Source organism: Oncorhynchus keta, chromosome 15 (genome assembly GCF_023373465.1).
Source record: "Oncorhynchus keta strain PuntledgeMale-10-30-2019 chromosome 15, Oket_V2, whole genome shotgun sequence".
NCBI lineage: Eukaryota > Metazoa > Chordata > Actinopteri > Salmoniformes > Salmonidae > Oncorhynchus > Oncorhynchus keta.
This window is the reverse complement of record NC_068435.1, coordinates 12,258,222-12,546,579: the sequence shown is the minus strand read 5'-3', so window position 1 is coordinate 12,546,579 and position 288,358 is coordinate 12,258,222. Positions and strand designations below refer to the sequence as shown.

Here is a 288,358-nt window from a genome sequence, read left to right as displayed (position 1 = left end):
ACAGTTGATTCTGCATGGTCATGGAACACAGTTGATTCTGCATGGTCATGCAGCACATGGAACACAGTTGATTCTGCATGGTCATGCAGCACATGGAACACAGTTGATTCTGCATGGTCATGCAGCACATGGAACACAGTTGATTCTGCATGGTCATGCAGCACATGGAACACAGTTGATTCTGCATGGTCATGCAGCACATGGAACACAGTTGATTCTGCATGGTCATGCAGCACATGGAACACAGTTGATTCTGCATGGTCATGCAGCACATGGAACACAGTTGATTCTGCATGGTCATGTAACACAGTTGATTCTGCATGGCCATGCAGTACATGGAACACATTTGATTCTGCCTGGTCATGGAACACAGTTGATTCTGCATGGTCATGCAGCACGTGGAACACAGTTGATTCTGCATGGTCATGGAACACAGTTGATTCTGCATGGTCATGCAGCACATGGAACACAGTTGATTCTGCATGGTCATGCAGCACATGGAACACAGTTGATTCTGCATGGTCATGCAGCACATGGAACACAGTTCATTCTGCATGGTCATGCAGCACATGGAACACAGTTGATTCTGCATGGTCATGCAGCACATGGAACACAGTTGATTCTGCATGGTCATGCAGCACATGGAACACAGTTCATTCTGCATGGTCATGCAGCACATGGAACACAGTTGATTCTGCATGGTCATGGAACACAGTTGATTCTGCATGGTCATGGAACACAGTTGATTCTGCATGGTCATGCAGCACATGGAACACAGTTGATTCTGCATGGTCATGCAGCACATGGAACACAGTTAATTCTGCATGGTCATGCAGCACATGGAACACAGTTCATTCTGCATGGTCATGCAGCACATGGAACACAGTTGATTCTGCATGGTCATGCAGCACATGGAACACAGTTGATTCTGCATGGTCATGCAGCACATGGAACACAGTTGATTCTGCATGGTCATGCAGCACATGGAACACAGTTGATTCTGCATGGTCATGGAACACAGTTGATTCTGCATGGTCATGCAGCACATGGAACACAGTTGATTCTGCATGGTCATGCAGCACATGGAACACAGTTGATTCTGCATGGTCATGCAGCACGTGGAACACAGTTGATTATGCATGGTCATGCAGCACATGGAACACAGTTGATTCTGCATGGTCATGCAGCACATGGAACACAGTTGATTCTGCATGGTCATGCAGCACATGGAACACATTTGATTCTGCATGGTCATGCAGCACATGGAACACAGTTGATTCTGCATGGTCATGCAGCACATGGAACACAGTTGATTCTGCATGGTCATGGAACACACTTGATTCTGCATGGTCATGGAACACAGTTGATTCTGCATGGTCATGCAGCACATGGAACACAGTTGATTCTGCATGGTCATGGAACACAGTTGATTCTGCATGGTCATGGAACACAGTTGATTCTGCATGGTCATGCAGCACATGGAACACAGTTGATTCTGCATGGTCATGCAGCACATGGAACACAGTTGATTCTGCATGGTCATGGAACACAGCTGATTCTGCATGGTCATGGAACACAGTTGATTCTGCATGGTCATGCAGCACATGGAACACAGTTGATTCTGCATGGTCATGCATCACATGGAACACAGTTGATTCTGCATGGTCATGCAGCACATGGAACACAGTTGATTCTGCATGGTCATGCAGCACATGGAACACAGTTGATTCTGCATGGTCATACAGCACATGGAACACAGTTGATTCTGCATGGTCATGCAGCACATGGAACACAGTTGATTCTGCATGGTCATGCAGCACATGGAACACAGTTGATTCTGCATGGTCATAAGCACATGGAACACAGTTGATTCTGCATGGTCATGCAGCTCATGGAACACAGTTGATTCTGCATGGTCATGGAAGACAGTTGATTCTGCATGGTCATGCAGCACATGGAACACAGTTGATTCTGCATGGTCATGGAAAACAGTTGATTCTGCATGGTCATGCAGCACATGGAACACAGTTGATTCTGCATGGTCATGCAGCACATGGAACACAGTTGATTCTGCATGGTCATACAGCACATGGAACACAGTTGATTCTGCATGGTCATGCAGCACATGGAACACAGTTGATTCTGCATGGTCATGCAGCACATGGAACACAGTTGATTCTGCATGGTCATGCAGCACATGGAACACAGTTGATTCTGCATGGTCATGCAGCACATGGAACACAGTTGATTCTGCATGGTCATGGAACAGTTGATTCTGCATGGTCATGGAACACAGTTGATTCTGCATGGTCATGCAGCACATGGAACACAGTTGATTCTGCATGGTCATGCAGCACATGGAACACAGTTGATTCTGCATGGTCATGCAGCACATGGAACACAGTTGATTCTGCATGGTCATGCAGCACATGGAACACAGTTCATTCTGCATGGTCATGCAGCACATGGAACACAGTTCATTCTGCATGGTCATGCAGCACATGGAACACAGTTGATTCTGCATGGTCATGCAGCACATGGAACACAGTTGATTCTGCATGGTCATGCAGCACATGGAACACAGTTGATTCTGCATGGTCATGCAGCACATGGAACACAGTTGATTCTGCATGGTCATGCAGCACATGGAACACTTGATTCTGCATGGTCATGGAACACAGTTGATTCTGCATGGTCATGGAACACAGTTGATTCTGCATGGTCATGGAACACAGTTGATTCTGCATGGTCATGGAACACAGTTGATTCTGCATGGTCATGCAGCACATGGAACACAGTTGATTCTGCATGGTCATGCAGCACATGGAACACAGTTCATTCTGCATGGTCATGCAGCACATGGAACACAGTTCATTCTGCATGGTCATGCAGCACATGGAACACAGTTCATTCTGCATGGTCATGCAGCACATGGAACACAGTTCATTCTGCATGGTCATGCAGCACATGGAACACAGTTGATTCTGCATGGTCATGCAGCACATGGAACACAGTTGATTCTGCATGGTCATGGAACACAGTTGATTCTGCATGGTCATGGAACACAGTTGATTCTGCATGGTCATGCAGCACATGGAACACAGTTGATTCTGCATGGTCATGCAGCACATGGAACACAGTTGATTCTGCATGGTCATGCAGCACATGGAACACAGTTGATTCTGCATGGTCATGCAGCACATGGAACACAGTTGATTCTGCATGGTCATGGAACACAGTTGATTCTGCATGGTCATGGAACACAGTTGATTCTGCATGGTCATGGAACACAGTTGATTCTGCATGGTCATGCAGCACATGGAACACAGTTGATTCTGCATGGTCATGGAACACAGTTGATTCTGCATGGTCATGGAACACAGTTGATTCTGCATGGTCATGCAGCACATGGAACACAGTTCATTCTGCATGGTCATGCAGCACATGGAACACAGTTGATTCTGCATGGTCATACAGCACATGGAACACAGTTGATTCTGCATGGTCATGCAGCACATGGAACACAGTTGATTCTGCATGGTCATGCAGCACATGGAACACAGTTGATTCTGCATGGTCATGTAACACAGTTGATTCTGCATGGTCATGCAGCACATGGAACACATTTGATTCTGCATGGTCATGGAACACAGTTGATTCTGCATGGTCATGCAGCACGTGGAACACAGTTGATTCTGCATGGTCATGGAACACAGTTGATTCTGCATGGTCATGCAGCACATGGAACACAGTTGATTCTGCATGGTCATGCAGCACATGGAACACAGTTGATTCTGCATGGTCATGCAGCACATGGAACACAGTTCATTCTGCATGGTCATGCAGCACATGGAACACAGTTCATTCTGCATGGTCATGCAGCACATGGAACACAGTTCATTCTGCATGGTCATGCAGCACATGGAACACAGTTCATTCTGCATGGTCATGCAGCACATGGAACACAGTTCATTCTGCATGGTCATGCAGCACATGGAACACAGTTGATTCTGCATGGTCATGCAGCACATGGAACACAGTTGATTCTGCATGGTCATGGAACACAGTTGATTCTGCATGGTCATGGAACACAGTTGATTCTGCATGGTCATGCAGCACATGGAACACAGTTGATTCTGCATGGTCATGGAACACAGTTGATTCTGCATGGTCATGGAACACAGTTGATTCTGCATGGCCATGCAGCACATGGAACACAGTTCATTCTGCATGGTCATGCAGCACATGGAACACAGTTGATTCTGCATGGTCATGGAACACAGTTGATTCTGCATGGTCATGCAGCACATGGAACACAGTTCATTCTGCATGGTCATGCAGCACATGGAACACAGTTCATTCTGCATGGTCATGCAGTACATGGAACACAGTTTATTCTGCATGGTCATGCAGCACATGGAACACATTTCATTCTGCATGGTCATGCAGCACATGGAACACATTTCATTCTGCATGGTCATGCAACTCATGGAACACAGTTGATTCTGCATGGTCATGGAACACAGTTGTTTCTGCATGGTCATGCAGCACATGGAACACAGTTGATTCTGCATGGTCATGGAACACACTTGATTCTGCATGGTCGTGGAACACAGTTGATTCTGCATGGTCATGCAGCACATGGAACACAGTTGATTCTGCATGGTCATGGAACACAGTTGATTCTGCATGGTCATGGAACACAGTTCATTCTGCATGGTCATGGAACACAGTTGATTCTGCATGGTCATGCAGCACATGGAACACAGTTGATTCTGCATGGTCATGCAGCACATGGAACACAGTTGATTCTGCATGGTCATGCAGCACATGGAACACAGTTGATTCTGCATGGTCATGCAGCACATGGAACACAGTTCATTCTGCATGGTCATGCAGCACATGGAACACAGTTCATTCTGCATGGTCATGCAGCACATGGAACACAGTTGATTCTGCATGGTCATGGAACACAGTTGATTCTGCATGGTCATGGAACACAGTTGATTCTGCATGGTCATGCAGCACATGGAACACAGTTGATTCTGCATGGTCATGGAACACATTCTGCATGGTCATGGAACACAGTTGATTCTGCATGGTCATGCAGCACATGGAACACAGTTGATTCTGCATGGTCATGCAGCACATGGAACACAGTTGATTCTGCATGGTCATGGAACACAGTTGATTCTGCATGGTCATGGAACACAGTTGATTCTGCATGGTCATGGAACACAGTTGATTCTGCATGGTCATGGAACACATGGAACACAGTTGATTCTGCATGGTCATGGAACACAGTTGATTCTGCATGGTCATGCAGCACATGGAACACAGTTGATTCTGCATGGTCATGCAGCTCATGGAACACAGTTGATTCTGCATGGTCATGGAACACAGTTGATTCTGCATGGTCATGCAGCACATGGAACACAGTTGATTCTGCATGGTCATGGAACACAGTTGATTCTGCATGGTCATGCAGCACATGGAACACAGTTGATTCTGCATGGTCATGGAACACAGTTGATTCTGCATGGTCATGCAGCACATGGAACACAGTTGATTCTGCATGGTCATGCAGCACATGGAACACAGTTGATTCTGCATGGTCATGCAGCACATGGAACACAGTTGATTCTGCATGGTCATGCAGCACATGGAACACAGTTGATTCTGCATGGTCATGCAGCACATGGAACACAGTTGATTCTGCATGGTCATGCAGCACATGGAACACAGTTGATTCTGCATGGTCATGGAACACAGTTGATTCTGCATGGTCATGGAACACAGTTGATTCTGCATGGTCATGCAGCACATGGAACACAGTTGATTCTGCATGGTCATGCAGCACATGGAACACAGTTGATTCTGCATGGTCATGGAACACAGTTGATTCTGCATGGTCATGCAGCACATGGAACACAGTTGATTCTGCATGGTCATGCAGCACATGGAACACAGTTGATTCTGCATGGTCATGGAACACAGTTGATTCTGCATGGTCATGCAGCACATGGAACACAGTTGATTCTGCATGGTCATGCAGCACATGGAACACAGTTGATTCTGCATGGTCATGCAGCACATGGAACACAGTTGATTCTGCATGGTCATGCAGCACATGGAACACAGTTCATTCTGCATGGTCATGCAGCACATGGAACACAGTTGATTCTGCATGGTCATGGAACACATGGAACACAGTTGATTCTGCATGGTCATGGAACACAGTTGATTCTGCATGGTCATGCAGCACATGGAACACAGTTGATTCTGCATGGTCATGCAGCTCATGGAACACAGTTGATTCTGCATGGTCATGGAAGACAGTTGATTCTGCATGGTCATGCAGCACATGGAACACAGTTGATTCTGCATGGTCATGGAACACAGTTGATTCTGCATGGTCATGGAACAGTTGATTCTGCATGGTCATGCAGCACATGGAACACAGTTGATTCTGCATGGTCATGCAGCACATGGAACACAGTTGATTCTGCATGGTCATGGAACACAGTTGATTCTCCATGGTCATGGAACACAGTTGATTCTGCATGGTCATGCAGCACATGGAACACAGTTGATTCTGCATGGTCATGCAGCACATGGAACACAGTTGATTCTGCATGGTCATGCAGCACATGGAACACAGTTGATTATGCATGGTCATGCAGCACATGGAACACAGTTGATTCTGCATGGTCATGCAGCACATGGAACACAGTTGATTCTGCATGGTCATGCAGCACATGGAACACAGTTGATTCTGCATGGTCATGCAGCACATGGAACACAGTTGATTCTGCATGGTCATACAGCACATGGAACACAGTTGATTCTGCATGGTCATGCAGCACATGGAACACAGTTGATTCTGCATGGTCATGCAGCACATGGAACACAGTTGATTCTGCATGGTCATGGAACACAGTTGATTCTGCATGGTCATGCAGCACATGGAACACAGTTGATTCTGCATGGTCATGGAACACAGTTGATTCTGCATGGTCATGCAGCACATGGAACACAGTTGATTCTGCATGGTCATGGTCATGGAACACAGTTGATTCTGCATGGTCATGCAGCACATGGAACACAGTTGATTCTGCATGGTCATGCAGCACATGGAACACAGTTGATTCTGCATGGTCATGCAGCACATGGAACACAGTTGATTCTGCATGGTCATGCAGCACATGGAACACAGTTGATTCTGCATGGTCATGCAGCACATGGAACACAGTTGATTCTGCATGGTCATGCAGCACATGGAACACAGTTGATTCTGCATGGTCATGCAGCACATGGAACACAGTTGATTCTGCATGGTCATGGAACACAGTTGATTCTGCATGGTCATGGAACACAGTTGATTCTGCATGGTCATGCAGCACATGGAACACAGTTGATTCTGCATGGTCATGCAGCACATGGAACACAGTTGATTCTGCATGGTCATGCAGCACATGGAACACAGTTGATTCTGCATGGTCATGCAGCACATGGAACACAGTTGATTCTGCATGGTCATGCAGCACATGGAACACAGTTGATTCTGCATGGTCATGCAGCACATGGAACACAGTTGATTCTGCATGGTCATGCAGCACATGGAACACAGTTGATTCTGCATGGTCATGGAACACAGTTGATTCTGCATGGTCATGCAGCACATGGAACACAGTTGATTCTGCATGGTCATGCAGCACATGGAACACAGTTGATTCTGCATGGTCATGCAGCACATGGAACACAGTTGATTCTGCATGGTCATGCAGCACATGGAACACAGTTGATTCTGCATGGTCATGCAGCACATGGAACACAGTTCATTCTGCATGGTCATGCAGCACATGGAACACAGTTGATTCTGCATGGTCATGCAGCACATGGAACACAGTTGATTCTGCATGGTCATGCAGCACATGGAACACACTTGATTCTGCATGGTCATCTTGATTCTGCATGGTCATCATGGAACACAGTTGATTCTGCATGGTCATGCAGCACATGGAACACAGTTGATTCTGCATGGTCATGGAACACAGTTGATTCTGCATGGTCATGGAACACAGTTGATTCTGCATGGCCATGCACCACATGGAACACAGTTGATTCTGCATGGTCATGCAGCACATGGAACACAGTTGATTCTGCATGGTCATGCAGCACAGCAGTTGATTCTGCATGGTCATCATGGAACACAGTTGATTCTGCATGGTCATGCAGCACATGGAACACAGTTGATTCTGCATGGTCATGCAGCACATGGAACACAGTTGATTCTGCATGGTCATGCAGCACATGGAACACAGTTGATTCTGCATGGTCATGCAGCACATGGAACACAGTTGATTCTGCATGGTCATACAGCACATGGAACACAGTTGATTCTGCATGGTCATGCAGCACATGGAACACAGTTGATTCTGCATGGTCATGCAGCACATGGAACACAGTTGATTCTGCATGGTCATGTAACACAGTTGATTCTGCATGGTCATGCAGCACATGGAACACATTTGATTCTGCCTGGTCATGGAACACAGTTGATTCTGCATGGTCATGCAGCACGTGGAACACAGTTGATTCTGCATGGTCATGGAACACAGTTGATTCTGCATGGTCATGCAGCACATGGAACACAGTTGATTCTGCATGGTCATGCAGCACATGGAACACAGTTCATTCTGCATGGTCATGCAGCACATGGAACACAGTTCATTCTGCATGGTCATGCAGCACATGGAACACAGTTGATTCTGCATGGTCATGCAGCACATGGAACACAGTTGATTCTGCATGGTCATGCAGCACATGGAACACAGTTCATTCTGCATGGTCATGCAGCACATGGAACACAGTTGATTCTGCATGGTCATGGAACACAGTTGATTCTGCATGGTCATGGAACACAGTTGATTCTGCATGGTCATGCAGCACATGGAACACAGTTGATTCTGCATGGTCACGCAGCACATGGAACACAGTTGATTCTGCATGGTCATGCAGCACATGGAACACAGTTGATTCTGCATGGTCATGCAGCACATGGAACACAGTTGATTCTGCATGGTCATGCAGCACATGGAACACAGTTGATTCTGCATGGTCATGCAGCACATGGAACACAGTTGATTCTGCATGGTCATGGAACACAGTTGATTCTGCATGGTCATGGAACAGTTGATTCTGCATGGTCATGGAACACAGTTGATTCTGCATGGTCATGCAGCACATGGAACACAGTTGATTCTGCATGGTCATGCAGCACACGGAACACAGTTGATTCTGCATGGTCATGCAGCACATGGAACACAGTTGATTCTGCATGGTCATGCAGCACATGGAACACAGTTGATTATGCATGGTCATGCAGCACATGGAACACAGTTGATTCTGCATGGTCATGGAACACAGTTGATTCTGCATGGTCATGCAGCACATGGAACACAGTTGATTCTGCATGGTCATGCAGCACATGGAACACAGTTCATTCTGCATGGTCATGCAGCACATGGAACACAGTTGATTCTGCATGGTCATGCAGCACATGGAACACAGTTCATTCTGCATGGTCATGGAACACAGTTGATTCTGCATGGTCATGCAGCACATGGAACACAGTTGATTCTGCATGGTCATGCAGCACATGGAACACAGTTGATTCTGCATGGTCATGGAACACAGTTGATTCTGCATGGTCATGGAACAGTTGATTCTGCATGGTCATGGAACACAGTTGATTCTGCATGGTCATGCAGCACATGGAACACAGTTGATTCTGCATGGTCATGCAGCACACGGAACACAGTTGATTCTGCATGGTCATGCAGCACATGGAACACAGTTGATTCTGCATGGTCATGCAGCACATGGAACACAGTTGATTCTGCATGGTCATGGAACACAGTTGATTCTGCATGGTCATGGAACAGTTGATTCTGCATGGTCATGGAACACAGTTGATTCTGCATGGTCATGCAGCACATGGAACACAGTTGATTCTGCATGGTCATGCAGCACACGGAACACAGTTGATTCTGCATGGTCATGCAGCACATGGAACACAGTTGATTCTGCATGGTCATGGAACACAGTTGATTCTGCATGGTCATGGAACAGTTGATTCTGCATGGTCATGGAACACAGTTGATTCTGCATGGTCATGCAGCACATGGAACACAGTTGATTCTGCATGGTCATGCAGCACATGGAACACAGTTGATTCTGCATGGTCATGCAGCACATGGAACACAGTTGATTATGCATGGTCATGCAGCACATGGAACACAGTTGATTCTGCATGGTCATGGAACACAGTTCATTCTGCATGGTCATGCAGCACATGGAACACAGTTGATTCTGCATGGTCATGCAGCACATGGAACAAAGTTGATTCTGCATGGTCATGGAACACAGTTGATTCTGCATGGTCATGGAACACAGTTGATTCTGCATGGTCACGCAGCACATGGAACACAGTTGATTCTGCATGGTCATGCAGCGCATGGAACACAGTTGATTCTGCATGGTCATGCAGCACATGGAACACAGTTCATTCTGCATGGTCATGCAGCACATGGAACACAGTTGATTATGCATGGTCATGCAGCACATGGAACACAGTTGATTATGCATGGTCATGCAGCACATGGAACACAGTTGATTCTGCATGGTCATGCAGCACATGGAACACAGTTGATTCTGCATGGTCATGCAGCACATGGAACACAGTTGATTCTGCATGGTCATGGAACACATGGAACACAGTTGATTCTGCATGGTCATGTAACACAGTTGATTCTGCATGGTCATGCAGCACATTGAACACAGTTGATTCTGCATGGTCATGGAACACAGTTGATTCTGCATGGTCATGCAGCACGTGGAACACAGTTGATTCTGCATGGTCATGGAACACAGTTGATTCTGCATGGTCATGCAGCACATGGAACACAGTTGATTCTGCATGGTCATGCAGCACATGGAACACAGTTGATTCTGCATGGTCATGCAGCACATGGAACACAGTTCATTCTGCATGGTCATGCAGCACATGGAACACAGTTGATTCTGCATGGTCATGCAGCACATGGAACACAGTTCATTCTGCATGGTCATGCAGCACATGGAACACAGTTCATTCTGCATGGTCATGCAGCACATGGAACACAGTTGATTCTGCATGGTCATGCAGCACATGGAACACAGTTGATTCTGCATGGTCATGGAACACATGGAACACAGTTGATTCTGCATGGTCATGGAACACAGTTGATTCTGCATGGTCATGCAGCACATGGAACACAGTTGATTCTGCATGGTCATGGAACACAGTTGATTCTGCATGGTCATGCAGCACATGGAACACAGTTGATTCTGCATGGTCATGCAGCACATGGAACACAGTTGATTCTGCATGGTCATGGAACACAGTTGATTCTGCATGGTCATGCAGCACATGGAACACAGTTGATTCTGCATGGTCATGCAGCTCATGGAACACAGTTGATTCTGCATGGTCATGGAAGACAGTTGATTCTGCATGGTCATGCAGCACATGGAACACAGTTGATTCTGCATGGTCATGGAACACAGTTGATTCTGCATGGTCATGCAGCACATGGAACACAGTTGATTCTGCATGGTCATGGAACACAGTTGATTCTGCATGGTCATGGAACACAGTTGATTCTGCATGGTCATGCATGGTCATGGAACACAGTTGATTCTGCATGGTCATGGAACACAGTTGATTCTGCATGGTCATGCAGCACATGGAACACAGTTGATTCTGCATGGTCATGCAGCACATGGAACACAGTTGATTCTGCATGGTCATGGAATACAGTTGATTCTGCATGGTCATGGAACACAGTTGATTCTGCATGGTCATGCAGCACATGGAACACAGTTCATTCTGCATGGTCATGGAACACAGTTGATTCTGCATGGTCATGGAACACAGTTGATTCTGCATGGTCATGCAGCACATGGAACACAGTTGATTCTGCATGGTCATGCAGCACATGGAACACAGTTGATTCTGCATGGTCATGCAGCACATGGAACACAGTTGATTCTGCATGGTCATGCAGCACATGGAACACAGTTGATTCTGCATGGTCATGCAGCACATGGAACACAGTTGATTCTGCATGGTCATGCAGCACATGGAACACAGTTGATTCTGCATGGTCATGCAGCACATGGAACACAGTTCATTCTGCATGGTCATGCAGCACATGGAACACAGTTGATTCTGCATGGTCATGCAACACATGGAACACAGTTGATTCTGCATGGTCATGCAGAACACAGTTGATTCTGCATGGTCATGGAACACAGTTGATTCTGCATGGTCATGCAGCACATGGAACACAGTTGATTCTGCATGGTCATGGAACACAGTTGATTCTGCATGGTCATGCAGCACATGGAACACAGTTGATTCTGCATGGTCATGCAGCACATGGAACACAGTTGATTCTGCATGGTCATGGAACACAGTTGATTCTGCATGGTCATGGAACACAGTTGATTCTGCATGGTCATGCAGCACATTGAACACAGTTGATTCTGCATGGTCATGCAGCACATGGAACACAGTTCATTCTGCATGGTCATGGAACACAGTTGATTCTGCATGGTCATGGAACACAGTTGATTCTGCATGGTCATGCAGCACATGGAACACAGTTGATTCTGCATGGTCATGGAACACAGTTGATTCTGCATGGTCATGCAGCACATGGAACACAGTTGATTCTGCATGGTCATGCAGCACATGGAACACAGTTGATTCTGCATGGTCATGCAGCACATGGAACACAGTTCATTCTGCATGGTCATGCAGCACATGGAACACAGTTCATTCTGCATGGTCATGCAGTACATGGAACACAGTTTATTCTGCATGGTCATGCAGCACATGGAACACAGTTCATTCTGCATGGTCATGCAGCACATGGAACACATTTCATTCTGCATGGTCATGCAGCACATGGAACACAGTTTATTCTGCATGGTCATGCAGCACATGGAACACAGTTGATTCTGCATGGTCATGGAACACAGTTGATTCTGCATGGTCATGGAACACAGTTGTTTCTGCATGGTCATGCAGCACATGGAACACAGTTGATTCTGCATGGTCATGGAACACACTTGATTCTGCATGGTCGTGGAACACAGTTGATTCTGCATGGTCATGCAGCACATGGAACACAGTTGATTCTGCATGGTCATGGAACACAGTTGATTCTGCATGGCCATGCAGCACATGGCAGCACATGGAACACAGTTCATTCTGCATGGTCATGGAACACAGTTGATTCTGCATGGTCATGGAACACAGTTGATTCTGCATGGTCATGCAGCACATGGAACACAGTTGATTCTGCATGGTCATGGAAAACAGTTGATTCTGCATGGTCATGCAGCACATGGAACACAGTTGATTCTGCATGGTCATGCAGCACATGGAACACAGTTGATTCTGCATGGTCATACAGCACATGGAACACAGTTGATTCTGCATGGTCATGCAGCACATGGAACACAGTTGATTCTGCATGGTCATGCAGCACATGGAACACAGTTGATTCTGCATGGTCATGCAGCACATGGAACACAGTTGATTCTGCATGGTCATGCAGCACATGGAACACAGTTGATTCTGCATGGTCATGGAACACAGTTGATTCTGCATGGTCATGGAACACAGTTGATTCTGCATGGTCATGCAGCACATGGAACACAGTTGATTCTGCATGGTCATGCAGCACATGGAACACAGTTGATTCTGCATGGTCATGGAACACAGTTGATTCTGCATGGTCATGGAACACAGTTGATTCTGCATGGTCATGCAGCACATGGAACACAGTTGATTCTGCATGGTCATGGAAGACAGTTGATTCTGCATGGTCATGCAGCACATGGAACACAGTTGATTCTGCATGGTCATGCAGCACATGGAACACAGTTCATTCTGCATGGTCATGCAGCACATGGAACACAGTTGATTCTGCATGGTCATGCAGCACATGGAACACAGTTCATTCTGCATGGTCATGCAGCACATGGAACACAGTTGATTCTGCATGGTCATGCAGCACATGGAACACAGTTGATTCTGCATGGTCATGCAGCACATGGAACACAGTTCATTCTGCATGGTCATGCAGCACATGGAACACAGTTTTATTCTGCATGGTCATGCAGCACATGGAACACAGTTGATTCTGCATGGTCATGGAACACAGTTGATTCTGCATGGTCATGGAACACAGTTGATTCTGCATGGTCATGCAGCACGTGGAACACAGTTGATTCTGCATGGTCATGGAACACAGTTGATTCTGCATGGTCATGCAGCACATGGAACACAGTTGATTCTGCATGGTCATGCAGCACATGGAACACAGTTGATTCTGCATGGTCATGGAACACAGTTGATTCTGCATGGTCATGGAACACAGTTGATTCTGCATGGCCATGCAGCACATGGAACACAGTTGATTCTGCATGGTCATGCAGCACATGGAACACAGCTCATTCTGCATGGTCATGGAACACAGTTGATTCTGCATGGTCATGGAACACAGTTGATTCTGCATGGTCATGCAGCACATGGAACACAGTTGATTCTGCATGGTCATGGAAGACAGTTGATTCTGCATGGTCATGCAGCACATGGAACACAGTTGATTCTGCATGGTCATGCAGCACATGGAACACAGTTGATTCTGCATGGTCATACAGCACATGGAACACAGTTGATTCTGCATGGTCATGCAGCACATGGAACACAGTTGATTCTGCATGGTCATGCAGCACATGGAACACAGTTGATTCTGCATGGTCATGCAGCACATGGAACACAGTTGATTGTGCATGGTCATGCAGCACATGGAACACAGTTGATTCTGCATGGTCTGTCATGGAACACAGTTGATTCTGCATGGTCATGCAGCACATGGAACACAGTTGATTCTGCATGGTCATGAAGCACATGGAACACAGTTGATTCTGCATGGTCATGGAACACAGTTGATTCTGCATGGTCATGGAACACAGTTGATTCTGCATGGTCATGCACATGGAACACAGTTGATTCTGCATGGTCATGCAGCACATGGAACACAGTTGATTCTGCATGGTCATGGAACACAGTTGATTCTGCATGGTCATGGAACACAGTTGATTCTGCATGGTCATGCAGCACATGGAACACAGTTGATTCTGCATGGTCATGCAGAAGACAGTTGATTCTGCATGGTCATGCAGCACATGGAACACAGTTGATTCTGCATGGTCATGCAGCACATGGAACACAGTTGATTCTGCATGGTCATGCAGCACATGGAACACAGTTGATTCTGCATGGTCATGCAGCACATGGAACACAGTTGATTCTGCATGGTCATGCAGCACATGGAACACAGTTGATTCTGCATGGTCATGTAACACAGTTCATTCTGCATGGTCATGCAGCACATGGAACACAGTTGATTCTGCATGGTCATGCAGCACATGGAACACAGTTGATTTTGCATGGTCATGCAGCACATGGAACACAGTTGATTCTGCATGGGTCATGGAACACAGTTGATTCTGCATGGTCATGCAGCACATGGAACACAGTTGATTCTGCATGGTCATGGAACACAGTTGATTCTGCATGGTCATGCAGCACATGGAACACAGTTGATTCTGCATGGTCATGCAACACATGGAACACAGTTCATTTTGCATGGTCATGCAGCACATGGAACACAGTTGATTCTGCATGGTCATGCAACACATGGAACACAGTTGATGACAACGATGCGGTTTTCACTTTGCTTGTTAATATAGATCCACTAGCGTTATAGAATTGCACTATTAGTAGTTTATGTTTTTACATCTGCAAACAGCTAGATTGTCTTTGCTTAGCAAGTTGGGCCTAAATCGTGTTACCGCTAATGCTAATTGCTAGTTAGTTTGCTCTGTAACTGAGTCAGAGCAAACATAATTAGCTTATACAGCCTGATAATACCAGTGATGGTGTAGACCTAAATCAGCATGTTGTTTGTGCAACAGTATCTTCTAAATCAAAGAGGAATACACAACGCATGAATATGTTATCTACATGAAGTAGCTAAAACATTGAATGTACGCAAAGATTATAGGGTCCCCTAGGAAACACTGATCAACACTGGTTCCTACCCTGTCACAGTAACTCCCTGGCATTTTCATTCGTTGTCACGTCAAACAACACTGAATTCAAATGGTCCACTATTATATTCCAACTATAGAATTAGAATAGTCATTCTATTTCCATGATTGGGACAGTTCACCCACGTCTTTTGCTCAAAATTGCAAGTCAAATCACAATTGCAACATTTAGTTAAAAATCAGGCCTAGATTGTTTGCCTTATATGGTGCAGCCATGGAAGTGTGGAAATGATCTCCAACAAGTGCAGGAAATGCAGAAATTGGAGAGTTGACCCATTGAAATCACTTAGAATGTATGTGTTGCCACCGTAGGGTCACACACTACTCCTAAAGCACACACTTTTATTATTAAAAAACATTTAATACTGTCATACCATCCAATTTGTTTTAAGTACCATAATATGACCTTTTGCCATATCGATCAGCCCTAGTATTATGTATGGGATACATGGTTAGGATACAACTTTAATATGTGGTTGTCTAGCATGGCTATCTCCAGATGAATGCTCTTGTGTGGGTTGCTCTGGAAGGGAGCGCTTGCTGAGTGGCTAAATTGTAATGTCCATTTATTTGGATGTATTTTATTTATGTTGTTTCATGTTTGGACACCAGGAAGAGTTGCCGCTGCCCGGCAGCGGCTAATTGGGGATCCTAATAAATACAAAAAAAATCCCCTACTAGAAAGTTCCCCCAATGTATTTCCACGAAGATCCACCTAGACTGAGGCCCATTCTAATGACCTTCAACCCATTCAGCAGATAATCTAAACCACCTAATTGTCCTTAGTCAGACACAGACCAGAAGGATGTAGCTGTGACTCACTTGTGGGTCTCAGACCACCACTTATCAAACACTGCCCTTGGTTTCCCTCTTATTGTGACCAAGAGGATTTATCACTCACTACGCCATCCCCAAGGGATATTAACTGATTTCAGCTACTGGAAGAACCTCCCTCTTACAGTGTTAAACTCATTACCACTACTCTGGAGAGACGTCAGCTATGTCTTTCCAGGGTAACAGTAATACAGTAATAATAGTCATTCCTTTGAGTAGCCTACTCCAACTCTCTGCCTCATTGTGGTGAGATGGATGGAAAGAAAATGCACTATTCGATACTAGTTTACTTCAACTACGCAAACCGTTTATGCTCTGTTTCTAAATAAGTGACTAATCACATTTTTCATCCCACATTTTATTCGGGGATTGGTTTTCCACATGAGCACCATTCTCAGCACTAAGATGTGAATAGCCTCATAATGTGAAGGATTCATGGTCGAATTTGGAATTGTTTACTAAACCGTTTCTTGGAGCTTCATAGGTAGGGCCAGGAGTGATTCCCTGACCACGTGACCGGACCAAGTAAAACTCTGGGCCCATGTTGAAGGTTTATAGAGAGTCCTCGGGCTACGGGGATAGGGGTTTTTCCTGGTCAAGAAAACACGAGTTCCCTGTACAGAATCTTATAGATCTGATTCCCTGATAAACATTACTTAGAATGGAGATGGTCAATTTTAATGCTATCTCACATTCTTCTTCTTATCATGTTTTCTTGACCTTTATACTCAAGTTTTACCACATTGTGGACTTTGCGGAGTTGCCAGTAAATCTGGCGTCATGGGAGAAAACATCCGTTTGGGGACCTGTGAGAAATAAATAAACCACAGAGAGATCAGCTGCCAAGACTGTGATTTCTGAGATTTCAAAATAAAGGTTTACTCGTGAAAAACATCCAACGTTAGACCAATTCACTGAGACACAGCGGACCAATTGGATTGGATTTGATTTGGACTTATTTGAAGAAAAACCCAATCTGTGTTGGAACATTTTATTTGATGAAATGGTTTCAAATCCACAGACAGACACACAGACACACAGACAGACAGACAGACAGACAGACAGACAGACAGACAGACAGACAGACAGACAGACAGACAGACAGACAGACAGACAGACAGACAGACAGACAGACAGACAGACAGACAGACAGACAGACAGACAGACAGACAGACAGACAGACAGACAGACAGATCCTTAAACATCCTGTGTTATGTGCGTATTCTTTTACCAAGTACAGATGGAATGTCTACCAATGGCATGCCCATCTTTTTGTGAGAAATTACACTGGTCACTCAAAATGTATAAAGTGTATATAGATAGCGATCACTTGAGCTTAGGGACTTCAAAAATACTTTTTCTAATGATTAGTAAATGGTTTATAAATGTGGGAGTAATGATTAATAAATGGTGAACACACAATCTATAAAAGCCTTATAAAGGTTTTATAACGGTCCTTTATACTAAAGTGTTACCACATTGTGGACTTTGAGGAGTTGCCAGTAAATCTGAAGCAGGTACATGGAACAAAAGAGTAACAAGCCCATTACAGTAAGGGCTTTGATCGGTACAAATCTGACACACTGGACATGTTTAAGACATAGCTGGCTTACAAGTGGTGCTTCATGATTTCACCCTTCCCTTTCAGAAAAAAAAAATATGTATTTGATGTGGGAAGAGCTGTTCAAAACACAGGCCCAACATGGTAACCAGGTTACTAGGGGAACCAAGCCGATTGTAAGAAAAGTCTGTGTTTTGCTATAAACAATCCCTATCAAAAGGGATAATCAATGTTCAATGTTTGCCTCATTACTGAATATGTAGCGCTGGTTGCCTCTGCTCTGGCGTCTGATTGTAATTATGTTTCACATTACTCACAGTATGACATTTACATTTGGAGGGTGATTGCCCCCCTTAAATTGACTTCCTGGTTCCTGGAATGAGTATATATATATATAGTATAGGTTCCAGAAGGTAGTCAGGTCCTGGTAATGTGTTGGATTATCCTTGAAATACAAAATAATACTCATAATATACTTCAAATAATCATATTAAAGAACATTCACTCAAATTGTTAAATTACGACCCCGGAGGTTTGCAACGAGTTCTTATCACATTATAAATGTGTATTCAAACTCTAGAAATAGTATATTTGTAATTGAGTGTTGATGGATTATTTTATGGATGACATTTATGCATTACTCGCAGGACTCTACACACTCACACACACTGTCACTCCAACACACACACACACACACACATGTATACTTACTCTACACACCCATCATATACGCTGCTGCTTCTCTGTTTATCATTATATCCTGATGCCTAGTCACCTTACACCTATTCATATCTACCTCATTGTACATATGGAATTGGAACTGACTCTGTATATAAGTTCTTACTTTCTTGTGTTCTTTTATTTCCTATTCTTATTTTTGTTGTACCTTGTTTTTAGTGCTACATTGATATTGATTACTGCATTGTTGGGGTTAGAGCTTGCAATGAAGGCATTTCACTGTTCTTTCACTGTGCTCACGTGACATTAAGGGTTGGCTGTAGCAAGGAAGGAAAGGTTCCTTTAGCATTGAGGGAAGGGTTGGCTGTAGCATTGAGGGAAGGGTTGGCTGTAGCATTGAGGGAAGGGTTGGCTGTAGCATTGAGGGAAGGGTTGGCTGTAGCATTGAGGGAAGGGTTGGCTGTAGCATTGAGGGAAGGGTTGGCTGTAGCATTGAGGAAGGGTTGGCTGTAGCAATGAAGGAAAGGTTCCTTTAGCATTGAAGGAAGGGTTGGCTGTGGCATTGAGGGAAGGGTTGGCTGTAGCATTGAGGGAATGGTTGGCTGTAGCATTGAGGGAAGGGTTGGCTGTAGCATTGAGGGAATGGTTGGCTGTAGCAAGGAAGGAAAGGTTCCTTTAGCATTGAGGGAAGGGTTGGCTGTAGCATTGAGGGAAGGGTTGGCTGTAGCATTGAGGGAAGGGTTGGCTGTAGCATTGAGGGAAGGGTTGGCTGTAGCAGTGAGGGAAGGGTTGGCTGTAGCATTGAGGGAAGGGTTGGCTGTAGCAGTGAGGGAAGGGTTGGCTGTAGCATTGAGGGAAGGGTTGGCTGTAGCATTGAGGGAAGGGTTGGCTATAGCAATGAAGGAAAGGTTCCTTTAGCATTGAAGGAAGGGTTGGCTGTGGCATTGAGGGAAGGGTTGGCTGTAGCATTGAGGGAATGGTTGGCTGTAGCATTGAGGGAAGGGTTGGCTGTAGCATTGAGGGAATGGTTGGCTGTAGCAATGAAGGAAAGGTTCCTTTAGCATTGAAGGAAGGGTTGGCTGTGGCATTGAGGGAAGGGTTGGCTGTAGCATTGAGGGAATGGTTGGCTGTAGCATTGAGGGAATGGTTGGCTGTAAGCAATGAAGGAAGGGTTCCTTTAGCATTGAAGGAAGGGTTGGCTGTGGCATTGAGGGAAGGGTTGGCTTAGCATTGAGGGAATGGTTGGCTGTAGCAATGAAGGTAGGGTTCCTTTAGCATTGAGGGAAGGGTTGGCTGTAGCATTGAGGGAAGGGTTGGCTGTAGCAATGAAGGAAGGGTTCCTTTAGCATTGAGGGAAGGGTTGGCTGTAGCATTGAGGGAAGGGTTGGCTGTAGCATTGAGGGAATGGTTTTAGCAGTGAGGGAAGGGTTGGCTGTAGCATTGAGGGAAGGGTTGGCTGTAGCAGTGAGGGAAGGGTTGGCTGTAGCATTGAGGGAAGGGTTGGCTGTAGCATTGAGGGAAGGGTTGGCTGTAGCAATGAAGGAAAGGTTCCTTTAGCATTGAAGGAAGGGTTGGCTGTGGCATTGAGGAAGGGTTGGCTGTGGCATTGAGGGAAGGGTTGGCTGTAGCATTGAGGGAATGGTTGGCTGTAGCATTGAGGGAAGGGTTGGGAATTGAGGGAATGGTTGGCTGTAGCAATGAAGGAAAGGTTCCTTTAGCATTGAGGGAAGGGTTGGCTGTAGCATTGAGGGAAGGGTTGGCTGTAGCATTGAGGGAATGGTTGGCTGTAGCATTGAGGGAATGGTTGGCTAGCAATAGGTTCCTTTAGCATTGAAGGAAGGGTTGGCTGTGGCATTGAGGAATGGTTGGCTGTAGCATTGAGGGAATGGTTGGCTGTAAGCAATGAAGGAAGGGTTCCTTTAGCATTGAGGGAATGGTTGGCTTTAGCAATGAAGGAAAGGTTCCTTTAGCATTTACATTTACATTTAAGTCATTTAGCAGATGCTCTTATCCAGAGCATTGAGGGAAGGGTTGGCTGTGGCATTGAGGGAAGGGTTGGCTGTAGCAATGAAGGAAGGGTTCCTTTAGCATTGAGGGAAGGGTTGGCTGTAGCATTGAGGGAAGGGTTGGCTGTAGCATTGAGGGAATGGTTGGCTGTAGCATTGAGGGAAGGGTTGGCTGTAGCAGTGAAGGAAGGGTTGGCTGTAGCATTGAGGGAAGGGTTGGCTGTAGCATTGAGGGAAGGGTTGGCTGTAGCATTGAGGGAAGGGTTGGCTGTAGCAGTGAAGGAAGGGTTGGCTGTAGCATTGAGGGAAGGGTTGGCTGTAGCATTGAGGGAAGGGTTGGCTGTAGCAGTGAAGGAAGGGTTGGCTGTAGCATTGATGGAAGGGTTGGCTGTAGCATTGAAGGAGGGGTTAAATTCAGTTAAAATATATCAGGCAGTTTTTGGTTTTATGATAAGGGTGGACATGAAAATGAAATATCTTTGTGAACATGTCATAGTTAACGTGTTTTAATATAACGTACAACACTAAATCAGAGCAAGTTATGTTTTTAAAGGATTTTGTGACATATTGCGTGGCCAGATCCCAGAGGGTGAATGACCCCCTACATGGGTTAATGTCCTTTGGGATATAACTAATGTGATGTCAACATGAGCCACACAGATGTCTCTTCTCTCTAACTCTGTGAACCTTCAGATGGACTTCCAACACACTGTGTGATTGGCTGGCCCGTCTCCTCTTCTTTAGGCCCTTGGCCAATAAGCTGTCTCTATATAGCATTACATTCTTGTAGGCGACAGCAGAACTTGAGGACAGACTTTTTCACAGAGTGATTCTACAGACAAACTAATAGTGTTAGGCTTAGAGAATGTGTAAAGGGTTTGCAGTCTTACAGCAAACATGTATTGAGAGGTGAGTACAGTTCTATATGAGCATTCTGTCCAAATATTATATATTCTGAATGAATGTTCACCTTGTAGGCTATGTAAATACATACTCCATCTCTTTCCGATACAACAGTTTAATCTTAGGGCTCTGTTTGATTGATGATTTGTTACTTCTATGTAGGTTTTTGCCTCTCTGCAGTGCGTTTGCTTTACATGGTGCTCTATCAGGGTCTTTAAAAACCATGCCAACAGTTTAACACTTAAACCCTGTTTAGTTGTTTAACTGTTCTTTTACACTTTAACACTTGTTGTTTAACACTTGTTGCTTAACACTTGTTGCTTAACACTTGTTCTCCTGACTCCTAATGTTTTGTCTGTAAATGTACAGTATGTGTGTTCTTTTCAAATGTTCCCTATTCACTTTTTACAATTAAAAGAAATGTTGAGAATCTACTTACTAAGACTGATCTGAGTGATTCTGATTCAAAACGTCAGACAATAAATGAATCTTTGAGTGGATGGTATGCCAGATTGTCACATTCTCCGTCTTCTTCTAGGGCGAAACATATCAAGGTGAAGTTTGGTACCCTGCTCCAGAGGCCTGGCCATGAACACACTGAGAACGTCATCCCCTTTCAGAAAAAACCTGAGAACGTAATCCCCTTTCAGAAGAAACCTGAGAACGCCATCCCTCTTCCACAGAAACCTGAGAGATGTCTGGAGACGCCTCTGAAGTATGACAGGTAATGGAAAAGCGTTCAGAATAAGTCATTGGCCGTGTCCCAAATCTGTCTTGCCTATATTTCTTACATACAGTGGACTAATTGTACTGCATACATATAAACATTAGGTTGTTATTTTACCTGATCGCTGTGGTCAGCATTTAACTGCACACTTTTGTCCACTCTAAAATAATTCCAAACAGTGCACTGTGCACCCGCCATTTCAGCCAGTCATCTCTGCCTTATGCAAAATGTCACTGTTAAAAATTGAACCACACCGCATTCTGGAGCAACACACACAACAAGTCTATTCGCTATTTTTTCATGCCTCTGAAAAACAGAAATGATAAATGGTGTGATTACTTATTTTTTTGCAATAATTGTAATTATTCTGATAGGCTCATGTTTTACCGGTGTGCCGTACCGGTGTGCCGTTTTACCGGTGTGCCGTACCGGTGTGCCGTTTTACCGGTGTGCCGTTTTACCGGTGTGCCGTTTTACCGGTGTGCCGTACCGGTGTGCCGTTTTACCGGTGTGCCGTACCCCCACTATTAATTTTTCTGGGACTCCGTACCAGCTAACTTTGACCCCTGGTCACAATGATCAAATGTAAACACAACTGGAGACACCTCCTCATATTTGGAGGTGACAGGACGACAGCTTTACGATAGCTAGCGAAGGAGTGTAGAAAACTTTGGTAACTAATTGTAAATAACTTTAGGTGGCTAGCTAAGCATCTTTTGCCTGTCTACCCATCCGCATCCCTCTGGCCAAACGTCATGCCCACTAACTTCTCTTCTCCACAATGATGTATGGAGCGATCGATAGAGCAGTGAAATTCAATTCAGGATGAGACGTCTGGGAAAAGTATTTTGGCTGTGGAGCAAAGCAATTCACTGACTTACAATTAGTTAGCAACCGCACCACTCTTTGATAGCAAATGCGACCCAAAACAGCAAGGTGTTTCCAGAAATGTTTACTTTTTGATGTTCTTTGACATCTTCACTTTCCAGAGTGTTATTCTGATATTGAAGCTTAAAATGTTTTTGCCAACATGATGTGTATACAGTATATATATACAAAAGTATGTGGACACCCCTTCAAATGATTGAATTTGGCTATTTCAGCCACACTCGTTGCTGACAGGTGTATAAAATTAAGATATAAAACAGCCATGCAATCTCCATAGACAGACATTAGCAGTAGACTTTCAACGTTGCACCTTCATAGGATGCCAACTTTTCAAGTCAATTTGTCAAATGTCTGCCCTGCTACAGCTGCCCCGGTCAACTGTAAGTGCTGTTATTGTGAAGTGGAAACGTCTAGATGCAACAATGGCTCAGTTGCCAAGTGGTAAGCCACACAAGCACACAAAACGGCACCACAGAGTGCTGAAGAGCACAGCGCATAAAAATTGTCTGTCCTCAGTTGCAGCACTCATTATCGGGTTCCAAACTGCCTTTGGAACCAACGTCAGCACAAGAACTGTTCGTCGGGAGCAAATAGTTCTTGTTCGCTCCCAATGAACAGCTTGCCGCCCATGGACTCTGGAGCGTAGTGCCAACTGTAAAATTTGGTGGAGGAGGAATAATGGTCTGGGGCTGTTTTTCATGTTTCCGGCTTGTTGGAAAGGTGGCATCCTATGACGGTGCCACGCTGAAAGTCACTCAACTCTTCTGTATGGCCATTCTACGGCCAATGTTTGTCTATGGAGATTGCATGGCGGTCTCCTCGATTTTATACACCTGTCACCAATGGGTGTGGCTGAAATAGCCGAATCCACTCATTTGAAAGAGTGTCCACATACTGCTGTATATATTTTGGTGGGCAAGGGTGTTGAACACCCTAGAAACAAATATGTTTTGCCTAGAGAGTTCAGTTGTTATTCTAAAAGTTCAAATGTTGATTGATATTGATAGTCATTCAGAAATAGCACACTTCATTTTGATATACATTACTTTGTAAATTGTACACAGTCTCTTTGGGAACATCAGTCATGTAGAGTTACAACTTGAGAAGAGAGCAATTAAGAATGCTATGATCAAAAAGTACTAAAACGTATATTTTGTATTGAACCAAGCCTTCAAGTTTTCCTGAGTCATTTCAAAGGTGCAACACAAAATGTCTTTTTCCGGCTGGTTTAAAACAAGTCACAACGGTTTGAAACAAGTCACAACGGTTTGAAACAAGTCACAACGGTTTGAAACAAGTCACAACGGTTTGAAACAAGTCACAACGGTTTGAAACAAGTCAGGTTTGAAACAAGTCACAATGGGAACAGAGAATCTAGGAGAGAATGTTGCAGCGGGAAGAAAAGACAACAATCGTGGGAGAAAGAGACGCTAACTAGCTAGCTAGCATCTTCTCTGGTCTGTGGAAATGTGCATGAAGGCGAGAGAAACTCAATCAACTACCTTCATATGGAAAGAATCAACAATGGTGTTGAATAGCACAGGCTTACGCTACACAAAACAAGTCCGAACAAGACTGCAGCACGCAAGGTCTTCGATGATTTCCTTCTACACTTCGGCCACCCACCCGATATCATCATGAGGGAGTTTGAGAAATGAACTATTCAGAAGAATGCAACAGTGGGATACCTTCACTGAAGAACAACCTCATATCATCCACAGTCAAATCTCAGCGGATACCTTCACTGAAGAACAACCTCATTATCATCCACAGTCAAATCTCAGCTTCACTAGAACACTCTTATTAAAGGACACTGGAAGAAACGCAGAAACTGAACTGGAAGGATTACCTCAACACGGTTCATGCCTACATTTCAACAAGTCTTTCTCACTTGTTCCTTCTCTTAGGATGTGAACTGGACAATCAATCTGGTGTACCTGAGAGACGAAGAAGGAAATACACAGTCTCGCGTGATGTGCAGAGTAATGGAAGACACATCAATGCGAGAAGCGTATGACATCATGACAATCTCATGGAGAAAATACACAAAACACAACAAATCTTAAAGAGGGAGGAAGAAGAAAACATCAGTGGGACATAAACAGCCGAAGACTCATCCCATAGATACTCAGAATGGGGCGCAGTACCGCCTGTTGATTCCAAGATGAGAGTGAGGCAAATGTCTTCCAACCTGCAGTAAGAGAGCATCTCGAAGAAGCAGCAGCTGGAGGCAAAGCCGAGGCACCAGAGTAAACTCAAAATGGAAGTCATGGAACTGAAGAGGAACCTGAACAAGACCCAGAAAGGGTCCATAAGTAGGATGAAGGTCAAGCTGAAGATATAGAATGAGAGGATGATCAAGATCACCAGGAAACCAGAACAGGTGTCATGTAGCTTGTGGAACAAGCATTGTCTGTTCAAATGCAGGGGGGGAAACTTGATTATCAGAAAAATACAAGAAGTCAAGAAGAACAAGTTCACCGTGAAGTTCAAGAAGAAAAATTGTTATTACTTCAAATCAAATTTGATTAGTCACATGTGCCGAATACAACAGGTGTAGACAGTGAAATGCTTACTTATGAGCCCCTAACCAACAATGCAGTTTAAAACATATATGAGTAAGAATAAGTAATACAAGTAGCAAGTAATTAAAGAGCAGCTGCTATTGTTATTTTACAAGACTATACACAGGGAGGGTACCGGTACAGAGTCAATGTGCGGGGGAGCCGGTTAGTTGAGGCAATATGTACATGTAGGTAGAGTTTTTAGAGTGACTATGCATAGATGATAAAAACAGAGAGTAGCAGCGGTGTAAAGGGGGGGATGAATGAAAATAGTCTGGGTAGCCATTTGATTAGATGTTCAGGAGTCTTATGGCTGGATCCTGGATGTCAGGAAGTTTGGCCGTACGCACTACCCTCTGCAGTGTCTTGCGATTGGAGGCCGAGCAGTTGCCATACCAGGTAGAGATGCAACAAGTCAGGTGTCTTGGTGTGCTTGGACCATGTTAGTTTGTTGGTGATATGGACACCAAGGAACTTGAAGCTCTCAACCTGCTCCACTACAGCCCCGTCGATGAGAATGGGGACCTCTTTTTCCTGTATTCCACAATCATCTCCTTTGTCTTGATCATATTGAGGGAGAGGTTGTTGTCCTGGCACCACACGGCCAGGTCTCTGACCTCCTCTCTATAGGCTGTCACGTCGTTGATTAGGCCTACCACTGTTGTGTCATCGGCAAACTTAATGATGGTGTCGGGGTCGTGCCTGGCTGTGCAGTCATGAGTGAACAGGGAGTACAGGAAGGGACTGCACATGCACCCCTGAGGGGCCCCTGTGTTGAGGATCAGTTTGGCAGATGTGTTGTTACCTACCTTTACCACCTGGGGGTGGCCCGTCAGGAAGTCCAGGATCCATTTTCAAAGGGAGCCGTTTAGTCCCAGGGTCCTTAGCTTATTGGTGAGCTTTGAGGGGACTATGGTGTTGAACGCTGAGCTGTAGTCAATGAATAGCATTCTCACATAGGTGTTCCTTTTGTCCAAGTTGGAAAGGGCACTGTGGAGTGCAATATAGATTGCATCATCTGTGGATCTGTTGGGGTGGTTCTAGGGTTTCTAGGATAAGGTGTTGATGTGAGCCATGACCAGCCTTTCAAAGCACTTCATGGCTACAGACGTGAATGCTATGGTCGGTAGTCATTTAGGCAGGTTACCTTAGTGTTCTTGGGCACAGGGACTATGGTGGTCTGCTTAAAACAGGTTGGTATTACAGACTCAGACAGGGAGAGGATGAAAATGTCAGTGAGGACACTTGCCAGTTGGTCAGCGCATGCACACAGTACATTTCCTCGTAATCTGTCTGGCCCTGCAGCCTTGTGAATGTTAACCTGTTTAAAAGTCTTACATCGGCTGCGGATAGCGTGATCACACAGTCTTCCGGAACAGTTAGTGTTCTCATGCATGTATCAGTGTTATTTGCCTCGAAGCGAGCATAGAAGTAGTTTAGCTAGTTTGGTAGGCTCGTGTCACTGGGCAGCTCTCGGGTGTGCTTCCCTTTGTAGTCTGTAATGGTTTGGTATTTACGCTTTGCCTGTTTGATGGTTCGTCAGAGGGTATAGTGGGATTTCTTATAAGCTTCCGGGTTAGAGTCGAGCTCCTTGAAAGCGGCAGCTCTAGCCTTTAGCTCAGTGCGGATGTTGCCTGTAATCCATGGCTTCTGGTTTGGGTATGTACGTACAGTCACTGTGGGGACGACGTCATCGATGCACTTATTGTGTGCAATATGTGATGTGGTGTCCTCCTCAATGCCACCGGAAGAGTCCTGGAACAAATTCCAGTCTGTGCAAAACAGTCCTGCACGTAGCATCTGCTTAGGAGGGTATAATTATGGTCCGATTTGCCAAATGGCAATTGTACATCTTCATGGTGATAGTAATACTGTTACGTTTGCAAAGATTGGTAAATTCTGAGTCGGACTAAAGAGATGCACTTTGAGCGCACATCAGTGGAGATTGTAACTGTAACAGAATACTATGTTTGCTATAGAACTCTTCTGTAATTGTTATTGCAATTCATGGCATTAAGATCTAATCCGCATTTTGGGAAACAGCGCCTGTTCGCCCTGTTCGCCCTGTTCTCCCTGTTCGCCCTGTTCTCCCTGTTCTCCCTGTTCTCCCTGTTCGCCCTGTTCTCCCTGTTCTCCCTGTTCTCCCTGTTCACCCTGTTCACCCTGTTCTCCTGTTCGCCCTGTTCGCCCTGTTCTCCCTGTTCGCCCTGTTCGCCCTGTTCTCCCTGTTCGCCCTGTTCTCCCTGTTCTCCCTGTTCTCCCTGTTCGCCCTGTTCGCCCTGTTCGCCCTGTTCTCCCTGTTTGCCCTGTTCTCCCTGTTCGCCGCAGCGCCTGTTCCCCTGTTCTCCCTGTTCGCCCTGTTCTCCCTGTTCACCCCAGCGCCTGTTCACCCCAGCGTCTGTTCACCCCAGCGCCTGTTCACCCTGTTCACCCCAGCGTCTGTTCACCCCAACGCCTGTTCACCCCAGCGCCTGTTCACCCCAGCGCCTGTTCACCCCAGCGTCTGTTCACCCCAGCGTCTGTTCGCCCTGTTCACCCTGTTCTCCCTGTTCACCCTGTTCGCCCTGTTCACCCTGTTCACCCTGTTCACCCCAGCGCCTGTTCACCCCAGCGCCTGTTCACCCCAGCGTCTGTTCACCCCAACGCCTGTTCACCCCAGCGTCTGTTCACCCCAGCGTCTGTTCACCCCAGCGCCTGTTCACCCCAGCGCCTGTTCACCCCAGCGTCTGTTCGCCCTGTTCACCCTGTTCTCCCTGTTCACCCTGTTCGCCCTGTTCACCCTGTTCACCCTGTTCACCCCAGCGTCTGTTCACCCCAGCGCCTGTTCACCCTGTTCGCCCTGTTCACCCTGTTCGCCCTGTTCACCCTGTTCTCCCTGTTCACCCTGTTCGCCCTGTTCACCCTGTTCACCCTGTTCGCCCTGTTCACCCCAGCGCCTGTTCACCCCAGCGTCTGTTCGCCCTGTTCACCCTGTTCGCCCTGTTCGCCCTGTTCACCCTGTTCACCCTGTTCGCCCTGTTCGCCCTGTTCACCCTGTTCGCCCTGTTCACCCTGTTCTCCCTGTTCACCCTGTTCGCCCTGTTCACCCTGTTCTCCCTGTTCACCCTGTTCGCCCTGTTCGCCCTGTTCGCCCTGTTCTCCCTGTTCACCCCAGCGCCTGTTCACCCTGTTCGCCCTGTTCGCCCTGTTCACCCTGTTCACCCTGTTCTCCCTGTTCACCCTGTTCGCCCTGTTCACCCTGTTCACCCTGTTCGCCCTGTTCGCCCTGTTCACCCTGTTCACCCTGTTCTCCCTGTTCACCCTGTTCGCCCTGTTCGCCCTGTTCGCCCTGTTCACCCTGTTCTCCCTGTTCACCCCAGCGCCTGTTCGCCCTGTTCTCCCTGTTCACCCTGTTCGCCCTGTTCGCCCTGTTCGCCCTGTTCACCCTGTTCTCCCTGTTCACCCTGTTCGCCCTGTTCGCCCTGTTCGCCCTGTTCACCCTGTTCTCCCTGTTCACCCTGTTCACCCTGTTCGCCCTGTTCGCCCTGTTCACCCTGTTCTCCCTGTTCACCCCAACGCCTGTTCACCCTGTTCACCCTGTTCGCCCTGTTCGCCCTGTTCTCCCTGTTCACCCCAGCGCCTGTTCACCCTGTTCACCCTGTTCGCCCTGTTCGCCCTGTTCACACTGTTCTCCCTGTTCACCCCAGCGCCTGTTCACCCTGTTCACCCTGTTCACCCTGTTCGCCCTGTTCACCCTGTTCTCCCTGTTCACCCTGTTCGCCCTGTTCTCCCTGTTCACCCCAGCGCCTGTTCACCCTGTTCGCCCTGTTCGCCCTGTTCGCCCCAGCGCCTGTTCACCCTGTTCACCCTGTTCGCCCTGTTCACCCTGTTCTCCCTGTTCGCCCTGTTCACCCTGTTCTCCCTGTTCACCCCAGCGCCTGTTCACCCTGTTCGCCCTGTTTGCCCTGTTCGCCCCAGCGCCTGTTCACCCTGTTCACCCTGTTCGCCCTGTTCACCCTGTTCACCCTGTTCGCCCTGTTCACCCTGTTCTCCCTGTTCACCCTGTTCACCCTGTTCGCCCTGTTCGCCCTGTTCACCCTGTTCTCCCTGTTCACCCTGTTCACCCTGTTCGCCCTGTTCGCCCTGTTCGCCCTGTTCGCCCTGTTCTCCCTGTTCTCCCTGTTCACGCTGTTCTCCCTGTTCACCCTGTTCGCCCTGTTCGCCCTGTTCACCCTGTTCTCCCTGTTCACCCTGTTCACCCTGTTCGCCCTGTTCGCCCTGTTCACCCTGTTCTCCCTGTTCACCCCAGCGCCTGTTCACCCTGTTCACCCTGTTCGCCCTGTTCGCCCTGTTCTCCCTGTTCACCCCAGCGCCTGTTCACCCTGTTCACCCTGTTCGCCCTGTTCACCCTGTTCTCCCTGTGCACCCTGTTCGCCCTGTTCGCCCTGTTCGCCCCAGCGCCTGTTCACCCTGTTCACCCTGTTCGCCCTGTTCGCCCTGTTCACCCTGTTCTCCCTGTTCGCCCTGTTCGCCCTGTTCACCCTGTTCTCCCTGTTCACCCCAGCGCCTGTTCACCCTGTTCACCCTGTTCGCCCTGTTCGCCCTGTTCTCCCTGTTCACCCCAGCGCCTGTTCTCCCTGTTCACCCTGTTCGCCCTGTTCTCCCTGTTCACCCCAGCGCCTGTTCACCCTGTTCGCCCTGTTCTCCCTGTTCACCCCAGCGCCTGTTCACCCTGTTCGCCCTGTTCGCCCTGTTCGCCCCAGCGCCTGTTCACCCTGTTCACCCTGTTCGTCCTGTTCGCCCTGTTCACCCTGTTCGCCCTGTTCGCCCTGTTCACCCTGTTCTCCCTGTTCGCCCCAGCGCCTTTGTTATTGTTTTTGTTTTGTTGATGTAACGGAGGAGAAATGGAAGAGAGGAGTGCGGTAACCATTGTAAAAAAAATCTGCCTTACATATTCTGCTGTTCTATGGCGTGTGATGTCCGAGAGGAAAAATACAGTGTTTGTTGTTTGCAGTCATTTCTTTGATATTGTAATATCGTAAACGGACAAGGCAGTTTCAACAATTATGTGAAATAATTATTATTGTAAAAGCTCAAATGTTGAACTAAATACTTGTCATTATATTTACAAATTCATGTTCTGCAGTGTTATGTTTCTACATTGTGAAAAAGCACATTTTCCATTGTGATACATTACTTTGGAAAATGTAGACTGTCTCTTTAACAACGTATATGACAGAAAAATAAGCTAATAAACAAATACATTTTGCTTTCAACCAAGCCTTAATTTAAGTTGCCAAAGATGAGGATGGACAGGATTTGCCTGTCATTTAAAGGGTGCATTTAAAGGGTGCAACACAAAAGGAGCCGAATTCTTTAGAAATTCAGCTGCTCTGGAAAAGATCTGATGCGATTGGTCAAAAGACCAATTTGTGGAAGAAATATCATAATTGGGCTGCCTATGTAAACGCAGCCATACAGTTCAACATACACGCACCCACACACACCAGCAGCATACCACCCTGCGTCCCACTGCTGACTTGACTCTGAAGTTAATCAGGATCGGTCCTGGTTGGTCTCTGGTTGGTCCCTGGATGGGAGACCAGATGCTGCTGGAAGTGGTGTTGGAGAGCCAGTAGGAGGCACTCTTTCCTCTGGTCTAAATAAAATATCCCAATGCCCCAGGGCAGGGATTGGGGACATTGCCCTGTGTAGGGTGCTGTTTTTTTGGATGGGACGTTAAACAGATGTCCTGACTTTCTGTGGTCACTAAAGATCCCATGGCACTTACCGTAATAGTAAGTGTGTTGACCTGGGGTCCTGGCTAAAGTCCCATTCTGGCACTCATACAATCTATGGCCACTTAGTCATCCCCAGTATCCAATTGGCTGATGCATCCCCCTGTAACTATTCCCCAGATCGTTGCTGTAAATGAGAATGTGTTCTCAGTCAACTTACCTGGTAAAACAAGACATGCAAACATAAAAACACATCTCTATTTTGTGGACATCCTTTACATGATATATTTACTTTATGTTATAATAAAATATGTCTCTTTCAAGACCATCAAGAGCGGAAGCATCGCAGTGGGGGAAGGCCCTGGACAATGTACTGACCAACAACTGTAAGTTTCAGCACTTAAACAAATGGTTAAATATCAGTATTTTGACATATTCTAATGAGACTATGTTGCAGTCAATCATTGACTCTACTTTGGTAAACTTCAAATCAGATAACTTACTGTATTCCTCTTCCTCTCCCTAACAGATGGTCTGGCTACTTTCAGGGGCTTCCTGAGGTCAGAGTTCAGCGAGGAGAACATTGAGTTCTGGGTAGCCTGTGAGGACTACAAGAGGACCAGAGAAACAAGCAAAATGGAAGCCAAGGCTAAGAGGATTTATAAGGAGTTTATACAGACCGGGGCCCATTGGGAGGTTTGTTCTAATTCTCCTTTTTCCAGGGCTGTGTTCGATAGGCACCAAACTGAAGAATAAAGACTGAAGTAGGGAGGGACTATCTGGACTTGTCCAATAAGAAGCGCTCGTTCTAAGTTTTCTGTTGTGTGCCCTAATGAACACAACCCTGCATCTGATTTATTTTTTATTTTTATTTCACCTTTATTTAACCAGGTAGGCAAGTTGAGAACACCTTTATTTAACCAGGTAGTCTAGTTGAGAACACCTTTATTTAACCAGTTAGGCTAGTTGAGAACAAGTTCTCATTTGCAACTGTGACCTGGCCAAGATAAAGCATAGCAGTGTGAACAGACAACACAGAGTTACACATGGAGTAAACAATTAACAAGTCAATAACACAGTAGAAAAAAAGGGGGAGTCTATATACAATGTGTGCAAAATGCATGAGGAGGTAGGCGAATAATTACAATTTTGCAGATTAACACTGGAGTGATAAATGATCAGATGGTCATGTACAGGTAGAGATATTGGTGTGCAAAAGAAACATTGACATAGTTATGAAATGACAATGGGCTTGATGTCAATCCTCGAGTGTAATTCATCAAATTAGATGAGGACTTTAGTTTTGAAACTCTGTTAATATTGTTCACTGAACATGTGCCAGTCTTGTTTGGGTAGGAATGGGCTTTTACTGGGTCGTGTAATGAATAGGACGTGTTTTGGGTAGGAATGGGTTTTTACTGGGTCGTGTAATGAATAGGACGTGTTTTGGGTAGGAATGGGTTTTTACTGGGTCGTGTAATGAATAGGACGTTTGTTTGCTGAGTAAAGAACAGAGACGAAAAGCTTCAAAGCGTCTATTGATGTGCCAGACCAGGGAATTAGTATTTACACACTTTACCTTGGCCCACTGCGTGAGGTTATACGAAGTACAGTGGTCCTAGACTGCACAAACATTACACAAATACTGTGTTTGTTTTTGAGAGGTATTACCATAGTAATCAGTCAATGATAGCCCAATGGTAAGATTAGGTTGTCTACCATATGATGATTGACACGATACCTTACTTTAGTATACATTTTCATGTAATATTCATTACAGTGCAATTTCTTAAACAATTCATGCTATATACTACATCTAGAAAAGGTACATTATCTTTACTGTACTCTGTGGTCAACTTACCTATATTTTGTCACGTCCTTATTGATCTAACATAACGAATACACGTCACATACACCCAGGCTCTGTAACAACAGGATACATTGAAACATGGACCTTCTCATTATAAAGGCACTATCCCTCAAGTCATTCGATTCTAATGCTCAGCTGACTCTCTGCCTCCAACAGGTGAACATTGACCACATCACCAAGGACGTAACAGTAAGGAACTTGGGCCGACTGACTCCTATGACCTTTGACCTAGCCCAGAGACAGGTCTTTGCCCTCATGGAGAAAGATTCATACAGGAGGTTCCTCAAATCCAACCAATACCAGGAGATTATAAAGTAGACATTCAAACACTGATTGGCTAGAGTCGTGTCATCGGACTGATTGGAGGGTTCGTTGGGTAAATGACTGATTGGAGGGTTCGTTGGGTAAATGACTGATTGGAGGGTTCGTTGGGTAAATGACTGATTGGAGGATTCGTTGGGTAAATGACTGATTGGAGGGTTCGTTGGGTAAATGACTGATTGGAGGATTCGTTGGGTAAATGACTGATTGGAGGGTTCGTTGGGTAAATGACTGATTGGAGGGTTCGTTGGGTAAATGACTGATTGGAGGGTTCGTTGGGTAAATGACTGATTGGAGGGTTCGTTGGGTAAATGACTGATTGGAGGGTTCGTTGGGTAAATGACTGATTGGAGGGTTCGTTGGGTAAATGACTGATTTATTGATTGGTCTGTTAGTCATTTTTTGGAATCTGATATTTAGCACATATTTACCTGAACCATTATTCAACTGATACAGTATCTAATAGAAATAAATATTACACACAAAACACTTTTTTTTAAGTCTTAATTTTAGCACTGCAATGTATAAATGAATACTTCAGAAATATGATGAAGAGTGTGTGTGTGTGGTTTGAGGAAGGATGGGGAGACAATGCAGTGACAACACAAGTTAACCACTATTCACATAACTAACTATGCACACCACCAACAGATGATATAGTGAGTACATCAGAGCTTTACCTGACATGCATGACACACCTCTGAAAATAGAAAGTGTTTTCATTCATTCATTCAATTCATTCAATCTGCAATAAAAAAAAAACATGTCAAGCTACGTAACTTTGACCAATCTGTATAATTTATTTCACTGTTGGACATCAGTGTGGTTGCTCTTAAACCTCATGTTCGTAACTCTTATCGTCATGGCTTTGAAAATAGGCCTGGCGTCTCGAATGGGGCTTTCAAGCTGAAGCAAAACTGTTATACTTTGGTTGAATTTAGGTCAGCTAAAGAAAGAGGACTGAGAAAATTGCACCTTGTTCAGCTGCTCTTGCCTGTAATGATAAATAATAAATGAGTACAGTCAGTACCCAGACAGAAAGCATTGCAAAGGAACAACCTTTGTGTCAGATTAGGGATTTGAAGGTGTTTTACAAATGTTATGCTCTTGACCACTTGTTCATGTCACATATGTTTTTGTGTGTGTGTGTGGGGGGGGGGGGGTGACGCTGCACTCTGTTCAGTGAGGTGTATTGATGTTTCTGGCTACTCTCTGTGCCTTGGGTCAATGATTTGTTTCAGACGTCATCCCGACTCAAAATAGTCAAACCTAATTTCCATGAAGATGTGGACATTTTGTCACTACTTATTGTGTCAAACTCTTAAGTGAAATTCAAAAGTGGAACTATAGTCATCAGACCATTCGGTAGAACGACCCATCAAGACAATTTTCTGGTCAATTTGAAATGGTGCATTATGGGTGCACTGTGGGCAATTCCACGGTCACGGAGACTCCGATTTTTCACTTTCAATTGTATGCCAAACTAAAAACCATTGATTTCAAAGTTTAACAAATCATACAACTCTATGCACAATGACTACTTTGAACAATTTACACAGTAAAAAAAAACATACTGGGGAGAGTGTGGTAAATTGAGCAATGGTTTACATTCAGTATCACTCTGTCAAGGGAAATATGGTATCCTTACTAACAAAGATATCTGCATATATTTCAGGATGTTTCGGATCTCTGGAAATAATCAGAATTTATGTAAACATTAAAGTTTTGAAAAATAACTTGTCCAAAAACAAAAAGTGGTACCTTGGCACAATTCACCCCGGATCAAATCCAATTTTAAAGTTCCTCCAAAAGTTCTACAGCTGCACCATCGAGAGCATCTTGACTGGCTGCATCACCGCTGGGTATGGCAACTGCAAGGCACTACAGAGGGTAGTGAGTACGGCCCAGTACATCACTGGGGCCGAGGTCCCTGCCATCCAGGACCTCTATACCAGGCGTTGTCAGTAGCAACACTCAGATTATAGTGATATTATGTCTGATCTCAAAAAACAAAGTCAAGTATATACAGTGCCTTGTGAAATTTTTCAGTTTTTGATTTGTTAAAAAAGTTTGAAATATCCAATAAATGTCGTTCCACTTCATGATTGTGTCCCACTTGTTGTTGATTCTTCACAAATAAATACAGTTTTATATCTTTATGTTTGAAGCCTGAAATGTGGCAAAAGGTCGCAAAGTTCAAGGGGGCCGAATACTTTCGCAAGGCACTGTATATATATATATATATATGTATATATATATATATATATATATAGGTGTAATCTAGAGCCAAACCTGTTGATTTTTAATCTTAGACTATCCTGTTATTGAATTATGCAAGAGAACGTGACACAGTAATTAATGAGTCAGTCTAGACAGTGCAGGTGAGTGCAGGTAGGCCGAGACAGAGGAAGTTTTTGGTTCACCCCTGTGTTTATGCAAATAAGTATGTATTTATGCAAAGTAGGCACGTAATTCTCTTTATTTTAACACAAAATATTTACAAAATATCTGATACATTTGAGTGCATTCTAAGATTAAAAATAAATAAATAAATAAATAGAATGCTGGAATTTCCACCAAAATCCCTGACCTCCATTAAATGTCAGTGCCAGTAAAATGTTTAATGTGCTATAATCCAGTCAATAGTTTAAGGATTAAAAACATTCCAAATGTTTGGGTTAACTTCTCCATTGGCCAACTGTTACATTTATTAGAATAGTTTTTCAAACCTTTTATCAATTTTGATGACACTTGCTAATGTCAGAGGAAGGCCCCAAACATTTTCAATTACTCGAGCCACCTAAGCCATAGACTGTTCTCTCTGCTACCGCACGGCAAGTGGTACCAGAGCGCCAAGTCTGGAACCAATAGGACCCTGAACAGCTTCTACCTCCAAGACATCTGCTAAATAGCTAATCAAACGGCTACCCGGACTCTCTTGTAGACACTGGAATCTTCACACACACTGGACTCTTCACACACACACACACTGGACTCTTCACACACACACACACACACTGGACTCTTCACACACACACACTGGACTCTTCACACACACACTGGACTCTTCACACACACACACTGGACTCTTCACACACTCTTTCACTGACTTTTACCTAGTCACTTTACCCCTACTATTACAGTGACACCTTTACTTTTTCCACATTTTGTTACGTTACAGCCTTCTTCTAAAATGTATTCAATAGTTTTGGCCCTCAATCTACACACAATACCCCAACATGACAAAGCAAAAACAAAGTTTTTAGAAATGTTGTAATCTAACAAAATGTGGAAAAGGTGAATGGGTCTGAATACTTTAGTGGATGCTCTGTACATAGCTACCTCAATGACCTCGTACCCCTGCAGCTCTGTACATAGCTACCTCAATGACCTCGTACCCCTGCAGCTCTGTACATAGCTACCTCAATGACCTCGTACCCCTGCAGCTCTGTACATAGCTACCTCAATGACCTCGTACCCCTGCAGCTCTGTACATAGCTACCTCAATGACCTCGTACCCCTGCAGCTCAAGTTGACTAAGTTAAGCCGCCTACATATTTCTGTACTGAATTAAATATTACCACTACTTTTTAAAAATCATGTCTATCTTTATTTCTCAAACACAATAGTATTTTAATAATTTAACACAGTCTTAACACCTAACAAACTTTGTACTTTTGTAAACACTTAAAAATAGGGCAGGCCTGTTGTTACCCCATATCCCATAATGCCTTGCATTACGCCAGGGAAGAAATACTTCCAATTGCTCAACTTGACATTGGCTCCAACATTGTCTCAACTTACCCGATGGCCATTGACACTCCTTACCCCAAGGCAAACATTTAAACTATATTAGCCCACACAGCTATAAGTAAAGTATGCACATTCATGCTAGGTTTAGGTCCTAATATTAAAACGTATAGAGACCCCAACCGATGCATTCATTTCACTTGATGAAAATCTGTTTTTGGACCCAACTCCTTCTCAGACTCAATGAAATGATGACCTCTTCCTAAATATTTGGTCAAATGATTAATAATTGTATGTATGGTTTCCGAAAAACAACTTATCCTTTTGGCTCAACTTGACCCACTCTCCCCTACTGAAAAAAACGGTGCAGATGCAAAGTTTGGATCTGTACAGTTCCTGTAAATATGTTTTTGTACAATTTTCTATGGAAATGATTACGAGTAGTCATTGTGCATTAATAAGGTCTATGGTTTGTTAAACTTTGAACATAAATTATTTTTGTTTGTTATACATTTTAAAGTGAAAACTCTTGAATCTGTTACCATGGAATTTCCCCCTATTGAGAGGAATCTGACATTTGTTATAATGTTGTTGAGATTTGTCAGCATGTCTAATACAGAGATCTAGTGCCATCCTCTGGACACTGAGAGAACAGGCCAGTATCAAGCTTGACTCATAAAACAGAATAACATCCAAACATGATGTCATAACTAGAGGGCGGGCCTACTGTAACAATAAGGTTTGCGTCATGAAAATGCCACTCAAATGAAGGGATGGATTGTCATTCACATTCGACTATTTTTTTTCAACTTAAGTATTTCTAATATAAAATATTTTTCCCCCAGGCTTGTCTCTTGTGATGGACATTTCTCCTTGTGGTTACTGAGATATCAGAGATACTTTTGAGGAGATGGGAAACTCCATTTGTATTAATCGTATTAAATGCCCATTGTGTACGTTGCCCTGCGTCGTGGTGCATTCTGGGCGATACTGGGACAAGGAGAGCGCTCCTTCAAGGAGTGAATGGGAGTCAATTGGGCGTTAGCTCAAAAACCCAACATTAGCATGAATTTCATGAACAAGAACTACAACATTACAAATATTTTCAGAGATAATTAACGTGGTGCAAACACAAATCTTCTCATTGTACTTTCAAGAGGTGAGGAGGATTATTTAAGATACTCTTTGAAGAGGTAGAGTGTCCGATGTTCTCGGGGCAACGACTCCGCTGTCCTAAATTCAGGGGGAAGCTGATTCCACCATTGGGGTGCCAGGAGAGAAAAGAGCTTGGACTGGGCTGAGCGGGAGCTGCCTGCCCGTAGGGGTGGGAGGGCCAAGAGACCTGTGGTGGCAGAACAGAGTGCTCGAGTTGAGGTGTAGGGTTTGAGCATAGCCTGAAGGTAGGCACCATGGCCTTGTAGTGGATGCAAGCTTCGACTGGAAGCCAGTGGAGTGTACGGAGAAGTGGGGTGACATGAGAGGACGTAGGAAGGTTGAAAACAAGGCGGGCTGCAGCGTTCTGGATAAGTTGTAGAGGTTTGATGGTACAAGCAGGGAGCTCAGCCAACAGCAAGTTGCAGTAGTCCAGATGGGAGAGGAGAAGTGCCTGGATTAGGACAGGCAGGCCTTCCCCGCCAGAAAAAGCAGTTCCGTCTTGTCGAGATTGAGCTTGAGGTGGTGGGCCGAGATCCAAGTTTAAATATCTGCCAGGCACGCAGAGATGCGTGTCGCCACCTGGGTGTCAGAAGGGTGGAAGGGGAAAAGTAGTTGAGTGTCATCCGCAATGAGAGGAGAGACCATGTGAGGATCTGACTTGGTGTATAGAGAGAAGAGGAGAGGGCCTAGAACCAAGCCCTAGGGGACACAGTTAAATAAAGACTAAGTAAGTAAGACTCCAGTAGTGACAGTATGTGGTGCAGACACAGATCCTCTCCAGGTCACCTGGTAGGAGCGGCCTGCCAGGTTGGATGCAATCCAAGAGTGTGCAGAGCCTGAGACGCCCAGCCCTGAGAGGGTGGAGAGGAGAATCTGATGGAGCCTGAGACACCCAGCCCTGAGAGGGTGGAGAGGAGGATCTGATAGAGCCTGAGACACCCAGCCCTGAGAGGGTGGAGAGGAGGATCTGATGGAGCCTGAGACACCCAGCCCTGAGAGGATGGAGAGGAGGATCTGATAGAGCCTGAGACACCCAGCCCTGAGAGGGTGGTGAGGAGGATCTGATAGAGCCTGAGACACCCAGACCTGAGAGGGTGGAGAGGAGGATCTGATAGAGCCTGAGACGCCCAGCCCTGAGAGGGTGGAGAGGAGGATCTGATAGAGCCTGAGACGCCCAGCCCTGAGAGGGTGGAGAGGAGGATCTGATAGAGCCTGAGACGCCCAGCCCTGAGAGGGTGGAGAGGAGGATCTGATAGAGCCTGAGACGCCCAGACCTGAGAGGGTGGAGAGGAGGATCTGATAGAGCCTGAGACGCCCAGCCCTGAGAGGGTGGAGAGGAGGATCTGATAGAGCCTGAGACGCCCAGCCCTGAGAGGGTGGAGAGGAGGATCTGATAGAGCCTGAGATGCCCAGCCCTGAGAGGGTGGAGAGGAGGATCTGATAGAGCCTGAGACGCCCAGCCCTGAGAGGGTGGAGAGGAGGATCTGATAGAGCCTGAGACGCCCAGCCCTGAGAGGGTGGAGAGGAGGATCTGATAGAGCCTGAGACACCCAGCCCTGAGAGGGTGGAGAGGAGGATCTGATAGAGCCTGAGACACCCAGCCCTGAGAGGGTGGAGAGGAGGATCTGATAGAGCCTGAGACGCCCAGACCTGAGAGGGTGGAGAGGAGGATCTGATAGAGCCTGAGACGCCCAGACCTGAGAGGGTGGAGAGGAGGATCTGATAGAGCCTGAGACACCCAGCCCTGAGAGGGTGGAGAGGAGGATCTGATAGAGCCTGAGACGCCCAGGCCTGAGAGGGTGAGATCTGATAGAGCCTGAGACACCCAGCCCTGAGAGGGTGGAGAGGAGGATCTGATAGAGCCTGAGACGCCCAGGCCTGAGAGGGTGGAGAGGAGGATCTGATAGAGCCTGAGACGCCCAGACCTGAGAGGGTGGAGAGGAGGATCTGATAGAGCCTGAGACGCCCAGACCTGAGAGGGTGGAGAGGAGGATCTGATAGAGCCTGAGACGCCCAGACCTGAGAGGGTGGAGAGGAGGATCTGATAGAGCCTGAGACGCCCAGGCCTGAGAGGGTGGAGAGGAGGATCTGATAGAGCCTGAGATGCCCAGGCCTGAGAGGGTGGAGAGGAGGATCTGATAGAGCCTGAGATGCCCAGACCTGAGAGGGTGGAGAGGAGGATCTGATAGAGCCTGAGACACCCAGCCCTGAGAGGGTGGAGAGGAGGATCTGATAGAGCCTGAGACACCCAGCCCTGAGAGGGTGGAGAGGAGGATCTGATAGAGCCTGAGACACCCAGCCCTGAGAGGGTGGAGAGAAGGATCTGATAGAGCCTGAGACACCCAGACCTGAGAGGATGGAGAGGAGGATCTGATAGAGCCTGAGATGCCCAGGCCTGAGAGGGTGGAGAGGAGGATCTGATAGAGCCTGAGACGCCCAGACCTGAGAGGGTGGAGAGGAGGATCTGATAGAGCCTGAGACACCCAGCCCTGAGAGGGTGGAGAGGGAGGATCTGATAGAGCCTGAGACACCCAGACCTGAGAGGGTGGAGAGGAGGATCTGATAGAGCCTGAGACACCCAGCCCTGAGAGGGTGGAGAGGAGGATCTGATAGAGCCTGAGACACCCAGCCCTGAGAGGGTGGAGAGGAGGATCTGATAGAGCCTGAGACACCCAGCCCTGAGAGGGTGGAGAGGAGGATCTGATAGAGCCTGAGACACCCAGCCCTGAGAGGATGGAGAGGAGGATCTGATAGAGCCTGAGAGATGCCCAGGCCTGAGAGGGTGGAGAGGAGGATCTGATAGAGCCTGAGACACCCAGCCCTGAGAGGGTGGAGAGGAGGATCTGATAGAGCCTGAGACACCCAGACCTGAGAGGGTGGAGAGGAGGATCTGATAGAGCCTGAGACACCCAGCCCTGAGAGGGTGGAGAGGAGGATCTGATAGAGCCTGAGACACCCAGACCTGAGAGGGTGGAGAGGAGGATCTGATAGAGCCTGAGACACCCAGCCCTGAGAGGGTGGAGAGGAGGATCTGATAGAGCCTGAGACACCCAGCCCTGAGAGGGTGGAGAGGAGGATCTGATAGAGCCTGAGACACCCAGCCCTGAGAGGGTGGAGAGGAGGATCTGATAGAGCCTGAGACACCCAGCCCTGAGAGGGTGGAGAGGAGGATCTGATAGAGCCTGAGACACCCAGACCTGAGAGGGTGGAGAGGAGGATCTGATAGAGCCTGAGACACCCAGCCCTGAGAGGGTGGAGAGGAGGATCTGATAGAGCCTGAGACACCCAGCCCTGAGAGGGTGGAGAGGAGGATCTGATAGAGCCTGAGACACCCAGCCCTGAGAGGATGGAGAGGAGGATCTGATAGAGCCTGAGACACCCAGACCTGAGAGGGTGGAGAGGAGGATCTGATAGAGCCTGAGACGCCCAGACCTGAGAGGGTGGAGAGGAGGATCTGATAGAGCCTGAGATGCCCAGGCCTGAGAGGATGGAGAGGAGGATCTGATAGAGCCTGAGACACCCAGCCCTGAGAGGGTGGAGAGGAGGATCTGATAGAGCCTGAGACACCCAGCCCTGAGAGGGTGGAGAGGAGGATCTGATAGAGCCTGAGACACCCAGCCCTGAGAGGGTGGAGAGGAGGATCTGATAGAGCCTGAGACGTCCAGACCTGAGAGGGTGGAGAGGAGGATCTGATAGAGCCTGAGACACCCAGCCCTGAGAGGGTGGAGAGGAGCCTGAGACACCCAGCCCTGAGAGGGTGGAGAGGAGGATCTGATAGAGCCTGAGATGCCCAGGCCCAGAGCCTGAGACACCCAGCCCTGGAGGATGGAGAGGAGGATCTGATAGAGCCTGAGACACCCAGCCCTGAGAGGGTGGAGAGGAGGATCTGATAGAGCCTGAGACACCCAGACCTGAGAGGGTGGAGAGGAGGATCTGATAGAGCCTGAGACACCCAGACCTGAGAGGGTGGAGAGGAGAATCTGATAGAGCCTGAGACACCCAGACCTGAGAGGGTGGAGAGGAGGATCTGATAGAGCCTGAGACACCCAGCCCTGAGAGGGTGGAGAGGAGAATCTGATAGAGCCTGAGACACCCAGCCCTGAGAGGGTGGAGAGGAGGATCTGATAGAGCCTGAGACACCCAGCCCTGAGAGGGTGGAGAGGAGAATCTGATAGAGCCTGAGACACCCAGCCCTGAGAGGGTGGAGAGGAGGATCTGATAGAGCCTGAGACACCCAGCCCTGAGAGGGACACCCAGCCCTGAGGAGGATCTGATAGAGCCTGAGACACCCAGCCCTGAGAGGGTGGGAGAGGAGGATCTGATAGAGCCTGAGACGCCCAGACCTGAGAGGGTGGAGAGGAGGATCTGATAGAGCCTGAGACACCCAGACTGAGAGGGTGGAGAGGAGGATCTGATAGAGCCAGCCCTGAGAGGGTGGAGAGGAGGATCTGATAGAGCCTGAGACGCCCAGACCTGAGAGGGTGGAGAGGAGGATCTGATAGAGCCTGAGAAACCCAGCCCTGAGAGGGTGGAGAGGAGGATCTGATAGAGCCTGAGACACCCAGCCCTGAGAGGGTGGAGAGGAGGATCTGATAGAGCCTGAGACGCCCAGACCTGAGAGGGTGGAGAGGAGGATCTGATAGAGCCTGAGACGCCCAGACCTGAGAGGGTGGAGAGGAGGATCTGATAGAGCCTGAGACACCCAGCCCTGAGAGGGTGGAGAGGAGGATCTGATAGAGCCTGAGACGCCCAGGCCTGAGAGGGTGGAGAGGAGGATCTGATAGAGCCTGAGACGCCCAGACCTGAGAGGGTGGAGAGGAGGATCTGATAGAGCCTGAGACGCCCAGACCTGAGAGGGTGGAGAGGAGGATCTGATAGAGCCTGAGACGCCCAGACCTGAGAGGGTGGAGAGGAGGATCTGATAGAGCCTGAGACGCCCAGGCCTGAGAGGGTGGAGAGGAGGATCTGATAGAGCCTGAGACACCCAGCCCTGAGAGGGTGGAGAGGAGGATCTGATAGAGCCTGAGATGCCCAGGCCTGAGAGGATGGAGAGGAGGATCTGATAGAGCCTGAGACACCCAGCCCTGAGAGGATGGAGAGGAGGATCTGATAGAGCCTGAGACACCCAGCCCTGAGAGGGTGGAGAGGAGGATCTGATAGAGCCTGAGACACCCAGACCTGAGAGGGTGGAGAGGAGGATCTGATAGAGCCTGAGACGCCCAGACCTGAGAGGGTGGAGAGGAGGATCTGATAGAGCCTGAGACGCCCAGACCTGAGAGGGTGGAGAGGAGGATCTGATAGAGCCTGAGACGCCCAGACCTGAGAGGGTGGAGAGGAGGATCTGATAGAGCCTGAGACGCCCAGGCCTGAGAGGGTGGGAGAGGAGGATCTGATAGAGCCTGAGACACCCAGCCCTGAGAGGGTGGAGAGGAGGATCTGATAGAGCCTGAGATGCCCAGACCTGAGAGGGTGGAGAGGAGGATCTGATAGAGCCTGAGACACCCAGCCCTGAGAGGGTGGAGAGGAGGATCTGATAGAGCCTGAGACACCCAGCCCTGAGAGGGTGGAGAGGAGGATCTGATAGAGCCTGAGACACCCAGCCCTGAGAGGGTGGAGAGAGGATCTGATAGAGCCTGAGACACCCAGCCCTGAGAGGATGGAGAGGAGGATCTGATAGAGCCTGAGATGCCCAGGCCTGAGAGGGTGGAGAGGAGGATCTGATAGAGCCTGAGACACCCAGACCTGAGAGGGTGGAGAGGAGGATCTGATAGAGCCTGAGACACCCAGCCCTGAGAGGGTGGAGAGGAGGATCTGATAGAGCCTGAGACACCCAGACCCTGAGAGGGTGGAGAGGAGGATCTGATAGAGCCTGAGACACCCAGCCCTGAGAGGGTGGAGAGGAGGATCTGATAGAGCCTGAGACACCCAGACCTGAGAGGGTGGAGAGGAGGATCTGATAGAGCCTGAGACACCCAGCCCTGAGAGGGTGGAGAGGAGGATCTGATAGAGCCTGAGACACCCAGCCCTGAGAGGGTGGAGAGGAGGATCTGATAGAGCCTGAGACACCCAGCCCTGAGAGGGTGGAGAGGAGGATCTGATAGAGCCTGAGACACCCAGCCCTGAGAGGGTGGAGAGGAGGATCTGATAGAGCCTGAGACACCCAGACCTGAGACACCCAGCCCTGAGTGGAGAGGAGGATCTGATAGAGCCTGAGACACCCAGCCCTGAGAGGGTGGAGAGGAGGATCTGATAGAGCCTGAGACACCCAGCCCTGAGAGGGTGGAGAGGAGGATCTGATAGAGCCTGAGACACCCAGCCCTGAGAGGATGGAGAGGAGGATCTGATAGAGCCTGAGACACCCAGACCTGAGAGGGTGCAGAGGAGGATCTGATAGAGCCTGAGACACCCAGACCTGAGAGGGTGGAGAGGAGGATCTGATAGAGCCTGAGATGCCCAGCCCTGAGAATCTGAGCCTGGTGGAGAGGAGGATCTGATAGAGCCTGAGACACCCAGCCCTGAGAGGGTGGAGAGGAGGATCTGATAGAGCCTGAGACACCCAGCCCTGAGAGGGTGGAGAGGAGGATCTGATAGAGCCTGAGACGCCCAGACCTGAGAGGGTGGAGAGGAGGATCTGATAGAGCCTGAGACACCCAGCCCTGAGAGGGTGGAGAGGAGGATCTGATAGAGCCTGAGACGCCCAGACCTGAGAGGGTGGAGAGGAGGATCTGATAGAGCCTGAGAAACCCAGCCCTGAGAGGGTGGAGAGGAGGATCTGATAGAGCCTGAGACCCCCAGCCCTGAGAGGGTGGAGAGGAGGATCTGATAGAGCCTGAGACCCCCAGACCTGAGAGGGTGGAGAGGAGGATCTGATAGAGCCTGAGACACCCAGACCTGAGAGGGTGGAGAGGAGGATCTGATAGAGCCTGAGACACCCAGCCCTGAGAGGGTGGAGAGGAGGATCTGATAGAGCCTGAGACGCCCAGGCCTGAGAGGGTGGAGAGGAGGATCTGATAGAGCCTGAGACGCCCAGACCTGAGAGGGTGGAGAGGAGGATCTGATAGAGCCTGAGACGCCCAGACACCCACCTGAGAGGGTGGAGAGGAGGATCTGATAGAGCCTGAGACGCCCAGACCTGAGAGGGTGGAGAGGAGGATCTGATAGAGCCTGAGACGCCCAGGCCTGAGAGGGTGGAGAGGAGGATCTGATAGAGCCTGAGACACCCAGCCCTGAGAGGGTGGAGAGGAGGATCTGATAGAGCCTGAGACACCCAGCCCTGAGAGGATGGAGAGGAGGATCTGATAGAGCCTGAGACACCCAGACCTGAGAGGGTGCAGAGGAGGATCTGATAGAGCCTGAGACGCCCAGACCTGAGAGGGTGGAGAGGAGGATCTGATAGAGCCTGAGATGCCCAGGCCTGAGAGGATGGAGAGGAGGATCTGATAGAGCCTGAGACACCCAGCCCTGAGAGGGTGGAGAGGAGGATCTGATAGAGCCTGAGACACCCAGCCCTGAGAGGGTGGAGAGGAGGATCTGATAGAGCCTGAGACACCCAGCCCTGAGAGGGTGGAGAGGAGGATCTGATAGAGCCTGAGACACCCAGCCCTGAGAGGGTGGAGAGGAGGATCTGATAGAGCCTGAGACGTCCAGCCCTGAGAGGGTGGAGAGGAGGATCTGATAGAGCCTGAGACACCCAGCCCTGAGAGGGTGGAGAGGAGGATCTGATAGAGCCTGAGACACCCAGCCCTGAGAGGGTGGAGAGGAGGATCTGATAGAGCCTGAGATGCCCAGGCCTGAGAGGATGGAGAGGAGGATCTGATAGAGCCTGAGACACCCAGCCCTGAGAGGATGGAGAGGAGGATCTGATAGAGCCTGAGACACCCAGCCCTGAGAGGGTGGAGAGGAGGATCTGATAGAGCCTGAGACACCCAGACCTGAGAGGGTGGAGAGAAGGATCTGATAGAGCCTGAGACACCCAGACCTGAGAGGGTGGAGAGGAGAATCTGATAGAGCCTGAGACACCCAGACCTGAGAGGATGGAGAGGAGGATCTGATAGAGCCTGAGACACCCAGCCCTGAGAGGGTGGAGAGGAGAATCTGATAGAGCCTGAGACACCCAGCCCTGAGAGGGTGGAGAGGAGGATCTGATAGAGCCTGAGACACCCAGCCCTGAGAGGGTGGAGAGGAGAATCTGATAGAGCCTGAGACACCCAGCCCTGAGAGGGTGGAGAGGAGGATCTGATAGAGCCTGAGACACCCAGCCCTGAGAGGGTGGAGAGGAGGATCTGATAGAGCCTGAGACACCCAGCCCTGAGAGGGTGGAGAGGAGGATCTGATAGAGCCTGAGACGCCCAGACCTGAGAGGGTGGAGAGGAGGATCTGATAGAGCCTGAGACACCCAGCCCTGAGAGGGTGGAGAGGAGGATCTGATAGAGCCTGAGACGCCCAGACCTGAGAGGGTGGAGAGGAGGATCTGATAGAGCCTGAGAAACCCAGCCCTGAGAGGGTGGAGAGGAGGATCTGATAGAGCCTGAGACACCCAGCCCTGAGAGGGTGGAGAGGAGGATCTGATAGAGCCTGAGACGCCCAGACCTGAGAGGGTGGAGAGGAGGATCTGATAGAGCCTGAGACGCCCAGACCTGAGAGGGTGGAGAGGAGGATCTGATAGAGCCTGAGACACCCAGCCCTGAGAGGGTGGAGAGGAGGATCTGATAGAGCCTGAGACACCCAGGCCTGAGAGGGTGGAGAGGAGGATCTGATAGAGCCTGAGACGCCCAGACCTGAGAGGGTGGAGAGGAGGATCTGATAGAGCCTGAGACGCCCAGACCTGAGAGGGTGGAGAGGAGGATCTGATAGAGCCTGAGACGCCCAGACCTGAGAGGGTGGAGAGGAGGATCTGATAGAGCCTGAGACGCCCAGGCCTGAGAGGGTGGAGAGGAGGATCTGATAGAGCCTGAGACACCCAGCCCTGAGAGGGTGGAGAGGAGGATCTGATAGAGCCTGAGACGCCCAGGCCTGAGAGGGTGGAGAGGAGGATCTGATAGAGCCTGAGACGCCCAGACCTGAGAGGGTGGAGAGGAGGATCTGATAGAGCCTGAGACGCCCAGACCTGAGAGGGTGGAGAGGAGGATCTGATAGAGCCTGAGACGCCCAGACCTGAGAGGGTGGAGAGGAGGATCTGATAGAGCCTGAGACGCCCAGGCCTGAGAGGGTGGAGAGGAGGATCTGATAGAGCCTGAGATGCCCAGGCCTGAGAGGGTGGAGAGGAGGATCTGATAGAGCCTGAGATGCCCAGACCTGAGAGGGTGGAGAGGAGGATCTGATAGAGCCTGAGACACCCAGCCCTGAGAGGGTGGAGAGGAGGATCTGATAGAGCCTGAGACACCCAGCCCTGAGAGGGTGGAGAGGAGGATCTGATAGAGCCTGAGACACCCAGCCCTGAGAGGGTGGAGAGAAGGATCTGATAGAGCCTGAGACACCCAGACCTGAGAGGATGGAGAGGAGGATCTGATAGAGCCTGAGATGCCCAGGCCTGAGAGGGTGGAGAGGAGGATCTGATAGAGCCTGAGACGCCCAGACCTGAGAGGGTGGAGAGGAGGATCTGATAGAGCCTGAGACACCCAGCCCTGAGAGGGTGGAGAGGAGGATCTGATAGAGCCTGAGACACCCAGACCTGAGAGGGTGGAGAGGAGGATCTGATAGAGCCTGAGACACCCAGCCCTGAGAGGGTGGAGAGGAGGATCTGATAGAGCCTGAGACACCCAGACCTGAGAGGGTGGAGAGGAGGATCTGATAGAGCCTGAGACACCCAGCCCTGAGAGGGTGGAGAGGAGGATCTGATAGAGCCTGAGACACCCAGCCCTGAGAGGGTGGAGAGGAGGATCTGATAGAGCCTGAGACACCCAGCCCTGAGAGGGTGGAGAGGAGGATCTGATAGAGCCTGAGACACCCAGCCCTGAGAGGGTGGAGAGGAGGATCTGATAGAGCCTGAGACACCCAGACCTGAGAGGGTGGAGAGGAGGATCTGATAGAGCCTGAGACACCCAGCCCTGAGAGGGTGGAGAGGAGGATCTGATAGAGCCTGAGACACCCAGCCCTGAGAGGGTGGAGAGGAGGATCTGATAGAGCCTGAGACACCCAGCCCTGAGAGGGTGGAGAGGAGGATCTGATAGAGCCTGAGACACCCAGACCTGAGAGGGTGGAGAGGAGGATCTGATAGAGCCTGAGACGCCCAGACCTGAGAGGGTGGAGAGGAGGATCTGATAGAGCCTGAGATGCCCAGGCCTGAGAGGGTGGAGAGGAGGATCTGATAGAGCCTGAGACACCCAGCCCTGAGAGGGTGGAGAGGAGGATCTGATAGAGCCTGAGACACCCAGCCCTGAGAGGGTGGAGAGGAGGATCTGATAGAGCCTGAGACACCCAGCCCTGAGAGGGTGGAGAGGAGGATCTGATAGAGCCTGAGACGCCCAGACCTGAGAGGGTGGAGAGGAGGATCTGATAGAGCCTGAGACACCCAGCCCTGAGAGGGTGGAGAGGAGGATCTGATAGAGCCTGAGATGCCCAGGCCTGAGAGGATGGAGAGGAGGATCTGATAGAGCCTGAGACACCCAGCCCTGAGAGGATGGAGAGGAGGATCTGATAGAGCCTGAGACACCCAGCCCTGAGAGGGTGGAGAGGAGGATCTGATAGAGCCTGAGACACCCAGACCTGAGAGGGTGGAGAGGAGGATCTGATAGAGCCTGAGACACCCAGACCTGAGAGGGTGGAGAGGAGGATCTGATATAGAGCCTGAGACACCCAGACCTGAGAGGATGGAGAGGAGGATCTGATAGAGCCTGAGACACCCAGCCCTGAGAGGGTGGAGAGGAGAATCTGATAGAGCCTGAGACACCCAGCCCTGAGAGGGTGGAGAGGAGGATCTGATAGAGCCTGAGACACCCAGCCCTGAGAGGGTGGAGAGGAGAATCTGATAGAGCCTGAGACACCCAGCCCTGAGAGGGTGGAGAGGAGGATCTGATAGAGCCTGAGACACCCAGCCCTGAGAGGGTGGAGAGGAGGATCTGATAGAGCCTGAGACACCCAGCCCTGAGAGGGTGGAGAGGAGGATCTGATAGAGCCTGAGACGCCCAGACCTGAGAGGGTGGAGAGGAGGATCTGATAGAGCCTGAGACACCCAGCCCTGAGAGGGTGGAGAGGAGGATCTGATAGAGCCTGAGACACCCAGACCTGAGAGGGTGGAGAGGAGGATCTGATAGAGCCTGAGAAACCCAGCCCTGAGAGGGTGGAGAGGAGGATCTGATAGAGCCTGAGACACCCAGACCTGAGAGGGTGGAGAGGAGGATCTGATAGAGCCTGAGACACCCAGCCCTGAGAGGGTGGAGAGGAGGATCTGATAGAGCCTGAGACACCCAGACCTGAGAGGGTGGAGAGGAGGATCTGATAGAGCCTGAGACACCCAGCCCTGAGAGGGTGGAGAGGAGGATCTGATAGAGCCTGAGACACCCAGCCCTGAGAGGGTGGAGAGGAGGATCTGATAGAGCCTGAGACGCCCAGACCTGAGAGGGTGGAGAGGAGGATCTGATAGAGCCTGAGACGCCCAGACCTGAGAGGGTGGAGAGGAGGATCTGATAGAGCCTGAGACACCCAGCCCTGAGAGGGTGGAGAGGAGGATCTGATAGAGCCTGAGATGCCCAGGCCTGAGAGGATGGAGAGGAGGATCTGATAGAGCCTGAGACACCCAGCCCTGAGAGGATGGAGAGGAGGATCTGATAGAGCCTGAGACACCCAGCCCTGAGAGGGTGGAGAGGAGGATCTGATAGAGCCTGAGACACCCAGACCTGAGAGGGTGGAGAGAAGGATCTGATAGAGCCTGAGACACCCAGACCTGAGAGGGTGGAGAGGAGAATCTGATAGAGCCTGAGACACCCAGACCTGAGAGGATGGAGAGGAGGATCTGATAGAGCCTGAGACACCCAGCCCTGAGAGGGTGGAGAGGAGGATCTGATAGAGCCTGAGACACCCAGCCCTGAGAGGGTGGAGAGGAGAATCTGATAGAGCCTGAGACACCCAGCCCTGAGAGGGTGGAGAGGAGGATCTGATAGAGCCTGAGACACCCAGCCCTGAGAGGGTGGAGAGGAGGATCTGATAGAGCCTGAGACACCCAGCCCTGAGAGGGTGGAGAGGAGGATCTGATAGAGCCTGAGACGCCCAGACCTGAGAGGGTGGAGAGGAGGATCTGATAGAGCCTGAGACACCCAGCCCTGAGAGGGTGGAGAGGAGGATCTGATAGAGCCTGAGACGCCCAGACCTGAGAGGGTGGAGAGGAGGATCTGATAGAGCCTGAGAAACCCAGCCCTGAGAGGGTGGAGAGGAGGATCTGATAGAGCCTGAGACACCCAGACCTGAGAGGGTGGAGAGGAGGATCTGATAGAGCCTGAGACACCCAGCCCTGAGAGGGTGGAGAGGAGGATCTGATAGAGCCTGAGACACCCAGCCCTGAGAGGGTGGAGAGGAGGATCTGATAGAGCCTGAGAAACCCAGCCCTGAGAGGGTGGAGAGGAGGATCTGATAGAGCCTGAGACACCCAGACCTGAGAGGGTGGAGAGGAGGATCTGATAGAGCCTGAGACACCCAGCCCTGAGAGGGTGGAGAGGAGGATCTGGTAGAGCCTGAGACGTCCAGACCTGAGAGGGTGGAGAGGAGGATCTGATAGAGCCTGAGACACCCAGCCCTGAGAGGGTGGAGAGGAGGATCTGATAGAGCCTGAGACACCCAGACCTGAGAGGGTGGAGAGGAGGATCTGATAGAGCCTGAGACACCCAGCCCTGAGAGGGTGGAGAGGAGGATCTGATAGAGCCTGAGACACCCAGCCCTGAGAGGGTGGAGAGGAGGATCTGATAGAGCCTGAGACGTCCAGACCTGAGAGGGTGGAGAGGAGGATCTGATAGAGCCTGAGACACCCAGCCCTGAGAGGGTGGAGAGGAGGATCTGATAGAGCCTGAGACACCCAGACCTGAGAGGGTGGAGAGGAGGATCTGATAGAGCCTGAGACACCCAGACCTGAGAGGGTGGAGAGGAGGATCTGATAGAGCCTGAGACACCCAGCCCTGAGAGGGTGGAGAGGAGGATCTGATAGAGCCTGAGACACCCAGCCCTGAGAGGGTGGAGAGGAGGATCTGATAGAGCCTGAGACACCCAGCCCTGAGAGGGTGGAGAGGAGGATCTGATAGAGCCTGAGACACCCAGACCTGAGAGGGTGGAGAGGAGGATCTGATAGAGCCTGAGACACCCAGACCTGAGAGGGTGGAGAGGAGGATCTGATAGAGCCTGAGACACCCAGCCCTGAGAGGGTGGAGAGGAGGATCTGATAGAGCCTGAGATGCCCAGACCTGAGAGGGTGGAGAGGAGGATCTGATGGTTCACGGTGTCTGAAGGCAGCAGATAGATCTAGGAGGATGAGAACAGAGGGGAGAGAGTTAGTTTTGGCAGAGCGGTGAGCCTCCGTGACACAGAGAAGAACAGTCTCCGTTGAGTGACTCGTCTTGAAGCCTGACTGGTTAGGGTCAAGAAGATCGTTCTGAGAGAGATAATGAGAAAGTTGATCAGAGACTGCATGCTCAAATGTTTTGAAAATAAGAGAGGGGATACTGGTCTATAGTTTTAGACGTCCGACAGGTCGAGGGGAGCAGATGTAGTGGAAGAGAGAGAGTGGGTAGGGGCTGATCTGGGTAGGGGCTGATCTGGGTAGGGGCTGATCTGGGTAGGGGCTGAGTGTTTAGGGTTGGAGGAGAGGGAGACAGAAAAGGAAACAAAGTAGTGATCAGAGACCTGGAGGGAGGGTTGCAGTGAGATTAGTAGGTGAGCAGCCTCTAGTAAAGATTAGGTCAAGCGTATTGCCTGCCTTGTGAGTGGGAGGGGACTGGGAAAGGGTGAGGTCAAGCGTATTGCCTGCCAAGTGAGTGGGAGGGACTGGGAAAGGGTGAGGTCAAGCGTATTGCCTGCCTGGTGAGTGGGAGGGGACTGGGAAAGGGTGAGGTCAAGCTTATTGCCTGCCTGGTGAGTGGGAGGGGACTGGGAAAGGGTGAGGTCAAGCGTATTGCCTGCCTTGTAAGTGGGGGGTGACTGGGAAAGGGTGAGGTCAAGCGTATTGCCTGCCTTGTGAGTGGGAGGGGACTGGGGAAGTGGGAGGGGACTGGGGAAGTGGGAGGGACTGGGAAAGGGTGAGGTCAAGCGTATTGCCTGCCTTGTGAGTGGGAGGGGACTGGGAAAGGGTGAGGTCAAAAGAGGCGATGGAAAAGAAAGAGTTAGAAAGAAATGAATCGAAGGCAGACTTCGGGAGGTTGAAGTCGCCATGTACAAAGAGCGGTGAGCCATCAGGAAATGAGCTTATCAAGGTGTCAAGCTCATTAAGGAACTCTCCAAGGGCACCTGGTGACCGATAGATGGCAATAATGTTAAGCTTGAGTGGACAAGTGACAGTGACAGCATGGAATTCAAATGAGGAGATGGACAGGTGAGAGAAGGAGAAAAGAGAAAATCTCCACTTAAGAGAAATGAGTAGACCTGAGCCACCATCGCGACGACCAGATGCACTCGGACTGTGAGAGAAAACGTAGTCAGATGAAGAAAGAGCAGCTGTGTTCTCTGGGGTGATCCATGTCTCCGCCAGGGCCAAAAAGTAATGGGACTAAAGGACAGCATGGGCTGAAATGAACTTTGTGTTCGTGACCACAGACCGGCAGTTCCAAACGCTGCCAGAGAATGGGAATTCCATATGGGTTGTGCACCCCCCCCACCCCCAAAGTGCTGAATTCAAACGCTGCCAGAGAAGGGGAATTCCATATGGGTTGTGCACCCCCCCCAACCCCCAAAGTGCTGAATTCGAATGCTGCCAGAGAAGGGGAATTCCATATGGGTTGTGCAACCCAGCATTATTTATCCACTATGTTTGACCAGCACTACGGACAGCACTACACCAATCACACATCTGTCCTCCACATACATTACACACAGTATGGTCTTTGCCCTGTTGGTATTGTGTAGCAAATCCATTCTGGGGGCAATTGCCTGGTTCTTGTGAATAAACTCTCATGCATCAAATTGATTCTGTGATTAGTTGTTCCCAAATAGTAGGCTAACATCTGCATAGACTTACTTAGTTAATCTGGACACCAATGGAGAATACAGTAGGCACATTTGAAAACAGCACATTTGAAAACAGCACATTTGAAAACAGCACATTTGCTGTTTCCAGATTATGCCACTAGATGTCATACAACCCTTATTACAGGGTGTATGTGAATTGGAGAGAGTTATACGCTACTCCTGCAAGTCCATGATGATGATGCTATGCTCTGTTCCAATGAAAATTGTGGAATCCTCTGATTTAAAACAAAACAGCTGGTCTTCAAGCAGATTTGGATGCTGTCATTCGTCATTTGGCACGCGCGTAAACATCAGTTTTTATTCATGGAAATGGCATAAAAATAATTGACAACCTTGCCTTGAGAATTGTGCGTCATCTGAAACGCCACTAGACTGGCAGATATTCTAGCTCGGACGGTATCAAATTGGACCGCTCGACGCATATGGCGTTAACAAAATTCATTAGCCAATCAATCTGTAGCGCACAGTGGTTCAACCGGAATGACCGCTGGGTTCTAGGCGACTAACCAATCAAATACCCTCTTGAGTGTTGGGCGAGATGCGCGTATTTGCAGTCTTCTAATAGCGTTGGCATAAAACTAGTGTTGGACAAGTCGTGTATGTATCAGAAGGGCGATGCCAGGGATAACCAGGTATAATTTAGTGGATGATGCACAGGATTTGAGAATCCCAATGCACAACGAGGCGGCATTTCAGCATGGGGTCTGCTTCGAGGCAAAGGTAATGTTACATAGGCTATGAACTACAGTAGCGACTCATCCATAAGGGTCTATAGTGTACGGATGCGCGCTGACTATATAATGAATTGATATCCAAAATGATATTTTTCCTAAATGTTATAACAATGTAAATGATGATAGCTAGATTGAATTTTTTTTTTTCATTTGAATTGTGCCCTAATATTACACTCAACAGTGTTGATTGAATTCTGATTGCACTGTATTATATGTTACAGTGTGCTTGTTGAAATGTATTCATGAATGTATTATCCCATACCAATGCATCAAATCCATATAGACGTCCAGTAGCCTACCCTTACAATGTATTCAGAATGTACAGTGAAGTCCATTTGACAAGAAGCATATGAGAACAGAGTAAGAGTTCAAGACTTACTTGAGTTACTCATGACAAATGTCATAACTGTGTAAATATTATAGTACATTGGCAGTCTGGAAGTGGTTCGTCCGAACAGCCGAATGGAGATAGTGGCTGCAATGAGAAGGATACGGGTAAGATACTTCAATGATCACTTTACCAATTATCTAGTTACCTGTGGGGCATAATATTACATGTGTTTCTCTCCCCTCCAGTAATGATACTTTCTCCATGTTAGGAATATTTCAATGTCTTAAAGATTAGAAAAAATCTAATAAAAAAACTTGGACTGTGTGTGTGTGTGTGTGTGTGTGTGTGTGTGTGTGTGTGTGTGTGTGTGTGTGTGTGTGTGTGTGTGTGTGTGTGTGTGTGTGTGTGTGTGTGTGTGTGTGTGTGTGTGTGTGTGTGTGTCCAATATATTTTTAAGAGATTCATATTCTACTCTCTCACATTGGTATGGTATCTGCATATCGAACTGACCTACATCTACATATCAAATATTGCAAATCAATCATTGTATTCTAAGGTTATAAAACTATAATCTCAGTCTAAACCAACCATCTCTTCTAATCCTATCAAACCAATCCTAACCATCTCTCTATAAGGAGATATCTTTCTTAATCTTAAAACCAATATCCTTAACCATCTCTTTAAGAGACGTCCTCTCCGCTGGAGAGATGAGAAAGAGATGGCGATGGTGTCTGGCATTAATGGATACTGCAGTGGGCCAGAGTATTACAGTGTTACAGAGAGGATTTAACTGCTGCAGAGTCAGCTGGGAGAGCCAAATGCTACATTTAACCAAGCCATGCCGCCAGGTCTGTGTGACACAGAGGTCAGTGTCTCTGTTTCACACAGAGGCTGGCCACTTCCTCAATGACGTCCAGAGAGAGACAACTCTTATAAGGAGGAAAGTGATGGGGAATATTTTTAGTGAACATACAGATGTGGGATTTAAATTTGATCACTTTTTTGTTGCTTTGAATTTTCCTGAACAGCAGGACATGCAAACTTGTAGTGTATTTGAGGTAAAAAGGCTTCTTGTCACGGCTGTTGCTGCAGGATTACTTTCCTGCTGTAGCAAACTGGCTCAAATGAAGATCCTACTGTAACGATCGTCATAATGGGTAGACCAAGGTGCAGCGTGATTTGGGTTCATCATATTTATTTTAAATGTGAACCAGCAACAAAACAATGAAGAGAAACAAACGAACGTTCAGCCTTGAGGGGGCTCAAAAGCAACAATACAAAAACAAGATCCCACAAACAACAGGTGGGAAAAGGCTGTCTAAATATGATCCCCAATCAGAGACAACGATAGACAGCTGCCTCTGATTTGGAACCATACCAGACCAACATAAAAATACAAAAACTAGACTACACATAGAAATAATAACTAGAACACCCCCCAGTCACGCCCTGACCTACTCCACCATAGAAAAATAAAGGCTTTCTACGGTCTCCCCCCGGACTCCGGCCGCAAATCAGTGTCCTCCGTGACCATAAGGGAATTGTGCCCAACAAGTGTTTATTGAAGTCATCCTTATTGGATCAGAGGAAAGTCAGTGTCCTCTGGGATCATAATGGAATTGGGCTCAACGAGCGTTTACTGTTTATCAAAGTCGTCCTTCTTGGGCCAAGTTCCCTTGTTGGTGTACAGTGGAGTACATGACCTACTCTACATTATGGCGGAAAAGTTAGCCTGGTCCCAGATCTCTTTGTGCTGCCGACTCCTACGTTCATTTGTGGCAAAACAGCGTATACATATCTGAAACCGGGCTTGTAAAGACTGCATCAGCTCAGACAAAAAAACACCACATCCATTCTTCAGGCATTGCTGCCTTCCAAATCCCATACAATAGCATAAAGAGAGAGGGGAATAGCCAGTTTGCTTTATTTTCTCTTTCTAGGCTACGAGAGGCAGAGATTTGTTGATGCACATGAAAATAATGAGAACCGTCATTTTTATGTTCCCCCTCATTTCCCACTGTCAGGTGTGTAGCCCCCATTTCTATAGGGCTGTGTGTGTGTAGCCCCAGTTTCTATAGAGCTGTGTGGGGTAGATTGTGGGTGTGTAGCCCCCGTTTCTATAGGGCTGTGTGGGGTGGATGGTGGTGTGTTGCCCCAGTTTCTATTGGGCTGTGTGTGTGTAGCAACCGTTTCTATAGGGCTGTGGGTGTGTAGCCCCCGTTTCTATGGGGCTGTGTGGGGGTGGATGGTGGGTGTGTAGCCCCCAGTTTCTATAGGGCTGTGGGTGTGTAGCCCCAGTTTCTATAGGGCTGTGTGGGGGTGGATGGTGGGTGTGTAGCCCCCAGTTTCTATAGGGCTGTGGGTGTGTAGCCCCAGTTGCTATAGGGCTGTGTGGGGGTGGATGGTGGTGTGTAGCCCCCGTTTCTATGGGGCTGTGTGGGGGTGGATGGTGGGGGTGTAGCCCCAGTTTCTATAGGGATGTGTGGGGTGGATGGTGGGGGTGTAGCCCCCATTTCTATTGGGCTGTGTGGGTTGGATGGTGGGGGTGTAGCCCCAGTTTCTATAGAGCTGTGTGGGGTAGATGGTGGGTGTGTAGCCCCCGTTTCTATAGGGCTGTGTGGGGGTGGATGGTAAGTGTGTAGCCCCCGTTTCTATAGGGCTGTGTGGGGTGGATGGTAAGTGTGTAGCCCCCGTTTCTATAGGGCTGTGTGGGGGTGGATGGTGGGTGTGTAGCCCCAGTTTCTATAGGGCTGTGTGGGGTGGATGGTGGGTGTGTAGCCCCAGTTTCTATAGGGCTGTGTAGGGGTGGATGGTGGGTGTGTAGCCCCAGTTTCTATAGGGCTGTGTGGGGTGGATGGTGGGTGTGTAGCCCCAGTTTCTATAGGGCTGTGTGGGGTGGATGGTGGGTGTGTAGCCCCAGTTTCTATAGGGCTGTGTGGGGGTGGAGGTGGGTGTGTATCTGGTCATCCCTCACCTCAGACTCTGGTATAATACCCTCTTCACACCACTGAACCGATCTGAGCTGAGCCAGGCTGTACTGTGCTGGCATGGTTACGCATCTCTCTCTGACCAGGTTCCTAACCCGGATCTCCTGTGTACAACAAAACGGTGTTATCAGATCAAATCAAAGCTTATCGGTGACGTACACAGTTTAGCCGGTGTTATAGCCGGTGTTATAGCCAGTGCAGCGAAATGCTTATGTTTATGGATCCTAATAATGCCGTGAAATGTCAAGGGAGAACACAAAGAAGAGAAAGAAATCGTAACGAACCTAAATAAACAACACAAATATAAAATCAAAATGTATTTATAATATAATATAATAATAATAATAATAATATAATATAATAATATAATATAATAAATAAACAACAAAGCAAAGTCATAAAATCGAAAAATGTATCTACCAACTTCTACCATGTGCGCCGAATGCAACAGTGAAATGCTTACTTACAGGCTCAAACCAATAGTGCAATTTCTAAGTTATTAAAATGTATTAGGTGAACAATAAATAAGTAAAGATAGCACTGTGACAGTAATCCTGATGCAACCTATATGTGTATACACCAGATGAATATACACAAGATGTACTAAGAATGATATGAACAGATATGTACAGCAGTAGATATACTAAGAATGATATGAACAGCAGTAGATATACTAAGAATGATATGAACAGCAGTAGTAGATATACTAAGAATGATATGAACAGCAGTAGTAGATATACTAAGAATGATATGAACAGCAGTAGATATACTAAGAATGATATGAACAGCAGTAGATATACTAAGAATGATATGAACAGCAGTAGATATACTAAGAATGATATGATAACAGCAGTAGATATACTAAGAATGATATATACAGCAGTAGATATACTAAGAATGATATATACAGCAGTAGATATACTAAGAATGATATGAACAGCAGTAGATATACTAAGAATGATATGAACAGCAGTAGATATACTAAGAATGATATATACAGCTAAGAATGATATAGATATACTAAGAATGATATGAACAGCAGTAGATATACTAAGAATGATATGAACAGCAGTAGATATACTAAGAATGATATGAACAGCAGTAGATATACTAAGAATGATATGAACAGCAGTAGATATACTAAGAATGATATAAGAATGATATATACAGCAGTAGATATACTAAGAATGATATGAACAGATATATATACTAAGAATGATATATACAGCAGTAGATATACTAAGAATGATATATACAGCAGTAGATATACTAAGAATGATATGAACAGCAGTAGATATACTAAGAATGATATGAACAGCAGTAGATATACTAAGAATGATATGAACAGCAGTAGATATACTAAGAATGATATATACAGCAGTAGATATACTAAGAATGATATATACAGCAGTAGATATACTAAGAATGATATATACAGCAGTAGATATACTAAGAATGATATGAACAGCAGTAGATATACTAAGAATGATATGAACAGCAGTAGATATACTAAGAATAGATATATAAGAATGAACAGCAGTAGATATATACTAGAATGATATGTACAGCAGTAGATATACTAAGAATGATATGAACAGCAGTAGATATACTAAGAATGATATGAACAGCAGTAGATATACTAAGAATGATATGTACAGCAGTAGATATACTAAGAATGATATGAACAGCAGTAGATATACTAAGAATGATATGTACAGCAGTAGATATACTAAGAATGATATGTACAGCAGTAGATATACTAAGAATGATATATACAGCAGTAGATATACTAAGAATGATATGAACAGCAGTAGATATACTAAGAATGATATGAACAGCAGTAGATATACTAAGAATGATATGAACAGCAGTAGATATACTAAGAATGATATGAACAGCAGTAGATATACTAAGAATGATATATACAGCAGTAGATATACTAAGAATGATATGAACAGATATATACTAAGAATGATATGAACAGCAGTAGATATACTAAGAATGATATGAACAGCAGTAGATATACTAGAATGATATGAACAGCAGTAGATATACTAAGAATGATATGAACAGCAGTAGATATACTAAGAATGATATGAACAGCAGTAGATATACTAAGAATGATATGAACAGCAGTAGATATACTAAGAATGATATGAACAGATATATACTAAGAATGATATGTACAGCAGTAGATATACTAAGAATGATATGAACAGCAGTAGATATACTAAGAATGATATGAACAGCAGTAGATATACTAAGAATGATATGAACAGCAGTAGATATACTAAGAATGATATGAACAGCAGTAGATATACTAAGAATGATATGAACAGCAGTAGATATACTAAGAATGATATGTACAGCAGTAGATATACTAAGAATGATATGAACAGCAGTAGATATACTAAGAATGATATATACAGCAGTAGATATACTAAGAATGATATATACAGCAGTAGATATACTAAGAATGATATGAACAGCAGTAGATATACTAAGAATGATATGAACAGCAGTAGATATACTAAGAATGATATGAAGAATGATATGATATGAACAGCAGTAGATATATACTAAGAATGATATAAGAAATAGCAGTAGATATACTAAGAATGATATGAACAGCAGTAGATATACTAAGAATAAGAATGATATACTAAGAATGATAACAGCAGTAGATATACTAAGAATGATATGAACAGCAGTAGATATATATGAACAGCAGTAGATATACTGAAGAATAATATGAACAGCAGTAGATATACTAAGAATGATATGAACAGCAGTAGATATACTAAGAATGATATGAACAGCAGAAGATATACTAAGAATGATATGAACAGCAGTAGATATACTAAGAATGATATGAACTAAGAATGATATGAACAGCAGTAGATATACTAAGAATGATATGAACAGCAGAAGATATACTAAGAATGATATGAACAGCAGTAGATATATAGTAGATATACTAAGAATGATATATACAAGTAGATACTAAGAATGATATGAACAGCAGTAGATATACTAAGAATGATATGAACAGCAGTAGATATACTAGAATGATATGAACAGCAGTAGATATACTAAGAATGATATATACAGCAGTATATATGTCAGTGAGCTATGTCAAGAGTCCAGTATATGAATAAATATGTCGTGTGTATAACACAGTGTAACTAAAATACAACGGACAGTAGTAGAAATAACAGAATGAGCAATGTACAGAATACAGTATTTAAAGGGAAGAGGGAAGAGTCCAGTGGTTTTAATTTCTCCATAATATGAGAGCAGCTTTGGCTGTGTGTGTGTGTGTGTGTGTGTGTGTGTGTGTGTGTGTGTGTGTGTGTGTGTGTGTGTGTGTGTGTGTGTGTGTGTGTGTGTGTGTGTGTGTGTGTGTGTGTGTGTGTGTGTGTGTGTGTGTGTGTGTGTGTGTGTGTGTGTGTGTGTGTGTGTGTGTGTGTGTGTGTGTGTGTGTGCGTTCTTGTATGTTTGTTTGTGACAGCTTGTTTGTGTGTTTTGTGTGAGTGAGTGTGCATCACCTGGTAGACGGTTAGTGATGGCTGTTCAACAGTCTGATGGTTAATAAAAGCTGTTGTTTAGTCTGCTTTCTTTTGTCTCTGTTAACCTGTTGAGCTAAAGGCTAACCTAAGTCTTCATGTCTACTGCACTACTCAGGTCAAACTATATTAGTCAGTTAGCACTAAACACATACCGTCAATAGAAAATAAGACAGGAATGTCATGAAAATAAACATGTGTATTCACTGAATCAGCTGATTCAGAATCAAAACAATCAGAATCAAAACAACTTATAGTCTCTGAACATTAAAAATCAAGTCTGTTTTAGTTAGTTGTAATGTTCAACTAACTTCAGTCCCCCCCCAAAATTAACTAAATATTTCTGACCCCAACATTCTACTCAAACCACGGGTGTATTCACTACACTCTTAGGGAAAAACGGTGCTATCTACAACCTAAAAAGGCTCTTCGGCTGTCCCCATTAGCGAACCCGTTGAAGAACCATTTTGGTTCTAGGTAGAACCCTTTTGGTTCCAGGTAGGACCCTTTAGAAACCCAAAGGGTTCTACCTGGAACCAGAAAGGGTTATCCTATGGAGAAGAACCCTTTTGGAACCATTGTTTTATAAGAGTGTAGGAACCAAAAAGACCTACCTGAATTTGTCCAAAACGTTTTCCGTTGCAAAAATGTTTTTTTATAGTGTGAAACGTATTGCAACGGTGTGCGACTAATGAATACACTCCAGCAAGTGACTATGGGTGTGGCTAGGCTACACATCTCAAGGAACCATGGAACTTTGTGGGTTACAAATTTAATAAACTTTTTTTCATCCCAGTGGGGCATTTATTGCTGGTAGGCACAGGATATATTAAAATACAATAATATAGCCAGCAAGACAATACAGTCAATCAGCAATACAGTGAAAACAGTAGTACAGTCCATGAAATAGTCCATAGTCCGATACTGAAAAGGAGTTAAAAAATCACCCAATTAGTGTAAAAAAAAAAAAAACAGTCTGAATATCATTCTATTTTACAGGGAGAGAAAGGCAGCAGGACATAGCTTCAAACCTCTGACATGAGAGGATCCTGATTAGTCTTCTGGTTGAAGATCAGAGGTGGAAAACTGCTCATTTGATAAAAGTCCTCGCATGATCAATTGAACTTCTGATATATTTCCTCATTTGTGGAAAAACATGTTTCTTTTAGATGTCTGGTCCTGATGTCTGGTCCTGATGTCTGGTCCCTTAGACTACAGTAGAGTCAGAGGGAACACTTCTAACAAGTCTAACTAATGAAGGGGAAGGATACAAGTGGTGCACACTACTGAGTATTCCTTCATGTCTAATGCACTCTGGGGGGGAACAGGGTTTGTTGGAGACTTTACCAGCTCTACAATCTGACTTTGCCACTTTTCTTCAGCCTTTGTGTAACTTTGATTTACTCTCAGCAGCAGATGGTGTCTTGTAGGGATATCAATGCTAAATACTTTGGTACTCACTCCCTGTTAGTACTTACTACCTGTTAGGGACAGATCGAAATTTACTGGGGGAGGGGTGGTCCAAAATAGGGAAGGGTTGTCAAACTTTCTTTTTTTCTTTGGGGAGGGTAGTGTGTTTGTTTTGGTGGACACAGGGAGGGTAGTGTGTTTGTTTTGGTGGACACAGGGAGGGTAGTGTGTTTGTTTTGGTGGACACAGGGAGGGTAGTGTGTTTGTTTTGGTGGACACAGGGAGGGTAGTGTGTTTGTTTTGGTGGACACAGGGAGGGTAGTGTGTTTGTTTTGGTGGACACAGGGAGGGTAGTGTGTTTGTTTTGGTGGACACAGGGAGGGTAGTGTGTTTGTTTTGGTGGACACAGGGAGGGTAGTGTGTTTGTTTTGGTGGACACAGGGGGGAGGGTAGTGTGTTTGTTTTGGTGGACACAGGGAGGGTAGTGTGTTTGTTTTCTAACAATATAATGATTATTTTTGTACAAAATATTTGGATAGAAAATGTAAGAATTACTGTACCTTCTATACGTCTATATCTGTATTCCAGACACAGTAGCTATCTGACATAAAGAAATATGTGTCGTGTCGTAGCATGTCACATACAGTATCTCCATCTCTCTGGGGTTAGGCCAAAGGTCTCTTTCTTTTTTCAAATGTATTTATTAACACCTGTTACAAAACACAAGAAAGTTTAGTGACATTTAGAGATTGCCAAGCCAAGCCTTCGATACTGGGTAAACCTACAAGGTCAAGGTTGACAGTCTATTTATTGTAGTGTTGAAAACGCAAACATCCACGAATAGCACAGAGAGGCGGCTGCCTATCTACAGACTTGATATCATTGGCCACTTTCATAAATGGAACACTAGTCACTTTAATAATGTTTACTTATCTCACATTACTCATCTCATACGTTTATACTGTATCCTTCACTATCTATTCTTACTATCTATGGCATCTTAGCCGCTCTGTCGCTGCTCATCCATATATTTTATACTTCTATATTCTCATCCCATTCCTTCACGAGAGGGTGTGTATTAGGTTTTGTTGTGGAATTTGTTAGATATTAGGTTTGTTGTGGAATTGTTAGATATTACTTGTTATCTAGAAGCACAAGCATTTCACGACACTCACAATAACATCTGCTAACCATGTGTGTGTGACCAATACAATTTGATTTGAAGTGCCCAATGTCAGTATGCTTTGTTTATTGGTGGTGTAGTGCACTGGCACAGAAACCGGTTGGTGGAAAATTCATTGCATATATTTTATATGATTATAAATATGGCATCAAAGTGTTGAAAACCTGATTTCCCCAGAGCTGATCATTGTCGGCAGCTGTCTCTGATGGTTGTGTATTGAAACAGGCAGGTAGAGTGAGCTCGTCTGTGGTGGTCGGCGAACCCTCAACCTTCTGGCCCGTAGCCGTGTGTGGTATTGACTGTGCCACAAAATGGCAAAATCAATATCCACGTTTATAAACATAGGGTCGCTACAGTTAGTTTTATTTGTGGTCGTAAACCATATTTTGAGTTAATTCTATGAGGAGGGAAGGTGTTCATTTATTTTATAGTACAAGGGGAGTGTCATGTGGAAATATTTGTAACTTTGGGGAGTTTTTTTTTTTTATGACACCGTGAGTTGTCAATTTCGATCTGTCCCTTAGTACTCACTACCTGTTAGTACTCACAACCTTTTAGTACTCACTAACTGTTAGTACTCACGACCTGTTAGTACTCACGACCTGCTAGTACTCACTACCTGTTAGTACTCATGACCTGTTAGTACTCACTACCTGTTCCCACTCACTACCTGTTACTACTACCTACCTGTTAGTACTCACGACCTGTTAGTACTCACTACCTGTTAGTACTCACGACCTGTTAGTACTCACTACCTGTTAGTACTCACTACCTGTTAGTACTCACGCCCTGTTAGTACTCACGACCACTCACAACCTGTTAGTACTCACGCCCTGTTAGTACTCACGACCTGTTAGTTCTCACTGCCTGTTAGTACTCACACCTGTTAGTACTCACGACCTGTTAGTACTCGACCAACCTGTTAGTACTCACTACCTGTTAGTACTCATGACGCCCTGTTAGTACTCACGACCTGTTAGTACTCACTACCTGTTAGTACCTCACTACCTGTTAGTACTCACCTGTTAGTACTCACGACCTGTTAGTACCACGACCTGTTAGTACTCATGACCTGTTAGTACTCACTACCTGTTAGTACTCATTACCACTCACAACCTGTTTACTCACTCCCAGTTAGTACGACCTGTTAGTACTCACGACCTGTTAGTACTCACTACCTGTTAGTACTCACTACCTGTTAGTACTCACGACCTGTTAGTACTCACTACCTGTTAGTACTCACGACCTGTTAGTACTCACTACCTGTTAGTACTCACTACCTGTTAGTACTCACAACCTGTTAGTACTCACTACCTGTTAGTACTCACGCCCTGTTAGTACTCACGACCTGTTAGTACTCACAACCTGTTAGTACTCACTACCTGTTAGTACTCACGACCTGTTAGTTCTCACTACCTGTTAGTACTCACTACCTGTTAGTACTCACGACCTGTTAGTACTCACGACCTGTTAGTACTCACTACCTGTTAGTACTCACGACCTGTTAGTACTCACGACCTGTTACTACTACCTACCTGTTAGTACTCACGACCTGTTAGTACTCACTACCTGTTAGTACTCACTACCTGTTAGTACTCACAACCTGTTAATACTCTGTTAGTACTCACTACCTGTTAGTACTCTGTTAGTACTCACTACCTGTTAGTACTCACAACCTGTTAGTACTCACTGCCTGTTACCACTCACAAGCTGTTAATACTCACTCCCAGTTAGTACTCACTACCTGTTAGTACTCACTACCTGTTAGTACTCACTACCTGTTTGCACTCACTTCTTGTTAGTACTTACTACCTGTTAGTACTGACTCCTTGTTAGCACTCACTCCCTGGTAATACTCTCTCCTTGTTAGTACTCACTCCCTGATATAACTCACTGCTTGTTAGTACTCACTACCTGTTAGTGGTACATGTTTTCATTCCATTACATCAGGTATCTCTGGACAAGGTTGAGGAATTTAAATGTCAGTTTACTTCTTGAATAGGAATGGACACCAATGTCCATGGTAGTCCTTACTGTATAGTGTATAATTGTATCGGTTATTTTACATTCCAATTTCATGAACAAATCTATCTAATTGACACCCCCCTCCCTCCCCTACAGTATGAATTCAAATTGAAGAACATGAAGAAGAAGAAGGTCAACATCATTGTGTCTGCCGATGGTGTGAGGGTGGTTTTGAGAAAAAAGAAAAAGGTAAGGCCCCTTCGACAGATGACACCCCGATGAAAACAGAATGTCAAAATGTTGTTCTTTATTAGGAATTATTCTATCATTGTATTGGAGACTTTTTCTTAGTCCCCTTCAATTTTACATTGTATGAGTTTGGCTGTCTTGTGTCGTGTCCATAATGCACACTAACATCAATTATTATATTACACTGAAGTCAATGACACATACAGTACATTCGGAAAGAATTCAGACCCCTTGATTCTTTCACATTTTGTTACGTTACAGCCATATTCTAAAATGGATTAAATAATAAAAATGTATTCAGCAATCTACATGCAATACCCAAAGCAAAAAAAAACAATTTTTCAACACTTTGATGCCATATTTATAATCATATAAAATATATACAATGAAAAGCGAAAACAGGTTTTTAGAATTGTTTGCAGAAATACCTTATTTACATAAGTATTGGAGACTTTGCTATGAGACTCAAAATTGAGCTGAGGTCCATCCTGTTTCCATTGATCATCCTTGAGATGTTTCTACTACTCGATTGGAGTCCACTTTTGGTCAATTCAATTGATTGGACATGATATGGAAAGGCACACACCTCTCTATATAAGGTCCCACAGTTGACAGTGCATGTCAGAGCAAAAACCAAGCCATGAGGTCGAAGGAATTGTCCGTAGAGATCTGAGACAGGATTGTCGAGGCACAGATCTGGGGCAGGGTACCAAAAACATTCTGCAGCATTGAAGGTCCCCAAGAACACAGTGGCATCCATCATTCTTAAATGGAAGATGTTTGGAACCACCACAACTCTCCCTAGAAGTGGCCGCCCGGCCAAACTGAGCAATCAGGGGAGATTGGGAGGTTTCCAAGAAAAAAGGCACATGACAGACCGCTTGGAGCATGCCAAAATGCAACTAAATGACTCTCAGACCATGAGAAACAAGATTCTCTGGTTTGATGAAGCCAAGATTGAACTCTTCGCCTGAATGCTAAGTGTCACGTCTGGAGGAACAGAGAGATCCTTGATAAAAACCTGTTCCAGAGTGCTCAGGTCCTCAGCCTGGGGCGAAAGTTCACCTTCCAGCATGACAACGACACTAAAGAAACAGCCAAGACAACACAGGAGTCGCTTTGGGACAAGTGTGGGGCGGCAGGTAGCCTAGTGATTAGAGCATTGGGGCGTTAACCGAAAGTGTTGCTAGATCGAATCCCCGAGCTGACAAGGTAAAAATCTGTTGTTCTGCCCCTGAGCAAGGCCATTGTTCCTAGGCCATCATTGTAAACAGGAATTAGCTCTTAACTGACTTGTCTAGTTTAAAAAAAAAATGTCTTTCCATGTCCTTGAATGGCCCAGACTTGAACCTGATTGAACATCTCTGGAGAGACCTGACAACAGCTGTGCAGCAACACTCCCCATCCAACCTGATGGGAATGGGAGAAACTCCCCAAATACAGTTGCACCAATCTTATACCCTAGAAGACTCGAGGCTGTAATCACTGCCAAAGGCCTACTGAGTAAAGGGTCTGAATACTTACTGTATCTAAATGGTATATCTGTGGGTATTTTTTAAATATAAATTTGCAAACATTTCTAAAAACCTGTTTTTGCATTGTCATTATGGGGTATTGTGTACAGATTGATGAAGGGAAAAAAACAATTTAATTAATTTTGGAATAAGGCTGTAACGTAACAAAATGTGGAAGTAGTGAAGGAGTCTGAATACTTTCCGAATGCACTGTACATCTACAGTTTCCGCGTGAAGGAAACGTTATGTTACATGTTTTCAACAGTGTGAAGTGTGTAACTGTTCCTTACAGAGGCAAAATAAAACAAGTAATTTAAAAATGTATCCTAAAATGTAAAAATACAGTGTTCTGATCAACATTCTTTGCATATGGAGACAGAATGGCTTATGGATGCAGAATGTGTTGATTTGCCAAAAGATGTAATACCACCATAGCTCTCTGTCCTTCATGGAAGCTGCAAGGTCCTACATATTGAATGTCTGCAGATGGAAAAAAGTTTCAATCCATATTTATTTTAGGTGAAACACTTCATAAATCTGTTCCTAAGTCATAGCAGTGAATTGCAGCATTGTGTTGTTCTCTGGTTGTGTTCCAGAGGAAAGAGTGGTCATGGGATGACAACACAGTCATGATAACACAAGACCCCATCTATAGGTAAGGGAATGTCAAAGTGTCCTCAAACATAACGCTCTTTTTTTTTTATTTTTTAAATCTCAATATCAAATCCTTTCTGGGTAATAAAGTACCGTCCTGAGATTGTTTTCAATTAAAATGGTCCAAAAAGAGAATTTGGGAAGTCTCTTTCCTATTGGTCTATAATCTAATTTACAGGAAGTCTCTATCATAATTTTCACTATAGTATTATTCCAACCTCACAGTGTGGAAAGGAAATATATATAACACACAGGAAAATCATGTTTTTCACAGCACGGAGCCTTGAAAATATTTTGGGGGTATTTTTATACATTGATGACTTTTGGTTGAGTAGTTAATTAAAGGCCCAGTAAGGTCAAAATTCAGTTTTGTTGATGAAACTAACACTGTAACAGTATGAACATGTGATCAGTGTTATTTCCTAGTAGAAAATACAATATTTGTGGGGGGGTACATTTTACCCCATTTTCATGATATCCAATTGGTAGTTACAGTCTAGTCCCATTGCTCCAACTCCCGTATAGACTCGGGAGAGGCGAAGGTCGAGAGTCATGCGTCCTCTGAAACATGACCCTAACAAGTCGCACTGCTTGCTTAACCCCCGAAGCCAGCCACACCAATGTGTCAATGAAAACATTGTATAGCCTGCGACCGATGTCAGCGTGCATGCACCCGGTCGACACAAGAAGTCGCTAGAGTGCGACGGGACAAGGACATCCCAGCCAGCCAAACCCTCCCCTAACCCAGACAACGCTGGGCCAATTGTGCGCCACCTCATCAGTCTCCCAGTCACATGATTGAACCCAGATGTGTAGTGATGCCTTTAGCACTGCGATGCAGTGCCTTAGACTGCTGCACCACACGGGAGGCCCCTGAAAATACAATCTACATAGGACGTTCTAATCAACCGCTTACATGGGCGGAAGACAGGTGCCAGGTGACATCACCAGGCAGTAAATTGGTTAGTAGACCAATAACCAAGAGAGTAACAGCCAGTTTTCCCCTTCCCCACTCAGACCACTCCCAGACAGTCCTAGAATTTATTTAAATTGAGAAATAGTTTTTGCTAAAAAGCTATTTTTGTGAATTTGAATGGAAAACTATTACAGTAAGTTACTTAAATTATTACAGCGAAAGGATTTGATATTGATATGAAATGGCTGCATTGGGCCTTTAAAAGTGAAATCAATCAAATTCTCATTATCATTACATTTTCCCCGTCTCATTTAGGATTTTCTATGTGTCACATGACGCCCAGGAATTGAAGATCTTCAGTTACATTGCGAGAGATGGACAGAGCAACATGTTCCGTTGTAATGTCTTCAAGTCCAAGAGGAAGGTATGACCTATAATTCTACAGCTCCTTCAGAAAGTATTCACATCGCCTTAACATTTTGTTGTGTTAGAAAGTGGGATTAACATTTATTTAATTTACATTTTGTGTCAACGATCTACATAAAATACTCTGTAATGTCAACGTGGAAGAAAAATTATAACTTTTTTAGAACATTTATGAAAAATAAAACACTAATATACAGTATCTTGATTATATAAGTGTTCAACCCCTTGAGTCAATGTGTTAGAATCACCTTTGGCGGCTGTGAGTCTTTCTAAGAGGTTTGTACACCTAAACCCAGCAAGAAAAGAAATGTCCCTGTCTTTCAAAGATAATTCATAAAAATCCAAATAACTTCACAGATCTTCATTGTGAAGAGTTTAAAAACAGTTTCTCATGCTTTTTCAAAGAACCATAAACAATTAATGAACATGCACCTGTGGAACGGTCGTTAAGACACTAACAGTTTACAGATGGTAGGCAATTAAGGTCACAGTTATGAAAATTTAGGACACTAAAGAAGCCTTTCTACTGACTCTGGAAATCCCCAAAAGAAGGATGCCCAGGGTCCCTGCTCATCTGCGTGAACGTGCTGCAAGGAGGCATGCTGCAAGGAGGCATGAGACTGCAGATGTGGCCAGGGCAATAAATTGCCATGTCCATACTGTGAGACACCTAAGACAGCGCTACAGGGAGACAGGACGGACAGCTGAACGTCCTCAGAGTGGCAGACCACACAACACCTACACAGAATCGGTACATCCGAACATCACACCTGCGGGACAGGTACAGGAGGGCAACAACAACTGCCCGAGTTACACCAGGAACGTACAATCCCTCCGTCAGTGCTCAGACTGTCCACAAGAGGCTGAGAGAGGCTGGACTGATGGCTTTTAGGCCTGTTGTAAGGCAGGTTTCACCAGACATCACTGGCAACAACGTCGCCTATGGGCCCAAACCCATCGTCGCTGAGTCGTACTTTGTGTGCTGTGTTAGATTTGCCCCAAACATAATGTTTATAAAAGTTCATTTCTTTGCCACATTTCTTTGAAAATGTACTTTAATGGCTAATTGCAAATAGGATGTATATCTTGGAATATTTGTATTCTGTACAGACTTCCTTCTTTTCACTCTGTCAATTAGGTTAGTATTGTGGAGTAACTACAATGTTGTTGATCCATCCTCACTTTTCTCATATCACAGCCATTAAACTCTGTAACTGTTTTAAAGTCACCATTGGCCTCATGGTGAAATCCCTGAGTGGTTTCCTTCATCTCCGGCAACTGAGATAGGTAGGACGCCTGTTTCTTTGTAGTGACTGGTTGTATTGATACACCATCCATAGTGTAATTAATAACTTCACCATGCTCAAAGGGATAGTCAATGTCTGCATTTTTTATTTTTACCCATCTACCAATAGGTGCCCTTCTTTGCGAGGCATTGGGAAACCTACCTGGTCTTTGTGGTTGAATCTGTGTTTGAGATTCACTGCTCGACTGAGGGACCTTACAGATAATTGTACGTGTGGTGTACAGAGATGATGTAGTCACTCAAAAATCATGTGAAACATTATTATTGCACACAGAGTGAATCCATGCAATTTATTATGTGACTTGTTAAGCACATTTGTACTCCTGAATTTATTTAGGCTTGTCATAACAAAGGGTTTGAATACTTATTGGCTCAAGACATTTCAGCTTTAAATTGTTCATTCATTTGTAAACAGTTCTAAAAACATAATTCAACTTTGTGTTAAAGCCAGCGACCAAAAAAATCTACATTTCATAGATTTTAAATTCAGGCTGTAACAAAAAAATGTGGAAAAAGTCAAGGGGTGTGAATACTTTCTATATATCTTTTATGTAATTCTATGGTTAAGACAGTGTGTATCGCTGTGGGAGTGGGCTGGGTATGAGATGTAAATTATCCACAGGATCCAGATCAGTGGTATATAATCTGTGGTATATAATCTGTGGTATATAATCTGTGGTATATAATCAGTGGTATATAATCAGTGGTATATAATCAGTGGTATATAATCTGTGGTATATACTATGTGGTATATAATCTGTGGTATATAATCAGTGGTATATAATCAGTGGTATATAATCAGTGGTATATAATCTGTGGTATATAATCTGTGGTATATAATCTGTGGTATATAATCTGTGGTATATAATCTGTGGTATTTAATCTGTGGTATTTAATCTGTGGTATTTAATCTGTGGTATTTAATCTGTGGTATATAATCTGTGGTATATAATCTGTGGTATATAATCTGTGGTATATACTATGTGGTATATAATCTGTGGTATTTAATCTGTGGTATTTAATCTGTGGTATTTATTCTGTGGTATTTAATCTGTGGTATATAATCTGTGGTATATACTATGTGGTATATAATCCGTGGTATATAATCCGTGGTATATAATCTGTGGTATATACTATGTGGTATATAATCTGTGGTATTTAATCTGTGGTATTTAATCTGTGGTATATAATCAGTGGTATATAATTTGTGGTATTTAATTTGTTTATCTCTACAGGGTATCAGATATGTGGCAGCAGATGCTTTGGGAAGGGGGCTGGGTATAGGGCACTGTGCCATGATGCATTAAAGGAGCCTTGGGACTCTTGGATCAATAGAGAGTTTTGTCTATACACAAAAACACACACACACATTGTCTCATCTACAAGATCACAGTTGCACACAGTACACACATGTGATGACTTTCAACTCTGCACGATAGAAAAATGCTGGTAGAAAAGAATGGCTCGCGACTACCCCATAGCTGCATATTAAACAGAGGAAATGTTCTTCATTACAAAAGCCTGGATAACAACCCTTCCAGTGAGGTTGACTCCCATCCCTTCACCATGGATACCAGGCATGTACCGTTGACAGTGACTGAGTGAAGCAGCATACTAATTCATCACAAATGACACCCTATTCCCTATTGGCCCTGGTCATAAGTAGGGCACTACATAGGGATGCAGTCAGTAGAGAAAGAGGCTTTTAATTCTGACATTTGCAACCTGTACCACCTGCCATCTGTACCACAAAGTAAAGACACAGGATGTAATCCCCTATATGGTGTAGTCGCGCTTCTCAGGTGCCCCCAGCCCTGAACCTCTTATCTCGGACTTCCAGATCAAACCTTGTCCAGAGGAGAGGAGGGTAAACTGCTGATACTGGGTTTGGTAACCCTGGCTCCCATTGATCACTGTTGGGTTTAAAGAATCCTGAAATTCCTAAATTGGCCTTGTGATCCAGATGGTTCTTTTTTGAGAGCAGTGCTAGTATCTCAAAGGTCGTGAGTTCACTTCCCGTTGGGCCATGTAAAAGTAAAATTAGTGGTGATCCTTTTGGATTGAGGCATCTACTGGAAATAGCTCAAATGATCATCATATGGTACAGTATGGTACTTACTATACACAGGTAACATAGAATATCATAAACATATAACGGTGGTCATTATTGTTGCAACATAGGAGCACACTGTCTCACACACACAACACTGGCCCTGTGCTTACCGACATACAGTGGTGATTGACAGCCTTGAAGCAGCATTCCTCCACAGTATGAATGTGGGGCATTTTAAAGCACCTGGTCAATGTGCCACTGAGTGCACAAGACAACCCTCATTCGGGCCTTGCGGCATAATTGCTCTAAAGGCAAGAATGTATAACGTTGGAGATATTGAATTATTTTGGTTATATAATCAATAGATTTTTGAGTTCGTTGTGCCTTGTAGGGTCTAAAGGAAATGCTTGAGATCCTACGGCTCTGGAATGAACCAATCCATTACAACGACAGCATGCACCCACTGAATTACTGTGCCGTCTAAAACTCTCTCCCCTCCTTCTTTTGTGTCCTCTCTCTCCCCCATCTCTCTCTCTCCCTCCCATCTCTCCCCCTCCCTCCCTCCTCGGTCTCTCCCACTTCTTCCTCTGTCTCTCTCCCTCCCTCCCCATCTCTCCCCCTCCCTCCCTCCCCATCTCTCCCCTCCCTCCCTCCCTCCCCATCCCCCTCCCTCCCTCCCTCCCTCCCTCTCCCCTTTTCTTCCACCCCCCACCCCTCTAGTCCCAGGCCATGCGCATTGTGCGGACGGTGGGCCAGGCCTTTGACGTGTGCCACCAGCTGACCCTGCAGCAGACAGGGGAGCAGAGCTCTGAGGATGGACTGGACACCAATGCTACCGATGCAGATGGGGAAGACGCTGTGCCAGGTATGACTCACTTGCCCATGCACCATACTGTCTTATTACCTTATACCATTTTATTACCTAGAACCATCTTATTACCTAGAACCATATTATTACCTAGATCCATCTTATTAACTAGAACCATCTTATCACCAAGAACCATCGTATTACCTAGAACCATCTTATTACCTAGAACCATCTTATTATCTAGTAGCGTCTTATTACCTAGTAGCGCCCTATTACCTAGAACCCTCTTATTACCTAGTACCGTCCTATTACCTAGATCCATCCTATTACCTAGATCCATCTTATTATCTAGAACCATCTTATAACCTAGAACCATATTATTACCTAGAACCATCTTATTACCTAGTAGTGCCCTATTACCTAGTACATACTGTTCTATATTTGCACAGTGGGGACATTCTCTTCTGAGACTCAATCAGTTAGAGTGTGTTGTGACTCTAGAGAAAGTGGAGAGGAGCCAAATTCTGATTCGATGTTTCAAGTGTCTTTGTGTCTGAGAAAATCTCTAAAGTACAATTAGTTTGTATTAAAAAAATGGGTTATGTTATATGTTTTTGCTGGTGGTAGTTGGTCCCTATGTTAGTATGTTTATGATTTGTTTTCTCTCTCCATCCATCTTTCTGTCTCTCCATCTATCTCACTCCATCCATCTTTCTCCATCCATCTCTCTCTCCATCCATCTCTCTCATTCAGCCAAGACGAGGTTGGCATTGTCTGATTCGACTGACCTTGAAGCCACCACAGAGGACAGCATTGACTGTTTGTCATCTGACCTCGACAAGACCAAAAGCCAGGACCTTCTTTGTAAAGATGGGAAGGTACTGTATGGCCTGAGTCTTATTCATTACATCACACTGTAACGAAACGTTTTGCAACAGAAAGTGTATGTGGACACCAGACCATTATTCCTCCTCCACCAATCTTTACAGTTGTCTCTATGCATTGCGGCACGTAGCGTTCTCCTGGCATCCGCTCAACCCAGATTTGTCCGTCAGACTACCAGATAGTGAAGCGTGATTCATCACTCCAGAGAACGCTTTTCCACTGCTCCAGAGTCCAATGGTGGCGAGCTTTACACCACTCCAGCCGACGGTTGGCATTGCACATGGTGATCTTAGGCTTGTGCGCATGGTGATCTTAGGTTTGTGTGCGGCCGCTCGGCCTTGGAAATCCATTTCATTAGGCTCCCAACGAATAGTTCTTGTGCTGACGTTGCTTCCAAAGGCAGTTTGGAACTCAGTGTTGGAACCGAGGACAGACAATTTTTTGCTACGGACTTCAGCACTCGCCAGTCTCGTTCTGTGAGGTTGGGTGGCCCACCACTTCACGGCTGAGCCATTGGTTACTCCTAGACATTTCCACTTCACAATAACAGCACTTACAGCTTGTCGGGGAAGCTCTAGCAGGGCAAGAATTTGACTAACTGATTTGTTGGAAAGGTGGCATCCTATGACGGTCCCACGTTGAAGCTTTTTGCAGATTAACAGACTGAAGGATCTGAGATGTTATCTCCTGTTTGTCGTTATCTTGTGTTTGTTGTCATAAGGTCGGAAAATATCTCATAGGGTGGTGCTGTAATATTAATGTGTTCCTGTGTTTTATTGATGAAAACACAGCATGATGCTCTCCAGTGATCTACTAACCAGTGTGTCATTCAACCCACTCACTATCTATTCTCTCTCTCTCTCTCTCTCTCTCTCTCTCTCTCTCTCTCTCTCTCTCTCTCTCTCTCTCTCTCTCTCTCTCTCTCTCTCTCTCTCTCTCTCTCTCTCTCTCTCTCTCTCTCTCTCTCTCTCTCTCTCTCTCTCTCTCTCTCTCTCTCTCTCTCTCTCTCTCTCTCTCTCTCATTCCATATTGATATGATAAAGTCTATGGTGAGGGACTTCTGTGTTTGAACCGATGGTTGTTCGCAAGATGATGATAGTATTGTGTATTCTAGAGGTCTTGTTTTACAGTGAACGTCTTATCGAACAATGAAGTTCAAGAAATAGAGTTCAGGAAACATTTACCAATGAACTAAAGTAGAAAAAGATAATAAAATCAAAAGTAACACAAGAAAATGACATAACAATAACGAGGCTTTATACAGGGGGTACCAGTACCAGGTCAATGTGTGGGGGTACAGGTTAGTCCAGGTCATTTGGAAAGTGACTGCATAGACACTAAACAGAAAGTAGCAGCAATGTAAACACAAAGGAGAGGGGATACATTGTGGCCATTTGATTCATTGCTCAGCAGTCTGATGGCTTGGGGGTAGAAGCTGTTGAGGAGCCTTTTGGTCCTAGATTGGCGCTCCGGTATCACTTGTCGTGCGGTAGCAGAGGGAACGGTGAACGGTGAACTGTGTTAACAAACCTCCAAACGAGCTTCAATGCCATACAACTCTCCTTCCGTGGCCTCCAACTGCTCTTAAATGCTAGTAAAACTAAATGCATGCTTTTCAACCGATTGCTGGCAGTGTAACAGTATACCACCCATCGCTCCACAAAAGCCGCGGCCCTTGCAGAGCAAGGGGAACAACTACTTCAAGGTCTCAGAGCGAGTGACGTCACCGATTGAAACGCTATTAGCGCAAACCCCGCTAACTAGCTAGCCATTTCACATCAGTTAAACCCGCACCTGCCCGTCTGACTAGCATCACTACTCTGGACGGTTTTTAGACTTAGAATATGTGGACAACTACAAATACCTGTGTCTGGCTAGACTGTAAACTCTCCTTTCAGACTCATTAAACATCTCCAATCCAAAGTTAAATGTATATTTTATTTTATTTCACCTTTATTTAACCAGGGAGGCCAGTTGAGAACAAGTTTGTCACACCTTGGTCTTAGTATTTTGTGTTTTCTTTAATTATTTGTTCAGGCCAGGGTGTGACATGGGGTTATTGTATTGTCGTATTGGGGTTTCAGTAGGCATTGGGATTGTGGTTGATTAGGGGTGTGTCTAGTATAGGCTTGGCTGCCTGAGGCGGTTCTCAATCAGAGTCAGGTGATTCTTGTTGTCTTTGATGGGGAACTATATTTAAGGTAGCCTGGGTTTCACTTTGTATTTCGTGGGTGATTGTTCCTGTCTCTGTGTCGTTTCACCAGATAGGCTGTAATTAGGTTTCACGTTCCGTTTTGTTGTTTTGTATTTGTATCAGTTATTTCATGTACCACGATTCATTCATTAAAGACATGAGTAACCACCACGCTACATTTCGGTCCGACTCTCTTTCAACAAACGAAGAACGCCGTTACAAAGTTCTCATTTACAACTGCGACCTGGCCAAGATAAAGCAAAGCAGTGCAACACAAACAACAACACAGAGTTACACATAAACAAACGTACAGTCAATAACACATTAGAAAAAGTATATATACAGTGTGTTCAACATCGACAGGCAGGTTACCTTCGCTTTCTTTAGCTCGGTGTGGATGTTACCTGTAATCCATGGCTTCTGTTTGGGAAATGTACGTACGGTCACGGTGGGACAACGTCATCGATGCACTTAGAGTAGAGGACAGTTGAACGGTCTGGTCTGTCTCTACTGTATACCATCAATATACTTAAGTAATGAACTAATAATCTAATGATAATCCTCTATGAGCTGAGCTGGGCTGAGATAGACCCTCATCTCCATCAAACCAGATTGTCTTTGTACTGTAACATGCGGTAGATGTCTGTCACAAAAGCTAACATGCTGTACAACACAAGAAGGTACTCAAAGACCCCCATAAATACTGTCAGACATAACAGCCACTCTCCTCCAGACCACTATTTATAGTCTCCCTTTTAAAAGGTGTTTTTTCACTCTCTCTTTCTGCTTGTCAAATAACTATCTATCTTCCTATCTCTGTCTCTCTTTCTCTCTCTATCTCTTTGTTAATAGCTTCATCTTCCCTGTCTGATTGTATCAACCTCTTTTGTAGCCTATTGTACTGTATTGAACCGTATTGTACGGGGCTGCAGGGTGGCCTAGTGGTTAGAGTGTAGAGGCGGCAGCGTAGCCTAGTGGTTAGAGTGTAGAGGCGGCAGCGTAGCCTAGTGGTTAGAGTGTAGAGGCGGCAGCGTAGCCTAGTGGTTAGAGTGTAGAGGTGGCAGGGTAGCCTAGTGGTTAGAGCGTTGGACTAGTAACCGAAAGGTTGCAAGTTCAAATCCCCAAGCTGACAAGCTACAAATCTGTTGTTCTGCTCCTAGGCCGTCATTGAAAATAAGAATTTGTTCTTAACTGACTTGCCTAGTAAAATAAAGGTAAAATTAAAAGTTGTGTTGAATCCCAGTCTGGTGTATTCATAGCACAGAGATAATTACTGCTAGTATGGAGCTGTCCTTGGTGCTGTGTCCTTATTTCTTTATGATGGTAGGCATATTAAGTGAAGTGCTAAATGAAGTCCAATAGGTTTCCAAAATGAGCTTTCACTATTGTGGTACACACAATTATAACACGTAGTAACATAGTGGCACCATTCACCAATGGGGAAAGGAAGGCTAATACTATCAGATGGAATAGAAGTCATGACAGTTTTGCTCCACATAAAGATAACAGTATTAGTAACTCATTTCTGCCTGTGTGAACATACAACAATGTACAGTATGGGCTTGTAAAATTTCCCCAAAACTTCCCCAAAATGTACCGTTTTTTTTTCTTCTTCTGAAATCCTGATTTGAAGATTCCCAGAATCAGGAGGGAATCAACAGACAATCTGGGAATCCTTCAACCAGGATTTCTGGGGAAAAAACAGTAGATTTGGGGAAAAGTTACTGGAATCTTGCAGTTTAACAATATGCAACGTGACGTGTACCCTCCTATCCTCATTCATTATAGATCACTAACAACTGACCTGGTCCTCTTTATTCCCCATCCAAGGACCTAGCCCTGCAGCTGACCTCCCCCAGAACGGGGCCATCCGTGTCGGACCTGTTGGCCGTGAACTCCCCCCGCTCAGTGGAGCACCAGGTGCAGCTGCTCCAAAGGCTGCTCCGGCAGCAGGAGCAGCAGGCCCAGGCTGCTGCAGCACAGGTAGACACGTTTTCAAACTTTTCCAAATGACAGTTTGTCTTGTTGAATGCAGCTCATGAGTAACATTGGCATAGTTTGATTAGCCAAAATACTGTACATTTCACTGTTTGTTATGGTATTTTAGATCAAAAAGAGACGATTAAACTTGAGCCACAGTACCTTGGCAGATTATTAGCTAGCTAGAAACCTCGTACAGCATTTTCTGTGGTGACCACAAGTGGATATTTCATAATGTGTCTGAACCGTCACTATAAACAGTACGACATTTTATATATTGAGTTTTTTGTTCATATTTTCCCGAATGTGTTTACGTTTCTTTTCAGTAGTTCAATTAGTGTTTATTTTGTTTAACTGGTTCGTGCTACCCTGAGCTACCACTCTAATGATTGACGGTTCAACAAGAGAGAGGTATTGCCTTTTGCTGCTGGGGCTATAAAGAATGATAAGACAGTGCTCTTCCTTAAAGGGAGCTCTCAGCTCTGCTGGTCTAACAAGACATTCCTTATGACTAACGAGCAACGTTGTCACTCTACACTCTCTAGTCTGATTCTCATTCTCTCTTGTCATTCCTGTAATCACATGGCTTGGTCTAATGAGGTTTGGGCCGGTTTTTGGGTTATAACGCCGGATTCTTTTTAATGCTGAGCGAACGGAGGCAGAGGAGTGAAGAAACATTCCCTTTGATCCTGGATCAGTGGATGTGTGTTTGTGAATTTCTGTTAGATATTTGGGGGTATTTCTGTGTGTGTATGTTTAATAACCTATGAGTGCATATTCATTTATATTATTTTACTGTGTGTATCTGTGTGTGTGTCCTCACAAAAATAGTAATACACAAATGTGTGTGTGTGTGTTCGCATTTTTGATTGCATGCGCCTGGTGTGTAAGCATGCACACGAACATACAGTATCTACATACAGTATCTACATACAGTATCATACATACAGTATCTACATATAGTATCTACATACAGTATCTACATACAGTACATACATACAGTATCTACATATAGTATCTACATATAGTATCTACATACAGTACATACATACAGTATCTACATACAGTATCTACATACAGTATCTACATACAGTATCTACATACAGTATCTACATACAGTACATACATACAGTACAGTACATACATACAGTATCTACATACAGTATCTACATACAGTATCTACATATAGTACATACATACAGTATCTACATACAGTATCTACATACAGTATCTACATACAGTATCTACATACAGTATCTACATACAGTACATACATACAGTATCTACATACAGTATCTACATACAGTATCTACATATAGTATCTACATACAGTACATACATACAGTATCTACATACAGTATCTACATACAGTATCTACATACAGTACATACATACAGTATCTACATACAGTATCTACATACAGTACATACATACAGTATCTACATACAGTATCTACATACAGTATCTACATACAGTATCTACATACAGTATCTACATATAGTATCTACATATAGTATCTACATACAGTATCTACATACAGTATCTACATATAGTATCTACATACAGTATCTACATATAGTATCTACATACAGTATCTACATATAGTATCTACATACAGTATCTACATACAGTATCTACATACAGTATCTACATACAGTATCTACATATAGTATCTACATACAGTATCTACATACAGTATCTACATATAGTACCTACATATAGTATCTACATACAGTATCTACATACAGTACCTACATATAGTATCTACATACAGTATCTACATATAGTATCTACATATAGTATCTACATATAGTATCTACATACAGTATCTACATACAGTATCTACATACAGTACCTACATATAGTATCTACATACAGTATCTACATACAGTATCTACATACAGTATCTACATATAGTATCTACATACAGTATCTACATATAGTACCTACATATAGTATCTACATACAGTATCTACATACAGTATCTACATATAGTATCTACATATAGTATCTACATACAGTATCTACATACAGTATCTACATATAGTATCTACATACAGTATCTACATATAGTATCTACATACAGTATCTACATACAGTATCTACATATAGTATCTACATATAGTATCTACATACAGTATCTACATATAGTATCTACATATAGTATCTACATATAGTATCTACATACAGTATCTACATATAGTATCTACATACAGTATCTACATATAGTATCTACATACAGTATCTACATACAGTATCTACATACAGTACCTACATATAGTATCTACATACAGTATCTACATACAGTATCTACATATAGTATCTACATATAGTACCTACATATAGTATCTACATACAGTATCTACATATAGTATCTACATATAGTATCTACATACAGTATCTACATATAGTATCTACATACAGTATCTACATATAGTATCTACATACAGTATCTACATACAGTATCTACATATATTACCTACATACAGTATTTACATCCCTGCAAACATGTGTGTATACACTCTCACCTCCCAGTGTGTGTGTGGTGTGTGTCTACCTAGACGTGTGTGTATACACTCTCACCTCCCAGTGTGTGTGTGGTGTGTGTATACACTCTCACCTCCCAGTGTGTGTGTGTGGTGTGTGTATACACTCTCACCTCCCAGTGTGTGTGTGGTGTGTGTCTACCTAGACGTGTGTGTATACACTCTCACCTCCCAGTGTGTGTGTGGTGTGTGTCTACCTAGACGTGTGTGTATACACTCTCACCTCCCAGTGTGTGTGTGGTGTGTGTCTACCTAGACGTGTGTGCTCCAGGACCAGCTGTCAGTGGAGGTGCGTGCAAGGACAGACGCCCAGGCCCGTGTCCAGAGACTCCTGCTGCAGAACAAGGACCTGCTGCAGCACATCTCCCTACTGGTCAAACAGATCCAGGAGCTGGAGCTCAAGGCTGCTGGAGGACTCAGCTCCAGTGACTGGCTTTGCTTCTTTATCCATTCTCTCTTCTCTTATCCCTCGCTTTCCTTCTTCTCCCCCTCACTCTTCATCCCTCTTTCTATTCACATCTCTCCCCTCTCATCCCTGTTTATTTTCTCATCTCTCCCCTCTCATCCCTGTTTATTTTACCATCTCTCCCCTCTCATCCCTGTTTATTTTACCATCTCTCCCCTCTCATCCCTGTTTATTTTACCATCTCTCCCCTCTCATCCCTGTTTATTTTCTCATCTCTCCCCTCTCATCCCTGTTTATTTTACCATCTCTCCCCTCTCATCCCTGTTTATTTTCTCATCTCTCCCCTCTCATCCCTGTTTATTTTACCATCTCTCCCCTCTCATCCCTGTTTATTTTACCATCTCTCCCCTCTCATCCCTGTTTATTTTACCATCTCTCCCCTCTCATCCCTGTTTATTTTCTCATCTCTCCCCTCTCATCCCTGTTTATTTTCTCATCTCTCCCCTCTCATCCCTGTTTATTTTACCATCTCTCCCCTCTCATCCCTGTTTATTTGACCATCTCTCCCCTCTCATCCCTGTTTATTTGACTCATCTCTCATCTCCCTCTCATCCCTGTTTATTTGATCCATCTCTCTCCCTCTCATCCCTGTTTATTTTATTTTCTCATCTCTCATCCCTCTCATTCCTGTTTATTTTCTCATCTTTTCTCCTGTTTATCTCTCCCCTCTCATCCCTGTTTATTTTCTCCTGTTTATCTCTCCCCTCTCATCCCTGTTTATTCCCTGTTTCTCATCTCTCCCCTCTCATCCCTGTTTATTTTTATTTGATCCCTGTTTATCTCTCCCCTCTCATCCCTGTTTATTTTCTCATCTCTCCCCTCTCATCCCTGTTTATTTTCTCATCTCTCCTCTCATCCCTGTTTATTTGACCATCTCTCCCTCTCATCCATGTTTATTTGACCATCTCTCCCCTCTCATCCCTGTTTATTTTCTCATCTCTCCCCTCTCATCCCTGTTTATTTTCTCATCTATCCCCTCTCATCCCTGTTTATTTTACCATCTCTCCCCTCTCATCCCTGTTTATTTTCTCATCTCTCCCCTCTCATCCCTGTTTATTTTCTCATCTCTCCCCTCTCATCTTTCATCCTTTTCTTCTCCTTTTTCTGTACTGTCATGTATTTAATAATCATCAGAATTGACATAACAGCTTATCAGTAACGCTGTCATCTTGCTGTCATCTTGCCTGTCATCTTGCCTGTCATCTTGCCTGTTATCTGCCTGTCATCTTGCCTGTTATCTTGCCTGTTATCTGCCTGTCATCTTGCCTGTCATCTTGCCTGTTATCTGCCTGTCATCTTGCCTGTTATCTGCCTGTCATCTTGCCTGTCATCTTGCCTGTTATCTGCCTGTCATCTTGCCTGTTATCTGCCTGTCATCTTGCCTGTTATCTGCCTGTCATCTTGCCTGTCATCTTGCCTGTTATCTGCCTGTCATCTTGCCTGTTATCTGCCTGTCATCTTGCCTGTCATCTTGCCTGTTATCTGCCTGTCATCTTGCCTGTTATCTGCCTGTCATCTTGCCTGTTATCTGCCTGTCATCTTGCCTGTTATCTGCCTGTCCTCTTGTCTGTCATCTTGCCTGTCATCTTGCCTGTCATCTTGCCTGTTATCTGCCTGTCCTCTTGTCTGTCATCTTGCCTGTCATCTGCCTGTCATCTTGCCTGTCATCTTGCCTGTCATCCAACCTGTCACCCAACCTGTCATCTTGCCTGTTACCTGTCTCTCATCCTGCCTGTCATCTTGCCTGTTATCTTGCCTGTCATCTTGCCCTTTCCAGTTTATCATAATCTCCGCTCTCAATTATCCCCTCAAATCACCTCCTCTCTCTCATCTCTCTATTCCCTCCACTCATCTTCTTTCCTCCATTCCCACAAAAAAAAATATTTCTTTTATTTGTATCTTTCATTATTTATCCCTCTTTTAATCTCACTCTCTCTCTTCTGTGTTTACTCCACAGTGGGCTCCCAGGACAGTTTGCTGGAGATCACCTTCCGTGCCAAGCCCCCCCTGCGTGACGCCCCCACCATCCCCACCTCCATGGGCCCCCAGCAGGGTCAGCCCCAGATCACCAATGGCCCATGGGCCTCCACCCTAACAGGGTCCTCTCCACCAGGGACCAGGGCCCCGGAGAGCCTCTCTCTGGGGCCTGGCGGCAGTGCCGTGAGGCTGGAGTGCTTCCGCTTCCCCCGCCGCAGGGGAGAGGAGCCCCACCAGAACCAAGACCAGGAGGGGGAGAGTCCGAGCTCAGGCGGCCCAGACGGGGACTCCCCTGTGGGTGGAGAGGAGGTCCTTGGAGCCCTGGAGCTCCTCCGGTTCCGGGAGTCGGGGATCGGTTCGGAATACGAGTCCAACACGGACGAGAGCAGTGACAGGGACAGCTGGGGGCAGGGCGAGGGGGCGGGGCCTGAGGGCACAGCACGCCTCTTCAACGTGCTGAACGCAGAGAGCCCTTCAGACTGTCTGGATGATGAGATGGCTGTGTAGCCCTCCACAGCTCTGCTTCACTCAGTCATAGCATATACAGTAGTGCTATAGTGTTGTTGACAGTTCTCCTCCCTCCAAACTCTGCTCACAGTACTTTTGTTTGATATTTGTTAATATTTATGAGATATGTGTTTATATTTATTAGATATGTGTTTATATTTATTAGATATGTGTTTATATTGATTTGATATGTGTTTAGACCTATTAGATATGTGTTTATATTGATTTGATATGTGTTTAGACCTATTAGATATGTGTTTATATTTGTTATACTTGCTAAATATGTTTTTTTTGTTGCATTGTTTACATATGTTGGATATTTTATTATTTGTTTATTTTTTCTGTTTTTGTTTATATTTGATGCAGTTGTTTACGTGTGTTTGTTGCATTTGTTTTATATTTTTTAATATATTTTGTCTCAGCACTTGACTTTCTGCTGCTGTTTCTACTCCCCTGGGCTTATTGCAGTGTAGTTGTAGTCTGTGTCAGACTCTATATCTAAATATATGACTCTGGTCTGTATCATATATCTAAATATATGACTCTGGTCTGTATCATATATCTAAATATATGACTCTGGTCTGTATCATATATCTAAATATATGACTCTGGTCTGTATCATATATCTAAATATATGACTCTGGTCTGTATCATATATCTAAATATATGACTCTGGTCTGTATCATATATCTAAATATATGACTCTGGTCTGTATCATATATCTAAATATATGACTCTGGTCTGTATCATATATCTAAATATATGACTCTGGTCTGTATCATATATCTAAATATATGACTCTGGTCTGTATCATATATCTAAATATATGACTCTGGTCTGTATCATATATCTAAATATATGACTCTGGTCTGTATCATATATCTAAATATATGACTGGTCTGGTCTGTATCATATATCTAAATATATGACTCTGGTCTGTATCATATATCTAAATATATGACTCTGGTCTGTATCATATATCTAAATATATGACTCTGGTCTGTATCATATATCTAAATATATGACTCTGGTCTGTATCATATATCTAAATATATGACTCTGGTCTGTATCATATATCTAAATATATGACTCTGGTCTGTATCATATATCTAAATATATGACTCTGGTCTGTATCATATACCTAAATATATGACTCTGGTCTGTGTTATTGGGCCATTGTGTAACAGTGAAACACACCCCCCCAGCATGGCCAGTCATCAGTCTTGATGTTTTTTTTATTGAAAGACTTTAAATGGGTTAAAAAGGACTAAACTAGACTTGATATTGTTTTGAACTGTGAACTGCAAACGCCTGCTGTACTAACACTGTGTTACAGTACATTTGACTGGATCTCATTTGCAACGAACAAGTGATTCAAAACAGTTTATATTCATGTTTTTATCCACCACATTGCAACATACAATATATCATTTTCCCCTAGACTATTGGTACGATTCACTTTTGTGCCAACTGAATATCATACAGCACAACCAAAGTGTTATTAACCATAATGTCAACAGCTCAACTCACCATCGCTACACTGTTTCCCATCTCTCCCAAGACAGGATTTAGATTGACTTTGGAGCCAATAATCTATCACTACTCTGTAGAGGAGAGGTTTTAGGCCAATAATCTATCACTACTCTGTAGAGGAGAGGTTTTAGGCCAATAATCTATCACTACTCTGTAGAGGAGAGTTTTTAGGCCAATAATCTATCACTACTCTCTGTAGAGGAGAGTTTTTAGGCCAATAATCTATCACTACTCTCTGTAGAGGAGAGGTTTTAGGCCAATAATCTATCACTACTCTCTGTAGAGCAGAGGTGTTAGGCCAATAATCTATCACTACTCTCTGTAGAGGAGAGGTTTTGAGCCAATAATCTATCACTACTCTGTAGAGGAGAGTTTTTAGGCCAATAATCTATCACTACTCTGTAGAGGAGAGTTTTTAGGCCAATAATCTATCACTAGAGGAGAGGTTTTGAGCCAATAATCTATCACTACTCTGTAGATGAGAGTTTTTAGGCCAATAATCTATCACTACTCTGTAGAGGAGAGTTTTTATGCCAATAATCTATCACTACTCTGTAGAGGAGAGATTTTGAGCCAATAATCAATCACTACTCTGTAGAGGAGAGGTTTTAGGCCAATAATCTATCACTACTCTGTAGAGGAGAGGTTTTAGGCCAATAATCTATCACTACTCTCTGTAGAGGAGAGGTTTTAGGCCAATAATCTATCACTACTCTGTAGAGGAGAGGTTTTGAGCCAATAATCTATCACTACTCTCTGTAGAGGAGAGGTTTTGAGCCAATAATCTATCACTACTCTGTAGAGGAGAGGTTTTGAGCCAATAATCTATCACTACTCTCTGTAGAGGAGAGGTTTTAGGCCAATAATCTATCACTACTCTGTAGAGGAGAGGTTTTAGGCCAATAATCTATCACTACTCTGTAGAGGATAGGTTTTGAGCCAATAATCTATCACTACTCTGTAGAGGAGAGGTTTTAGGCCAATAATCTATCACTACTCTGTAGAGGAGAGGTTTTAGGCCAATAATCTATCACTACTCTGTAGAGGAGAGGTTTTAGGCCAATAATCTATCACTACTCTGTAGAGGATAGTTTTTGAGCCAATAATCTATCACTACTCTGTAGAGGAGAGGTTTTAGGCCAATAATCTATCACTACTCTGTAGAGGAGAGGTTTTGAGCCAATAATCTATCACTACTCTCTGTAGAGGAGAGGTTTTAGGCCAATAATATATCACTACTCTCTGTAGAGGAGAGGTTTTAGGCCAATAATCTATCACTACTCTGTAGAGGAGAGGTTTTAGGCCAATAATCTATCACTACTCTGTAGAGGAGAGGTGTTAGGCCAATAATCTATCACTACTCTGTAGAGGAGAGTTTTTATGCCAATAATCTATCACTACTCTGTAGAGGAGAGGGTTTTAGGCCAATAATCTATCACTACTCTGTAGAGGAGAGGTTTTAATCAAATCAAATCAAATCAAATTTATTTATATAGCCCTTCGTACATCAGCTGATATCTCAAAGTGCTGTACAGAAACCCAGCCTAAAACCCCAAACAGCAAACAATGCAGGTGTAAAAGCACGGTGGCTAGGAAAAACTCCCTAGAAAGGCCAAAACCTAGGAAGAAACCTAGAGAGGAACCGGGCTATGTGGGGTGGCCAGTCCTCTTCTGGCTGTGCCGGGTAGAGATTATAACAGAACATGACCAAGATGTTCAAATGTTCATAAATGACCAGCATGGTCGAATAATAATAAGGCAGAACAGTTGAAACTGGAGCAGCAGCACAGTCAGGTGGACTGGGGACAGCAAGGAGCCATCATGTCAGGTAGTCCTGGGGCACGGTCCTAGGGCTCAGGTCCTCCGAGAGAGAGAAAGAAAGAGAGAATTAGAGAGAGCATATGTGCGGTGGCCAGTCCTCTTCTGGCTGTGCCGGGTGGAGATTATAACAGAACGTGGCCAAGATGTTCAAATGTTCATAAATGACCAGCATGGTTGAATAATAAGGCAGAACAGAAACTGGAGCAGCAGCATGGCCAGGTGGAGAACAGTTCAGGAGTCCTGGGAACTAGGGCCCAGGCCAGTTGAAACTGGAGCAGCAGCATGGCCAGGTGGACTGGGGACAGCAAGGAGTCATCATGTCAGGTAGTCCTGGGGCATGGTCCTAGGGCTCAGGTCCTCCTAGAGAGAGAAAGAAAGAGAGAAGGAGAGAATTAGAGAACACACACTTAGATTCACACAGGACACCGAATAGGACAGGAGAAGTACTCCAGATATAACAAACTGACCCTAGCCCCCGACACATAAACTACTGCAGCATAAATACTGGAGGCTGAGACAGGAGGGGTCAGGAGACACTGTGGCCCCATCCGAGGACACCCCGGACAGGGCCAAACAGGAAGGATATAACCCCACCCACTTTGCCAAAGCACAGCCCCCACACCACTAGAGGGATATCTTCAACCACCAACTTACCATCCTGAGACAAGTCCGAGTATAGCCCACAAAGATCTCCGCCACGGTACAACCCAAGGGGGGGGGGCGCCAACCCAGACAGGCCGACCACAACAGTGAATCAACCCACCCAGGTGACGCACCCCCCCAGGGACGGCACGAGAGAGCCCCAGCAAGCCAGTGACTCAGCCCCAGTAACAGGGTTAGAGGCAGAGAATCCCAGTGGAAAGAGGGGAACTGGCCAGGCAGAGACAGCAAGGGCGGTTCGTTGCTCCAGAGCCTTTCCGTTCACCTTCCCACTCCTGGGCCAGACTACACTCAATCATATGACCCACTGAAGAGATGAGTCTTCAGTAAAGACTTAAAGGTTGAGACCGAGTTTGCGTCTCTGACATGGGTAGGCAGACCGTTCCATAAAAATGGAGCTCTATAGGAGAAAGCCCTGCCTCCAGCTGTTTGCTTAGAAATTCTAGGGACAATTAGGAGGCCTGCGTCTTGTGACCGTAGCGTACGTGTAGGTATGTACGGCAGGACCAAATCAGAGAGGTAGGTAGGAGCAAGCCCATGTAATGCTTTGTAGGTTAGCAGTAAAACCTTGAAATCAGCCCTTGCTTTGACAGGAAGCCAGTGTAGAGAGGCTAGCACTGGAGTAATATGATCACATTTTTTGGTTCTAGTCAGGATTCTAGCAGCCGTATTTAGCACTAACTGAAGTTTATTTAGTGCTTTATCCGGGTAGCCGGAAAATAGAGCATTGCAGTAGTCTAACCTAGAAGTGACAAAAGCATGGATTAATTTTTCTGCATCATTTTTGGACAGAAAGTTTCTGATTTTTGCAATGTTACGTAGATGGAAAAAAGCTGTCCTCGAAATGGTCTTGATATGTTCTTCAAAAGAGAGATCAGGGTCCAGAGTAACGCCGAGGTCCTTCACAGTTTTATTTGAGACGACTGTACAACCATTAAGATTAATTGTCAGATTCAACAGAAGATCTCTTTGTTTCTTGGGACCTAGAACAAGCATCTCTGTTTTGTCCGAGTTTAATAGTAGAAAGTTTGCAGCCATCCACTTCCTTATGTCTGAAACACATGCTTCTAGCGAGGGCAATTTTGGGGCTTCACCATGTTTCATTGAAATGTACAGCTGTGTGTCATCCGCATAGCAGTGAAAGTTTACATTATGTTTTCGAATAACATCCCCAAGAGGTAAAATATATAGTGAAAACAATAGTGGTCCTAAAACAGAACCTTGAGGAACACCGAAATTTACAGTTGATTTGTCAGAGGGCAAACCATTCACAGAGACAAACTGATATCTTTCCGACAGATAAGACCTAAACCAGGCCAGAACATGTCCGTGTAGACCAATTTGGGTTTCCAATCTCTCCAAAAGAATGTGGTGATCGATGGTATCAAAAGCAGCACTAAGGTCTAGGAGCACGAGGACAGATGCAGAGCCTCGGTCCGATGCCATTAAAATGTCATTTACCACCTTCACAAGTGCCGTCTCAGTGCTATGATGGGGTCTAAAACCAGACTGAAGCATTTCGTATACATTGTTTGTCTTCAGGAAGGCAGTGAGTTGCTACGCAACAGCCTTCTCTAAAATCTTTGAGAGGAATGGAAGATTCGATATAGGCCGATAGTTTTTTATATTTTCTGGGTCAAGGTTTGGCTTTTTCAAGAGAGGCTTTATTACTGCCACTTTTAGTGAGTTTGGTACACATCCAGTGGATAGAGAGCCGTTTATTATGTTCAACATAGGAGGGCCAAGCACAGGCCAATAATCTATCACTACTCTGTAGAGGAGAGGTTTTAGGACAATAATCTATCACTACTCTGTAGAGGAGAGGTTTTAGGCCAATAATCTATCACTACTCTGTAGAGGAGAGGTTTTAGGCCAATAATCTATCACTACTCTGTAGAGGAGAGGTTTTAGGCCAATAATCTATCACTACTCTGTAGAGGAGAGGTTTTGAGCCAATAATCTATCACTACTCTCTGTAGAGGAGAGGTTTTAGGCCAATAATCTATCACTACTCTCTGTAGAGGAGAGGTTTTAGGCCAATAATCTATCACTACTCTGTAGAGGAGAGGTTTTAGGCCAATAATCTATCACTACTCTGTAGAGGAGAGGTTTTAGGCCAATAATCTATCACTACTCTCTGTAGAGGAGAGGTTTTAGGCCAATAATCTATCACTACTCTCTGTAGACGAGAGGTTTTAGGCCAATAATCTATCACTACTCTGTAGAGGAGAGGTTTAGGCCAATAATCTATCACTACTCTGTAGAGGAGAGGTTTTAGGCCAATAATCTATCACTACTCTCTGTAGAGGAGAGGTTTTAGGCCAATAATCTATCACTACTCTGTAGAGGAGAGGTTTTAGGCCAATAATCTATCACTACTCTGTAGAGGAGAGGTTTTAGGCCAATAATCTATCACTACTCTGTAGAGGAGAGATTTTAGGCCAATAATCTATCACTACTCTCTGTAGTGGAGAGGTTTTAAGCCAATTGAATATCATGCAGTCAAATTGTTATTACTATTTCTACAGTAGCTCAACATAGCTATTTTCTCTCTCTCCCAAGGCGAGGCATGTTAGGATTCACTATTTCAGTATTTCACTAGTCTTAAGATGTTAATGACTATCGTCCCCGAATCAACATGCTGTTCGCAGCGGAGAGGTGTGTTGCAAAAACAGCATCATATTTAGCAGGTGCTGCTCTCTGCAACACGGCTGTCACTATTCCCTCGTGTCAATGTACTGCACCACTGCAGCCGTTTCATATTGGAATGGCCCAGCTGTCAAACAGCAGGACTTTTTGACTCGGCGCCAAGCCTCTGACTCAATGTATTGGTGGGCCATGTCTTTGAGCACTCTCCAAATCGATAAACTCTCTCTCTCTCCTACTCTCTTACTTTTTTGTGCGTGTTTTACTCTCTTTCGCTCTCTGACTCTCTTGCTCTCCCCCCCACACACATACACACACACTCTTTATATTTCTCTGGTGCCCTCTCTACTTGTCTTTTACTCTCTCCCCTCTTCTCTCTCTCCCCCTCTCATACTCTCTCCCCTCGTCTCTCTCTCTTCTCTCTTCTCTCTCTCCCCTCTCATACTCTCTCCCCTCTTCTCTCTCCCCCCTCATACTCTCTCCCCTAGTCTCTCTCTTCTCTCTCTCCCCTCTTCTCTCTCTCCCCTCTCATACTCTCTCCCCTCTTCTCTCTCTCCCCCTCTCATACTCTCTCCCCTCTTCTCTCTCTCCCCCTCTCATACTCTCTCCCCTCTTCTCTCTCTCCCCTCTTCTCTCTCTCCCCTCTCATACTCTCTCCCCCTCTTCTCTCTCTCCCCTCTCATACTCTCTCCCCTCTTCTCTCTCTCCCCCTCTCATACTCTCTCCCCCTCTCATACTCTCTCCCCCTCTCATACTCTCTCCCCTCTTCTCTCTCTCACCCTCTCATACTCTCTCCCCTCTTCTCTCTCTCCCCCTCTCTTCTCTCTTTCCCTCCTCTTCTCTCTCTCTCTCTTCTCTCTCTCCCCTCTCATACTCTCTCCCCTCTTCTCTCTCTCCCCCTCTCATACTCTCTCCCCTCTTCTCTCTCTCCCATCTCATACTCTCTCCCCTCTTCTCTCTCTCCCCTCTCATACCCTCTCCCCTCTTCTCTCTCCCCCTCTCATACTCTCTCCCCTCTTCTCTCTCTCCCCCTCTCATACTCTCTCCCCTCGTCTCTCTCTCTTCTCTCTCTCCCCTCTCATACTCTCTCCCCTCTTCTCTCTCCCCCTCTCATACTCTCTCCCCTAGTCTCTCTCTTCTCTCTCTCCCCTCTTCTCTCTCTCCCCCTCTCATACTCTCTCCCCTCTTCTCTCTCGCCCCCTCTCATACTCTCTCCCCTCTTCTCTCTCTCCCCTCTCATACTCTCTCCCCCTCTTCTCTCTCTCCCCTCTCATACTCTCTCCCCTCTTCTCTCTCTCCCCCTCTCATACTCTCTCCCCTCTTCTCTCTCTCCCCTCTCATACTCTCTCCCCCTCTTCTCTCTCCCCCTCTCATACTCTCTCCCCTCTTCTCTCTCTCACCCTCTCATACTCTCTCCCCTCTTCTCTCTCTCCCCCTCTCTTCTCTCTTTCCCTCCTCTTCTCTCTCTCTCTCTTCTCTCTCTCCCTCTCATACTCTCTCCCCTCTCTCTCTCTCCCCTCTCATACTCTCTCCTCTCTTCTCTCTCTCCCTCTCATACTCTCTCCCCTCTTCTCTCTCTCCCCTCTTCTCTCTCTCCCCTCTCATACCCTCTCCCCTCTTCTCTCTCCCCTCTCATACTCTCACCCCCTTCTCTCTCTCCCCCTCTCATACTCTCTCCCTCTTCTCTCTCTCCCCCCTCTCATACTCTCTCCCCTCTTCTCTCTCTCCCCCTCTTCTCTCTCTCTTCTCTCTCTTCCCTCTCTTCTCCCCTCTTCTTCTCTCTCTCCCCCTCTCATACTCTCTCTCCCCTCTCTTCTCTCTCTCCCCTCTCATACTCTCTCCCCTCTTCTCTCTCCCCTCTCATACTCTCTCCCCTAGTCTCTCTCTTCTCTCTCCCCTCTTCTCTCTCTCCCCCTCTCATACTCTCTCCCCTCTTCTCTCTCTCCCCCTCTCATACTCTCTCCCCTCTTCTCTCTCTCCCCTCTCATACTCTCTCCCCTCTTCTCTCTCTCCCCCTCTCATACTCTCTCCCCCTCTCATACTCTCTCCCCTCTTCTCTCTCTCACCCTCTCATACTCTCTCCCCTCTTCTCTCTCTCCCCCTCTCATACTCTCTCCCCTCTTCTCTCTCTCCCCCTCTTCTCTCTCTCTTCTCTCTCTTCCCTCTCTTCTCCCCTCTTCTCTCTCTCCCCCTCTCTTCTCTCTTTCCCTCCTCTTCTAACTCCCCCTCTCTTCTCTCATTCCCTCCTCTTCTCTCTCTCTTCTCTCTCTCCCCTCTTCTCTCTCTCCCCCTCTCTTCTCTCTCTCTTCTCTCTCTTCCCTCTCTTCTCCCCTCTTCTCTCTCTCCCCCTCTCTTCTCTCTTTCCCTCCTCTTCTCTCTCCCCCTCTCTTCTCTCTTTCCCTCCTCTTCTCTCTCTCTTCTCTCTCTCCCTCTCTCTCTCTCTCCCCCTCTCTCTATCATGTCTTTTCTGATATGAAAGTGTACAAGTGGAAGTGCACTATTTTGACGTGATGTCACTGGCGCTCTCCTCGTTGAATTAAATGCCCTTTCTCAAATGCCATGTTCAATATATCTCCTCTTTTAGATCATGTGAAGGAATGATAAATAGCCTGCTGTTTTAGGGTGCATCCAAAATGGCACCCTATTCACTAGTCGTGCACTACGTAGTGAATAGTGTGCCATTTGGGATGCATCATTAGTTTGCCTCATCCTCCTGTGAAGCGCTTATCCAGACCTGGGTTCAAATAGTATTTCAAATCTTTTAAATACTTTGAGCAATCACATTAACCTGCCTGGAGTGCCAGGTGCACTTTTGGGACTGTTCTATTAGTTTCATTGCAACAGGCAAACTCAATCAAGCTCAAATCAAACACAGCTGAAGTATTTGAAATTATTTCAAATACTATTTGAACCCAGGTCTCCTCTTATCATATTCCGCACCGGCTCTTCTCTGGTAACGACTTTCTGTGCTCCAACTAACATTGACCTTTTCAAAATGTCTTTCTCTGTCGGTATTTATAGCCATTAGCTGTCTGGACACAGTGGACTGTGTTGAGAGCATTTTGAAAGGTGCTGGCCTGACTGGGAGAGCAAGAGCCCAACAGCGCTGGTCTTCGGATGGGATCAGCACCTGTGGGAGCATTCATTAAGCTCAATGTGACAAGAATACTGACATTGCTGTTTCCTAACTCTGGGTAGCTAACGCAGTACAGCACATACATGTTGGACATGCTAAAACACATTTGCTGAATATGGAATCTAGTGTTTTGACTCATCATCAGTGTCACGCCCTGATCTGTTTCACCTGTCCTCATTATTGTCTCCACCCCATCCAGGTGTCGCTTATTTTCCCCTGTGTTTCCTGTCTCTCTGTACCAGTGTATTTATCCCTGTGTTTCCTGTCTCTCTGTACCAGTGTATTTATCCCTGTGTTTCCTGTCTCTCTGTGCCAGTTCGTCTTGTATGTTCCAAGTCAACCAGCGTTTTTCCCGTTCTCCTGCTTTTTGCATTCTCCTTTTTCTAGTCCTCCCGGGTTTGACCCTTGCCTGTTTCTGGACTCTGTACCCACCTGCCTGACCATTCTGCCTGCCTTGACCACGAGCCTGTCTGCCACTCTGTACCCGCCTGCCTGACCATTCTGCCTGCCTTGACCACGAGCCTGTCTGCCACTCTGTACCCGCCTGCCTGACCATTCTGCCTGCCCAGACCTCGAGCCTGTCTGCCACTCTGTACCCGTCTGCCACTCTGTACCCGCCTGCCTGACCATTCTGCCTGCCTTGACCACGAGCCTGTCTGCCACTCTGTACCTCCTGGACTCTGATCTGCTTTTCACCTTTTTGCCTGTCCACGACCATTCTCTTGTCTATCCCTTTGGATTAATAAACATTGTAATACTCCAACCATCTGCCTCCTGTGTCTGCATCTGGGTCTCGCCTTGTGCCTTGATAATCAGAGTTACAAAATCATGTTGAGCGTATGTTTCACTGTCTGATTGTTGACTTCATAAAGCTGATTCAAACACTCATTTCTAAATCACAAATTTCAGCGCTTCAGCCAATAGTGACATGAATATTAAGAAAATAGTTGTGATGCTTGTGCAACAAATCCTATATTCTTGGCTTCATTTGGCCTACGTTAACAGATTAAAAACATGTAACATTTGAACATTTCTAAAATTAAACATGTCTTTAACCAGTTAATGTATCAACACATCAACATTTGTTAGGGTTTGGCCGGCATAGCCCGTCATTGTAAAAATGCGTTCTTGACTGACTTGCCTAGTTAAAATACGTTTTAAATAAAATTAAAATAAGCTGAACCAGGTTAGCTACAACTGGTGTTTCTCATGGTGTTTGGTACGTTGTTGTTGTTGTCTGTTTGCAGTTATTTTGGTCGTACACCCTGATTAAGTACGACACAGAGAGAGAGAGAGAGAGAGAGAGAGAGAGAGAGAGAGAGAGAGAGAGAGAGAGAGAGAGAGAGAGAGAGAGAGAGAGAGAGAGAGAGAAAGAGAGACAGAGAGAGAGGGGAACCTTTCAGAGATTCTAGAGGTTTCTGTGTGGAAGTCCCTAAAGGTGAAATGTAAACACATGCACAAGCACACACACGCAAGCAAATTTGGAGAAGATGGCGCCGGAGGGTAGGACTACCGTTTTATCTTGTTCGTAATTTGTTTTGTACTGCTTCCATCTCTTATGACCGAAAAGAGCTGGGATTACTCACCTCAAACTGGATGAGGAGTTCTTCATCAATGAGTCGGACGCAAGGGAGATTCTACAGACACCCGACCAGACCCAGATCTCTGTGATTCACTGGAAAAGGAAATGTAGGTTTTGGGGAAAGAGATCATGATGCCTTGCAAGGATCAGGCAGCGGGTGGCTAATCTGCCCTTGCCTTCCGTTCTGCTAGCTAATGTTCAATCGCTGGAAAATAAATGGGACAAACTGAAAGCACGTATATCCTACCAACGGGATATTAAAAACTGTAATATCTTATGTTTCACCGAGTCGTGGCTGAACGATGAGATTAATAACATACAGCTGGCGGGTTATACACTCTATCAGCAGGACAGAACAGCAGCCACTGGTAAGACACAGGGTGGGGCCTATGCATATATGTAAACAACAGCTGGTGCACGATATCTAAGGAAGTGTCAAGGTTTTGCTTGCTTGAGGTAGAGTATCTCATGATAAGCTGTGGACCACACTATCTACCTTGAGAGTTTTCATCTGTATTTTTCGTAGCTGTCTACATACCACCACAGACCGATGCTGGCACTAAAACCGCACTCAATGAGCTGTATTCCGCCATAAGCAAACAGGAAAACGTTCATCCAGAGGCGGCGCTCTTAATGGCCGGTGACTTTAATGCAGGGAAAATTAAATCAGTTTTACCTCATTTCTATCAGCAGGTTAAATGTGCAACAAGAGGTAAAACATTGTAGATCGCATTTACTCCACACACAGAGATGCGTACAAAGATCTCCCTCACCCTCCATTTGGAAAATCGGACCAGAACTCTATCCTCCTGAAAAGTGGTCAGATGAAGCAGATGCTAAACTACAGGACTGTTTTGCTAGCACAGACTGGAATATGTTTCGGAATTCTTCCGATGGCATTGAGGAGTAAACCACATCTGTCACTGGCTTTACCAATAAGTGCATCGAGGACGTCGTACCCGCAATGACTGTACGTACATACCCCAACCAGAAGCCTTGGATTACAGGCAACAGCCGCACTGAGCTAAAGGGTAGAGCTGCCACTTTAAAGGAGCGGCACTCTAACCCGGAAGCTTATAAGAAATCCCGCTATGCCCTCCAACGAACCATCAAACAGGCAAAGTGTCAATACAGGACTAAGATCAAATCGTACTACACTGGCTCCGACACTCGTCGGATGTGGCAGGGCTTGCAAACTATTACAGACTACAAACTACAAAGGGAAGCACAGACGAAAGCTGTCCAGTGACACGAGCCTACCAAACGAGCTAAATAACTTCTATGCTCTCTTCGAGGCAAGTAACACTGAAAAATGCTTGAGAGCATCAGCTGTTCCGGATGACTGTGTGAATACGCTCTCTGCAGCCAATGTGAGTAAGACCTTTAAACAGGTCAACATTCACAAGGCTGCAGGGCCAGACGGATTACCAGGATGTGTACCAACTGGCAAGTGTCTTCACTGACATTTTCATCTGTCCGAGTCTGTAATAGCAACATGTTTCAAGCAGACCACCATAGTCCCTGTGCCCAAGAACACTAAGGTAACCTGCCTAAATAACTACCAACCCGTAGCACTCACGTCTGTAGCCATGAAATGCTTTGAAAGGCTGGTCATGGCTCAGATCAACACCATTATCCCAGAAACACTAGATCCACAGATGATGCAATCTCTATTGCACTCCACACTGCCCTTTTCCACCTGGACAAAATGAACACCTAGAATGCTATTCATTGACTACAGATCAGCGTTCAACACCATAGTGCCTCAAAGCTCATCACTAAGCTGAAAACCCTGGGACTGAACACCTCCCTCTGCATCTGGATCCTGGACTTCCTGACGGGCTGCCCCGAGGTGGTAAGGGTAAGAAACAACACATCCGCCACGCTGATCCTCAACATGGCGCCCCTCAAGGGTGCTTGCTCAGTCCCCTCCTGTACTCCTTGTTCACTCATGACTGCACGGCCAGGCACTACTCCAACACCATCATTAAGTTTGCCGATGACAGAACAGTGGTAGGCCTGATCACCGACAACGACGAGACAGCTTATAGGGAGGAGGTCAGAGACCTGACCGTGTGGTGCCTTGCATCACTGCCTGGTATGGTAACTGCTCGTCCTCCGACCGCAAGGCACTACAGAGGGTAGTGCGTACGGCCCAGTACATCACCGGGCCAAGCTTCCTGCCATCCAGGACCTCTATACCAGGCATGGTGTCAGAGGAAGGCCGTAAAAATTGTGAAAGACTACCACCACCCTAGTCATAGACTGTTATATCTGCTACCGCATGGCAAGCGGTTCCCGAGCATCAATAGGCTTCTAAACAGCTTCTACCCCCAAGCCATAAGACTCCTGAACAGTTAATCAACTGGCTACCCAGACACGCTGCTGCTACTCTCTGTTATTAACTATGCATAGCCACTTTAATAACTCTACCTACATGAACTGTACATGATTACCTTAATTACCTCGACACCAGTGCCCCCACACATTGACACATAGACTCTGTACCGGTACACCCAGCCACGCTATTGTTATTTACTGCTGCTCTTTAATTATTTGTTATTCTTATCTCTTTTTTTTTAGGTATTTTCTTAAAACTGCATTATTGGTTCAGGGCTTGTAAGTAAGCATTTCACTGTAAGGTCTACCTACACCTGTTGTATTTGGTGCATGTGACAATTTGATTTGATTTAACACCAGGTATGACAGTCTTGTTTAGTAATCCAACAGTAACTTCTTAAAGGAAAACTCACCCAACAACTATCTTTTGCTATTTGTTTCATTAGTCCATTGTTGACATAGTCCCTAAATGTTTTGCTTGTTAACAATTAAGTTTTCAAGATATGTAACTTTCAATATACAGAAAGCATCCCCGTATGATGCATTTTGCAGGGATCATTTCAGTATTTTGAAAGTTACATATCTTGAAAACTGTCTGAATGTAACTCTACAGTAGCTCTTTCGCTCTCTGTCACCTAATGTAGTTTAATGACTCCAAGCATTGTAGCACATTTCATCACTGTACTGAACATGAGGACACAGTCTTTGCGTCTGTAAGCATTTCACTGTAAGGTCTACTACACCTGTTGTATTCGGCGCATGTGACAAATACAATTTGATTTGATTATTAAGTTGATTATGGAAACTGGGAAGGTATATTGCTTTGTGACTCCAATACTTAGACCACTGTATCCTACATGATCTGGATCATACATGATCTGTATTCTACATTATCTTTATGCTACATTATCATTATCCTACGTGATCTCTATCCTACATGAGCTGAATCCTACGTTAGCATTATCCTACATGAGCTCAATCCCACATGAGCTGAATCCTACGTTATCATTATCCTACATGATCTGAATCCTATGTGTAGCTGTTGTTGTTATTTCTTGGTTGGTGTTAATGTATTCTACCCGCGTGCGAGAATCTGCATGATCTGTATCCTACATGATCTGAATCCTATTTGATCTGAATCCTATTTGATCTGAATCCTATTTGATCTGAATCCTACGAGAATCCGCATGTTCTTCATATATTATGTATTCATCAATTTTATATCAGATAAAAATGTACATTTTATTACAGCTTGTTGTACTTCACATACATCATGTGTCAAACTCATTCCACGGAGGGCCGAGTGTCTGTGATTTTTCGCTCCACCCTTGTACTTGATTGATGAATTAAGGTCAGTAGTTAGAAAAGGAACTCCCCTCACCTGGTTGTCTTGGTCTTCATTGAAAGGAAAAACCCAAAACAGGCAGACACTTGGCCCTCCGTGAAATGAGTTTGACACCCCTCACTTACATGCAAGCGTCACTTATTTTCATTCAATGATAATATGGTGACTGAGACATGGCATGTTTCATACAGAGCAACATGTGTTATACTGAGATGAGAGACCTGTGCACATAGTGATTCAACTTTTTTTCTCTAAATTGCAGCTGTAATCTTTGTAACTCTGTCTCATAAATGAACCTGTGACATATGTTGGCATGATAAGTCATATTGTGTGTTCAATATAGTAGAATAAAGTGGATTTCTCTTCTGTGTTCATTATAGTAGCATAAAGTGGATCCCTCTCCTGTGTTCATTATTTTAAAGTGGTTTCCTCTCCTGTTTTCATTATTTTAAAGTGGTTTCCTCTCCTGTCCTTACCTTAATCTGCACTGATGGGAAAGAAAGTGGGCATGTGAATTCAATTCCGGGTAAGGATCCACCATAATGCTTTCACCTGTCCATGATTTATTTCATCTTTGTTATTAGTGAAGATGAATCAGTGGCGACAAGAGAAGGAGCCATGTAAGACAATTACTGAGATACATTCATATTTGGTTTTGTTCTGCACAAGCCCATCTGAGATCATCACGGACTTCTACTGCCCTCTCATGGTCAAAAAAGCGTGAAGCAGTGTATATTTTTTTAAAGAAAGGCAATGGGATAATTTGGTCAGCATGAAAATGTATTGCTTATTTGCCACGTGATGTCTACAGCACTTTATGAGGTGGCAAAGCTGGGCATGGAGCCCCCCTGTCATGCATAGGTGTAATAGGTGGCAGGGAAGTCAGGCGCAGGAGAGTCAAATGGAGTGTAAATATGGAGTCTTTTAATAAAGTTCCAAGAGTATGCTCCATAACAATAAATGTACAAACAAACAAAACATGGGTACGAGGACCCGACGCGCACCTATACAAACAATCACACTACACTGACAACAAATCAATCTCTGACAAAGACATGAGGGGAAACAGAGGGTTAAATACACAACAGGTAATGAATGGGATTGAAAACAGGTGTGTGGGAAGACAAGACAAAACCAATGGAAAATGAAAAAAGGATCAATGATGGCTAGAAGACCGGTGACGTCGAACGCCGAGCACCGCCCGAACAAGGAGAGGCAACGACTTCGGGAGAAGTCGTGACACCCCCAGATAGAATCCCCCAGTTTTGTTTCCCCTTAAACATAAGCGATGGTATATGAATTGCAATGCCCAGTTTTGCCAATGTAGCGTTGTTGGGCCTGCCAGGCATGTCATCCTGGAGCTGGGCCTGCCAGGCATGTCATCCTGGAGCTGGGCCTGCCAGGCATGTCATCCTGGAGCTGGGCCTGCCAGGCATGTCATCCTGGAGCTGGGCCTGCCAGACATGTCATCCTGGAGCTGGGCCTGCCAGGCATGTCATCCTGGAGCTGGGCCTGCCAGGCATGTCATCCTGGAGCTGGGCCTGCCAGGCATGTCATCCTGGAGCTGGGCCTGCCAGGCATGTCATCCTGGAGCTGGGCCTGCCAGGCATGTCATCCTGGAGCTGGGCCTGCCAGGCATGTTATACTGGAGCTGGGCCTGCATGAGGCCTATAACCAACGTTTCCTCATGTTTTGGTTGTTGTTACGAATGAAGGTGCAGTCTTACATTACATTTTATTTTATTTGTATCTCAGTTGTGCCTGTTGTTCACATGCAAATCTGCCACCTCATTTACTAAAATGTTTCCGCCGCCTCCTGTAAACAAATGCTGAATAGCTTTAAATGACGGCTGATCTATAATATTGATCTCCAGTCCGTGTATCCACGGAATTGAATTTGAGGGGTTACATTTCTCTAGGTCTATACCTCAGCTGTTTACCCCCCCAAAAATAGGCTGGGTGTCGCCTTGTTATTGTATGATTCCTTGTATTCCCACTTAATATAAACATTACACAAGTTTTTATTTTAATGGCCAAGTTATATTTAATAGGCCAATGTTTACAACAATCAGCCTGAGTACGACCTTTAGTAACCCGACTTTAAAAAGTGAATCATGCTGGTAGCTTTAAGTCTGAGTGCCGGTCTGTTTGTGCTATCATGCCAAATCCTTCACTCATTGTCCTGCTAAACATTTGGCTTCATTGACAGCGTATGAGTACGCAAGATCACAAACAGATCTGGGACCAGACTAGGTTGCTTTAGGTTATACAATTTGTCAATGCAAAGAAACAGCTCCCTGCAGAATCTTAAACTTGACAAATAGAACATACTAGCAGCACCCTGCAGAATCTTAAACTTGACAAATAGAACATACTAGCAGCACCCTGCAGAATCTTTAACATGACAAATAGAACATACTAGCAGCACCCTGCAGAATCTTTAACATGACAAATAGAACATACTAGCAGCACCCTGCAGAATCTTTAACATGACAAATAGAACATACTAGCAGCACCCTGCAGAATCTTCAACATGACAAATAGAACATACTAGCAGCACCCTGCAGAATCTTTAACATGACAAATAGAACATACTAGCAGCACCCTGCAGAATCTTTAACATGACAAATAGAACATACTAGCAGCACCCTGCAGAATCTTTAACATGACAAATAGAACATACTAGCAGCACCCTGCAGAATATTTAGCATGACAAATAGAACATACTAGCAGCACCCTGCAGAATCTTTAACATGACAGAGAGAACATACTAGCAGCACCCTGCAGAATCTTCAACATGACAAATAGAACATACTAGCAGCACCCTGCAGAATCTTCAACTTGACACATAAAACATACTAGCAGCACCCTGCAGAATCTTCAACTTGACAAATAGAACATACTAGCAGCACCCTGCAGAATCTTCAACATGACAAATAGAACATACTAGCAGCACCCTGCAGAATCTTCAACTTGACACATAAAACATACTAGCAGCACCCTGCAGAATCTTTAACATGACAAATAGAACATACTAGCAGCACCCTGCAGAATCTTCAACATGACAAATAAAACATACTAGCAGCACCCTGCAGATTCTTCAACTTGACACATAAAACATACTAGCAGCACCCTGCAGATTCTTCAACTTGACACATAAAACATACTAGCAGCACCCTGCAGATTCTTCAACTTGACACATAAAACATACTAGCAGCACCCTGCAGATTCTTCAACATGACAAATGAATTAACAGCGCACCATCGACTGGTGATGGACTCCGAATAATAAGGTGTCAGTTTAGATAAGGGTAAATTGCTTTGGGTTCCTGGGTAAAAGCACAATGGCACAATGATGGAACAGGACACAGGCTAAAGTTGAACCCTTTATTATGCCTCAGACACACACGGCTTTATGGTGCAGATACTGATAATGACCGGTGTTATGTCATTGATGCATTCAAACCACACCAGGGACTTTCAGAGTTCATGGAATTCCGTTTGGGAAAGAGTGGGCCAGTTGTTTGTGGAGTACTCCTTTCTTCCGAATAGTGATAATGACTTCTGATCCCGGCATGGTCTAATGTACTTGTCCCGGCCTAGAGTTCTTATTTGCTCAAGGCCAAGAGGGGCAGAGTCAGAGGTGGTTCAAAATAAGTGTGTTGTCCAGGAACATGCCATTGGCCACTTTATATTTCGCTGTGCTTTGTATTTTTGTTTATTTTCCTTTTTTTTCTCTTTTCATTATTGGAATCTTGATGACCCAGAGCAACAATGATGTCACAATGCATATGCTGTAGCCATTTGTAGGCAAATTTGGAAACTGTAGAATGACTGCGTTACCCATAAGTCTATCTGCTACCATTACACGTGATGTCATGTTCATGTGTCATAAATGTCTGGGTCATAATGCTTTTGGTAAAAACATAAATTACCAAACTGTATCACCCGACTAGCATAACCACCCTGGATGGTTCCGACCTTGAATATGTGGACATCTATAAGTACCTAGGTGTCTGGCTAGACTGCAAACTCTCCTTCCAGACTCATATCAAACATCTCCAATCGAAAATCAAATCAAGAGTCGGCTTTCTATTCCGCAACAAAGCCTCCTTCACTCACGCCGCCAAGCTTACCCTAGTAAAACTGACTATCCTAACGATCCTCGACTTCGGCGATGTCATCTACAAAATTGCTTCCAACACTCTACTCAGCAAACTGGATGCAGTTTATCACAGTGCCATCCGTTTTGTCACTAAAGCACCTTATACCACCCACCACTGCGACTTGTATGCTCTAGTCGGCTGGCCCTCGCTACATATTCGTCGCCAGACCCACTGGCTCCAGGTCATCTACAAGTCAATGCGAGGTAAAGCTCCGCCTTATCTCAGTTCACTGGTCACGATGGCAACACCCATCCGTAGCACGCGCTCCAGCAGGTGTATCTCACTGATCATCCCTAAAGCCAACACCTCATTTGGCCGCCTTTCGTTCCAGTACTCTGCTGCCTGTGAGTTGGAGACTTTCATCTCCCTCACCAACTTCAAAAATCAGCTGTCTGATCAGCTAACCGATCGCTGCTGCTGTACAAAGTCTATTGGTAAATAGCCCACCCATTTTCACCTACCTCATCCCCACACTGTTTTTATTTATTTACTTTTCTGCTCTTTTGCACACCAATATCTCTACCTGTACATGACCATCTGATCATTTATCACTCCAGTGTTAATCTGCAAAATTGTAATTATTCACCTACCTCCTCATGCCTTTTGCACACATTGTATATAGACTCCCCTTTTTTTCTACTGTGTTATTGACTTGTTAATTGTTTACTCCATGTGTAACTCTTTGTTGTCTGTTCACACTGCTATGCTTTATCTTGGCCAGGTCGCAGTTGCAAATGAGAACTTGTTCTCAACTAGCCTACCTGGTTAAATAAAGGTGAAATATATATATTTTTTAAATAAATAAACCCTCAAAACAGGTGTTGGAGGTTAAAAGGTGTCCACTCCCAAAAACTGCATATATATCATGGCCCTGTAGCTGCCCTGTTCTCCCTAACTCTTAAACTAACCCTCTAATCCTTTCAAATGGTCCTAATGAAGCGTTCCTACCCAGTGCTCTATTGCAAAAGGCCTTATTCAGGCTGAGGAGTGAGTTTCACAGATGCTACACCATGATCCTAAAATAAATATGGGAGTTTTTTTAAATGCTTTGGGGTTGAGAATAAGAGTGATAAGTGGCATATCCAGAGACCCCCAAAAACCTGAAACACAGATTATTAGCTCGTTCTTTGTGTTTTCTTGACATAAAAAACGCTCCGTTTCTCAACTCATACCTTGACTTTCTAGAAGGTACTGCATGACACAGCATGACAGCGTGAATGTGATTGGTCAAGAATCCCCATGCTCTGAGTTTCCTGCTTTTCTCCATTGATCGCCAGCATCTTCCTTTTATGAATATATCTGGCGGGACTTGCTATAGGTTAGGGAAGGATCACACAAATCCATCCAGGTCAGCAGGAGGGTCGGCCAATGAATTATACAACTTGGCTAGCATTCCATAACTGCAGGTGGCAGTAAATCACCAACCTTGGTTTTATACCTGTTTGGACTGCCCACACTCCAGCACACCACTTTTACTTGAGTAACTTTCTATTAAGTTATCGATACTTTTACTCAAGTATGATAATTGGTTATTTTTACACCACTGGCTATGATGTGATGTCATCTTTGTGCTGCAGAAATGCTGTCAACATGTTTGCCACAGCAGAGGGCCTCCTGACCCAGCAGGACCTCGTCAACAAAGACGGACTACAGGAAGTGTTCGCCACAAACCTCTTTGGTCATTTCATGCTGGTGAGTCACGTCTTATCTGATCTTATAGTAACATTTCTCAAAAGAGAGAGGTTTGTCTCAAATGGAAACAGAGCCTAGAAATTCAAACATAAGGGCCAGGAGTTTTTCCTTACACACGTAACCTGACCAGGACTCCAGTTACAACTAGGGTATATGGCCTGGAGTTTTCCCCTTACCCACATAACCTGACCAGGACTCCAGTTCCAACTAGGGTATATGGCCTGGAGTTTTCCCTTACCCACATAACCTGACCAGGACTCCAGTTACAACTAGGGTATATGGCCTGGAGTTTTCCCTTACCCACATAACCTGACCAGGACTCCAGTTACAACTAGGGTATATGGCCTGGAGTTTTCCCCTTACCCACATAACCTGACCAGGACTCCAGTTACAACTAGGGTATATGGCCTGGAGTTTTCCCCTATCTCCAGGTACAGCTAGGGTATAGGGCCTTGGGTTTTTCCTGGTTAGGTCATGTCTCATGGTCACATAGCGAAGAAAGCCAAAAGCACAAAGTTATTGGAAACTTTGAGAAACCCAGCTGCTGTTCACAGCCAAAGGTAAATTGATACCCAGCTCACTGTAACGGGTAGTAACGTTACAGTGATCTGGAGACTCACAACATTAACTATTAAACGTCTTTGTTTCCATCTTGTCCATTTTGTTTCCATTCCGCACTGTCCCGAAGCCACTCCTGCGTTATCTTGGCTGCGTGCTTAGGATCATTGTCCTGTTGGAAGGTCAACCTTCGCTCCAGTCTGAGGTCCTGAGCGCTCTGGAGCAGGTTTTCATCAAGGATCTCTCTGTACTTTGCTCCATTCATCTTTCCCTTGATCGTGACTAGTCTCCCAGTCCCTGCCACTGAAAAACATCCCAATAGCATGATGTTGCCACCACCATGCTTCCTCGTAGGGATGGTGCCAGGTTTCCTCCAGGCGTGACGCTTAGCATTCAGGCAAAAGAGTTTCATCAGACCAGAGAATCTTGTTTCTCATGGTCTGAGTCCTTTAGGTACCTTTTGGCAAACTCCAAGTGGGCTGTCATGTGCCTTTTACTGAGGAGTGGCTTCCATCTGGCCACTCTACCATAAAGGCCTGATTGGTGGAGTGTTTGAGAGATGGTTATCCTTTTGGAAGGTTCTCCCATCTCCACAGAGGAACTCTGGTGCTCTGTCAGAGTGACCATCGGGTTCTTGGTCACCTCCTTGACCAAGGCCCTTCTCCCCAGATTGCGACCAGGTCTAGGAAGAGTCTTGGTGGTTCCAAACTTCTTCCATTTAAAAATGATGGACGCCACCATGTTCTTGGGGACCTTCAATGCTACATAAATGTTTTGTTACCCTTTCCCAGATCTGTGCCTCGACACAATCCACAGTTGACATGCACTGTCAACTGTGGGACCTTATATAGACAGGTGTGTGCCTTTCCAAATCATAGACTCCAATCAAGTTGTAGAAACATCTCAAGGATGATCAATGGAAACAGGAGGCACCTGAGCTCAATTACGAGTCTCATAGCAAAGGGTCTGAATACTTACGGAAATAAGGTATTTATATATTTTTTTATATACATTTGCAAACATTTCTTAAAACCTGCTTTTGCTTTGTCATTATGGGGTACTGTGTGTAGATTGATGAGGGAAAACGTATATTTCATCAATTTTAGAATAATGCTTTAAAGCAGGGGTGGTCAACTCCAGTCCTCGAGGGCCTGATTGGTGTCACAGTTTTGCCCCTAACACACCAATAATCACCTTATCATGATCTTCAGTTTGGAAATCAGTTTGATCAATCAGCTGTGTTTGTTAGGGATAGAGAACAAGTGTGACACCACTTTATTTAACCAGGTAGGCCAGTTCAGAGGGCGCTGGGCATTCAGAAGGCGCTGGGCATTCAGACGGCGCTGGGCATTCAGACGGCGCTGGGCATTCAGAAGGCACTGGGCATTCAGAGGGCGCTGGGCATTCAGAAGGCGCTGGGCATTCAGAGGGCGCTGGGCATTCAGACGGCGCTGGGCATTCAGAGGGCGCTGGGCATTCAGAAGGCACTGGGCATTCAGAGGGCGCTGGGCATTCAGAAGGCACTGGGCATTCAGAGGGCGCTGGGCATTCAGACGGCGCTGGGCATTCAGAGGGCGCTGGGCATTCAGAGGGCGCTGGGCATTCAGAGGGCGCTGGGCATTCAGAAGGCGCTGGGCATTCAGAGGGCGCTGGGCATTCAGACGGCGCTGGGCATTCAGAGGGCGCTGGGCATTCAGAAGGCGCTGGGCATTCAGAGGGCGCTGGGCATTCAGACGGCGCTGGGCATTCAGAGGGCGCTGGGCATTCAGAAGGCGCTGGGCATTCAGAGGGCGCTGGGCATTCAGACGGCGCTGGGCATTCAGACGGCGCTGGGCATTCAGAGGGCGCTGGGCATTCAGAGGGCGCTGGGCATTCAGACGGCGCTGGGCATTCAGACGGCGCTGGGCATTCAGATGGCGCTGGGCATTCAGAGGGCGCTGGGCATTCAGAAGGCGCTGGGCATTCAGAGGGCGCTGGGCATTCAGAGGGCGCTGGGCATTCAGGCGCTGGGCATTCAGAAGGCACTGGGCATTCAGAGGGCGCTGGGCATTGGGCATTCAGAAGGCGCTGGGCATTCAGAGGGCGCTGGGCATTCAGACGGCGCTGGGCATTCAGAGGGCGCTGGGCATTCAGAAGGCACTGGGCATTCAGAGGGCGCTGGGCATTCAGAAGGCGCTGGGCATTCAGAGGGCGCTGGGCATTCAGACGGCGCTGGGCATTCAGAGGGCGCTGGGCATTCAGAGGGCGCTGGGCATTCAGAGGGCGCTGGGCATTCAGAGGGCGCTGGGCATTCAGAAGGCGCTGGGCATTCAGAGGGCGCTGGGCATTCAGACGGCGCTGGGCATTCAGAGGGCGCTGGGCATTCAGAAGGCGCTGGGCATTCAGAGGGCGCTGGGCATTCAGACGGCGCTGGGCATTCAGAGGGCGCTGGGCATTCAGAGGGCGCTGGGCATTCAGAGGGCGCTGGGCATTCAGAAGGCGCTGGGCATTCAGACGGCGCTGGGCATTCAGACGGCGCTGGGCATTCAGAAGGCACTGGGCATTCAGAGGGCGCTGGGCATTCAGAAGGCGCTGGGCATTCAGAGGGCGCTGGGCATTCAGACGGCGCTGGGCATTCAGAGGGCGCTGGGCATTCAGAAGGCGCTGGGCATTCAGAGGGCGCTGGGCATTCAGACGGCGCTGGGCATTCAGACGGCGCTGGGCATTCAGAGGGCGCTGGGCATTCAGAGGGCGCTGGGCATTCAGAGGGCGCTGGGCATTCAGAAGGCGCTGGGCATTCAGAGGGCGCTGGGCATTCAGATGGCGCTGGGCATTCAGAGGGCGCTGGGCATTCAGAAGGCGCTGGGCATTCAGAGGGCGCTGGGCATTTAGACGGCGCTGGGCATTCAGAGGGTGCTGGGCATTCAGAAGGCGCTGGGCATTCAGAGGGCGCTGGGCATTCAGACGGCGCTGGGCATTCAGAGGGCGCTGGGCATTCAGAGGGCGCTGGGCATTCAGACGGCGCTGGGCATTCAGAGGGCGCTGGGCATTCAGAGGGCGCTGGGCATTCAGACGGCGCTGGGCATTCAGAGGGCGCTGGGCATTCAGACGGCGCTGGGCATTCAGAGGGCGCTGGGCATTCAGAGGGCGCTGGGCATTCAGAGGGCGCTGGGCATTCAGAGGGCGCTGGGCATTCAGAGGGCGCTGGGCATTCAGAGGGCGCTGGGCATTCAGAGGGCGCTGGGCATTCAGAGGGCGCTGGGCATTCAGACGGCGCTGGGCATTCAGAGGGCGCTGGGCATTCAGAGGGCGCTGGGCATTCAGACGGCGCTGGGCATTCAGAGGGCGCTGGGCATTCAGAGGGCGCTGGGCATTCAGACGGCGCTGGGCATTCATGGGATTACTGCATTATCACATGCTTATCTGGTGATGTTGGTTTATACAGAAGCTGCTTTTACAGTTGAATGTGTCTCAACAGCTTAATCTGTTTTCAGACTAATTCCTTTGAGTGATTTTTCATAATCGGAAATGTAATCCTGTCTTTTATAGCACTGGCTGTTTGTTCAAAAACCGGAGTCCCTGGATCCAAGAGCAAAGTACCACAGTTTGACGTCAGACATAGGGAGCAACTACACGCAACCTCGACAAGTGAGTGTGTCTCATAAAACGTTTTGGGAAAGCTAGGCCCAAGATAAACATCTGTGAAGGTGTGAACAGGTTCTATATGAATATTTCAGTCTGATAAGGGTTGATGTGATAGCTTTACGTTCACACACGCACTATACACACATACACGTGGATTTTGTGTTGTAGATATGTGGTATTAGAGTAGGGGCCTGTTTTTTTATATTTTTTTAATTGTATAACTGCCTTATTTTTGCTGGACTCCAGGAAGAGTAGCTGCTGCCTTGGCAGGAACTAATGGGAATCCATCATAAATACAAGGGGATTTAATTCAAATTATATTTGAAAGAAAAAAGCTTATCTAGACATTTTCATGTTATGTCAGATTATGTTATAGCGTTTAAAAGGGAAAGTTATCTCGGCCGTTCTTGTAACGGCGTTCATTTGTCGAAAGAGAGTCGGACCGAAATGCAGCGTGGTGGTTACTCATGTCTTTAATGAAACAAATGACGATACATGAAATAACTTAATAAATACAAAAACAACAAACGGAACGTGAAACCTAATTACAGCCTATCTGGTGAAACTACACAGAGACAGGAACAATCACCCACGAAATACACAGTGAAACCCAGGCTACCTAAATATGGTTCCCAATCAGAGACAATGAAAATCACCTGCCTCTGATTGAGAACCGCCTCAGGCAGCCAAGCCTATACTAGACACACCCCTAATCAACCACAATCCCAATGCCTACAAAAACCCCAATACGACAACACAATAAACCCATATCACACCCTGGCCTGAACAAATAATTAAAGAAAACACAAAAAACTAAGACCAAGGCGTGACAGTTCTTCCATGACTTTGCTGTTTGATGTTTTTCAGATGGACGTTGATGACGACGTGTCAGAGGCCCTGTATGTGAAACTGCTGGAAATGGAAAAAGCTACTCATAAGAGATTAAAAGAGGAGGATGATGATAAACAAGCTTACAAAAAGTACCTCCACCAGACAGAGTCGTCTTTTGTCCGGCTATTCTCCTCGACTGACCTAGTTTAAAACCACTTGACTTTTATTCTATAAGATAGAATCTACATGGATGAAACGGTTTCACTCACAATGTGAATGGAAGGAAACCGTGTGCTCTGTATAAATTGACCATCGCCATGAGGCACTACACTCTCATTGTCTTACGTCAGATGGCGTCACTACTACGCAACGCTTGTCCCCTCAACCAATCCGTGCAGGTGGAATCGTTGCGCTATCTGACGTAAGACAATGGAGGAACCCTCTCACAAAGATCACATGGGTTTCTTTCAGGTTCCAAATAACACCTATACTGAAACGCTATTAAAATGGAATTCAATGGGGGACATTTGTTATCGTCACTTTGAAAGGGACGAGGCTGTAAATTCCTGCTGCTAACTCATTGATCTAAATGTGGTGGCTCTATACTATGAAGACGTTTTGTGAATTATAAAGCGCACATAATATAATAATAATAATATATGGCATTTAGCAGACGCTTTTATCCAAAGCGACTTACAGTCATGTGTGCATACATTCTACGTATGGGTGGTCCCGGGATCGAACCCACTACCCTGGCGTTACAAGCGCCATGCTTTACCAACTGAGCTACAGAAGGAACACGGCGCACATGGTAATAACTTGACCAAAATGAGATAAATGATGTGAAAGCATTCATTTTCTGTGAGTGTTATGTTCACAGGTGCTGCCTTATGGTAAGATGAAGAGCTACTTGTGAGTTGTTGAACTTTTATTAAAATGTACGTTTAAAATGAATGATTTTTGCCCATCTCTTTTCATTTGTTAGAACTAAAATGTTGGTGTTGTCTGTATTGCTAAGTGTGTGAGTTGGAATAGCCTAGCTTACTGGTGTAACTAAGACACCAGCCATGTCTCTTTACCTGATAGCTTCATCATGATACACACAGGCTGCTACAATGTGGCCTTATAGAACATGAATTATTTTATTATTTATTATTTAATTTTGGGGGGACTTTTACCCCTTTCGTGATATCCAATTGGTAGTTACAGTCTTGTCCCATCGCTGCAACTCCCATGCGGACTCGGGAGAGGCGAAGGTCAAGAGCCGTACGTCCTCCAAAACATGACCCCTCCAAGCCGCACTGCTTCTTGACGCACTGCTCGCACCCAGAAGCGAGCAGCACCAATGTGTCTGAGGAAACACCTTACAGCTGGAGACCGAAGTCAGTGTTCATCCGCCCGGCCGCCACAAGAAGTCGCTAGAGCGAGATGGGACACGGACAACCCTGCCCGGCCAAACCCTCCCCTAACCCGGACGACGCTGGGCCAATTGGGCGCCGCTTCATGGGTATCCTGGTCGCGGCCGGCTGCGACACAGCCCGGGATTGAACCCGGATCTGTAGTGGCGCTGTGCCATTTGAGGTGTGGTTTCCTTTTGCCAACACCAATTACCTCAAGCCATTTTTAATTTGCGTTTCTTTTTGTCGTGTTCCTTCAATCATAAAAGATGAAGAATAGTTGTGGTGATGGATGGTGTCTCACTTTCAACGATTGAACAGTGAAGTTGATCTATGAGTAATGTCCCTCCCTCTACTAAAACAGGTGTGCACCATATACAGTAGGTCTACAGAGAAACACATGAACTATAATGACGATTCCAACATGACACAGATACTTCCAATACGTTAATTGTCACTGATATTGTGCACGGCTCTAATTTCATTGAAACCACTGTTGGGCGTTACAGGTGTGTATATATGGCTTGATGGTTTAGTTCCCAAACTTCCCATGCTGATAGGCTACAACAGAAGTGACTTGTCCGATTTACCACTGCAAGACACTACCAGCTGTTTTACTACATAACCCCTGCCTGCCCTCCCCACACACTTTTATTTGATGCTTTTTTATAAACAGACAAATCCTCCTTAATCTTCAGATGTGCACTAGCCCACACACAGAGCAGCTGTATATTGGAATGTGGAAATGCTTCACTTGGAAGGTCCCCTTTCTCTTTCTTTCTATCTCTCTCTTCTTCTTCTTACTTCTTTCTCTCTCTCTCACACACCCTCTTCCTCTCTCAAAATTGAGTGAAAAGCATTAACTGCATAAAAAGCATGTTTTATTTTGTTCTAAAGATAACGCAATAAAAATATGTATTGGTAACCTATCTACATGTACAAATGACCTCATCTAACCTGCACCCCCACACACAGATTCGTACCCCCTGTATATAGCCTCGTTATTGTTATTTTATTGTGTTACTTTTTTATTATTATTTTTCACTTTAGTTTATTTGGTGAATATTTTCTTAAACTCTTCTTGAACTGCACTGTTGGTTAAAAGGGCTTGTAAGTAAGCATTTCACGGTAAGGTCTACCTACACTTGTTGTATTCAGCGCATGTGACAAATAACGTTTGAATTGATTTCTTAACCAGTCAACAGTGTAAAGTCATTTTGTTTTGTCAATTAACAGACATTTTAATAGCAATAGTTTTTCATGGCTAATGGCATTAATGAATAATCAAACAGTTGTCACCTTACACGATATCATTTGCATTTGTTTACAAGCAGCACCGAGTTTGGGAAATCCTGGGCTTGACGACTACATGCCCCGTATCGCGCTACTGAATATCACGGATATTCCTCGCGCCGGAAGAGAAGAGGTACATTTCCCAGCCATCTTGTGGCAGTATTTAGCGAATTGTTCGCGCCAAGCCTCGTAGAATCGGAGGTGAATTCCGCTGAAGGGGCGCGATCATGCCCGGGCATCTACAAGAAAGCTTCGGCTGCGTCGTAACCAATCGGTTCGACCAGCTATTGGACGATGAATCAGACCCTTTCGAGGTGTTAAAGGCGGCGGAGAATAAGAAGAAAGAGGCGGCTGCAGCTGGTATCACCAAGTCTGCAGCCCAAGCCGCCAAGCAGCCCAAGAAGGAGTCACAGAAGGACAGGAAGAATCCGCTCCTTGACAAGAAAGATGAAACACAGGCTGCAGTACCTCTGAAGAAAGAAGGTAAGGTGCACGCTGATAGATTGGTGGTCAAAACCTGCAAAAACCTAGCCAGTTTGCTAACAACAACATGGTCAGAGTCAACATGGGTTCTGTCCTGTTGCGATCAATGTAAAGGGCAACATAAGAACCCATTGCAAACATACACATATCCAATGCATTATTAGACAGTTTAATCATGCATCGGACATGCATTGGATAGCATCCCACCTGTGCACTCTGGCCCGCCTCTCGCTGAAGTCCATTCCACCTGCAGGATGTGGACGTTGTAAATGATGGCGCTGTGGTTGCTGCGCAGAGTAATGTTTTTGTTGTGAAACAGCTCGAGCTTAGTGCACATATTCATAATATAGCTAGCCTAGTTAGCTTTGTATTCGGCTAAGAAAGAAGATAGCTATCTGGCTCTTCTAGGGATTCTCGGGACAAGCTGGCTTGCTGCGTAGTTAGCTAGCTATTCTTCAAAACAACACTGATGCTACTGAACCGTTAGAAATATCGAGTTGAATGAGGCCCGTGCGTGATCCTGCAACTACATCATTAGCGAGCTAGGTAGTTCGCGCGACCTGTCCGGTGCAGGTGGATAACACGGTACAAGCTGGCTATCAAGTTATTGCATAGTACTGTTTTCATGTAGATAGCTTATTCACTGAAGTGTTATGACAGTGAAACTAGCGTGTTGGCGTTTGTTTTCATCTGCGCATACGCTTTTCTAAACAGATAATGTTACTGTACTTCACTTTATAGCTAACAAGCTACTATTTCCCTGACGTGCATCTGGCCAGATGTCCACCACAACCAAAGTAACATTAGTTAGCTAAGGACCATCGAACTAATATTAGTTATAGATCTGTCATTACATTGAAATCAAGTCTTAAAAACAACATATATTTTCTATGTGCTTTATTGCTATGCTTTTTCTATGCTTCCTTTTACTTTTGGTTTTGCACACTAGCTTCAAACAGCTAGATACAATATTTTTGGTTATGGAAATATATTTCTCAATGGTTTAGATGCCACAATGTGTCTCTAAAACATACTTGCTTGTTTTGTCACATACTGAAATTAGGCAAACTATTACAATTTTCGTAACCAGGAAATGGCTGAGCAATTTCTGCATATTGCATCTTTAACTAGATACACATGGACAGGTTTGGCTTAATGTGACCAGACCCCCGAGTAGGGTAAAGGCACAGGGTACTCCTGTTACTCCCATGTAATTAGGCACTTTGTCAGCATCCAAAGCAAACTGCTGATACTTTTTAGTTGTTTCAATAACTGTTTTCAGCAGCCTCACTTGTCCTTATTAACCAACTTGGCTGTCAACAACAACAAAATATTTTCATGATACTTCTTCTGTCACTCTAATTTGTTCCTCGACCTGCTAAGACGGACAGTAAAATGAGTAAAGCTGTCGCTCTATACTTGCATCACTGTTTGTTTACCCCTAGCTTTTTCTCCTGTTAGCTGACGTTAGCTACAGGGTTGCAAACTAGTCACCTTTTGGTGAAATTCGCCGTTTTGAATCCAAAATAGGTGACCTACGTGATTCGTGTAGATCCGATGAGAAAAGTTTGGCCGAGGGGGATGGGGCTTTGAATGACTACTGACTGTATGCAAACGAGTGATGTGCCTTTGGAGCAATACTGACAGTATGCAAACGAGTGATGTGCCTTTGGAGCAATACTGACTGTATGCAAACGAGTGATGTGCCTTTGGAGCAATACTGACTGTATGCAAACGAGTGATGTGCCTTTGGAGCAATACTGACTGTATGCAAACGAGTGATGTGCCTTTGGAGCAATACTGACTGTATGCAAACGAGTGATGTGCCTTTGGAGCAATACTGACTGTATGCAAACGAGTGATGTGCCTTTGGAGCAATACTGACTGTATGCAAACGAGTGATGTGCCTTTGGAGCAATACTGACTGTATGCAAACGAGTGATGTGCCTTTGGAGCAATACTGACTGTATCCAAGGTTCAGCCAATCGTTCACAGATCAATAGAATGCAGCACGCGACTGAAGAGAGAAGAGACAACCAATGTGCTCGTTACAGTATAAACGCGCGCTGAAAGAGCTGGGAGTGGAATGGCAGTTTACCAGCTACAGCAGCGCCTCCCCTGATCGATAACGAAGAGGTACTGTTGGTGAGAAGCCTGACCAGGAGACGGGAGTGAGAAGGTGATGAACCGTACTTAAAGCTACAGCAGCGCCTCCCCTGATCGATAACGAAGAGGTACTGTTGGTGAGAAGCCTGACCAGGAGACGGGAGTGAGAAGGTGATGAACCGTACTTAAAGCTACAGCAGCGCCTCCCCTGATCGATAACGAAGAGGTACTGTTGGTGAGAAGCCTGACCAGGAGACGGGAGTGAGAAGGTGATGAACCGTACTTAATAATGAGATGTAACCAAAAAACAACTGGCATTTGGAAAGTTGATAAGGTACAGCAGCGGGAGAAGAGGTACTGTGGTGAGAAGCCTGAACGGGAGTGAGAAGTATTAGTAGCATTTTAAAGTATATTGCCTACAGTAGCTGGTAACCAAAAAACAACTGGCATTTGGAAAGTTTGAGGTGAGGGAGAAAGTGTGGTGGAACAAGTATTAGTAGCATTGCTCGGGGGGGATTTCAGCAGGCAAGAAAATGGTGTTGTCGAAATCCTCCCCCTTCTAATTTCCTTAATTTTGTAACTAGGCGTCCAATACCTTCGGTGGCACGCATCAGAGTCAAATACTTTCTATAGAACAAACTTCACGTCAGGATAGGCAACCGAAATGAATAATGAATGTATGTGTGTTATATAAAACATAGAGGAGGGAGTCAAATGTAGGCATGTAGCACAGTTTAGAGCATATAAAACATAGAATGTATGCACACATGACTGTAAGTCGCTTTGGATAAAAGTCAAATGGCATATATATATATATATATAGGCAAGCAATAAACATTTCAGAACTACTAGTCGATTTAAGACATGGGAGAGAGGACGAATTTTGGCAAAGAGATTTATTTATGGACTAATACACAAACAGCCAAACCGAAAACTGCAGACATTACTAGTGCCTCCCCAACGATCAAACCGCCATAAAAATTTAAATGAAACGCAGCCTAACGTGATCACAGACAGCTCCTTGAAGGACACAAATAAACAATGCTTTCTGCTACTAAGATCAATGAAATGTAGGCTAAACTGACAACGGCATGAAGAGCAGAAATCTCAACGAGCAAGCAAGTCGCAGCAATGAAGAGTTGAGTGTGTGTGCGTTCACGCAAAGGGGTGGGGGAGGTTCTGGCAGGGGGAGATTTTCGGCACAACACCGTTCCTCAAGTTATAACACATTAGTTGCTTACTGGACCCTGGCAATCTGTGACATGTTTACAAGTTAGCGAACTAACTAGCGTACTAATGCTTTCCCTCTACAGTATGTGGTTCATTTTCTGAATTAGAGAATTAGGTGAAAATGAGGCATTGCTTGTTAAACAAGTGGATTCAGAAATCAAGTATAGCTGGAGCTGGGCCTGGCTTAAGCTGGATGATACTATAGAGATTTATTTTGTTGTGTTGAACTTGACAGTAACACGTGAGTGGGGGGCGGTTATTTAATGTTTTACTCAGTGAATGTTATTTTTGCACACATGTAGCCTTGTGCACTTGATCGATGTCTACATTAGTGGCCACTATAATAGAGCAAAAAATAGAATGCCTGTTTGTTTCATTCTATTTCTACTTTAAGATGTTTTTTTCCAAGTGCAATATTTACAGTTGAAGTCAGACGTTTACATACACCTTAGCCAAATACATTTAAACTCAGTTTTTCACAATTCCTGACATTTAATCCTGGTAAAAAATTCCCAGTTTTTGGTTAGTTAGTCACCACTTCATTTTAAGAATGTGAAATGTCAGAAAAATAGTAGAGAGAATGATTTATTTCAGCTTTTATTTCTTTCATCACATTCCCAGTGGGTCAGAAGTTTATACCACTCAATTAGTATTTGGTAGCATTGCTTTTGAATTGTTTTCAAACTTCTTATGGCTTAACGGGATCCATATGACAACAGCCAGTGAAAGTGCAGGGCGTCAAATTCAAACAATAGAAATCTCATAATTAAAATTCCTCAAATATACAAGTATTTTATACCATTTTAAAGGTAATCTTGTTGTTAATCCCACCACAGTGTCCGATTTCAAAAAGGCTTTACAGCGAAAGCACACCAAACGATTATGTTAGGTCACCGCCAAGTCACGTAAAAACAGACATTTTCCCAGCCAAAGAGAGGAGTCACAAAAAGCAGAAATAGAGATAAAATCAAGTCCATATTATGGCAATAATAGCTCAAATAAGCAAAGAGAAACGACAGTCCATCATTACTTTCATGTGCAGGCAGAAAACCATCAAGTGTTATGACGAAACTGGCTCTCATGAGGACCGGCACAGAAACTGAAGACCCAGAGCAGCCCAACAAATGCTCAGCATATGTGGGAACTCCTTCAAGACTGTTGGAAAACCATTCCTCATGAAGCGGGTTGAGAGAATGCCAAGAGTGTGCAAAGCTGTCATCAAGGTAAAGGGTGACTATTTTGAAGAATATAAAATATATTTTGATTTGTTTAACACTTTCTTTTGGTTGCTACATGATTCTATGTGTTTTTTTATTAGTTTTGGTGTCTTCACTATTATTCTACAATGTAGAAAGAAAAAAAACTGGTACTGTATATCTACAGAAATAAGACATATCCTGTTTCTGTTGCCAGTTTGAATGTTTGTTTAATAGCCTACTGATTCTGTGAGCACCAAGCCTCACGCAACCACATGTCGGATAAAGCAATGTCACAAATTCTGCTTTTTTAAGTCTTTAATCTTAATAAAGGGTTTTTCAATATTGTTTTCATTAGAACAGTGGTGTTACTCAATTTATTTAGTGTTACACTGTTCCAAAGGTGCATAAAATAATATTTTAATCTAGCAGCACCTGTTTGTTAGTCATAATATGCACACAGCTCTCGCTCCTATACCCTCTTTCTTGATCTCCTTATTGCTATTACGATTATTATTATGATCATCATTAGTAATGTCATTATCAGTATATGGCTTCTTATAGTATTAGGAGTCTTGTACAACCACCATCGAGCTGTAGGTCAAAGAGTGTGTACTGTCTTCTTAATACCGTAACTTACTTGGGCTTATATTTCGATATATAGGCTACTGTATCAATCAATCATTAATTCCTTCACGTCATCACACAGCATACGAGTAATTCATGCTTTGAAATGCAAGCAATCATTTTAGTTTTAAAATGAAATATCAAAGGGAGCTGATGGGATGATTAGCCTAAACAATAAATAAACTGAAATTTGTGATGCAACTTTTTTAGTCTTTGCTTTAATAAAGTCTTTATATATTTATTCCATTTTCCGGTAGAACATCCTTTTTCGTACATTTATAAATTATTTAGTATTTACACTGTTTGTATAATATTGTAATCTTACAGCACCTGTTTGGCACAAAATATTCACACAGTGCTTGCTCCCTTCTTTTTCTGAATCTCCAGTAGTTTACACAACTAAGTTAAATGTCTTCCACACATCTGACTTCCCCTTTCCTTCCTGAGCAACCAGTGAACATTCTACGTTTTGAGTTTAATTTTCACGTCATCCGACCTCTGCATCCATTTAGCTGTTACAGTGTTCAGAGTTTGTTATAAGCAATTTATTGATGTTATTATGATAGGCTACAGGTCAGGCCCTATTGTTCACGTGCATGCAATGCATTGATGTTTCATGTAAAGAGAGCAAGGGTTGAGGGAATCTTTTTCCTAAACAAATGAGGTATTTAAGTAATTTAAATAAATTCCTTAGGCCCTAATCTATGGATTTCACATGGCTGGGTGGAGGCGCATCCATGGGTGGGCATAGGCCCACCCACTTGGGGGCCAGGCCCACCAACTGGGAGCCAGGCCCAGTCAATCAGAATGAGTTTTTCCCCATAAAAGGGCTTTATTACAGACACAAATACTCCTCAGTTTCATCAGCTGTCTCAGACGATCCCACAGGGGATGAAGCCGGATTTGGAAGTCCTGGGCTGGCATTGTTACACGTGGTCTGCGGTTGTGAGGCCGGTTGGACGTACTGGCAAATGATCTAAAACGACATTGGAGGCAGCTTATGGTAGAGAAATTAACATTACATTCCCTGGCAACCGCTCTGGTGCACATTCCTGCAGTCAGCATGCCAATTGCATGCACCCTCAACTTGAGACATCTGTGGCATTGTGTTGTGTGACAACTGCACATTTTAGAGTGGCTTTTTATTGTCCCCAGCACAAGGTGCACCTGTGTCATGATCATGCTGTTGAATCAGCTTTTTGATATGCCACACCTGTCAGCTGGATGGATTACCTTGGCAAAGTAGAAATGACAGGGAAGTAAACAACATTTAGCACAAAATGAGAGAGAAATATAAAGTCAGCTCATGAAACATGGGATAAACGCTTAACATTTTGCGTTTATATTTTTGTTCAGTAATAGATGTTTTTATTAAAACACATAGGGTTTGTCTGTATATGGAAAAATACACGTTTTAAAATTAAGAACCGATGACTCGGGTCGACCAACATTTTTGTTTTGTTGGGGACAGCACAAGATACAACTCTACCTGATGGCCCAAATCAAAATAGCATATAACGATATCTACACCTACATGGTGAAATCTCCAGGTTTGCGTAAATATATCAATGCAGAAGAATGTTAGAGCTGTTATTTGGACGGATACAGCTCACTAGTCTTTACCTTAGGGGTCTCCAACAGGTTGATCATGAGCTACCAGTAGCTCGCAGCCCACCTATGAGTTGTTCGCCAAACAATTCTGAAAATACATGCCATTTTCACGTGTTCCACCGCAAACTTTCATAAATAAAGCTCTAGTGTCAGACGCCGCAAGCTCTAATCAACGCAACCTTCAGTAGAATGGCACCGGAGAGGATGGCTGATGTTTTACGTGCTCTTTACACCACACACAGAGACACGTACAAAGCACTGCCTCGCCCTCTATTTTGCAAATCTGACCATAATGCTATCCTCCTGATTCCAACTTCCAAGCAGAAATTAAAGCAGTGACTCGGTTAATATAAAAGTGGCCAGATGAAGCAGATGCTAAGCTACAGTGTCCGATTTCAAATAGGCTTTATGGCGAAAGCACACCAAACGATTATGTTAGGTCAGCACCTAGTCACAGAAAACCATACAGCCATTTTCCAGCCAAGGAGAGAGCTCACAAAGTCCGAAATAGCGATTACATGAATCACTAACCTTTGATGATCTTCATCAGATGGCACTCACAGGACTTCATGTTACACAATAAATGTGTGTTTTGTTTGATAAAGTTAATCTTTATGTCCAAAAACCTCATTTGAAATTGGTGTTTTATGTTCAGAAATGCATTGTCTCAAACAAACATCTGGTGAAAGTGCAGAGCCACATCAAATAACAGAAACACTCATCATAAACATTGATAGAAGATACAAGTGTTAAACATACGAATACAGATAAACTTCTCCTTAATGCAACCGCTGTGTCAGATTTCAAAAAGGCTTTACAGCGAAAGCACACTTTGCAATTATGTTAGTTCAGCTCCTAGCCACAGAAACCCATACAGCCCTTTTCCAACCAAGGATCCAACCAAGGAGAGTGTCACAAAAGTCAGAAATAGCATTAAAATGAATCACTTACCTTTGATGATCTTCATCTGGTGGCACTCCCAGGTCTCCATGTTAGACAACAAATGTTTGTTTTGTTCGATAAAGTTCATCTTTATGTCCAAATACCTCCGTTTTGTTGATGCGTTTTGTTCAGAAATCCAAAGGCACAATGCGCACTCTCAAAACCAAGACGAAAAGTTAAAAAAGTACAATAAAAGATAGTAGAAACATGTCAAACGATGTTTAAAATCAATCCTCAGGTTGTTTTTGTCATAAATAATCAATAATATTTCAACCGGACAAAAGCTTCGTCAATGGAAAAGGTAAACAAGAAATGTGCGCTCCTGATCACATGCTTGGTTCATTGATGTAAATTTCCACTGTCCTCTCATTGAAAGCAGTGTATCTCCCTCATTTTTCAGAGTAACAGCCTGAAACAATGCCTAAAGACTGGCCACATGTAGAGGAAGCCACAGAGCTCGTGAACTGGGTCCTAAGTCTTTGTGGATAGGCTTTCAATGGAAAAACAGCCTTTCAAAATAATAGTACTTCCTGGTTGGATTTTCCTCAGGTTTTCGCCTGCCATATCAGTTATGTTATACTCACAGACATTATTTTAACAGTTTTAGAAACTTTAAAGTGTTTTCTATCCACATCTACTCATTATATGCATATCCTAGCTTATGGGCCTGAGTAGCAGGCAGTTTAATTTGGGCACGCTTTTCATCCAAAATTCCGAATGCTGCCTAGTGAAGTCGGCGCATGTGACAAATAAAATAATTTGATCAAAAAGTATTATTGAAAGAGTGGTGCTCATGTGGATTTTGGCTGCACCACCCTCCTAATTAGTCTCTGTAGTCATATCAGTGTCCACCTCTAAAGCCTCCATGTGTTGTTTTGGTGGCAGGTATCAGGCGGGTGGACCGAAGGCCGGACCAGCAGGGCCAACCTGGCTCCCAGCACAAGGCCGGGCAGGGCGAGGGGCGGCCCGCCGGCGAGAGGAGGCCAGACAACAGGAGACCCCCACGTGAGCGCCGCTTCGATAAACCCATTGAGGACAAGCCCGACGTCGGAGAGAGAGGAGAGTTCTCTGCAGACAAGTGAGTAGTTGCTGTACTAAATGACAATGCTTAGAGCAAATGTTTTGTTCATTATTATTATTGTTGATGAAATATGGATGTCCTGGAATCGTGGGATAGACAGATGTCCGGGACACACTGTATGCTTCAGTTTGTTATTTTTAAGTGTCAGATGACACCTCTCTCTTTCACTTGGCTTTGACTGTAGTTTGTGCTCAATACTAGCTAAAGCAATGCAAAAAAACCGGTCAAAATTCAAATCACACCTATTATCCTCACAACCTATAACCTACAGTGCTTTTAGAAAGTATTCATACAGCGTGACTTATTCCGCATTTTGTTTTTACAGCCAGTATTCAAAATTGATAAAATTTGTGAAAATATGTTTTCAGAAATTATAGTACATTTATTGTAAATGAAATAGAAGCACTTTTGGCGGCGATTACAGCTTTGAGTCGTCTTGGGGTATGTCTGTATCAGCTTTGAGTCGTCTTGGGGTATGTCTGTATCAGTTTTGAGTCATCTGGGGTATGTCTGTATCAGCTTTGAGTCTTCTGGGGTATGTCTGTATCAGCTTTGAGTCATCTGGGGTATGTCTGTATCAGCTTTGAGTCTTCTGGGGTATGTCTGTATCAGCTTTGAGTCTTCTGGGGTATGTCTGTATCAGCTTTGAGTCTTCTGGGGTATGTCTGTATCAGCTTTGAGTCTTCTGGGGTATGTCTGTATCAGCTTTGAGTCTTCTGGGGTATGTCTGTATCAGCTTTGAATCGTCTGGGGTATGTCTGTATCAGCTTTGAGTCTTCTGGGGTATGTCTGTATCAGCTTTGAGTCGTCTGGGGTATGTCTGTATCAGCTTTGAGTCTTCTGGGGTATGTCTGTATCAGCTTTGAGTCTTCTGGGGTATGTCTGTATCAGCTTTGAGTCTTCTGGGGTATGTCTGTATCAGCTTTGAGTCTTCTGGGGTATGTCTGTATCAGCTTTGAGTCTTCTGGGGTATGTCTGTATCAGTCTTCTGGGGCATGTCTGTATCAGCTTTGAGTCTTCTGGGGTATGTCTGTATCAGCTTTGAGTCTTCTGGGGTATGTCTGTATCAGCTTTGAGTTCTGTCTGTCAGCTTTGAGTCTGTCTGTATCAGCTTTGAGTCGTCTGGGGTATGTATGTCTTTGAGTCGTCTGGGGTATGTCTGTATCAGCTTTGAGTCTTCTGGGGTATGTCTGTATCAGCTTTGAGTCTTCTGGGGTATCTCTGTATCAGCTTTGAGTCTTCTGGGGTATGTCTGTATCAGCTTTGAGTCTTCTGGGGTATGTCTGTATCAGCTTTGTCTGTATCAGCTTTGAGTCTTCTGGGGTATGTCTGTATCAGCTTTGAGTCTTCTGGGGTATGTCTGTATCAGCTTTGAGTCTTCTGGGGTATGTCTGTATCAGCTTTGAATCGTCTGGGGTATGTCTGTATCAGCTTTGAGTCTTCTGGGGTATGTCTGTATCAGCTTTGAATCGTCTGGGGTATGTCTGTATCAGCTTTGCACATCTGGATTTGGGGATTTTCTCCCGTTCTTCCTTGGAGATTTTCTCAAGCTCTGTTAAATTAGATTGGGAGCGGCGGTGAACAACAATCTTCAAGTTTTCCACAGATTTTCAATGGGATTCAAGTCTGGGCCACTTAAGGACTTTCACATGCTTGTTCTGAAGCCATTCCAGTGTTGCTTTGGTTGTATGCTTGTCCTGTTGGAATGTAAATATTCACCCCAGTTTAAGTTTTATCAAATCAAATTTTATTTGTCACATACACATGGTTAGCAGATGTTAATGCGAGTGTAGCGAAATGCTTGTGCTTCTAGTTCCGACCATGCAGTAATATCTAACAAGTAATCTAACAATTTCACAACAACTACCTTATACACACAAGTGTAAAGGAATGAATAAGAATATGTATATATGGATGAGCGATGGCCGAACAGCATAGGCAAGATGCAGTAGATGTTATAGAGTATAGTATATACATATGAGATGAGTAATGTAGGGTATGTAAACATTATATAAAGTGGCACTGTTTAAAGTGGCTAGTGATACATTTATTACATCCAATTTTTTATTATTAAAGTGGCTAGAGATGAGTCAGCATGTTGGCAGCAGCCACTCAATGTTAGTGATGGCTGTTTAACAGTCTGATGGCCTTGAGATAGAAGCTGTTTTTCAGTCTCTCGGTCCCAGCTTTGATGCACCTGTACTCACCTCGCCTTCTGGATGATAGTGTGGTGAACAGGCAGTGGCTCGGCTGGTTGTTGTCCTTGATGATCTTTTTGGCCTTCCTGTGACATCGGGTGGTGTAGGTCTCCTGGAGGGTAGGTAGTTTGCACCCAGTGATGCGTTGTGCAGACCTCACTAACCTCTGGAGAGCCTTACAGTTGTGGGCGGAGCAGTTGCCGTACCAGGCGGTGATACAGCCCGACAGGATGCTCTCGATTAGAGAACGGCCAATTATGATTTTTCCAATACCAATTATTGGAGGACCAAAAAAGCCGATACCGATTAATCGGCCGATTTTTATTTTTTTTATTTGTAGTAATGACAATTACAACAATACTCAATGAACACTTATTTTAACTTAATATAATAAATCAATCAATCAATTTAGCCTCAAATAAATAATGAAACATGTTCAATTTGGTTTAAATAATGCAAAAACAAAGTGTTGGAGAAGAAAGTAAAAGTGCAATATGTGCCATGTAAGAAAGCTAACACTTAAGTTCCTTGCTCAGAACATGAGAACATATGAAAGCTGGTGGTTCCTTTTAACATGAGTCTTCAATATTCCCAGGTAAGAAGTTTTAGATTGTAGTTATTATAGGAATTATAGGACTATTTCCCTCTATACCATTTGTATTTCATTAACCTTTGACTATTGGATGTTCTTATAGGCACTTTAGTATTGCCAGTGTAACATTATAGCTTCCGTCCCTCTCCTCGCTCCTCCCTGGGCTTGAACCAGGAACACAACGACAACAGCCACCCTTGAAGCAGCGTTACCCATGCAGAGCAAGGGGAACAACCACTCCAAGTCTCAGAGCGAGTGACTTTTGAAACGCTATGAGCGCACACCCCGCTAACTAGCTAGCCATTTCACTTCGGTTACACCAGCCTCATCTCGGGAGTTGATAGGCTTGAAGTCATAAACAGCGCAGTGCTTGACGAGAGCACGAAAGTGCTGTTTGAATGAATACTTACGAGCCTGCTGGTGCCTACCACCGCTCAGTCAGACTGCTCTATCAAATCATAGACTTAATTATTACATAATAACACACAGAAATAGGTCGTAGGTCATTAATTTGGTCAAATCCAGAAACTATCATCTCGAAAACAATACGTAACCGTTCCGTATTTTATCTAACGGGTGGCATCCATAAGTCTAAATATTCCTGTTACATTGCACAACCTTCAATGTTATGTCATAATTATGTACAATTCTGGCAAATTAATTCGCAATGAGCCAGGCGGCCCAAACTGTTGCATATACACTGACTCTGCATGCAATGAACGCAAGAGAAGTGACACAATTTCACCTGGTTAATATTGCCTGCTAACCTGGATTTCTTTCAGCTAAATATGCAGGTTTAAAAAATATACACTTGTGTATTGATTTTAAGAAAGGCATTAGTGTTTATGGTTAGGTACATGTTGGAGCAACGACAGTCCTTTTTCACGAATGCGCACCACATCGATTATATGCAACGCAGGAAACGCTAGATAAACTAGTAATTATCATTAACCATGTGTAGTTATAACTAGTGATTATGATTCATTGATTGATTGTTTTATATAAGAGAAGTTTAATTCTAGCTAGCAACTTACCGTGGCTTCTTACTGCATTCGCGTAACAGGCAGGCTCCTCGTGAGGCAGGTGGTTAGAGCGTTGGACTAGTTAACCGTATGGTTGCAAGTTTAAATCCCTGAGCTGACAAGGTAAAAATCTGTCGTTCTGCCCCTGAACAAGGCAGTTAACCCACCGTTCCTAGGCCTTTATTGAAAATAAGAATGTGTTCTTAACTGACTTGCCTCGTTAAATAAAGGTGTAAAAAAAATTGGCGTCCAAAATGACCGATTTCCGATTGTTATGAAAACTTCAAATCGGCCCTATTTAACCATCCATTCCGATTAATCGGTCGACCTCTAACGGAGACCACAGTTCTCTATACTATCGATACTATAGAAATTGTTTTATATCCCAGATATATGCCTCATTACAATTCTATCTCAGAGATCTAGGGACAGTTCCTCTGATTTCATGGGATCGTTTCTGCTCTGACATACACTGTCAACTGTGGGACCTTATATAGACAGGTGTATTTCTTTCTATCTAAGTCATGTCCAAACAATTTAATTGGCCACAGGTGGACTCCCAAGTTGTAGTGGCATCTCAAGGATGATCTAAAGAAATTGGATGCACCTAAGCTCAAGTTGGAGTGTCATAGAAAAGGGGTGTGAGTACTTGTTACATGTTTTTAGTAATACAGAAATAAATTAGATATTTATGTATTTCATTTTCAATAAATGTTCTAAAAAACATGTTTTCAATTTTGTCATAATGGGGTATTGTGTGTAGATGGGTGAGATTTTTTATTTTATTTAATTCATTTTGAATTCTGGCTGTTAGACAACAAAATGTGGAATGAGTCAAGGGGTATATGACCACTTTCTGAAGGCACTGTATATATCTTTGCATGTTTTGAAAACGTTCAATAAAGTCGTTTTCATAGTTCTGAGCTGCTCATTCTGTATCTGTGCTGCTTGATGCTGAGCCTGTGTGTGTGTGTGTGTGTGTGTGTGTGTGTGTGTGTGTGTGTGTGTGTGTGTGTGTGTGTGTGTGTGTGTGTGTGTGTGTGTGTGTGTGTGACTCCTTAGACCTTTCGTAGACCGGCCCCCCAGAGGGCGTGGCGGCGGCCGAGGTGGGCGTGGTGGACGGGGCCGGGGCATGGGCCGGGGTGACGGCTTCGACTCCCGTGGCAAACGGGACTTCGACAGACATAGTGGCGGCGGTGACAAACCGTGAGTAATTTCTGCTCCGAGTCCTTAAAGGACTAGTGATAGTGATGGTCTTTTGGAATGATTCAATCTTCAGATGCTCTGTGATTAGTGGTAGGATTGCTGGAGCTTTTGGTTTCCATTTTTTTCCCTCAACAGTCAGAAATCAGAGGAGAAGCGTGGTGGGAGTGGCTCTCACAACTGGGGGAACCCCAAGGACGAAACAAGGTTGGTGGTTCAAACAATCATTACCTAGACAAATGAGATGACCATTATGTGTAGGCAAGGACACAGGTCTTTTGTTGATATTGACTGGTTTGTTCCTTCGCTGTGTTGAATTTCTGTTCCCAGTGGTGATGCTGAACAGACTGCTGCCCCCGAGGGAACCCCTGAGGGAGTGGAACACCCCCCTGCTGACTCTGAGAACAAGTGAGCACCTTCCTGGACCTGTCCAGTTAACTTCCCTGCACACCTCAGTGCAAAACACCCCAGGACTGCTGCTCTGTAAAACGGGACAACCAACCCCTTTCGCTCTGTTTCATTCCACCTTTATTTATACATATACAGTTGAAGTCGGAAGTTTACATACAGTTAGGTTGGAGTCTCATGACATCAGTCAGGATGTTAAAGCTTGGTCGCAAATGGATCTTCCAAATGGACAATGACCCCAAGCATAATTCCAAAGTTGTGGCAAAATGGTTTAAGAACATCAAAGTCAAGGTATTGGAGTGGCCATCACAAAGCCCTGACCTCAATCCTATAGAAAAATTTGATGGCCAGAACTGAAAAACTGTGTGCGAGCAAGGAGGCCTACAAACCTGACTCAGTTACACCAGCTCTGTCAGGAGGAATCGGCCAAAACTCATCCAAATTATTTTGGGAAGCTTGTGAAAGGCTACCCGAAACGTTTGACCCAAGTTAAACAATTTAAAGGAGTCTAATTTTTTGCCAGTGAGAGCTGTTCTTGGAGTTAACATCACTGTATTGGTTCACTATGGTGCTGTATTCATGCTGATTTGTGCTGCTCTCAACGTTCAATTCATCCCGTGGTCCACAATGCAAGCAGCTAGAAGAAATCCAAATCAACAGAAATGTGAAAGCTAACAGACAATGTATGGTAATAGCTTTCAATAACAAATGTGTGTCTCTGTCTCCTCCAGGGAGAACGAGGTGGAGGAACCAAAGGAGGAGGGCCCCAAGGAGATGACCCTGGACGAATGGAAAGCCATGCAGGACAAGGAACGCGCCAAAGTGGAGTTCAACATCCGCAAGCCCAACGAGGGTGCTGACAGCAAGTGGAACAAAGGCTACGTTCTGCACAAGTCCAAGAGCGAAGATGTCAGTGACGAAAAGCTGAAAGACGTAAGTGACACAAGCAGACAATATATATATATATATTTTTTTCTTATCTATAGTTGTGCACTGCACTGTTAGGTATATATATAGATGTTTTGCCATTGTATTTGGTTGTGTTTAGGACTGTGATGGTCATGTAATTCTGGATGACTGTAATTGTCCAGCCAAAAGACCGCGGTCTCCGTAATAACCATTCGAACAGGAATATTTTTTGTATTATTATTATTATTGCAAAAAAAAAATGGACCCACATTTTCTGCTTTCCTCCGCTCCTGACTGCATGGCTGCCATAGAAATAGAATGAATAGAACAGGCATCCCTATTCAAGCCAATGAAGGCATAATGGGTGGACTGGCCGTTACAAGTGTACCTATAGGAGCAAAGCAGGAAGTAAAAACAGGAAGTGTACTCATCAATATGTGCTGTGATTTGTAATTTGTAATTTACATGACAAAAAATATATTCCATAGCATGAGCCACCTCAGTTATCATTTGAGTGAACATTCTACATTTCCATGGAAATGATTGCATTACAATAGCAGGCAGCCATTGCCAGTGTACTCATGAGTTTACCATTCAACTATATGGGGTGAAGGAGTCAATTGAATGACCAGATTGTTTCACGTTCCACAAATATGATCTAACAAAGTGGACATTTGTCAAATCCTTCATGATTTATGTAATGAACAGGCCACTGTGGTTACTTAAGTCCGATTTGGATATATTTGGAAGTTTTCGCAGCAAAACATGTAGAGGATGTCCCTTTTTTAGGATTAGAAGAAGTGCCTGCTAAATGCTAACTCCCGTTCATATAAGCTGGTTAGAACAGCTAGCATACGGAAATTAGTGGTGGTAGTTTTAACTGTAATGCAGTTGACTAGTAACGATGACATGAACATGTATTGGGGTTGATATCCATACATTATATCTTTTTTTTACCTCAACATAGTGGCTAATGTTGTTGGGGGGCAATAGGAGACTCTGGATCTTTCTCCCAAGGCATTTCCCCCTACTCGTTTCCATGGCAATTCCATTGTTTTGGTCGAATAGGCTCTATGCATTATTCCGCCTCCAATGTTCTAATTTACTTCCGACCGGATTGATGACTTCCGGAGCGAGTTCTGCTATTGTTTTTATCATTAGCTTACTAGCTATCGTCGATGCATTTCTGACTGAAATAGTTCGCAATGACTACGTTTAAATTACAGCCCAGCGAAGGAGGTGCTATTGAACATTGTTCATATTTCCCCCCAGTCTTTGTCCCAAAGATTTGTCATTACAGCGTCAAGATGCCACTGTTTAGGCTTATCATCTGGATACAATCACAAGCAAATGTTTTCTAACATCTTTCAATTCTAGGAACCTCCAACTTACCTTATTCCATCAGCACACGAGTTAGTAGGTTTACAGAACTCTATCCCATCAACCGGACCTGTCTTCACACCCTAATTAACAAGGATTTACTGTTACATAGACTGAATACTTTTCAGGTGCATTTTTTTATGGATATTGACAGACTCACAAGTGTTCTTGGCTTGTGCCAACGCTGTTCTGTGTCTGTGCAGCTGTGAACTGGTGGTGCAGCAGGAATGTTTGGTTGAGAGTAGTGCACTGGTCTGGTAAAGAAGGGCCAGCAGATGATTGCACAGAGCACTTCCTGCAACACAGGAGCAGTGGCTTTGGACCACCGTCACTGGTACAGAGAGCTTTAACACCATCTGTGAAGCTACGTGTGATGAAAGACTGAAGTGAGAAACAAGAATGATGCGGCTCATAAATAACAATAAACACAGTAGTCTCTAGTCTTATTAACTAGGGGCTCATTTAACTATACAGGAATACATTGTGTCTCAGTAACACAATTACCAAACACTGCATCAACAGATCTTTACCAAATAACCTGTTAAGTGGGCAATTCTAAATTGGGATTGGGACCCGTCATTAATATCTATCTACTGATAAGATTAAACGTTGACACTGTCTCCAACACATTTTGACCATGATGACAGTGTCTCACAGGAGATGTTTAACAAGGTCCCTAGTAGCTATCTATAACCTTTCCCTACTCTCATGCTGTGCGGCTTTTCACTCTTCCTCATGGACCTGTGACATGCAGCCGTCACGGTGATCTCCCCTGTCAATGTATCTTTGTTAGATACTGTGTGGAATACATGAATAACAATTATTTTTAGTTAGCAAATATAGCTAGCAAGCATAACTTAACCAAGCTAACGAAAATACACACATTCTCAGGTAGATTCTGTCAACGTTACATAATTTTACGAAGTAACTAGCTAGCTACAGTTAATAGTTAAATTAGCTAGCTAATGATTGTAGCTAGCTAACGTCATATCTGTCATTGACTTGGTACTCACCTTCATAGTTATCTATGTAGCTTCCTATACACATCTTGAACCCCTTTTAATTCTTGCTAGCTGGAGTCTCAGAGGCTGATGTAACAATTCGATGTACATCATTAATATTAATTTGAGGCAAGTCCTGAAGACACCTAGTAAAAAAAGACTGTGACATAGTGGTAGTAACGTTATATCGTCGATAACAACTAGACTGACCGGAAGTGTGCCAAACAGGAAGTGTGTTTAGAACGTTCAATCATGGAATGTGCATAAGGGCTATTGACCTCTTTACTGCATCTATTGCCAGGGTTAGAGGTTCCAAGCTCCTTATATTCATAGTTTGCTACAACACCTGGCTTGTTCCAGCAAGGGCAACAAAGTTTCATCACGTTGTTAACCTGTCTAGGACACAGGTTCCGCTAACGGAACCCCCCCCCTATGCTTCCCCCTATCCCTAATAGGTTAAGAGTCCATGTTATCGCAGAAAGTCTTCAATCAGCTGTTCATTCCCCACTCCCCCAAAAAACACAACTAGGGCTGTCACAATGACTGTATAACTGACTCTAATGGATGAAGACTGTCATGAAAATAAAATATCTATATATCTATCTATATATATATATATGTATACTTCTGTCTTCATCCATTACCGTTAGTTATACAGTAATTGTGACAGCCCTAGTTGTGTTTTGCATATTTCATTAAGTTTTCAGGTTGTATTTGAGAAAATTCTGTTTTATTTACATTTAGGATGTGACAGAATCAATTAAATAATTTGTTTTTTAATTTCAAATCAATCAGATTTCAATTTAAGTTACAAAACATTTTCAGATATACAGTACTCTACTCGAAGTGATATTGGTGAACTGTGTCATTTCAAGTTTTGGGGAAAATAGTTTTAAGTCAGAAAGAAGGTTGATGATTGATTCCTGTCAACTGATCAATACTAAACAATCTGTAAGGTATTAAATAACTGTGGTGGTCTGTATTTACCAACAAAAGGGCTGATATAAACCAGATAGTAATGTTAACCAGCTAACAACCCTCCCGAAGAGGCTATGTCATTACAAATGTGACTGAAGTGCTTATCCTTCTTGTTGATCCTTTCTCTTGGTTGTTGCAGAGACCAGCTGTGATTGATGCTCCAGAGATTGAAGTAGACACAACCTCTCTGTTCAAGGTGCATGTTGTTTCACATATTAACCCCTATACAATTCTGATAAAACAACCCTTTATCTACACACTCATACACATTGGCATAGTATATCAAGAGTTAAATGATGTCAAACAGTAGTTAGCATGTTGGCTATTTGAGTTGAGATGGTTGCTATCAGTAGTCTCTGGCTAAATGTAAACAACGTCAACTGTTCCCCCATAAGGGCAATCCTGACGAAGTTGGCCCGGACCACCACTTCCGCAAGCCCGCCAATGACATCACAGCCCAGCTGGAGATCAACTTTGGAGACCTGGGCCGGCGCGGGCGGGGGGGAGCCCGTGGAGGAAGGGGAGGCCGCGGTGCGGGAGGAGGCCGATCTGAAAAGGTAACACTAATTGAGGCTGTTGTCACTGAACACAAATAGATGTAAATGTTGATCACAAAAGGCTATGGTTACTAGGGTTGAATATTTTCCCGGTATTGTACAAATGTTCCATCCCAAGAATAAATCACTTTTCTCCCAGGTAACCCGGTATTTCCCTCCAAAACCGGAAGTGGCATATAAAGCATATAAATCTGGATTTGATTATAGCTTTGATCAGCATGAAAATCCAAACCTGAAGCTCCCTGAGCCTGATGAGACATATATTAAATACATTTAATGAGCCCTACATTAACCACATTTAATGAACCGAAGCCCAAAAATGCCCAAATGATTGTGCCATTATCCAATACATATATGATATAGGCTACTGCACATTACGCACGACAGAAAAACATAAAAGCCCATAGATGTAGCTAGCTATATGCTCTCTTGGGTAAATAAATGAATCTAGCACCAGTTGGCTAATCTTTTTGAGTGTGAACTGTATTACTGTACTGTATAATACTGTTTTATACGGACTGGAATTACGCACATCGTTCAAACCATGATAAAACAGAAGAGAACATGTGATTCTGGTGCAGCACAAGCTGGCTACAAAGTTACAAGCTACTGAATTTGATTTTAATTTTGAAATATAATGTATATTTGTATAATTAGTAGGCTGACTCATATATACCTTTTATAATATTTCCCCTAATGTTATTAGCCGACCTCCTCTTTCTGTCTCTATTGCGTCATTCCTTCCTCGCGTTCAACAGTTAAATTATCGTCATCATTCTAATGTCGTCTTTTAGTAACGTTGGACTAGAATTAGATGTAGAAGGCTTTCTCTTCACAAAGATTGAATGCTTCCGGGTCTGAATAAATAACTGCTATAGCTGACCGCCATCGTGCGTTCGCTCTTCTATCAAACTATGCGTGAGTTCTCTTGGCTGCTGTATTTAACATTCAACAAAAAAGAGCTTCCGCTCCTCTTCTAAAAAATGATGTGCAACAAGTTATTCTAGTCTAGCTTTTCCTGCATGTAACTCCCAAGAGCTGAGGAAGGTTTTTTAAGGAGAGGCCAACTGAGCACAGGGGGTTGCGTACTGCGCAAAAGACAGAGGCTATAAGCTTGTTATGCATAACCCCTCAATAATTAGCTAAATATAAGGCTAATATTGCATTAAATGTATTACCTTAAAGAGGTAGGCTAGGACATCCTATATATAGGGCCATATATCAATCTAGATTCAGGATGATCTATTTTGGATGCAATTTGAATGAAGTTGATAAAGAGCGAGAGAGAAAGACTTAGACTTAGCTCATGCACTGATTTAAAGCAACGATATTCGAGTGATAGGCTGTTTTTAAAACTCTGGAGAATTAAAAAAAATGATAATCTTTACAAATAAAAAACAAGGTGACCCCCCCCGAAAGCCAACTGAAGATGGGTAAATTAGACATGCATTCGGTCTTAATATTACTGTAGTGTGCTGCAGCAAATTTAGGCCTAGGTCACAAGAAAAAAAGTTACCAAGATGAGATGATAGGTCTACATGCATTGAGAACTGTGCTCCATACTGAGATGGTCTGTCCCCACCCTGATTCATCATGCACAGTCCACAGAGAAGACAGATTTACACATTGCATATATTTTAATAGTTCCGTTTCACGCCTTGGTGTTCATATAAATCATTTACTAGATTATACCAGTTTCTCGCAGTAATTTTTCCTGGGTATAAAGGGAGGGGTTTTGGTTGGTACATTTCGGTAACCGGGTTCCTACCATTCAAACTTTATGGTTACTGACCATATAAAGCTGTTTTCACTGACCACAAAAAGTCAAATTGGGTGCTCAAGCTGACTGCGATCATTGTTCTACTTGTTGTGTTGAGTTGTGTTGTTCATGTAGTACCTCCCAATCCCTACTGAACAGGACCCAGTATTCTGTGGTTTTGTATAATAAATAAAAACATCTCTCTCTTTTTGTCCCCAGCCGGGTGGAGTGTCCGTTCCCAACGTTGACGACCCAGAGGCCTTCCCAGCCCTGGCTTAATACTCTAGCACCACTACCAGCCCGCCCCATCAGCCTCTCCGGGCATTAGCCCCGCCCCTCCGGGCCCCTCCTCTACGAGGCTTGCATGCTTACAACTTCTTCAAGTATACGAGAAAAAAAAGACTGTCATCACACCTAAGGACTGAAATTTGAACCTGTTTTAAAATGACAGAGAAAAGACAAAAAAAAAGAGGAAAATGGACATCTCTTGTTGAACTGAATAAAATTATTGGTAAAAGTTTTGTATTTAGAGACATGATAGCAGGGATGTTTTCATACAGTATGTTTCTTTTCTTCAGATATTATGCATACTTTATGGATATTTTTTCTGTATTGCTGCTTGAAAAAATGCATTTCAGTGTGTGTCTGTGTGTGTGTGTGTGTGTGTGTGTGTGTGTGTGTGTGTGTGTGTGTGTGTGTGTGTGTGTGTGTGTGTGTGTGTGTGTGTGTTTTGGCTGGCTTTTCCTCATGACTTTATCTGAATATTTTGGGGTCATCTTAGAAGCTTTTATTTTGAAAGGGGGACTTTTAAGTCATGTATTACTCTGACGTTAAACTCAATACATTTGAGTACCTTTTGTACTAAATCTTTTACTGTGTTTTAAAAATGTACTTGTATTCTAGTGACCCCTTGAGCTTAATATTATTCTGCTTGTCATGCAGTGAAAGTGAATTTCCTTTATTTTCCTCGACCAGTGGTTCATGTGCTTTGTCCCTGGTCCTTAACTGCCTGTGTCTTCAGGGCAGCCAGGGTCCAAATGTATTTCTAGGCTGGTCCTTGAAGGTCGTACAGGCTTTACTACTAGTAACCATAGGACTACTATACGAATATATTGTATTTTTTGCGTGACCAAATCTTTGTGTGTGTGCGTGCATGCATGCGAAATTGATTGGGTTCATTGTGAACGTGAACAATAGTTACTTATAGGACTTAAAGAATTCCTCTGTCATGAACTTGCCATCTTCCGGGCCTTGACCTTGACCACAAGTTCAAAAGCAGCTCTCTTTTGCCTGAAGTAGTTGTTATTTCTGAGAACATAGTTGTTTCATACTAGGGAAGATGGTCGACTGTACACATATCTTGTTTCTATCAGCACCAGTACTCTGAAACTTGTTTATTTTATTTATTTTTCCTCGTGATCATCTTTGCTGTTACTGTTCTATTATTGTTGTTGTTGTTGTTGTTGTTGTTGTTGTTATTATTATTATTGTTATTATTATTACTACAGCAGCACTACTCCTTAATTTGTCTGGAAGAAAAGGTCTGTTCAATGTGGAGCAATCGAGTGCTACAGAATGTATGACTGCTAACCTTGCGTATAGTCATCTGTGTCTAGCATTTCCAGTAGAGGATTTATTTGACCAAAGTGGGTATACTTCACAGCACAGGATGGGACAACGGCCCCCAAGAACTGCTGGAGCGGAACTACTGGAACGGCATAAAACTACATGGAAACCATCAGTTAGATTTAATTCCACTGATTCCGCTCCAGTTATTACCATGAGCCCGTTCTCCTCAAGCTGTCACCCACCTCCTGTGCTTCACACATTTGGGTTGGGGAAGGGGTACATTTAATGTGAATATTGTAAGTGACTGAAAGCTTTATATTACAGTGCTCTGGAAAGACTTGCTGGTAATGCACTGACACAGGTGACTGGCGCAAGCCTTTTGTAGGACTGTTTGAGCCACTTGACGGTAGACTTCTCTGCAAACATCCCTGTTCTAATAAATTACTTAAGAGGTGTTAAATGTATTCTGCCCACGGAAGTGAGTTGTGTGAAATCATTACTGTGATTTAAAGGGAAAAATAATGGACTATTGCTTTTCTATGTTCAAGCTGTGTGACGTTGGCATTATTTCAATGTTATGTCCATAGAGATCCTATTAAATTACTGTAGCAGCTATGTTATAAACCCTCAAAGTTCCATAATGGGGCCAAAATGGTAGCCATCTTGGTCAGGGGGAAATCCCAAAACCAGTCTAGTTGGAATGAATGGCAGTAGAGGCATAGGTGATGCATTTCCTGATTTTACTAAATGCAGGAAAATAAAAGTCACGCATATGATTATATCAGTTCTAGTCATCCTAAAATATTATCATATAATAATAAATATGGTTTATACACGTTTTAATACACGTTTTCAGTATAAATATAATCGAAAATGTGACCAGACAATGTCTCAGATTTAGTTTTCTTTGAAAGCTGTGAGTGCTATTATATGAAAAAAGTATGTGGACACCCCTTCAAATGAGTGGATTTGGCTATTTCAGCCACAACCTTTGCCGACAGGTGTACAAAATCGAGCACACAGCCATGCAATCTCCATAGACAAACATTGGCAGTTGAAAGGCCTCACTGAAGAGCTTAGTGACTTTCAACGTGGCACCGTCATAGGATGCCCTTTAGAGCTCAACCCCTCTGACGTCGAATTTCAGAAACGTTAACGTGCAATTTAGAGAATGGTAGAGACCTCTAGGGAAAATGGAAGTGGGGAGCCCCAAGTTGTTTTCACCAGTAATGAAAACAGTGTTCCTGTTTCATCATGATAATATATGTCTACAATCTTTGCAGATGCTTCCACTACCTCTTCTGTACGTTTGGAATCAGGTATCAGGACTTCTAGGAACCAAACGACTCAAGTATGACCTCTTTCTTGTTCATTGACCGCGATATTGAGTATTCACCATTTTATTTCTATGATCAATGCATGTGAAGCATAGAGATCACAGTGGTATGATTGTATGTCATGTCCTGTGTATGGTGCGTCCTCTAATCTCTTCCAGCCTATCCCATGCTTACACTTTTAAGAAGATTCTCTATTTTGTTAACCATTTTCGCTGAGGGAATCCTACCGAAGTAAGTTTCCTTCAAATGTCAGAAACCAATATAAATTTTTTTTGTTAAATGGATTACATTAGATGTCTCATTTTGTGGATAACGTTCATTCCCCACAGAAATCTATTCTCTGGGCCTGTCGAGGCAACCAGGTTCGCCATGATCTTTGGAGCACTTTGTGTAGCTGCAAGGTAAGTTTTCCTTGCTTGGTCTTTTGGGGTCTAGGCCAGGTTACTGAATACACTGTGATTGATGGAACAAACACCAAGGATCACAACGTGTCAGGCTCTAAGGATAAGCACGTGTCTCGCCCAGCAGGTTCAGTCTGTTACCATTGCAAAGTTTTTAGTAGTAAGTTAAACTGTTGGAAAGGGAATGGCAATTAAATCAAAGGGGTGTTGTAGCTCTGTAAAGGTTATTTCCGCTTGAGCCAACATCTGCAGCGCTTACTAGGCAATCTCTGCAAAGGTTGTGGAAATTGCCTTTAAAAGGCGCATTGTCGGATGTGCCTGATTCCCGACCTTATGCTTTCACATATTTGAATTCTTCAATGGAAATGAGTCATTAGATATTTGTTTTATGCATTATTTTTGTTTATTTTGGGGATCTAATTTCTAAGCAAAGTTCTTAAAAAAATTTTTTTTAAATAGTTTGTTCAACATTTTGTAAGGTCCAATATTTCAACCTCAAATGTAAGTTGAAAAATGTATGAAAATTCCACCACTGTTACCATGTCATTATAAGAATGACAGATTTGTCCTCACATAATTGTGTAAAACAATGTTAGTACATTGTGTCAAAATACCTGTTTATACCTGGTGTTAATATGCCTAATGTGTCCTGATCGTGCCCCATGTTTAGACAGGTGGCAATTAAAATATGGATTCTGATCTTGATCAGTTCTCTTAGTAGTCAGGCACACGTGTTTGTATAACTTACAAGTGTAGACAGATCTGGACAGTAAAACCATTTAAAATCATTAACCCGCCCTCAAATCATTGATAACGTGCATATTTTGCAGTTAAGGCACACTAAAACATGACATAACAGAACAGTGTGAATAAATGTATTAAATCTCGTCACCATTATTTATTCACAGCCAGTCTTGGTATACGCTTCACTTTTATTACAGGTTGTCATTTTCAGATGGCTACTTACAGCACATAATAAAATAATACAAATAAACTACTTGAAATCAACATTATTTGAGGCTGTGCTTTTAAAGAACAAAAAAAAACAACTGCTTTTTAGTTTTACAAACCATTTGTGAATGTAGACCAAAGCAGGAGTAGCTTACAAAAGTAAGACGTTGAGACATTTAAAAAAAATGTTTAAAAAGCTAAAAGTAACACAATTGTCAAACCGATGCGTTGTTACTAAAGCCTCCACTGGAACTAATGAAGGTTCTTCACATTGAAGCTTACAGTTCTTTCATTCCTAATAATGAGAGCTCGCCGGTGACAAGAAATGTTACTGGTACCACAACGTCTCCAGTTCCCATAAAAAAGCGTTTTCAACCTAAAAGACCAAAGTGTCACTACACCGCGTCTCTCTTTTTAGATGGAATCATTATCAAGTAATCAAACATATTTTTGCTGCAAATACATTTCCAAATGGGTCAGGGAAATGCAGAGAAATAAGACAACTTTTAGAACAGCTCCACTCGGGAACACCTAGAGGAAATAAATCCTTTAACGAAAGCTCACAAGAAAGATGGTAAAATACACAGATTAAAGAGACTTATCAAAAAGTGTAAGAAGTGAACAAGAAAATCTTTACAAACTTTACACAAAGTCACAGAAGTACTGTCTAGCAAAAAGAAGAGAAACCAAACAATAGGAAAACGCTGGCTATTAAAAATACAGCGTTCTAACCAATGAGTTATAATACAAGACATCACTGATGTCAGACACTTTACACAAACCTCAGGGACAGACACTCCCCATTAGTTCATTTCTTGCAATTAAAATGTTTCCATGGTCAGGGCTACGTTCGGTACGAAAAAAAAAAAAAAACAGTGCAACATTCAATTAAACAGAAACGGTGCTGTTCTGAACGGTCAGCTCAAAAACAACAAGAGGTTGGGGATCAGCATGGCCGCTGCTCGTTAAATATGTCCCCCATTGCTTCAAGCCACACCCACCAAACGGAGCAAACGTACCTCAAAGTCCATTCAAAGAACATTGGAATGTTTTTGGGGAAACGTGTCGTTCAGTACAAACCGTTACGCAACATAGCAAACTTCAATCGAACTGAACACACCACAGGTTTCAAATAAGCAATGATGTCATGCAGCAGTGTTGCTTTCTCTCCACTCGATCACCAAAGAAAGAAAACAAAGGGTGAAAGCGCAACAGAAGCCCCGTTTATACCTGGTTCTCAGATCACAATCAGTCCTTTGTCCAGATTTTTATTTTAACCCTTATTTTACCAGGTAAGTTGACTGAACACATTCTCATTTACAGCAACGATCTGGGGAATAGTGACAGGGGAGAGGAGGGGGATGAATGAGCCAATTGGAAGCTGGGGGTGATTAGGTGGCCATGATGGTATGTGGGTCTGATTGGGAATTTAGCCAGAACACCATGGTTGACAACCGTACTTTTACAATAAGTGACATGGGATCTTAAGTGACCACAGACAGGACACCTATTTAACGTCCCATCCGAAAGACTGCACCCTTCACAGGGCAATGTCCCCAATCACTGTCCTGGGGCGTTGGTATATTTTAGACCAGAGGAAAGAGTGCCCTCCAACACCACTTCCAGCAGCATCTGGTCTCCCAACCAGGACCAAAACTGCTTAGCTTCAGAGGTAAGCCAGCAGTGGGATGCAGGGTGGTATACTCTGATCTTGTCCACATTCTGATTGTGCCAACATTTTTGGACAGCTGTAGATGATTAAAAGACAGATTGTGAACAGATCTTCCTGACCACCTCCGGAGAGAGTCAGGCACCCATTGTGTTTGAATATCTTAAAGTGTAGACAGATCTGGACAGTGAAAACGTTTAAATCATTATCCCATTTTAATACTATGTGTAGATGCATATCTGAAAATCTGGCCACAATCTGAATGTGGACAAGATCAGAATAAAGAATGTATGTTAGCGCCAGGTAAAAACGAGGCTTTAGTGTGCCTGCAACAGCGCCAATCTGCCTGCATATCGATCGTCCCGTCGAAGACCTAGAGACCCTCAACATCGCCCCTTTCATTTCTTTGTTTCAAATGGCTTGGAAAGCAAAATACCCATCAATCATAGTACATTTATTGAAAAAATATATACATATTTTTCAAGTAAAAAAATACCACAGGAGATTTTAAAAATTCTAATACAAACAGGGGAAAAAACATTTTCTTTCCGTAGAAATCTTCGAGATCGGTCTCCAAAAAAGTGAATAAGGAGAATGAGTAGAAGAATCAGCATGAATTATAATGAGGTGGTAGCAGGTAGGGGGAAGGGAGGGGTTCAGGAACTGTGGTACTTTGGATGTGTGGAGCGTTGGAGGTTATGCTGGATGGGGGACGAGGTTTTGCTGGATGGGGGATGAGGCAGGGCTGTATGTTGTGCCCCTTTTACAATCAGGCCGCTGCCTTCCCTCCGTTTGCTGGTGTGGCCCAGCCGTGTTTGGTTGGTTGGAATAGGTCGTATTCACTAGGCCCGAAACGAGAAAAACAAACAGACCAACAGGGATGGACTACCTGAACTTGTCCAATAAGAAAATCTAGTTTTATTTTTCTGTTGCAAAATGTTTTGCTGCGGTGTGCACTAATGAATACAACCAAGTTATTTTTTTTAGGTTTGGTTCTGTGCGCTTTGACCTCTCTGAGAAGGGGTCATCATTATCATTTGTCCTCTTGCTGGAGGGTCGTCAATGTTCTGGAGGGCTCTGGTGGCTCCGCCTCTCTCCGGCACCTCTTGGCCGGCCTGTCATCGTAGTGACTGTTGCCACAATGAGGCTCCAGGGAGCCGTTCCTGTCGTGGCTGGGAGTGGCGGCCACTGCCTCGCAGCCCCTGGCCTCATTGTCCGAGGTGGTGGGAGGAGGGAGAGCCTCCAGAGAGGGGTGGGGGGCAGGAGGGAGAACATCCAGAGAGGGGTGGGGGGCAGTGGGAGGAGGGAGAACATCCAGAGAGGGGTGGGGGGCAGTGGGAGGAGGGAGAATATCCAGAGAGGGGTGGGGGGCAGTGTGAGGAGGAGAACATCCAGAGGGGGTGGGGGGCAGGAGGGAGAACATCCAGAGGGGGTGGGGGGGCAGGAGGGAGAACATCCAGAGGGGGGGGGGGCAGTGGGAGGAGGGAGAACATCCAGAGAGGGGTGGCGGGCAGTGGGAGGAGGGAGAACATCCAGAGAGGGGTGGGGGGCAGGAGGAAGAACATCCAGAGAGGGGTGGGGGGCGGGAGGGAGAACATCCAGAGAGTGGTGGGGGGCGGGAGGGAGAACATCCAGAGGGGTGTGGGGGCGGGAGGGAGAACATCCAGAGAGGGGTGGGGGGAGGTGAGCCCGTTGAACTGGACGGATTCTGCTTTGACTTCGCTCGCCACCGTGGATGACTGGGAAGCTTCTCCCGAGCCCAAGTTGTGACTCACTAAACCTGTTGGAGGAAAGATAAACCGAGTGAGCTGAGACGTCATGAATCATGTAAGGTACTGTCAATAGAGGCACACAAGGGTCTCCATTAGAATTCACATGAGAAATGTTTATTAGTCATTCTAACAGCACTCCATGTAGCTACTCGAATTGATGTTCCCTGAGTGTATTTCTCCCTTCCACAATCACTCAGGGATTGTGTGTGTTCCCTTACCATTGTGGCTGCTACTGCCGTCCTCCCTCTCAGAGTGGCTGGTGCTGCTGTTGGAGGTGGTGGGAGGGGGCGAGGCCGCCCGGCTGGACGTGGCGCTCTCCGTCTCGTCCAGCAGCCGGTCCATGTAGTCCCTGAGACACACAGGGATAAGATAAATAAGATTATTTTAAACAATTCAGTCAGCACCAACTACAGCCTGCCAGTTTAGCCCGTACACTAATCACAGCACATGTATACCCTGTTCACACTACTGAGCCATACTGGGCTGGTCTGGTTACGACCTCCAGGACCATGTGAAAAGAAACGTACAAGACCGCATAGTACAGATCAGCTTGGCAAGATGGTGATAACAGGGTACTAGATTCACACCCCTGGAACATAGTGTCAACAGTAGCTATGGTTCCCAGAACAAAGGTGATCACACATATTGAGTGTGTATTGGTCACATGAAATACACGTTCATGACAAGTTACATTTCATTTCAATAATATTTGTTATACGTTTAAAAAAAGGGACAGAGTTGCTACATCGTTTTTTGGGACTTATAAATTAAATGATATGTACACAATGCTTTTTTGAAGAATATAACCGATGTTCAACAGTCGTACCCCACCAGAACCCCACATATAAGCTTGTTTTACTCGCAGTGTAAACCAAACACTTATATGGCCTCAAAACATGGTTAGAACTATACATCTGGTATCATGGATGGTCAGTTTGCATGCATAGCTCAGTCTATGGATTTGAGAAGGGGTACATTTCTCCAGCCCCATCCCTCAGCTTTTTACCGAAACGGGGCGGGGACTACGCTTCATTTTGTCTACTGCTGATTGCCATTTTAAAATACATTTCAAAATCAGGTAAGCAAATATCTAGAATATATATATATATATAATTTTTATATATAAAAAAACATTTGTATAACATAACATATTTGTTGACGGAATTCGATATTCAAAACAATTAACTTGGTCTTGTGAAAAGAGACTTACGTGACCCCAGGGTGAAGGTTGTATTTCCTTTTCCCCAGCCTGGTTTGCTGTGCAAAGAAATCATAACGCTCAGACTTCTTCCACATGTAATAAAAGGCCACACATTCTCCTACTGACCTAGTTCTCACCTGAAAAATGTAATATCAGCAGACAACGAGAGACATTATTACCATCGCCTTTCAGAGTTGAACTCAATTCAATTTCAACTCCCCAGTCAAGTATACGAGGGATGAGTCAAAATGCAATTTGTGAATTGAAAAATACTTTTTTTTTTTGCTTTTCAATTCATGAACTGAATTTCAAATCCTCACGAGATTTGGAGGTTAAAATGGAACTGACCTCAACCCTGATCTCTTCAAAACACATGCTAAATCAACATAAATATTCAGAAAATAAAACATACTTCTTAAATCAGATACCATAGTATTTAATACAATCTGATATATAATACAGTGTTTCCCCTAGGATTATTTTCAGCAGCGGTGGAAAAGTTATTGTGGGAGGGACTTGGTAGTGGGCATGGCCAATGTCGTGGTCTTGTCGTTTTAAAGCTAATTTCCTGCAATTCTACACATTTTGCCATGTGCAGAGAGACATTTTCAAAAAATAAATAAATAAATATATACAATGCATCCGTAAAGCATCCAGACACTATAACTTCCACATTTTGTTACGTTACAGCCTTCGGAAATGGATTAAAAATAATAATAATTTAACTCATCAATCTACACACAATTCGCGGAAAAAGCACAATCGTTGCACAAATGTACCTAACCATAAACATCAATGCCTTTCTTAAAATCAATACACAGAAGTATATATTTTTAAACCTGCATATTTAGTTAAAATAAATTCATGTTAGCAGGTAATATTAACTAGGGAAATTGTGTCACTTCTCTTGTGTTCAGTGCAAGCAGAGTCAGGGTATATGCAGCAGTTTGGGCCGCCTGGCTCGTTGCGAACTGTGTGAAGACCATTTCTTCCTAACAAAGATCCTAATTAATTTGCCAGAATTTTACATAATTATGACATAACATTGAAGGTTTTGCAATGTAACAGCAATATTTAGACTTAGGGATGCCACCCGTTCGATCAAATACGAAACGGTTCCGTATTTCACTGAAAGAATAAACGTTTTGTTTCTGGATTTGACCATATTAAAATTATCAAAGGCTCGTATTTCTGTGTGTTTATTATAATTAAGTCTATGATTTGATATTTTATACAGCAGTCTGACTGAGTGGTGGTAGGCAGCAGCAGGCTCGTAAGCATCCATTCAAACAGCACTTTACTGCGTTTGCCAGCAACTCCTAGCAATGGTTGAAGCACAGCATTGTTTATGACTTCAAGCCTATCAACTCTCGAGATTAGTCTGGCAATACTAAAGTGCATATAAGAACATCCAATAGTCAAAGGTATATGAAATACAAATGGTATAGAGATAGTCGACGCGTCATAATTCCTATAACTACAACCTAAAACTTGTTAACTGGGAATATTGAAGGCTCATGTTAAAAGGAACCACCAGCTTTCATATGTTCTCATGTTCTTAGCAAGGAACTTAAACTTGAGCTTTTTTACATGGCACATATTGCACTTTTACTTTACTCTCCAACACGGTGTTTTTGCACTATTTATTTGTTTGTTTGTTCATAATATGTTCATTATTTTCCAATAAAACATAAAAAATACAGTGATACAAACATTGACATTCACTGCACTGTTGAATGGGATGGCCAATTTAGAGGACAAAACAAAACTTAGCTCACATACACAAAATAAAACTAAATCCTATTAGGTGGTACATGTATAAGAGCATATAGTCATTACAAGCAGTGTAGTTAAGCCAAAAATCAATATTGAGTGGAGTACAGCACAGAGTAGCAGCCGATCGTCAACCCAGTTATGAAGCGGGACTAGACCATTTATCCAGTATCGGCTGACATATTTGGTAAAACATTGGACTTCTATTGGAGGTATTGCATAGAATGTTTTCCATATGTGTTACATTCCCTAAATCCCGTAACCACATTTCAAAAGGTAGGTACAGTCAACATGTTTTTGCATTATTTAAACCAAATTGAACATGTTTCATTATTTGAGACTACATTTATTTATGTATTATATTAAGTTAAAATAAAAGTGTTCATTGTTCATGCAGTATTGTAATTGTCATCATTACAAATATATATATACAGTGGGGCAAAAAAGTATTTAGTCAGCCACCAATTGTGCAAGTTCTCCCACTTAAAAAGATGAGAGGCCTGTAATTTTCAGGGTTGTTGTCCTGTTGGAAGGTGAACCTTGCTCCAGTCTGAGGTCATGAGCGCTCTGGAGCAGGTTTTCATCAAGGATCTGTCTGTACTTTGCTCCATTCATCTTTCCCTCGAGCCTGACTAGTCTCCCAGTCCCTGCCACTGAAAAACATCCCCACAGCATGATGCTGCCACCACTATGCTTCACTGTAGGGATGGAGCAAGGTTTCCTCCAAACTTGACACTTGGCTTTCAAGCCTAGGAGTTCAATCTAGGTTTCATCTTGTTTCTCATAGTCAGAATCATTTAGGTGCCTTTTAGCAAACTCCAAGCGGGCTGTCATGTGCCTTTTACTGAGGAGTGTCTTCCGTCTGGCCACCTGATTGGTAGAGTGCTACAGAGATGGTTGTCCTTCTGGAAGGTTCTCCCATCTCCACAAAGGAACTCTAGAGCTCTGTCAGAGTGACCATCGGGTTCTTGGTCACCTCCCTGACCAAGGCCGTTCTCCCCCGATAGCTTAGTTTGGCAGGGCGGCCAGCTCTATGAAGAGTCTTGGTGGTTCCAAAATTCTTCAATTTATGAATGATGGAGGCCACTGTGTTCTTGAGGACCTTGCTGCAGACATGTTTTGGTACCCTTCCCCAGATCTGTGCCTTGACCCAATCCTGTCTCAGAGCTTCAACCTCATGGCTTGGTTTTTGTTCTGACATGCACTGTCAACTGTGGGACCTTATATAGACAGGTGTGTGCCTTTCCAAATCATAGACTCCAATCAAGTTGTAGAAACATCTCAAGGATGATCAACGGAAACAGGAGGCACCTGAGCTCAACTACGCGTCCCATAGCAAAGGGTCTGAATACTTGTGTAAATAAGGTGTTTCTGTTTTTTATTCATCATAATGGGGTATTGAGTGTAGATTGATGAGGAAAAACATTGATTTAATTAGTTTTAGAATAAGGCTGTAACGTAACAAAATTTAGGAAAAAGTCAAGGGGTCTGAATACTTTCCGAATGCACTGTATGTTTCACATATATTTTGGAGTGGGGGCAATGACTGTGGAGGCCTGCCGCTGCTAAATTAATATAGGGGAACCACTGTATAAGATAGACATAGCTTACCTTGTTGGCTTGTATTGAATGAAAGTCTTTCCCATAACCTTTTAGTCCTTGCTCAAAATATCTACATTCGTCTTCTGTCCACACAGACAGCTCATCTGTGACAGAGGGCAAAGGGTTATTAAGTACCACAACCACTACTCCATTCAAATACAATAAAACTATGACCGTATTACAGGTCCCAGACACCATCCAACAACACACAGACACAAGCCAGGACCCATATAAGTCAAGGACAGTTTTTATCATCAAAATACACAAAATGTGACTGGTTAGATATTGAGAGAAAATATTCCAGATATGAGTGAAATCAAGAGCGAAAGTCAACACTAGTTCACTGCAGGTGTTACCTCTAGCTGCCTTCACATTAAACTTCAGTCTTCGTAAAGCTTCCTCTGTGTCAAATTCACACCTGACCAACTCATAAAGTGCCTGTGGAAAGACAACATTGAGATTGTGAAGAAGACGGTCACAGACAAAAGTGCATACTACAGTCTTTACGGTAATGGCTTGTGTTCAGTAGGTGGCATTTTGAAACAGTGAAATGTGGAGGTACTATACTAGTCTTTACGGTAATGGCTTGTGTTCAGTAGGTGGCATTTTGAAACAGTGAAATGCAGAGGTACTATACTACAGTCTTTACGGTAATGGCTTGTGTTCAGTAGGTGGCATTTTGAAACAGTGAAATGTGGAGGTACTATACTACAGTCTTTACGGTAATGGCTTGTGTTCAGTAGGTGGCATTTTGAAACAGTGAAATTGGAGGTACTATACAGTCTTTACAGTAATGGCTTGTGTTCAGTAATTTTGAAACAGTGAAATGCGGAGGTACTATACTACAGTCTTTACGGTAATGGCTTGTGTTCAGTAGGTGGCATTTTGAAACAGTGAAATGTGGAGGTACTATACTACAGTCTTTACGGTAATGGCTTGTGTTCAGTAGGTGGCATTTTGAAACAGTGAAATGCGGAGGTACTACTTCAGCATATGAAAACAAGTAATACCTAACTCTCAAAGTCATCCTGACTTCAGAGTCTGGAATGGCTCTTTGATCATGTGGCACAATGCGTCAACAATGAAGGAGGCTTTTACTGGTTGACTCTCCTCTGTCTCTCTCGAACACCTACAGCCACACAGCGCCACCCTCTTCCATTACAATGGTTTTCAAATCCAAAACAATGTGTTCTCAACCCCCGAGGAAAAAACAAACCTTTGGTTCTCTCAATCAAACCCGTCGCACAATTTCTGAGTGAATATTGCATTAACAAACTGCCTCCAGGCTAACTGAACACGACTCTGGACGCCAGTCTGTTTGAACACTGATCTGCTCGACTGTGTTGGTCTTCATACCTGCTCATTGTCTTTGATATGGGATCCCTCAGGGATGGCATCCACTCCTTTCTCCTCTCCTGTTCGTTTTGACGCCTGAGATAAAAACTCCACAACCTTGCCCTCGGGAAGGAACTCGGGGTCCCATAAAAGCTGGTCATCGTTTTCATATACTGGAAGGAGAGAGGAAAAAGGAGCGAGAGGGGGGAAAGCAGAGAGAGAAAGTCATTTTATTTCTTATTTACCTCTGTGATTGGAAGATATTTCACTTAAACTTAATTTAGTACATCGCAATTGCAAACAGAATGCCTTACCTTTCTCATAGTCTTTATATTTACAAAGGCCAGGCGGTGTTTCAGCCTGATACATGGACCCAACCATGATTTCCTGTCCAGATCAAACACACACTTTATTTAGTTTCACAAACCAAAAGTGTGCTTCAAATGAATAGCATGTCTTTAAGGTTAGAACTACCCATTTGCGACCCATCATTCAGGGCAGTTTAGCTAAAATGAAATAATCCCTTGAGTAAATAAAGCCGCATACAAACATGGTCTCTTGAGTAAAGCAGCACCAAAATGCAGGTGTTTCAGCCTAGCTCAGTGCTTTCTGTGGTGGAGGGGCAGCCAGCGAAAACAGTTTTGGCGTTGGCAATCTTCTCTAGTTGCACCGTGATTGGCTCAATGTTCTGTCACCCATGGGGACACTACATCACTGCAGAATCAACAGGGAGAGCTAGGCAGTTCAATACCCTTTGGGTGCTGCCATAGATTTACATTACATGCCCGTCCAAGGTGGCTCACCGTCATTGGCCACAGATAAAATTATATAAAGTCACGTAATATCTACCGTAGTTTTGATAGCTAGCAAGTTAAACAAGCAGTCATCCTCATGAATCACGTCGACAATCTACTGGCAAATCCTTAGTGAAATGATATACTGGGTTGTTGTGGTTACACGTGGTCTGCTGTTGTGAGGCCAGTTGGACACACTGCCAAATTCTCTAAAACGATGTTGGAGGCGGCTTATGGTAGAGAAAGGAACATTCAATTCTCTGGCAACAGCTCTGGTGGACATTCATGCAGTCAGCACGCCAATTGCACGCTCCGCCAAAATTCGAGACATCTGTAGATTTTTTTTGTCTGTCACACAACTGCACATTTTAGAGCGGCATTTTATTGTCCCCAGCACAAGGTGCACCTGTGTAATGACCATGCCGTTTAATCAGCTTCTTGATATGCCACACCGTTCAGGTGGATGGATTATTTTGGCAAGAGAGAAAATATCACTAACAGGGATGTAAACAAATTTTTGCACAAAATTTGAGAGAAATAAGCTTTTTGTGCATATGGAACATTTCGGGGATCTTTCATTTCAGCTCATGAAGCACGGGACCAATACTTTGCATTTATATTTTTGTTCATTATAGATAAACCAGCCCGGTGCTCATCAACCACAAACATAACACAAGTCGGAAATAGCAAATTCAACAATGAGTGGTTTGCAAGGAATCGGCGGCTAACTGCAAGCATTGCAAAGCAATAACTATTGTGCTTCCCCTGCCTGCTATTTGGTGGAGAGGGTGTGTGGTCCAAGTCTGGGTTGAAGGATTTAAAACATAGGTCTGAAACAATGTCTTGTCCAACCTTAAAAGAACAAACATTCACACCATGGGCCATAAACAGTGAGTCCAAAAAAATGTCTTGTATACTGCTTCAACAATGATGTAATATGCCAGGGAGATATGTATACAGTAGCTAAGAAAGTAATACTAAGTGTATGTTGTGTAGTAAGCTGTTAGTAGACCATGTGTTTCACCCTAAGAATTTGGTCCCGCACCCCCTCAGACCTTAGCTTACTGTTCTGACTTGGTGGTTGCACATGTAGCCCTATAGCCTGTTTTGGAGAAATGTCATCATCGAATAGTGTAAGAGCTTTCATTGTCTGCTCCGCTGATTGCCAGGTGTAGAGGTAGTAAGGATTCACTCCATGGTGAATGAACTGTTTGGCTGCCAGACAAGGCTTCGCTGATAGCCATGTGTAGAGGTAGTAATGATTCACTCCAAGGTGAATGAACTGTTTGGCTGCCAGACAAGGCTCCACTGATAGCCAGGTGTAGAGGTAGTAAGGATTCAGTCCACAGTGCTGAAAAGAAAGCTCTGCTGTTGGGACAGCTTTATGTCGGCCCTAACAGTTTGTGGGCAACGTTTGTCACCGTTATAGTGCAAATAATGTACTGTTTAGTGTTGTATCATGCAATGTTCCCTCTAATCTGCACAAGGGCACGCAGCAGCCCTGAGACTCCCACGCAGAAGAAATACAGTTGAAGTCGGAAGTTTACATACACTTAGGTTGGAGTCATTAAAACTTGTTTTTAAACCACTCCACAAATTTCTTGTTAGCAAACTATAGATTTGGCAAGTCAGTTAGGACATCTACTTTGAGCATGACACAAGTAATTTTTCCAACAATTGTTTACAGACAGATTATTTCACTCTATCACAATTCCAGGGGGTCAGAAGTTTACATACACTAAGTTGACTGTGCCTTTAAACAGCTTGGAAAATTCCAGAAAATGATGGCATGGTTTTAGAAGCTTCTGATAAGCTAATTCACATTATTTGAGGTGTACCTGTGGATGTATTTCAAGGCCTACCTTCAAACTCAGTGCCTCTTTGCTTGACATCATGGGAAAAAATCTAAAGAAATCAACCAAGATCTCAGAAAAAAAATTGCAGACCTCCACAAGTCTGGTTCATCCTTGGAAGCAATTTCCAAACGCCTGAAGGTACCACGTTCATCTGTACAAACAATAGTACGCAAGTATAAACACCATGGGACCACGCAGCCGTCATACCACTCAGGAAGGGGACGTGTTCTGTCTCCTAGAGATGAACTTACATTGGTGCGAAAAGTGCAAATCAATCCCAGAACAGCAGCAAGGGACCTTGTGAAGATGCTGGAGGAAACAGGTACAGAAGTATCTATATCCACAGTAAAACGAGTCCTATATTGACATAACCAGAAAGGCTGCTCAGCAAGGAAGAAGCCACTGCTCCAAAACCACCATAAAAAAGTCAGACTATGGTTTGCAACTACACATGGGGACAAAGATCATACTTTTTTGGGAGAAATGTCCTCTGGTCTGATTAAATAAAAACAGAACTGTTTGGCCATAATGACCATTGCCACGTTTGGAGGAAAAAGGGGGAGACTTGCAAGCTGAAGAACACCATCCCAACGTTAAGCACAGAGGTGGTAGCATCATGTTGTGGGGGTGCTTTGCTGCAGGAGGGTCTGGTACACTTCACAAAATACATGGCATCATGAGGAAGGACAATTATGTGGATATATTGAAGCAACCTCTCAAGACATCAGTCAGCAAGTTAAAGCTTGGTCGCAAATGGGTCTTCCAAATGGACAATGACCCCAAGCATACTTAAAGTTGCTGCAAAATGGCTTAAGGACAACAACGTCAAGGTATTGGAGTGGCCATCACAAAGCCCTGACTGGGAAAACTGGGAATTATTACTAGGATTAAATGACACGAATTGTGAAAAACTGAGTTTAAATGTAAGGTAAGCAACTATTGCCATTTTTAACCATTTCACGTGTCTCCGGGCCGGCCGAGAAATCAAGTGCACTACAGGACTAACGCTGGCCAATCGGATGGCTCAGATTACCGTGTCTGCAGTAACGTAGCAGGCATAAAAGGCGGCTACAGCAAATGTGATACTTGAGATTTCAAAACGTTTAAAACCATGACTTTTACATGAGGCAGAAAGTTTCACCACAACTGGAAGACGGTGTTCCTCTATTGTCAGTGTCAGTGGAGGAAAAGGAGAGTGGAGGGATGCTGACTGACCATGCAGCAGGGGTGCAACTTTGGTTTTAGAAGTGGGGGGGACATAACCTGGCGGTGGGTCTGGGAGTCCCCCCCTCCAGAAATGTTTTGGCCATCTAAAGCTAATTTTCTGCATTTCTACACAATCCAATATGACCTATGACCCATGGCCCTTCTAGCCATCTATTTAGAACAACAAAAATTAAGTAAAAATGCCCACAGTCATAAAGCCAGGAAAGAGATTATTAAATATGTTTAAGTGATTGATAAAACTGAACTAGATCCATGATAATTCAATAATCAATATTGTGTCTGACCTTGAAACAATAACCTAACACATGAACTCTTAAAAAATCAGAATTAAAAAAAAGAGACTTTTGATAGTTTTTATTAAGACCTCGATATATCAAATTTCAGCCAGAACGCCCAGCCAGCCCTAGCTGCCTGCACGCCCGAACACCAGTCTAGTACATAACTTAACCCTCCCAACACCCCCCCTTTTTATTCCCAAGGGAAAGGCTTGGAAACAAAAGTACAAATAACATAAAAATATATATATTAACAGACAAACAGCAAATCCTCCATATAATTAATCTCATAGACCTAAAGGTACTGTAGAGCTCTTCTTACTTGCACACAATATAGCTGGGTTGCCCCATCCTGTCTCTAGGGGTCCACATCCCTGTATCGCCCCAACCCAACACACCCCACTCAGCTTTAGTATCTTAGAGAAACATTCATTATTGGTTTCAGGTGTGTTAGGTTAAGTCCAGAATAACAAGAGTACAGCAGACCCCCAGGGCCAGGTCTTAGCAAGCCCAGCGGCTAGGGTTTGACGTCGTAATGTTTTCATATGCGGCATCCAGACATAGTTTTTTCTTTATTTTTTTTATAGTAGGCCACTCTGGTAGACCTACATTATGATCAAATAACCACAGTAGCCTACTTGGCCACTGTTAAAAGCAGTTACAGCCTCAGTGTTCACAGTAAACGCTCACTGGAAGTTCCACAGGATTTTAACAACGTTTATGTTTGCCCTCAGCAGATCTGAAATTTGCTCAGAGCCCCCCAAAAATTAGGTGGGAACATTGGAGTAGTGGCTTTGCTGGCATGCATTTCCTTCCTGTTTGGCCCTGTCCGGGGGTGTCCTCGGATGGGGTCACAGTGTCTCCTGACCCCTCCTGTCTCAGCCTCCAGTATTTATGATGCAGTAGTTTGTGTCGGGGGGCTAGGGTCAGTTTGAAATATCTGGAGTACTTCTCCTGTCCTATTCGGTGTCCTGTGTGAATTTCTCTAATTCTCTTTCTTTCTCTCTCTCTCTCGGGGACCTGAGCCCTAGGACCATGCCTCAGGACTACCTGACATGATGACTCCTTGCTGTCCCCAGTCCACCTGGCCGTGCTGCAGCTCCAGTTTCAACTGTTCTGCCTTATTATTATTGGACCATGCTGGTCATTTATGAACATTTGAACATCTTGGCCATGTTCTGTTATAATTTCCAACCGGCACAGCCAGAAGAGGACTGGCCACCCCACATAGCCTGGTTCCTCTCTAGGTTTCGGCCTTTCTAGGGTGTTTTTCCTAGCCACCGTGCTTCTACACCTGCATGGCTTGCTGTTTGGGGTTTTAGGCTGGGTTTCTGTACAGCACTTTGAGATATCAGCTGATGTACAAAGGGCTATATAAATAGATTTGATTTGATGCATTTAAAAACAAAAAGTTGAGTTTGCCACATCGAGATTTACATGCTAAAATCGCCACTGGAACTACCATATCTAATGAATGATTAAACAATATATTTACCTTTTTCCAATCCTCAGAAGGGACATAATTTTCATCTTCTTCTGACTCTTCCTCTGCATCCTTATCTGAAACAACATTTGACAGTTTGACTCTGTCTCACCGTTTCCACACATCAGCTCTCATTTTGAACCACTGGGTTAAAATGCATAAAGTGCATTCAGAAAGTATTCACACTCCTTGACTTTTCCCAAATGTTGTTGTCTTACAGCCTGAATTTTAAATAGATTCAATTGAAATTGTGTCACTGGCCTACACACAATACCCCATAATGTCAAAGTGGAATTATGTTTAGATGTTTTTTTATACAAATTAATAACAAATGAAAAGCTGAAATGTCTGGAGTCAATAAGCTTTCAAACCCTTTGTTACAGCAATCTTAAATAAGTTCAGGAGTGAAGAAAAATTGGCTTAACAATTCACATAAGTTGCATGGACTCACTGTGCGCAATAATAGTGTTTAACATTATTTTTGAATGACTACCTCATCTCTGTACCCGACATTAAATATTCTCAAGGTCCCTCAGGTCAAGCAGTGAATTTCAAACACAAATTGAACTACAAAGACCACGGAGACGAGTAAAAAATAAAATAAAGCAGACATTGAATATCACTTTGAGCATGGTAAAGTTATTGATTACACTTTGGATGGAGTATCAATGCACCCAGTCAATACAAAGATAGACGTTCATCCTAACTCAGTTGCCGAAGAGGAAGGAAATCGCTCAGGGATTTCACCACGAGGCCAATAGTGACTTTAAAACATGTTACATAGTTTAATGGCTGTGATAAGAGAAAACTGAGGATGGATCAGCAACATTATAGTAACTCCACAATACTAACCTACATGACAGTGAAAAGGAATATTGTACAGAATAAAAAAATATTCCAAAACATATATCCTGTTTGCAATAAGGCACTACAGTAAAACTGCCAAAAATGTGGCACAAAAATGTAGTTTATGTCCTGAATACAAAGGGTTTGTTTGGGGAAAATCTAACAACATCAGAGTACCATTCTCCATATTTTCAAGCATAGTGGTGGCTGCATCATGTTATAGGTATGCTTGTCATCAGCATCAGCAAGGACTAGGTAGTTTTCTAGGATAAAAAGAAACGGAAAAGAGCTAAGCACAGGCAAAATCCTTGAGGAGAACCTGTTTCAGTCTGCTTTCCAACAGACTCTGGTAGAAAAATTCACCTTTCAGCAGGTCAATAACCTAAAAGTTGCTTACCAAGATGACATTGAATGTTCCCGAGTGGCCTAATTCTTACAGTTTTGACTTAAAATAACTTGAAAATCTATTGCAAGACTTGAAAATGGATTTCTAGCCATGATCAACAACCAACTTGACAGAGCTTGAATAATTTTAAAAAGAATAATGTGCAAATATTGTACAATCCAGGTGTGCAAAGCTCTTTGAGACCCAAAAAGACTCGTAGCTGCAATCGCTGCCAAAGGTGATTCTAACATGTACAGAGTAAGGGGAGTGAATACTTATAGTACCAGTCAAAAGTTTGTACACACTTACTCATTCAAGGGTTTTTCTTTATTTATACTATTTTCTACATTGTATTATAATAGTGAAGTCATCAAAACTATGAAATAACACATGGAATAATGTAGTAAACCCCCCCCAAAAAGTGTTAAACAAATCCAAATATATTTTAGATTCTTCAAAATTAGCCACCCTTTGCCTTGATGACAGCCTTGCACTCTTGACATTCTCTCAACCAGCTTCATGAGGTAGTCACCTGGAATGCATTTTCAACAGTCTTGAAGGAGTTCCAACATATGCTAAGCACATGTTGGCTGCTTTTCCTTCACTCTGCGGTCCAACTCATCCCAAACTGTCTCAATTGGTTTGAGGTCAGGTGATTGTGGAGGCCAAGTCATCTGATGCAGTACTCCATCACTCTCTTTCTTGGTCAAATAGCTCTTATACAGCCTGAAGATGTGTTTTGGGTCATTGTCCTGTTGAAAAACAAATGATAGTCCCACTAAGCCCAAACCAGACAGGAAGGCGCATTGTTGCAGAATGCTGTGGTATCCATGCTGGTTAAGTTTGCCTTGAATTTTAAATAAAATTACAGACAGTGTCATCAGCAAAGTACCCCCACACCTCCTCCTCCATGCTTCACGGTGGGAACCACACATGTGGAGTCATCCGTTCACCTACTCTGCATCTCACAAAGACACGGCGGTAGAAAACAAAAATCGCAAATTTGGACTCAGACCAAATGACAGATGTCCACCGGTCTAATGTCAATTGCTCATGTGTCTTCGTCCCATCAAGTATTTTCTTATTATTCGTGTCCTTTAGTAGTGGTTTCTTTGCAGCAATTCAACCATGAAGGCCTGATTCATGCGGTCTCTTCTGAACAATTGATGTTGAGATGTGCTTCACTTGAACTCTGAGGTGTAATCTGAGGTGGAGTTAATTGCTGATTTCTGAGGCTGGTAACTCTAAAGAACGTATCCCCTGCCGCAGAGGTAACTCTGGGTCTTCCTTTCCTGTGGCAGTCCTCACGAGATACAGTTTCATCATAGTGCTTGATGGTTCTTGAGACTGCACTTCAAAGTGCTTGACATTTTCCTTGTTGACTGACCTTCATGTCTTAAAGTAATGATGGACTGTCATTTATCTTTGCTTATTTTAGCTGTTCTTGCCATAATATGGACTTGGTATTTTGCCAACTAGGGCTATCTTCTGTATACCAATCCTTCCTTGTGACAACACAACTGAAAATGTCTCAAACACATTAAGGAAAGAAGTCCCACAAATTAACTTAAAAAAGGCACACCTCATGAAGCTGGTTGAGAGAATGCCAAGTGTGTAAAGCTGTCATCAAGGCAAAGGGTGGCTACTTTGAAGAATCTAAAATAAAAATATATATACATTTTGATTTGTATAACACTTCTTTGGTTACTACATGATTCCATATGTGTTATTTCATAGTTTTGATGTCTTCACTACTATTGTACAATGTAGAAAATAGTAAAATAATAAAGAAAAACCCTTGAATGAGTAGACGTGTCAAATTTTAACTGGTACTTTATGTACTTCATTTTCAATACATTTACCAACATTTCTAGAAACATGTTTTCACTTTGTCATTATGGGGTATTGTGTGTAGATGGGTGAAAATATATTTAGTCCATTTTGAAATCAGGCTGTAACAACAAAATGTGGAATAATTCAAAGGGTATGAATACTTTTTGAAGGCACTGTAGAACAAGATCTCACAAACAATCCAATATAAAAACCGTGTCTCGGTGAGGGAAACAAAGATGCATACTTTCGAAGTACTTGAGGGTCTGTGATCCGCGTATCAGCTCTGCCGTGCCGTGGGATTTGACGGAGCGCGTGCGACCCTCACTGGACAACTGGTTCTCATTCCCCATTCCTGACGAGATCTTCACCCTCTCGGTCTGAACACACACACACCCCAAAGCATTACACACAATTCCCCCCCCCCAATGGTACATTCAAAGAAGCCCCTTTACAAGGGTGTCCACCCACTCTGCCCAGAGTGGGAGAAAACACTTTCCCTACTCCACACAAAGTAATTTTCTGGGTGGGCGCCAGCTTGTTTTTTTTATCCTTATGTTATAAAATACATTTTACCAAGACAAATAGGATTCTAAATGATCTAAATCTCTAACATATCACTAACAGTATATCCAAAAAGTCTGATTTCATAACCTAATAAACTAAGCAAAAAAAAAAAAAAAAAAGACCCTGTCTTTCAAAGATAATTTATAAAACTCCCAACAACTTCACAGATTTTCACTGTAAAGGGTTTAAACACTGTCTCCCATGCTTGTTCACTGAACCATAAACAATTAATGAACATGCACCTGTGGAACGCTCGTTAAGACACTAACAGCTTACAGACAGTAGGCAAATAAGGTAACAGTTATGAAAACTTAGGACACTAAAAAGAGGCCTTTCTACTGATTCTGAAAAACACAAATGGAAGATGCCCAGGGTCCCTGCTCATCTGCATGAACGTGCCTTAGGCATGCTGCAAGGAAACATTGAGGACTGCAGATGTGGCCAGGGCAATAAATTGCAATGTCCGTACTGTGAAACGCCTAAGACAGCGCTACAGGGAGAAAGGACGGACAGCTAATCGCCATGGCCAGCGAAGAGCCCGGATCTCAATCCCACTGAGCATGTCTGGGACCGGTTGGATGGGAGGGTGAGGGCTAGGGCCATTACCCCCAGAAATGTCCGGGAACTTGCAGGTGCCTTGGAGGAAGAGTGGGCTAACATCTCACAGCAAGAACTGGCAAATCTGGTGCAGTCCATGAGGAGGAGATTCACTGCAGTACTTAATGCAGCTGGTGGCCACACCAGATACTGACTGTTACACATGATGCAATTTCTGTTAATCACATGTCTGTGGAACGTCTTCAATTTATGTCTCAGTTGTTGAGTCTTATGTTCATACAAATATTTGCTGAAAATAAACACAGTTGACAGTGAGAGGGCGTTTCTTTTTTTGCCGAGTTTACATCCGATAATAAGCACCAAGCTCTGTTGACAGAGACACAGTGGGGCAAAAAAATACTTATTTTCCACCATAATTTGCAAATAAATTCATTAAAAATCCTACAATGTGATTTCCAGGATTTTTTTCCTCATTGTGTCTGTCATAGTTGAAGTGTACCTATGATGAAAATTACAGGCCTCTCATCTTTTCAAGTGGGAGAACTTGCACAATTGGTGGCTGACTAAATACTTTTTTGCCCCACTGTATGCTTGTTTTTGTGCTAAATTTTACACACAAAAAAATACCATTAATATGAAGTGTATACTAAAATATAAAAATACTAGGTAATGTCTCAAAATCGATATCTATCTTACCTCAAATGTTTTATATCCTCTGGATTTGAGAAGAATGAGGAGTTCAACGGTGAGCCTGTCAGTTAGCCTTAATTGTAGCACAGCATCCAGCCTACCTGACAATGCTATTGTCCACATTTTTGACCAACATTCTTTTCTTGCCTCCATTGACTTAGTCACTCCAATTTTGGCCATCCTACAAGGCTAAAAACTCCATCACTTTTTTAACAGATTATGACATGAGGTTTGGACCATTGTTTTGTTTAGATTATGTGTATAACTAACATATTACCCATTGGTTAAAATATGTTTTTTGATTGGACATCCTACCCTTTGAAACAACACAATCAACATTCATTACTCATGTATGAAATAGAGGCATCCGCATCAACGCTGACTAGATGTATCTATCATCAGCAAATTTGTAACAACTATACATTCTGATTGAATTGCGTCAACCATGTTGGCTGTAAAATATGTAGTGATGCTTTATAACAATCAAATTAGAACAGTAAGGTGCAAACAAGCATTCCTTCTTTATGACTGTGTTGGTTGATATCCTGTTATTTCAGGAGATTCATGGCACCCACCTTATTCCTCTTCAGCTCGCCAATGTTTCTACTGCTTTCATCATTGTCCACATCCTCCTCTTCCTCCTCTTCCTCCTCCTCCAACTCCTCTTCATCCTCAAAGTCTTCCTCCTCCTCTTCTTCATCCTCTCCATCTGCAGGGGAACCGCCGCCACATCCGTACATACTCAACAACTCATGAATGGGCATCTCTCCCTCCTATGGCACAAATGGAACAACAAAAAAATACCTTTTGTTACACACTGAATTTAGTGGATTACCCTTAAAAATAGACTAACATAAATCACTGGCAAAACGTTGCAATAATAGGGATCAAATAGTCTATATATACACAGTACCAGTCAAAAGTTTGGACACACTCATTCAAGGGTTTTTCTTTATTTTTACTATTTTCTACATTGTAGAATAATAGTGAAAACATCAACACTATGAAATAACACATATGGAATCATGAAGTAACCAAAAAAATGTTCAAACAAATCTAAATATATTTTATATTCTTCAAAGTAGCAACCCTTTGTCTCGACAGTTCAGCTTCATGAGGTCGTCACCTGGAATGCATTTCAATTAACAGGTGTGCCTTATTAAAAGTTTCTTTCCTTCTTAAAGCGTTTGAGCCAATCAGCTGTGTTGTGACAAGGAAAGGTTGGTATACAGAAGATGGCCCTATTTGGTAAAAGACCAAGTCCATATTATGGCAAGAACAGCTGAAATAAACTAAGAGAAATGACAGTCCATCATTACTTTAAGACATGAAGGTCAGTCAACAAGGAACATGTCAAGAACATTGAAAGTATCTTCAAGTGCAGTGGCAAAAAACATCAAGCACTATGATGAAACTGTCCCTCATGAGGACCGCCACAGGAAAGAAATACCCAGAGTTACCTCTGCCGCAGAGGATAAGTTCATCAGAGTTGCCAGCCTCAGAAATTAGCAAATAACTCCACCTCAGATTGCAGCCTAAATAACCTCTTCACGGAGTTGAAGTAACAGACACATCTCAACAGTAACTGTTCAGATGAAACTACGTGAATCAGGCCTTCATGGTCGAATTGTTGCAAAGAAACCACTACTAAAGGACACCAATAAGAAGAAGAGACTTGCTTGGGCCAAGAAACACATACAATGGACATTAAACCTGTGGAAATATGCCCTTTGGCCTGATGAGCCCAAATGTGAGATTTTTGGTTACACCAGCCGCTGTCTTTGTGAGACGCAGAGTAGCGTCTCAGAGTACATTTTTTTGGGGTTGCACTGAAACATGCTAAACAAAATCCCTGCTAGGGGGACAATGCAGGTTTTAACTAATTAAACAACAAAGAATATGACATACATGATCAGTCTCGGTGTGTAAAATAAAAAGTGGTTAATGTGAACCTAACTCACAGCTAAAAAATGTTTAAAAAGCAATCCAATGTTATTTGTTGCCTAGACTTTACTGCAAATGACACTCAAGTCTTGAGAAAAAAAAACAATACAGTAATATTGCAGTTACCATGACAGCCTTTATAATAGAATGTTTATAATGGAATGCTTGTGACAACACACATCTAACTATTGCACTCGGGGGAAAAAACACCTTAAAGTAGAACTAGAATAAAACAGGCATTCTATTTTTGCTCTATTATAGTGGCCACTAAAGTAGACGTCGATCAAGTGGCACGTGGCTACATGTGTGCAAAAATGTTCAATGTGTAAACAAATGTAATAATCCCAACTCACTCACACGTGTTACTGTCAAGTTCAACGCAACTAAAGCAATATCTTTGGGCTACACTGCACATTATTACACTTTCTGCCTGTGGACATCTGTTCTACAATGTGCCAGCAGAGCATGATACCCTTTGTTAGCATAATTCATCTCTTTCAGGCAGAGAGAACATGGTAGCATCCATCTTAAACCAGGCCCAGCTCCAGATACACTTCATCCCTGAATCCATCTTAAACCAGGCCCAGCTCCAGCTACACTTCATCCCTGAATCCATCTTAAACCAGGCCCAGCTCCAGCTACACTTCATCCCTGAATCCATCTTAAACCAGGCCCAGCTCCAGATACACTTCATCCCTGAATCCATCTTAAACCAGGCCCAGCTCCAGCTACACTTCATCCCTGAATCCATCTTAAACCAGGCCCAGCTCCAGATACACTTCATCCCTGAATCCATCTTAAACCAGGCCCAGCTCCAGCTACACTTCATCCCTGAATCCATCTTAAACCAGGCCCAGCTCCAGCTACACTTCATCCCTGAATCCATCTTAAACCAGGCCCAGCTCCAGATACACTTCATCCCTGAATCCATCTTAAACCAGGCCCAGCTCCAGCTTCACTTCATCCCTGAATCCATCTTAAACCAGGCCCAGCTCCAGCTACACTTCATCCCTGAATCTACTTGTTTCACAAGCAACGCCTCATTTTCACCTAATTCTCTCATTACAAAAATTAACCACATAGTGTAGAGGGAAACCATTAGTTCACAGATAGTAGTTAGTTCATTGGCTAGTTAACATTTCACACAGACTCCCAGGGTCCAGTAAGCAACTAACGCGGTATAACTTGAGGAACGGCAAGAAGTCATATACCAGTGAATACTATAGCGATTTGGTTGGGTTACTAACATTAGCGCATCTGATGCTATAACGTTAGCTGTGTGACTTTATGGTGTGAAAATTAGCTGGCTAATAAACTAAATTATATGATCAGTTAAGTTGGCCGACGTGAGTAAGACCTTTAAACAGGTCAACATACACAAGGCTGCGGGGCCTGACACATTTTCAACATGTCCCTGATTGAGTCTGTAATACCAACATGTTTCAAGGAGACCATCATAGTCCCTGTGCCCAAGAACACAAAGGCAACCTGCCTAAATTACTACAGACCCGTAGCACTCACGTCCGTAGCCATGAAGTGCTTTGAAAGGTTGGTAATGGTTGACATCAACACCATTATCCCAGAAACCCTAGACCCACTCCAATTTGCATACCGCCCAAACAGATCCACAGATGATGCATTCTCTATTGCACTCCACACTGCCCTTTCCCACCTGGACAAAAGGAACACTTATGTGAGAATGCTATTCATTGATTACAGCTCACCGTTCAACAGCATAGCACCCTCAAAGCACATCACTAAGCTAAGGATCCTGGGACTAAACACCTCCCTCTGCAACTGGATCCTGCACTTCCTGACAGGCAGACCCCAGCCATAGACTGTTCTCTCTATTACCGCTTACCGCATGGCAAGCGGTACCGGAGTGCCAAGTCTAGGACAAAAAGGCTTCTCAACAGTTTTTACCCCCAAGCCATAAGACTCCTGAAAAGGTAAGCAAATGGCTACCCGGACTATTAGCTTTGTTTTTCTATATGACAATGACCCAAAACACACCTCCAGGCTGTGTAAGGGTTATTTGACCAAGGTGAGTGATGAAGTGCTGCATCAGATGACCTGGCCTCCACAATTACACGACCTCAACCCAATTGAGATGGTTGGGGATGAGTTGGACCGCAGAGTGAAGAAAAAGCAGCCAACAAGTGCTCAGCATATAGTATGTGGGAACTCCTTCAAGACTGTTGGAAAAGCATTCCAAGCGACTATCTCATGAAGCTGGTTGAGAGAATGCAAAAAGTGTGCAAAACTGTCATTAAGGCAAAGGGTGTCTACTTTGAAGAATCTAAAATATTTTGATTTGTTAAACACTTTTTTTGGTTACTACACAAGTCCATGTGTTGTTTCATAGTTGTGTGTCTTCACTATTATTCTACAATGTAAAACATAGCACAAATAAAGACAAACCCTTGAATGAGTAGGTGTGTCCAAACTTTTGACTGGTACTGTATATAACTAACAGGTTACTGTCCACAGGGCCATATTCATTAGAGCATGAATACTGTAGCAAAAAGGTTTGCAACATTAAACAAAAACAAGTGTTTCATCTTGGACACAATCAGGTAGTCTCTCCCTGTTTCAGTTCATCTTCTTCCAGTGCATGAATACAACCCAGGATAACTTTCAAACCACTAAATTAAATGATATTGAGACGCACCCGGGCAAGGTCGTCGATCTCATTGCTAAAGTTAGTCTCTCCCTCGAGCCTCTCCTCCTCTTCCAGTGTGCGTTCGTCGTCAAAGTCGTGGACGAGCATATCTGCTGAAAGATCAAACTCATGGTCCTCTGCTGAACCTCCTGAGGAAAAACACACCAGGAAATTAAGAGGAGATAGTCGATGAAATAGTGCTTCATGGTTTATAACTAAAATATTATTATGACAGTGGGATTTGTTCCGACAAATTTTACTTCATACGTGTTAATGTTCTAATGAGGATTTTTTTTTTTTAAATGGCACATTCATTAGAAAACACACAATAATATTTACCTGGGCTCGTACTCCCAACGGAGGGCTAAAACAAAACTCAAGATTAGTCAGAACCACATACACAAGTACAACACACGTAGCTGTAACTTTGCTGTAACTTTTCGGTTCAGAGATATTTTCAGTAAATTATGCGGTTTTCTGGACGAGGCCAATGTCGTCTACAGACAAAAGGCCTGAACAAAAACATAAATAGGAACTACGATACAGTAAACGGATCGTCCGTCTAACGTTAGTAGGGTAGTGGATGGAAGGCAAAGTAAAAGCGCGCCTGAAACTTACTACTGGCTCCTCGTTGGCTAACGCCGACGTAAACATTTAGATCAGTGACAGTAGTTTTTTTGGTGGTTGTAAACAAGGAGACCTCTGATGATCAGGCCAGCATTGAAACAAGTCAAATCAGACATTTCAAGTGAGCGATAATCAAATGGATTGTTCTCTCACAATGTGGACACTTTGAATGATAGATAGCTATTTGCTAACCCACTGCCTCAGTTAACTAATCACATAATCACTTAGATACATAGTGTCGCTTTCAGTACGCAGAATACCACCAGGTCAACAACAAAAAAATGCAATAGCATTCGAGAATATGAACTTTGATCCTTTTCGAGTGAGTAACGTTAACGCTCGTAGTCAGCCAAGCTTCCCCAACAATAGCTACGTAGCTAGCTTAGCATAGCCATCGCGCTAACTAGCCAGGCATCATCGCTAAAACTGAAGTTTGCAAAATAGAATTTATGGAAATGAGACAAGTTTAATATTTTAAAATGTATATCGCTTCTCCGTATTTTAGTACATATTTGTCGCTTCTCATTTTGGGCCTGTGCACCCGACAGAATCAACTCTATAAACCTAAAAACATTCTTATTTTCCCGAATATTTATTGGACTTTGCGTCCTACCTCCGCCATGTTTGAAATCCTGTAGGGTCACATCGGGGGTCAGCGATTTCCCGGATAGACTTGTGCTGCAGGCCGTGCTATCTGGGATCCTTGGGACGTCCCTCCCCCATTGAAGTTGGAATTTAAAATGGTTAGGGCTAGTGTAAAGGTAGGAGTTAGAGTTACTATCTTGATTTACAATATTCTTCAAGAGAGTGTATAAGAAAAATAACGTAGCTACAAACATGGGTGTAATTTAGCTATCACCAAAATTAGCAGACCATAACTTGATGTTATACTGATAGGGCTTCACATAGACTGTTACCTTTTTGGAGGAGAAATACAAGTTTATTGCGTTTGTTTTTATTGAAACTTGATTTAACTAAAACATTGAAATAGTGGTAAAGGGGACCGTTTTTCACAGAAGTGTGGTTGTCATAATTTCAAGGGATTATAGTTCTACCTATGTTTCTTATTGCTATGAAAATGTAATGGCCTACAATTACCTGCATTTAATTGAGGTAATAATTGAGGAGCAAACATGAGTAACTCAGAAAACAGACCAAATATTGTGAGATCCAAAAATGATGTCAAGTACATTTACATTTAAGTCATTTAGCAGACGCTCTTATCCAGAGCGATTTACAAATTGGTGCATTCACCTTATGACATCCAGTGGAACAGCCACTTTACAATAGTGCATCTAAATCTTTTAAGGGGGGTGAGAAGGATTACTTTATCCTATCCTAGGTATTCCTTAAAGAGGTGGGGTTTCAGGTGTCTCCGGAAGGTGGTGATTGACTCCGCTGTCCTGGCGTCGTGAGGGAGTTTGTTCCACCATTGGGGGGCCAGAGCAGCGAACAGTTTTGACTCGGCTGAGCGGGAACTGTACTTCCTCAGTGGTAGGGAGGCGAGCAGGCCAGAGGTGGATGAACGCAGTGCAAGTCCTTTCTTGGAATTGTTGACATTGTGATGAGAAAATTGCCACAAATACCACTATGTTGCTATGTGGAAGGCCATTGCCTGAATCTGTTTTTACGATGGCCGGATATCTATATCTGTATCTATATCAAGATACCCTCATTAAGGAACACTTTACCAGAGCATGGCAATAAACTGTCTCTCACTATCAAAAAACAAAATGTCATCTGCAGATGATGATTACCAGATAGGAGGCACATCACCATCACAGTACGTATGACACATCTGAAAAGACTGTAGGAAAGCATGACTAGAGAGCCTATATAAAAAGGGAGACCACACAGGTGTCTTCAGAGAGACAGAAACGGTGTGTACTGAATCAACTATCTACAGCATCTTGATCCACGGAGCCACCATGAAGTCCCAGTTGTTCTCTCTGCTGCTGCTGTGTGTGCTGTGTGTAAGGGAGGTTCGATTGGAGGATGCTGCGACTGTGAGAGCTGTGCGGCTCTGTGGACGGGAGTTCCTGAGGGCCGTGGTGTACACCTGTGGAGGGTCACGGTGGAGAAGGCTTCCAGTAGAGGACATAAATGGTCAGTATCACAGCATTATATAGAACTGCATGATATTCTATCTTATTATTCTATCTTCATGGTCGTACTCATCATTTGAAAATCAGTGGCATAGCAGTAGCATCTGTTACAAAATGAGAAATATAACTAAAGTCTTTTGCTCTATGCCATAATGTAAACTTGAATGATAAATCATCATTCAACCTGAAGCTATGATGTGTGCTAAATGTTTGTGAAGTTTTATAATAGTTTGCCAGAGAATGAAGCAAGAACAGACACTGGTTGCCCATTGCAGTATGTACATTAACAGTTTCGAATATTATGAAACATTCATAACAGTTGGTGTTCTGGTTGTCCAGGAAGGGTGGACCAGAATGGTCTGAAACCATGGGGGGCTGAGCCTGTGATGGACCAGAGACGACGAGACTTGAACGAAGCCCTGACCACCGTGTGTTGTCAACTGGGCTGTCGGAAGAGCGACCTTACAATCATGTGCTAGGGGCCAATGCGCAGGCATTGGCGACAAGGCGTTAATGTTTGTTGGAAAATAGTCCTTATTCAATATAGTTGTTTGGCTACTATGGATGTCAGCTAAAGATATCATTACTTCCAATTACTTTCATTTACTTTTATCATGACTTTCAATGAAATTCCCCCATTGATCTTATCAGCAATAAAAACTGGACTTGTAACCATTGTGATATCTCTTCAGATGTCTTTATTATGGTTGATCTGACTTTTATTCATTCAACAAGAGGCAATACATGTTGTACAATGGGCCATTTTAGCTAACCAAAGTGAATCGGTTACATTCAGCAAGTAGACATTTTGACTGGACAACTGTACAAAATCAATAATCTATTCAGAAAGTTATGACAAGACCAGCAAATTATTTCAACAAGTTATGACACTGAAAACCCAAGTCATCAGTTCAATAACACTTCCACTGAATGAGGTCTATATGAGAATTGAACAGACTTTGCCTCTCAGGATGAAACTTAGACAATTAATTTTAGTCTTAAGTTTGTTAAAAATATAAAACATGCTCTACAAATTTGAGAACAATATTCAAAATATGCCAGAAGTCAAGACAGTGTGTGACGATGTGCCACAGTGATTGCAAAAGCTATTTGAGATTTAAAGGATCAAGAAATGCTGTATTATACAGTATTTGTACATTATTACACAGACAAGAACATACGTAACCAAAATGAATCATTTCCAGAAAGATATTCAGACTATGGTATGAACTTATTTCCTTTTTCCTGAGACTATATTGTTATTGCCTCTGATACTTCCTTGATACTTACAGTCTGTTTGATAAAACCACAATGCTCTAGGCATGACCTTCATTTAAAGGTTTCCCATTTAATGGTTCCACACAACCATTCTCCATGATATGCAAATGAACATCATACACATGATAGACCATTTAGAATACCCATGGTATGGTACGAATACAGAAATATAGGTCATTTGGTACACTTTACTTGAAAGCTCGGTCATAGGGATTACATAAGACAGTTGTGACAATGACATTACAGTCGGTGTCACTTTATGGCAATCGACTTAACACTGTCACAACACAAGCCAGTTGGCTAGCTTTAAGCTTGCCCAATTAGCTGATCGAAACATTATTTGAGTCATCACAGTTGTCATAAACAGACACCAACAGTCGTGATTTAAAAAAAAATCAAATCTATTATGTCATGCTTATAACACTGTTATGTAGCCCTTATGACAGACTACATGAGACTATATAGGACTTGAGTACCCACAGTCCAAGACAGTCATCTGTGACCATGGGTGATGACTCACTCAAAGTAAACAGCGTAGATGTTGGCCACGGCGAAGAGAGAGCTGTTCTTGAAGGAGTGTGAGGAGAAGGTATCGTTGGAGGAGTCCCACAGGCAGCGGCTCCCGATGCGCATGTTCTGGTCACTGAGCTGTCCGATGCTGATCAGAACAATGATCTTATAACGGGGAACCATCAGATCCTTCACCCTGGCTTTGATCACCTACAGGACAAGGAAGAGTCACAGACTGAAAGGGAAAAGGGAACTCTAGCAGCTATTTCAATCTCAGCCGGACTATTTTTGGCAAGCGGGTGTTTTTTGTGGCATGACTGTGGCCATATACACTGTACGGTGTATCAGAGAGCTGTTGATTAAGCTATTTCTATGTTAAGATCAACCATACATGACAATAAAAAAAAACATGGAAATTCAAGCCAAAAGATGCAAGACTGGTGCCTGACAATTTGTTAAGACAACTTGTCATAATTGTTTTATTTTACCAGGCAAGTCAGTTAACAACAAATTCCTATTTACAATGATGGCCTAGGAACAGTGGGTTAACTGCTTTGTTCAGGGGCAGAGCGACAGATTTTGACCTTGTCGGTGATTCGATCTAGCATCCTTTCGGTTACTGGCCCAACACTCTATCCACTAGGCAGCCTGCCGCCCCATGGTAGGGCAAGGGTAGGGCAACGATTTTAGCTTTTGCTACGATATGACCATAGGAGTTGACAAGATAGCAGATCTGGCTAGGGCAATGATATAGGGGTTGGTGAATGTAGAAGCAGTCTAGCATCTAGGCTACCAGTTACCCCAAATTGTACCGATACCACTCTTGTCTGAAATAATAACTAAATAAAAACTCACTAATAATTGAATGAGTTCCTCTGCATAAGCAAAGGCATTATTTAATGACAATCAATATTACCTCAGATATGGTCTTTGTCATCTGCCGACAGAGCTCAGCTTCATACTTCTCTTCTTGCAGGTAACTGTCGAGCACATCCTTCAGGATGTCATTGACCGTGAGAACAGGGAAGCGTCTATGTGGTGCTATTCAAAAGGGGGGGCATAAAGTTTCATACACTGTTACACTAATTCCATGTAGTTACTGAGTAACCACAATGGAATTAGTCAATTATAATCCAAGTAGCTTCCAGGCTTCCTCACCGAGTGATGAACGAGACATCGAATTATGGTAACGTAAGGCTATAGTAACCCAACTAACCACTCCTTCAAATGGGAATGTCATTATTAGCCTGATCCCAGGTCTGTTTGTGATATCTTGCCAACTCCTATGGTCATTGTCATGCCGAACAGAGACAGATCTGGGACCAGGCTAGCACTGGTTAACATGTGGGGAAAATAAAGGCCTCACCCAATTGGAAGGTGTTCTCCATCTGTACTGCGGGTCGAGGGTTATCGTCATGGTGACCAGGCTCATCGATATAGGATACGGTGCTTATAGAACTGCAAGTCAAGATAGATACGTATTCAGATACTGTGGAAGAACATCAAAAGGTCTGTGTTTGAGAAGTTGTCCTCAACCACTGATAGAGGGTCAGATAGTTTTCCCTCTCCCTAACGGTTGTATTAGGTTAGGATTGGGAGTAGGGCATCTACTGATCTGATCCTAGATCTGTGGCTAGGGAAACTTCTACCTTATAAATTTGAATGCAACTTTAATATCATGAGGAAAAATCTCCCGTCAGAGAAAATATAATAACTAATTGATCTGGATAAATAAAATAAGTTGAAAATTCTTCAATAGTTTGGGCTAAATGCTTAACTTCAAAAGAGTACTCACTCCTTGATCTTGCCCCCTGTTTCCTTGGCTCTGACATCATGGCTGCCAAGGGACGACACACTACCTCTCTTCTTCAGAAGACGAGCTGCCTTGTCTCTAGCTAAATCAGACATGACTCTGCCTGTTGTCTAGCTACTCATAAGGGGGAAGCTTTGTATTAGGCGCCTAAGCACATTCAAGGCTAAAATGATTTGTGTATCGTATAGTGTGGATGATGGTAACCATGTCAACACAAACAGATAAATAATAACACATACAAGACATGTATCAGTTCCAACTAAGTAAACAGTATAGTAGCTATAGGATTAAATGAGCCATTAGGAGAATTCAGTCTCCTGATAGAATGTGTGTAATGCAGAATGCACTGAACAGGGCAATACAGACCTACTGTTGTGCCGACTTGGAAAATGGTTTCTCCCAAAATGGGCAAACTTGCTCAGTTGTAAGACAACTGATCAAGTAGTGTATTCATTAGGACTTGCAACGGAAACCGTTTATTGTCTAACCATTAAGGGTGCGTTCGTAAATTCAATCTGGAGTGCCAGAATGCACTCAGAGTGTGCTCTGGGCGTTCGTAAATTCTGAGTGTTTTCATATTGTCAGTTTGTAATTTAAGAGCGTTTCTCTCTTGGAGTGTTCAGAGCGCACACTGGACGCTTGATCCGAGCTACTTCCAGACACGAATGAAAGAACACCTAACTCTGACCATTTTACTTGCCCTAACAGAGCTGGTTAGGCTGTTTTCATGTTATCCAGAGCGCCGGTGACTGTAACTGTGCTGCTTGCAACAATGATTAAGTTCCGCATTTTTTTGCCGACGTTTAACACCGGCCATATTCAACAGGGATTCGTAAATTCGTCAGCGCTCTGGCACACTCAGACGAGAGTGCTCTGAAATCGGAGTAGATAGCCAGAGTGATTTTACGAACACAGTAATAAACCAAATGGAAGCAAGGAGAACAAACGAACCGAAACGGGGAGGGACCTACCCGAATTTGTCCAATATAAACTCTCGTTTTTGTTGCAAAACGTTTTCCGTTTTGGCGTAAACGGTTTTTGTTGCGAAACGTTTTGAACATAATATATTTTTTGCAACAGAATCTGCGTTATGAATACACCCCAAGTGCAACAGTTCACCCTTTAGCCCAGCAACACAGACAGCAGCAGAATGTTGCAACATGTGTATTCCAAAGTTCTACAAGCAGAAACATTGAAACATTTTTTGTTCAGCTGAAAATAACAACACTCTTCTTACCTATTCAGAATTCACGAGTCAAAGCAGAAACATTGTAGCGATCCAGCGCATTGTGTTGTCCTGACAACCGTCCGTTTTGGAGGAGGGGTTTCCTATCCTGCACCAACTGCATTCATCGGGTTTTTAAAAGGACTCTGTACCGTTTGGCGTGCGCAATACAACTGACAACAACAACAACAACAACAACGCAATGCACATTCAATAGACTATCCAAAAGAGTAGTGTATATTCATCTGCGCCTGTAACATTGGAAAATGTACAAAATAATAATCAAGACATCCATTTTCATTTCCAATATTCTCCAATTCTTTATTACCAAGTAAAACAGGTATTACATTATATTAACTTTTTATATATTTACTCTTAAAATCTTTGGATGGGAAATGTACATGGTATGTTTGCATATTCAGTGTCCTATGCAGTGAATAAAATACTGACTGAAAAAACGTTTAATTTGTGAATACTTTTTAAAGGGCCAGTAAGGCTCAAACAAATCAATTAAATATTGCAACCAGGACAAAAAAACTAAAGTTGAAATACATTTACCATAGTTATTGATAATATCAAGGCTTAAAAAGGCTCTTTTGTCATTGGTCGCGACTCATTTTGAATATACTGATTTGGAAATAAGTAACAATAATGTGAGGTAATTCTATTACCATTGTCATAAAGTGAAAATAATACACTAACATTATTTCTCCTTGAAATGGGCAGGAGCAAAACAATTACAGTTACACAAATGTATTTGTTGTTGGTGTGCAAGTCGGGAGGAAACCTAGGAGGACGTTACTGCAATCGTATCGTGGAAGTTTGATAATGTTGTTGTGGATTCATGCCAAAGGTCAAAGGGTTTAAAGGTTAAATCTTCAGGTGAAAGGTCAAACACGATGACATGACTAGAAGTTACAGTAAAAACAATCACATAGTACACGTACTATAACAGACGTAGGTCTGAATGAACCTGGTTACATTAGACTGAACGCTACACTCACTACTGTTTTCTTTACCCAGTCTAGGTCAGAATAGCATTGGATTAGGAGGGGAGGGGGGACTCTTTTGTGTGCTGCTGGACATCCTAAATGTCTTGAAATAAATGAACTAGCATTGTAGAGTAAAAAAAGGTTTTAAAAAAACAAACACTTTTGAGTAACGCAGATTTGGACAGTCAGTATTTTACAAGAAATCTGCGTTAGAAATAAAACAAAACAAAAATGTGTTCTGTAATGTATTGTAAATCACCAACCGTATAACATATATCTGATTTGACAAACACAGAATCACCCATATGTCCAAAGGGACATATGAAGAAGATTCTTTCATATTTACACTTTTTTTTACAAATAGATTTTCAATATACTGCTATTAGAAAATGATAAAACATCTATTAACTCCACATGGTGGAAAAACAAGAAACATAACATTAGGGGCTTCCATTGAATATTCATTATTATTCTATTTTAGATAAATCATTCTTGAAGCACTTTTCCATCTTCTTTGCTGTTATACTTCCCAGCGGGCAAAACTGGTTGAAATGACCTCATAAAGACCTACTTCTAACCAGTAATTGATGTAATTCTAGCATTTACATTTTAGTCATTTAGCAGACGCTCTTATCCAGAGCAACTTACAGGAGCAATTAGGGTTAAGTGCCTTGCTCAAGGGCACATCTGCAGATTTTCCACCTAGTTGACTTGGGATTCAAACCAGTGACCTTTCAGTTACTGGCCCAACACTCTTAACCGCTAAGCTACCTGCCACCCTAACCAGTTGTGAAGATGTCATTTCAACCAGTTATTCTTGATTAGGACTCCTGGACACAACAACTCTAAGGGACAAACAGAATTCAGAAGGAAATGTAATCTGGTCCAAGGCAACTCTGCTATTCAGCCTGTAAGGTCAACTGCTTTGTTTTTGTCATCCACAAATCAGGAAAACAATATGAACCATTACATTACATGAACCACTTGACCTCCCAGCAAAACACACAACCACCACGTAATAATGCTGTCTGTACGGTAACTCCAAGTTGTGGGCCTCAACGTGCTGGTGCAGTACCAGCTGGTACCATATCAGTTGAATCAACCCAATAAATAAAAGAAAAACATCAAAATATCATCCTAACCCTGCACGTGGAGTTCTGGTCATAATCAATTGTTCTTGTCATAATCAATTGTTATGTCATAATCAATTGTTCTTTTCATAATCAATTGAATGACAACAGTGTCTATCTATTCACATAAATCTGTCCAGTGCATCTTCCATCCATCACCCATTCACATAGAATTCTTCTCACAGATACGGCTGGATTACTGTATGTGCTGCCAATGATAATTGACTTTGCTAAACGGGAGTAAATGTGTCGAATCCATTATCTTTCATTATGATTTCTAAATGTTTTATTGATTAGGATGCCCAATAGCCAACGCCAATGGTGACAGCTAGTCTTACTGGGGTCCGACACATAACGAAAACATTACAGACAAAATACTTTACAATTGACCTCAATGACCTTCAAGGTGCACAAAACGAAGAAAAAAGGGTGACTACTTGCATAAACTCCAACAGTGCGACTACTGTATTTGAGTGTATTAAAACATAAAGCAATACCCTGGTGAACCCTGGTGGACAGTGCGTATTACATCACATCCTGTTGTTGCTGCTATGTCATCAGTTACCCCTCCCTGCTCAAGCGTTAGGTTTCAGACGTTTCTCAGTTGGTAACTTGTATCGAATGAAGAATCCATAAAAAGTCTCTCATCATCCTCACAGTCAAAAGCCATCGTATGGTTGAAAGGGTTCCATTTCACAACAGTGGTGACTAGTTGTCCGCCAGATATTTCCCTGTAACGGAAACACAAGCAGAGTATTCAGTCAGGGGATTTCCAACTGTTTGCTGTTGCCAAAGTGTTGTCGTCTTGCTTTGTTTTCATGGTCAGGCAACAACGTCACATTCAGGATTAGAATCAATACAATTTCAGTTCAGTTTCAAACGGGGCCCATGATCCCAGAACGTGTGAAAATGACCATGGAAGTAGGCAAGACAGCACAAACCGATCTGGGTCCAGGCTAGTATTTTCATGCTTCCCTCACACACAGACACTGACCTGCTGCAAATCTCTTTTTGACCAGCGAGAGCCTGTAGCCAGTCCCCACTAGCTGGATGTCACAGCCTGACAGAGTGCTGCCCTCGCTGGTGAACTGCACCGCCAACTGGGACGGCTTACTGGGACCCTCTGTCAACTGGAACCTACCCAGTAGAGCCCCCACTCCTATAGGAGAGAGAATAATGATGATGGTGATGTTGATGGTGATGAGGATTACGACAAAGTTGAGGCAGATGATAACAAAGATGACGAGGAGGAAGAGGAGGAAAAGGAGGAAGACAGGAGAGGAGAAAAAGGAGGAAGACGGGAGAGTAGGAAGATGAGGAGAAAGAGGAAGAATGAGAGGAGGAAGTGGAGGAAGACAGGAGAGGAGAAAGAGGAGGAAGACGGGAGAGTAGGAAGATGAGGAGAAAGAGGAGGAAGACAGGAGAGGAGAAAGAGGAGGAAGACAGGAGAGGAGGAAGAGGAGGAAGACCGGAGAGTAGGAAGATGAGGAGAAAGAGGAAGAATGAGAGGAGGAAGTGGAGGAAGACAGGAGAGGAGAAAGAGGAGGAAGACGGGAGAGTAGGAAGATGAGGAGAAAGAGGAAGAATGAGAGGAGGAAGTGGAGGAAGACAGGAGAAAGAGGAGGAAGACAGAAGAAGAGGAAGAGGAGGAGAAAGAGGAGGAAGACAGGAGAGGAGAAAGAGGAGGAAGACAGGAGAGGAGGAAGAGGAGGAAGACCGGAGAGGAGGAAGATGAGGAGAAAGAGGAGGAAGACAGGAGAGGAGGAAGATGAGGAGAAAGAGGAGGAAGACAGGAGAGGAGGAAGATGAGGAAGACAGGAGAGGAGAAAGAGGAGGAAGACAGGAGAGGAGAAAGAGGAGGAAGACAGGAGAGTAGGAAGATGAGGAGAAAGAGGAGGAAGACAGGAGAGGAGGAAGATGAGGAAGACAGGAGAGGCGAAAAAGGAGGAAGACAGGAGAGGCGAAAAAGGAGGAAGACAGAAGAGGAGGAAGAGGAGGAAAAAGAGGAGAAAGACAGGAGAGGAGGAAGATGAGGAAGACAGGAGAGGAGAAAGATGAGGAAGACAGGAGAGTAGGAAGATGAGGAGAAAGAGGAAGAATGAGAGGAGGAAGTGGAGGAAGACAGGAGAGGAGAAAGAGGAGAAAGACAGGAGAAAGAGGAGGAAGACAGGACAGGAGAAGGAGGAAGATGAGGAGAAAGAGGAAGAATGAGGAGAAAGAGGAAGAATGAGAGGAGGAAGTGGAGGAAGACAGGAGAAAGAGGAGGAAGACAGAAGAAGAGGAAGAGGAGGAGAAAGAGGAGGGAGACAGGAGAGGAGAAAGAGGAGGAAGACAGGAGAGGAGGAAGAGGAGGAAGACCGGAGAGTAGGAAGATGAGGAGAAAGAGGAGGAAGACAGGAGAGGAGAAAGAGGAGGAAGACAGGAGAGGAGGAAGATGAGGAGAAAGAGGAGGAAGACAGGAGAGGAGAAAGAGGAGGGAGACCGGAGAGTAGGAAGATGAGGAGAAAGAGGAGGAAGACAGGAGAGGAGAAAGAGGAGGAAGACAGGAGAGGAGAAAGAGGAGGAAGACAGGAGAGTAGGAAGATGAGGAGAAAGAGGAGGAAGACAGGAGAGGAGGAAGAGGAGGAAGACAGGAGAGGAGGAAGAGGAGGAAGACCGGAGAGTAGGAAGATGAGGAGAAAGAGGAGGAAGACAGGAGAGGAGAAAGATGAGGAGAAAGAGGAGGAAGACAGGAGAGTAGGAAGATGAGGAGAAAGAGGAGGAAGACAGGAGAGGAGGAAGATGAGGAAGACAGGAGAGGAGAAAGAGGAGGAAGACAGGAGAGGAGGAAGATGAGGAGAAAGAGGAGGAAGACAGGAGAGGAGAAAGAGGAGGAAGACAGGAGAGTAGGAAGATGAGGAGAAAGACAGGAGAGGAGAAAGATGAGGAAGACAGGAGAGGAGAAAGATGAGGAAGACAGGAGAGTAGGAAGATGAGGAGGAAGACAGGAGAGGAGGAAGATGAGGAGAAAGAGGAGGAAGACAGGAGAGGAGGAAGATGAGGAAGACAGGAGAGGAGAAAGATGAGGAGGAAGACAGGAGAGGAGGAAGATGAGGAGAAAGAGGAGGAAGACAGGAGAGGAGGAAGATGAGGAAGACAGGAGAGTAGGAAGATGAGGAGGAAGACAGGAGAGGAGGAAGATGAGGAGAAAGAGGAGGAAGACAGAAGAGGAGGAAGATGAGGAAGACAGGAGAGGAGAAAGATGAGGAGGAAGACAGGAGAGGAGGAAGATGAGGAGAAAGAGGAGGAAGACAGGAGAGGAGGAAGATGAGGAAGACAGGACAGTAGGAAGATGAGGAGAAAGAGGAAGAATGAGAGGAGGAAGTGGAGGAAGACAGGAGAGGAGGAAGATGAGGAGAAAGAGGAGGAAGACAGGAGAGGAGGAAGATGAGGAAGACAGGAGAGTAGGAAGATGAGGAGAAAGAGGAAGAATGAGAGGAGGAAGTGGAGGAAGACAGGAGAGGAGAAAGATGAGGAAGACAGGAGAGGAGGAAGATGAGGAGAAAGAGGAAGAATGAGAGGAGGAAGTGGAGGAAGACAGGAGAGGAGAAAGATGAGGAGGAAGACAGGAGAGGAGGAAGATGAGGAAGACAGGAGAGTAGGAAGATGAGGAGGAAGACAGGAGAGGAGGAAGATGAGGAGAAAGACAGGATAGGAGAAAGATGAGGAAGACAGGAGAGTAGGAAGATGAGGAAGACAGGAGAGTAGGAAGATGAGGAGGAAGACAGGAGAGGAGGAAGATGAGGAGAAAGAGGAGGAAGACAGGAGAGGAGGAAGATGAGGAAGACAGGAGAGTAGGAAGAGGAGGAAGACAGGAGAGGAGAAAGATGAGGAAGACAGGAGAGGAGAAAGATGAGGAAGACAGGAGAGGAGAAAGATGAGGAAGACAGGAGAGTAGGAAGATGAGGAGAAAGAGGAAGAATGAGAGGAGGAAGTGGAGGAAGACAGGAGAGGAGAAAGAGGAGAAAGACAGGAGAAAGAGGAGGAAGACAGGACAGGAGAAGGAGGAAGATGAGGAGAAAGAGGAAGAATGAGAAGAAAAAGAGGAGGGAGGAGAGGAGAAATAGGAGGAAGACAGGCGGAGGAGGAGAAAGAGGAGGAAGAGGAAGACATGAGAGGAAGAAGATGAGGAGAAAGAGGAAGAATGAGAAGAGAAAGAGGAGGAAGGAGAAATAGGAGGAAAACAGGTGGAGGAGGAAGGAGAGGAGAAAGAGGAGGAAGAAGTCACAGGAAAAGTGAAAGAGGAAGAGAACCTACCTCCATTTTCAGACCTTTGGGAAAGGCTTGATATCTTCCATAGAATGTTCTGCTGTTCTGGATTCCTTCCAGAGAAAATTAAATAAAGTTATAGTTGCCTTGATTATTTTAGTGACACTAACCTGGATAAATACACTGTAAATGTACAATTCTAAGATTAAATACATTTAAAAACAATCTCAGTCAGCAATTCATTATCCTCACCAGGTGGCAGTGGGAATCATGGCTTGGAGTTTGGCCACGCCCCCGTCCACAGGGACCAGGAAGTGGATGTTGTGGAGGGGGGAGGGGGCTGCGGCCATGGCCTCCTTGTTGTATTTGTAGTCTATTCTGAGGTCCGTGCTGGTGGTGTCGCCACGCCAACTCACCGCCAGGTTCAGGGGAGTAGACTGGATCCCCTCAGCTGCTACCTAAGACACACACACAAGCACACACACACATGTAAACACGCATAAGCATACACACACATACGTAAGAAGCACGCACTTCATTGTGTTTGTTTAACAATTACATGCCATTGTGACTATACAGTGTACACTGTATGGAATTACATTCCATTGTGACTATACAGTGTACACTGTATGGAATTACATTCCATTGTGACTATACAGTGTACACTGTATGGAATTACATTCCATTGTGACTATACAGTGTACACTGTATGGAATTACATTCCATTGTGACTATACAGTGTACACTGTATGGAATTACATTCCATTGTGACTATACAGTGAACACTGTATGGAATTACATTCCATTGTGACTATACAGTGAACACTGTATGGAATTACATTCTATTGTGACTATACAGTGAACACTGTATGGAATTACATTCCATTGTGACTATACAGTGAACACTGTATGGAATTACATTCCATTGTGACTATACAGTGTACACTGTATGGAATTACATTCCATTGTGACTATACAGTGTACACTGTATGGAATTACATTCCATTGTGACTATACAGTGTAAACTGTATGGAATTACATTCCATTGTGACTATACAGTGTACACTGTATGGAATTACATTCCATTGTGACTATACAGTGTACACTGTATGGAATTACATTCCATTGTGACTATACAGTGCACACTGTATGGAATTACATTCCATTGTGACTATACAGTGTACACTGTATGGAATTACATTCCATTGTGACTATACAGTGTACACTGTATGGAATTACATTCCATTGTGACTATACAGTGAACACTGTATGGAATTACATTCCATTGTGACTATACAGTGTACACTGTATGGAATTACATTCCATTGTGACTATACAGTGTACACTGTATGGAATTACATTCCATTGTGACTATACAGTGAACACTGTATGGAATTCCATTCCATTGTGACTATACAGTGTACACTGTATGGAATTACATTCCATTGTGACTATACAGTGAACACTGTATGGAATTACATTCCATTGTGACTATACAGTGTACACTGTATGGAATTACATTCCATTGTGACTATACAGTGAACACTGTATGGAATTACATTCCATTGTGACTATACAGTGAACACTGTATGGAATTACATTCCATTGTGACTATACACTGTATGGAATTACATTTCATTGTGACTATACACTGTATGGAATTACATTCCATTGTGACTATACAGTGAACACTGTATGGAATTACATTCCATTGTGACTATACAGTGTACACTGTATGGAATTACATTCCATTGTGACTATACAGTGTACACTGTATGGAATTACATTCCATTGTGACTATACAGTGAACACTGTATGGAATTACATTCCATTGTGACTATACAGTGTACACTGTATGGAATTACATTCCATTGTGACTATACAGTGCACACTGTATGGAATTACATTCCATTGTGACTATACAGTGTACACTGTATGGAATTACATTCCATTGTGACTATACAGTGTACACTGTATGGAATTACATTCCATTGTGACTATACAGTGAACACTGTATGGAATTACATTCCATTGTGACTATACAGTGTACACTGTATGGAATTACATTCCATTGTGACTATACAGTGTACACTGTATGGAATTACATTCCATTGTGACTATACAGTGAACACTGTATGGAATTACATTCCATTGTGACTATACAGTGTACACTGTATGGAATTACATTCCATTGTGACTATACAGTGAACACTGTATGGAATTACATTCCATTGTGACTATACAGTGTAGACTGTATGGAATTACATTCCATTGTGACTATACAGTGAACACTGTATGGAATTACATTCCATTGTGACTATACAGTGAACACTGTATGGAATTACATTCCATTGTGACTATACAGTGAACACTGTATGGAATTACATTCCATTGTGACTATACAGTGTACACTGTATGGAATTACATTCCATTGTGACTATACAGTGAACACTGTATGGAATTACATTCCATTGTGACTATACACTGTATGGAATTACATTCCATTGTGACTATACAGTGAACACTGTATGGAATTACATTCCATTGTGACTATACAGTGAACACTGTATGGAATTACATTCCATTGTGACTATACAGTGTACACTGTATGGAATTACATTCCATTGTGACTATACAGTGAACACTGTATGGAATTACATTCCATTGTGACTATACACTGTATGGAATTACATTCCATTGTGACTATACAGTGAACACTGTATGGAATTACATTCCATTGTGACTATACAGTGAACACTGTATGGAATTACATTCCATTGTGACTATACAGTGAACACTGTATGGAATTACATTCCATTGTGACTATACAGTGAACACTGTATGGAATTACATTCCATTGTGACTATACAGTGTACACTGTATGGAATTACATTCCATTGTGACTATACAGTGTACACTGTATGGAATTACATTCCATTGTGACTATACAGTGTACACTGTATGGAATTACATTCCATTGTGACTATACAGTGTACACTGTATGGAATTACATTCCATTGTGACTATACAGTGTACACTGTATGGAATTACATTCCATTGTGACTATACAGTGTAAACTGTATGGAATTACATTCCATTGTGACTATACAGTGAACACTGTATGGAATTACATTCCATTGTGACTATACAGTGCACACTGTATGGAATTACATTCCATTGTGACTATACAGTGAACACTGTATGGAATTACATTCCATTGTGACTATACACTGTATGGAATTACATTCCATTGTGACTATACAGTGAACACTGTATGGAATTACATTCCATTGTGACTATACAGTGAACACTGTATGGAATTACATTCCATTGTGACTATACACTGTATGGAATTACATGTAATAATGTGTACTACACAGATGGTCTCACCTGATATTTGATCATGTCCACATTGTAGTAGGTTGCTTGAGGCTTCTGGTCAGCGACTCTCCTCAGGTGACTCATCAGGTTTGGCATATTTACCCAGAACTCCTTGGTGTCCACACTGGACATGGTGGTGTCACTGAAAACAAATACATGACATGGGCATTTTGGGTTTACTGATGGTGCAATATTACAATGACTTTATCTGATTCAGGTGTATTATCACATTATCGTGTATGTTTTCCCAAAATGTGTTTGGTGATCCTGGTAAGTGGTTTAACCAGGTTTCAAATCGCAGGGATGTCTCTCCCTAACCAATGACAGGGGTGTCTCTCCCTAACCAATGACAGGGGTGTCTCTCCCTAACCAATGACAGGGGTGTCTCTCCCTAACCAATGACAGGGGTGTCTCTCCCTAACCAATGACAGGGGTGTCTCTCCCTAACCAATGACAGGGGTGTCTCTCCCTAACCAATGACAGGGGTGTCTCTCCCTAACCAATGACAGGGGTGTCTCTCCCTAACCAATGACAGGGGTGTCTCTCCCTAACCAATGACAGGGGTGTCTCTCCCTAACCAATGACAGGGATGTCTCTCCCTAACCAATGACAGGGGTGTCTCTCCCTAACATATCACAGGGGTGTCTCTCCCTAACCAATGACAGGGGTGTCTCTCCCTAACCAATGACAGGGGTGTCTCTCCCTAACCAATGACAGGGGTGTCTCTCCCTAACATATCACAGGGGTGTCTCTCCCTAACCAATCACAGGGATGTCTCACCCTAACCAATCACAGGGGTGTCTCTCCCTAACCAATCACAGGGATGTCTCTCCCTAACAAATCACAGGGATGTCTCTCCCTAACCAATCACAGGGGTGTCTCTCCCGAAACCAATCTGAGCTTGCGTGTCAGGCTGAACAACACATTTTCTTGTGACTACATTCATGATAAAGCACAGGCCTTATTGCTTAAATGTAAACATTAAAACATGTTGCTATTGGTCCTGTGAATGTCTACTATGTTTAGGGGAATCCAGCAAGAGTCAATGTGTAGCTCCAATCCTGGCCACTATGGGACATCGTTTGGAACATGCCCAAAAAATGTAAAATATGAATTCCTTGCCCCAAAACACAATATTGAGTCAGTGTCCTGTATAATTAGCCTTACCAGCACAGTAGGTGTGGATTGGGGAGGACCTGCTCTAGCCGACAGTAGTTACTGATGCTGAAGGTGAGCACAGGGGCAGACGGATGGCTGGCAAAGTGCCTGGTGATGCCTGCTGGGAAAGACAGCACCATCTCCCCGGTGATCTTCACCACACACCTGGATCATGGAGAACAGAGCCAGCTCAGTGCTCAGAAACGGGTCAGTCCAAAAGAGAAAAACTACAGTACCCAGAATCCATAGGGGTGCCACAAACAATCTACATTTCCCACAGAAATAACCACAGAACAATATATTGCCTAGGCGCATTGCATTTCCCTGTGGGGACAACAAAAGGAGACAATACAGTTTGAAATTGAAATGAAATAGGCATACAGTAGTTGCAATATGATATATATCAACAATATCATAGCCATCTTACTTGTTGCATTTATTCTGATGAGGGTCGCTTTGCCGGCTGAAACATCATGTTGTCATGAATTTGCATTCACATCAGTATTAACTTTGATATAAATTTGACATCAATGTTGTTATTCATATCAGAATCAATATTTCTACTTGTGTTAGCATTAGCCTATCTTTGAGAGGAATAGCCTAGCATCGATAGGAATGCTAGCCTTACTTGCTGGGGTCGGCTCCTTTGAAGTAGGCGTTGATGGTCTCAGTGAAGGCAGCCGCCACGGGCAGAGTGTCCTGGGCTCCCATGGTCAGTGGGCTGGGTCCTCTGGAGCATCCTGACACACACACACACACACACACACACACACACACACACACACACACACACACACACACACACACACACACACACACACACACACACACACACACACACACACACACACACACACACACACACACACACACACACACGGTTGATCATCACATAAAAGGCACGATCTCAGTAGCAATATCCTTTCCTGTGTCTGTAACGGCCTACAGACATGTGGTCAGATGAGCAGACATGCGTAAGGGAGAGAGAAGGGAAGAGCATAGAAATGACAAGATAGAAGATTGGAGAGATCATAGATAGCGAGACCAGAGAAACATGGACAGCCAGGGTAGTACATTACGATAGCCTCCATGCACTGGTACTGGGTCATGTTCATTAGGCACCAAACGGACTGAAAGGGACTACCTCTGAACTTGTCCAATAAGAAATGCTAGTGTTCCGTTTCCGTTGCAGAAAGATTTCCCCCCGGCATTGTGCTCTAATGAATACGACCCTGATACGACTCACCTTCAAAAGACAAATAAAACCGGCCATGGTCAAACCATACCATGGTTGGCTGTTTTTCCTCTGTTCATGTGGAGAGAGGTAGAGAACATGGAGGGAGGGAGAGGGTGATGAGAGGCAGGCAGGAGCAGACGACCAGAAGAAGAGGAGAGGAGCGGTGGATGAGTTATTGGAGGTATAACCCCATCACAAGACAGAGGGCAAGGCCAGAGGGAGCATGATGGATGGATGGAAAGAAAGTGTGCAGACTTGTGGAGTCTGATTGGAACATCGGAGGTGTAGATGACTGTGTGTTTAGCAGAGTGAAGATGACGGGGTGGCAGGTAGCCTAGTGGTTAGAGCGTTGGGCCAGTAACTGAAAGGTTGCTGGATCGAATCCTGAGCTGACAAGGTAAAAATATGTTGTTCTACCCTTGAACAAGGCAGTTAACCCACTGTTCCCCAGTTGGCCGTCATTGTAAATAAGGAATTTGTTCTTAACTGACTTGCCTCGTTAAATAAAAACACTTTAAAATATGACAAGGGAGGTGTGTGTATTCATCATACTAACCACTTTGTCCCATTACTGCTGCTCCTTAATTTCTCTTATCTGTATTCTCGTAAGTAAGCATTTTACTGTAAGGTCTAGACTTATTGTATTCAGCATTTCACTGTACACCTGTTGTATTCGGCGCATGTGACTAATAAAATTTGATTTGATTTAATGGTGAAAAAACCTGTTTCACAAAAGTCGAATTATAGGCTTCAAATGTGAGCATTCTACCATTGAATATGTTAACACCAGAGACATACACAGGTGAAGGAGGTGTTATGGAGGAGGGTAGTACCTGTAGTGGATATGTTGAGCTCTCTCCCCAGGGTAGGGGTGGAGGCTGCGCTCAGCAAGGTGATGGAGGAGGAACTCTCGGCTCGGGCCAGGGGGGCGAAGGGAGGGGGGCTGCCGGAGACTGGGGGGCTGAAGGGCCGAGTCTGGGGGAGGGGGGAATATCAGTAGCCTGTTGCTGAACCAAACATTTTCCCAACACAATGTAATGTTAGCAGAGCAGCCACAGTTAGGTTTAGTAGTATCTCTAACTTTGTGGAAATCAGTTGAAGAAAAACTAATAAGAGTCACAAGTCTAAAATTCTAATAGTATCTATCACAAGTCTAAAATTCTAATAGTGTCTATCACAGGTCTAAAATTCTAATAGTGTCTATCACAAGTCTAAGTCTAGAAGTGTGCCATACCAGGTCTCCCATTGGTTTCCCAGGGGGCAGTTTGGGTCGAGAGGAGGGCCTTGTAGGAAGAGGGGGAGGGACTGGACTACCTCCTGACAGCGGCGTGGCAGGGCGAGGTGGAGAGGAGGGGCCTATAAAAGGAAAAGGGAGGACCTATGACCCCTATTAAGATTATGACCAGCCATGACCTCTAGATCCAATAGCAATTGTAATAGAGTAATGTCAACAAATTCCATTTTCACAATGATGGCATTACCCATTCTACTTGTATTGTATTTCTATGGTTTCCTAGAGTGGTAATCTACCCCTTGTATTTATATGTTTTCCTATGGTGGTAATCTACCCATTCTATTTCTATGTTTTCCTACAGTGGTAATCTACCCATTGTATTTCTATGTACTCACCACTGCCTGGGCAGGGTCCGGGGGAAGACACCATGGGCCTGTAGGCGGGCGGGAGGAGGGGGGACGGCACACCCCTGAAGCCCGGGGTCAGCACCAGGGGCCAGGACATAAAGTCAGGCTGCTCCTCCCTAAGGAACACCAGAGGGGAAGGGATGCCTGCCCGAAGGGAGCGCTCCGCAGGCAGGGGGGGAGGGATGGGACTAGTAGGGGCAGGGGAGTATTCCAGTGGGGCAGCAGGGGTAGAGGGAGCATGGGAGTACTCCAGTATCTCATCATCATCCAAAAACAGACTAGGATTGATGGCGATGCACGGCGGGGAGTCTGGGGGCAAGAAGTCTGGAGGCAGGGGGAACGGGTTCATTTGGAGGGGGAATGGAGATGATGGAGATGGGTGAGTCGGGGAGAGAGGAAAAGGGCGGCGGGGAGGGGGGAGGCTCATCCGGAGGAGGGCCCGGGGAGAGGCAGGGGGAGTCTGGGGTGGAAGAGAGGGAGTTGGGCGAGTCAGGAGGAGGATAGGCAGGGGGCGGAGGCGGGGCCGGTTCTTCTGGTGGGGGTGGTCTCTCACTGTTGAAGCTGACCCATCGGGGCGAGGCCCTGCCCTCATTGATCCGGCAGGATTCCATGGGGCCGAACACATCTTCCAGGTCAAGCACGGGGGAACCTCTGTATGAGGCTGGGGATTGGACGTTCAGGTAGATGGGGGCGGGGCTTGAGACTATTCTCCCATTGTGTAAATCAACTGTCGGAAAATAAAAGTTCAGAGATCTTCCTGAGTTCACTTCTATCAATGCTGTCCAAAGAACAATGGCAAGTGTGCACGAGGCATGGGAATATGGAAGATGATTCATGCCAAAACAAATACAAATAAAACCATTGAAGTTTTGGCATGAATCTGCTTCCATATGGGAATTATGGTTACTAGCAAAATAATATTACCGGAAGAATCAGACGAAGAATAGCCTTGACTAGCTGCTTGGATGTTCTTGGGAGGAAGTGGAGGAGGAGCTACAAAGAGAGTGACACTGTTATATAATGTTGCCGGAGAGGATTGCTGCTGTTTTACGGGCTCCGAATCAAATGTGCTATTTTGTTGGTTTTTCACATTGTTTGTAACTCATTTTGTACATAATATTGCTGCTACCGTCTCGTGACCGAAAAGAGCTTCTGGATATCAGTAAAGCGATTACTCACTTCAAACTGGACAACTATTTTTTATTTAATGAGTCCGACGCGAAGGATATATTGCTTTGTCAAGACAAGGCCCAAATCCCGTCATCAGCATGAAGATGGTGATGTTGTACCCACAGCGTCTATTAAAACCTTCCCCAACCAGAAACCGTGAATTGATGGCAGCATTCGCGCAAAACTGAAAGTGCGAACCACTGCTTTTAATCAGGGCAAGGTGACTGGAAACATGACCGAATACAAACAGTGTAGCTATTCCCTCCGCAAGGCAATCAAACAAGCTAAGTGTCAGTATAGAGACAAAGTGGAGTCTCAATTCAATGGCTCAGACACGAGAGGTATGTGGAACGGTCTACAGTCAAGCATGGACTACAAAAGAAAAAACAGCCCCATCGCGGACCACAATGTCTTGCTCCCAGACAAACTAAACAACTTATTTTCTCGCTTTGAGGACATTACAGTGCCACTGACACCACACGCTACCAAAACCTGCAGGCTCTCCTTCACTTCAGCCAATGTGAGTAAAACATTCAAATGTTTTAACCATCGCAAGGCTGCAGGCCCAGACGGCATCCCCGGCCGCATCCTCAGAGCATGCGCAGATGAGCTGGTTGGTGTGTTTACGGACATATTCAATCAATCCTTATCCCAATCTGCTGTTCCCACATGTTTCAAGAGGCCCACCATTGTTCATGTTCCCAAGAAAGCTAAGGTAACTGAGCAAAATGACTACCGCCCTGTAGCACTCACTTCCGTCATCATGAAGTGCTTTGAGAGACTAGTCAAGGACCATATCATCTCCACCCTACCTGACACCCTCGACCCACTCCAATTTGCTTACCGCCCGAATAGGTCCACAGACGACGCAATCGCAATCACACTGCACACTGCCCTAACCCATCTGGACAAGAGGAAAACCTATGTAAGAATGCTGTTCATCGATTACAGCTCAGCATTTAACACCATAGTACCCTCCAAATCGTCATTAAGCTCGAGACCCTGGGTCTCGACCCCGCCCTGTGCAACTGGGTCCTGGACTTCCTAACGGGCCGCCCCAAGGTGGTGAAGGTAGGTAACAACATCTCCACCCCGCTGATCCTCAACACTGGGGTCCCACAAGGGTGCATTCTCAGCCCTCTCCTGTACTCCCTGTTCAACCAACTCAATCATCAAGTTTGCAGACGACACTACAGTGGTAGGCTTGATTACCAACAACGACGAGACTGCCTACAGGGAGGAGGTGAGGGACCTCGGAGTGTGGTGTCAGGAAAATAACCTCACACTCAATGTCAACAAAACAAAGGAGGTGATCGTGGACTTCAGGAAACAGCAGAGGGAGCAGCCCACTATCCACATTGACGGGACAGTAGTGGACAGGGTGGAAAGTTTTAAGTTCCTCGGCGTACACATCACGGACAAACTGAAATGGTCCACTCACACAGACAGCGTGGTGAAGAACCTCAGGAGGCTGAAGAAATTCGGCTTGTCACCAAAAACACTCACAAACTTTTACAGATGCACAATCGAGAGCATTCTGTCGGTCTGTATCACCGCCTGGTACGGCAACTGCTCCGCCCATAACCGTAAGGCTCTCCAGAGGGTAGTGAGGTCTGCACAACGCATCACCGGGGGAAAACCTACACAACCCGATGTCACAGGAAGGCCATAAAGATCATCAAGGACAACAACCACCCGAGCCACTACCTGTTCACCCCGCTATCATCCAGAAGGCGAGGTCAATACAGGTGCATCAAAGCAGGGACCGAGAAACTGAAAAACAGCTTCTATCTCAAGGCCTTCAGACTGTTAAACAGCCATCACTAACATTGAGTGGTTGCTGCCAACATACTGACTCAACGCTAGCCACTTTAATAATGGAAAAATATGTGTAATAAATGTATCACAAGCCACTTTAAACAATGCCACTTTATATAATGTTTACATACCCTACATTACTCATCTCATATGTATATACTGAACTCTATACCATCTACTGCATCTTGCCTATGCTGTTCGGCCATCACTCATATATCATATATTTTTTTGTACATATTCTTATTCATTCCTTTACACTTGTGTGTATAAGGTAGTTGTTGTGAAATTGTTAGGTTAGATTACTTGTTAGATATTACTGCATGGTCGGAACTAGAAGCACAAGCATTTTGCTACACTCACATTAACATCTGCTAACCATGTGTATGTGACAAATAAAATTGGATTTGATTTGAAGAAAAGACAGAGGAAAAGGGGGAGGAAGATGGGGTGCCAATGAATAGGTAAACCACCAGGTCCCTATTATTATTATTATTATTATTATGATTGAGGATTGAGGATGTATGTTATGTAGCAGGAGGACTCGTCATTTCCGGTCACAACTTGCAGACTTGTTTACGTGTTGCTGTGCGTTCTGTTGCCAACCTTACTTTGATACCTGACAACTTTACGTTTTTTTAACTTTTTAATTACCGTTTATATTTTTCCCCTCACTCTACTTTTTTTCATTCAACTTTTTCACTCCGGATGCTTTATCTGGACGTGGTTCATCAGGACCTCCAACAGCCGAAGCTAAGTAGTAACATTAACATGATGCCTTCTAATTGCAGTCGCTGTACTCCTAATATACAGGAGAACGATCGCCTTACGGCGAGGATAGCTGTGCTGCAAGCCCAGCTTCAGACGCATTTGTTAGGCAAGGGTAATTTCAGTGTAGGAAAGGATGAAACAGCAGTGTCTGTGCCACCAGTAAGTACAGATAGTAACGTTAGTATAAATCCCCTCGCACGGTCCCCGCAGCCGGACAACTTTCTCATGGCTTCTGGAGGGAAATGCTGTAGGAATGCTCAACCAGTATCGCTCATTCAGCCGACAGAAACTTCAACCGGTTTTCCCCAATAAGCAGAGAGTCGGAGTCTGAGCCCGAGCCTTCTCGTCTCTACTCCTCCTGTTACGGGGTCTGAGACGCTGAAGCTTCCCACCATTAGCTCTGACAAATTGAAAACTCTAGTCATTGGCGACTCCATTACCCGCAGTATTAGACTTAAAAAGAATCATCCAGCGATCATACACTGTTTACCAGGGGGCAGGGCTAACGACGTTAAGGCTAATCTGAAGATGGTGCTGCCTAAAGCTAAAACTGGCGAGTGGAGAGAGTATAGAGACATTGTTATCCACATCGGCACCAACGATGTTAGGATGAAACAGTCAGAGGTCACCAAGCGCAACATAGCTTCAGCGTGTAAATCAGCTAGAAAGATGTGTCGGCATCGAGTAATTGTCTCTGGCCCCCTCCCAGTTAGGGGGAGTGATGAGCTCTACAGCAGAGTCTCACAACTCAATCGCTGGTTGAAAACTGTTTCTGCCCCTCCCAAAATATAGAATTTGTAGATAATTGGCCCTCTTTCTAGGACTCACCCACAAACAGGACCAAGCCTGGTCTGCTGAGGAGTGACGGCCTCCATCCTAGCTGAAGGGGAGCTCTCATCTTATCTACCAACATAGACAGGGCTCTAACTCCTCTAGCTCCACAATGAAATTGGGTGCAGGTCAGGCAGCAGGCTGTTAGTCTGCCTGCCAGCTTAGTGTCACTATCACAGTCAGTGTAGTCAGGTTGGGCAAAACTAAACATGGCGGTGTTCGCCTTAGCAATCTCACTAGTATAAAGACCTCCTCCATTCCTGCCATTATTGAAAGAGATTGTGATAAGATCCCTCACTTCAAAGGCAGTTATAGTCAATGAACTAATCACTGATCATAATCCTGATGTGATTGGACTGTCTGAAACATGGCTTAAACCTGATGAATTTACTGTGTTAAATGAGGCCTCACCTCCTGGTTACACTAGTGACCATATCCCCCGTGCATCCCGCAAAGGTGGAGGTGTTGCTAACATTTACGATAGCAAATTTCAATTTACAAAAAAAAAAAATGTTTTTGTTTTTGAGCTTCTAGTCATGAAATCTATGCAGCCCACTCAATCACTTTTTATAGCTATTGTTTACAGGCCTCCGGGGCCACTGAGTTCCCTGAATTGCTATCGGACCTTGTAGGCATAGCAGATAATATTCTCATTTTTGGTGATTTTAATATTCACATGGAAAAGTCCACAGACCCACTCCAAAAATCTTTCGGAGCCATCATCGACTCAGTGGGTTTTGTCCAACATGTCTCTGGACCTACTCACTGTCACAGTCATACTGTTAAATGTTGTTAAATGTTGTGGACCTTAATGTTTTTCCTCATAATCCTGTGAGGAACTATCGGACTATCAGACCACCATTTTATTACGTTTGCAATCGCATCAAATAATCTGCTCAGACCCCAACCAAGGAGCATCAAAAGTCGTGCTATAAATTCTCAGACAACACAAAGATTCCTTGATGCCCTTCCAGACCCTCTCTGCCTACCCAAGGACGTCAGAGGACAAAATCAGTTAACCTGTTGAGTGTAGGGGGCAGTATTTTGATGTTTGGATGAAAAACGTACCCAAGTGAAACTGCCTATTTCTCAGGCTCAGAATGTAGAATATGCATATAATTGTCAGATTCGGATAGAAAACATTCTAAAGTTTTCAAAACTGTCAAAATATTGTCTGTGAGTATAACAGAACTGATATTGCAGCCGAAAACCTAAGGAAAATCCAACAAGGAAGTGCCTAAGAGAAGCGAATCTCCCTGTTCCATTGCATGCCTTCCCTCCATTTAAAGAGATATCAACCAGATTCCTTTCTCTATGGCTTCCACATGGTGTGAATAGTCTTTAGACATAGTTTCAGGCTTTTATTCTGAAAAATGAGCAAGAACGATCACATCGCGTCAGTGGATGGCTGGGTGCCAGCAGAGTTTTGCATGCGCAACAGCTTGGAGTAGACATTTTCTCTCTCTCTCATATTGAAAAAGCTACGGTCCGATTGAAATATTATAGATTATTTATTGTAAAAACAACCTGAGGATTGATTATAAAAAACATTTGACATGTTTCTACGAACTTTACAGATATAATTTGGAATTTTCGTCTGCCCCGTCGTGACCGCTCGAGCCTGTGGATTTCTGAACAAAACGCGGCAACCAAATGGAGGAAGTTTGGATATAAAAATAATCTTTATGGAACAAAATGAACATTAATTGTGTAACTGGGAGTCTTGTGAGTGCAAACATCCGAAGATCATCAAAGGTAAGCGATTCATTTTATTGCTTTTCTGACTTTCGTGACCAATCTACTTTGCTGCTAGCTGTTTGTAATGTTTTGTCCGCTGAGAGAGATGTCCTAACATAAAATGCTTGGATAGCTTTTGCTGTAAAGCTTTTTTGAAATCTGACATGCCATGTGGATTAACAACAAGCTAAGCTGTGTTTTGCTATATTGCACTTGTGATTTCATGAAAATTAAATATTGTTAGTAACCTTGCGCAATACCCTAGATGCAGTTGCACCCCTAAAAACAAAAAACATTTGTCATAAGAAACTAGCTCCCTGGTATACAGAAAATACCCAAGCTCTGAAGCAAGCTTCCAGAAAATTGGAACAGAATTGGAACAGCCACACCAAACTGGAAGTCTTCTGACCAGCTTGGAAAGACAGTACCGTGTGGTATCGAAGAGCCCTCACTGCTGCTACACCAAACTGGAAGTCTTCCGACCAGCTTGGAAAGACAGTACCGTGCGGTATCGAAGAGCCCTCACTGCTGCTACACCAAACTGGAAGTCTTCCGACCAGCTTGGAAAGACAGTACCGTGTGGTATCGAAGAGCCCTCACTGCTGCTACACCAAACTGGAAGTCTTCCGACCAGCTTGGAAAGACAGTACCGTGCGGGATCGAAGAGCCCTCACTGCTGCTACACCAAACTGGAAGTCTTCCGACCAGCTTGGAAAGACAGTACCGTGCGGTATCGAAGAGCCCTCACTGCTGCTACACCAAACTGGAAGTCTTCCGACCAGCTTGGAAAGACAGTACCGTGCGGTATCGAAGAGCCCTCACTGCTGCTACACCAAACTGGAAGTCTTCCGACCAGCTTGGAAAGACAGTACCGTGCAGTATCGAAGAGCCCTCACTGCTGCTACACCAAACTGGAAGTCTTCCGACTAGCTTGGAAAGACATTACCGTGCGGTATCGAAGAGCCCTTACTGCTGCTACACCAAACTGGAAGTCTTCCGACCAGCTTGGAAAGACATTACCGTGCGGTATCGAAGAGCCCTTACTGCTGCTACACCAAACTGGAAGTCTTCCGACCAGCTTGGAAAGACATTACCGTGCGGTATCGAAGAGCCCTTACTGCTGCTACACCAAACTGGAAGTCTTCCGACTAGCTTGGAAAGACATTACCGTGCGGTATCGAAGAGCCCTTACTGCTGCTACACCAAACTGGAAGTCTTCCGACCAGCTTGGAAAGACATTACCGTGCGGTATCGAAGAGCCCTTACTGCTGCTACACCAAACTGGAAGTCTTCCGACCAGCTTGGAAAGACATTACCGTGCGGTATCGAAGAGCCCTCACTGCTGCTACACCAAACTGGAAGTCTTCCGACTAGCTTGGAAAGACATTACCGTGCGGTATCGAAGAGCCCTTACTGCTGCTACACCAAACTGGAAGTCTTCCGACTAGCTTGGAAAAAATAAGAACATTCGAAAACATAATGTTAACTTTCACTGCTATGCGGATGACACACAGCTGTACATTTCAATGAAACATGGTGAAGCCCCAAAATTGCCCTTGCTAGAAGCCTGTGTTTCAGACATAAGGAAGTGGATGGCTGCGAACTTTCTACTTTTAAACTCGGACAAAACAGAGATGCTTGTTCTAGGTCCCAAGAAACAAAGAGATCTTCTGTTGAATCTGACAATTAATCTTGATGGTTGTACAGTCGTCTTAAATAAAACTGTGAAGGACCTCGGCGTTACTCTGTACCCTGATCTCTCTTTTGACGAACATATCAAAACTGTTTCAAGGACAGCTTTTTTCCCATCTACGTAAAATTTCAAAAATCATAAAGGTTCTATCCAAAAATGATGCAGAAAAAATAATCCATGAGTTTGTTACTTCTAGGTTAGACTACTGCAATGCCTAATGCAATGCTCTACTTTCCGGCTACCCGGATAAAGCACTAAATAAACTTCAGTTAGTGCTAAATACTGCTGCTAGAATCCTGACTAGAACCAAAACATTTGATCATATTACTCCAGTGCTAGCCTCCCTACACTGGCTTCCTGTTAAGGCAAGGGCTGATTTCAAGGTTTTACTGCTAACCTACAAAGCATTACATGGGCTTGCTCTTACCTATCTCTCTGATTTGTTTTTGTTTTGTTTATTTAGTAAACATTTTCTTAGCTCTATTTCATTGTTGGTTAAGGGTTTGTAAGTGAGCATTTCACGGTAAAGTGTACACCTGTTGTATTCGGCGCATGTGACAAATACAGTTTGATTTGATTTGACTTGGGTAAAACGACACTAGGTCAGTCTATAGACTTACTTAAAGCAGCAGTCAGCAGTTGAAACAATAACAACGCATACTACACACCATTGTTTCAGTCGAAGGCTGGAGAAATGTAACCTCTCAAAATCAAAGATAGCTATGAATGCAAGGACTGGCCATCCATGATATCAGAAGTGCAGTTTTAAGCAATGTGTTGAGTTTATACAGTGTTTGTTCACATTTACTTTGTTTTTTTTTTGGAGTAAAACAAGCTTATATTTTGGGGTTCTGATGTGGTTAGACAGTTGAACTACAGCTCATGATGCATTTCTAAGTTATATTCTTCAATAATCAATGGGTACATATCAATCATTTATAAGTCCAAAAATGGATATATAAACTGCTGATTGCCCCTTTAACACTTAGTAATACACTATTGACTATAACATTGGTCTCAAACTGGCGGCCTGTGGGCCATATGCGGACAACAAGCTGATATAAATGAGGCCCACCGTTGTGTTAGCAAATGTCATATAATAGCACAATCATGACTGATATAAATGATATAGTGGGGGCTTACCTCCTGTGGGAAAGTTTCTGGTCAAAGGGGAGTCAGAGTCTGGTCTGGAGTCACACCATGCATCAGCCTCTATACAGACTACTATGATAGACAAAGGATATCAACATGGTTAATCACACCTCAGTGGGATATGATGCACAAACGTAACAAACAATTGACACACATTTAGATACCATTATGTAAAAACACAAAGACACACATACAGTCAGAAAGACTATTGAGAGTTACCATCATTTCTGTTACTATCGTATCTGTGTGTCTCATAGGTCGTCTCATGAGAAGGCCCGAAGAAAGCTGGGGATGCTCTGCGATTCTGGGATACTCTCTCACTGGAAGAGATGGTATGTAAATGTGATTTTAAAACTCTGATTTTCAAGATTTCAGCGATGTACTTGTATTTTGTTACTTAATTGAATTTAATAGCTTAATTGTTTTCCCAAACAAAACATTTATCAGACCCAACACAAATTCTATCAATACAGTACATAGCAAATATGGTATCCTGTTTGCTGTGTCAGCGTTGGCACAGTTTTGAACTCTGACCTTTGTGTCTCGGGGGCGGGTCTTGGTGTAGGGGTGGAGCGTCTGGGTCTGGCGATCTCCTCACCTGGAAAGAACAACCAGTGATATTAGATTATATACAGTATATCATCATATTATACTGTATCATATATTAATATATGTATTATAGAATAGCTCAAAAGTATAGTGGAGTTTTTGCATGTAAGTATAATGCCTTCAGAAAGTAATCACACCCCTTGACTTTTTCCACATTTTGTTGTGATACATCCTGAAATTATAATGGATTAAATTGAGATTTTTTTTGTCACTGCACACAATACCCCATAACGTTGAAGTGGAATAATAATGTTTTTCAAAATTTTTACAAATTCATTAAAAATGTAAATCTGAAATATCTGGAGCCAATAAGTATTCAACCCCTTTGTTATGGCATCTTCAGGACAAAAAAAATGTGCTAAACAAGTAACATAATAAATTGGATGGACTCACTCTGCGTGCAATAATAGTGCTTATCATGATTTCTTTATGAATTTCAAAACAGATTAAACCACAAAGACCAGGGAAGTTTTCCAATGCCACGCAAAGAAGGTCACCTATCGGGTTAAAAAAAGAAGGAAAGAAACCGCTCAGGGATTTCACCATGAGGCCAATGGGGACTTTAACAGTAGTTTAGTGTCTGTGATAGGAGAAAACTGATGAGGCAAAGCAATTCACTTTTTGTCCTGAATACAAAGTGTCATTTTTGCGGAAAATTCAATACAACACATTACTGAGTACCAATGTTCCCTCCAAGCTGCGTGCAAGTGCAGTAGCTCCCCATGTTACGCATGCTCCCGCTTCCCCTCTCGGTCCCTTCATTACGCACACCTGTCACCATCATTACGCACATCTCTGCTCATTGGACTCACCTGGACTCCTTCACGCTGTTGATTGCCCCCTCTATATCTGTCTGTTCCTCAGTTTTGTTCCCCGTGTCAGCATTATTGTCGTAATGTCGTTTTATTCCCCCTCCCTGTACTTGCTTCTCGTCTCCAGCGTTGGTCCTTACACCCCAGGACTGCCTCACAGAAATATCAGCCCACAGAGAGAAGCACGAGATTGAACTTCACTCAACTTTCTAGAGCAGTGGACACCAACCAGAGTTAAATCAAGTTGACTCCTGGTTATTTCTCCTGTCTCCCAGAAAAACCTTCATGTAAAATGCACGGTGATCCTTCTGTGCAATCATTCTAATTTCAGACCTGCTCTCTTATTTGTACATATAGGTTATGGGGCAGGCTGGTGGGGTAAGTAACTGATCTTGAAACAGGTCTTGGCAGTGGTGGTCAGCTAGTGAAGAGGTCCCTAGGTAAACTGAGGGATAGCCAAATCAGAAATTAATAAGAAAAGGGAATCAACTTTGACAAAGTTTTTAATATCCAAAAACCTTAAAAATATGATGAATCGAACCTAAAACAAGCCGAAGAACTGTCAGTTCCGGGTGAGAGGAGTGAGGAGCAAACTGCTCCGGATGGCGTTGTCTTAGCTAGCAGCGCTGCTTATCCCACCAGTTCAGCATCACAACCTGGACCTCCACTAGCTAGTAGGCCTACTAGCGAGTCAGACTCGGCGGGAGAGGAGGTCAGGGAGTAGGGGGACAGAGCATCCACCGACGAAGTGCCCAGTTCAATTTGGACGGAGGCTCAGTTTAAGACCAAGCAAACTTATAAACCCTGGCTTGTCAAGCAAAATTCAAAGCTGGGCTGTACAACATTCAAAAAGGTAGAGAGTTTAGGCCCAGAAAAGACTGGAGGGATAAAACTAGCAAAAGAGTAGGTGAAATGTACAGTAACATCCTCTGCCGTAAAAAAGCAACAAAGAGCCCTCAGAAAAAAGGTTTCTGAACATGCCCAAATCAAGGCCCATTTAGCAGCAGCGCGCATTGTAGACAAGGCTAAAGACGAACACCTTAACACAGGTTGTAGTTAACACTTCAAATAAAAACATAGACACTACAGCCAGAGTCTTCAGAAGGAGACTAAACGTCACAGTAATTGACTGTCAGGAGTTAAATGGACTTGACATGGGGAGAATTCTCGATTTCCAATGTTGCTTGCTCCAAAATACAGCAGCATATTTAATCCGAAATGAAGCAAAAACTATTTGAAAAGATAGTACAGTGCTCTCCCAAAATCAGCCTAATGCTTGATGAGGCTACCAGTTTGAATTTAAAAAAGGAGTGCCTTGATTGTATACGTCAGACTTCAGCTGGCAGATATGGATGTACCAGCAAACATGTTTCTTGATCTTGTGGAACTGGAGAATTTATCTGCTGGAATTGTCCGTAAACTCTTTCCAAGGTTTGAAACTGAATCGTGGAAGACCCAGCGACAGAGTCGTTAATCAGAGGGAGTTTTTCTAGAGCTTGGCGAGTAACATGGAGGCTAGAATGTTCTCTCAAGGAGGACGGGCGGTGGACAATACAGGAAATAGACAATTCATAGAGGAGCTGAAGGTGTAGAATAGAATCTCTCTGGCAGCGGTTTGGCATTGACAGTCCACATAAGGTTATACGCACCTACAGGCAGTACAGGGACACTGATGGTAATGATGAAGGGACATTCCAGACGGACTTAAAGAGCTGTTGATGGGGCTCAGCACCATCCCCATCTACAGTGCAGAATGCGAGCGGGGACATTCTCAAATGAATCTGATTTGCACCTCAACCCGCGCCTCTCTGCATACCTCCACCATATCAGGGCTACTCTTTCTGAACCTTGTCGGCCCACCCCTGACCAAATTCAACCCTGTCCCCTATGTGAGGTCATGGATTGCTAAAGGACCCAGATGTGTCGCAGACACCAGGAACAAAACAAGAAATAGGGAGGAGAAGTTTTGGAAAACTAAGGTAGGAAGATCCATTTTCTTTTACAAACTTGTTCTGTAATGTGAAGTTAATCTGAATAAATGCTTCATATTAACACATAGGTAGGAGGTCAATACATTATAATATGTGATCTGCTGTAACCTACATTGATACATTTTATTGGAAGTATATTCTGATATCAAATCAAATGATTGTGATATGTTTGTTCCACTGCTACATTGATGTCTTGAAAAGTATATGAAATTCGAGTCTTGGAAGGTGAGGGTGTTGGAGGGTGTTCTGCAGTGACGCCTAAAAATGTTGCTGTACATTGTTGATGTCTTGCAAATGAGGCTGTAATGAATTCAGACTTTAAGCCCCACAGCTATACTAGAGGACGTAGTATATAGTATATGCAAGGTCTATTTCATGATCATGTGATATGTCAATTGTTTGTCAATGATGTTAAAGGTAATTATGATACAACCATGACGGTGATACGATATGGATTACAATTATCATCCTGAATATTAAGGCTATAAGCACTACGTTACACACATAAGCACTCAACCATCTTACTCTTATACAGACATCGTACACACTCTCACTAAATCACATCCTCCAATATCATACACATCAACCTACTCAGATTTACGATACACATAATAATATCTTGTCTCAATTTTCTAACATCTGTGGCATTGGTTCACAGGCAAGGGAATAAAAGAAATATTGTTTTCGCTGTAAAACATTTTAAAAATCGAACACGATGAGTAGATTAACAAGATGTTTATCTTTCATTTGCTGTATTGGACTTGTTAATGTGTGAAAGTTAAATATTCCTAAAAAATATTTTGGAATTTCCCGCACTGCCTTTTCAGCGGAATGTTGGGGGAGGTTCCGCTAACCATAAGAAGTTAACATAAATCATCAATAAGGTTCCAACCGGAGAATTCCTATGTCTGAAGAAAAGCACTGGAACGAGAGCTAACTCTGTCGGGAGTGCGCGTCACGAGCCCGAGACACTCTGCCAGACCACTGACTCATTCAGCTCCCATTCCCCCCTCCTTTATAGCAGAAGCCTGAAACCAGTTTCTAAAGACGGTTGACATCTAGTGGAAGCCGTAGGAAGTGCAACTTGACTCCATAGACACTGTGTATTCCATAGACCAAGCTTTGAAAAACGATTTCCCACTTCCTGGTTGGATTCTTCTCAGGTTTTCGCCTGCCATATGAGTTATGTTATACTCACAGACATCATTCAAACAGTTTTAGAAACGTCAGAGTGTTTTCTATCCAATACTAATAATAATATGCATATATTAGCATCTGGGACAGAGTAGGAGGCAGTTCACTCTGGGCACGCTATTCATCCAAAAGTGAAAATGCTGCCCCCTATCCCAAAAAGGTTAACAAATGTACAGCAAGATCAGTGCGAAGGCCAGAGGAATAACAGAGGAATAACTTTTGGAGGCTATTCAATCCTTTCAGTCTGGAAAACCCCCAGGGCTTGATGACATACCGGTAGAGGTATATCAAGTCTTTTTGATATACTATAAACTCTATTGTTAGATTGTTTTAACTACTCCTATAGAAATGGTAGTCTGTCAGATTTCTCTATTATTATAACAAGACCCAGACGGAAAATATAAAGACCCAGTTCATCTAAAAAACTGGAGGCCCTTTACACTTCAATGTTGTGATGCAAAAATACTAGCGAAATGCATAGCACTCGGAATTAAAAAGGTTTTTACCAGGTATTGTTCATCCTGATCAGACATTATTTTTTATATGGACGATCCATTGGAGATAATATACGACAAATACTAGAAATAATAGAACATCATGAAACATCTAAGAAGCCAGGCCAGGTATTTATAGCGGATTTTGAAAGGGCATTTGATTCGGTGATTCACTTATAAAATGGATAAAAAATAACGTATAGCAACCCCAGGTGTAAAATAGTAAATAACGGCTACTTCTCAGAGAGCTTTGAATTGTCAAGAGGAGTTAAACAAGGGTGTCCGCTGTCACCATATCTAGTCGTTATGGCCATAGAAATGCTAGCTATTATTATCAGATCCAATAACAACATTAGAGGAATAGAAATACAAGGCTTAAAAACAAAAGTGGCCATGTATGCCGATGACTCAAGTTTTATATTAAGTCCGCAAGTTAGATCCCTGCAATGTCTCATTGAATATCTAGATACGTTTTCTGGACTCTCTGTATAGGTGTACAATATTACATATTGGATCTTTAAAAAATACAACATTTACATTACACAGTAGTTTACCAAAAAAAATGGTCTGATGGTGAAGTAGACATACTTGGTATTCATATCACAAAATATATAAATAAGCTCTCCACAATGAATTTCAATAGAAAACGTGTAAAATTAGACAAGATCCTGCAACCATGGAGAGGTAAATACCTGTCTATTTATGGAAAAATTTACCTGATTAACTCCTTAGTCATATCTCAGTTTATACTCACTTACTTATGGTTTTTCAAATCATATGAGCAAAACATATTTTGCTTTATCTAGGATGCTAAACCAGACAAAATAAACCGTGCCTATCTATATAATGAATATGAATTGGGTGGGTTGAAATTATTAAATATAAAAGCACTAAACTCTCTCTAAAAGCTTTGCTTATTCAAAAGTTTTACTTGAACCCTAAATGGTTCTCAAGTAGATTACTACGAAAATGTCACGACTTCCACCGAAGTCGGCTCCTCTCCTTGTTCTGGCGGCGTTCGGCGATCGACGTCACCGGCTTTCTAGCCATCGCCGCTCCATTTCTCATATATCCATTTGTTTTGTCTTGTTCCATTACACACCTGGTTTTCATTACAAAATTGCTGCATGTATTTAGTCCTCTGTTCCCCACCATGTCTTTGTGTGTAATTGTTTATTGTTATGTGGATTTTTGTCAGGCTACTATACTTTTGCTATGTTCCGTGTTTTTGGCACGTTATTGTTCTTATATGTTGTCATTTTTGGACCGGAATTAAAGGGCGCCTGTTTATTACACTCTGCTCTCCTGCACCTGACTTTGCTTCCCGTAAACACCCCTGACATTGTTTAAAAATGGCCTTTTGCCTTTGTGCAGATTGCCATGTCTAATTTCAGATTAATTGAAAATTACACTTTTTTCAAAGCATCTCTCTTTTTCAAACAAGCATTGCAGAGCTGGCTACAATCTCAATTTCATCATTGGGATGTGGAATTGGAGACAAGAGGGAGTGGAGTTGCTGTGTGGGAGATAGAATGATGGTCACAGATAAAAGTCAAAAATAAAGTCAAAATAAAACATAATAAAAAATATGTTTAAATGATACCGAGGGGCAGTGTTTTTACAGCTAATGCCGGTTTGCCTGAGGTTGATGTCGTGCAGGTGTTTGTACACATGCATATACACACACTCTCATTCAAATAAACGCATACAAGAACACACACATACATGTAATAGTGCCAGAAATGCACACAAACATATACAGTTGGTATTGATGTTATGATTTTAGTCCTTGAGGTCCTTTGTTTTGTTATTTGTTTTTGGTTTGCTGTTTTCTTCTGTCTTTTTCTTTGTCTCTTTAGGTCATTCTCTTGGTTGTTGGTGCGTTGGGGGGTTTGCTGTTTTCTTCTGTCTCTTTCTTTGTCTCTTTAGGTCATTCTCTTGGTTGTTGGTGCGTTGGGGGGTTTGCTGTTTTCTTCTGTCTCTTTCTTTGTCTCTTTAGGTCATTCTCTTGGTTGTTGGTGCGTTGGGGGGTTTGCTGTTTTCTTCTGTCTCTTTCTTTGTCTCTTTAGGTCATTCTCTTGGTTGTTGGTGCGTTGGGGGGTTTGCTGTTTTCTTCTGTCTCTTTCTTTGTCTCTTTAGGTCATTCTCTTGGTTGTTGGTGCGTTGGGGGGTTTGCTGTTTTCTTCTGTCTCTTTCTTTGTCTCTTTAGGTCATTCTCTTGGTTGTTGGTGCGTTGGGGGATTTGCTGTTTTCTTCTGTCTCTTTCTTTGTCTCTAGGTCATTCTCTTGGTTGTTGGTGCGTTGGGGGTTTGCTGTTTTCTTCTGTCTCTTTCTTTGTCTCTAGGTCATTCTCTTGGTTGTTGGTGCGTTGGGGGTTTGCTGTTTTCTTCTGTCTCTTTCTTTGTCTCTTTAGGTCATTCTCTTGGTTGTTGGTGCGTTGGGGGTTTGCTGTTTTCTTCTGTCTCTTTCTTTGTCTCTTTAGGTCATTATCTTGGTTGTTGGTGCGTTGGGGGTTTGCTGTTTTCTTCTGTCTCTTTCTTTGTCTCTTTAGGTCATTCTCTTGGTTGTTGGTGCGTTGGGGGTTTGCTGTTTTCTTCTGTCTCTTTCTTTGTCTCTTTAGGTCATTCTCTTGGTTGTTGGTGCGTTGGGGGTTTGCTGTTTTCTTCTGTCTCTTTCTTTGTCTCTTTAGGTCATTCTCTTGGTTGTTGGTGCGTTGGGGGATTTGCTGTTTTCTTCTGTCTCTTTCTTTGTCTCTAGGTCATTCTCTTGGTTGTTGGTGCGTTGGGGGTTTGCTGTTTTCTTCTGTCTCTTTCTTTGTCTCTAGGTCATTCTCTTGGTTGTTGGTGCGTTGGGGGTTTGCTGTTTTCTTCTGTCTCTTTCTTTGTCTCTTTAGGTCATTCTCTTGGTTGTTGGTGTGTTGGGGGTTTGCTGTTTTCTTCTGTCTCTTTCTTTGTCTCTTTAGGTCATTCTCTTGGTTGTTGGTGCGTTGGGGGTTTGCTGTTTTCTTCTGTCTCTTTCTTTGTCTCTTTAGGTCATTCTCTTGGTTGTTTGTGCGTTGGGGGTTTGCTGTTTTCTTCTGTCTCTTTCTTTGTCTCTTTAGGTCATTCTCTTGGTTGTTGGTGCGTTGGGGGGTTGCTGTTTTCTTCTGTCTCTTTCTTTGTCTCTTTAGGTCATTCTCTTGGTTGTTGGTGCGTTGGGGGTTTGCTGTTTTCTTCTGTCTCTTTCTTTGTCTCTTTAGGTCATTCTCTTGGTTGTTGGTGCGTTGGGGGTTTGCTGTTTTCTTCTGTCTCTTTCTTTGTCTCTTTAGGTCATTCTCTTGGTTGTTGGTGCGTTGGGGGGTTTGCTGTTTTCTTCTGTCTCTTTCTTTGTCTCTTTAGGTCATTCTCTTGGTTGTTGGTGCGTTGGGGGTTTGCTGTTTTCTTCTGTCTCTTTCTTTGTCTCTTTAGGTCATTCTCTTGGTTGTTGGTGCGTTGGGGGTTTGCTGTTTTCTTCTGTCTCTTTCTTTGTCTCTTTAGGTCATTCTCTTGGTTGTTGGTGCGTTGGGGGTTTGCTGTTTTCTTCTGTAATTTTCTTTGTCTCTTTAGGTCATTCTCTTGGCTGTTGGTGCGTTGGGGGTTTGCTGTTTTCTTCTGTCTCTTTCTTTGTCTCTAGGTCATTCTCTTGGTTGTTGGTGCGTTGGGGGTTTGCAGTTTTCTTCTGTCTCTTTCTTTGTCTCTTTAGGTCATTCTCTTGGTTGTTGGTGCGTTGGGGGTTTGCTGTTTTCTTCTGTCTCTTTCTTTGTCTCTTTAGGTCATTATCTTGGTTGTTGGTGCGTTGGGGGTTTGCAGTTTTCTTCTGTCTCTTTCTTTGTCTCTTTAGGTCATTCTCTTGGTTGTTGGTGCGTTGGGGGTTTGCTGTTTTCTTCTGTCTCTTTCTTTGTCTCTAGGTCATTATCTTGGTTGTTGGTGCGTTGGGGGTTTGCTGTTTTCTTCTGTCTCTTTCTTTGTCTCTTTAGGTCATTCTCTTGGTTGTTGGTGCGTTGGGGGTTTGCTGTTTTGTTCTGTCTCTTTCTTTGTCTCTTTAGGTCATTCTCTTGGTTGTTGGTGCGTTGGGGGTTTGCTGTTTTCTTCTGTCTCTTTCTTTGTCTCTTTAGGTCATTATCTTGGTTGTTGGTGCGTTGGGGGTTTGCAGTTTTCTTCTGTCTCTTTCTTTGTCTCTTTAGGTCATTCTCTTGGTTGTTGGTGCGTTGGGGGTTTGCTGTTTTCTTCTGTCTCTTTCTTTGTCTCTTTAGGTCATTATCTTGGTTGTTGGTGCGTTGGGGGTTTGCAGTTTTCTTCTGTCTCTTTCTTTGTCTCTTTAGGTCATTCTCTTGGTTGTTGGGGGGTTTGCTGTTTTCTTCTGTCTCTTTCTTTGTCTCTAGGTCATTATCTTGGTTGTTGGTGCGTTGGGGGTTTGCTGTTTTCTTCTGTCTCTTTCTTTGTCTCTTTAGGTCATTCTCTTGGCTGTTGGTGCGTTGGGGGTTTGCAGTTTTCTTCTGTCTCTTTCTTTGTCTCTTTAGGTCATTCTCTTGGTTGTTGGTGCGTTGGGGGTTTGCTGTTTTCTTCTGTCTCTTTCTTTGTCTCTTTAGGTCATTCTCTTGGCTGTTGGTGCGTTGGGGGGTTTGCTGTTTTCTTCTGTCTCTTTCTTTGTCTCTTTAGGTCATTCTCTTGGTTGTTGGTGCGTTGGGGGGTTCTTGGGGGAGGGGATTTTATTTATTTTTCTTGATGGGGGAGGGGGGACTGTGGGAGGGGTCTCGAATTGGTGAGGGACAGCTATTGGGGAACTGTGGGGGGGATCTTGGAGGGTTCAGGATCACGTTGTTTGGCCTGGTGGGAGATCTGTCAACGTGCCCTTGAGCAGGGTATTGACACTGGATGCTTCTGTGTGTCGCTCTGAATGGGAGTCTATTGGATGACTGGTGTGGTGTAGTTGTTGAGCAGCTTCACTGCAAGTATATTGTATGTTTCTGATATTCAAAACATGTTTTTTTTAAGTAGCCAATAGGCAGAGGGTAGCACAATTTGTCTGATTCTCTGTAATAATGGTATGAGAATAATAAAGTGGTTTCTTGCATCAAACACAACAACATTTTCAGTCAACTCCTTGTCGGAAGGACAAGTGGATAAACAAGTTCATTTTAAGCCCTGCATGTTTTCTTTCCAAAAGCACACATTGGCTGCTACTGTAGGCTGAATGATAGAACAGCTATTTCCATACTAAACTGTTAAGGGATGCATTTTCTCCATTGTTTTTGATGGTAGGCCACTCTGGAAGGCCTGTATTATGATCAATTAGCCATAGTAGCCTACTTGACCACTGTTAAAACTAACTTAAAGCGGGTACAGCCTCAGTGTTCACAGTAAACGCACGCCGGAAGTTGCATAACATTTTCACAATGTTCCTGAGTGGCTGAGTTACCGTTTTGACTTAAATCTGCTTGAAAATATATGGCAAGACTTGAAAAGGGTTGTCTAGCAATGATCTACAACCAATTTGACAGAGCTGGAAGAATTTTTAAAATAATAAATGGGCAAATATTGTACAATCCAAGTGTGCAAAGCTGAATACTTATGTAAATTACATATTTCTGTATTTCATTTTCAAAAAATTTAAAACATGTTTTCCCTTTTCATTATGGGGTATTTAAACAGTACCGGCACTCAAAATGAGCACCGGTACATATTTCAGTCCCAGTCAAGCACTGGTGATACCACAGCTACAGATAGTATTGTTGTGATTAGGAGCAACCAACCAACACACCACTGACTGTACTAACCCAGAGCTAAGACCCATGCAACACACACATGCAGTCAGAAAGACTATTCTCCTGAGTGTTACCATCGTTTCTGTTACTATCGTATCTGTGTGTCTCATAGGTCGTCTCAGGAGGAGGCCCGAAGAAAGCTGGGGATGCTCTGCGATTCTGGGATACTCTCTCACTGCAAGAGATGGTAAAGTCAAGATTTGTAAATATGATTTTACAACTCTGATAATCAACATTTCAGCGATGTACTTATACTTTGTAATTGAATTTAATATAAAAGCTTTATTCCCCCCCCCCCCAAACAGAACATTTAGCAGACCCAACACAAATTATAGCAATACAGTACATAGAAAATATGCTAGCCTGTTCGCATTAGCAGAGTTTTGACCTTTGTGTCTCGGGGGCGGGGCTTGGCGTAGGGGTGGAGCGTCTGGGTCTGGCGATCTCCTCACCTGGAAAGAACAACCAGTGATATTAGATTATATACCATTATATATATCATAATGTACTATAATATATTATATATACTGACAGCCACTGAGAATGTGCATCTTAACTCAAACTATTGAAACTACAGTATGGATCACAACCTCAAACAACTAACTTAACTGATTGTGTAGAACTATGACAAGATACTGTACTGTACATGTACGCAGTTTACACTGACAGACTGTAAAACAAATTACAAATAGCATTACATTACATCCACAAACAATGTACTTACAAGACAGGTGTCTCTTTATTGAGCCCTGCAACGAAAACAAAGTACTTTTCAGTATACCAGTAAAAAGGAATCGTAACCTAACATACAAAACATGAATGTAAACACTTCAACCAATAATTACAGTAGAGGTCCTGGATTAGTCTCCATGTACAATTGCTAATGTGAAAGAATAGAGTGAAACTGTAAGTATATATAGAAACTGGAAAAATACAATATTTTGTGAGGCCATCAGTAAATGTCATAGGCACTGAAATTAAATAGAGTGTTTGGGTCTATAAAGAATGAAATGAACAGCATTCCAAACAATAATATTCATAATTAATTTAATTCCATGCAAGTGCTTTGGGTGCAGACACTTTTAAAATGAGCCACCAGGTGGCGACTTACCGGGCTGCGTCTCTGAGACCAACAAAAAGGAAGAGAGAACAGACCTGGTCAGAGAGTGAGTGACAAATCAGGCAAATACAACTGAAAAGAATGTAACACCCCTCTACTTCAACACTGTGCAATAAAGCCTACATATAGTAATGCAGCAATACAACATAGCACCTGGTAGGTTACATTACCTCACCTTGTCAAGACAACATAGCACCTGGTATGTTACATTATCTCAGCTTGTCAAGACAACATAGCACCTGGTATGTTACATTATCTCAGCTTGTCAAGACAACATAGCACCTGGCAGGTTACATCACCTCAGCTTGTCAAGACAACATAGCACCTGGCAGGTTACATCACCTCAGCTTGTCAAGACAACATAGCACCTGGCAGGTTACATCACCTCAGCTTGTCAAGACAACATAGCACCTGGTATGTTACATTATCTCAGCTTGTCAAGACAACATAGCACCTGGCAGGTTACATCACCTCAGCTTGTCAAGACAACATAGCACCTGGCAGGTTACATCACCTCAGCTTGTCAAGACAACATAGCACCTGGCAGGTTACATCACCTCAGCTTGTCAAGACAACATAGCACCTGGCAGGTTACATCACCTCAGCTTGTCAAGACAACATAGCACCTGGCAGGTTACATCACCTCAGCTTGTCAAGACAACATAGCACCTGGCAGGTTACATCACCTCAGCTTGTCAAGACAACATAGCACCTGGTAGGTTACATCACCTCAGCTTGTCAAGACAACATAGCACCTGGCAGGTTACATCACCTCAGCTTGTCAAGACAGCTATGGGGGCCCATGCGCCTTTTAATCAGCCTTTCAAATTTATTTTTTACATTTAATTAAGCATTTTGACAGTAAATCTCCAAAAAGTCATTCATAAACCTTTTTAATTTGCATATGTACTAGGAAGCTAAGTGTTTGTTTCTTGAGCTTCAAGAACGTGACTGATCGAAGTGCCTCAGGCCTTGAAAAACAAAGAATTGAACTGATTGTAAAGTAAAGAGATATCGGGGACTTTGAACAAATGCAGTGGTCAAGGCTATGATGGTGCCAGTACAATGAATGGCCAGTACTCAGGTGTTTTAAAGTTCAAATCAGACCGAGAGCCTAATGCTTCTTAGGAAGTTCTTTAGGAGTTTTAGTTTAGAAAACAAACTATCTGCAGATAGTTAAAAACAGCTTGATTGCCGTAGTAACATCAGGGAAACTGGGAGTGGTGATTCAAATACAGCAGTTCTGCAACATCTTTAATTGAGCCTCTCATTCTCCTTAATTGCTGGCCTCAAGACGTTCCGGAAAGAGATGAACTGTATAGGAAGCTCTGGAGACAGGTCGTCTGCATACCGGACAGACAATAAATTGGCAGATGCAAACAGATTATACTTAAGATTCGGAGTTGTTGTCATTGACGCTTCCAGGCAGCCTCTCGAGAGTAACATGTGTTACAACGTTTGAAATGTTTGTTGTTGTTGTTGTGTCACACTGCATACTTTCCCCTGCTCTTTTAATGGACCAGGCATGGCTTTGACAACGATGGACTGTACAAACGGTGTGGAATACTCATCACATTCTCTAAGGGATTTACAAAACACATGCACCTCCACTGGCACTGCATATCCGAGACAAGCTTCAGTGCTTCGGGATAATGAGCGCAACAAGCCAGGTGACAGGGACTACAGCTGGATGAGGGCAGACGGAGGAAAATACTGACAATAGAAGGTCACCTAAAATACATTTAAAAAACACAATTGCTCACGTGAATGCAGAGTTTTAACTGAATTTTGTGATGTCGCAAATACGTCCAGAAATGCCGCAGAGACTCTGAATGTGCTTGTTTGTAATTCAAGATCATTGATAAACAAAGTGGATGAATTTGAACTGCTTCTTCAAATAGTACATGCAGACATTGGATGTGTCACTGAAACTTTGGACAACGAAAATATCTCAGATGAATCTTTTTTGATATATAACTATCAGCTGTTCGGAAATGACAGGTCCAGAGGGGTCCAGAGGGGATGAGAAGGACCTGACTATGTATGTGAATCACAGTATGCAGGCAAAGAGAAGAAATGACCTAGACAAAGAGGAGTTTGAGTGTATGTGGCTTCAGCTCCGTCCTAAACGACTCCCCAGCTCAGTCAACTCTGTTAACTCTACCATCCACTATGAGAAAACACTTCCGCATAACACTGTGGATTATCTCATCAACACTGTCCATGTGATCAGGATGTCCTATCCCAAAATGGGGCTCATCCTGTGTGGAGACTTTAATCACCTGCCTATCAAGATGCTGACAAGCTCCCATCCAGACATGAAACAAGTGGTCAAAGACAAGACCAGAGGGGACGCCATCCTAGATCTGATCATTACAAATATGAAGAATCACTACAATACCCCCACTGTACTTGCTCCTCTCAGATCCAGTGATCACAAATGTCTGCTGTTCTCCCCAAACACAACATCAGGAGGGAGAAGCCAGGTGCAGCGGGAAAAGGGATGTCTGGTAACCCAGAACAGAAAGGAGGCATTGGCACAATGTATCGCCAGCACTGACTGGTCTGCCAAATATGAGGCTGAGAGCATTGATGCAAAGGTGGAGATGTTCAACTCCTGCATTCTAACTGCACTTGATGTTACATGCCAATAAGGAAATAAGAAAACAACAACAATGGGCAAGCCCTGGATGACTGAAAGAATAAAGACCGCCATCAGGAAAAGACAGATGATTTTCAACAGGTGACGATGAAATGGAGAAAATACAGAAACACAAGTGCAAACGCTTATCAAAGAAGCATAGACAAACTACTATAAAAACTGAAATCCAGGACCTGAAGAAGAGAAGCCCAAAGGAATGATGGGACTTCATTAACAAAGGACTGGGATGACAGAAAACATCAGGAGGGAGAATACAGGTGGAGGGAATTGAAGACAACAATGTTTTTAATGTCTTTTTTGCTGAAGCATGGACAAGCAACACACCTCTTGCCATCTTCCCCATGCCTACAAGGCAGGTTGAGCTGTGCAGCATTGGCCAGATAAAGCAAGCTCTGACCAGACTGAGCCCCCGTAAAGTGTGTGGGCCTGAGGTCTTTCCAGCCTGGGTACCGTTAGGTTCTTATTTTTCAGAGTAAATAACACACGGACACTAGAGATGCTTAACCAAGTTTAATTCTTCCCAAAGGGTCATTCTAGCTGTAATTCAAACAAAGACATGTTTCCACCACTACCAGTATATATACTCCACTTTAGACACACCTCCTTCTCTCCAATCCTTACATCTTCTGGTTCCACAGGAAGAGGGTAACAGGATACTAAACCCTTATTACTCCCTTCAGGGGATCTGACCTGACCTCCTGACCTCAACCCCTCAACTCCTTCGTCTGCCTAATCCACAGATGTCCATCCGCATCCCCTCTAGCAATCCTGTGACTTCCTCCCGTCCACCCAACACATTCCAAAGCCATCTGTCTTTATACAGAGGACCATTAACTTCTGATGTAAAAGTCTGTATGTTTCACTCCTTTATATACTATGCTTCTGACCTATCATGTCTTTAATATCTCAATCTTCAAAGTTTACCCCGAATCCAACAGTACTAAAAGAGCATGCAGAAGATCTAGCCCCTGTCATCACACACATAGTTAACACCACCTAGTGGCAGGGGACTGTTCCTGCTGCCTGGAAGATTGCCAATGTGTGTCCCCATAGCTAAAGTGTCAAACCCATGTACAACGGATGACAGGAGGCCCATCTCTCTAACTTCATGCCTTGGAAAAATCCAGGAAACTTCATCAACAACAAAACAACTCATGCCAACAGTGTACAAATCAGTATGCCTACCTACCAAAGTCCAGTACTACTACCACCCATGTGAAAGCCACAGGCTAGTTACCATCCCGTTCTGTCTTCTTCCTGTGGTGTAGCTGTGGAGCCAGGCTAGCAACCATCACCCCCTGCCTTCTTCTGGTGGTGTAGCTGTGGAGCTAGGCTAGCAACCATCACCCCCTGCCTTCTTCTGGTGGTGTAGCTGTGGAGCTAGGCTAGCAACCATCACCCCCTGCCTTCTTCTGGTGGTGTAGCTGTGGAGCTAGGCTAGCAACCATCACCCCCTGCCTTCTTCTGGTGGTGTAGCTGTGGAGCCAGGCTAGCAAACATCACCCTCTGCCTTCTTCTGGTGGTGTAGCTGTGGAGCCAGGCTAGCAACCATCACCCTCTGTCATCTTCTGGTGGTATAGCTGTGGAGCCAGGCTAGCAACCATCACTCTCTGTCATCTTCTGGTGGTATAGCTGTGGAGCTAGGCTAGTAACCATCACGCTCTGTCATCTTCTGGTGGTATAGCTGTGGAGCTAGGCTAGTAATCATCACGCTCTGTCATCTTCTGGTGGTATAGCTGTGGAGCCAGGCTAGCAACCATCACCCTCTGTCTTCTTCCTGTGGTGTAGCTTTAGAGCCAGGCTAGTAACCATCACCCTCTGTCTTCTTCTGATAGTCTAGCTGTGGAGCCAGGCTAGCAACCATCACCCTCTGTCTTCTTCTGGTGATGTAGTTGTGGAGCTAGGCGAGCAACCATCACCCTCTGTCTTCTTCTGGTGATGTAGTTGTGGAGCTAGGCTAGCAACCATCACCCTCTGTCTTCTTCTGGTGGTGTAGCTGTGGAGCTAGGCTAGCAACCATCACCCTCTGTCTTCTTCTGGTGGTGTAGCTGTGGAGCTAGGCTAGCAACCATCACCCTCTGTCTTCTTCTGGTGGTGTAGCTGTGGAGCTAGGCTAGCAACCATCACCCTCTGTCTTCTTCTGGTGGTGTAGCTGTGGCGCTAGGCTAGCAACCATCACCCTCTGTCTTCTTCTGGTGGTGTAGCTGTGGAGCTAGGCTAGCAACCATCACCCTCTGTCTTCTTCTGGTGGTGTAGCTGTGGAGCTAGGCTAGCAACCATCACCCTCTGTCTTCTTCTGGTGGTGTAACTGTGGAGCCAGGCTAGCAACCATCACCCTCTGTCTTCTTCTGGTGGTGTAGCTGTGGAGCTAGGCTAGCAACCATCACCCTCTGTTTTCTTCTGGTGGTGTAGCTGTGGAGCTAGGCTAGCAACCATCACCCTCTGTCTTCTTCTGGTGGTGTAGCTGTGGAGCTAGGCTAGCAACCATCACCCTCTGTCTTCTTCTGGTGGTGTAGCTGTGGAGCTAGGCTAGCAACCATCACCCTCTGTCTTCTTCTGGTGATGTAGCTGTGGCGCTAGGCTAGTAACCATCACCCTCTGTCTTCTTCTGGTGGTGTAGCTGTGGAGCTAGGCTAGTAACCTTGGACACAATGTCAGACAGATATTTCAGGAGCTTTGTGTGATCAAAGGCTTTTGACATATCAGCCAGAAACACCCTCACCATTGTTGTTTTTTTGGAGTGGTAACAACAACTAAGTATCTTGGTTTTCATCTAGACTCTAACCTCAGTGGTGACACACATGTGGAGAAGACCTCAAAACACCTGCACTTTTTGACTGTTCTCTCCAGAAAAGGCGCACTGAAGATCTGGTCAGTCTATACTACACTGGTCAAGCCTCGTCTGGAATACGGTGGAGTGCTGTTAGTTGGATGCAGTAAAAAGCAGCAGGCCCAACTAGACAGGGTGCAGAGGAGGGCCTTGAGGATCATCTCCAGAGGTGGAGCAGTCCAACCACAGCTCCCCTCACTGCAGAGCAGGGGAGAGCTGGCTGCAGTGCATCTGGTGAAGGACATGCACACTCTTATCCATCCACTGAATGACCTGCTCCCTCCAAAAAGAGGTAACTGCACCACCAGGCTCCTGAGAAACAGCCACCAACTGTCCTCTGTAACTGCCCGAACGAACAGCCTGCGAAACGCTACTCTACACACTGCTATCAGACTCTATAATAACTCTACCTCTTAAAAATGTCTCAGGGATCGATATGACAACAGCCATTGAAAGTGCAAGGCGCCAAATTCAAAACAACAGAAATCTCATAATTAAAATTCCTCAAACATACAAATCTTATACCATTTTAAAGGTAATATTGTTGTTAATCCCACCACAGTGTCTGATTTCAAATAGGCTTTACAGCGAAAGCACCACAAACGATTATGTTAGGTCAGAGCCAAGCCACAGAAAAACACAACCATTTTCCAGCCAAAGAGAGGAGTCACAAAAAGCAGAAATAAAGACATAATTAACCACTAACCTTTGATGATCTTCATCAAATGACACTCATAGGACTTCATGTTACACAATACATGTATGTTTTGTTTGATAAAGTTCATATTTATATAAAAAATGTCAGTATACATTGGTGCGCTATGTTCAGTGGCTCCAAAAACATCCAGTGATTTTGCAGAGAGCCACATCAATTTACAAAAATACTCATTATAAATGTTGATGAAAACACAAGTGTTATGCATGGAACTTTAGATGCACTTCTCCTTAATGAAACCGCTGTGTCAGATTTCAAAAAAGCTTTACGGAGAAAGCAAACCATGCAATAATCTGAGTACGGCGCTCAGAGAACAAATACATATATCCGCCATGTTGGAGTCAACAGAAGTCAGAAATAAAATGACAGATATTCACTTACCTTTGATGATCTTCATCAGAATGCACTCCCAGGAATCCCAGTTCCACAATAAATGTTGGATTTGTTCAAGAATGTCCATCATTTATGTCCAAATAGCTAATTTTGTAGGGCGTTTGGTAAACAAATCAAAACTCACGAAGCGCGTTCACTAGTTGCAGACGAAATGTCAAAAAGTTCCACTACAGTCTGTAGAAACTTGTCAAACGATGTATAGAATCAATCTTTAGGATGTTTTTAACATAAATCTTCAATAATATTCCAACCGGAGAATTCCTCTCTCTTCAGAAAAGCAAAGGAACGGGAGATACCTCTCGTGAAATGCGCGTGACCAGCGCGTGACTGCTGGCAGACCTCTGACTCATTCACCTCTCATTCAGCCCCCCTTCATAGTAGAAGCATCAAACAAGTTTATAAAGATGGGTGACATCTAGTGGAAGCCGTAGGAAGTGCAAAATGACCAATATCCCACTGTAACTTCAATAGGGGCTGAGTTGAAAATCGACCAACCTCAGATTTCCCACTTCCTGGTTGGATTTTTTCTCAGGTTTTTGCCTGCAATATGAGTTCTGTTATACTCACAGACATCATTAAAACAGTTTTAGAAATGTCATAGTGTTTTCTATCCAAATATACTAATACTATGCATATATTAGCAACTCGGACTGAGGAGCAGGCAGTTTACTCTGGGCACCATATTCATCCAAGCTACTCAATACAGCCCCCCATGGTTCTCCCAAAAATTCTACATTTTTAAATCACATTTCAATATTTACATTTCTTTCCATCATGAAAAAATGTCCTGTAATGTTTACAATTATTCAATATTCTATTTATGTCACGTATTATGTGTTATGTATTTTTAAATGAATGTTTTATTATTAGTAATGTAAAGTCTGCATTTCTTCAGTTTCATCTGTGAGCAAGAATAAACAAACTCAAACTCATTATCATATTTAGCGGATTAACAGATTAACTGTGATTAACTGTGAACTGGCGTTAGAGTTGTGTGGTAGCAATATCAAGTCTTAACTCTGGTATAACTTGGCATGCATCATTCAAGACTAAGTTCAAATTGTGTTCAGCCCAATGGACATATAATGCACAATGTCTCAGGAAAGACTGGGTTGTCAATACATAGAAAACAGTTGGATCCACAACCTGAATCTACAGGCCGTAGTGAAAACATTTGCACACAAACATGCAAGGCGACGCAGTTTCATACTGTAGCTACTAGAGGCCAGTCTCATACTGTGGCTCCTAGAGACAAGCATCATACTGTAGCTACTAGAGGCCAGATTCACACTGTAGCTACTAGAGGCCAGGCTCATACTGTAGCTACTAGAGACCAGGCTCATACTGTAGCTACTAGAGGCCAGACTCATACTGTAGCTACTAGAGGTCAGGCTCATACTGTAGCTACTAGAGGCCAGCTCATGCTGTAGCTATTAGAGGACAGGCTCATACTGTAGCTACTAGAGGCCAGGATCATACTGTAGCTACTAGAGGCCAGGCCCATACTGTAGCTACTAAAGACAAGGCTCATACTGTAGCTACTCGGTGCCAGGATCATACTGTAGCTACTAGAGGCCAGGCCCATACTGTAGCTACTAAAGACAAGGCTCATACTGTAGCTACTAGAGACAAGACTCATACTGTAGCTACTAGAGGCCAGGCTCATACTGTAGCTACTAGAGGCCAGCTCATGCTGTAGCTTCTATAGGCCAGGCTCATACTGTAGCTACTAGAGGCCAGGATCATACTGTAGCTACTAGAGGCCAGACTCATACTGTAGCTACTAGAGTCCAGGCTCATACTGTAGCTACTAGAGGCCAGCTCATGCTGTAGCTTCTATAGGCCAGTCACATACTATAGCTCCTATAGGCCAGGCTCATACTGTAGCTTCTATAGGCCAGGCCCATACTGTAGCTACTAAAGACAAAGCTCATACTGTAGCTACCAGAGGCAAGACTCATACTGTAGCTACTAGAGGCCAGGCTCATACTGTAGCTACTAGAGGCCAGCTCATGCTGTAGCTTCTATAGGCCAGGCTCATACTGTAGCTTCTATAGGCCAGGCTCATACTGTAGCTACTCGGGGCCAGGATCATACTGTAGCTACTAGAGGCCAGACCCATACTGTAGCTACTAAAGACAAGGCTCATACTGTAGCTACTAGAGGCAAGACTCATACTGTAGCTACTAGAGGCCAGCTCATGCTGTAGCTACTAGAGGCCAGGCTCATACTGTAGCTTCTATAGGCCAGTCACATACTGTAGCTTCTATAGGCCAGTCACATACTGTAGCTACTAGAGGCCAGCTCATGCTGTAGCTATTAGAGGACAGGCTCATACTGTAGCTACTAGAGGCCAGGCTCATACTGTAGCTACTCGGGGCCAGGATCATACTGTAGCTACTAGAGGCCAGGCCCATACTGTAGCTACTAAAGACAAGGCTCATACTGTAGCGACCAGAGGCAAGACTCATACTGTAGCTACTAGAGGCCAGGCTCATACTGTAGCTACTAGAGGCCAGCTCATGCTGTAGCTTCTATAGGCCAGGGTCATACTGTAGCTTCTATAGGCCAGGCTCATACTGTAGCTTCTATAGGCCAGGCTCATACTGTAGCTACTAGAGGCCAGCTCATGCTGTAGCTACTAGAGGCCAGGCTCATACTGTAGCTTCTATTGGCCAGTCACATACTGTAGCTTCTATAGGCCAGTCACATACTGTAGCTACTAGAGGCCAGCTCATGCTGTAGCTATTAGAGGACAGGCTCATACTGTAGCTACTAGAGGCCAGGCTCATACTGTAGCTACTCGGGGCCAGGATCATACTGTAGCTACTAGAGACAAGACTCATACTGTAGCTACTAGAGGCCAGGCTCATACTGTAGCTACTAGAGGCCAGCTCATGCTGTAGCTTCTATAGGCCAGGCTCATACTGTAGCTACTAGAGGCCAGGATCATACTGTAGCTACTAGAGGCCAGACTCATACTGTAGCTACTAGAGTCCAGGCTCATACTGTAGCTACTAGAGGCCAGCTCATGCTGTAGCTTCTATAGGCCAGTCACATACTATAGCTCCTATAGGCCAGGCTCATACTGTAGCTACTAGAGCCCAGCTCATGCTGTAGTTACTAGAGGCCAGGCTCATACTGTAGCTTCTATAGGCCAGGCTCATACTGTAGCTTCTATAGGCCAGGCCCATACTGTAGCTACTAAAGACAAAGCTCATACTGTAGCTACCAGATGCAAGACTCATACTGTAGCTACTAGAGGCCAGGCTCATACTGTAGCTACTAGAGGCCAGCTCATGCTGTAGCTTCTATAGGCCAGGCTCATACTGTAGCTTCTATAGGCCAGGCTCATACTGTAGCTTCTATAGGCCAGTCACATACTGTAGCTACTAGAGGCCAGCTCATGCTGTAGCTATTAGAGGACAGGCTCATACTGTAGCTACTAGAGGCCATGCTCATACTGTAGCTACTCGGGGCCAGGATCATACTGTAGCTACTAGAGGCCAGACCCATACTGTAGCTACTAAAGACAAGGCTCATACTGTAGCTACTAGAGGCAAGACTCATACTGTAGCTACTAGAGGCCAGCTCATGCTGTAGCTACTAGAGGCCAGGCTCATACTGTAGCTTCTATAGGCCAGTCACATACTGTAGCTTCTATAGGCCAGTCACATACTGTAGCTACTAGAGGCCAGCTCATGCTGTAGCTATTAGAGGACAGGCTCATACTGTAGCTACTAGAGGCCAGGCTCATACTGTAGCTACTCGGGGCCAGGATCATACTGTAGCTACTAGAGGCCAGGCCCATACTGTAGCTACTAAAGACAAGGCTCATACTGTAGCTACTAGAGGCAAGACTCATACTGTTGCTATTAGAGGACAGGCTCATACTGTAGCTACTAGAGGCCAGGCTCATACTGTAGCTACTCGGGGCCAGGATCATACTGTAGCTACTAGAGGCCAGGTCCATACTGTAGCTACTAAAGACAAGGCTCATACTGTAGCTACCAGAGACAAGACTCATACTGTAGCTACTAGAGGCCAGGCTCATACTGTAGCTACTAGAGGCCAGCTCATGCTGTAGCTTCTATAGGCCAGGCTCATACTGTAGCTTCTATAGGCCAGGCTCATACTGTAGCTTCTATAGGCCAGGCTCATACTGTAGCTACTAGAGGCCAGCTCATGCTGTAGCTACTAGAGGCCAGGCTCATACTGTAGCTTCTATTGGCCAGTCACATACTGTAGCTTCTATAGGCCAGTCACATACTGTAGCTACTAGAGGCCAGCTCATGCTGTAGCTATTAGAGGACAGGCTCATACTGTAGCTACTAGAGGCCAGGCTCATACTGTAGCTACTCGGGGCCAGGATCATACTGTAGCTACTAGAGGCCAGACCCATACTGTAGCTACTAAAGACAAGGCTCATACTGTAGCTACTAGAGGCAAGACTCATACTGTAGCTACTAGAGGCCAGGCTCATACTGTAGCTACTAGAGGCAAGACTCATACTGTTGCTATTAGAGGACAGGCTCATACTGTAGCTACTAGAGGCCAGGCTCATACTGTAGCTACTCGGGGCCAGGATCATACTGCAGCTACTAGAGGCCAGGCCCATACTGTAGCTACTAAAGACAAGGCTCATACTGTAGCTACCAGAGACAAGACTCATACTGTAGCTACTAGAGGCCAGGCTCATACTGTAGCTACTAGAGGCCAGCTCATGCTGTAGCTTCTATAGGCCAGGCTCATACTGTAGCTTCTATAGGCCAGGCTCATACTGTAGCTTCTATAGGCCAGGCTCATACTGTAGCTACCAGAGACAAGACTCATACTGTAGCTACTAGAGGCCAGGCTCATACTGTAGCTACTAGAGGCCAGCTCATGCTGTAGCTTCTATAGGCCAGGCTCATACTGTAGCTTCTATAGGCCAGGCTCATACTGTAGCTTCTATAGGCCAGGCTCATACTGTAGCTACTAGAGGCCAGCTCATGCTGTAGCTACTAGAGGCCAGGCTCATACTGTAGCTTCTATTGGCCAGTCACATACTGTAGCTTCTATAGGCCAGTCACATACTGTAGCTACTAGAGGCCAGCTCATGCTGTAGCTATTAGAGGACAGGCTCATACTGTAGCTACTAGAGGCCAGGCTCATACTGTAGCTACTCGGGGCCAGGATCATACTGTAGCTACTAGAGGCCAGACCCATACTGTAGCTACTAAAGACAAGGCTCATACTGTAGCTACTAGAGGCAAGACTCATACTGTAGCTACTAGAGGCCAGGCTCATACTGTAGCTACTAGAGGCAAGACTCATACTGTTGCTATTAGAGGACAGGCTCATACTGTAGCTACTAGAGGCCAGGCTCATACTGTAGCTACTCGGGGCCAGGATCATACTGCAGCTACTAGAGGCCAGGCCCATACTGTAGCTACTAAAGACAAGGCTCATACTGTAGCTACCAGAGGCAAGACTCATACTGTAGCTACTAGAGGCCAGGCTCATACTGTAGCTACTAGAGGCCAGCTCATGCTGTAGCTTCTATAGGCCAGGCTCATACTGTAGCTACTAGAGGCCAGGATCATACTGAAGCTACTAGAGGCCAGACTCATACTGTAGCTACTAGAGTCCAGGCTCATACTGTAGCTACTAGAGGCCAGCTCATGCTGTAGCTTCTATAGGCCAGGCTCATACTGTAGCTACTAGAGGCCAGGCTCATACTGTAGCTACTAGAGGCCAGGCTCATACTATAGCTACTAGAGGCCAGGCTCATACTGTAGCTACTAGAGGCCAGGCTCATACTGCAGCTTCTATAGGCCAGTCACATACTGTAGCTACTAGAGGCCAGGCTCATACTGTAGCTTCTATAGGCCAGTCACATACTGTAGCTACTAGAGGCCAGGCTCATACTGTAGCTTCTATAGGCCAGTCACATACTGTAGCTACTAGAGGCCAGGCTCATACTGTAGCTACTAGAGGCCAGGCTCATAATGTAAGAGAACGTAAGAGGAAAAGAGACAGAGAGAGAAGCAGCAAGGAGGACTTCAGAAGACCAGGGGATTCTATCAAATTGGATTTAATTTAATTTAGCTTGACTGCAGACCATTTGTGTAGGCTATTAGCCAGACAAAATAGTGGCAAAATTGTGGCTAAATTTATCCTCAAGCCGACTACTTTTTTCCAAAATGTTTAGGCTATTTGATGTGTAATTTTTATAAAGAGTTCATAAATAGCAGCTAAATAGTAGTTAAATACTGTATATAGGTATAGATAGCAGCTAAATAGTAGTTAAATACTGTATATAGGTATAGATAGTAGGCTACACTGCATAATGAAACAATGTAAGCTAGTGTTTTGAAGGTGTGCTGACTATTATTTGTCATTAATAGACTGGTTTTACAAACTTCCAATCCAAGCTGGGAGAGAGCATGAGGACGGCTCCTGTCATGCAGGCTCAGGTAGGCTATACAGGACAATTGTATTATTATTTTAAAATCAATTGGTTTCTTATTAGTATTCTGTTGTATCGAACATGTATTTCATAATCTGCAATGTTTGAATTTCCAACTTGAATTACTGAAGAAATAATGACATTATTGCTGCCAGACAGCAACCTAAATGGCAGCCTTGTGAAATGTTTGACTTAACATGAGAAAATTACAATCAATTAGGCCTAATAAACATTTATCCATTAGCTAAAGCAAAGTTATAGGCTTACATGCCCGGGCACCACAGAAAGCCTATAATCGATTCACATCAACCTGTTGCAATTTCAGCACCAAGAGCAGAGATCGGTAGTCTATACTTTTCGAGTGGCTGTCTGGCTGATGCATCCGTTTGTCTTTTTTTAAGGGGTGGGAGGGAGGGGGTTCCCGACCTTGCGGGGGGTCCAGAGAAGCTGCATTACGCCAGCGCCAATTAGCTTTGGTCAAACAGAATCAACAGGCTATGAACAGGTGTTATGCGGAGGATTGTGCATTATATACCATGCGAGCTTTTGCAAGGGAGATTCAAGTTATCAACCAAAGTAAAAATGTGTTCAAGGCATGCAGTGTGAATGAGTTAGTACCATAAAGCATACATAACATGCAGAGGGAGGAATATCTAAACAACTCAAATAGAAGAGCCTATTCCAGCAGCCACACTGGTTGTAATGACATCACTGACATCATTATGGTTTGTAAAATGACATTTTGTAAACGTCTTTTTAGCAATCAGAAAAATACATCTTCACCTGGTTGTAAATCGGGTTATACCTGAGCAAATAACAACCAAAAGACGATGTCTTTCTTTATGTCGTCGTGAAAACAATGACTGTTTGGTTCTAACCTGGTGACATGGCAGAGAATCTGTTTATAACAACAACAAAAATGTGACGTCACATCACATGCAACATTTTGCCCGCTGGGGATTTTTTAGCTTCCGCAGGGGAAAGAGAACCAAGTTCGAAAACAATCCACAGCCAAGTGAATCCATGCCATGCCTTTTCTTTATACTTAAACAGATTAAGAAATTAAATAAATAAATAAATAAATAAAGACTGGCTTACCGGACTTCTCCTCTACAAGAATAACAGATGCAGGAGAGAGAGGGAGATGGAGAAAGAAAGATAAGATGGAGAGAGATAGGGGAGATGGAGAGAGAAAGGGGAGATGGAGAGAGAAAGGGGAGATGGAGAGAGAAAGGGGAGATGGAGAGAGAAAGGGGAGATGGAGAAAGAAAGATAAGATGGAGAGAGAAAGGGGAGATGGAGAGAGAAAGGGGAGATGGAGAGAGAAAGGGGAGATGGAGAGAGAAAGGGGAGATGGAGAGAGAAAGGGGAGATGGAGAGAGAAAGGGAAGATGGGGAGAGAAAGGGAAGATGGGGAGAGAAAGGGAAGATGGAGAGAGAAAGGGAAGATGGAGAGAGAAAGGGAAGATGGGGAGAGAAAGGGAAGATGGAGAGAGAAAGGGAAGATGGGGAGAGAAAGGGAAGATGGGGAGATGGAGAGAAAAAGGGAAGATGGAGAAAGAAAGGGAAGATGGAGAGAGAAAGGGAAGATGGAGAGAGAAAGGGAAGGTGGAGAGAGAAAGGGAAGATGAAGAGAGAAAGGGAAGATGGAGATGGGGAGAGAGAGGGAGATGGGGAGAGAAAGGGATGATGGAGAGAGAAAGGGAAGATGGAGAGAGAAAGGGAAGATGGAGAGAGAAAGGGGAGATGGAGAGAGAGGGAGATGGGGAGAGAGGGAGATGGGGAGAGAAAGGGAAGATGGAGAGAGAAAGGGAAGATGGAGAGAGAAAGGGAAGATGGAGAGAGAAAGGGGAGATGGAGAGAGAAAGGGGAGATGGAGAGAGAGGGAGATGGGGAGAGAAAGGGAAGATGAGAGAGAAAGGGAAGATGGAGAGAGAAAAGGGAGATGGGGAGAGAAAGGGAAGATGAGAGAGAAAGGGAAGATGGAGAGAGAAAAGGAAGATGGGGAGAGAAAGGGAAGGTGAAGAGAGAAAGGGAAGATGGAGAGATAAAGGGAAGATGGAGAGAGAAAGGGAAGATGGAGAGAGAAAGGGAAGAGGGGGAGATGAAGAGGGGGAGGAAGTGAGAGGAGGAACAGATATTCAGATGTTTAGTACATTCCAGATCATATCACTGGATAGAATTAGCTGTAGCTGTCTCCAGTTTCAACAAAACGATTCATATAATACTTCATATAACAACCGAGAGAGATAGCTTTCTTGGAGTAGCAGTTACGGCCGTGGCCCTTAGTTACAATGACCCAAGTTTAAGTTCAAGTTCAGTCAGGGACATTGCACTTTATCCTACTTCAATGGGTACAGGTCTAGGGTCAGCATTCCCTCCCTTTAATCCAAGTCTTAACAATTAGTGGGAAAAATGCTAAACTGACCCAAAATCACCGTCTAGGGACAACTTCACCCTATTCCGGTTACATACAGTTAGAAACAGCAAGGACTCACCAAAGAGGGAGACAGAGCCAAACCTCCAACGGAAGCTTTCAGTTCATCCATAGAGGGGATGGCACACTTGGTAGTGTCGGAGGGCAACGGCTTGATCTTAATCTTGAACTTCCTGTTGTCGTCCTCGTCCTCAGTGTCGCTGGAGGAGAAGTGCTGCTTGCCTTTGGGAGCTGGTGAACACTCATTAAGTAAGAAGATCTTTTACATACAGATGTAGGATATTAATTTGAGCCAGTTTGCTACAGTAGGAAAATAATCCTGCAGCAACAGGAAATGTGAATTATTATGTGGATTATAATAAATGTATATTTGTTGTAGGGGTTTGTACATTTTTCGTTAGGACAAATCAAGTCTGACATTTTAAAGTGGAAATTACAAACTTTAGAAGCTTTTTTCAATCTTGAATACATTACAAGTTTGCATTTCCGGTGGAAATTTGTCCTTTGGTCTAGAGTCCAAATTTGAGATTTTTGGTTCCAACTGCTGTGTCTTTGTGAGACGTGGTGTGGGTGAACAGATGATCTTCGCATGTGTATTTCCCACCGTAAAGCATGGAGGAGGAGGTGTTATGGTGTGGGGGTGCTTTGCTGGTGACACTGTCTGTGATTAATTTAGAATTCAAGGCACACTTAACCAGCATGGCTACCACATCATTCTGCAGCAATACACCAGCCCATCGGGATGGGCTTAGTGGGACTATCATTTGTTTTTCAACAGGACAATGACCCAACACACCTCCAGGCTGTGTAAGAGATAACTGACCAAGAAGGAGAGTGATGGAGCACTGCATCAGATGACCTGGCCTCCACACTCCCTCGACTTCAACCAAATTGAGATGATTTGGGATGAGTCGAACCGCATAGTGAAGTAAAAGGAGCCAACAAGTGCTCAGCATATGTGGGAACTCCTTCAAAACTGTTGGGAAAATATTCCAGGTGAAGATGGTTGAGAGAATGCCAAGAGGGTGCAAAGCTGTCATCAAGGCAAAGAGTGGCTATTTGAAGAATCTCAAATACAAAATATATTTAGATTTGTTTAACACTTTTTTGGTTACTACATGATTCCATAAGTGTTATTTCATAGTGTTGATGTCTTCACTATTATCCTACAATATAGAAAATAGAAAAAAGAAAGAAAGGTATTCTAAAACTTTTGACCGGTAGTGTATCTCACTGCTGAAAACTGGAATATCTCACTGAATATTACCCTGCCTCTTACCTCGTCATGAGGCTCAATAGCTGATTTGATCCTAGGCCAGTGACTAGGGGTTACACAAACCAACATGTTCAATTGAAACCAATGGTATTAAAAACATTCTAGGCAGGATGCAACAGAGATAGTGAGGGGAAACACTCTTATGTGACTCGAGACTGTTTTCACTCTTTCGGTCCTGCAGGTCAGGTTCACTCACATGTAGAGCATAAAGATAGAGAGGGTGTCTGAGTGATTAGGCCTATTTAACATAGAGATCCTCTGGGCCAATATGCCGCTCAGCTAGCTAAACAGGTCAATAGCTTAGCAGTCAGTGTCCCAAGACTGTTGCCTGTGTAACAGCTTAGCTTCCACCCCTGTCTGCCCTGAGTTGGGCGTGAACCAGGGACCCTCTGCACACATTATCACTCATCACCAAAAGAAGCACAATAATGCCGACCAGGACAACAGTACCTCTCTAGGTCTCATGGCAGGACAACAGTATCTCTCCAGGTCTCAGGGCAGGACAACAGTATCTCTGTAGGCTTCAGGGCAGGACACCAGTATCTCTCTAGGTCTCAGGGCAGAACAACAGTATCTCTCTAGGTCTCATGGCAGGACAACAGAACCTCTCTAGGTCTCAGGGCAGGACAACAGTATCTCTCTAGGTCTCAGGGCAGGACAACAGAACATCTCTAGGTCTCATGGGAGGACAACAGTATCTCTCTAGGTCTCAGGGCAGGACAACAGTATCTCTCTAGGTCTCAGGGCAGGACAACAGTATCTCTCTAGGTCTCAGGGCAGGACAACAGAACATCTCTAGGTCTCATGGCAGGACAACAGAACCTCTCTAGGTCTCAGGGCAGGACAACAGTATCTCTCTAGGTCTCAGGGCAGGACAACGGTATCTCTCTAGGTCTCAGGGCAGGACAACAGTACCTCTCTAGGTCTCAGGACAGGACAACAGTATCTCTCTAGGTCTCATGGCAGGACAACAGAACCTCTCTAGGTCTCAGGGCAGGACAACAGTATCTCTCTAGGTCTCAGGGCAGGACAACAGAACATCTCTAGGTCTCATGGGAGGACAACAGTATCTCTCTAGGTCTCAGGGCAGGACAACAGTATCTCTCCAGGTCTCAGGGCAGGACAACAGTACCTCTCTAGGTCTCAGGGCAGGACACCAGTATCTCTCTAGGTCTCAGGGCAGGACAACAGTATCTCTCTAGGTCTCATGGCAGGACAACAGAACCTCTCTAGGTCTCATGGCAGGACAACAGAACCTCTCTAGGTCTCAGGGCAGAACAACAGTATCTCTCTAGGTCTCAGGGCAGGACAACAGTATCTCTCTAGGTCTCAGGGCAGGACAACACTATCTCTCTAGGTCTCAGGGCAGGACAACAGAACATCTCTAGGTCTCATGGGAGGACAACAGTATCTCTCTAGGTCTCAGGGCAGGACAACAGTATCTCTCCAGGTCTCAGGGCAGGACAACAGTACCTCTCTAGGTCTCAGGGCAGGACAACAGTATCTCTCTAGGTCTCAGGGCAGGACAACAGTACCTCTCTAGGTCTCAGGGCAGGACAACAGTATCTCTCTAGGTCTCAGGGCAGGACACCAGTATATCTCTAGGTCTCAGGGCAGGACAACAGTATCTCTCTAGGTCTCAGGGCAGGACAACAGTATCTCTCTAGGTCTCAGGGCAGGACAACAGAACATCTCTAGGTCTCATGGCAGGACAACAGAACCTCTCTAGGTCTCAGGGCAGGACAACAGTATCTCTCTAGGTCTCAGGGCAGGACAACAGTATCTCTCTAGGTCTCAGGGCAGGACAACAGTACCTCTCTAGGTCTCAGGACAGGACAACAGTATCTCTCTAGGTCTCAGGGCAGGACAACCGTATCTATCTAGGTCTCAGGGCAGGACAACAGTATCTCTCTAGGTCTCAGGGCAGGACAACAGTATCTCTCTAGGTCTCAGGGCAGGACATCAGTATCTCTCTAGGTCTCAGGGCAGGACAACAGTATCTCTCTAGGTCTCAGGGCAGGACAACAGTACCTCTCTAGGTCTCAGGGCAGGACAACAGTATCTCTCTAGGTCTCAGGGCAGGACAACAGTATCTCTCTAGGTCTCAGGGCAGGACAACAGTATCTCTCTAGGTCTCAGGGCAGGACAACAGTATCTCTCCAGGTCTCAGGGCAGGACAACAGTATCTCTGTAGGTTTCAGGGCAGGACACCAGTATCTCTCTAGGTCTCAGGGCAGAACAACAGTATCTCTCTAGATCTCAGGGCAGGACAACAGAACATCTCTAGGTCTCATGGGAGGACAACAGTATCTCTCTAGGTCTCAGGGCAGGACAACAGTATCTCTCCAGGTCTCAGGGCAGGACAACAGTACCTCTCTAGGTCTCAGGGCAGGACACCAGTATCTCTCTAGGTTCCAGGGCAGGACAACAGTATCTCTCTAGGTCTCATGGCAGGACAACAGTATCTCTCTAGGTCTCATGGCAGGACAACAGAACCTCTCTAGGTCTCAGGGCAGGACAACAGTATCTCTCTAGGTCTCAGGGCAGGACAACAGTACCTCTCTAGGTCTCAGGGCAGGACAACAGTATCTCTCTAGGTCTCAGGGCAGGACAACAGTATCTCTCTAGGTCTCAGGGCAGGACAACAGTATCTCTCTAGGTCTCAGGGCAGGACAACAGTATCTCTCCAGGTCTCAGGGCAGGACAACAGTATCTCTGTAGGTTTCAGGGCAGGACACCAGTATCTCTCTAGGTCTCAGGGCAGAACAACAGTATCTCTCTAGATCTCAGGGCAGGACAACAGAACATCTCTAGGTCTCATGGGAGGACAACAGTATCTCTCTAGGTCTCAGGGCAGGACAACAGTATCTCTCCAGGTCTCAGGGCAGGACAACAGTACCTCTCTAGGTCTCAGGGCAGGACACCAGTATCTCTCTAGGTCTCAGGGCAGGACAACAGTATCTCTCTAGGTCTCATGGCAGGACAACAGAACCTCTCTAGGTCTCATGGCAGGACAACAGAACCTCTCTAGGTCTCAGGGCAGAACAACAGTATCTCTGTAGGTCTCAGGGCAGGACAACAGTATCTCTCTAGGTCTCAGGGCAGGACAACAGTATCTCTCTAGGTCTCAGGGCAGGACAACAGTATCTCTCTAGGTCTCAGGGCAAGACAACAGTATCTCTCTAGGTCTCAGGGCAGGACAACAGTTGGACAGGACAACAGTATCTCTCTAGGTCTCAGGGCAGGTGACGTCACTTGCACTATGCCAGCTACTAGCTCACTGCTAATTAGCTAGCCATTCCACATGGACTACATCTGATCATCTAAAAGGATATTTTCTCTCTCCTCTCCGGGTCTGAGACTGAAGCCATCAGCGTCCACATCTGGAGCAGCCTGTAACAGGAAGTAAATATGTAAGTGGTAAAATGACTGTTTGTGACATCGTGTAACAACAAATACATTCACTTCTCTCATGCTTGTGGGTAAAAAAATGCACACATAACAACTGCAGTCCTGTGTTTTTATAGCTGGAGAGGTTTGAAGATGCTTGTTTGTTAAGACTCACACAAACTTAATGTATGATTCTGAAAAGAGACATCACGTTTTGATTCCAAATTCAATGTTACACGAGGATGATTGATTGCCATAATCAGGAAAGTTGTAGGGAGCAGAAGTGGAAGTGACGTCTGGTTGTGGGTAGTAAAGTTTACAATGTGGTTTGTGGTTAGAATGTAGAATGTGGTTTGTGGTTAGAATGTAGAATGTGGTTTGGGGTTAGAATGTAGAATGTGGTTTGGGGTTAGAATGTAGAATGTGGTTTGGGGTTAGAATGTAGAATGTGGTTTGGGGTTAGAATGTAGAATGTGGTTTGGGGTTAGAATGTAGAATGTGGTTTGGGGTTAGAATGTAGAATGTGGTTTGGGGTTAGAATGTAGAATGTGGTTTGGGGTTAGAATGTAGAATGTGGTTTGGGGTTAGAATGTAGAATGTGGTTTGGGGTTAGAATGTAGAATGTGGTTTGGGGTTAGAATGTAGAATGTGGTTTGGGGTTAGAATGTAGATTGTGGTTTGGGGTTAGAATGTAGAATGTGGTTTGTGGTTAGAATGTAGAATGTGGTTTGGGGTTAGAATGTAGAATGTGGTTTGGGGTTAGAATGTAGAATGTGGTTTGGGGTTAGAATGTAGAATGTGGTTTGGGGTTAGAATGTAGAATGTGGTTTGGGGTTAGAATGTAGAATGTGGTTTGGGGTTAGAATGTAGAATGTGGTTTGGGGTTACAATGTAGAATGTGGTTTGGGGTTAGAATGTAGAATGTGGTTTGTGGTTAGAATGTAGAATGTGGTTTGGGGTTAGAATGTAGAATGTGGTTTGGGGTTAGAATGTAGAATGTGGTTTGGGGTTAGAATGTAGAATGTGGTTTGGGGTTAGAATGTAGAATTTGGTTTGTGGTTACAATGTAGAATGTGGTTTGTGGTTAGAATGTAGAATGTGGTTTGGGGTTAGAATGTAGAATGTGGTTTGGGGTTAGAATGTAGAATGTGGTTTGTGGTTAGAATGTAGAATGTGGTTTGGGGTTACAATGTAGAATGTGGTTTGGGGTTAGAATGTAGAATGTGGTTTGTGGTCCTTCTGTAGCTCAGTTGGTAGAGCATGGCGCTTGTAACGCCAGGGTAGTGGGTTCGATCCCCGGGACCACCCATACGTAGAATGTATGCACACATGACTGTAAGTCGCTTTGGATAAAAGCGTCTGCTAAATGGCATATATTATATTATTATTATATAGATTGTGGTTTGGGGTTAGAATGTAGAATGTGGTTTGTGGTTAGAATGTAGAATATAGAATGTAGAATGTGGTTTGGGGTTAGAATGTAGAATGTGGTTTGGGGTTAGAATGTAGAATGTGGTTTGTGGTTAGAATGTAGAATGTGGTTTGGGGTTACAATGTAGAATGTGGTTTGGGGTTACAATGTAGAATGTGGTTTGTGGTTACAATGTAGAATGTGGTTTGGGGTTAGAATGTAGAATGTGGTTTGGGGTTAGAATGTAGAATGTGATTTGGGGTTAGAATGTAGAATGTGGTTTGTGGTTAGAATGTAGATTGTGGTTTGGGGTTAGAATGTAGAATGTGGTTTGGGGTTAGAATGTAGAATGTGGTTTGGGGTTAGAATGTAGAATGTGGTTTGGGGTTAGAATGTAGATTGTGGTTTGGGGTTAGAATGTAGAATGTGGTTTGGGGTTAGAATGTAGAATGTGCTTTGGGTTTAGATTGTAGAATGTGGTTTGGGGTTAGAATGTAGAATGTGCTTTGGGTTTAGAATGTAGAATGTGCTTTGGGGTTAGAATAATATTATATCTAATATTCATTAGATATTAGTCACTATTCATTAGTTATTAGTCACTAAACATGAGTCACTATTCATTAGTTATTAGTCACTATTCATTAGTTATTAGTCACTATTCATTAGTTATTAGTCACTAAACATTAGTCACTATTCATTAGTTAGTCACTATTCATTAGTTATTAGTCACTATTCATTAGTTATTAGTCACTATTCATTAGTTATTAGTCACTATTCATTAGTTATTTGTCACTATTCATTAGTTATTAGTCACTATTCATTAGTTATTAGTCACTATTCATTAGTTATTAGTCACTATTCATTAGATATTAGTCACTAGACATTAGATATTAGTCACTAGACATTAGTCACTATTCATTAGTTATTAGTCACAAGATATTAGTCACTATTCATTAGTTATTAGTCACTAAACATTAGTCACTAGTTACGTCATGACCTTGAGTTTTGACAACCAGGACGGCACTTCCTCTTTTATCCCTATAGCTGTTTATTCCCTAACCCATTGTATTACTACTGGTTACTGACAGACGGATCACTTACTGCACTGTGCTGTACATATCTACTTACATATCGGTCCAAATCAATCTCCCCATAATAGCCATTTGGAGCCCCGTTGGTCTTTTTCTGTGATAATGGAACGTGTCAGTGAGAAACTCTCATACCATCAAGCATTTTATACAGTTGAAGCCGGAAGTTTACATACACTTAGGATGGAGTCATTAAAACTCGTTTTTCAACCACTCTACAAATTTCTTGTAAACAAACTACAGTTTTGGCAAGTCGGTTAGGACATCTACTTTGTGCATGACACAAGTCATTTTTCCAACAATTGTTTACAGACAGAGTGAATTATAAGTGAAATAATCTATCACAATTCCAGGGGGTCAGAAGTTTACATACACTAAGTTGACTGCGCCTTGAAATAGCTTGGGAAATTCCTGAAAATTATGTAATGGCTTTAGAAGCTTCTGATAGGCTAATTGACATCATTTGAGTATCTAGTATCTATATCCACAATATCTATATCCACAGTCAAATGAGGCCTATATCGACATAACCTGAAAGGCCGCTCAGCAAGGAAGAAGCCACTGCTCCAAAACCACCATAAAAAAGCCAGACTACGGTGTGCAACTGCACATGGAGACAAAGATCGTACTTTTTGGAGAAATGTCCTCAGGTCTGATGAAATAAAAACAGAACTGTTTGGCCATAATGACCATTGCCATGTTTGGAGGAAAAAGGGGGAGGCTTGCAAGCCGAAGAACACCATCCCAACCGTGAAGCACGGAGGTGGCAGCATCACGTTGTGGGGGTGCTGTTCTGCAGGAGGGACTGGTGCACTTCACAAAATAGATGGCAACATGAGGCAGGAAAATGATGTGGATATATTGAAGCAACATCTCAAGACATCAGTCAGGAAGTTAAAGTTTGGTCGCAAATGGGTCTTCCAAATGGACAATGAGCCCAAGCATACTTCCAAAGTTGTGGCAATATGGCTTAAGGACCACAAAGTCAAGGTATTGGAGTGGCCATCACAAAGCCCTGACCTCAATCCCATAGAACATTTTGACTAGTATTAAATGTCAGGAATTGTGGAAAAACTGAGTTTAAATGTACTTGGCTGAGGTGTGTGTAAACTTCCGACTTCAACAGCATATCCACAGCTTGAATCAACAACAAAAACAGCACTATTGACGAATGGGAAACATTCAACTACAGTGAAGTAGACAAACAAAGAAGAGTGAGGATAAGAGCATCAATGACATCACATGGATTATTTACCCCATCGTCTACCTTTCTCCTACTTACTCCATCTTTGTCAGGGGAGCCCCTGTACAGAGAGACGAGAGAGGAAAGAGAGAAGAGAGGGGGAGAGAGAGAAGAGGGGAGAGAGTATGAGAGGGGAGAGCGTATGAAAGGGGAGAGAGAGAAGAGAGGGGGAGAGAGAGAAGAGGGGAGAGAGTATGAGAGGGGAGAGAGAGAAGAGGGGAGAGAGAGAAGAGAGGGGGAGAGAAAGAAGAGGGGAGAGAGAGAAGAGAGGGTGAGAGAGAGAAGAGGGGAGAGAGTATGAGAGGGGAGAGAGAGAGAAGAGGGGAGAGAGAGAAGAGAGGGGAGAGAGAAGAGAGGGGGAGAGAGAGAAGAGGGGAGAGAGTATGAGAGGGGAGAGAGAGAAGACAGGGTGAGAGAGCGAAGAGGGGAGAGAGTATGAGAGGGGAGAGAGAGAAGAGAGGAGAGAAAGAAGAGGGGAGAGAGAGAAGAGAGGGGGAGAGAGAGAAGAGGGGAGAGAGAGAAGAGGGGAGAGAGTATGAGAGGGGAGAGAGAGAAGAGAGGGTGAGAGAGCGAAGAGGGGAGAGAGTATGAGAGGGGAGAGAGAGAAGAGAGGAGAGAAAGAAGAGGGGAGAGAGAGAAGAGAGGGGGAGAGAGAGAAGAGGGGGAGAGAGAGAAGAGAGGGGGAGAGAGAGAAGAGGGGAGAGAGTATGAGAGGTGAGAGAGACAGACGAGAGAGGAAAGATCACAATCACCAGACTACTTAGAAAATATGGGCGATAAGCTCAAAAATATGTTTTGAATGACAGCTCAAATAGTTATCGAATAAAAATAAATTTACTTAATTGAGATGTCCTCTCTATTGATGTTCTACATAGAGCAACATACCAACTGCAGGTCTACGGACTTACAACCAAAGTGTCAACAAAGTAAATCCTGCTGTCGCTGCTGAATTCTGCAATGTTGAACTGTCTGCTGGGGATCACTCACGTTAAACTGTCTACTGGAGATCACTCACGTTAAACTGTCTGCTGGGGATCACTCACGTTAAACTGTCTGCTGGGGATCACTCACGTTAAACTGTCTGCTGGGGATCACTCACGGTAAACTGTCTACTGGAGATCACTCACGTTAAACTGTCTACAGGAGATCACTCACGTGGAGTCTGTGTCCTTCTCTTTCTTTCGTAACCCGAAGGCCTTCCTGGTGCGTTTCTTCAGTCCTAAAAGAGAAGGAATGAAGGGTAGCAGGGGAGAAAGGGAGTTGGAGAGAGTAGGCTAATTAAGTGCTGTAAAACATTAGTTCAATTTGAGTTGATTTAACTAATGTTTTACAGTGAAGGGGGTGGGGGGTAAATTTGAGGCAGAATTATGCATTTTAGGGGACCAAAAGAATTGGGACAAATTCACTTATACACTGAGTATTACCAAACATTAAGAACACCTTCCTAATATTGACTTGCATAAATGTATTATGTCATTTTGGAGTAACTTTTATTGTTAATGACAATAGAATATGTTTTTAAACACTTCTACATTAATGTGGATGCTACCATGATTACGGATAATCCTGAATGAACCGTGAATGATAATGATTGAGAAAGTTACAGACACAAATATCATACCCCCAGACATTCTAACCTCTCATCATTAAAATAACAGGGGATTCTATATGCTATTCTTAATTACAATAACAGGGGATTCTATATTCTATTCTTAATTACAATAATAGGGGATTCTATATTCTATTCTTAATTACAATAACAGGGGATTCTATATTCTATTCTTAATTACAATAACAGGGGATTCTATATTATATTCTTAATTACAATAACAGGGGATTCTATATTCTATTCTTAATTACAATAACAGGGGATTCTATATTCTATTCTTAATTACAATAATAGGGGATTCTATATTCTATTCTTAATTACAATAACAGGGGATTCTATATTCTATTCTTAATTACAATAACAGGGGATTCTATATTATATTCTTAATTACAATAACAGGGGATTCTATATTCTATTCTTAATTACAATAACAGGGGATTCTATATTCTATTCTTAATTACAATAACAGGGGATTCTATATTCTATTCTTAATTACAATAACAGGGGATTCTATATTCTATTATTCATGACAATAACAGGAGATTCGTGTGGTCCTTCTGTAGCTCAGTTGGTAGAGCATGGCGCTTGTAACGCCAGGGTAGTGGGTTTGGTTCCCGGGACCACCCATACGTAGAATGTATGCACACATGACTGTAAGTCGCTTTGGATAAAAGCGTCTGCTAAATGGCATATATTATTATTATATTATATTCTATATTCTATTCTTAATTACAATAACAGGGGATTCTATATTCTATTCCCAATTACAATAACAGGGGCTTCTATAGTCTATTCTTAATTACAATAACAGGGGCTTCTATATTCTATTCTTAATTACAATAACAGGGATTCTATATTCTATTCTTAATTACAAAAACAGGGGATTCTATATTCTATTCTTAATTACAATAACAGGGGATTCTATATTCTATTATTCATGACAATAACAGGAGATTCGTGTGGTCCTTCTGTAGCTCAGTTGGTAGAGCATGGCGCTTGTAACGCCAGGGTAGTGGGTTTGGTTCCCGGGACCACCCATACGTAGAATGTATGCACACATGACTGTAAGTCGCTTTGGATAAAAGCGTCTGCTAAATGGCATATATTATTATTATATTATATTCTATATTCTATTCTTAATTACAATAACAGGGGATTCTATATTCTATTCCCAATTACAATAACAGGGGCTTCTATAGTCTATTCTTAATTACAATAACAGGGGCTTCTATATTCTATTCTTAATTACAATAACAGGGGATTCTATATTCTATTCTTAATTACAATAACAGGGGATTCTATATTCTATTCCCAATTACAATAACAGGGGCTTCTATAGTCTATTCTTAATTACAATAACAGGGGCTTCTATATTCTATTCTTAATTACAATAACAGGGGATTCTATATTCTATTCTTAATTACAAAAACAGGGGATTCTATATTCTATTCTTAATTACAATAACAGTGACTCCATAAGGACATAATACATTATTTACCATTAGCAATCAGACACAAGCTTGATATAGTCATTGTGTGCTATAAATATGGGACCAAATACCTCACTATTTGAAGTGAATTTGTTCCAATACTTTTGGTCCCCTAAAATTGGGGGGAACTATGTAGAAAAATTCTGTAATTTCTAAGCAGTTGATGAAAATACCCTCAAATGAAAGCTGACAGTCTGCACTTTAACATCATAGTCATAGTTTCATTTCAAATCCAAAGTGCTGGAGTACAGAACCAAAACAACAATAAAATGTGTCACTGATCCAATACTTTTGGAGCTCATTCTATAAGTGAATTTGTCCAAACACTTATGACTTCTTTAAATGTGGGGACTAGATACATAAAGTGTTTTCATTTGTAAACGGTAAAACAGATATGTATGAAAATACCCTCAAATGAAAGGTGATATTCTGGATTGTCGCCTCATATGAAACATTTGATTTCAAATCCAAAATGGTGGAGTATAGAGCCGTTATTTACCATTTTAGCATCACTGTCCAAATACATTCGGAAGGGAGTGTTGTACAACAAACCATGTCAGACGTAATCATTACAAAGTTGCAGAAAATTAATTACTAAGGAGGAAGGTTCAATTGCAGTCAATACAGGATTGTATTTTTTATTTCACATTTATTTAACCAGGTAGGCCTTGACCTGGCCAAGATAAAGCAAAGCAGTGAGACACAAACAACAACACAGATTGGCATATGGAATAAACAAAAGTACAATTAATAACACAATAGGTAAGGTTAGGGAGGTAAGATTAGGGTAAGATTAGGGAGGTAAGATTAGGGTAAGATTAGGGAGGTAAGATTAGGGTAAGATTAGGGAGGTAAGATTAGGGTAAGGTTAGGGAGGTAAGATTAGGGTACGATTAGGGAGGTAAGATTAGGGTAAGATTAGGGAGGTAAGATTAGGGTAAGATTAGGGAGGTAAGATTAGGGTAAGGTTAGGGAGGTAAGATTAGGGTAAGATTAGGGAGGTAAGATTAGGGTAAGGTTAGGGAGGTAAGATTAGGGTAAGATTAGGGAGGTAAGATTAGGGTAAGATTAGGGAGGTAAGATTAGGGTAAGATTAGGGAGGTAAGATTAGGGTAAGGTTAGGGAGGTAAGATTAGGGTAAGATTAGGGAGGTAAGATTAGGGTAAGATTAGGGAGGTAAGATTAGGGTAAGATTAGGGAGGTAAGATTAGGGTAAGATTAGGGAGGTAAGATTAGGGTAAGATTAGGGAGGTAAGATTAGGGTAAGATTAGGGAGGTAAGATTAGGGTAAGGTTAGGGAGGTAAGATTAGGGTACGATTAGGGAGGTAAGATTAGGGTAAGATTAGGGAGGTAAGATTAGGGTAAGATTAGGGAGGTAAGCCAATAAATAGGCCGTAGTGGTGAAGTAATTACAATTTAGCAATTAAACACTGGAGTGATAGATGTGCAGAAAATTAATGTGCAAGTAGAGATACTGGGGTGCAAAGGAGCAAGATAAATAACAATAATATGGGGATGAGATAGTTGAATGTGCTATTTACAGATGGGCTATTTACAGATGGGATATGTACAAGTGCAGTGATCTGTGAGCTGCTCTGGCAGCTGGTGCTTAAAGTTAGTGAGGGAGATATGAGTCTCCAGCTTCAGTGATTTTTGCTATTCGATTCAGTCATTGGCAGCAGAGAACTGGAAGGAAAGGCGGGAATTGGCTTTGGGGATGACCAGTGAAATATACCTGCTGGAGCGCGTGCTACGGGTAGGTGTTGCTACGGTGACCAGTGAGCTGAGATAAGGCGGGGCTTTATCTATCAAAATTATAGATGACCTGGAGCCAGTGGGTTTGGTGACGAACGAATATGAAGCGAGGGCCAGCCAACGAGAGCGTACAGGTTGCAGTGGTGGGTAGTATATGGGGCTTTGGTGACAAAACGGATGGCACTGTGATAGACTGCATCCAATTTGCTGAGTAGAGTGTTGGAGGCTATTTTGTAAATGACATCGCCAAAGTCGAGGATCGGTAGGATGGTCAGATTTACGAGGGTATGTTTGGCAGCATGAGTGAAGGATGCTTTGTTGAGAAATAGGAAGCTGATTCTAGGAAGCTGAAATAGGAAGCCAATTTTAATTTTGGGATTGGAGATGCTTAATAATGTGAGTCTGGAAGGAGAGTTTACAGTCTAACCAGACACCTTGTTATTTGTAATTGTCCACATATTCTAAGTCAGAACCGTCCAGAGTAGTGATGTTAGACAGCCGGACAGGTACAGGCAGCGATCGGTTGAAGAGCATGCATTTAGTTTTAATTGTATTTAAGAGCAGTTGGAGGCCATGGAAGGAGAGTTGTATGGCATTGAAGCTTGTCTGGTTAGTTAACACAGTGTCCAAAGAAGGGCCAGAGGTATACAGAATGGTGTCGTCTGCGTAGAGGTGGATCAGAGAAGCACCAGCAGCAAGAGCAACATCATTGATGTATACAGGGAAGAGAGTCGGCCCGAGATTTGAAACCTGTGGCATCCCCATAGAGACTGCCAGAGGTCCGGACAACAGGCCCTCCAATTTGACACACTGAACTCTGTCTGAGAAGTAGCTGGTGAACCAGGAGAGGCAGTTATTTGAGAAACCAAGGCTGTTGAGTCTGCCGATAAGAATGTTGTGATTGACAGAGTCGAAAGCCTTGGCCAGGTCGATGAATACGGCTGCACATTAATGTCTCTTATCGATAGCGGTTATGATATTGTTTAGAACCTTGAGCGTGGCTGAGGTGCACCCGTGACCGGCTCGGAAACCGGATTGCACAGCGGAGAAGGTACGGTGGGATTCGAAATGGTCGGTGATCTGTTTGTTAACTTGGCTTTTGAAGACCTTAGAAAGACAGGGTAGGATAATTATAGGTCTGTAACAGTTTGGATCTAGAGTGTCTCCCCCCTTTGAAGAGGGGGATGACCGTGGCAGCTTTCCAATCTTTGGGGATCTCAGACGATACGAAAGAGAGGTTGAACAGACTAGTAATAGGGGTTGCAACCATTTTGGCAGACAATTTTAGAAAGAGAGGGTCCAGATTGTCTAGCCCGGCTGATTGGTTGGAGTCCAGATTTTGCAGCTCTTTCAGATTATCAGCTGTCTGGATGTGGGTGAAGGGAAAAATGGGGGAGGCTTGGGCAAGTTGCTGTGTGGGGAGCAGAGCTGTTGACCGGGGTAGGGGTAGCCAGGTGGAAAGCATGGCCAGTCGTAGAAAAATGCTTATTGAAATTCTCAATTATGGTGGATTTATCGGTGGTGACAGTGTTTCCTAGCCTCAGAGCAGTGGGCAGCTGGGAGGTGGTGCTCTTATTCTCCATGGACTTTACAGTGTCCCAGAACTTTATGAAGTTTGTGTTACATGATGCAAATTTCTGTTTGAAAAAGCTAGCCTTTGCTTTCCTAACTGCCTGTGTATATTGGTTACAAATCTCCCTGAAAAGTTGCATATCACGGGGGCTATTCAATGCTAATGCAGTACACCACAGGATGTTTTTGTGCTGGTCAAGGGCAGTCAGGTCTGGAGTGAACCAAAGGCTATATCTGTTCCTGGTTCTACATTTTCTGAATGGGGCATGCTTATTTAAGATTTAAGATGGTGAGGAAAGCACTTTTAAAGAATAACCAGGCATCCTCTACTGACGGAATGAGGTCAATGTCCTTCCAGGTCGATTAGAAAGGCCTGCTCGCTAGTGTTTTAGGGAGCGTTTGACAGTGATGAGAGGTGGTTGTTTGACCACAGACCCATTACGGACGCAGGCAATGAGGCAGTGATCGCTGAGATTCTGGTTGAAGACAGCAGAGGTGTATTTAGAGGGCTCGTTGGTCAGGATGATGTATATGAGGGTGCGGGACACAGGAATACAATCACCACATTTGTACAACCAAAGACAAAATGGAAAAGCCAGTAGTGATCAATGGAAACACCCCATAGAGCCAGTGCTGTGGGGGAATCTAGCTGTTCTGTGCCAAAACTGAGGCCAAGCCCCCTCCAGGGTTGGCAGTTGGCATCATACAGTGTTGTAATCAAAGTGACTGGAAAAACCAACACCCTGAAACAGTTTAATGTGTGGACACAGCCACAGCCCAAAGCTCAGGGCATATGTCCCTCAGAGGGCACCCATGTTGGGTACAGTCCTGTTTGAGGTGACTTTGGAGCTGAGGTAGACAAACCTAGTACTGGGGACCCATAGGGTGGGCTGGGGACCTATAGGGTGGGCTGGAGACCTATGGGGTGGGCTGGGGACATATGGGGTGGGCTGGGGACCTATGGGGTGGGCTGGGGACTCATAGGGTGGGCTGGGGACCCATAGGGTGGGGTGGGGACTTATAGGGTGGGCTGGGGACCTATGGGGTGGGCTGGGGACTCATAGGGTGGGCTGGGGACCCATAGGGTGGGCTGGGGACCCATAGGGTGGGCTGGAGACCCATAGGGTGGGCTGGGGACCCATGGGGTGGGCTGGAGACCCATAGGGTGGGCTGGGGACCCATAGGGTGGGCTGGAGACCCATAGGGTGGGCTGGGGACCCATAGGGTGGGCTGGAGACCCATAGGGTGGGCTGGGGACCCATAGGGTGGGCTGGGGACCCATAGGGTGGGCTGGGGACCAATAGGGTGGGCTGGGGACCCATAGGGTGGGCTGGAGACCCATAGGGTGGGCTGGGGACCCATAGGGTGGGCTGGAGACCCATTGGGCGTGTGTGGGTTTGCAGTCTGTTATTCCACCTTTCACTGTGGTCACTCTCCAGGATATTTTTCTCTTGCCTCCAGTGGCCATGCTCTACTCTCTTGATTACAGTGGATGTGAGATTATTTATGGCATGCATGCCCAATGCAGACATGTGATGGGATTAGTATTGGCCTCGTGGCCATGTTCAATGCACTTGTACATGTGGCCTGTCATTTCTATACTGAAACAGGATTAGCAAATCCTGCCACATTGTTTACATTTGGTTGAGATGTTTTCTCCATTTGAAATGACACTATTAGAAATAGGAAAATCACTAATACGTCTAGGATAACTTGTGTGTGTGGGAATCATTTGCTAATAACTTGAAAGAAAACAAAAAGATGATACTGAATCAGTGTGTGGGTTTTTACCTTTTCGTTAGACAATTAATGACACTAACCATGTTGAAGGATACCAGCTTTCCTTCTCCAGATACACTACAGTACTTTATACATGCCATCATGAAATGTATTAGTACAAGCCCTACCGTAGCAGACGAAACTCCACTTTCATCATACCCTTCCTTCACCATGGAGTGGAGTTTGGTTCGTTAGCCCTACCCCTTGTAATGAAGGTAGGCCTTATTAAGGATGACAAGCCCAGGAGACAGATAGCATTAGCAAATATCACTATCATGAGGCTGTGCAGAAAGGAGTTGATGGTTATTTTGATTTCATTTCTAAAATACATGTTGCTTGAAAGTTTTGAATTGGCCCCCGTGTGGCTCAGTTGGTAGAGCGTGGTACGTGCAACGCCAGGGTTGTGGGTTCGATTCCCGACCAGTATGAAAGGTAAAAAAGCACTCTACTGTAAATCGCTCTGAATTAGAGCATCTGCTAAATGACAATGTATCATCCTGGTGTAATTAATATGCATTTCAACATGACAGCCATGAGCCCTCCCTCTGTCTACTAGGGGTAGTATCTCACAGCCATGAGCTCCCCCCTCTGTCTACTAGGGGTAGTATCTCACAGCCATGAGCCCCTCCCTCTGTCTACTAGGGGTAGTATCTCACAGCCCTCTGTCTACTAGGGGTAGTATCTCAGCCAGCCATGAGCCATGAGCCCCTCCCTCTGTCTACTAGGGGTAGTATCTCACAGCCATGAGCCCTCCCTCTGTCTACTAGGGGTAGTATCTCACAGCCATGAGCCCTCCCTCTGTCTACTAGGGGTAGTATCTCACAGCCATGAGCCCTCCCTCTGTCTACTAGGGGTAGTATCTCACAGCCATGAGCCCCTCCCTCTGTCTACTAGGGGTAGTATCTCACAGCCATGAGCCCCTCCCTCTGTCTACTAGGGGTAGTATCTCACAGCCATGAGCCCCTCCCTCTGTCTACTAGGGGTAGTATCTCACAGCCATGAGCCCCTCCCTCTGTCTACTAGGGGTAGTATCTCACAGCCATGAGCCCCTCCCTCTGTCTACTAGGGGTAGTATCTCACAGCCATGAGCCCTCCCTCTGTCTACTAGGGGTAGTATCTCACAGCCATGAGCCCCTCCCTCTGTCTACTAGGGGTAGTATCTCACAGCCATGAGCCCTCCCTCCTCTGTCTACTAGGGGTAGTATCTCACAGCCATGAGCCCCTCCCCTCTGTCTACTAGAGGTAGTATCTCACAGCCATGAGCCCCTCCCTCTGTCTACTAGGGTAGTATCTCACAGCCAGCCCCCCTCTGAGTATCTCACAGCCATGAGCCCCTCCCTCTGTCTACTAGGGGTAGTATCTCAGCCAGCCTACTGAGTATCTCACAGCCATGAGCCCTCCCTCTGTCTACTAGGGGTAGTATCTCACAGCCATGAGCAGCCCTCCCTCTGTCTACTAGAGGTAGTATCTCAGCCAGCCACTGAGCCCCTCCCTCTGTCTACTAGGGGTAGTATCTCACAGCCATGAGCCCTCCCTCTGTCTACTAGGGGTAGTATCTCACAGCCATGAGCCCCCTCCCTCTGTCTACTAGGGGTATCTCACAGCCATGATCTCTACAGCCATGTAGTATCTCACAGCCCTCCCTCTGTCTACTAGGGGTAGTATCTCACAGCCATGAGCCCCTCCCTCTGTCTACTAGAGGTAGTATCTCACAGCCATGAGTCTACTAGGGGTAGTATCTCACAGCCCTCCCTCTGTCTACTAGGGGTAGTATCTCACAGCCATGAGCCCCTCCCTCTGTCTACTAGGGGTAGTATCTCACAGCCATGAGCCCTCTGTCTACCTCTGTCTACTAGGGGTAGTATCTCACAGCCATGAGCCTCCCTCTGTCTACTAGGGGTAGTATCTCACAGCCATGAGCCCCTCCCTCTGTCTACTAGGGGTAGTATCTCACAGCCATGAGTATCTCACAGCCTCCCTCTGTCTACTAGGGGTAGTATCTCACAGCCATGAGCCCCTCCCTCTGTCTACTAGGGGTAGTATCTCAGCCAGCCACTGAGTATCTCACAGCCATGAGCCCCTCCCTCTGTCTACTAGGGGTAGTATCTCACAGCCATGAGCCCCTCCCTCTGTCTACTAGGGGTAGTATCTCACAGCCATGAGCCCCTCCCTTTGTCTACTAGGGCTAGTATCTCACAGCCATCTCTATTTCTGTCCATTATGCCTATCTGTTACCTAAGACCTGCACCTTGCACATGGGCACTGAGGCTTACTACCATAGCTCTCATTGATGAATGGCGAGAAAGCCTCAAATCTCAATTGTATTAGAGCCTAGGAGCTGCCAGCTTGACATGCAAGTTTACAAATGGTTCAGTCGTCACTGACACGTCATGTTATCGATGGTATGCTTCACAAATAATCTTTGTCAATAAAGCCTTTGACACTCCTTGGCCATTCATTCAGCAGGCCTAAGCAACCTGCACGTAAGCCATGTTAGACCATGTATGTGTTTTGTTAGCAATGCCTACCATGTTGACATTATGTCTGATCTGAAAGGGATGTATTAGCATTAGTTGATGGTGAATGAATGCAACTCTATTGTTCAATATCTATGATTTATTATCATTACCATGATGGCTTGGGTTATAGAAATTTAACAAATGGAGAAATGTCACAATGAAAACACTAATTTAAATGGTTTAGGGGCCTCCCAAGTGGTGCAGTGGTCAAAGACACTGCATCGCAGTTGCTAGCTGTGCCACTAGAGACCCTGGTTTGAGTCCAGGCTCTGTTGCAGCCGGCCGCAACCGGGAAACCCATGGGGCAGTGCACAATTGACCCAGCGTCGTCCGGGTAAGGGGAGGGTTTGGCCAGCAGGGATGTCCTTGTCCCATCACGCTCTGGTGACTCCTGTGGCGGGCCGGGCGCAGTGCATGCTGACACGGTCGCCAGGTGTACGTTGTTTTTTAACCCGGAAGCCATTGGTGTGGCTGGCTTCGGGTTAAGAGGGCATTGTGTCAAGAAGCAGTGCGGCTCTCCCGAGTCCGTACTGGAGTTGCAGCGATGAGACAAGACTGTAACTACCAATTCAATACCATGACTTTCAGGAGAATAAATGAATAAATAAAAATGGTTTGATAATGTCCTCTTGATATGATGGGTAGGATCATCGGTGAATGGGTATTTGATTCACACATTCTGGAATGAGCTGGCATTATTTCAGCCAACACATTAGAATAGAACAGAATACACTAGAGATCACAGAATGCATTATTTCAGCCAACACATTAGAATAGAACAGAATACACTGGAGCTCACCGAATGCATTATTTCAGCCAACACATTAGAATAGAACAGAATACACTAGAGCTCACAGAATGCATTATTTCAGCCAACACATTAGAATAGAACAGAATACACTGGAGCTCACCGAATGCATTATTTCAGCCAACACATTAGACTAGAACAGAATACACTAGAGCTCACAGAATGCATTATTTCAGCCAACACATTAGAATAGAACAGAAAACACTAGAGCTCACAGAATGCATTATTTCAGCCAACACAGACTAGAACAGAATACACTAGAGCTCACAGAATGCATTATTTCAGCCAACACATTAGACTAGAACAGAAAACACTAGAGCTCACAGAATGCATTACTTCAGCCAACACAGACTAGAACAGAAAACACTAGAGCTCACAGAATGCATTATTTCAGCCAACACAGACTAGAACAGAATACACTAGAGCTCACAGAATGCATTATTTCAGCCAACACATTAGAATAGAACAGAATACACTAGAGCTCACAGAATGCATTATTTCAGCCAACACATTAGAATAGAACAGAATACACTAGAGCTCACAGAATGCATTATTTCAGCCAACACATTAGACTAGAACAGAAAACACTAGAGCTCACAGAATGCATTATTTCAGCCAACACATTAGAATAGAACAGAATACACTAGAGCTCACAGAATGCATTATTTCAGCCAACACAGACTAGAACAGAAAACACTAGAGCTCACAGAATGCATTATTTCAGCCAACACAATAGAATAGAACAGAATACACTAGAGCTCACAGAATGCATTATTTCAGCCAACACATTAGACTAGAACAGAAAACACTAGAGCTCACAGAATGCATTATTTCAGCCAACACATTAGAATAGAACAGAATACACTAGAGCTCACAGAATGCATTATTTCAGCTAACACATTAGACTAGAACAGAAAACACTAGAGCTCACAGAATGCATTATTTCAGCCAACACATTAGAATAGAACAGAATACACTAGAGCTCACAGAATGCATTATTTCAGCCAACACATTAGAATAGAACAGAATACACTAGAGCTCACAGAATGCATTATTTCAGCCAACACATTAGAATAGAACAGAATACACTAGAGCTCACAGAATGCATTATTTCAGCCAACACAATAGAATAGAACAGAATACACTAGAGCTCATAGAATGCATTATTTCAGCCAACACATTAGACTAGAACAGAAAACACTAGAGCTCACAGAATGCATTATTTCAGCCAACACATTAGAATAGAACAGAATACACTAGAGCTCACAGAATGCATTATTTCAGCCAACACATTAGAATAGAACAGAAAACACTAGAGCTCACAGAATGCATTATTTCAGCCAACACATTAGAATAGAACAGAATACACTAGAGCTCACAGAATGCATTATTTCAGCCAACACATTAGAATAGAACAGAATACACTAGAGCTCACAGAATGCATTATTTCAGCCAACACATTAGACTAGAACAGAAAACACTAGAGCTCACAGAATGCATTATTTCAGCCAACACATTAGACTAGAACAGAATACACTAGAGCTCACAGAATGCATTATTTCAGCCAACACATTAGAATAGAACAGAATACACTAGAGCTCACAGAATGCATTATTTCAGCCAACACATTAGAATAGAACAGAATACACTAGAGCTCACAGAATGCATTATTTCAGCCAACACATTAGAATAGAACAGAATACACTAGAGCTCACAGAATGCATTATTTCAGCCAACACATTAGACTAGAACAGAAAACACTAGAGCTCACAGAATGCATTATTTCAGCCAACACATTAGAATAGAACAGAATACACTAGAGCTCACAGAATGCATTATTTCAGCCAACACATTAGACTAGAACAGAAAACACTAGAGCTCACAGAATGCATTATTTCAGCCAACACAGACTAGAACAGACAACACTAGAGCTCACAGAATGCATTATTTCAGCCAACACATTAGAATAGAACAGAATACACTAGAGCTCACAGAATGCATTATTTCAGCCAACACATTAGAATAGAACAGAATACACTAGAGCTCACAGAATGCATTATTTCAGCCAACACATTAGACTAGAACAGAAAACACTAGAGCTCACAGAATGCATTATTTCAGCCAACACATTAGAATAGAACAGAATACACTAGAGCTCACAGAATGCATTATTTCAGCCAACACATTAGAATAGAACAGAATACACTAGAGCTCACAGAATGCATTATTTCAGCCAACACATTAGAATAGAACAGAATACACTAGAGCTCACAGAATGCATTATTTCAGCCAACACATTAGACTAGAACAGAATACACTAGAGCTCACAGAATGCATGATTTCAGCCAACACATTAGACTAGAACAGAAAACACTAGAGCTCACAGAATGCATTATTTCAGCCAACACATTAGAATAGAACAGAATACACTAGAGCTCACAGAATGCATTATTTCAGCCAACACAGACTAGAACAGAAAACACTAGAGCTCACAGAATGCATTATTTCAGCCAACACAATAGAATAGAACAGAATACACTAGAGCTCATAGAATGCATTATTTCAGCCAACACATTAGACTAGAACAGAAAACACTAGAGCTCACAGAATGCATTATTTCAGCCAACACATTAGAATAGAACAGAATACACTAGAGCTCACAGAATGCATTATTTCAGCCAACACATTAGAATAGAACAGAATACACTAGAGCTCACAGAATGCATTATTTCAGCCAACACATTAGAATAGAACAGAATACACTAGAGCTCACAGAATGCATTATTTCAGCCAACACATTAGAATAGAACAGAATACACTAGACCTCACAGAATGCATTATTTCAGCCAACACATTAGAATACACTAGAGCTCACAGAATGCATTATTTCAGCCAACACATTAGACTAGAACAGAAAACACTAGAGCTCACAGAATGCATTATTTCAGCCAACACATTAGAATAGAACAGAAACACTAGAGCTCACAGAATGCATTATTTCAGCCAACACAGACTAGAACAGAATACACTAGAGCTCACAGAATGCATTATTTCAGCCAACACATTAGAATAGAACAGAATACACTGGAGCTCCCCGAATGCATTATTTCAGCCAACACAGACTAGAACAGAAAACACTAGAGCTCACAGAATGCATTATTTCAGCCAACACAGACTAGAACAGAATACACTAGAGCTCACAGAATGCATTATTTCAGCCAACACATTAGACTAGAACAGAAAACACTAGAGCTCACAGAATGCATTACTTCAGCCAACACAGACTTGAACAGAAAACACTAGAGCTCACAGAATGCATTATTTCAGCCAACACAGACTAGAACAGAATACACTAGAGCTCACAGAATGCATTATTTCAGCCAACACATTAGAATAGAACAGAATACACTAGAGCTCACAGAATGCATTATTTCAGCCAACACATTAGAATAGAACAGAATACACTAGAGCTCACAGAATGCATTATTTCAGCCAACACATTAGACTAGAACAGAAAACACTAGAGCTCACAGAATGCATTATTTCAGCCAACACATTAGAATAGAACAGAATACACTAGAGCTCACAGAATGCATGATTTCAGCCAACACATTAGACTAGAACAGAAAACACTAGAGCTCACAGAATGCATTATTTCAGCCAACACATTAGAATAGAACAGAATACACTAGAGCTCACAGAATGCATTATTTCAGCCAACACAGACTAGAACAGACAACACTAGAGCTCACAGAATGCATTATTTCAGCCAACACAATAGAATAGAACAGAATACACTAGAGCTCACAGAATGCATTATTTCAGCCAACACATTAGAATAGAACAGAATACACTCGAGCTCACAGAATGCATTATTTCAGCCAACACATTAGAATAGAACAGAATACACTAGAGCTCACAGAATGCATTATTTCAGCCAACACATTAGAATAGAACAGAATACACTAGAGCTCACAGAATGCATTATTTCAGCCAACACATTAGAATAGAACAGAATACACTAGAGCTCACAGAATGCATTATTTCAGCCAACACATTAGAATAGAACAGAATACACTAGAGCTCACAGAATGCATTATTTCAGCCAACACATTAGAATAGAACAGAATACACTGGAGCTCACAGAATGCATTATTTCAGCCAACACATTAGAATAGAACAGAAAACACTAGAGCTCACAGAATGCATTATTTCAGCCAACACATTAGAATAGAACAGAATACACTAGAGCTCACAGAATGCATTATTTCAGCCAACACATTAGAATAGAACAGAATACACTAGAGCTCACCGAATGTATTATTTCAGCCAACACATTAGACTAGAACAGAATACACTGGAGCTCACAGAATGCATTATTTCAGCCAACACATTAGACTAGAACAGAATACACGAGAGCTCACAGAATTCCAGAACATTTAGTAAGGAGACACAACAATGGGCATAACCTTGAGACACGACTATTGAGTACACACACAACCATCACCAGACACACAACACACACAAGAAACCCTGCCAAGACGGACAGCTGTGAAGTGAACATCTATCCTCCCCTTACAAACCCCCCCCACACACACATGATAACCACCCCACATGCTTGCCTAAGCAACAAACACACAGATGTGCCAGATAGCCTATTACAAAGCACTAGCACCCAACATACCGCCTTGATACCCACAAAAGCGTATTACCAAGCACTAGCACCCAACATACTGCCTTTCAGAAGGACATGAGGGTAGGAGAAGAGAGGGAGGATGTAGAGGATAAAAAGGAGGATAGGAGGAGGGGATGGGGTGGGGGTACAAATAATTACCTTGTATCATAGTTGCTGATGTTCATTCCTCTGTCCCCCGCCACGGATGGAGGGAGACCGGCGACAGATGGATAGCGAGACCAACGGACGGATGTAGAAATCCGAGATATTCCAAGTGGCTAAAGGATGCCGGGATAGGGCATTGCTAATTCCCGAACGGCTCCCCAGTGAAGCAGACTGTCGTTTCTCCCTACGGGGGGTGGGGGAGGTATCCAAGCAGGCTGACAGGCAGGGGGAAGTGGAAGAGACAGAGACAGAGACCCAGGGAAGGTGCAGCGATTCGGGTGAAGGGCCCTGCGCGTTAGGCTCCGGTCGCCCCAACAGCACAGACACACGGCATCAGAAGTGGATGCTGAGGAGGAAAGGTAAAGGAGAAAAAAACTGAGAGCGAGAGAGAGAGGCAGACTTGCTTTGGCAATGTAAACATATGTTTTCCATGCCAATACAGCCCGTTGAATAGAGAGAGAGAGAGAGAGAGAGAGAGAGAGAGAGAGAGAGAGAGAGAGAGAGAGAGAGAGAGAGAGAGAGAGAGAGAGAGAGAGAGAGAGAGAGAGAGAGAGAGAGAGAGAGCGCGCAAGGGAGGAGGGAGTCGGAAGCTTGCTGATGTCACACCTGAGCAGAGCCAATCCCGGCACTCCAGTAATCATCTGCTTTGTCCTATCGCTTCTGTACCCTGATGCCTTAGCCTTGCCAAATAAAGTACAGTATGAAGGTAGGCTAAAACTGCTTCTCCAATAGAAATCCCCGATCACACTTCTAGGCGATGTCATGGCGACTTTGGCTTGCTAAGCTCATGCTTATAAATACGTCATCGGGTCTAACAGTCGTCTGGCGCCGACCTGCGCATGTGCAAAAAGGCACTCCTTCAATATTAAATTGAAAACCCTGTCAGTTTGTCACTTTCACGAGGTTGGAGTAATAACGTGTTCCACAACATAAGACATTGGTTCGAATCTGGGTCGTGCCTCTAGATTTCAAGAAAATTAACAAATAAGGAATAATTGTTCTCCCATTGACTTGTCAAAACCTGGCCTGGTCCGTTTCGCACGGGTTCCCGGAAGTTTCGTGAAGTTGCGCATCTGGGTTTAGAAACTCTGTGCACACAGATTGGTCCGTTAGCAGACACACTGTACTATACACACAATTATAAACTGGGTGGTTCGAGCCTTGAATGCTGATTGGCTGACAGCCGTGGTATATCAGACCACGGGTATGACAAACCATTTATTTTTACGTCTCTAATTACGTTTATAATAGCAATTAATGGTTTGTGATATATGGCCAATATACCGTGGTATAATGGCCATATACGACACCTCCTCGGACCTTATTGCTTAATTATAAACTGGGTGGTTCGAGCCCTAAATGCTGATTGGCTGAAAGCCATGGTATATCAGACCGTATACCACCGGTATGACAAAACATGTATTTTTTTAGCTCTAATTACGTTGGTAACCAGTTTACAATCCAGGCTGTATCACAACCGGACGTGATTGGGAGTCCCATAGGGCGGGGCACATCGTCCGGGTTTGGCCAGTGTAGGCCGCTGTTGTAAATAAAAATGTGTTATTTTATTTAACCAGGCAAGTCAGTTAAGAACACATTTTTATTTACAATGACGGCCTAATGGGGAACAATGGGTTAACTGCCTTGTTCAGGGGCAAAATGACAAATGTTTACCTTGTCAGCTCGGGGTATATATATATATACAGGTATAAGGTATATATATATATACAGTGGGGTAAAAAAAGCATTTTGTCAGCCACCAATTGTGCAAGTTCTCCCACTTAAAAAGATGAGATGGGCCTGTAATTTTCATCATAGGTCCACTTCAACTATGACAGAAAAGATGAGGGGGAAAAAATCCAGAAAATCACATTGTAGGATTTTTTAAGAATTCAAGTGCAAATTATGGTGGGGAAAGTATTTGGTCAATAACAAAAGTTTATCTCAATACTTTGTTATATACCCTTTGTTGGCAATGACAGAGGTCAAACGTTTTCTGTAAGTCTTCACAAGGTTTTCACACACTGTTGCTGGTGTTTTGGCCCATTCCTCCATGCAGATCTCCTCAAGAGCAGTGATGTTTTGGGGCTGTTGCTGGGCAACACAGACTTTCAACTCCCTCCAAAGATTTTCTATGGGGTTGAGATCTGGAGACTGGCTAGGCCACTCCAGGCTTCTTACGAAGCCACTCCTTCGTTGCCCGGGTGGTGTGTTTGGGATCATTGTCATGCTGAAAGACTCAGCCACTTTTCATCTTCAATGCCCTTGCTGATGGAAGGAGGTTTTCAGTCAAAATCTCACGATGCATGGCCACATTCATTCTTTCCTTTACACGGATCAGTTGTCCTGGTCCCTTTGCAGAAAAACAGCCCCAAAAAATGATGTTTCCACCCCCATGCTTCACAGTAGGTATGGTGTTCTTTGGATGCAACTCAGCATTCTTTGTCCTCCAAACACAATGAGTTGAGTTTTTACCAAAAAGTTTTATTTTGGTTTCATCTGACCATATGACATTCTCCCAACCTTCTTCTGGATCATCCAAATGTTCTCTATGTTCTTCAGACAGGCCTGGACATGTACTGGCTTAAGCAGGGGGACACGTCTGGCACTGCAGGATTTGAGTCCCTGGCGGCGTAGTGTGTTACTGATGGTCCCAGCTCTCTGCAGGTCATTCACTGGTCATCGCCCCCTTGTGGTTCTGGGATTTTTGCTCACCGTTTTTGTGATCATTTTGACCCCACGGGGTGAGATCTTGCGTGGAGCCCCAGATCGAGGGAGATTATCAGTGGTCTTGTATGTCTTCCATTTCCTAATAATTGCTCCCACAGTTGATTTATTCAAACCAAGCTGCTTACCTATTGCAGATTCAGTCTTCCCAGCCTGATGCAGGTCTACAATTTTGTTTCTGGTGTCCTTTGACAGCTCTTTGGTCTTGGCCATAGTGGAGTTTGGAGTGTGACTGTTTATACTGATAACAAGTTCAAACAGGTTCCATTAATACAGGTAACGAGTGGAGGACAGAAGAGCCTCTTAAAGAAGGTCTGTGAGAGCCCGAAATCTTGCTTGTTTGTAGGTGACCAAATACTTATTTTCCACCATAATTTGCAAATAAATTCATTAAAAATCCTACAATGTGATTTTCTGGATTGTTTTCCTCATTTTGTCTGTCATAGTTGAAGTGTACCTATGATGAAACTTACTACAGGCCTCTCTCATCTTTTTAAGTGAGAGAACTTGCATAATTGGTGGCTGACTAAATACTTTTTTGCCCCACTGTATATATAACCGGGGTCTCCAGTACGCGCCCCTCCTTCTCCTGGTCCCAATGGGATTCGTCTCTCTCTTCCACAGGAATATGATGGGACTGCCAGGGATTCCTATTACAACTGGACTTATACCTGGCAACCGTCCACCCGGCTCCTTCGGGCCGTGAGAGGGTGTCCGCCCTCATCTCGTGCCTCACCGGGAAAGCCCTGTAGAGGGCCAACGCCGTGGAGCGAGAGGGAGATGCAGCGTTGGACCAGTTTGAGGAGTTCACCCGCCCGAGGGTAGAGCGGTGGGAGAGCGCCTCTTCCATCTGAGGCAGGAGACGAGGAGCGCCCAGGAGTTCGCCCTGGAGTTTCGGACCCTGGCTGCCGGCGCGGGATGGAACGACAGGGCCCTGATTGACCATTATCATTGCAGTCTGCGCGAGGATGTCCGTCGGGAGTTGGCCTGCAGAGACACTACCCTCACGTTCGACCAGCTGGTGGACCTGTCCATTCGGCTGGATAACCTGCTGGCTACCCGCAGACGTTCAGATCAGGGTCTGTTGGTTTGATCCCACCGTACCCCCTCTTCGATACCCATGGAGCTGGGAGGGGAGGTGCGCAGGGAGACCGGAGGGGGTTCCATCTGTGGCTGCAGAGGGCACACTGCCGGTCGGTGCCGGGTTGGTTCCTCTAGGTATCGAGGCAGCAGGTGAGCCGGTACCATTCTCACCCAGAGCCCTCTGTTTGCACATATGTTTGTGTATGTCACTTTCCCTGAGTTTTCCCCGCATTCCCAGCATAAGGTGCTTGTCGATTCAGGCGTGGCTGGGAATTTTATAGACAAATCGTTCGCCCATAGTTTTGGAATCCATATGGTTCCTGTGGTCGGTTGGTCAGTTGTGGTAATACATCTAACTTATTATGAAAGTTAGATGCCAATCACCATATAAAGTCCAAAGAAGAAAAAGCCTGGAAGGAGGAGAGACTAAAAACGACTCAGTTGACCATTTTATGTGTGGATTTTGCATTTCAAGTAAAATAACAACTCAATGTGTATATCCCAGGAAATTAGGTAGCAACAGCAAGCTAGCGAAATAGGACAAATTAGCTAGCAACACCAAGCTAGCTAAATAGGACAAATTAGGTGCTATAGAAGAAGGATTAAAATGTGTGTGAAGGGAGGGATAAGGGTTCTTATGTCGTATCTGGGTAATTGTCGTAGGACATTTTAGTTCAGAGGCCGTCTATAAAGAAAATAACCATTAAAATACTCACATGGAAAAACATAGAAGCTACTTTTCAGTGGATACAGTAGACAGAATCAGACAGAAACTCAGATCAAGTCCTCTGTATCCATGTGATATTAACAATTCAAGAGCTCTACAGATTCAATGTGAGTAAAAGGGTAACTGATCCTAAATCAAAACTCCTATTCTGAGATGCTTGATACATACGGCCCCTGATGTCTAGTAGGTCTCCCATCTGTCATAAGGTGAATGCACCAATTTGTAAGTCGCTCTGGATAAGAGCGTCTGCTAAATGACTTAAATGTAATGTAAATGTGAGCACTAATCAAGAACCCCGCCCCACTAACCAAGAGCCCCGCCCCACTAACCAAGAACCCCGCCCTACTAACCAAGAACCCCGCCCCACTAACCAAGAACCCCGCCCTACTAATCAAGAACCCCGCCCCACTAACCAAGAGCCCCGCCCCACTAACCAAGAACCCCGCCCCACTAACCAAGAGCCCCGCCCCACTAACCAAGAACCCCACCCCACTAACCAAGAGCCCCGCCCCACTAACCAAGAACCCCGCCCTACTAACCAAGAACCCCGCCCCACTAACCAAGAGCCCCGCCCTACTAACTAAGAGCCCCGCCCTACTAACCAAGAGCCCCGCCCTACTAACCAAGACCCTCCCTACTAACCAACAGCCCCGCCCTACTAACCAAGATCCCCGCCTTACTAACCAAGAACCCCGCCCTACTAACCAAAAGCCCTGCCCTACTAACCAAGAGCCCCACCCCACTAGCCAAGAGCCCCGCCCTACTAACCAAGAGCCCCGCCCTACTAACCAAGAACTGCCCTACTAACCAAGACCTGCCCTACCAACCAAGACTCTCCCTACTAACCAAGACCTGCCCTATTAACCAAGACCCTCCCTATTAACCAAGACCTGCCCTATTAACCAAGACCTGCCCTACTAACCAAGACCCACCCCACTAACCAAGACCTGCCCTATTAACCAAGACCTGCCCTATTAACCAAGACCTGCCCTACTAACCAAGACCCACCCCACTAACCAAGACCTGCCCTATTAACCAAGACCTGCCCTACTAACCAAGACCCACCCCACTAACCAAGACCTGCCCTATTAACCAAGACCTGCCCTATTAACCAAGACCTGCCCTACTAACCAAGACCTGCCCTATTAACCAAGACCTGCCCTACTAACCAAGACCCACCCCACTAACCAAGACCTGCCCTATTAACCAAGACCTGCCCTACTAACCAAGACCCACCTTACTAATCATCAGTTGACTGGGTCCTAGCAGACAACTACTATATGACAGGTGCGGAGTGGGGAGTGGGGGGACCCTTATTGTTCTGCGGTGTTAAGGAGACAGATGGAGGAGGTCATCTGGGGGGTTGGGTATCTGGGGGGTTGGGTATCTCCCTCTGCCTCATTGCATGATTCCTTCTCGCATCTACGCGCTCTCCTCGCGCTCTCCTCCTCCCACCTTTTCTCTTCACTTGTGAACTTCACTTGTGAAAACAACAGCTGTCTGTGACCAGGCGAATAAACCTTTCCAAGCCAAACCCCACCATAACCAAATCATAACCAAGCCATAACCAAACCAAACCCCACCATCTGTCATTCTGCCCCTGAACAAGGCAGTTAACCCACTGTTCCTAGGCCATCATTGTAAATAAGAATTTGTTCTTAACTGACTTGCCTAGTTAAATAAAGGTAAAATAAAAAAATAAAAATTATAATAACCGCTAACTACTACACACAGTCTACATCGTTTTCACCATATTAGCTAATGTCATAATCAACATAGCTACTAGTTAGCAAACCCCACTACAATCATGCAGTACAGCAAGTAGTTTAGCAGTTACACCAATGGGCCCTGGTGGCAATAAATGAATACCTTGACTTGGAAGAGTTCCAGTTTTGGATAGCCTTAGCCAGCTAGCTAACATAGCATCCCCCTCTGTTTGAGCTGGGTGTTTGAGTAGGCTAAACTAGCTTGCTGCATTCACATAATTACTGCGTAAGTCTATGGAAGGGGATGAGAACCAGGAGCCTCTTAGATTTTGTATTGAAGTCAATGTACTCAGAGGAGGACAGAAACTAGCTGTCCTCTGGCTACACCACGGTTCTACCCCAGGCGTGCTGTTGTGACTACTGTAGACATTCATTGCAATTTTATTTGTATTTTAATCAATTATTTGGTGAAGTGAATAAATGTAGTTTTTTAATGTTTCACTATTTTAACTTTTATGAAATTTACTTCACTGAGGAAATGCACTCCCTTTCCTCTGAGGTGGAGCCTCCACTTGTATAGATGCATGCCATAGGAAGACCCCATCCACGGACCTTCCTCCTCACCCCCCCCCCCTCCCGCGCAGGAGACTCTATCCCACCTCTCAGCGGGACGACCCCATGAAGAACCCTAGGGGAGAAACTGCTGGGATGGGACTGGACATTTCTCATTTCTCTCTCTCTCACTATCACCAAGATGGTATTCATTAGGCACCAACAGATTGTTTTCACTTTCCATTAAGAAACAATTTAAAACAGTGTGCCTTAATAAATAATATAACCCAACACTCACCTCTCAACCACCGGCAGGTCAGGTCATAAACAACGATATAGCTGAGCCTCTCAGTTAAAGGGATTATTCAATTTGCCATACGACATCACAGACTGGCAACGAGCCACTGGTTCTGCTCTGTTAGTAACCACCTGGTTACATAAGGAAGACCAGGCTATAATCTCAGGCTATCCTTGGGTCACCAGCCTGAGCTCATAGACTCAAATTAGTATGATATGTTACGTTTGGTACTACACACAGTCTACATCGTTTTCACCATATTAGCTAATGTCATAATCAACATAGCTACTAGTTAGCAAACCCCACTACAATCATGCAGTACAGCAAGAAGGTTACTTAAGGCAAAAAGGAAAGTTGGGTCGTTGGTCGGGGTGGTTGGGGAGGTGTATAACAGGTTTTAACGTCTAGTAGCCCAAAGGTTGTGCGTTCGAATCTCCTAAAGGCCAACTTTAACGTTTCAGTTAATTACCAACTACTTAGTACTTTTTAACTACTTAGCATGTTAGCTAACCCATCCCCTAACCTTAACCCCTAATGTTAGCCACCTAGTTAATGTTAGCATTAGCCACCTAGCCACCTAGTTAATGTTAGCCACCTAGTTAATGTTAGCGTTAGCCACCTAGCCACCTAGCTGACAATAGCCACAACAAATTGGAATTTGTAACGTATCATACATTTAGCAAATTCGTAACATCTTACAAAATGGATGATGGACATCCACAAATGAATACATACCATACAAAACATAACATATCATACTAATTGGAGTGTCCCGGATTTAAGTTTACTATGTTACGTCTATCCATGAGTCCAAGTTGGGGTCATAGGTCGTATCTGCTAGGATTAGCAGGCTATAGGGGTCCTAGAGCAACAAATAAAGCAAAATAAAATGTTATTTGTCACATACACATGGTTAGCAGATGTTAATGCGAGCGTAGCGAAATGCTTGTGCTTCTAGTTCTGACAATGCAGTAATAACCAACGAGTAATCTAACCTAACAATTTCACAACAACTACCTTATACACACACAAGTGTAAAGGGATGAAGAATATGTACATAAAGATATATAAATGAGTGATGGTACAGAACGGCATAGGCAAGATGCAGTAGAAGGTATCGAGTACAGTATATACATATGAGATGGGTAATGTAGGGTATGTAAACATTTCCTGCAGGGCCAGACAGCTGGAAGAGCAGTCTACGGAGCTCAGGTGAATTTTGCAGTAGATTCAGTGAATGACACAATGATCTTGAGTTGATGGCTAGACCTACAGTAGCTACAAGACAGCAGCTTAAGCTTAAAGCGTCAGTCTGGGATCTGGGAATAATGGTCCTTTCAATTATGGAACCATTTATTATATTCTTTAATAATATAATGTATCAATGTACACCAAGGTAATTATTTGTCATGCCTCATTTTAGGAGGGTCAGATGGTGACAGGGGTCTCAGCAGGGTCAGGCAGCCAGGGAAGACCAGTCTGTGACAGAGGTGAGGTGAATTTTTGCAGATACAACACTTTAATCTCTCTGTGCAGCAAACACTGGACAAGACAGATGCTATTTTAAGGCGGTCTGACAAACCTCCAAAGTTGATTTCCAAACAGCATCAAGAGTTGATAGAGGCTTTTCCCGACGACACAAAACATGTCAAACACAAATGTGAGGAAGACCTGGGAGAGACACTATTAATGATGATGAATGGATACAGATGTGTTTGAATGCCCAGCCAGGTTCATATCATCTCAGACATAAATTACTGTAGTTTAAGACCACCCATAGAACGTACTATATGCCAGTGAAACTGAATATAATTCACTCAGAAATGGTATTATTCTGCTGGAGGTGTAAAACACAAAAAGAGACATATTTGCATTATGTTGTGGTCTTGTTGTGACTCCAGATACTCAACTAGTCTAAAGAAGGCCAGTTTCATTATGTCTTTAATCAGAACAATAGTTTTCAACTGTGCTAACATGATTGCAAAAGGGTTTCATAATGATCAATTAGCCATTTGAAATAATAAACTTGGATTAGCTAACACAACGTGCCATTGGAACACAGGAGTGATGGTTGCTGATAATGGGTCTCTATACGCCTATGTAGATATTCCATAAAAAATCTGCCGTTTCCAGCTACAATAGTCATTTACAACATGACCAATATCTACACTGTATTTCTGATCAATTAGATGTTATTTTAACTGACGAAAAATGTGCTTTTCTTTCAAAAACAAGGACATTTCTAAGTGACCCCAAACTTTTGAACGGTAGTGTATGTACAGCATCACTAGATTTGTTTTAAGATTAAGGGTATACTGTGCAACTTTCATAAGGTTTGGACGTCTTATATGGAATACTGTACGATAAAAGGAGTCTGTATTGAAAACAAGCCCACGTCAGGGGAGATACCTATTTGGCAAACCTTAGCTGCTGGGCTTGCTAAGGCCTGGCCCCGGGGGTCTGCTGTACTCTTGTTATTCTGGACTTAACCTAACACACCTGAAACCAATAATTAATGTTTCTCTAAGATACTAAAGCTGAGTGGGGTGTGTTGGGTTGGGGCGATACAGGGCCCTAGAGACAGGATGGGGCAACCCAGCTATATTGTGTGCAAGTAAGAAGAGCTCTACAGTACATTTCCGTCTATTATATGAACTATATGTAGGGTTTACTGTGTCTGTGTGTTAATGTGTAGGTGTATGTGTGTGTCGGGGCGGCTAGTGGTTAGAGCGTTGGACTAGAAACCGGAAGGTTGCAAGTTCAAACCCCCGAGCTTACAAGATACTAATCTGCCGTTCTGCCCCTGAACAGGCAGTTAACCCACTGTTCCCAGGCTGTCATTGAAAATAAGAATTTGTTCTTAACTGACTTGCCTAGTTAAATAAAGGTTAAATTAAAAAATGTGTGTTTTCATTCAACTTTTGTTTCCCCCCAAAAAAAGACATAAAAAAAAAGATGGGAAGGAAGTTGCATTGGGGAGAGAGTTGAATTATTGACTAGACTTGTGGGGTTCGGGCGTGCAGGAGGCTCCGGTTGGCAGGGAGGTCTGGATGGGAAGGAAGTTGTATTGGGGAGAGAGTTGAATTATTGACTAGACTTGTGGGGTTCGGGCGTGCAGGAGGCTCCGGTTGGCAGGGAGGTCTGGATGGGAAGGAAGTTGCATTGGGGAGAGAGTTGAATTATTGACTAGACTTGTGGGGTTCGGGCGTGCAGGAGGCTCCGGTTGGCCGGGAGGTCTGGATGGGAAGGAAGTTGTATTGGGGAGAGAGTTGAATTATTGACTAGACTTGTGGGGTTCGGGCGTGCAGGAGGCTCCGGTTGGCTGGGAGGTTCTGGATGAGTTGAAGGAGACTTGTGGGGTTTGCAGGCTCCGGTTGGCTGGGAGGTCTGGATGGGAAGGAGTTGAATTATTGACTAGACTTGTGGGGTTCGGGCGTGCAGGAGGCTCCGGTTGGCTGGGAGGTCTGGATGGGAAGGAAGTTGCATTGGGGAGAGAGTTGAATTATTGACTAGACTTGTGGGAAGGGTTTGAGTTGAATTATTGCAGGAGGCTCCGGTTGGCAGGGAGGTCTGGATGGGAAGGAAGTTGCATTGGGGAGAGAGTTGAATTATTGACTAGACTTGTGGGGTTCGGGCGTGCAGGAGGCTCCGGTTGGCTGGGAGGTCTGGATGGGAAGGAAGTTGTATTGGGGAGAGAGTTGAATTATTGACTAGACTTGTGGGGTTCGGGCGTGCAGGAGGCTCCGGTTGGCTGGGAGGTCTGGATGGGAAGGAAGTTGCATTGGGGAGAGAGTTGAATTATTGACTAGACTTGTGGGGTTCGGGCGTGCAGGAGGCTCCGGTTGGCTGGGAGGTCTGGATGGGAAGGAAGTTGCATTGGGGAGAGAGTTGAATTATTGACTAGACTTGTGGGGTGTGGGGTTGGCGGGCGTGCAGTTGAATTATTGGAGGCTCCGGTTGGCTGGGAGGTCTGGATGGGAAGGAAGTTGCATTGGGGAGAGAGTTGAATTTAGATTGACTAGAGGTCTGGATTGGGGAGAGAGTTGGAAGGGCGTGTTGCTGGGAGGTCTGGATGGGAAGGAAGTTGCAGAGAGTTGAATTATTTGACTTGTGGGGTTCGGGCGTGCAGGAGGCTCCGGTTGGCTGGGAGGTCTGGATGGGAAGGAAGTTGCATTGGGGAGAGAGTTGAATTATTGACTAGACTTGTGGGGTTCGGACGTGCAGGAGGCTCCGGTTGGCTGGGAGGTCTGGATGGGAAGGAAGTTGTATTGGGGAGAGAGTTGAATTATTGACTAGACTTGTGGGGTTCGGGCGTGCAGGAGGCTCCGGTTGGCTGGGAGGTCTGGATGAAATTAATATAGACGATGTCTTAAAGACAATCAAAAGTTAAGTCTTTATTTCTAAGAGTTGTTCATGTGTTAGGTTATTGGTTCAAGGTGCAACACAATATTGATTATTGAATTATCATGGATCTAGTTCAGTCTTATCAATCACTTCAACATATTTAATCATCTCTTTCCTGGCTTTATGACTGTGGGCATTTTTACTTACTTTTTGTTGTTCTAAATAGATGGCTAGAAGGGCCATGGGTCATAGGTCATATTAGATTGTGTAGAAATGCAGGAAATGTGCTTTAGATGCCCCCCAAAAATGGGAGGACCCTCAGACCCCCTGCCAAGTTATGTCTCCCTTTGCAAATAGCACTGCTGGGTGATTTAAAAAAGTCATAGTCAATTGATCAATAATCTTCAGGAAACAGCAGAGGGAACACCCCCCTATCCACATTGATGGAACAGTAGTGGAGAGGGTAGCAAGTTTTAAGTTCCTCGGCATACACATCACAGACAAACTGAATTGGTCCACTCACACAGACAGCATCGTGAAGAAGGCGCAGCAGCGCCTCTTCAACCTCAGGAGGCTGAAGAAATTCGGCTTGTCACCAAAAGCACTCACAAACTTCTACAGATGCACAATCGAGAGCATCCTGGCGGGCTGTATCACCGCCTGGTACGGCAACTGCTCCGCCCTCAACCGTAAGGCTCTCCAGAGGGTAGTGAGGTCTGCACAACGCATCACCGGGGGCAAACTACCTGCCCTCCAGGACACCTACACCACCCGATGTTACAGGAAGGCCATAAAGATCATCAAGGACATCAACCACCCGAGCCACTGCCTGTTCACACCGCTATCATCCAGAAGGCGAGGTCAGTACAGGTGCATCAAAGCTGGGACCGAGAGACTGAAAAACAGCTTCTATCTCAAGGCCATCAGACTGTTAAACAGCCACCACTAACATTGAGTGGCTGCTGCCAACACACTGTCATTGACACTGACCCAACTCCAGCCACTTTAATAATGGGAATTGATGGGAAATGATGTAAATATATCACTAGCCACTTTAAACAATGCTACCTTATATAATGTTACTTACCCTACATTATTCATCTCATATGCATACGTATATACTGTACTCTATATCATCGACTGCATCCTTATGTAATACATGTATCACTAGTCACTTTAACTATGCCACTTTGTTTACATACTCATCTTATATGTATATACTGTACTCGATACCATCTACTGTATCTTGCCTATGCTGCTCTGTACCATCACTCATTCATATATCCTTATGTACATATTCTTTATCCCCTTACACTGTGTATAAGACAGTAGTTTAGGAATTGTTAGTTAGATTACTTGTTGGTTATTACTGCCGATCCTCGACTTCGGCGATGTCATCTACAAAATGGCTTCCAACACTCTACTCAGCAAACTGGATGCAGTCTATCACAGTGCCATCCGTTTTGTCACTAAAGCACCTTATACCACCCACCACTGCGACTTGTATGCTCTAGTCGGCTGGCCCTCACTACATATTCGTCGCCAGACCCACTGGCTCCAGGTCATCTACAAGTCCATGCTAGGTAAAGCTCCGCCTTATCTCAGTTCACTGGTCACGATGGCAACACCCATCCGTAGCACGCGCTCCAGCAGGTGTATCTCACTGATCATCCCTAAAGCCAACACCTCATTTGGCCGCCTTTCGTTCCAGTACTCTGCTGCCTGTGACTGGAACGAATTGCAAAATCGCTGAAGTTGGAGACTTTTATCTCCCTCACCAACTTCAAACATCAGCTATCCGAGCAGCTAACCGATCGCTGCAGCTGTACATAGTCTATAGGTAAATAGCTCACCCATTTTCACCTACCTCATTCCCATACTGTTTTTATACTGTTTTTATTTATTTACTTTTCTGCTCTTTTGCACACCAATATCTCTACCTGTACATGCCCATCTGATCATTTATCACTCCAGTGTTAATCTGCAAAAATTGTATTATTCGCCTACCTCCTCATGCCTTTTGCACACATTGTATATAGACTGCCCATTTTTTTCTACTGTGTTATTGACTTGCTAATTGTTTACTCCATGTGTAACTCTGTGTTGTCTGTTCACACTGCTATGCTTTATCTTGGCCAGGTCGCAGTTGCAAATGAGAACTTGTTCTCAACTAGCCTACCTGGTTAAATAAAGGTGAAATAAAAAATAAATAATAAAATTGTCGGAACTAGAAGCACAAGCATTTCGCTACACTCGCATTAACATCTGCTAACCATGTGTATGTGACAAATAAAATTGATTTGATTTTTTAATACTCTTAGCAAATTTTTGTCCATTTTTTTTTATTTTTACAAAATGTAGAATCTATGAGAATAGAAAGGTTCAGAACTTTTCTGAAACATCACAGCACCGTTTTTTAAAATCGTTTTTTTTTTATCTATAAAAATATGTGGCAAACAGAAATCAAAACTGGTTTGTGTTCAGAAAAATATGGGAGGGGTTGAGTGGAGCTGAAGGATGGGACTAAAAACAAACAAAAGATAACTATTGTAAAATATACTTTGTCCGTAAAATGTATATAGTATGTAAAAGCTGGAAGTAGAAGCCTAAGTGTTGTTGTTCCTTAGTTTACTCCAATTAGGGGAGGGATTGTAGGGTTAGGTAAAAAATAATAAAGGAACATGTATTGGGGAAAGAATATAAATATATATATATAATATTAACCCCCCCACTTCTAAAACCAAAGTTGCGCCCCTGAGTAAATATACGAGGAATATAATTGATTAGCTAATTGAGGTAGGCCTATAGGTCTACTCTGTTGTCGTAAACCAGAGATGAGGGATGCAGTTTGATTAGGTTGCTTTAGGTAGCAGACAACGTGCCCACTTTGGCTAACATGGCCAGTTGTTTTCGTCCTATTACTTTTGAGACGATTCCTTTTTCCGTCTCAGCTGTGACCTTCAAACACAGTTTGTTTTACATTACTTATTTGAAAACACATTCGCCTCGTTAATGAGAAATGGCAAAGTTTAGCGGCGTGAAGGACATTTTTCTTCGTTGGGTCCATTTCATGACATTTTCTTCATTGGCCACAAGGTGGCACCAAATATCTGACTATTTCCTCAAGATCAAAGTAGTTTGTGTCATCTGCAGTGAGACCTGAGTGTTACAGCAGTATTAAAGGCTGACTGTAATTAACTTGGTGGGCAGTAACATTACACATTAGACATTATAAAATGTGTTCCACTTTGGCCTCCTAGAAACAAAAAAGCTCAAAATATTTCCCCATGTCTACTTCATTGGACTATAATTACATTCATTCAATGCAAATATCTGTTTTGAGTGACTTGAGGCCATATTGAAGTAATATTTGGAACGTCCCAAAAATAATAATTACCATTTTTGTGTAATACATATTAGGATAGGGAACAGGGGCCAGTGATCCAGACTCCCAAAGAAGCTGACAGACATGGGCTTGGTCCCACTGCATCAGAGCTTGTGATTACTGTGAAAAACCACTAAAAATACTGAGAGGTAGAGAGCGAGAGAAAGTAAGCTGCCAGTCATCTAATGAGACTGCTGTGGCAGAGTGGAGAGACAGGGCATGGCATCTCCAGTGGCATTCAGAACTTCACATAGGCTTGCCAGGTATGCCAGTCTGCCCACTGACACCCAGCAACTGACACACATTAATATGTGCACAAACACACACATATACATTTGTGCACGTGTGCGCACACACACACACTCTTAAACACACAACGCACACATACGTATACAAGCACACACACACACACACACACACACACACACACACACACACACACACACACACACACACACACACACACACACACACACACACACACACACACACACACACACACACACACACACACACACACACTCACACATACACACACACACGTATACAAGCACACACGCACGCACATGCACGCACACACACACACACACACACACACACACACACACACACACACACACACACACACACACACACACACACACACACACACACACACACACACACACACGACAGAATGAATACTCACACAGCTATCTGACTCCATCTGTTTGGATTTAGAGTGAACGAGTCACAGCAAACCATCTAATCTGCATCCCTCATCGACTCCAGGAAGCAGCGGGCAGCCAGGGCCACGTTTAGAGCCTGTGCTGGATATGGACGTTGGTAGAGATGGTGGACGGGGAAGTACCAGAATGAGAAAACCCCAACTAAATCTTATACATCTCATAATTAAATAAAAAAAACAGCCATTTTTAATCAGATGAAATTCTAATACATAGAGACATAACATAAGCCTTATACAGCCCCACAGTGGAGGTGTCATAATACCCATAAAACCTAGCGGTCAAACAGGGAAACGGTTCAATTGTTTTTCCACCATTCATTTTTCCATAGGGGATTTTTTAGAAACACTTCAAATAAGGGCTGTGTTTCGTGTAAGCTCACCCTGGCGTGACGTGGGGGGGAAAAAGTCACCTTGTCCTAGAGAGATTAACACGGCTATCCAAACGTCACGCAAGGGTGAGCCTACACCAAACACAGCCCTTATTTGAAGTGTTTCTAAAAAATCCCCTATGGAAAAATGAATGGTGGAAAAACAATTGAACCGAAAACAATGAAGTAACTCCATATTCAATCATTTACTGTGAAAATACACCCGTGAACACGTAGAAGACAACATCTCATCATAATATTTTTACATACCATATTTGTTTTGGAGCATGTCATGTAGATGGCATCAGAAGTTTATACTAAAGCTGAAACTCTGGTTGAACAGTGACAAAGTTTACTGTTACCTAGTGAAGTCGCCTCCATAGGCGACAAGCCCTCATATACAGTGCCTTTGGAAAGTATTCAGACCCCTTGACTTTTTCCACATTTTGTTAAGTTACAACCTTATTCTAAAATTGATTAAATAAATAAAAATCCTCAGCAATCTACACACAATACCACATAATGACATCACAACACCCCATAATGACCGAACAAAAACAGGCTTTTAGAACATTTTGAAAATGTATTAAGAATTAGAAACAGAAATACCTGATTTACAGTAGTATTCAGACCCTTCGCTATGAGACTCGAAATTGAGCTCAGGTGCATCCTGTTTCCATTGATCATTCTTGACATGTTTCTACAACTTGATTGGAGTCCACCTGTGGTAAATTCAATTGATTGGACATGATTTAGAAAGGCACACACCTGTTTATATAAGGTCTGACAGTTGACAGTGCATGTCAGAGCAAAAACCAAGCCATGAGGTCTAAGGAATTGTCAGTAGAGCTCTGAGACAGGATTGTGTCTAGGCACAGATCTGGGGCAGGGTACCAAAAATGTCTGCAGCATTGAAGGTCCCCAACAACACAGTGGCCTCCATCATTCTTAAATGGAAGACGTTTGGAACCACCAAGACTCTTCCTAGAGCTGGCCAACCGGCCAAAATGAGCAATTGGGGGAGAAGGGTTTTGGTCAGGGAGGTAACCAAGAACCCGATATTAACTTTAACAGAGCTCTAGAGTTCCTCTGTGGAGATGGGAGAACCTTCCAGAAGGACAACCATCTCTGCAGCACTCCACCAGTCAAGCCTTTAAGGTAGAGTGGCCAAACGGAAGCCACTCCTCAATAAAAGGCACATGACAGCCCGCTTGGAGTTTGTCAGAACATGAGAAACAAGATTCTCTGGGCTGATGAAACCAAGACTGAAAATACTTTGACCTGAATGCCAAGAGTCTGGAGGAAACCTGGCACCATCCCTGCAGTGAGGCATGGTGGTGCAGCATAATGCTGTGGGGATGTTTTTCAGCGGCAGGGACCGGGAGACTAGTCAGGATCGAGGGAAAGATGAACGGAGCAAAGTACAGAGAGATCCTTGATGAAAACCTGCTCCAGAGAGCTCAGGACCTCAGACTGGGGCAAAGGATCCCCTTCCAAAATGACAACGACCATAAGCACACAGCCAAGACAACGCAGGAGTGGCTTTCGGGACAAGTCTTTGAATGTCCTTGATTGGCCCAGCCAGAACCCGGACTTCACCCATATTGAACATCTCTGGAGAGACCTGAAAATAGCTGTGCAGCAACACTCCCGATCCAACCTGACAGAGCTTGAGAGGATCTGCAGAGAATAATGGGAGTAACTCCCCAAATACAGGTGTGCCAAGCTTGTAGCGTCGTACCCAAGAAGACTCGAAGCTGTAACAACTGCCAAAGGTGCTTCAACAAAGTACTGAGTAAAGGGTCTGAATACTTATGTAAATGTGAAATTTCATTTTTCAAACTTTTAATAAATTAGCAAAACTGTCTAAAAACCTGTGGGGTATTGTGTGTAGTTTGATGAGAGAAAAAAACGAATGAATACATTGTAGAATAAGGATGTAACGTAACAAAATGTGGAATAAGTCAAGGGGTCTGAATACTTTTCGAAGACACACGCAATGTATACGTCCTGCACACACAGAGTACCCCTCTCTCTCTGTTTTTCTAATGTGAAACAAGGCCAAGCATTCATCTGCTAGTGATAGCCAAAAACGTCATAGTGTCATAAAAAATTATACGATTTACAGGTCTGGCTAGCTGCAAAGCCAAGGCAATATTTCATAACATATTTCAAATAAATTGAGTAGGCAGAAATCACAATTCCAAGTAAAATTTTACCATGAATGCACGATAGGGCCTTTGTGCTATAAAAACAATACTTTCACTTAAATTTACTGAGTATACATTTGTCAGCATACTCTGTGTTCTCTGAAACAGCCCATAGTTTATAAGGACAAAGAACAGGCCTTCAGCCTCGTATGTCACAAATCATCTCCATTTTCCGTGTGTGTGTGTGTGTACGTGTGTGTCAAATCAAATCAAATCTTATTGGTCACATACACATGGTTAGCAGATGTTGTTGCGAGTGTAGCGAAATGCTTGAGCTTCTAGTTCCTGACAGTGCAGCAATATCTAACAAGTAATCTAACAATCTACCTAATACACGCACATCTAAGTAAAGGGATGGAATAAGAACATGTTCATATAAATACATGGATGAACAATGACCAAGCGGCTGAGGCGAGATGCAGTAGATGGTATAAAATACAGTATATACATACATATGAGATGAGTAATGCAAGGTATGTGAACATCATTATTAAAGTGGCATTAATAAACTGACTAGTGATCCATGTGTTAGAGTGGCCAATGATTTCAGGTCTGTATGTTGGCAGCAGCCTCTCTGTGTTTAGCAGTCTGATGGCCTTGAGATAGAAGCTGTTTTTCAGTCTCTCAGTCGCAGTTTTGATGAATCTGTACTGACCTCGCCTTCTGGATGGTAGCGGGGTGAACAGGCAGTGGCTCGGGTGGTTGTTGTCCTTGACGACCTTTTAGTTGTATGTGTCTGTGTGTTTCCTGTATGTGTGTGTTTGTGTGTGTGTACATAATATGCTTAAACCCAGAGGTGATGTTCATTGTCAAGTCCTCATTGACTGAGCAGGACAGTGTGTGTGTGTGTGTGTGTGTGTGTGTGTGTGTGTGTGTGTGTGTGTGTGTGTGTGTGTGTGTGCCTATTGCTCTATCTTCATAGGGATGTTCTCTTCTACATCCAGACTCTCTGTCGATTGAGGACAGGAAGCCCCTAAGAAACTCCAACTGTCAAGCTGGTGCAAAAACCTAAAAGAATGAGTGTACTGAAATGACACAATCAACTATTACACTGCACACTTCCAGTGCAGGCTACTGCTAGCTACATCTAGCCTGGCTTTGAGCCATTGATGGATGGATAGACTGTTTATATTGCAGCTGTATGTTTCTTTAGTATGTGAATCAAACAGACTATCCTTCGAAGCCATTTAATCAAGTGTTTTTGCCTGGTGCAACAGAACAGGCCTTGTGTACGTTTTCATTGTTTGGCGTTTTTTCCCCCGTATGTCATTTTCATGGATATCTTCTCTTTATTCCATAGAGACATTCGTTACAGACAGACAAGCTTTCTAAGATTCCCCAGAGTTTTACCCAAAAGCTCAGACCTTTTCTTGTTCCATCTACGCGGGCCGGCACCCGTGTCTCCCTGGGCCATGGCTCCGACAGACCTGCTCTCACTTGGGACCAAAGCCAGGCCACTGATACTTTTCAGCTGGCATTTCCATAGCAATAATTAAATGTGAACTTTAAGTAGGTTTAAGCCCTTAGACTGCAATATAAATGGCATATATTATTATTATTATATCTACTAAGCTAACATATGCAGTTGTTTTAAGATGGTCATAAAAAAAGTATAATTTTGCCATTTGATTTGGAATTTTAGGACACCAGTATGTATAAAAAAAATATATATATTTGAAAAAACATAGAATTTTATATTTACTGCTGTATCCCATAGAAACGGCAAGCTTCTACCATAAACACATAGGGTGCTATTAAATATTCAAAATGATGTCACCTTGTGACGCACAGGTCATCAACTCTAGGGGTTAAAGAGGACTGCCTTTAAAAAGCAACTATTCCCTTTGGAAACAGCCTTTGTGGCATCGATATGAGTCAGAAACATTTATTCTAATGTCAAAATTGAGTACAAAGTCTAAATAGGATCATTTTGGCCATAAAAGTCTGTCTCGTCCAAAACTGAGTTTGAAACATCTGTGCTTCACAACTGGTAAATGAAGGTTGGATTTTGATTTGAATATGTCCATTTAGAAAACTAACATGGGGTGAATAGCTGCAGTGATTGCTCTCTATCCAATAGCATAGACACTGAGACAGACCAGACCAGCAGGTACAACTTTTTTTAATGACATTAACATAAACCACTGGAAACACAACACTGGAGCTGACATTAACATAAACCACTGGAAACACAACACTGGAGCTGACATTAACATAAACCACTGGAAACACAACACTGGAGCTGACATTAACATAAACCACTGGAAACACAACACTGGAGCTGACATTAACATAAACCACTGGAAACACAACACTGGAGCTGACATTAACATAAACCATTGGAAACACAACACTGGAGCTGACATTAACATAAACCACTGGAAACACAACACTGGAGCTGACATTAACATTAACATAAAACACAACACTGGAGCTGACATTAACATAAACCACTGGAAACAACACTGGAGCTGACATTAACATTAACATAAAACACAACACTGGAGCTGACATTAACATTAACATAAAACACAACACTGGAGCTGACATTAACATAAACCACTGGAAACACAACACTGGAGCTGACATTAACATTAACATAAAACACAACACTGGAGCTGACATTAACATAAACCACTGGAAACACAACACTGGAGCTGACATTAACATTAACATAAAACACAACACTGGAGCTGACATTAACATAAACCACTGGAAACACAACACTGGAGCTGACATTAACATTAACATAAAACACAACACTGGAGCTGACATTAACATTAACATAAAACACAACACTGGAGCTGACATTAACATAAACCACTGGAAACACAACACTGGAGCTGACATTAACGTTAACATAAAACACAACACTGGAGCTGACATTAACATAAAACACTGGAAACACAACACTGGAGCTGACATTAACATAAAACACTGGAAACACAACACTGGAGCTGACATTAACATAAAACACAACACTGTAGCTGACATTAACATAAAACACTGGAAACACAACACTGGAGCTGACATTAACATTAACATAAGACACAACACTGGAGCTGACATTAACATAAACCACTGGAAACACAACACTGGAGCTGACATTAACATTAACATAAAACACAACACTGGAGCTGACATTAACATAAAACACTGGAAACACAACACTGGAGCTGACATTAACATAAAACACAACACTGGAGCTGACATTAACATAAAACACAACACTGTAGCTGACATTAACATAAAACACTGGAAACACAACACTGGAGCTGACATTAACATACACCACTGGAAACACAACACTGGAGCTGACATTAACATAAAACACAACACTGGAGCTGACATTAACATAAACCATTGGAAACACAACACTGGAGCTGACATTAACATAAACCACTGGAAACACAACACTGGAGCTGACATTAACATAAACATAAAACACAACACTGGAGCTGACATTAACATAAACCACTGGAAACACAACACTGGAGCTGACATTAACATTAACATAAAACACAACACTGGAGCTGACATTAACATTAACATAAAACACAACACTGGAGCTGACATTAACATAAACCACTGGAAACACAACACTGGAGCTGACATTAACATAAACCACTGGAAACACAACACTGGAGCTGACATTAACATAAACCATTGGAAACACAACACTGGAGCTGACATTAACATAAACCACTGGAAACCCAACACTGGAGCTGACATTAACATAAACATAAAACACAACACTGGAGCTGACATTAACATAAACCACTGGAAACACAACACTGGAGCTGACATTAACATTAACATAAAACACAACACTGGAGCTGACATTAACATTAACATAAAACACAACACTGGAGCTGACATTAACATAAACCACTGGAAACACAACACTGGAGCTGACATTAACATTAACATAAAACACAACACTGGAGCTGACATTAACATAAACCACTGGAAACACAACACTGGAGCTGACATTAACATTAACATAAAACACAACACTGGAGCTGACATTTACATAAACCATTGGAAACACAACACTGGAGCTGACATTAACATAAACCACTGGAAACACAACACTGGAGCTGACATTAACATAAACATAAAACACAACACTGGAGCTGACATTAACATAAACCACTGGAAACACAACACTGGAGCTGACATTAACATTAACATAAAACACAACACTGGAGCTGACATTAACATTAACATAAAACACAACACTGGAGCTGACATTAACATAAACCACTGGAAACACAACACTGGAGCTGACATTAACATAAACCACTGGAAACACAACACTGGAGCTGACATTAACATAAACCATTGGAAACACAACACTGGAGCTGACATTAACATAAACCACTGGAAACACAACACTGGAGCTGACATTAACATTAACATAAAACACAACACTGGAGCTGACATTAACATAAACCACTGGAAACACAACACTGGAGCTGACATTAACATTAACATAAAACACAACACTGGAGCTGACATTAACATTAACATAAAACACAACACTGGAGCTGACATTAACATAAACCACTGGAAACACAACACTGGAGCTGACATTAACATTAACATAAAACACAACACTGGAGCTGACATTAACATAAACCACTGGAAACACAACACTGGAGCTGACATTAACATTAACATAAAACACAACACTGGAGCTGACATTAACATAAACCACTGGAAACACAACACTGGAGCTGACATTAACATTAACATAAAACACAACACTGGAGCTGACATTAACATTAACATAAAACACAACACTGGAGCTGACATTAACATAAACCACTGGAAACACAACACTGGAGCTGACATTAACATTAACATAAAACACAACACTGGAGCTGACATTAACATAAAACACTGGAAACACAACACTGGAGCTGACATTAACATAAAACACTGGAAACACAACACTGGAGCTGACATTAACATAAAACACAACACTGTAGCTGACATTAACATAAAACACTGGAAACACAACACTGGAGCTGACATTAACATTAACATAAAACACAACACTGGAGCTGACATTAACATAAACCACTGGAAACACAACACTGGAGCTGACATTAACATTAACATAAAACACAACACTGGAGCTGACATTAACATAAAACACTGGAAACACAACACTGGAGCTGACATTAACATAAAACACTGGAAACACAACACTGGAGCTGACATTAACATAAAACACAACACTGTAGCTGACATTAACATAAAACACTGGAAACACAACACTGGAGCTGACATTAACATACACCACTGGAAACACAACACTGGAGCTGACATTAACATAAAACACAACACTGGAGCTGACATTAACATAAACCATTGGAAACACAACACTGGAGCTGACATTAACATAAACCACTGGAAACACAACACTGGAGCTGACATTAACATAAACATAAAACACAACACTGGAGCTGACATTAACATAAACCACTGGAAACACAACACTGGAGCTGACATTAACATTAACATAAAACACAACACTGGAGCTGACATTAACATTAACATAAAACACAACACTGGAGCTGACATTAACATAAACCACTGGAAACACAACACTGGAGCTGACATTAACATAAACCACTGGAAACACAACACTGGAGCTGACATTAACATAAACCATTGGAAACACAACACTGGAGCTGACATTAACATAAACCACTGGAAACACAACACTGGAGCTGACATTAACATAAACATAAAACACAACACTGGAGCTGACATTAACATAAACCACTGGAAACACAACACTGGAGCTGACATTAACATTAACATAAAACACAACACTGGAGCTGACATTAACATTAACATAAAACACAACACTGGAGCTGACATTAACATAAACCACTGGAAACACAACACTGGAGCTGACATTAACATTAACATAAAACACAACACTGGAGCTGACATTAACATAAACCACTGGAAACACAACACTGGAGCTGACATTAACATTAACATAAAACACAACACTGGAGCTGACATTAACATAAACCATTGGAAACACAACACTGGAGCTGACATTAACATAAACCACTGGAAACACAACACTGGAGCTGACATTAACATAAACATAAAACACAACACTGGAGCTGACATTAACATAAACCACTGGAAACACAACACTGGAGCTGACATTAACATTAACATAAAACACAACACTGGAGCTGACATTAACATTAACATAAAACACAACACTGGAGCTGACATTAACATAAACCACTGGAAACACAACACTGGAGCTGACATTAACATAAACCACTGGAAACACAACACTGGAGCTGACATTAACATAAACCATTGGAAACACAACACTGGAGCTGACATTAACATAAACCACTGGAAACACAACACTGGAGCTGACATTAACATTAACATAAAACACAACACTGGAGCTGACATTAACATAAACCACTGGAAACACAACACTGGAGCTGACATTAACATTAACATAAAACACAACACTGGAGCTGACATTAACATTAACATAAAACACAACACTGGAGCTGACATTAACATAAACCACTGGAAACACAACACTGGAGCTGACATTAACATTAACATAAAACACAACACTGGAGCTGACATTAACATAAACCACTGGAAACACAACACTGGAGCTGACATTAACATTAACATAAAACACAACACTGGAGCTGACATTAACATAAACCACTGGAAACACAACACTGGAGCTGACATTAACATTAACATAAAACACAACACTGGAGCTGACATTAACATTAACATAAAACACAACACTGGAGCTGACATTAACATAAACCACTGGAAACACAACACTGGAGCTGACATTAACATTAACATAAAACACAACACTGGAGCTGACATTAACATAAACCACTGGAAACACAACACTGGAGCTGACATTAACATTAACATAAAACACAACACTGGAGCTGACATTAACATAAACCACTGGAAACACAACACTGGAGCTGACATTAACATTAACATAAAACACAACACTGGAGCTGACATTAACATAAAACACTGGAAACACAACACGAGCTGACATTAACATAAAACACTGGAAACACAACACTGGAGCTGACATTAACATAAACCATTGGAAACACAACACTGTAGCTGACATTAACATAAACACTGGAAACACAACACTGGAGCTGACATTAACATACACCACTGGAAACACAACACTGGAGCTGACATTAACATAAAACACAACACTGGAGCTGACATTAACATAAACCATTGGAAACACAACACTGGAGCTGACATTAACATAAACCATTGGAAACACAACACTGGAGCTGGCATTAACATAAACCACTGGAAACACAACACTGGAGCTGACATTAACATAAAACACTGGAAACACAACACTGGAGCTGACATTAACATAAAACACAACACTGGAGCTGACATTAACATAAACCACTGGAAACACAACACTGGAGCTGACATTAACATAAACCATTGGAAACACAACACTGGAGCTGACATTAACATAAAACACTGGAAACACAACACTGGAGCTGACATTAACATAAAACACTAGAAACACAACACTGGAGCTGACATTAACATAAAACACAACACTGTAGCTGACAGCTGGAAACACAACACTGGAGCTGACATTAACATAAAACACTGGAAACACAACACTGGAGCTGACATTAACATAAACCACTGGAAACACAACACTGGAGCTGACATTAACATAAACCATTGGAAACACAACACTGGAGCTGACATTAACATAAAACACTGGAAACACAACACTGGAGCTGACATTAACATAAAACACTGGAAACACAACACTGGAGCTGACATTAACATAAAACATTGGAAACACAACACTGGAGCTGACATTAACATAAAACACAACACTGGAGCTGACATTAACATTAACATAAAACACAACACTGGAGCTGACATTAACATAAACCATTGGAAACACAACACTGGAGCTGACATTAACATTAACATAAAACACAACACTGGAGCTGACATTAACATAAACCACTGGAAACACAACACTGGAGCTGACATTAACATAAAACACTGGAAACACAACACTGGAGCTGACATTAACATAAAACACAACACTGGAGCTGACATTAACATAAACCACTGGAAACACAACACTGGAGCTGACATTAACATAAACCACTGGAAACACAACACTGGAGCTGACATTAACATAAACCACTGGAAACACAACACTGGAGCTGACATTAACATAAAACACTGGAAACACAACACTGGAGCTGACATTAACATAAAACACAACACTGGAGCTGACATTAACATAAACCACTGGAAACACAACACTGGAGCTGACATTAACATAAACCATTGGAAACACAACACTGGAGCCGACATTAACATAAAACACTGGAAACACAACACTGGAGCTGACATTAACATAAAACACTAGAAACACAACACTGGAGCTGACATTAACATAAAACACAACACTGTAGCTGACATTAACATAAAACCTGGAAACACAACACTGGAGCTGACATTAACATAAAACACTGGAAGCACAACACTGGAGCTGACATTAACATAAACCAATGGAAACACAACACTGGAGCTGACATTAACATAAACCATTGGAAACACAACACTGGAGCTGACATTAACATAAAACACTGGAAACACAACACTGGAGCTGACATTAACATAAAACACTGGAAACACAACACTGGAGCTGACATTAACATAAAACATTGGAAACACAACACTGGAGCTGACATTAACATAAAACACAACACTGGAGCTGACATTAACATAAACCACTGGAAACACAACACTGGAGCTGACATTAACATAAACCATTGGAAACACAACACTGGAGCTGACATTAACATAAAACACTGGAAACACAACACTGGAGCTGACATTAACATAAAACACTGGAAACACAACACTGGAGCTGACATTAACATAAAACACAACACTGGAGCTGACATTAACATAAACCACTGGCAACACAACACTGGAGCTGACATTAACATAAAACACAACACTGGAGCTAACATTAACATAAAACACTGGCAACACAACACTGGAGCTGACATTAACATCAACATAAAAACAACACTGGAGCTGACATTAACATAAAACACTGGCAACACAACACTGGAGCTGACATTAACATAAAACACTGGAAACACAACACTGGAGCTGACATTAACATAAACCACTGGAAACACAACACTGGAGCTGACATTAACATAAAACACTGGAAACACAACACTGGAGCTGACATTAACATAAAACACTGGCAACACAACACTATAGCTGACATTAACATAAACCACTGGAAACACAACACTGGAGCTGACATTAACATAAAACACAACACTGGAGCTGACATTAACATAAACCATTGGAAACACAACACTGGAGCTGACATTAACATAAACCACTGGAAACACAACACTGGAGCTGACATTAACATAAACCACTGGAAACACAACACTGGAGCTGACATTAACATAAACCATTGGAAACACAACACTGGAGCTGACATTAACATAAAACACAACACTGGAGCTGACATTAACATAAAACACTGGAAACACAACACTGGAGCTGACATTAACATAAACCATTGGAAACACAACACTGGAGCCGACATTAACATAAAACACTGGAAACACAACACTGGAGCTGACATTAACATAAAACACTAGAAACACAACACTGGAGCTGACATTAACATAAAACACAACACTGTAGCTGACATTAACATAAAACCTTGGAAACACAACACTGGAGCTGACATTAACATAAAACACTGGAAGCACAACACTGGAGCTGACATTAACATAAACCAATGGAAACACAACACTGGAGCTGACATTAACATAAACCATTGGAAACACAACACTGGAGCTGACATTAACATAAACACTGGAAACACAACACTGGAGCTGACATTAACATAAACCATTGGAAACACAACACTGGAGCTGACATTAACATGGAAAAACACTGGAGCTGACATTAACATAAAACACTGGAAACACATAAAACACTGGAGCTGACATTAACATAAAACATTGGAAACACAACACTGGAGCTGACATTAACATAAAACACAACACTGGAGCTGACATTAACATAAACCACTGGAAACACAACACTGGAGCTGACATTAACATAAACCATTGGAAACACAACACTGGAGCTGACATTAACATAAAACACTGGAAACACAACACTGGAGCTGACATTAACATAAAACACTGGAGCTGACAAACATAAAACACAACACTGGAGCTGACATTAACATAAAACACAACACTGAGCTGACATTAACATAAAAACTGGCTAACACAACACTGGAGCTGACATTAACATAAAACACAACACTGGAGCTGACATTAACATAAAACACTGGCAACACAACACTGGAGCTGACATTAACATAAAACACTGGAAACACAACACTGGAGCTGACATTAACATAAACCACTGGAAACACAACACTGGAGCTGACATTAACATAAAACACTGGAAACACAACACTGGAGCTGACATTAACATAAAACACTGGCAACACAACACTAGAGCTGACATTAACATAAACCACTGGAAACACAACACTGGAGCTGACATTAACATAAAACACAACACTGGAGCTGACATTAACATAAAACACAACACTGGAGCTGACATTAACATAAACCACTGGAAACACAACACTGGAGCTGACATTAACATAAACCACTGGAAACACAACACTGGAGCTGACATTAACATAAACCACTGGAAACACAACACTGGAGCTGACATTAACATAAAACACAACACTGGAGCTGACATTAACATAAAACACTGGAAACACAACACACTGGAGCTGACATTAACATAAACCATTGGAAACACAACACTGGAGCCGACATTAACATAAAACACTGGAAACACAACACTGGAGCTGACATTAACATAAAACACTGGAAACACAACACTGGAGCTGACATTAACATAAAACACAACACTGTAGCTGACATTAACATAAAACCTTGGAAACACAACACTGGAGCTGACATTAACATAAAACACTGGAAGCACAACACTGGAGCTGACATTAACATAAACCAATGGAAACACAACACTGGAGCTGACATTAACATAAACCATTGGAAACACAACACTGGAGCTGACATTAACATAAAACACTGGAAACACAACACTGGAGCTGACATTAACATAAAACACTGGAAACACAACACTGGAGCTGACATTAACATAAAACATTGGAAACACAACACTGGAGCTGACATTAACATAAAACACAACACTGGAGCTGACATTAACATAAACCACTGGAAACACAACACTGGAGCTGACATTAACATAAACCATTGGAAACACAACACTGGAGCTGACATTAACATAAAACACTGGAAACACAACACTGGAGCTGACATTAACATAAAACACTGGAAACACAACACTGGAGCTGACATTAACATAAAACACAACACTGGAGCTGACATTAACATAAACCACTGGCAACACAACACTGGAGCTGACATTAACATAAAACACAACACTGGAGCTAACATTAACATAAAACACTGGCAACACAACACTGGAGCTGACATTAACATCAACATAAAACACAACACTGGAGCTGACATTAACATAAAACACTGGCAACACAACACTGGAGCTGATATTAACATAAAACACTGGAAACACAACACTGGAGCTGACATTAACATAAACCACTGGAAACACAACACTGGAGCTGACATTAACATAAAACACTGGAAACACAACACTGGAGCTGACATTAACATAAAACACTGGCAACACAACACTATAGCTGACATTAACATAAACCACTGGAAACACAACACTGGAGCTGACATTAACATAAAACACAACACTGGAGCTGACATTAACATAAAACACAACACTGGAGCTGACATTAACATAAACCACTGGAAACACAACACTGGAGCTGACATTAACATAAACCACTGGAAACACAACACTGGAGCTGACATTAACATAAACCATTGGAAACACAACACTGGAGCTGACATTAACATAAAACACAACACTGGAGCTGACATTAACATAAACCACTGGAAACACAACACTGGAGCTGACATTAACATAAACCACTGGAAACACAACACTGGAGCTGACATTAACATAAAACACAACACTGTAGCTGACATTAACATAAAACACTGGAAACACAACACTGGAGCTGACATTAACATAAACCACTGGAAACACAACACTGGAGCTGACATTAACATAAACCACTGGAAACACAACACTGGAGCTGACATTAACATAAACCATTGGAAACACAACACTGGAGCTGACATTAACATTAACCACTGGAAACACAACACTGGAGCTGACATTAACATAAACCACTGGAAACACAACACTGGAGCTGACATTAACATAAACCACTGGAAACACAACACTGGAGCTGACATTAACATAAAACCTTGGAAACACAACACTGTAGCTGACATTAACATAAAACCTTGGAAACACAACACTGAAGCTGACATTAACATAAAACACTGGAAACACAACACTGGAGCTGACATTAACATAAACCACTGGAAACACAACACTGGAGCTGACATTAACATAAACCATTGGAAACACAACACTGGAGCTGACATTAACATAAAACACTGGAAACACAACACTGGAGCTGACATTAACATAAAACACTGGAAACACAACACTGGAGCTGACATTAACATAAAACACAACACTGGAGCTGACATTAACATTAACATAAAACACAACACTGGAGCTGACATTAACATAAACCACTGGAAACACAACACTGGAGCTGACATTAACATTAACATAAAACACAACACTGGAGCTGACATTAACATAAAACACTGGAAACACAACACTGGAGCTGACATTAACATAAAACACAACACTGGAGCTGACATTAACATTAACATAAAACACAACACTGGAGCTGACATTAACATAAACCACTGGAAACACAACACTGGAGCTGACATTAACATTAACATAAAACACAACACTGGAGCTGACATTAACATAAAACACTGGAAACACAACACTGGAGCTGACATTAACATAAAACACTGGAAACACAACACTGGAGCTGACATTAACATAAAACACAACACTGGAGCTGACATTAACATAAACCACTGGAAACACAACACTGGAGCTGACATTAACATTAACATAAAACACAACACTGGAGCTGACATTAACATAAACCACTGGAAACACAACACTGGAGCTGACATTAACATAAAACACTGGAAACACAACACTGGAGCTGACATTAACATAAAACACAACACTGGAGCTGACATTAACATAAACCACTGGAAACACAACACTGGAGCTGACATTAACATAAAACACTGGAAACACAACACTGGAGCTGACATTAACATAAAACACTGGAAACACAACACTGGAGCTGACATTAACATAAAACACTAGAAACACAACACTGGAGCTGACATTAACATAAAACACAACACTGTAGCTGACATTAACATAAAACCTTGGAAACACAACACTGGAGCTGACATTAACATAAAACACTGGAAACACAACACTGGAGCTGACATTAACATAAACCACTGGAAACACAACACTGGAGCTGACATTAACATAAACCATTGGAAACACAACACTGGAGCTGACATTAACATAAAACACTGGAAACACAACACTGGAGCTGACATTAACATAAAACACTGGAAACACAACACTGGAGCTGACATTAACATAAAACATTGGAAACACAACACTGGAGCTGACATTAACATAAAACACAACACTGGAGCTGACATTAACATAAACCACTGGAAACACAACACTGGAGCTGACATTAACATAAACCATTGGAAACACAACACTGGAGCTGACATTAACATAAAACACTGGAAACACAACACTGGAGCTGACATTAACATAAAACACTGGAAACACAACACTGGAGCTGACATTAACATAAAACACAACACTGGAGCTGACATTAACATAAACCACTGGCAACACAACACTGGAGCTGACATTAACATAAAACACAACACTGGAGCTAACATTAACATAAAACACTGGCAACACAACACTGGAGCTGACATTAACATCAACATAAAACACAACACTGGAGCTGACATTAACATAAAACACTGGCAACACAACACTGGAGCTGACATTAACATAAAACACTGGAAACACAACACTGGAGCTGACATTAACATAAACCACTGGAAACACAACACTGGAGCTGACATTAACATAAAACACTGGAAACACAACACTGGAGCTGACATTGACATAAAACACTGGCAACACAACACTAGAGCTGACATTAACATAAACCACTGGAAACACAACACTGGAGCTGACATTAACATAAAACACAACACTGGAGCTGACATTAACATAAACCATTGGAAACACAACCCTGGAGCTGACATTAACATAAACCACTGGAAACACAACACTGGAGCTGACATTAACATAAACCACTGGAAACACAACACTGGAGCTGACATTAACATAAACCATTGGAAACACAACACTGGAGCTGACATTAACATAAAACACAACACTGGAGCTGACATTAACATAAAACACTGGAAACACAACACTGGAGCTGACATTAACATAAACCACTGGAAACACAACACTGGAGCTAACATTAACATAAAACACAACACTGTAGCTGACATTAACATAAAACACTGGAAACACAACACTGGAGCTGCCATTAACATAAACCACTGGAAACACAACACTGGAGCTGACATTAACATAAACCATAAACCTGGAAACACAACACTGGAGCTGACATTAACATAAAACCACTGGAAACACAACACTGGAGCTGACATTAACATAAACCACTGGAAACACAACACTGGAGCTGACATTAACATAAACCACTGGAAACACAACACTGGAGCTGACATTAACATAAAACCTGGAAACACAACACTGGAGCTGACATTAACATAAACACTGGAAACACAACACTGGAGCTGACATTAACATAAACCACTGGAAACACAACACTGGAGCTGACATAACATAAACATAAACACTGGAGCTGATTAACATACAACACTGGAGCTGACATTAACATAAAACACTGGAAACACAACACTGGAGCTGACATTAACATAAAACATTGGAAACACAACACTGGAGCTGACATTAACATAAAACACAACACTGGAGCTGACATTAACATAAACCACTGGAAACACAACACTGGAGCTGACATTAACATAAACCATTGGAAACACAACACTGGAGCTGACATTAACATAAAACACTGGAAACACAACACTGGAGCTGACATTAACATAAAACACTGGAAACACAACACTGGAGCTGACATTAACATAAAACACAACACTGGAGCTGACATTAACATAAACCACTGGCAACACAACACTGGAGCTGACATTAACATAAAACACAACACTGGAGCTGACATTAACATAAAACACTGGCAACACAACACTGGAGCTGACATTAACATCAACATAAAACACAACACTGGAGCTGACATTAACATAAAACACTTGCAACACAACACTGGAGCTGACATTAACATAAAACACTGGAAACACAACACTGGAGCTGACATTAACATAAACCACTGGAAACACAACACTGGAGCTGACATTAACATAAAACACTGGAAACACAACACTGGAGCTGACATTAACATAAAACACTGGCAACACAACACTATAGCTGACATTAACATAAACCACTGGAAACACAACACTGGAGCTGACATTAACATAAAACACAACACTGGAGCTGACATTAACATAAACCATTGGAAACACAACACTGGAGCTGACATTAACATAAAACAATGGAAACACAAAACTGGAGCTGACATTAACATAAAACACTGGAAACACAACACTGGAGCTGACATTAACATAAAACATTGGAAACACAACACTGGAGCTGACATTAACATAAAACACAACACTGGAGCTGACATTAACATAAAACACTGGAAACACAACACTGGAGCTGACATTAACATAAACCACTGGAAACACAACACTGGAGCTGACATTAACATAAAACACAACACTGTAGCTGACATTAACATAAAACACTGGAAACACAACACTGGAGCTGACATTAACATAAACCACTGGAAACACAACACTGGAGCTGACATTAACATAAACCACTGGAAACACAACACTGGAGCTGACATTAACATAAACCATTGGAAACACAACACTGGAGCTGACATTAACATAAACCACTGGAAACACAACACTGGAGCTGACATTAACATAAACCACTGGAAACACAACACTGGAGCTGACATTAACATAAACCACTGGAAACACAACACTGGAGCTGACATTAACATAAAACCTTGGAAACACAACACTGGAGCTGACATTAACATAAAACACTGGAAACACAACACTGGAGCTGACATTAACATAAACCACTGGAAACACAACACTGGAGCTGACATTAACATAAACCATTGGAAACACAACACTGGAGCTGACATTAACATAAAACACTGGAAACACAACACTGGAGCTGACATTAACATAAAACACTGGAAACACAACACTGGAGCTGACATTAACATAAAACATTGGAAACACAACACTGGAGCTGACATTAACATAAAACACAACACTGGAGCTGACATTAACATAAACCACTGGAAACACAACACTGGAGCTGACATTAACATAAACCATTGGAAACACAACACTGGAGCTGACATTAACATAAAACACTGGAAACACAACACTGGAGCTGACATTAACATAAAACACTGGAAACACAACACTGGAGCTGACATTAACATAAAACACAACACTGGAGCTGACATTAACATAAACCACAACACTGGAGCTGACATTAACATAAAACACAACACTGGAGCTGACATTAACATAAAACACTGGCAACACAACACTGGAGCTGACATTAACATCAACATAAAACACAACACTGGAGCTGACATTAACATAAAACACTGGCAACACAACACTGGAGCTGATATTAACATAAAACACTGGAAACACAACACTGGAGCTGACATTAACATAAACCACTGGAAACACAACACTGGAGCTGACATTAACATAAAACACTGGAAACACAACACTGGAGCTGACATTAACATAAAACACTGGCAACACAACACTAGAGCTGACATTAACATAAACCACTGGAAACACAACACTGGAGCTGACATTAACATAAAACACAACACTGGAGCTGACATTAACATAAACCACTGGAAACACAACACTGGAGCTGACATTAACATAAAACACTGGAAACACAACACTGGAGCTGACATTAACATAAACCACTGGAAACACAACACTGGAGCTGACATTAACATAAAACACAACACTGGAGCTGACATTAACATAAAACACTGGAAACACAACACTGGAGCTGACATTAACATAAACCACTGGAAACACAACACTGGAGCTGACATTAACATAAACCACTGGAAACACAACACTGGAGCTGACATTAACATAAACCACTGGAAACACAACACTGGAGCTGACATTAACATAAACCACTGGAAACACAACACTGGAGCTGACATTAACATAAACCACTGGAAACACAACACTGGAGCTGACATTAACATAAACCACTGGAAACACAACACTGGAGCTGACATTAACATAAACCACTGGAAACACAACACTGGAGCTGACATTAACATAAACCACTGGAAACACAACACTGGAGCTGACATTAACATAAAACACAACACTGGAGCTGACATTAACATAAAACACAACACTGGAGCTGACATTAACATAAACCACTGGAAACACAACACTGGAGCTGACATTAACATAAAACACAACACTGGAGCTGACATTAACATAAACCACTGGAAACACAACACTGGAGCTGACATTAACATAAACCACTGGAAACACAACACTGGAGCTGACATTAACATAAACCACTGGAAACACAACACTGGAGCTGACATTAACATAAACCACTGGAAACACAACACTGGAGCTGACATTAACATAAACCACTGGAAACACAACACTGGAGCTGACATTAACATAAAACACAACACTGGAGCTGACATTAACATAAACCACTGGAAACACAACACTGGAGCTGACATTAACATAAACCACTGGAAACACAACACTGGAGCTGACATTAACATAAACCATTGGAAACACAACACTGGAGCTGACATTAACATAAAACACTGGAAACACAACACTGGAGCTGACATTAACATAAAACACTGGAAACACAACACTGGAGCTGACATTAACATAAAACACAACACTGGAGCTGACATTAACATAAACCACTGGCAACACAACACTGGAGCTGACATTAACATAAAACACAACACTGGAGCTGACATTAACATAAAACACTGGCAACACAACACTGGAGCTGACATTAACATCAACATAAAACACAACACTGGAGCTGACATTAACATAAAACACTGGCAACACAACACTGGAGCTGACATTAACATAAAACACTGGAAACACAACACTGGAGCTGACATTAACATAAACCACTGGAAACACAACACTGGAGCTGACATTAACATAAAACACTGGAAACACAACACTGGAGCTGACATTCACATAAAACACTGGCAACACAACACTAGAGCTGACATTAACATAAACCACTGGAAACACAACACTGGAGCTGACATTAACATAAAACACAACACTGGAGCTGACATTAACATAAACCATTGGAAACACAACACTGGAGCTGACATTAACATAAACCACTGGAAACACAACACTGGAGCTGACATTAACATAAACCACTGGAAACACAACACTGGAGCTGACATTAACATAAAACACAACACTGGAGCTGACATTAACATAAAACACAACACTGGAGCTGACATTAACATAAACCACTGGAAACACAACACTGGAGCTGACATTAACATAAACCACTGGAAACACAACACTGGAGCTGACATTAACATAAACCACTGGAAACACAACACTGGAGCTGACATTAACATAAACCATTGGAAACACAACACTGGAGCTGACATTAACATAAAACACTGGAAACACAACACTGGAGCTGACATTAACATAAACCACTGGAAACACAACACTGGAGCTGACATTAACATAAACCACTGGAAACACAACACTGGAGCTGACATTAACATAAAACACTGGAAACACAACACTGGAGCTGACATTAACATAAACCATTGGAAACACAACACTGGAGCTGACATTAACATAAACCACTGGAAACACAACACTGGAGCTGACATTAACATAAACCACTGGAAACACAACACTGGCTGACATTAACATAAAACACAACACTGGAGCTGACATTAACATAAAACACTGGAAACACAACACTGGAGCTGACATTAACATAAACCACTGGAAACACAACACTGGAGCTGACATTAACATAAACCACTGGAAACACAACACTGGAGCTGACATTAACATAAACCATTGGAAACACAACACTGGAGCTGACATTAACATACACCACTGGAAACACAACACTGGAGCTGACATTAACATAAACCACTGGAAACACAACACTGGAGCTGACATTAACATAAACCACTGGAAACACAACACTGGAGCTGACATTAACATAAACCACTGGAAACACAACACTGGAGCTGACATTAACATAAACCACTGGAAACACAACACTGGAGCTGACATTAACATAAAACACAACACTGGAGCTGACATTAACATAAAACACAACACTGGAGCTGACATTAACATAAACCACTGGAAACACAACACTGGAGCTGACATTAACATAAACCACTGGAAACACAACACTGGAGCTGACATTAACATAAACCACTGGAAACACAACACTGGAGCTGACATTAACATAAACCACTGGAAACACAACACTGGAGCTGACATTAACATACACCACTGGAAACACAACACTGGAGCTGACATTAACATAAACCACTGGAAACACAACACTGGAGCTGACATTAACATAAACCACTGGAAACACAACACTGGAGCTGACATTAACATAAACCACTGGAAACACAACACTGGAGCTGACATTAACATACACCACTGGAAACACAACACTGGAGCTGACATTAACATAAACCACTGGAAACACAACACTGGAGCTGACATTAACATAAACCATTGGAAACACAACACTGGAGCTGACATTAACATAAAACACTGGAAACACAACACTGGAGCTGACATTAACATAAAACACTGGAAACACAACACTGGAGCTGACATTAACATAAAACACAACACTGGAGCTGACATTAACATAAACCACTGGCAACACAACACTGGAGCTGACATTAACATAAAACACAACACTGGAGCTGACATTAACATAAAACACTGGCAACACAACACTGGAGCTGACATTAACATCAACATAAAACACAACACTGGAGCTGACATTAACATAAAACACTGGCAACACAACACTGGAGCTGATATTAACATAAAACACTGGAAACACAACACTGGAGCTGACATTAACATAAACCACTGGAAACACAACACTGGAGCTGACATTAACATAAAACACTGGAAACACAACACTGGAGCTGACATTCACATAAAACACTGGCAACACAACACTAGAGCTGACATTAACATAAACCACTGGAAACACAACACTGGAGCTGACATTAACATAAAACACAACACTGGAGCTGACATTAACATAAACCATTGGAAACACAACACTGGAGCTGACATTAACATAAACCACTGGAAACACAACACTGGAGCTGACATTAACATAAACCACTGGAAACACAACACTGGAGCTGACATTAACATAAACCACTGGAAACACAACACTGGAGCTGAAATTAACATAAAACACCACACTGTAGCTGACATTAACATAAAACACTGGAAACACAACACTGGAGCTGACATTAACATAAACCACTGGAAACACAACACTGGAGCTGACATTAACATAAACCACTGGAAACACAACACTGGAGCTGACATTAACATAAACCACTGGAAACACAACACTGGAGCTGACATTAACATAAAACACTGGAAACACAACACTGGAGCTGACATTAACATAAACCACTGGAAACACAACACTGGAGCTGACATTAACATAAACCACTGGAAACACAACACTGGAGCTGACATTAACATAAAACACTGGAAACACAACACTGGAGCTGACATTAACATAAAACACTGGAAACACAACACTGGAGCTGACATTAACATAAAACATTGGAAACACAACACTGGAGCTGACATTAACATAAAACACAACACTGGAGCTGACATTAACATAAAACACTGGAAACACAACACTGGAGCTGACATTAACATAAACCACTGGAAACACAACACTGGAGCTAACATTAACATAAAACACAACACTGTAGCTGACATTAACATAAAACACTGGAAACACAACACTGGAGCTGCCATTAACATAAACCACTGGAAACACAACACTGGAGCTGACATTAACATAAACCACTGGAAACACAACACTGGAGCTGACATTAACATAAACCATTGGAAACACAACACTGGAGCTGACATTAACATAAACCACTGGAAACACAACACTGGAGCTGACATTAACATAAACCACTGGAAACACAACACTGGAGCTGACATTAACATAAACCACTGGAAACACAACACTGGAGCTGACATTAACATAAAACCTTGGAAACACAACACTGGAGCTGACATTAACATAAAACACTGGAAACACAACACTGGAGCTGACATTAACATAAACCACTGGAAACACAACACTGGAGCTGACATTAACATAAACCATTGGAAACACAACACTGGAGCTGACATTAACATAAAACACTGGAAACACAACACTGGAGCTGACATTAACATAAAACACTGGAAACACAACACTGGAGCTGACATTAACATAAACCACTGGAAACACAACACTGGAGCTGACATTAACATAAACCATTGGAAACACAACACTGGAGCTGACATTAACATAAAACACTGGAAACACAACACTGGAGCTGACATTAACATAAAACACTGGAAACACAACACTGGAGCTGACATTAACATAAAACATTGGAAACACAACACTGGAGCTGACATTAACATAAAACACAACACTGGAGCTGACATTAACATAAACCACTGGAAACACAACACTGGAGCTGACATTAACATAAACCATTGGAAACACAACACTGGAGCTGACATTAACATAAAACACTGGAAACACAACACTGGAGCTGACATTAACATAAAACACTGGAAACACAACACTGGAGCTGACATTAACATAAAACACAACACTGGAGCTGACATTAACATAAACCACTGGCAACACAACACTGGAGCTGACATTAACATAAAACACAACACTGGAGCTAACATTAACATAAAACACTGGCAACACAACACTGGAGCTGACATTAACATCAACATAAAACACAACACTGGAGCTGACATTAACATAAAACACTGGCAACACAACACTGGAGCTGACATTAACATAAAACACTGGAAACACAACACTGGAGCTGACATTAACATAAACCACTGGAAACACAACACTGGAGCTGACATTAACATAAAACACTGGAAACACAACACTGGAGCTGACATTGACATAAAACACTGGCAACACAACACTAGAGCTGACATTAACATAAACCACTGGAAACACAACACTGGAGCTGACATTAACATAAAACACAACACTGGAGCTGACATTAACATAAACCATTGGAAACACAACCCTGGAGCTGACATTAACATAAACCACTGGAAACACAACACTGGAGCTGACATTAACATAAACCACTGGAAACACAACACTGGAGCTGACATTAACATAAACCATTGGAAACACAACACTGGAGCTGACATTAACATAAAACACAACACTGGAGCTGACATTAACATAAAACACTGGAAACACAACACTGGAGCTGACATTAACATAAACCACTGGAAACACAACACTGGAGCTGACATTAACATAAAACACAACACTGTAGCTGACATTAACATAAAACACTGGAAACACAACACTGGAGCTGACATTAACATAAACCACTGGAAACACAACACTGGAGCTGACATTAACATAAACCACTGGAAACACAACACTGGAGCTGACATTAACATAAACCATTGGAAACACAACACTGGAGCTGACATTAACATAAACCACTGGAAACACAACACTGGAGCTGACATTAACATAAACCACTGGAAACACAACACTGGAGCTGACATTAACATAAACCACTGGAAACACAACACTGGAGCTGACATTAACATAAAACCTTGGAAACACAACACTGGAGCTGACATTAACATAAAACACTGGAAACACAACACTGGAGCTGACATTAACATAAACCACTGGAAACACAACACTGGAGCTGACATTAACATAAACCATTGGAAACACAACACTGGAGCTGACATTAACATAAAACACTGGAAACACAACACTGGAGCTGACATTAACATAAAACACTGGAAACACAACACTGGAGCTGACATTAACATAAAACATTGGAAACACAACACTGGAGCTGACATTAACATAAAACACAACACTGGAGCTGACATTAACATAAACCACTGGAAACACAACACTGGAGCTGACATTAACATAAACCA

At 43.5% G+C, this 288,358-nt stretch overlaps 7 protein-coding genes and 1 long non-coding RNA gene across 13 annotated transcripts; 5 read left to right on the top strand and 3 right to left on the bottom strand.

Moving 5' to 3' along the window:
* Positions 1–22,059: 22,059 nt before the first annotated feature.
* On the top strand, positions 22,060–34,789 carry LOC118381013 (regulator of G-protein signaling 5-like). Of its 2 annotated transcripts, XM_035767979.2 has the most exons (5): positions 22,060–22,221; positions 22,754–22,939; positions 32,436–32,497; positions 32,641–32,807; positions 34,138–34,789. In XM_035767979.2, exons 1-5 carry the CDS (start codon positions 22,178–22,180, stop codon positions 34,297–34,299), a joined length of 621 nt encoding a protein of 206 aa, XP_035623872.1. In that variant the 5' UTR covers positions 22,060–22,177; the 3' UTR covers positions 34,300–34,789. The 2 variants fall into 2 exon arrangements, with proteins under 2 accessions (XP_035623872.1, XP_035623873.1); XM_035767980.2 differs by lacking the exon at positions 32,436–32,497 and having other exon boundaries at positions 32,660–32,807.
* Positions 34,790–54,582: 19,793 nt separating this feature from the next.
* Positions 54,583–85,908, top strand: LOC118378884 (carboxyl-terminal PDZ ligand of neuronal nitric oxide synthase protein-like). Its single transcript, XM_052463408.1, has 10 exons — positions 54,583–55,089; positions 55,527–55,598; positions 66,702–66,794; positions 68,905–68,963; positions 70,194–70,302; positions 74,384–74,528; positions 75,225–75,349; positions 79,381–79,533; positions 82,333–82,501; positions 84,500–85,908. Exons 1-10 carry the CDS (start codon positions 54,985–54,987, stop codon positions 85,024–85,026), a joined length of 1,557 nt encoding a protein of 518 aa, XP_052319368.1. The 5' UTR covers positions 54,583–54,984; the 3' UTR covers positions 85,027–85,908.
* Positions 85,909–113,712: 27,804 nt separating this feature from the next.
* Positions 113,713–136,964, top strand: LOC118394421 (plasminogen activator inhibitor 1 RNA-binding protein-like). Of its 2 annotated transcripts, none has more exons than XM_035787605.2 (9): positions 113,713–114,131; positions 122,729–122,921; positions 127,799–127,942; positions 128,078–128,146; positions 128,255–128,347; positions 129,079–129,280; positions 132,755–132,811; positions 133,011–133,172; positions 135,151–136,964. In XM_035787605.2, exons 1-9 carry the CDS (start codon positions 113,876–113,878, stop codon positions 135,208–135,210), a joined length of 1,236 nt encoding a protein of 411 aa, XP_035643498.1. In that variant the 5' UTR covers positions 113,713–113,875; the 3' UTR covers positions 135,211–136,964. The 2 variants fall into 2 exon arrangements, with proteins under 2 accessions (XP_035643498.1, XP_035643499.1); XM_035787606.2 differs by having other exon boundaries at positions 113,721–114,131; positions 128,270–128,347.
* Positions 136,965–139,158: 2,194 nt separating this feature from the next.
* LOC118394420 (mesoderm induction early response protein 1-like) lies at positions 139,159–165,008 on the bottom strand. 4 transcript variants are annotated; one of them, XM_052463404.1, is made up of 14 exons: positions 164,899–165,008; positions 163,998–164,022; positions 163,668–163,807; positions 159,628–159,825; positions 157,485–157,617; positions 154,189–154,253; positions 148,856–148,928; positions 148,563–148,714; positions 147,563–147,644; positions 147,216–147,310; positions 143,841–143,968; positions 142,849–142,979; positions 142,519–142,638; positions 139,159–142,208 (listed from the first exon to the last, which is right to left on the bottom strand). In XM_052463404.1, the coding sequence occupies exons 1-14, from the start codon at positions 164,905–164,907 to the stop codon at positions 141,892–141,894; spliced, it is 1,668 nt and encodes a 555-aa protein (XP_052319364.1). In that variant the 5' UTR covers positions 164,908–165,008; the 3' UTR covers positions 139,159–141,891. The 4 variants fall into 4 exon arrangements, with proteins under 4 accessions (XP_052319364.1, XP_052319363.1, XP_052319365.1 ...); XM_052463403.1 differs by lacking the exon at positions 164,899–165,008 and adding an exon at positions 164,277–164,892; XM_052463405.1 differs by lacking the exon at positions 164,899–165,008 and adding an exon at positions 164,277–164,892 and having other exon boundaries at positions 139,159–142,190; positions 142,540–142,638.
* Positions 165,009–165,658: 650 nt separating this feature from the next.
* Positions 165,659–167,067, top strand: LOC127907584 (relaxin-3-like). The gene is made up of 2 exons (XM_052463402.1): positions 165,659–166,391; positions 166,730–167,067. Exons 1-2 carry the CDS (start codon positions 166,214–166,216, stop codon positions 166,867–166,869), a joined length of 318 nt encoding a protein of 105 aa, XP_052319362.1. The 5' UTR covers positions 165,659–166,213; the 3' UTR covers positions 166,870–167,067.
* Positions 167,068–167,071: 4 nt separating this feature from the next.
* dynlt5 (dynein light chain Tctex-type family member 5) lies at positions 167,072–171,356 on the bottom strand. Its single transcript, XM_035787599.2, has 5 exons — positions 171,229–171,356; positions 169,974–170,105; positions 169,545–169,636; positions 169,095–169,219; positions 167,072–168,388 (listed from the first exon to the last, which is right to left on the bottom strand). The coding sequence occupies exons 2-5, from the start codon at positions 170,084–170,086 to the stop codon at positions 168,185–168,187; spliced, it is 534 nt and encodes a 177-aa protein (XP_035643492.1). The 5' UTR covers positions 170,087–170,105; positions 171,229–171,356; the 3' UTR covers positions 167,072–168,184.
* Positions 171,357–171,523: 167 nt separating this feature from the next.
* On the bottom strand, positions 171,524–246,925 carry LOC118395173 (SH3-containing GRB2-like protein 3-interacting protein 1). Its single transcript, XM_052462685.1, has 19 exons — positions 246,437–246,925; positions 231,226–231,289; positions 230,095–230,131; positions 228,868–228,924; positions 226,274–226,331; positions 221,724–221,896; positions 220,324–220,335; positions 206,166–206,209; positions 185,928–185,973; positions 184,992–185,664; positions 184,597–184,718; positions 184,196–184,337; positions 182,754–182,865; positions 182,135–182,290; positions 180,977–181,109; positions 177,839–178,044; positions 177,635–177,699; positions 174,333–174,497; positions 171,524–174,069 (listed from the first exon to the last, which is right to left on the bottom strand). Exons 1-19 carry the CDS (start codon positions 246,444–246,446, stop codon positions 174,047–174,049), a joined length of 2,298 nt encoding a protein of 765 aa, XP_052318645.1. The 5' UTR covers positions 246,447–246,925; the 3' UTR covers positions 171,524–174,046.
* On the top strand, positions 199,215–205,122 carry LOC127907583 (uncharacterized). Its single transcript, XR_008064988.1, has 3 exons — positions 199,215–201,271; positions 203,062–203,197; positions 203,879–205,122. It is a non-coding gene; the product is annotated as an uncharacterized LOC127907583 (long non-coding RNA).
* Positions 246,926–288,358: the final 41,433 nt, after the last annotated feature.

Bases quoted from the DNA above. Each gene is read 5' to 3' on its own strand.
- LOC118381013 (XM_035767979.2), top strand. From the start codon at position 22,178: ATGTGTAAAGGGTTTGCAGTCTTACAGCAAACATGTATTGAGAG. The intron at 22,222-22,753 runs GTGAGTACAGTT...GTCTTCTTCTAG, and splicing joins CAGCAAACATGTATTGAGAG to GGCGAAACATATCAAGGTGA. The intron at 22,940-32,435 runs GTAATGGAAAAG...GTCTCTTTCAAG, and splicing joins ACGCCTCTGAAGTATGACAG to ACCATCAAGAGCGGAAGCAT.
- LOC118378884 (XM_052463408.1), top strand. From the start codon at position 54,985: ATGCCAGGGATAACCAGGTATAATTTAGTGGATGATGCACAGGATTTG. The intron at 55,599-66,701 runs GTAAGATACTTC...CCTCCCCTACAG, and splicing joins CTGCAATGAGAAGGATACGG to TATGAATTCAAATTGAAGAA. The intron at 68,964-70,193 runs GTAAGGGAATGT...CGTCTCATTTAG, and splicing joins ACACAAGACCCCATCTATAG to GATTTTCTATGTGTCACATG.
- LOC118394421 (XM_035787605.2), top strand. From the start codon at position 113,876: ATGCCCGGGCATCTACAAGAAAGCTTCGGCTGCGTCGTAACCAATCGG. The intron at 128,348-129,078 runs GTGAGCACCTTC...TGTCTCCTCCAG, and splicing joins CCTGCTGACTCTGAGAACAA to GGAGAACGAGGTGGAGGAAC. The intron at 129,281-132,754 runs GTAAGTGACACA...TGGTTGTTGCAG, and splicing joins GTGACGAAAAGCTGAAAGAC to AGACCAGCTGTGATTGATGC.
- LOC118394420 (XM_052463403.1), bottom strand. From the start codon at position 164,312: ATGTTTACGTCGGCGTTAGCCAACGAGGAGCCAGTA. The intron at 163,808-163,997 runs GTAAATATTATT...GTTTTTCCTCAG, and splicing joins CGTTGGGAGTACGAGCCCAG to GAGGTTCAGCAGAGGACCAT. The intron at 157,618-159,627 runs GTGGGTGCCATG...GTGTGTGTTCAG, and splicing joins GCGAGCTGAAGAGGAATAAG to ACCGAGAGGGTGAAGATCTC.
- LOC127907584 (XM_052463402.1), top strand. From the start codon at position 166,214: ATGAAGTCCCAGTTGTTCTCTCTGCTGCTGCTGTGTGTGCTGTGTGTA. The intron at 166,392-166,729 runs GTCAGTATCACA...CTGGTTGTCCAG, and splicing joins TCCAGTAGAGGACATAAATG to GAAGGGTGGACCAGAATGGT.
- dynlt5 (XM_035787599.2), bottom strand. From the start codon at position 170,086: ATGTCTGATTTAGCTAGAGACAAGGCAGCTCGTCTTCTGAAGAAGAGA. The intron at 169,637-169,973 runs GTGAGTACTCTT...CTTGACTTGCAG, and splicing joins ACAGGGGGCAAGATCAAGGA to TTCTATAAGCACCGTATCCT. The intron at 168,389-169,094 runs GTAATATTGATT...CTTGTCCTGTAG, and splicing joins TGACAAAGACCATATCTGAG to GTGATCAAAGCCAGGGTGAA.
- LOC118395173 (XM_052462685.1), bottom strand. The intron at 226,332-228,867 runs GTAAGTAGATAT...TTCCTGTTACAG, and splicing joins AGATTGATTTGGACCGATAT to GCTGCTCCAGATGTGGACGC. The intron at 181,110-182,134 runs GTAAGGCTAATT...ATTTGTTTTCAG, and splicing joins AATCCACACCTACTGTGCTG to TGACACCACCATGTCCAGTG.